Here is a 204,499-nt window from a genome sequence, read left to right on the forward strand (position 1 = left end):
GTGTCACTTGATTTTACTTCTGATTTTATTTTGTAACATCCCTGCTGTAAAATTTGCATTCCAGGAGGAAAAGTTTAAGTTATTATTATGAAATATAAGCTCATTTAAAGGGGCACTCCAGCGATTTTACGCATTAAGATCAGCTTCCTTGTGATGATAGTAAAGTTGTATAAAAAGGTTCTGATAGATAGATAGATATTCCTTTATTTGTCCCGCAATGGGGAAATTCCAACGTTACAGCAGCAAAGTGGATAGGGAAAAAAAGTAGTAGGGAAATAATAAAAACACTATGTACAAGAGAAAAAACAGTAAGAATCCACAACAACAGATAACACAAATAGTAGCAGCAGTTGCACATGGGCAATAGATTGCACAGTGAATATGGTATGGATGCAGGTAATAAAATATCAGAACAATTACAAACTGAATGGTACATTGTCACAGTCTACAAACTGTAGCATTGCTCTCAAACAGGGTGATAAAACAGAGAATATTAACATTACCATTTCCAAAGGCAGAGCATCTGTTTCTATTCAAAAACACTGGCTCGGTCGTAGTTGGACAATGGTGAACTGTGACCTCTGAGCCCACTGGAGATCACACCCAAATAGGAAAGGCATGCTTGCATTTGTCCTTCATTCATCAATAGATGTGAATTGGAAATGTCAAAATATTTGTTGGATGTTAGTGTAATGTGACTGTACCTTAAGCCTGCAGTAACAGATCAGTGGAAACAAGTTGTGCACACAACACTGACATATCTTTTATGTTGATATGGTGAACTTGTAAAGGTAATTTAATTGCACATCCAGCAGTTACAGAGCAATGTTGTCATTCAATTAGAATCGTGGTTCTAGCCACCTGGCGAATCTAAGTCCAAAAACCACTCTCTTTTAGCTCTGTTTTTGGTTTCTTCCAGCTCTCGAGGGAAATATCTGGCTCTTTAGCTTCTGAATTCTCCATTATGCTCACCAGCTAGTGGCTGATTGTGTCTATCTGCTGTTCAGTGCCGTTTTAGAGCTTTTTTTGATGAAAACAGCTGCCTGCTGCGGTGGAAAACAACCCTATGAGAGCAGTGAAAGCGAACCAAAAAGGTAAAGTTGCAGCCCGGACAGATAAACAATGAGCTGAAACACACTAAGCTCCATAAAGCCGAGGGGAGCTGCATATTCAAGTGATAATTCATAGTTCATCAGTACGAGTGACCCCTTTCAGATTGTTTTTATATTGTCATTTGGTACATACAAACATTCAGATTATAGCTGCTTTAAGCCTGCCTTAAATGGAGTTGGCATTTGATGGCAAGATGTGGGCATTGACTGGGCAGAGAATGGTTCTATTAAGGTGCATTATGGGAATTGGAGGATCTGGTGTTTTTTGGAGATTGACACATAGAAGGGACATAATGTCATAATACCTCTGCCTGCATAACTTTAATTTTATGTACTTTAAATAAGATAGGTCTCCTATAAGTCCCTGGACATTATGGAAGTGCATTAATAAATCTAGAGTGCCTCCTTAAATTATTAATTAAAGAGCTAACAGACATAACTGGTGATGTTAGAGGTTTAATAGCCACATTTGGAAGCTCAAGTGCCTCTTTTGTTATTGGTGCACCAATCTGTTGTCCACAGTGATGTAAATTACACGATAATGTTGTGGGGAAATTTGCATGGATTACTTACTTAGCTGATGTTTAGAGGTTGTGGTGCATTATCATCACTGACCGGCGGTCACAGTTCAGCTCTGAGGCTCGCCGCTACATCACTTAAAGGCGGCCATGGAGCACATAAACCTCCCATTATTCTGTCATTTGGATAAACAGTCAACACCCACCAAGCGAGGGGAAACCTTTGCATCCGTGCTTCCTCGCAGCAGAAAATGATTCACCTGTTTATTCAAATGAGAAACCTTACGCAGATAATTAAAGTGTAATATGCACTAACGCTGAATCTCAGCATCCTACACACACACACACACACACACACACACACTGGAGCTCCGCCACAGCCCGCAGCTGCATTGACGGTAAACAGAGCAAGGTAGCGCATGGGCAGCCAGCAGGGAATTATTCCACATCGCATCACATCCCTGAGCATACATGGCGTCCTCACACACCGAGCCATGAATTTAGTGTGCAGGCTGACGGGGTAGCTGCCAATCTTTTTTTTTTTTTTTTTTTTTTACATTTTTGTTGCAGCCATCATTCGTTGCGTCGGTGTGCAGCAGCGGGGAACATTCAGCGCACATTGCTACAGTAGGTACCATCAGTTTCTGGATCAAGACGATGGATGTGGGCTCATCCGGATCTATTCCTGCAAATACGGGGGACGGGCGCGATTTTTTATTCCAAACGCATCCACATCTTCCGTATGTTGCAAGGTGTTTTTGAAAAAAGGGTACGGACCTCTGGAGGAAATGAGAAGAAAGGTCTATTTTGACTCACGCCTGTCGAGATGGTGAGTGAAATGCATGGCTATTTTTTTCCCCCCTGCACCCCACGGCTGAGCAGCGGTACCTGGTTTTGACGGCAAATCCTCGCCAGCTACTTAGAAATGATATCCAAAGAAAACACATCACACATTCACTGACCTGGGCTTTCCCGTTTCCTTTATTTTTACATAACATGTGTACATTTTTAATGCTTTTTTAATTGCACTCTTGGACATGTTTGCATTGCACATATAGCACATTTTTTTCAGCATCATCCTCCACGCTATTATTTATATTCTGCGCGTTTTGGTGCGCAAAGAGGGGGATGTTGTGTTAGGCAACACCTACAATATTTCAGTGAATCTCTAATATTCAACTTCGATGCAGTGTCACGCCAAAAGACAACCATTTTAAACAGTGTCTCGGCTATAGCATCACGTTTTAAAATGACCTTCAGTGCTCGGTGGCTGGAAATTGATTCTCACCTGGGATGGAGTGTCCTTTTACAATCAGTGCTGTGGCCTTGCTGACACAATGCACATAAATCAAAGACAAAGTAGGAAAAAAATTTCATTTTGCAGGACATGAGCGCTTTCCTTTTGCCCTATAGCCTACCTGTTACTAAAAACACCCACATAAGGGACTTGGTTGCATCTCTGTAAAGTGATGCTACCCAAATCTGTGGTTGCGTTTTTTTCTGCCTCTCTCCAGTCATTTCAAACGTAGCTCCGCTGCAGACCACTCAGCCATGCGGTGCTCTTTCTGTGTCCCAAATACATCACAATGCATCTGACAAAACCTCAGTTATGTTATTTAAAATCTGAATGAATGCCTGAGCTGCATGTCTCACTCATTTGTTGATGGAGAGATGGAAAGAACAGGGGGACATATCAACTGTGTGAGCCATATTACCCTCTCATGTTCAATACTCTGACCTCAACACCATCACCATGGAGACACTATAACTACCACATACTACATATTTAATAAGCCTTTCATTATATTTGAAGGTAATTTTGATCTTCACTACTGTACTCTCCAGCCTGTCTGAATCTTTACTGCTTTTTACACATTTGACACCAACATATAAAGGTATACATGGGCTGCATCCTCTGTAAAGCAAAGAGCTTATCGCTGCTTCTGACGGAAAACATGTTTCAGCGGTATAAGAGGATTTGCCTACATGAAAATGTATTGATACCGCAAGCCTTTAAAAGGAGTTGCACTCATCTGTCCCTGCTTCATGTGGTCTTCGTCTGCTGATTTGTATTACCTCAAGTCACAGATGGGAGAGAGGAAGGGTTGCTATCATATATATGGCCAATATCATTCCCCATATGTCATATTGAACAGACAATGTGAGGAAAACCTGTGTTGGAGCTTGTCTTAATTATTTAAATCTGCTACAGTGATGTGTGGAATAAAAAACAGGCACCTCCTAAGGTCTGTTTCTGCACTTGGTATCTCAATCTGCTTGTATGGCCTCTTTATGCAACATGCAGGTGTGCTGAGCCCTAGAGTCAGGGGGGCTTTCTACTCTCCTCAGCCTTAAGATGGCAGCATTCTCTAACAATGCATAGTATATGCCAAAAAACTAATAACAACTGGAAGCTTACATCCATGATTAACTGGCATATTTAAAATAACATTCACGATTAACCAGAAATTTTGCAATCACATTCGTGTTTTCATTTAATTTTCCAGGTAATTTAAAAAAGGAGATAAAGCTGCATGTTGATTGCATATAACCATGATGCTGATAGTGCATGCTTTTTCTGTGGTGATGTTCAGCTTCTTTCCAACCTTCCTAGCCCTAATTGATTCTCTCTGATTCTCTCTTTCTGCTCACGTAAAGGAGGCATCATTAAGAAGACCTGTACGTTCAAGATCAAACACACCTCATTAGATCATTACGGATCATTGTTATTCTGCGTAAGAGCAAAAGAGGCATTTCTTAGCCGTGACCTGCAAACGTTTTTGCCTATGAGCACTGAATCACAAAGAAGATTGATCCCACCGTCGACCCAATGTAGGAACTGCTCCCTCCGATTCCCGCAACCTCTATTCTTGCTTGGATTTCAGCATTCAGTCAAATCCACCAGGTTTGTATTATCATTTTCATGATGAGGCAACACATTTTTCTTTATGAGTATTGATCCAAAGTAGTGGGTGCCTTATACACGACAGGGTGTATACTCATAGATTCTTGCAAGAATGGGAACACTGTGTTCACATGTAGATGCTCACAAGCCAACAGTATTTAATTGAGGCATGAATGATTTGAGTGAATGATCCAATAGACATTATAAACATATGGTGGTAATGTGCAACACCTTTACATGATTAGGTGATTAGTCTGGATGTTGTAGCCTGTTGTCCGAGACTTTATTCTGGCTTTTCTTCTTTGTTGTGCCCTTTTCAGGACAGAGTATGCCATCTGCACCTTTTCACAGAATCCTACGACCCCTTCTGCTCGGAACTTTTATACTGGGATGCTTTGTGACTCTGTTTTTGATGTATTTTAAACCATCCACCAGCTGGTTATCGGGTCCTGTAGAGTCAACAGTATCCACAGACCGGGTCAAGAACCTCTTCTCTACCAAGAGCGATAAAAACGTGACCACCGTGCTGATCTGGCTCTGGCCTTTCGGACAAACCTACGACCTGAGCGTGTGCAGCTCTCTCTTCAACATTGAGGGCTGTTTCATCACAGCGGACAGGAACCTCTTCAACAAGTCAGATGGAGTCGTCATCCATCACCGAGACATCTGCACTGACCTGTCCAACCTGCCGCCGGTCCAGCGACCATCCTTCCAGAAGTGGATATGGATGAACTTGGAGTCGCCGTCGCACTCTTCCCAGCTGCCTGGGATCGAGAACATGTTCAATCTGACTCTCAATTACCGTCAGGATGCTGACATTGAAGTGCCTTATGGGTCCATCGTAGCAGCTGAGGGCGATGAGGACTTTGTCCCACCCAGCAAAAACAAGCTGATCTGCTGGATTGTGAGCAACTGGAACCAGGACCACGTGCGGGTGAAATACTACAATGAGCTGTACAAACACATTGAGGTTCACGCGTATGGACAAGCCTTCGGGGAGTACATCTCTGACCAAGACTACTTCCCCACCATCGCCAGCTGTAAGTTCTACCTGGCTTTTGAGAACTCCATCCACAAGGACTACATTACTGAAAAACTGTACAACCCACTCTCTGTGGGGACAGTGCCAGTGGTTCTTGGTCCGCCCAGGCAGAACTACGAGAACTTTATCCAGGGAGACGCCTTCATCCACGTGGACGACTTCACCTCGCCCAAGGAGCTGGCTGATTACCTGCTGCTCCTGGACAAGAATGAGGAAATGTACCTCAGGTACTTTGAGTGGCGGCGGCACTTTAAAGTAAAGAAGGCCTATTTCTGGGCAGAGCACACATGCCTGGCTTGTGATTACCTGCGTAGGCACAAGGAGTACAAGGCATTCAATAACCTTGACAAGTGGTACTGGGGCGGATAGTGTTCTGAAGGGCTATGCAGTGCTTGTTTTGTCGTCAAAGGCAGTGCTTTAAGATTTTTTGTCCTTCGGTTAACATGAAGGTTCATTACTGTTCTGTCCCAAGCTCCCGAATGATGTTTTTCTATTGGTTCAGTGGCACAGTGAGATCCATCTTGGTTTTTTTATTTGCAAGCCAGTTTTGCTCAGCCTTACTTTGCCTTTTGTGTTATTCATTTATTATTTATTTTTTATGAATTACAAATGCACTTCATTTTTTACTGTTATTTCAACTCATGTTTTGCTTAACATGCCCACATTTGCTGCTATTTTTTATGGGTTTTTTTTTCTATTAGTTAGTATGAATGCGTGATTGTGTGGATGTTCCTGTACAAGGAATAGCATTCATAATGAAAGGTTGTTTTTTTTTTTCTTTAAATATCATCTTTTCATGAAGTGGCACACAGTGGACATCGGAATAGTGTTGGCTGCAGAAGTAGGCTGACACAAAAAGTAAAAATATTTATGTAATATTTATTCAAGTGAGGCATTATATGATAAAAAAAACTATCTCATCTGTGCTAGTGATGCAGTCACCTATGCAGTGTTTACTGAACTCAAATGTGACAGTAGTTCAATTGTGTCATGTACATATTGTGTATTTCTGGAATTATGTAGCTGTCATTTTTTCCATCTGCACTGCAAACCCAACTGTTACCTATCTTAACATATGTACAGTAAGACAGACGGTCATCGTATTATGTGGCTGTAGATGGCATACGGTGATCATTACCCCGGTAGTCTCCGACAGCAGATGTGACTCTGTGCTCTGCGAGAGGGAGGTTACTATTTTAATCATGTTGTGAATTGTTCATTGTCACATGTGAGTGTGACACAGTGCAGTTGGAATCCTGTGTGAGTAATGATAGTACAGTACGGAGCCTTGTACTGCAATATGGAATTCCCACCCCCCTCATTATGAAGCGGTCTGATTTGACCAACAAGTCTGACATTTTTAACTGAATACAGTGACAGGAAAGAGTACACAGAGTCTACTGTACTGTCATTCCACAATGTGACCTAAAATGTTAAAAAATGTGAAGTTGGTGTGAATTGGGATCAGATCAAGTGAGAAAATGCCCACATGTTTGGGACCTGTAAAGAACAATGTGAAAGATATAAAATGTTAGCGATTATTATCTGTCTTTGAATCATCACACTGCAGTGTTGTTCTTTGAGTTAGAGGTTGCATGTGAACAATATTTTTCAGATTTTCTTTTTGTTTACACCTGTTTACAGTTAACCACTCAAGATCACACTAAGACAGCTCAGCATCTGTACATAACACATCACTTTTAAATGTCAAAACAGCTAATCCATGAACAATGCATCTCAACAGCACTCAGCAGCTATTGACATGATGGTTAAGTTTAACAGAAAGTACTGTGCAAAACCATGTCAACATTTTATGCAAGATGAGCCGCCGTCTTCTTGGTCAAAGTACTCAAACATGTTTCAGGTTCAGGTTTCATTTTGATATTTCTTCACTGTCAAAGGGACCATTGATGTAAATTATGATGAATTCAGTTATTTTTCTTATGGAATCTGGTTGCAAATGCCATAGTGAAACCTGTATATAAACCTTGTAGTGAACTGAATCATCATCAGGATCAAACCAGCCCACTAACACAGATCATTCCTGTATGTGCACCAGACTGAGGGAACTCCAATGGTGTTTACATTCATGGAGAAAAGAAACAGTGTGTTGTATATATTTTTAATGTTCAAATCTCTTTATAACATGCAAGTGTCGTCAGGCAGTGAATGTGATTTCGCTGCACCTTTGTAAGTAATGTTGGTGCTTCAAAAGGCTGTGAATCAAGGCGAAAGGAGAGAGACACTTGAAAAGGTTAATGTCAGACAATGGTTTTAGTGTTGTGAGGAGGATGTTTTCATCATGGGAGGCAATTTTACACTGAATATTTTTTTGATTAGGCAGTAATTCTGTTGGCTTGACCTAAATGGAAAAAGTCCGGCCAAAATGCAGCAGAGAAATAGCACTTTTATTCATGTGGAGTTGTGTGACTCACTGTGCTGGTGCCTGTCTTAGATGGAGCTATTGTGAGTCCAGTAACTGTCATCAAAGACTTCGGTTGTCACAGATTAACTATGAAACTGCCACTCATGGTTTCATATTGTACAGTCCAATCTCATGTATGAAAACAAAGGTTTCTTGTCCAATGTGGTTGGTGACTTTAAGGATCAAAAGATATGTTGTTTTTTTAGCGTTGTCTGTCTCTTTCATACTCTCTTCCTTTCTCTCTTTTTGCACAAAAACAACATGAGGAGCCGTGGCTTCTCTGTCCCCTGTCTGAGTCTGTGAGTGTGTCACAGCACCAGAAAGTGAATCAGGATGTCTCTGGATACTGTCTGACCTGGCACTGATTTTGCTGGAGTCCTCAAAAACTCTGCATACGGAGTGGGATGAAATCTTTGTGTGTGGTTGAACGCGAAGATTTCTCCAGAAATGCTCATTTTCTGCCAGTTCACTGAAACTATCAGTGAGTCAATCAGTATGTAAGTTTTTTGCCAAATCACTGTATTTTGCCAAATGTTGTGTTTTACTGTAGATGTCTGATAGTGTCAAAGAAAATAAAGATATGGACAACTGAGCAAACATGAGTGGAGCATAGAGCACTTTTCTTAACTAGCTGATGATGTATTTGATGGTAACTCTTTGAAATAAGCTTGAAACCAAATAACTGATTCTGTTGTTGGAATATTAAAGGAACAGTTTGACATTTTGGGAAATACACTTATTTGCTTTCTTGCCGAGAGTTATATGGCAAGATTGCTACCACTCTCATGTTTGTGCAAAACAATACATATCCAGATTCAGAGGCTGCTTAGCTTAGCTTTGCCAAAAGACTGCAAGTAAGTGGAAACAGCTAGCCTATATCTCGTTCATTAACTGTACAAAAATAAGTGTAGAAATTCACGATTTTACAGGGGGTTAAACAAATGAGAAATAATGTGATAAATAGAGCTTTTAAGGTTCTAGCAGGTGGATTTTGTTAACCTTTGGACAGAGCCAAGCTAGCCGTTTCCCTCCGCTCTTTATGCTAAGTTAAGATAACCATAACCATAAACAAATTTTTGGGATGAAAGCAAGTAAGGACATTTTCATGTTTTTTGTGAGTTCTGCAGCCATCACAGTTTCTCCTGGAAGGCAAGCGGTATTAATTAATTAATTTGGTCATAATCTGCAACTTCACCGCTAGATGCCACTGAATCCTACACACTGGTCCTTTAAATTTCGGTACGTCTATCATTTCACATGGATCTTGTATGAATCTTTTGCATTTTTAGGGTTAGTCTTAAGAAATTTAACATGATGACACCTAATATAGTGCTGTTACATCTATATCCAATGTAATTTCCACAAATGTTGCCCACACTGTTCTCCAGTGCCATGTAATGCAGGCGGAGGTATAAATAGCTATCCAAAAGCCTTGATAAGTGATTGATGAGAGTGAGGAGAGCGTGTTGTGGTGGTTACGCCTCGATCCTCCGGCTGTTGTTGGTTACCCCATATCCTCGCTAGTGCTCTGGTATTTACAGTCGCCTCCGCCACCTCACAGAGATGACACGTCTTTGTCAACTGCTTCAGCTCAATCTTGCAGGTCAACGTGTGTGATAAATATGTGTGTTGCCAGGATCAGTGGTGCAAATAATCCATCGATGTCAATTGGGGATTAATGTGAAAGTTCAGGTGGCGGGGGGAATGTCCCTCTAGTTTTCAGAACTCAAGACTGTCCCACCGCAGGACATTGTCCTCAGCAGTGGATCTCACATTTGCTTTGTTTAAATACAGTACAGAACCTTACTCTATAGATTGCATCGATACACCCACAAAACCTCTAACAAGCACAGCTCTTGTGCTAATTATATATAATTATATTTCTTAATTTGTTATTAACATATTTACTTTATGGGTGATGGCTGGGCTTTTTCGATCCATCCAATAATCTGGAGCATTTACAACACTCCTAAATTTGTTTATTTGTCCTGCAGTATTTGTATGAAGTGTTCCAGCACAATGCACTGAGGATGATGTTATTATTACTGGAGAATAAAGGAAGTCTTCTATTGGAGCTCTGCAGCTGTTTGACTAAAGATTGACACTTTCCCTGTAGCAGGTATGTTAGAATTTCTGTTTTTGTTGTTTTTTGTTTTTAAAGGTTATCTCTGTTTTTCTGACTGAATAATTTAACAAAATTCTAGCTATAAATGTATTATTTAAGGGATATATTGAAATATGTTTTGTGCTCTAATTTGCTGCTGCTGACACCCAAAGGTAATCAGCAGCTTCGTCTATGCAGTCCGAATACCTCAAACTCAAACTGTGGGCTGGGAGGAGGCGAGGGATCGAAGAGGAGATTTTAATGGTTTGTGCATTCCTAGGAGTAGGCAACTTTCTCTCCTCTTTAGCAGCGAATATCATATGTCTGGCTCTGTGACATGTCTTGTCACCCACTCATACCATGACTCATTTTGGTGAGAACGGGGGAGGGGAGGGGAGGGGGCAGAGTCGGTGGAGGCATTACCTGGGTGCTCACATGGCCTCCCTGAAGGGGTGTAAAGTTTTGTGAGATAGTAGACTTAGTAGATTGTATCTCCTCTCCCCCCCTGCAACCCCCTATGTGGCTATCCTGTTCAGTCCAAAACGCTGTGTTGAAAGCTCGCTCTCCCCTTCGCAGGAGAGTGCAAAGGCCTGCTCAAAGGGCCAGGTTTGTGTGAGTCCTCTCATTAAATACTAGACTCGCCCCTCATCTCAGCCTAATGGATCCCACTTATGCTGTCATCACCATGCCAACCAGCTGTCAACTCTGGTGCGGCAAGGCTTTTGTGCTTCAGAGAGATGCAACTGTGTCGTGTTGATCTGTCTCAGTCTACAACAAGTCACCACCTCAAAGGAGCCACCAAAGTAAATGCTTCTCTTCTTCTCTGAGATCATTTGATTAAGAGGTGGAAAAAACTGCCACTGACACCTTATTGTAAAGACTGAATACATTAAGATAAGAGGACACCCGAGTCCAGGTCAAATAAAGGCCTATTTATTGGGGCTAGACAGGCCGCATACGAAATCTGTTGGCAGCTGCTCACTAGTTGACTTGAGAGGATTAAGCAGGCAAAAAGGAATACGCAAGATCAGCAAGCTTTTTGCTCTACAGAGTTGGCACTGTCTGGTGTAGAAGTTAATAATCCATGAGACAAAGACCAGCACCTGTTATCTTATCAGATAAAAATCTGAACGGTTATAATAAAATTACAGACAGGCATGCATGAGTGCAGATTAATGCAGACAATATAAACACAATATACAATAATCTCTGATCCAATATCCAGTGAATAACACTGCCTGTTGACATGCAATTTATTTCAGACTATGTTAATACACTTGAAGAGATGAGAGTTTGCTGGTGAATATAGGTCACCTCCACCCTGGCTTTATGTCGCATGATGACAGACATACTGTGAAGCAGCCACCAATGCAACAAAGATTAGAAGCTTTTGAGAGGCAATGACTATATTTGCCCTACAGTTGGTTCTGGGTTTATTTAGGGTCTCTATGGCTTTCTGATTTGCAGCTGCTGATCTGGACACCAGCAAGGAACAAGGGTACAATACAGTGGTAATTTAATCCAGAGCAGCAGATGACTCTGTGTAATCCGTCAGATGCACCTACTTAGAAAAAAGAAGAACCTGAAGGATGGCACGACTTCAAATCAGTGATAATTCCTACACCTGAATTCTTGACATGATATGGTGACTTTGTGCTGAAAGCCTTACATAACAGGTCAAAAATAACAGTCTTACATTATTCCTCAGGGGGTTGTAGATACCGCCTACATACATTCACATGTTCCAACATCATCTGCTGATCCAACAAAGCATTATGTTTTATGTATTCACAAGTGTGTAATCCTAGATGAATTTCTTAACAAGGAGTGGTACTGAAGAGAAAACAGAGGGGAAGAGGGTTCATCTGGAGAGAGTTGCATTCCTCTCAGCCTCATCCCTGTCACTGACCTCCCTGTGTGTGTATACGAGGGATTAGGGCTGGTGGTCTTCTCAGGCTATTTTTACAAAGATATCCGCCCTCTGATCCTTTTGGAAAACTGATATGAGCACATGTTCCAAGATTCAAATGTAATTAGTCAACTGTCAGTCAAAGATTCTTAAGAACTGGGAAAAGAGGATTTGTACTATCTCAGACATGCATTTTTAACACCTGCAACAGTGCATTCACTTGGTATATGTAACCAGGCCAAACAGACACACAAACAAATCAGATGCATTGAATTCTATGTTGTACTGTAATGGCCTGAGTACAACGCCACAAAAGTCGCTGATCCAATTTGGCTCAATATTGCACCAATGCAATAAATTTACTACCCAAGACAAGGGGTTGTTTTGACCTTGTGTTAGTGATATTTTTTATGTAGCTGTTATTTACCCAGACTAAATACAGTATTGATGCGATAGATCTATACTCTAGCTCTTTTTAAACTTAAATGTTACTGTTTGTGAATGGATGTCACATGATGTGTATCCTTGGCAGTTTTGGGTGTCACATGCATATAATTTTTTTTACTACTTACAATGAATTTGCGAGAGTTTTAAGGTAAAACCTGAGCTTGTCAGAATAACCATATTGCAGTTTGGGTACTCAACCCAAAAATAATATAAAAAAATATGAATATTAACACAGGGTCAAATGTTAGGATGTGTAGGTGCTACATTGACCCAAACTAGGCCAGTTTTTAACCCAGTGATTTGAAGTGTGTATTACCAGTTATCCTTTCCGGAGCAGCAAACTAAGAATTTGTTTTTAATAAGTATAGCTATCAACAACAGTCATTCCTGCTCCTCGTCCTTTATTTTGCTGTTGATGGATTGAACATCCACAGGCCCGCAGCGTCCCCCTTCTGAAGTGCTGCCAAGGCACTCTCAATAGCTACTGAGAGGTCCTGGCATTATAGTTCAGTACCTGGCAACACAAAGCTGCTGGCGCCTACCTCTCATAAGCCATCTGCAACTGCTTGTGTGTGTAGCATGCACTGACAAAGGCCACAAGTGTGTCCAGACACATCACAGCATCCAAATAGCCAACTGCCTCTGCTGTGTACTCATATCCAAACTGATATAAGTGTGTGGGAAAGAAAAAGATTTTGCATCTTTAAGCTCAAATCTCATCTATTGTTCAAACATTTTGGCACTGGCGTTAGTTAGCACAGTAGGCTGTCATTTTCCCCAGCAATGATAAGTCTTCTAGTCCTAACACTGCATTTCTTTTTGCTTTTACGCATTTCTGGAATAAAGCAACAATGATTAAATGAGTTCAAGGGCTTAGCGATCTCTGCACCATCAGCTCCCTTAAAAGGTGCAGAATGATGTAGTGGAGCATGTTCATTCTCCCCAGAGATTACCGCTAATAAGAGGGCCAGTATTTATAGAAGATCCCCCCCAGTGGATACCCCTAATCCTGCCTCACCCCTTTTCATCCCTGCCCCATCCATATCCCTGGACCGCTCGCTCTCTACAACCCCCAGCTCCAGCTTCATCATCGGCCCATATCAACTGAGGTAGAGACTTCTTTAATACAACACTGTTTTTTTGGGGTTTTTTTCAGATTCCTTTGAAAGAAGGGGGAAAAAATTGCCTGGCCTCTTCACTTGCTTGATGAGAGGGGAAGAAATTGCCTGGACTATTACAGGGCATTTCCATCTTCCTGTTCTTCCTTATTGTCCAATTTTCTTCCTCCTGCTCTCTTTGACCTGCAGCTAAGAAAAGCAAACAACAATGTCCAGCAGCGAGCGTTTTGACTGCCATTACTGCAAAGACTCCCTGCTGGGGAAGAAGTACATAATGAAAGAGGACACGCAGTACTGCACTAAGTGCTATGAGAACCTGTTTGCTAACTGCTGTGAGGGCTGCTCTCTACCAATAGGCTGTAACTGCAAGGTAAGGAAGCACCCGTGTTGCCCTGAGAGTTATAGCTTTGATGTCAATAATCTGTGCATAGTCTATTTATTAATATTATTATCGAAAGGTTAGAGACATTTTAATGCAGTTTTCTTTTACTTACTTTTATGTTATTCTGGCATGTTTCTATCCATGCACATTCTAAATAAACACTTAACCATACAGAATATCAACAAGTCCAATAAATAATGTGTTAAATATCAACAGGACTTGTCCTACAAGGATCGCCACTGGCACGAGCAGTGTTTCAAGTGTGCAAAGTGCAGCCGCTCTCTGGTGGAAAAGGCCTTTGCAGCCAAGGATGATTTGTTGCTCTGCACTGAATGCTATGCCAATGATTATTCCTCCAAATGCACCACTTGCAAGAAAACTGTCATGCCAGGTACATGTTCGGATGATGATGATGATGAATATAATAATGAATATGACTGGATGATATCACCTAAAATGTATCATATCCCGATACTATATCACATTTACGTTAATGACAATAAATGTTTGTAAAAATATAAAACCATTGTTGAGATAGAAAGTTTGTTTTTGACATACAATTTCACCACAACAAAATGGTATAACAATTATGGCATCTATTGCTATATGTGCAGAAAAGACACAACTAATCTATTTTAAAAGAAAAACATTTAAAACACACACACACACAGCAATGACATTTCTAATTTTTCCAATATTCTTTCCAAGATTATTAAGATTGCATCATCTTCTCCCAACAGATAAAGCACAACTATTTTGGGCTGCAGTGTTTCTGTCATAGAGGTACCATATGCTGACTAAGCTGCTCTCTTCCCCTGTGCCAGGTTCCCGCAAAATGGAATACAAGGGGAACAGCTGGCATGAGACCTGCTTCCTGTGCCACCGCTGCCAGCAACCAATAGGAACTAAGTCCTTCATCCCAAAAGACACCAGCTACTTCTGTGTGCCCTGCTTTGAGAAGCAGTTTGCCTATCAGTGCTGTGCTTGTAAGAAGGTACGGTTACAGCTGAGTCTTTTACGTGTATTAACTGCTGCAGTACAGTAAATCCACTGACTTTGGTATTTTAATGTTACTGACACTTTAGTTGCATAGTACAAGTATGCTTAGCGATAGGAATGTCACTTTGTGTCTTTATGTCTTCTTTCACTTTTGCCATGTCTGGATTTGTGTTACCTCTAGGCCATCACAACAGGTGGAGTGACATACCAAGAAAAACCCTGGCACCGCGAATGTTTCTTATGCATCAGCTGCAGAAAGCAGCTGTCCGGTCAGCGCTTCACTTCCAGGGAAAACTACCCCTACTGTCTTGAATGCTTCAGCAACCTGTATGCAAAGAAGTGTGTGGGCTGCACCAAGTCCATCACTAGTGAGTCACTGGTGGTGCTCTTGTTTTCATTCATTCTGACACACTCATATAGGCCTTCATTTGCATTTGTGTAGGAACTGTCAGATAAACAAGGTGAAGATTATGCATTAACCTGCACAGTATGTAAATACATAAATCTTTGTTTGATGTGTGCAGGTCTGGCAGGGGCCAAGTACATCTCTTTTGAGGAGCGCCAGTGGCACAGCGAGTGTTTCACCTGCATGCAGTGCTCCGTGTCTCTGGTGGGACGCGGCTTCCTCACCCAGCGCGACAACATCTTGTGCACCGACTGCGGCAGGGAGAAGTGACCTTTCCATGAAAGGGTCACAGTTACAACAAGAGCTCATATTCTGATACAGATATTGTGCATCCATGAATATTTCTTCATAGCATGCCTGGTACACAAACAAACTCTTAATGCCAAAAACGTATTTTTGTGTTATTAATGACCATTAATTCTCTCACATTGCCCACACACAAAAAACTGTGACAAAGATAAAGATATATCTGTAAAGTAAAGTGGAATTGTACCATTGTTTTCTTTATTTCATTTTTTCCCCTCACATACTTTCATTTCTGAAAAGAAAAAAATTATGTTAACATATTAGAGGTGATAGTGACTGGTCAATTAATAGAATTCATTTTATTTTGATAATTGTTTAATTGTTTCAGTCATTTTTCAAGCAAAAATCCAAAATATTTGTTTGTTACAGCTTTTTGTCTTATATGACAGTAAACTGAGTATCTTTGGATTTTTGGTTTTGATTTATCAACTGATAAAGAAAATATTATCAGTTTAATTGACAATTAATTGATTTTGGACTTGCAACATATTTCTCTTTAATACATTTCTGCTATATGCTTAATATACATTGGTTATGATCTCCTAGATAAAAGATGTATTCACACTGAGGAAACAAAACATGCTGCATGGTTTAAGCCTCTCTTTAATGTGAAACGGTAAAGGTTGTTCCAATAAAAACCTTTCTATGTATATCATGCTGAAACTTAATTCATTATCTGTCTGCTGTTGCTCATCCTAATAAGTCATATTCTGCTCCAATGATGCCATCCAGAGGAGAAGTCTGCATATGTCTGTGTGATAAATATAACTTTGATGAAAGGTTTGAAATCCAGATCTTTTTATGACCATGCTGTCCCCTCTTGGTCACCCTTTAGACAATCATTGCTGTAAAACAAACCTCTGGTGCGTTTCTGTTGCCTCTTGACCTCGTCGCACCCAGCACACTCACGTTGTAAACAAACAGAGTGACCATATATGGTTTGATCAGCAGGTCACTTGTTCTCCTACTTATCCATTATCCACTGACCAAAGTCGCCACTTTGGTGCACACACAAGCCAAGAATACAAGAGACCGTAACTGCGGGCACCTCAAAATATCTGTCTTCTTCACCATACCTATTGTTTTGATACTTGTAAAAGTTGGTTTTCTTAGTGAGGGCTGCAGCAGTTGTGTAAGTGTCCTCACATGGCAGGATGAGTGGTGTAAAATGCTGACATAGATTTCCTGTCAGGATATCGTCACATGGGGAGGTGAAACTACTTTACACTTCATAAACTTGTGGAGGAATGGGGAGAACAGCAGAGAGGTAGGGACGTCTTATTTTAAATATTTCACAGAAGATCTGTAGCTTTGATTTAGGCATTTACTCTTATTTCCCACAAGAATCCAACATCCTTAAACTTCTGCAATGGCTTTTAGAGCATTTACACAGACAAAAGTCTATGAAAAGCAAGTAGCCCCAAAAGAAAAGGACAAATCCAGCATCCAGTGCCTTGAGTGCTATGACCGGAATTTGTATATAGGCACCAAAGATGCAACAGTCCAGCATCTCATCATTCCCAGTACCACAAATGGAGACCCGAGTCCTGGCCAAAGTAAAACCAGAGAAGGTAGGGCAAGAAAACTAGGCTCAAGCAACCCAGTATCCCAACTGAGGGCAGTCCCACTTTTCAACCATCTGCTGGTCCTGTGGGACCGGAGCATTATAGCCCTCAACATGTTCTCCTTAGAGCCCGTTCTGGCTCTGAAGAAGATCCAGCATGTGACTTTGTTTGATGTTTGCGACTCATTGCTCGAATCCCAGACAGCCTGCGTTGAGATGGTGACTTCCTCCAGCCGCAGGAGGATTATCCGGATCCACGTGGTGGGAGTGGACCGGTGGGAGGTTGTAAAGGAAGTCACTCTGCTCCAGGACCCTGTGGCCTTGGCGGTAGATGGTGCCAGTCTGTGTATAGCTACCAGCGACAGGTATCTCCTCTGTGATATTCAGACTGGGAGCAGTGAAGACCTTTTTCCTCACAGTCACAGCAGGCAGGGTGTCATTGTTACCTCAGTGGGACAAGGGGAATTCCTTCTGAACGGGCCTGAATCTTTGGGTAAGTGCTGCCAAAATGTTTATGGTACACTTTGTTCTACAGGCTGTCGAGCACAGACATGTGTCATTATATGGTTCCTTTCCAAAGCAGCTATACAGTTAATCATCACATATCACTCCCCCATATAACCATCTAGCCAGAGGCTATTTGTTTTTACAACTTATCATTTCTCCATCCTCCATCCCTAAGGCATGTTTGTGATGAAGACAGGGATATGCCAGCGCCCTCCCCTGCAGTGGCCTCAGGAGGTGCTGGCAGCCGGAGTATGTTTCCCTTACATCCTAACCCTGCAGCCCCAAGTGCTATCTGTCTACAGCATGGTAGATCAGCAGTGCAAACAGACTGTGAGTCTGAGTGGCGCAAAGGGTCTGCTCTCCATATCAGGTAAACCCGACAACACCAATTCATCACCCAATCCAGGCAGACTCCAGACAGACAGATAGCCAAGTCGAATTGTGGTTTTGTTTAGAAAGATGTAGCTTTGTCTGTCTCAGTTTGCACTGATTCAGTCAATCATTCTTGCGCCTACTGTTCCTACACACTGAGTGTTTCTGAAAACCAAAAACAAATCTCTCCTCAGATGGCGTGTTAGTGTTCACAGAGAGAGACATTTTCAGCCTGCGTCTGGTGCCATTCGAAGAGCAGATCCAGGCACTTGTAAGGCATGAGAGGGTCGAGGAGGCCTTATTGCTACTAGATGGAGTTCAAGGCCGTCGTCCACTTCACTCATACAAGGTAAAATGCAATTTATAGACACACAGCAGGACACAAAAGATCCCTGCTTTGAAATCTGGGGTTCTAACAAATACATTCTTCTGCGCAGTGGTTACAAGACAACATTTCTGAGGATAACTAAACATGCATTTATAGTATTTCTCATTTCTACTTTATTTCTGATAAAATTAATCATAAATCATCATAGGGAGAAGAAAACAACAATCTGCCAAACTATTCTGCTCTACAAAGGCAGAATGCAGTAACTAAATATTGGGTTATATATGTATAATTGAGCTGCACCAAGGCAACTTTCCTGTACGTTGAGATTTCATTCTGGATCAAAGTGATGGACTGACTGACAGACTTGAAAATCAGTTCTGATGCGTCAGAATCTTTAGTTTGTTGTACTACACTGATACACAGTAACTAAATCATAACAAATAAGCACAAAATAGCATAAACCAGCCTTTCTTAAAGCCAATTAGCCTAGCTTAGATTCTTTTTGCATGCTTGTAATGCATTCTTATGCATCACAACAAGTCCAGCTGGCGTTGCATCATAGTGTTTGAATTTAATATTTCATCACTGTAGAACAGATTGTTGTGAGCAGTTATTGTAGGTGTGTTCCAGTTGGATAAATGTAAATGCGGACAGCAGATGGTTTCTGAGATTGGAAGTGTAATCTGTGCCATATCTCAAGTAGGTTAGAGGTGAGGGTGTCAGAATTAACACGCTGATGAGTCATAAGTTGTTCCTTATGATGTGTCTGTTTTTTGCTAATTCAATATCTTAAAGTGTAACATATTGCCCTCAAATGTAAGGATAGTCGCACCGTCTTCTGCCTCAATGATTTCAGCTCACATATTGGTGTTTTAAATATGTTCATGCAACGTGTGCCTGGTTTTAAGCATTTTTTTTTTTTTCAGGAGCTGCAGAAGGCCATCACTTGCTTGGCTGGATTTGTTCATTTTTACCAGCAGGGTTTTTCTGAGGCCAGAGATCTATTCATGTGAGAGTAAAACCCCTTTCACGACACTCCAAATTCCAAATACGCTAAATGAATCACAGCAAACTGTTCAGTGATATGTGAATTTTGTGAATAGTGGGTCCTTTTCTGCTGAATTCTACACTTATGTCTAACACAAATCAATACTCATTACCCATTTTAACAGTAAAGGTGAGCTGGACCCCAGAGAAATCATCCGTCTGTACCCTGACATGCAGTTTTCCCTAATCGAGGACTTTCAATCCCAGCTTGATCAAGTGAACAAGGGCAGGGATCTCCAGGTGCTCTGCCAAGAGGACAGAAACTCATTTCATCATTACCTGGGCTTCCTCGGAGATTTTCTCATAGCAGTCAGAGAGATGGAGCAAGGCCTGAAGTGTATTAAGGAGGTGGACTGCGCCCTCCTGAGGCTGTATGTTGAACTGGGAGACACAGAAAATCTGCAGCAGCTTGTGACACTTCCCAATGAATGCAGACTGGAGCACTGTGCTTCTGTTTTGGAGCAACACAACAGGTGGAAATGAATGATCATTTTTTGAAAAATTGTACTCACATTTGCTTAAAGTACAAAAATGGTTAAAATGTTTTATACAATGGCTTAAAAGGCTTAATTTCAATGCTTGCCATTTCTGATTTTCAGTTTTGTCTCTTTTTATTTTCAGATTTTTTGCATTAGGTTCTCTCTATCAAAGCCATGGAAATCAAACTGATGCAATTAAGGTATTATTTCCCAAAACTCCACGTCACACATATACTGAATGTATAAAAGAAGTGTGTTTCAGCCTATTATATTCTTCTAGACTTGGGTGAAAATTGCAGATGGTGTCCACAAAGACCTGTCTTGCTCAGATGTGTATGGACACATTGTGTGGACTCTCAGTCAACTGCAAGACAGAGATGCTGTGTGGAAATTTGCAGACTGGACTCTGCAGAAAAACCAGGAGGTGCCTTTTTTTCATTTTTTCATGCTCTCAACCTAACTGCAGAGGGCAGAGTTGCACAATAGAACTGTGTGTTACAGATATAAACACACAGCAAAATGCCACCCACCATATTAACTAAATTGCTTTGCTTATGCAACAATTATTGGTAATCAAATGGCCAATAACAGCTTTCCTTCATTTGAAAAAGATAGGTGTGCAGATTTTCAGCAGGCGTCCACCAGATGATCAAATTGAGCCACAAGATGTCCTTGCTCTCTTGGAAAAGTACCCACTGGCATTGATTTTGTATCTTGAGTTATTAATCTATGATTTGAACAGTGAGGTGGGTACAGCAGAAGCTGCATAATTTAATAACCAGACTCCTTTATTAAATGCACTGGGACATCATTGGTGTAATCTGCCCCCAGGAGGAGAGACATCACAACCGTCTGGCCCTGGCATATGTTACTCAGACGCTGCAAGAGGAAGAGGAAACAGATTTGAGGAAGACCAGAGGGAAATTGCAGGAGCAGCTATGGGAATCCAGATTTTATGACATCTCCACTGTGTATGGTACGTGAATGCCTTATGAGAAAATAAATTATTACTTAATTATTACCAAATTATAAGTCTTGTTTTATTCCCATCACAGAGAGAATCAAGTCAACATCCCTGCACATAGAGAAAGCCATTCTCCTTAGCAAGACTGGTGAACACTCTCAGGCACTGCAGGTGCTTGTTTACGAGGAGCGAGACCTCCAGGCTGCAGAGGCCTTCTGCTGCAGGGCTGCCCAGGACCAGGACTCACAGTTCAGGCAGACCCTGCTGCTCAATCTGCTCCAAATCTACCTGAGCTCCGAGGATCTCACCAGCGCTGCCGTGGATCTGCTTAACAACAACCCTCGGGTGTTTGCGGCAGAGAAGGTCATCCAGCTCCTGCCTGAGTCCTGGTCTGTTCAACTAGTCTCCCAGTTCTTAGTTGGATCCCTCAGAGAGACCTTGCACCAGAGGCAGATGGCAAGGCTGCAAAAGGCTCTGAGCCAGGCAGAGCTCATGCGGCACAAGGTCATTTGGGTGAGTTTAACGACATATTTCACATTTTTATTTCACTCCAGTGAACATTGTGTGTATTCTTGTTTCCTTTTTTTCCTGAACCCTGTTGCCCTTTCACTCTTTCCCCTGCAGATGCCGGCCTCCAAAACAAAGTTCAGACTGGACAAGGGGCAGAAGTGCAAGGTTTGTCAGAGAGACCTTGCAGAGCCACAGTTTCTCTGTAACCTCCACGGTGAGCTGATGCACACAAGCTGCACTGGCTTTTGAAGACACAGATAGACCAATCTATTGTCTGTATATGTATATGCAAATATGTGCATCTCTGCACTCTTGAGAATTACATTCATTTCTGGCTGGATAAGTATCTACTCCCTAACTGATAATTTTTCTAGATTAGACTCATCTAGGCAAACTCTGTACAAGGATTCAATTCATGGACCCTGAACCAGGCACTTTCCTCAATTAGAAAAAAGAAAATACATTGTGTAAATAACGGGTTTCAAAATGCAGAAGAGCAAGCAGTGCACTTTTTCAGGGCGGCATGTCTGAGCCATTTCCTAGACAGCAATAGCTATAAAGTGAATTGTGGAGAACACTCAGGGGCATATATTCACTGATCAGACAGTGGTGTTTTACATGGAAACCATCTGTGGTCAACCTGATGACCAGAGGGAATTTGACCGTCCTCCATCGTTGTATATATGCATCCCCGCCATCATGGTTTCCACTGACTGTGTATATTTGTCTGCATAGAGCTGGAAATAGAAAGTCAACAACTGAGAGGCTGCACGTGAGAGACTTTTTTATTCAGCTCGTGCATTAATATACATTTATGATCTGAAAAAAATTTCACAATTACAGGTTTAGAAATGAAAAGCAAGCAGGTCGAGGAAGTTCAGAGTTTGGGTCATTTCTGTTAATTTTACGAGCGACCAAAAAGACATGTCTGTGCTGTGTCTGGAACATGAAATCAGAGGCAGTTTTTACCAACATCATCTCTATGTTATTAGGGAACACGACAGACGCGCGCTCCAAATAATAGCACACAAACTCCAGTGTGTACACATGTACAGTATGGAAATCTTGTAAATAAACTTGAACACGTATCATTAAGTTAAATGACACTCCAGATGTATTTGTCTATTTTTGTTGTAATTTAGTCATTAAGGCTAACCATAACTGAGCGTATTTATTTATCCTGATGCATTTTGGGACAGAAGTTAAGGAGACGCCTAAAGGAGCTGGAACAGTAACTTGTGCATTTGGCTGGACTGCTTGTAAGTTTTTGGCCTGGGTTGAGTGACTAATTGCAGTGTAGATAAATAGTGAATTATGAGCATGTTGGAAGGGATTATGTCTTTGTGATGCCCCTGCCAAGATCTGTTCAGTTTTCCCTTCTAATGAGGTTCTTGTGGGAGTTTTTCATTGTTCTCACTGAGGGCCTGAGAGCAGTCCTTGTGTAATGTTTCATAGAGTGGGTGTTATGAAGCCTCTTTAGAGTGTAACTAGGATTAAGGGCTACAAGAATACACTAAGCTTTGACTTGACATTTCTCACTTTGAATGTAAATTTAACCTCTGACTCATAGATAAACTAATTTATATCCCAGAAAACCCAAGAAAACCACATTTCTAGATTTTTTGCTTTTATGTGGTTGCAGGAAAATTGCCATGTCCACTCCTCAATATCGCGTCCTTGTAATTTTGATAATCTATGGATTTAATTGTAAATACTCCTGGATAAACCACTGAAAGGTATCAGTGCAGAGAAAAACACAAAGCTTTGACTTCTTTCGTACTTGTTTTGCGATGTGAAGGAGCCTCTCTCACTTTATGTGGACTAACTGTAAGGGGTTCTGCTCTGTGACTGGCTGAGCTTTGGGCCGTGCCTGATGACCAGTGACCACTGGGTGGACCTGAGGCGAGGATTATGTCCACTCCTTTCCCCTCTCACGGACATCCTCTGGGAGTATTAATGTTGTTTTGAACACCTGTGGTTATGCTGTGCCTCAAAAATGTTTTTCTCATCTTTGATGTTGACCAACAGCCAGTAAGTAACCAAAATATAAAAATATACAGACACAAGTACACCTTCTTCTGCATAAATGAAGACTCCATAGGGCCTGTTATTGGATGAATTTTTATAAAAACCTTTCTTATCTGATAGATTTAGATCCCCCTCTTATTGTACATAAGAAGCTGATTACTGATGAGTACTTCCTGTTCATGTGAATGTAACACTTGCAATCTGGAGTTCAGTGCATGAGTAGGCGGGGGTTCTGGATCACTGCAGGGTGCTGCAGGGTGCCGGCCAGATGGACATTTTACACATGAGGGGAGTGGATTGGATGCAAAAGGGAACAGTTATGGATAAAATGTCTGGATACCCCCAGACATTGGTCTCCCATTATAAATATGGGCTGCCACAGACTCAGTAAGGAAGGAAAACAAGAACATTTTCTTCTTGTGCTTTTCTAAATTTAAGAAGAAATGTTGGCTGTCTGGACTGTAGGATGTAATTGTTTACATGTTAACATAGTTTTGTTTTGTATGGACAAGGAAGAAAGTGATTATTAGACGCATAAGACGTTTTTGCCCATTATGAGGGGTCCTCAACATTTTTATTATCAGTTTGATATTTTATGGTTTTTCCTAATTCTATGAGAATTGCTTATAAATGTTATTTTGAACTAACTATTTCAGAATGCATTACTTCTGTTTGGGCACTCAGAGCCCACAGCTTTTAAGCATAACATAAATACAATTATTTTCCACATGCTCTATATCTGTGATCGGTGCTGACAGTATTTTTAAGCCTCACTAGCCTTCCCAAATCCCAGGTCTGTTTAGATTACTTTTACTGGAGTTTTATAATTGTTTATTTATAAAAGGTCTAAAAGGGAATTAGACCTCTAAGCCTAATTGACGACCTTAAATAACGTCACTGTGAAGAATGACATAATGGACATTTCTTTCCCTGTAAATTACCTTCTAGCAAACAAAAATCTGATATATTTGAAATAAAAAAACTATAAAGAACTATATATAGCAAGTCAAACACTGTGACAAATACATATCCGTACATGAATGTACCATATACCATGTATAAATAAAAAATATTTCTTTACTTGGTGTAATAATTGTGCTTTTTGTCACCTTCCTCAAATGTACATGCTCAATTTGTGGCAAGTTAAAGTGCTACTTCTATACAATTCTACATACAGGGTTTTAATAAAATCAGAAGAAAACTAAAAATATATTTAAAAGAAGAAATGCTTATATAGGATATAGGAGTAGGGTCTGTCAGACCCCCACAGAATGTCAATAATACACAGAATGTCTGGTTTTAACATTAAATACCTTGAAGGCAATTACTTCTTTAATATTATAAAAGTGTAAGAAAATATATATATTCCTCAGTTCGACAGCTACTATAAAAATGACTGTGAGGAAAGTGCTGCCTCAGGATTATGAAAATTGCTGCAGGTACCTCACTAAATAAAGCCTATGGGAAAAATGAATACACAATACTTGTTTCTGCATCATGCATCATATTTATAGTCAAAACCACAAATTACTGTATCATGTCCCTTATGACGCATTTTTCAGTCTCTTAGTGGTTCCCGAGAGACAAGGAGAATCTTAATTTGCAACCCTTTTGGTAGCAATAATGGTAAGGTAGCAGAAAACCTAAACGATTGAACTTTAATTCCCTCTTGCCCGGCAAAACTAATTCTATAGATATAGCAGAACAAGTATGGGAATAAATAGATGAAGAGGATGATCAAAACATATCTTTTTTTAACTCCTAAGGCTCTCATTTTCATGGCTTGCTACCTTGGGGTTTGGCATAGTGCCACTGGGAGAAATGTGTAGGGTGGCCCACTGGAGACACAGAGGGCTGAGACAGTGACCACAGTCACCCACCCTGCCCTGCTCCACGGAGGCATGGGTTATATACATCATACTGTATAGAGAGTCAAACCCAGTGTCTACCGGGATGAAACTGTTCACTGCTGGCCTCTTTCAGTACTCAAAACAGTTTTCTTGACTGTATATTTTGAGGAAGATATGATATATTTTAATTTAGGACATAACTGCCACTTTCACAATAATTATCCTCACTGAAAAATATAATTTCCAGATAATTAGTTTCCCCAAGAAGTCAATTATATTATTGAGGCTGTCTGTTTTTTGGGAGAACTAGGGAGTATTTTATTTTCTTTCCCCATAATTATATTTGAATTTAGCCTTCCCTTGTGGCATTTATTATATAAAAAGAGGTCAAAAAGTTACGATTGCTCTCATGCGCGCCTTGATATCAGAACTTTATGTATATGATTGGTTGTGCATGCATGTCTTGATCTCATACACTTTAAAACATAAACTATTAAACTGTCTTTATTGTTTTCCGCAGTTTACCAAACTGCAAACCAAGACATTTAAAGCTTTGTTTATACATATAGACCTTATTTCTTGCCCCGTGATACCTTGTGTGAATTATGGGTTTGGGATTTTGTGGAAATGAATGATGTGGGAACACAGTAACACCTTTTCAGTTCAACATTTTGTGAAATACAGATAGCTTTCGTTCCTACTGTTAGATGAGAAGGTTGACTCTTGCATCTGTACAGTAAATATGAAGCCACCCCAATCAGCCAGCTAAGCTAAAGACTTTAAACAAGCAGGGAAAACAGATGTATAAAGATAACAAAGTCCACCTTTCCCGCCCCTCTAAAGCTCACTAATTAACATGTTTTGTCTCATTTGTCTAAATTTATCAAATCAAAGTGTCAAAATGTATGTTATATGAATTGTACAGATCATGAGCGGTGTTGGTCTTGAACATGCTGACAAAGCAAATAAGCATATTTCTCTGAATGTCAAACATCTTCTTTTAACATAATATGATTATGCCTCCACCCTCTATGAGCAACTTAAAAAGTGGTTTCAGATAGGGTTAACAAAAAACTGTTAAAGATTAGGTTAAGCCTACCTCTCCACCCAAATAGTTTTATACAGTCTCTTAGGTGTTTCTCAAAACTTGCCAGAAATCTCACAGAACTATCAAATATGGCTTCAGATGTACACAGAAACCTGATTTCAACCATAAATAGATATATTCCTAAATATCTTAAGTGGCATTCCCTTAATGATCTGTACTGTGTACAACTAATGACTACATTTTGGATGGAGAATGAGAGTTCATTTTTGGGGGGAAAAAGTTTCTTTGGCAGCCTCATATGTTTACACTGCTTTTTCTAATGGGTGAATTTCAGGTGGAGAGTTAAGTGCTCGGCCCAAGTGGTCTAGCTGTGGTCGTGCACCTGACTTTTTTCCATCTGGAGGCTTGTGTCTCATTTCCAGGTCTAGCACCTTGATCTCTGGACCATTTGGGTTTCTGGGAACAGAAACACAAAATGCTGAGTACTCTAAAAGTTGGGCGGAAACTGCAATCTGGCAGTGTGATTGCTTTGTTGTTCCACGCCCATTCATACAAATAAACTTCATTATCCATCATTATTTAAACAGTTTTTGATAGTAAAAGATGCCAGAAAACAGATAAGATCGCGATCAAGTATATTTCATACAGCTCAGTGTAAACGTAATGCCAATAAATAAAATTTACAAGCAGATTTCTACTTATGTTTATCTTAATTTAGAGCATCCTCTTGCTGACATGCAAAGAGGGCTATATAGCAAGCTGCAGGTGATGAATATAGCACCAGAAAAATGGCTTCATGATCTGTACCGTGTGAAATTAACATAATTAAAGCTCTGACAACAGGAGGGACGTGTGTTTTGCACTGCAGGGTCCCCCATAGTTTCTGAGCTTTATCTGCGAGACTGTGCCTCATGTGGTGTTTGACATCACTGATTACAGAGCATGTGCCACATTAAGTTACTGTGTACCCTGGGAAAGTTGAGAACGTGGGATCCTGCATAACTAGACATTTAGCGCCAATCCTTCCCACAGATGAACACACCCTTCACCACAACAGATAGGCCAGGGAGTTAAAAGTGTCCCAGCGCCCCCCTGATATCAACCGCTGGAGTCAAAAACGCCCTCCCTCTGCCCTCTACGACTGAACTTACTGTAACCTACACATAAAGGCCCAAGGGGAGCAAGAAATACTAACCCCAAAAGGCCTCAATCTGAAGCGACTTCAGCAGGAATCTCAAGTAATCTGTATTTTAGAGCAAAAAAAAGTCCCACGAACTATCATAAACTTATATATAGCAATAAAGCTCCAATCAGAGCTCAGACAAATTAGAGGTATATCGTTTTTTAGCATAGAATTACAATTCTATTTCTACAGATCGAACATCTCTGGAAGCATCGAACGAAAAGGACATTTCAAGGCTTTCATTAACTCTTTCATGAACCCTAACTACCATGGAGTGCAGAAGAATAGACCGATTCTTAGCTGAAGTGAAGCTGCACGACATCTCTGCACTTTGTGGTTTCATGCACCAACACATACCCATACTTGAGGGTATTTCAAGAGTGCCTGAGCATGATTTGCATCTAAAAAAAATGCAAAGAACAATTCCCAAAGCGTACAAGAAGTTCTGACCAAAAAGTACATAAGAAAAATATTTTGGGGAGTCCTGCATATGTAAAAAGGCTGTACAAAGCCTTTAGTGGCTCCAGAAGGAGCTGCGTAAAGTTTGATAAATTACCTTAAGTGATGTCACTTGAGTCAGCCTTGCTAGTGGCTAAAGAGTACAAGTTTGAAAATGAAAAGAAATCTGGAAGTGTGGAGCTAAAAAGAAGTGCTCTATCCAGACCCCTGTAGCCCGCTCCTCATCTCTGCTCGAGGCTACATTAGCTGCTACTAGCATAACACACCAGAGTCTCTGACCCAACTGTCGGCAGTCAAGTTGCATTTTGTATAATGTGGGCACCGGATTTTGACAAGGATGGAGGATGCATGGAACAAATCATGAAACATCTGGTTCTGCTGCATCGAGTTGTATACTTTAAACCAGTTGATTAGCTTATATAAATTCCACTGTTTGCCAATCTTGTTGGCTTGTGAACCATAACAAAAACCCACTCTACTCTATTTTCTTCTGTCTCCCGTTAATCATCTCATGACCAGCCAGCTTTATTCTCTGATTCTTTGAGTTCTTAGGTTGGGAAACAAGGGACTAAACTACCTACATAAAGTTGTTAAAACTAGCTCCACATTAGCCAGTAACAAAATGCAACTTACACACTCATCACACATCAGTATTAACAATCTAATAATATCATATATAACAATATATCAGTCTCATGCATGCAACACGCTACTTTTCAGACTTTAACCACATTTTGCAAATGTACTTCTACTTTTTAAAGCAAGACTATTACTTATATTGCAGTATTTTGACAGTGATTTACTGTTTTAAAAGATCTTAATACTTCTCCCATCGCTATTTGGTCCTGCCTGCCACTGAGACACGAGCTCTATCTATGATGGATTATTTGCTGAATGATGTGTTCAGTCGGCTTTCAGCACATGCTCAAACCCTGTGGGTCCAGATACAGCAGTAAATCAAAGAGCAGTCATCATTGTGGTGACAGCACTGTGAATCACAGTGTCCTAAATAAAGCTCTCTAACTTTCCATTGTCTAAACACCAAAACCAACTCCAAGCTCTATAACATAACATTGTGTATGCTTAACATGTTGCTTAATGAAGCAACAAAACCATGGCAACAGTCACTATTATATGTATGAGTAAACCAGAATAAGTGTGTTCTTTTAGCCCATAAAAACCAGGGAAAGTTCATTTGCTCTCTGTGTTCCAATCCTGAGGCAAAAAGCTGCTTTAAATATTCTTTCAAATCTTTCTTTTTATGCATAATAAAAACATAAGTGAATGTTATACCAAATACATTATAAAACAGATATAAATATCTTTATCTGTCTATATTCTGTCATCTAAAATTCCCTGTTATAGCAGGATGTCAGGATATGTTGCTTATTCTTGCATAGTGTACAATACTTGAGTATAAATCACCAAACTTGAATATTGTGCTGGGCACACTAATTTTTTTCATTAAAATCATGAATAGAAAATAAATGATTCACATTTAAATGTAAAGCTTCAGATGCATAATACATAAACTGATTAATCATCTGTGATGGTTGTGGTTTGAAAAGTCTGAAAAATACCTTCAAGCTGTCTGGTTTGAAAATGTTCTTGACAAAGTGTGTGTGTGTCTGTGCACCTCTGTGTGACTGCACATACCAGTCTTTTTTCTTATCCCCAGGTGATTACTGACATTTACAGTTTATTGCTGCATTTCATCACAGAGCAGAGAGCTTAAATTGTCTGGAGGAACTCACCTCAGTTCTCCCGCTCTACTGTAGAAGAAGACTGATTTGCACTAACTGAAGCTTATGCTAAGCTCTTACAGTTGGCAGCTGATGTCAAACTGGGACAGACCCACAGACTGGAGAGACTGGGCAGCTTTTTACTCCCAAAAAAAGCTACCCAGCTTATAATGTCAGGTTTTGGCACATTTCCGACCTTTAATTTGGAGAGGGTGTTTCACAGTCACGAAACCTTAGAGAGATAATAGCGGGTGAAAGTATAGCTTACAGTAGCTGCATGTGTACAGGCGTGGAATATAATTAGTTTAATTCCAATGAAGCAAACCACTTGTCTGTGAGGTATAGATGGGATCAAACTCTGCAATCAACAGAGGGGCTTCACACTGTGTGTATAAAGTAAAAGCAAAAGGCTTTGAAATAAGATTGCAAAAACAAAACTAATCTCATTTAGGTTTTAAATCTCCTATTTCAAATCTGTTAGGAAAACAGTAAATGTATGCAATTTACACTGACTTAACAACAGGAGAGGATAACTCTCTGTCATTAAAAATACAACGTCATACCTGACTATAAACGTCTTCCATCCATGTGAAATCCCTCATTAACCATGACCTTAAGTTTGGGTCAACTTACAGTTCTTGTTTAGGGTTAGGGTTGGTTGTTTTTTTTTCCTAAAATATATTTAACATTAATTAAATAAACATAAGTAAAAGAAAATAATCATATCATAAGGAGGATTCCTCACTTTTGTTTTTAGAAGTGCTCCACCTTTGATTGTTTAACCATCCAAACAGAATAATGAAACCAAAGAATTAATACATGGTATTTACTGGGAGGTAGTGATATTTGTTGTAACTCAAATATCAAATGACATGTTTGTAAAAAAAAAAGAAAGTTAGAGTTAGTATAATCAATATATTTAGTCATGCTGGTAGCTGTGCAGTCTTTCTACCACTTTGATCCTGATATGAAACATTAACTACTGTCATATGGTTTAAGTGAAATGTCACAACCATTGGATGAATTGCCATGAAATTTGATATGGACATTCATGTTACTCCCATGACAATTTAACTTAACGTTTCATTTAGTTTTTAATTCATCCAATTATGACTAAATACCGGAGAAACTGGTGACATTCCCATCAGCTTCAGTTGTACTGTGTTAAGTGCTAATTAGCATATGTTAGCATGGCAGGCTAAACTAAGACGTTTGTTTACAGCTTGTTGCAGAGCCCTGAAGTGGCAAAGAAAGGTTAAAAAAATTCCCCACTTAAGCACCCTGAAGCAATGCACACTACTAACCTCCAACCACCATTTATTTTTAATAAAAACAAAAACTTATGCTATTTGAAAGATGCTGAGGTCATATTAAAAAAAATGCAAATACTGGCTTTAAGAAAATAAAGGAATGGGAGCATCTCTATAATGTAAAACAAATCATTTGCGGAAATAGAAACTGTTCACTCCTGCAACCAAAGTGGTTACAGCCTCCTGGAAATGGCCGGTTTGACTCAGTGAATGAGATGCACACAGTAGCGCAGTCTGTTACTGAGGCCTGTTTTCATCTTGGAAAACATGTTTGATCAAACGTTCTGTCCCTTTATTAGACAGCCACTCGAGAAAGCTGCTGCCATTTAAATGCTACTGCAGGAGTTTCCAGACACAGTCTGAGTCCACCTGTCTGTCTGGCGTGAGTTGGGATTCAAGCAGCGGCTACAACCACAGTTTTATTCAACCACGAGCTGTTGCAATCTGACCAGAATGTGACTAGACCAGTGTAAACACTGTAGCAGAAAAAGTGCACCAGTATTAGTACTGTAACTCTGTCTTCCTTTACCACAGGACCTCAGACTTCCACATTTGGAGATTTTGTTTGAAATACAGAACTGTAAATAGCTGAGAAAAACACCAATTGGAAACTCTTCAAAGTCTTACATGTGCAGAATTAAGAGTTCACCTTGTGCCATCCAGACTCGACTGTCCAGCTCAAACTCTGTCCCCAGAGAGAAAGACATACTGTATACTTACTGGCTTTCGATGCCTTAAAAGCAAAGCACATACCCTTGGAAAAATGGTATTTACAGTAGCTGCATTACCCAGGAAAAAAGGGAGATTTGGTACAGGAATTATAGGAGAGATTAACAGAGGCTCTTTGTCGGGAAAGAAGGTCAGAAACCCAAAATAGTCACCAGGCCTGTCTTACAAAGATCTTCCAGCAAACTCTCACTGCAGTCAAACCTATACATGCTGCAATTGAGGGAGAGAGCTCTGGGAAGTGACATTATAATTATTATGTTACGAGGAAGGGAAAGTTTTACATGTGGATCAGTCTGGTTAACAGGTCTACAGCCGTGGTCACTTAAGACAGCTGCAGTGTGCCGCAATTACAGAGCGCAATGACTCGCACTCTTTCTGTGTTTAAGACCACTTGGCTCTGCTTGGGACAGGACAGTAAAACAGGCTCTCAAAAGAGAAACTGTTGGCTCATCAAAAAAACAAACTCTTTGTTCTGCTTTGCAACATTTGCCCTGTAGACCACCTGGAAGAATTTATTTTTTTTGTCATTACATGTTGATCAAAAATGTGAACCTAAATTTTACACACAGGTAGAAACAGGCCATGCTGGTATATTTATAAAGTTGGGAAAAAAAACCATCTAGACCCCCCAAGAAGCTACTGTGATTTACATTCATAAAATAACATTTCCATAGCTTTCATCTATGTAATGCAGCTGACTTGCATACATCATTTAACAAAACACAGCCAGGATTCAGCCCATTAGAAGCCTCAGCTTTAACCTTTCTACAAAAAAAGCCTTTTATTAACAAGTGCATGTAAATGTTAAAAGCTAGAGGATTACGAATGTGCATGTTTCTTTTATATTATCATAAGTTCATTACCTGCTAGGAAAAGAAGAGGTTTAACAGCTCATTTCATATAAGTGCAGGTCTAATAGCTCCTTTAAAGATGAGCTCAACCGTGACTTTTCTTTGTGGAAAAACCTTTAATCACTTGTAATTTCACAGCATGCTGTAGAACTGCAAACACAAAAGTTCATTGATTGTGTTTCTGGTACACTTCTGTGTAGATGTCCACTAAACACAACACAGCCAAAGTTGGCCTGTAAGCTTTTTTGCACTTTGACTTGATTTGTTTTGTCTAAATGTCAGGGACAGTCTGAGATGACCTGTGGTTAGACATGTTTAATGCTCCATGGTTTCCCTTATGGAGGGTGTTCAAAAGCAACACTGAAGGCAAGAAATACCCAGGACCCATGCTGTGTCAGACAGCTTTCATATTTCCACAATCGCAGGCCACGTGAGGCTCTGGACAAACTCACAACACAGTGTTTTTGCATTCAGGATCCACCATTGGCACGTCTCTTCAAAATATCATGCAAAAATGAAGTCTGGTCCCCTAAACCCCTAAAACAAACACACCGAGAAACCAGCTACCAACATGCAAACCATATGGAATGAAACTTCACTTTGTGTGTTCTCATCCAGATTTATTCTGGGATGTCCTTCTGTCTGTGGATTACCAATAACAAACTCCAAAACATCTGCAGCAAGCCACTTGTCTGAATGATTGTGGGAATGTTTTTTCTTAATTTTTTTAGATAGCAATTTAATACTTTGTTTTTTGGCAAAACACATGCAGACAATGTTACATTCTTGGTGGTCACATCTGAATTCAATTGACAAACCAACTGCATATTTGTCATTTTTGTAATAGCATGTGTGATATGTAACATGTGTGACTTGTTATTGGTTTTATTGATGTTTCAAGTACAGTTTGACTTCATGGCTTCCATTTTCCTCAGTTCTTTCTATTTCAAATATAAGAACTAGACCTACAAGCAGGTATTCCAAGAACTTGACACAATTTGAGTGCTTGAAAGCCAACTTACAAAACATATTAACACTGTCAGTAACATTGTACAAGTAGCTACCTTCATAAGCTACTGATAATAGCCAACGTTAGCATTGACAACAGTTTACTTACCAGTAGAAGAAACGTTGCAGGTTCAGCATCAGACTTCATTCCTTTAAGAGCGGTCTCCAGTATTGGAAAGCAACAATAATGTTGCACTTCTGTTTTTGCCGCCAAATGTGGTTTCCTGCCTTCGGGTCAGCGTTACTTGTGACCAGGCAAGCCGCCATTGTTTCCTGCTACAAATGAGTCGAAACTGTGCGGCCAGTAAACACAGCTCAATTAACAGTACGTCACCTCTGCTGGCACCGACACACTGTCATGGCGACAACCATGATGCCAAACTCTTCAAAACGGTACTCCACAAACCAATGGTTGATGTCACAGTAGGTTCACACTTGATGGAATGAATGCAGGTGTCAAACATTCAAGAAGAATTGGCTTCACAAATGTTTTATGAGGGAGGAAATGGACTCAACTTAACACATTTGTTGGACATGGATTAACTGATTGTTTTGGCTACTTGGGGTCAGCAGAAACAAGCTGTGAAAAAGCTTTTAAGTTGGAAACAGTTGCTTATTTACAGACTGTGGCCTATTATTAAGTAATTAGGTATTTAGATGCTCAAGTAAAAGTAGTATTACTACAGAGTGAAAACACCCTGTTACAAGTAAAAGTCCTCAAGCATTCTAAATCTTACTTTAATTTAAAGTATTATCATTAAATGCAAAAAGTACTATTAAAAGTAAAAGTACTTATTATGCAGCGTGGACCCAGTGTATTATTGTAGTTATTTGTTATTTCTGATACATTTAAGTATAAGCAGATTTATTGTCGTACCTGGTTATAAAAAAACTCTTTATGTATTCTTACTATTAATGTGTTGTTAGTAGACACAGTAGACAGTATGACACTGTTTGTGTATATTATATAATGTGGAATGATTCCCATTTAGACTCAGTGAGGGCCACTGTTTCTGGCTCCGGACAGAGTATCAGCCCACACAGCGTCCATCAGCCAGCAAAACAAACCTCAAACCGCACCGGATCGAGACTATGACCGGAGCATTGTTACGGACATACTGTACATTAAACTCCAGCTAACTTCCCGTGGTCGTGTCTCTATATACAAACCGTGAGCAAAGATATGTGAATTGTGTGGGCAATATAACTAACAGTTTGGCTGCTACACTTATTTTGAGACAGACTTGGCTGGAAACAAATATAGTGTACAGAAACAACACTTGTCTTGTCTCTCCGCAAGTCATTATGGTGCAGTGTTAACTATCTGCTCTAGAAAGTGAGGTGACATTGTGTTGTATAAACATTGTTTCTTGGTTGTCACTTTGCATTTTTTGGGCACAGAAAGTGTCATTCCCCCCCACACATTCCAACTGCAGAGTGTGCTTAAGTCAAACGCAATTATGAACTGACAAGTCAAATATAAATCCACCTCTGCTCTGCTGCAGTTGACTCTGTGTTAAGAGAACTGGGCGTTTTCATCCTCCTGTCTTTTGCAAAGACTTCTCCACACTTCTTCTCCACTCTTTTTCTTTTGCATTTGTTGTGAAATGGCTGACGCTGCCTGATACAGACAGTGAAACCGGGAATTTTCGCAGGCTTGATGTTGCGGATTAGTCATTATCCTTAAATACAGGACTCTGCCACCTACACTTAAGCGCTGAAAATCCCATTAAGGTGGTTTTATTTAACTTTGATATCTTTAAATTATCCCACAATAAGAAGAAACTTCTATCAGTCTGTCATCTGTTTGACTGGGAATTTTCCAACTTTGAAGACAAGGCAAGGTGATCCTGAGAATAGTGTAAATGTAATAAATAACATGTAAAGATTGTTTCCTTGAGTACAAAGCAAGAATGAAAACAATATCTTTATATGTTGCCCTGAACTTTTTACCTTTGTAGTAAATTGTGTGCACAAGTGCTGCTTTGCAGCACCCTATAAACGGTCTGGCTAAGTACTTCTAGTTAAATGAGTTTTTGGCTGCTGCAACTTTGAAACTCTGATTTCCTCAACCAGCAGCTGAGTCAGACCTTTCCAGAAATAAACTTGCAGCAAATTGAACCTTGGAAACAATCCAATCTCACAGTCGAGATAAAGCAGAACACGGTTGACTGGCAATAAGCAACTTCTCGCTTTCAGAAGTGTGTGACAGCAGCCACATTCGGCAGACTGGTGATAACATCACAAGCAGCCTGTGAGCATAAATTTCCAAATATTTCCAACTTAATTACATAGAAAATTCCATGTGTTCACACAATAAAACACCATAGCTGTGTTTGGCAGTTTGTAGAACCTCGGGAAAGCTTGCATGACAGCACACTGCTTCACATTCATACTGCTGCATGCATTCACACCTAGGAGTTGTTGAAGGACATCCAGCTGTTGCTTTCTCATCCATCCCCCCCACCTCATTTCCCTGCCATTCTGGGGTTTCAAGCTGGTGACCTCCCAGACATTAGCCCTCATCTCTAAGGCTACCACCACCACCGCTGCCGCCATTTTTCAGTTACTTTTACACTTCCGGCTCCATTTGGGTCCATGTTTGTTTTCAGGACCCTGTAATTTCTCCACCAATCACTCACAAGGGCCCCCGTCAAGTCTGCCATTCATAAAGTTTAAAGTAGCTCTTAGTGGTCCGTGGAGTTTATTGAAACATTAAATTTGTATCCCAGCCGTGATGGTGTATCTTTAGCCGTTGCTTAACTCACGTGCTCAGTCGGGTACCCTTACATCAACCGCCAATTATGTTCTCCTCTTGGGTGTGGGTTGAGCCTCGGTCAGCATGGCGAAGAAACCAGAAACATCAATTCCTGGGCAGTAGAGCGAACAAAACAGACAAAATGCGAAAACCTTTCTTCCAAACACTGTTATCATTGTAGAGTACAAGCACAAACATCAGTAACATTGCCAGTAACACCGTCCAGCAGTACTCTCTGGGGAATTTAGTGAAATCTACGGGCTGTTGTTAGATATGGACGAAGGCCCGAACAACAAGCACGACCTCAAAATGCCAGCTTATGTCCTCTGCAGAGGGGTCAAACAAGGAAAATTTGCTCTGTCACAGCTTCCCATGCTTATTTTTATCTTTCTTTTCAACCTATCTCAGCAGAGGATAGTAAAAGAAATATATAAATAAATATAGTTATTCTCCACTGGCACAGTGGTGGAAGAAGTACTCAGATCTTTTAAAAAACACCACAGTGTAGAAATACTTCATGTACTTCAAGTTCAAAATTGTATTTTAGTAAAAGTGCAAAAGTATCAGCATCAATTATTTATTATTGATTATATTTCAAATTATTAATCTGAATCTGCAAAATAACTAGTAACTAAAGCTGTCAGAAAATACAATACATGAGTAAATGTACCTAATTACTTTCTGACAGGACCTATCATAAAAAAAAAAACAACACATAAAATTAAATGAACTCATTGTGATCCTGAAAGAAGAGACTGTGCAGCTTTCATGGGCTCTCAGTGAGTTTGGGTGTGTCACGTTCATAATTAGCCATTTTATATTTCTATCAGTAAAAGCGTTTTATGTCATATATCAAGTGTATTAAGTGACACGAAACTGAAAGCATGTGCGTATTTTACAGTGAGGGTCTCTCGACAATATAAGTGCAAAGCGACGTCACCGCCTTCTGTTTGGAGGCTGTTAACCTAATTCCTAATGGTTATTACAATAAAGCCTGCCGACCACATCTAGCTGCTGCGGTACCGTAATGAGCTGAGCAGAGAGAGATCTGCCGTGCACTTTCACAGCCTTCAATCCTGCCCCTATAAGCACAAGGACACGGAGTCCTTTGCAAATGGCGTGTTTAGAAAACAAAAAATATGCTGTGAGGTTATAAACAACATCCAAATTACACTGTTAATTCAAGTCTTCCTCAAGCCAAAGTATACTCTGGTTCCAAAGCACAGCATGAATGTGTCTGCCTCTTCACAGGCTCACATGCAGATGCAGGTTGTTGTTACTTTTTTATGCATAAAGAGATGAATCATTGTTCTCAGAACATCGGACTAAAAACAGCGAACCTCTTTTGCAGTGGTTTAGCTGCAGAATGTTTAAAAAACATAAATAAACTGAATTCATCTGATCCTATAAACATATAAAATCCTAACTCCACCCTCTCTTGCTCTGTCATTTCTTCTAAATTTGACTAAATCTGGCATTGCTGGGCCTTCCCTTGGGGCACGAGCATAAAGAGATTTTAAAATAATACACTATGAGTATAAAATATCAAAACTGATGGCACAGTGAACACATGGTGTGCCAGTCACCAGTAATTCAATCAAAATAGGAAACTCCAACTGCTGGATATTGGCAGGATGAACATGATTTTGCTGAACTGATAAAGCGAGACCAAACATGTGCAATCAAAATTAAAAACATGATTTGCATTTATGATACTGGCACGAAAGTGTGTCTCATTTGCATGTAATGTGACATTTCACTATCATCACACAGCCACAGGTAGTCAGTCTGCACCTTCAGCCATCACTTCTGCTTTGGTCATGAACAGAATTACAAACATTTGGAAATGAAGATCACAAATTACGTTATGTTTTATTTGACAAGAAGAGCAAACTTAAACAATGCTTGTCAAACGTGATTAAGTGCTATAAGCCAGGTAAGGTAGCACTTTGGAAAATTGCAGATAATTTGGTCTACTTTACAGAAAAAAGGGGTTCAAACAAGCTCCATCTTGTAGAATCTTTAATTATACCCCCGGTGAAAGACGCCTGTCACACTCACGTGTTGTATAGATGCCTCTTATAGAAAGTTGGTGAAGCCCTCAATTGGGCAACTCGTCATCATCTTTTCTGCAAATATAAACATGTTGTCAGCAGTATGTATATACATTATAAGAACACAGGAAGTACCAAAAAAGGTCCCATGTTCAGGAAGATGCTGGGATGGGACATAGAGTACCCTACACATCGTTTATGGGCACTTGTGTGTTTGAGAACATGTGATTATTTGGGTGTATGCATTTCCTATGTGGCCAGGCTGAAATTGAGAAATTACAGTTGGAGGATCTCAAAGTAAGCAAGGCAAGGTGGAGGGTGAGGGTGAGGGAGGATAATACAGGGGGGTAGAGCTGATTGAAGAAATACAACATCATGACAGAAAGTTGCTGTAATTGTAGAAATAGGCCTGAAACCTCTGATGATGTATATGCACTGAGGGGACCAAAAATAACAACTGACCACAGGGGCATGGCCCCTCTCCACAGCAGCAGTGGCAGTGACTCTTGTCATGGAGATGTGCTGTAAAATAGTAAAAACTGCCCTCTGGTGTGCAAACATCAGTACTGCATATGGGGGCTGTTGCACACTGGGTTGCATTCACAAGGCTGAACAGAAACAAGCCCAAATGTCTTTTCCAGTGCCCCCTTATATAGTTTTATTAGCTGTTTTGAGGGTAAAACACTTACAAAAATACGCAACTTAAGAAAAAGTGTTTATCCTGAAATAGAGACTGAAATCAAGGCCACGTTGTCCCCAATAAGCCAAAATGATGCTGACCAAATAATAACCAGGAAATGTGCAAAAATAATCTATAAAATGATGGCCTTACATTGGGAATCAACATAATTGTTTGCTTTCAATCTAAAGCAACTAAAAATCTGCGGTACCTTTCATCTATGGTACTGTAGACAACCTTTCCCCACCATTTCCCTTGTTTACCTTATCATGGCAGGGGTGGAGGTGTCCAGACAGTCAGGAAAGGTAAAGGCGAGTCTCCGCCAGCCAGCTGGACAAGATGTAAATTTGCAGATGAGTCTAGTACTGTACATCCTCAATGCAAGCTTTGTGAAGCTACACAGGTGCCACTACAGATCTGGTGTTGTTTTTTTTTATAGATGTGTTTTGACTATTTTCAGATGTTGTCATATTTAAACAGGGTTTTTCATAAACATTCATAAATATAAACATACCCTGAACATAAAAAAAAAATTTAAAGTTGCTGAAAAACTGTTAATATAAGTGTAAAAGGCTGAAAATGTAAAGGTGTTACTGGATTAAGTTTACTCCTCCCGCAGAACTTGTTTGTGTTCTTTGCTTGTGTATTCATTTATTTATTTTTTTTACTTTGAACATGATTATTTTCTAGTTCAGAAGAAGACTGAAATAAGTGATAATCATGTGTCTGGATACTCAAGACATGGAGGCACCCTGATGTGACATGCCCGCTTTGGGCAGATCTGTCTGCTAATTACAGCCTAGCTCTAGGGAGGGAGGTACTTGCATGGTGGGGGCTTTTTTTTTTAATGATGCGAGGGGTAGATATGGTATAAATACCCACATCTTTGTACTGGAAGGCAGCATATCCTCAGTTGTGCTCCTAACCTAAGGATATACAGCAGCACCGGGAGATTACTGGTGTTGAAGAGACTGACTTTCCCCTCTTTTGATGCCGGTACGTGTGTTTTATTTTCCCCTCTAAACAGCTCTATCTCTGGAGGAGTTTAGTCAACATTTAGGTTTAACTAGGCCTTGAGAAGGGATTTTGGCTGGCTTGGAGCTTCCTTAGTGTTATTCGAGAGACCTGGAGGATCCAGGATGCTCTGGCTGAATAAAACTCAGTAAAGATATACAGCTTGTACACTTAGCAGAGAAAGTTAAAGTTAAGTTAAGCTCTGTAAAGAAAGAAAGTTTGTCGACACTTTGTACCTTGAGAGTGGTTGTGCTGACTGTCTCCTTGTCTTCTCTTGCAGGTTGGACCTTGTAAGATGGACTTACGAGTAGCAACCATCCTCCTCCTCATGGTGGCCTTGGCTGCAGCCCATGGGAAAGGGTATGTGGTGAAGAAGTTGGTGAAGGCCGCCCCTCAATATCAGCCCTACTCTGTGAAGAGCCACGGTAAGAAAAAAAAGCCTTCTGCTCTCTATACAATCTTTTTCACAGTAGAAAATGCAAGCATCATCCTGTTTTAGTCTATTTTGTCCTCACAAAAGTTTGTCTCTAAAGTCAGATTTTCCTCTGTAAATACAATCTTTACATGAGCAACATTTCATCACAGTCCTGCCTTACCTTTGAGTCTGCAGCTAGCAAATTAGCATCTTTGTTGTGGCAAATAGGAGCAGCATAAGCTGCCAGACAGATGCTGGCCACAGCCAGCTGCACTTTACTTTGAAAACTGAACTCCACCTTGCGCTGGAGCTGCTTTGTGCTCTGATTGGCTGCAGCAGAGTGCATGCTTCTCCAATCACATCCAGTACATTTAGATCTAGGATTTGAATAAGAATGCTCATTTTTCTTTCTTTTTTTCTTTGCTTTACAGTTTTATTTTTCTGGGTAGTGTTTTGGGGGCTTTCAGTGTATTTGATTTGACATATATGTTTCTCATTTTAGCTGCAAAAGTTGTTCATTTGGTTTCAGACACTCACGCTAGTCCCTCTACAAAACAAAAATAGATCAATATTTCCAGTATATTCAGTCCCACAAAAATGTATTTTACTACTCTTTAAAAATTTTAATTATGGTGTGGTCTAGAGTGTTGGCTAAAATGCAATACAAAATATGAAATGTTGCTTTTGTGTGAATCAACTTACTATTTTTATTTGAGAAAGTAGCTGTTAGTGAATTATTTTTAGTTTGACACTGACAATTACAGTCCAGTCACCCAGCAGTGTGGTTTGTTTGGGTGTGCCTGTGTGACACAGAAGTAGAAACATCTGTTTGGCTTTATCCAAACTCAGCTGCAGTCAGCCAAGAAGTGAGCCTTTTACACTCAAACATATGTGACCACATTAAGGCAGCAAATAAAACAAGACTCCTTCTCATTTAGACCTACTGTTTCACAAACAAAGTCACAAGATAACTTTCTGTACAGCAAATAAAACAAGATTCCTTCTCATTTAGACCTACTGTTTCACAAAGTCACAAGATAACTTTCTGTACAGCAAATAAAAATAGCAATTAAATATATTATTTAAAATAAATGATAAAATATTTGTATTTTCTACATTTTAATTCAATTAATGCCTAAATAATAAAATGTATATATATATTACAAATATATTTTAAAAACAAATTAGTTTAATTTTTATTTTGAAAGATTTGCAGGTTTAAGATTTGATTTTATAAAAAGGATTTCATAAAATTGTGCCAGCATGATGTAGTCAAACTCAAAATTACTCTACAATGGTTCCTGGGAGTAAAACTTGCCCCACCTCCAGGAATCAAATATCATAATGCATCCATCATTTTTTAACTCTTTTAACATAAAAGATCAATGCATGACAGCAACATTCATTTAGGCCATTTTTCTTGTAAGTTACAATTCACTCAGATTTGATTGTTGAATAACCATGTTAGAAGTCAACAAGGTAGTCCAGCACTCAGACCTGAGAGCTGGCCAGTTCCTCCATGTTCTTGTACTTTGTGTAACTTTAATAGGATATAATTAGAGGTACAAGAGATACTAGACCCTGTATTCTCAGATATCATTGTTTGAATGTAATGCTCAGGTTTACATTTCCATTACAATGTACACTTAATATATTTGGCTCAAACTCTATAATAGAATAGAAAATAGTTATTTTAATTTTAGTCCTATACCATACCTATACATTACAAGATAAACTTTCATCGTTTCAACGCATAACACACAGTTGATGAGTGCTTCCTTGTTGCCTGTTTCCATTATCACCTGTTTTTTAGGGTTTTGTTGTTGTTTATTTGTTTGTTTTTGGTGGTACTAATGATGGTCCTTGTTTTACTCTTCACAGTGGTGTCAGTGGCAGGTGAGCCTGGTCCTCCAGGTGAGCCCGGCCCTGAGGGACCTGCTGGCCCTCCTGGCCCCCCAGGTGAGAGTGCCGAAGGTCTGCCTGGACCCGAAGGACCTTCTGGACCTCCTGGACCTCCTGGTCGCTCCATTGCTGGCAAACCTGGATCCCCAGGTGGACCTGGCAAACCTGGTAGAGATGGAGCTCCTGGTGAGAAGGGAGATACTGGATCCCCTGGCCTTCAGGGACCAAGGGGATCCCCTGGATCTTCTGGAAGCCCTGGACCCGCTGGCCTTTCTGCTACTGGCAAGCCTGGACCTTCAGGTCTTCCTGGAGCAATGGGACCTAGAGGAGAGCCTGGTCTGAAAGGACATCCAGGTATTCCTGGACTGCCAGGTGCTAGGGGTGAGAGAGGGGTGGGAGCTCAGGGACCTCAGGGTGAGACAGGAGCTGAAGGACCCATGGGCCCACCTGGAGAACCAGGTGCAGCTGGAGTTGGAAAGCCAGGAAAATCAGGTGCACCTGGTGAGCCAGGAAAGTCAGGTAGCCCAGGTAGGGATGGTGCCACAGGTCCCATGGGACCAATGGGACCTAAGGGACACACTGGTGCCCCAGGTGTAGGTATTCCAGGTAAATCAGGTGAGAATGGTGCCCCAGGTCTGCCTGGCCCAGTTGGCCCTAAGGGCCACCAGGGAGCTGCTGGAGCCCCTGGTGCCCCTGGAGTTCCTGGATATGGAAAGCCAGGTGCAAATGGAGAGAAGGGAGAGAGGGGAGTTACAGGTGCCACAGGTGCCACAGGTCCAAAGGGTGACCAAGGTCACACAGGTTATACTGGTGCTACTGGTGCTACTGGCCCCATTGGTCCTGTTGGACCTCAGGGTGCAAGAGGTTTCCCAGGTGAAGCTGGTGCTGTTGGCCCTAAAGGTGACACAGGTGAAACTGGAGCTCAGGGACCTAAGGGAAATAAGGGAGATCAGGGACCACAGGGATTCGCAGGCAAACAGGGATATCCAGGTGCAGCTGGTCCTCCTGGACCCAGGGGAGCCACTGGACCCACAGGTGACAAAGGCAATGTAGGTGCCCCAGGTATCCCAGGTTCCCCAGGTATTCCAGGCCCTGCTGGACCCAAAGGTCATACCGGCCGTGCAGGTGAGCCAGGTGCTGCTGGTTCTGATGGCGCCCCTGGCTCCAGAGGACCCGCTGGGCCTCAAGGTCCCTCTGGTACACCTGGCCTTAAGGGACACCCAGGTCTCCCTGGTGCTCCCGGCCCTGCTGGCTTGGCTGCTAAGGGTATCTCTGGACCTCAGGGTCCTCCTGGTCAGCCTGGTGAGCCTGGTTCTGATGGAGAAGCTGGCCCAGCTGGCCCTCCTGGTCCCCCTGGTCCTCCTGGCGAGGTTGTGTTTGAGAAGGGCATGGGAATGAGTGAGGTTATGGTCAAGTCCCCCATGTCTGCTTTCACTGCATCTCTGGCCACCCCCTACCCTGCTGCTGGCAGCCCCATTAAGTTTGACCAGATCGTGTACAATGCTGAGAATCACTATGACCCTGAGTCTGGCATTTTTACATGCCAGATTCCTGGAGTTTACTATTTTGCCTACAGCATCCATGTTAATGGTGCTCATGCCCTGGTGGCTCTGTACAAGAATGGCCAGCCTGTTATGTTCACTTATGATGAGTACAACAAGGGCTTCCTGGACCAGATGTCCGGTAGCGCTGTCCTCTTGCTCGATGAGCAGGACACTGTCTACGTCCAGATCCCCGATGATGAGGCCAATGGTGTCTTTGCCGCTGAGAATGTCCACTGCTCTTTCTCTGGGTTCCTCATTGCTTCAACGTGATACGTTGATTCAACAGTTCCCAAAAGCCAACCAACTTAATTTGCAATCTATTTCTCAAACTAAAGTAAACTCCCTGTGCATTTTTTCCTCAATCATACAGACAGGCAGTTCACCCTTCTTTGAGGAATAGTAGCATCTCGACTTGAAAACTACAAGAAATAGGTGCTTAGAAGAAGGAAAACTAATTTATGAAAACAGGTGATCAGGGATGGGGGAAGCAATCCACAAAGTTACCAGTGAGCTTTTGTAATGGAGACAGCATGTGAAATTGAGGTGTTATAACTGTGTTGTGTCCTGACTTTTTCTTTTCCACTCTGTTTCTTTTATACTGACTTTAACTGGTGATTCTTAATTTAGTGTTTGTCTGTTTTTTGTTTGTTTTTGTACCTGCTTGTTTTTGTTTGGGTGACCAATAATCTTATTAAAGTACACAAATACCTTCTGTGCAACATGTTGTAACTGTTATCCTTGTATGTGACTTGAATATTGTGAAATGGTAATGGTCAAATTGACCATTATAATGAGTCACCAGAATACTGTCATTCAAACACTACCAGCAACATTGTTATATCCCTGAACATGCATTATGTCATGTAAAGCATAATGACCAAAATAAAAGATGTCTAAACAAATGTTTTGCCTCAGAAGCAATTTTTGGTTTTTCTGGTGGGGATTTGGTCTAGGTCAAGAACAAATTAGCAGGGATGGTTGCTTTCCAGTAGAGCCTAGAAATTAGTCCAGTTTAAGTATGGTTTGTGTGCTTACTTTTCAATCTGGCAGTCAATTATGTTTGCAATATGGTACAAACTAAGATTAAAAGCTTTCTACTAGTCTTTTTGCACAACACTAGTTTAAAAATCCACTAAAAAAAAAAAAAAACTAAAGAAATTACATGTTTTTCTTACAAGTTCTGCAAAATATCAGTATTCTAAACTATAAGTAAATATGATAGCGGAAAAGCAATAAATGACACAGTTGTAATAATATTAAATATATGTATTCATAGAAGTTATAATTGATGGAAATACTGTATATCTATAAACACAGCTTCCTTATATATGTCATATAAACTTTTTTTAAAGTTTGCACACTGCTTATAAATGCTAGAAATAGGGGGAAGAGTTACAAAATATTCCATTACAGATCACACAATTATAATTTAAAAGTGTTTAAAACTACTATAAACTAAATATCTTTAGAGTATTAAATGTAAAAGTGCTCATAATGCAGAATACCTCCTTATTATTACTAATCTAATGTTGTATACTGTACTGTACAATATAAAAAAGGTTTGGACTCTTGAATCCAGACTTAAAAAGTAGTGTCAGGTGCATGTAACCAAGCTAAACAGTCTCATATCATTGACAAAAGTTGGAATAAAGAATCATATTTTATAATTTGATCTATTTTGCTTGTATGTAGAATCTTAATCTTTAAAGTCATCAGTTACTTGACTAGTCAAATAAATGTAGTTGATGTAAACGTACATTTCCCTCTGAAATGTCAAGGAGTGGAAGTAGTAGTTCACACCACTGGTCCTTGTACAGAAGCTGAAATGGATGAGGATCATAAAGTTTGAATTACTCCCCAGATGATGGCCACTGGTTGCCTGCTTGGCAGCCAAAGTTTACAAAAGCTACTCTACCGTGCCCGTCTGAATATAGGTGTTCTGAAAATAGTTAGAATGTGGGATGAGGCACAGGGATGGTCCTTTGGCAGGGAAGCAGCTGTTTGATCTTCCCTGGGAGAGAGAGCAAGACAGTGGTTAGGTAAGGGGCCCAAGGGACAGAAGAGAGAGGAAGCTGGTTGAAGGAAACCGCTGGGGATTGCCATCTGAGGGGACTGCCATTCGGAGACGGTCTGCGGTTGGTGCATGAGGTGGGAGCGACAGGAAGACAGACGTAGCGTTGCCTCTGGTCGACTCCACAAGCCACACTCCAAATTTATCTGTTGCACTGAGAGAACATTTTTCACTTTGATATATTTTGGGTTTTTAGCAGGCTCACTTGTCTGTATTTATTTGTATGCATCTATACTCTTATGTATCCATTTTCCTAGAAAGAAGCTACAGAACCTGAAGACACTTTGATGAGGATGGAGAGTGGTGTGTATCATGGTGGGACACTTCTTCGTTAGGAGCTGCACGCGAGGCACACCAAGGGCCAAAATGGGCTGCAAATCACTCAACCACCTGACCAACATGGGCATGCAGACCAGTAAGCAGAAATAGAAATATTATGTGTAAAACACACCCTTCTTGCGGTGGCCAAAAGGCTGCAGCACACAGGATTAAACTGGGTGCAGAGGAAATAGATGGTCTGAAATGAGCATGGGTACAGCTGTGGGTGGCTAAAAACACCCTGGAGGACTTTGTAGCAAACTCTTTTGCTCTTAAAAAGATTCTGGTGTTTTTCTGGGGTTTGGGGAAGAAATCCTGACATGTCGATGGTGAGCATCAGTTAGGGCTGTGCTGCAGTTGTTTGCTGTAGATACTAAAACTCTACACGCCGTAAAAAATGTTTGTTTCAAACACTGTCATTTAGGGCTCAAAACCAGCAGCTCTGTGATTGAATCAAACACAACTTAGCCCAAATTTCATCACATAATTATGTTGCGGCTGTTCCCCGAGTCAGTCAGTCATTTCCTAAAAATACTGCAGGGCAGCGGGCATGTCTCACTTTGCGTAAATGTCAAAATGAGATGGGTTTAGAGAAAGATGCACGTGATAATCATATTTTAGGATGCTCTGACTGGCACCGCAAAAGACTTAGTTCATACTATTCTGTCATTACATTTGAAGCAATCATTGAATTTGACTGTTTATTGTGAAAATGTATTTGAAAAACAGTTGCATCTCATTTACAGAGGGTGTGCAGTATTGTACGAAGAAAATCCACTATGGTCTAACTGTTTATTTTCTTCAAATGTGACTTTATACCATCTAAATTATAAACATTTATATAATATATTCCAAATCAATTCCAATTCAGATTTATTTTAAATCATGCTTCTTTTACATGGACTGATGGAAACTTCACCTCAGGTTTTTTCTACAATGCACCACACGAGGGTGCTCTAAAGCAATGAATTAGTGTGTATTTATTCATCCAGTGACTGATCTCAATCAAAAAAACAGTATGGAAATATCACCCCTACCCAGTTAAGATGCATTTTGTTTTGCTATGAATTTATTCTTCAGTGCTCACAGAAAATATACGGAACGCCAATAAAGCGTTTAATCACCTATTCCATATTGAATAAAGTTGTAGCCTCATTATGTAGAAGACATGTGCACTTTATAGTGTAGATTAAGTGGTGTTGTAGTCATCAGATCTTGATGCAAAACTTGCTTAAAACATCTCCCAATTTTATTCAATCTTACAAATGGTGAAAAACAAGAAAACTTCATTTACAATGGGTAATCTGTTAAAAACTTCAGTCATTTAGGTACATCTCAGTCATAAAACCAGTAATATCAAAGTCTATACAACGTGCATTACTACAGAGTTTTGAAATGGTGGAATCTAAATGGAAAGTGATGAGCACCTATTGTTTTGACAGTTAACTAAATCTAGTTCATTCAGGAATGGTTGTGTCCACAGGAGCGTTGAGTTCTAAGAGTTGTAAACAACTGTGCACTGCAAAGACAACATTTAAGACTTGGTTTAGGACTTTCCCTTTAAATATCACAATGTGTCAAATCTTGCAGACACAGCTTTAGCTGCTACATCCAATTGCCCAGCACCAAATACTTTGATAAAATATGTCAAATTCAGCAACGTGTCAACACAGTCATGGTTTCATGTAGAAAAACATTCACACTCACATTCGCACTTTCACACTCACCCACGTCACAATTGCAAGCACCAATGAGCAGTGAGGAAGCAGCACACTCTCCAGTACACCTCCTGTCCATCACTGCCAAGGACGTTGCAGTCATTATGGATGAGATGGTTGCAGAATAGTAAACAAACACCAACAAAAAAATGAACAAAAAAAATCCCTGGTTTTAGACAAGTCCTTGCATTCCTTCACACGGGCTCCATCGCCTCCTTCATTTCGGTGTCTCATTTAGCAGGATTACTCAGCGGCGGGCGTGGCCTCTGGACTGGCTGCCGTCTCTGGTTCAGTAGGTGAAGCTTCAGCTGGTTTTTCCTCTCCCCCCTCTGGTGCTGCCACTGCTGCTGCTGCTGGTTCTTCTGCCTTCACCTCCTCCTCAGCCTTTGGCTCCTCAGCTGCAGCCTCCTTGGCTCCTTCCTCACCAGCCTCAGCTGGTTTGGCCTCCTCAGCAGGTGCTTCCTCTGATGCCTTCTCTCCTTCAGCTGGTTCTGCCGCTGCTGCCGCTCCCTCCTCTGCTGCCTCTTCAGACTCCTTCTTGGTCTTCTTGAAAGAGAAGCCGCTGAGCTTGAAGGAGGGTTTCTTGAAGGAGAAACGCTTCTTCTTTTGCTTGCCGTCCTCGCTGGTGGATGGAGTGCCTTCCTCTGGCTTGGCAGAAGCCTCTCCGTTTGTGGCGGCAGGCTCCTTGTCGCCGTTGGCTTCAGCACCCTCTACTTTCTCACCTTCTTCCTTCGGTGCCTCCTCAGTAGGAGTGCTGCCGTTGGCCTGAACATCAGCTTTGTTGGCCTCCTCCGCAGTTGGAGAGGCATCCCCGTTGGTCTTGGCATGGCCGTTCTCCTGGAAGGAAACAAAATTGAAAATGTCATTCTTGAACATGCACATAACTGAGCTATTTGAAAAAAAAGGTGTTTAAACTGGATTGCAATGCATCTGAGGCCAATACCAGCCTACAGATGAACATGTGTATGCAAGATATACCCCCCCCCTGCAAAATCTGCCACGCTGTGATATTTAATCAAATTCAACCACTAGTAGCAACCAATAGGAAAATAGAACAAAAACTGCAGCAACATCTGTTACTAGGAGAGTGACGACAGATCTGTGGCTTTCAGCAGTAGGCTACTCGGTTAGACCGCAGTACCGCCGGGATCCGCCAGGTGGCGTTCAGTCCAGAGCCGGTGGATACCACAGTGGAATCTGGGCATTTTTTTTTCCTCCTCTTTTAATGACCCGTTTAGTCAATCAATGTGCTTTCTTTTAATTTTTATATTCTCCTCTCGACCCACTCTCTGTGCTTTATAAAATTGATTGATTTTGTGGCCTGTGCGCGCACATAAAGCGTGGCTCCTTTCTTGAATCTGGCAACAAAGGCGTGGTAGCGTTTTTAAAATGGCCATGCCACCAGTGAGAGCGGCCCCAAACCCCCGCTGCACACATCTCAACCAAATGAATAAAAAAAAAAAAAAAACAAACACCACACTGTTTAGGAAGCTGCAGCCCCAGAGTAACTGAGTAATGCTTATAATAAATAAAAAATGTCACAACAAAAAGAATTGTGTGATATATTAAACATTCATCAGATTAGTTATGCAGCCTGATTTCCTTCATATTCAAAAGGATGAGTTAAAAATATAAATGTCTAAATGTAAACCCTTTCAAAAAAAAATAAAGAAAAAGCCTCAATTTGAGAAACAATGTGCTGCAAAATGCATGAAACTGTAACAATGCACTCGCCGGTGAAAATGGATACATGTGGCCACTTTCCCTGAATGCCGGTGAGCGTGGGGATGCGCTACAGGGAACATGGAGCACGCCATTGACGCAACACATTGCTAAAATGAGACAAAATGCCGCTCCAGCAATTAAGACTTGAATCATTAAAATGCATTTTACCTGTCCGTTTGTCTTCGCTGCAACAGCTGCACCTTCTGCGGGCTTTTCCACCGCAGCTTCCTCCTTTCCAGCGGTTTTGGAGATTTGTGCTCCCATGCTTTTTGGCGCAACAAAGGAACCCAACCGATCAAATGAATGAACAAAGACCGCAAGCTTCCTCCCAAAAAATTCAAGTCGAGCGCCGACACCTCCTTCTGCAAACGAAGCCGAGGAACAAGCCCGAAACCGAAATGACCGCAAAGGGACGTGTGAGGACTTGCGAAAATGTGGCAAAAGACGCAAAAGAAACGCGAATTCTTTCAATTTTTCTCGAGCGGAGTTTGTAAATGGAGAAATTGGCCCAGCCGCAAATGAGATGCGGAGTACAACGCCCAAGTCCACTGATGAATGGGCACTGGGGCTATGACGACAAAGCCACCCCGTCTCCGCCAATCACAAGTCCGAAATCCAACGAGTGGGGGGGTCATGGAGTAGGGGGGACATGGACAATGGGAGAGACACAACAACATGGCCAACAACTTGTTTTTATATCCACTTTAGAGTGCAAAAACTTGATTTTATATCTGACTAAAATAACGATTGAGATTATGGCTTTACAAGGTCCAGCAGATTTAGATGATTTCATGAAGGAAAATATCCCAGAAATCTTTGATAATCCCATACATAAGTAAACAATGTGTTTACCAAAGCATAAAAATGACCAACATCTGTTTTTATATGTTATTGTTTTGGTATTTTTCACTATTAATTATAGCTACTGTTAAATATTCAAATCAAATAGTCTTTTATTTCTAAAATGTGCCATCTACAAGAGCAATACAATTGTATCATTTATTACTATGATTTACAGTAACATACAGTCAATATAATAGCCTACATCATTATATGTATATGCTCTAATTCAATATTTAATAATATAGCCTAGACATTGCATATTTTTGTAAACTGTAAAACGTAGCTCGTATTTTTACCCTTCCCTGAGTTAAATGTATTCATTGATATACAAAGCTGCAGCAAATGGGGTCAAAGACGTTTTTTATCACAACCTTTAAACGTATATGCAAGTGCCAAAACAACAGCATGTTTTGGACAGCTGAGCTGTGAAAGCACTGCTCAGCTGGCCTCATATTATATCATCATGCACCCTCCTGACATATGCTTCACACAGTAAACAGACGTCCCCTGTAACTATAAGCCCCTGTGCCCACAACTTCCCTCATCCCTCTTCTTGCATAATAGCGTCTTGTCTGCATGTTGCAGCTGGAGCATCCCAGTGACCCAGATATAATGAGAGTTTATGGCCCTCTGCTCCGGCAGCCTGCAGTGCTCCGACTCCACCACCAGCCACATGTCTCCTCTCTCTGCCATCACTGCATGACCCACATCTCCATGGTTACCAGTCCAAAATGGCTCCGAGGGAAGAGGCTGCATGTCAAGCACTTTTAGCGATCATGACTCCTGGTTATGGACAAGTAGGGTGAGAGTGAGTTCAAAAACTAAGCAGCGCAGACAACAGTTTGAGGATTAGGGTGACTTCTTTCACCCACCCTCCCTTCATCAGGCTAACTAGGCCACGCTCATTGTTGTGATATTCTGATTACATGCAAAGCTGCAATAATTATGGTGAGCTGCCATGAATATGTAAACCAGGGGACAAAGCCAGCAGGGCATCAAGTGTTTTTAACAACATCATGCAACCCAGACATTCAGACAGACTTCACCTGTCAGGAAGACGCCGTATCACGCCGTATCACGCTGTATCACGTCAGTATCCTCGGGGGGTGTGTGTGTTTGTGTTTGTGTGTGTGTGACTTGCACACTAATGCCTTAACTTATAACAATACATGAATCAACACAAAATCTTAAACATGTCAAAGGTTTTCATTAAACTTCTCACTGTAAACTGGACTTTAATAGTCACATTTTAAAAAAGCAAAAAGGAACAGAAAAGGGGTTTTGTTTATTTGTTTGTTTCTTTATGACTCTTTTTTCAATTGACCACAACGTTTTTGAGCCAATATCAAACATTTAATATGTCAATTTATGGTAAATGAACATTTATACCAAACAGTAAACATGTGTACAGTAAAAGTACATTCTTAACTATGAGCAAATGCTGATCTAGAGTGGCTAGTCCTGTCTGTATAATGTTGTGCTCCCAATATATAATTAATGTGGTTTTTAAAGATAATTCACAGTCAGATTTTTACTAAAAGAACTGACTTTCATTCTGTCTGGATTTTGATGAATTTAGTCATATAAAAGTGATCTGGCCGGTCCACTCTAGTCTGTCTAATGATTCATTGCCATTATATAAATTTTAACATGGTTATAGACATCTAAGTGTGCTATATGCTAGAAAAAGCTCTCAAATGGTAACAACGCTGAAGATTAAGGTAAATTCAGTACACCTTTATATGTTACCCAAAAAAAAGACACCAAGATCATTTGTCAAGTAAAAATTAAAACCATTTACATTTTCCAGCTTGTTCGATGTGAGGGTTTGCAGGATTTTTCTGTTGTGTATCACTATAAATTGAATATCTTTGGGTTTTGGACTGTTAGTGGGACATCTGAAGACATTACCTTGTACTCTGGGAAGCTGTGACAGACATTTTTCACTATTTTCTGACAGTTTATAGACAAAACAATCAACTGATTTGTTACACCAAAACACCAAATGAGTGGGCCTGATACACAATAGGTGACTTTTTTTGTTCTAAAAGGTCCAGTGTGTAGGATTTAGTGGCATCTAGTGGTGAAGTTGCAGATTGCAGATTGCAACTAATAGAACACAGCTCACATCTGTATTTGACGACCTGGGAATGAAATGGGGCTGTGAAGTGTGTAGGAGAAACTACGGTGGCTGTGAAAATGCAAAACGTCCTATCTACAGCCAGAATTTGGTTTGTCCATTCTGGTCTTCTGTAGAAACATGGCGGTTCAACATAGTGGACTCCATGGAAGGCAACCCGTGGCATCTGTAGATAAAAAGGGCTCATTCTAAGGTAAATAAAACACAATGATTCTTATATAGATTATTGAAAACATAGCTATAAATATTATACTTTATTTCTGCCAATAGATCCCCCTAAATGTTACAAACTGAACTTTAAAGTAACTTATTCAGTCACACAAATAAACCTTGAGAGCATGTTTGGCATTCAAACAGCTGGAAATTTGAAGGAATCTTAAGTGAATGGAGGTCAGAGGTCAACATTGTGATGCATAATTACATTCCTGAGCAGGATTGAATTACTGTAACTCCTTATAAGTAGCAAAAAGTAAAATATTCTAATCCGGGTGAGGGTTGTTTGTCCTTATTGTTGCAATACATGTTGCATTTTATATTCAAAATATACTCAGTGGCTGAATGTTGCTGATGTTTTCATGCAGAAGGACAGACTGTTTCCAGTTTTTATCACCTGAATATGTGATTAATTTAATTTTCTGCCTACTAATCTCTCGGGTGGGACTGCTGTTATTCATGGGCCATGGAGGACCAATTATGTATGCAGTTTTAATTCCAACGAAAAAATATATTTAAGTCGGGGCAATGCTAATCCACTTATACCACTGTGGGGAATTGTTGACAACAACAGACTAAAATAAATTTTGACTCAAAGATTTATGAATTTCTTTTGGCTCTAATTTAAAATTTAAACCTCTTTAATGTGTCTTTCTCTATATGAGGAGCTGTGTCTAAACTAAAAGTGAGCATGTGTAAAGAGAGCTCTAAACACTTAAACAAAAACAGACAATTTGCCAACCTTGCCCTGTTTTTCAGTCACTCCACAAACAAGGAGGTGTCCCACTATAAATTGTAATCTGTTATTGGAGGGAAGCGGTGTCAATCACTGCTCCGGGTCGGTGTGGAGCCGCATCAGCCGTACGCAATCACAGCTGCGTCAAGACGCACACAAACAAACCGGAAAATAAAACAGCGCCTGCAAGTCAAAATAAAAGCACGAAAGTTAGAAATCACGGACTCGGCGTCCTTAACATAATCTTACTGATACAGAATTAGTGGACTTACTTTTTAATACACTCAAAACACTAGATTGGTTTCTCTGCGTTCTTGTTTTTACCTTAAAATGACATTTTGTATTTTACTGAAAAAAGCAGCTTTATTTTGACAGGATTAACCAGAAGCTGCGTGCGTTGTTGTTGTGAACTTGACGGCTGGTCGCCATCGTCATCATCTGTACGCACGGCGGCGACAGGAGCTCCTGAATTGGCAGGGACGGGTTATCCCACCGCTATTCTCTCTCAATGCGAAGAAAAAGCACTAACAGAGAGTAGAAAAAAACATCGGCGATTCCCCCCCAACGAAAGTCCCCCTGGAAACTCCGATGGATTAATCTTGATTTTTCTGCGGTAAGCACGTTTATGGGGTTTTTTTTTCCCTTCCCTGTGTTGAATTTCAATTGGTGCACCCGCCTTGTCCCCTATTTTGCGCTGTGGACTGCGAGATGAATTCATCTCGGGAGAGAGAGAGCGAGAGAGAGAGAGAGAGAGAAAGAGAGAGCATAGGAGATAAATAACACACTGTGGGGTCGTTGTCTTCTCTCCAGTCATTCTGCAGATGTAGGCTAATGTATTTGACGGATCACTCTGCCCTCAGAAGAGGGGATCAAAACAGAGCGAGTGGTAGTGGTCTAATTGTGGATGATGTTATGCAGCGCTGTGATTGTGGAGAGGGGGCTGCAGGGATGGATGCGCTGCAGAGCAGAGCTGACCACTGAGGCCATGCACACAGATGATGAACGCCACAATGGCCTGCAGACAGCCTCCTATTGATTCACCCCAAAATAATTGTCATATGCTTCAAGCTAATTGCATTGCCACACTGTTAAATATCTAATTAAAGCTGTCCTAATCGGGTTATCTGATGTGTCTGGAGGTGCAGCCATCCATCTTGTAGGCAAACACCGGGGGGAGGATATATTAAGTGTGTGTATCTGGGAGCTAAAACCTCAGTTTTATACATGTGCAATAAGTTAAGGGAGTAGTTGTGTGTTGGTTTGTGAATATGCACTCAGCAGTCTGTGAGGATTCAGCCTGTCATTGGTCCATGAATGACTTCACAATTGGCGTGCGTGATCAGATGTGAATGAAAGGAGTAGCATATTATTATGGTTCATGGACCATGTATATTTCCCCCTCAGGCCTCTCTCTGTCCATACAGTGGAGCCTATACTGGCAGTAAGCTGCTACTTGTGACTTTAGCTTCAAAAGAAATATGTCATCACAGAGGGGAAGTCCTAATAAGGAGTTCATTGATTACTTTGGTTAAAGCAATATATCTGCTTTTACAAGTTAGTTGTTTGCCTTTTTGTGTCAGTCAATAAATATCAATCATACAGGCTGCCACTTCTGCTTATTTTCATTGAGAGCTGCAACAATTAGTTGAGTTGATCGACAGAAAACAAACAACTGAAAATGCAACTCATCTGTTAATCGTTAAAAGTTATTTTTTTAAGGCAAAATTTCCAAATTTGATGTTTTCAGCTTCTCACATGTGATGATTTGCTGCTTTTCCTTTTCTTAACATTATCGTAAACTGAACAGAAACAAGGTTTTATACTGTTGATCGGACAGAACGACACAGTTTCCTTGAGCTCAAGGAAAGTGAGAAAATAGTCAGCAGATGAATCGAATATGAAAATAATGGTTAGTTACAGCATTGTTTTCTTTATGGATTAATCTGACAGTTATTTACTCAATCAATTGAATAATCATTTGTGTCATGAAATGTCAATAAATATCCATCCTAGTGTCCCAGAGTTCTTGTTGATGTATTCAGATGTCTAGATATTCACTTCATACATCATACAAAACAGATAAAAGCAGCAAATCCTCATGTTTTGTCAATCTACCTATCAATTAACCATCTAATCGCTGCAGCTCTACAGCACTCATAGGGGCTCGTGCCTCTGTTTTGCACTTTCTATCAACCCTGAAGTGTTATTCAGTTCTACCAGAAACCTTCCATCGCTGTAGACCCACCACATCATTATTTCCAGTGGATTCTTACATTGAACATTGCCCTCCACTGGCACAAGATCTGGAAAGAAAATGTTTAAACCCCCCCCCCCAGTGCAGACTGGACTGGACAGACAGGCAGAGGCAGCGAGAATCTGCTCCTGTTTGTGGAAAAAGGTTAATGTTTTTCTAATTTGCCCTTTTCTCCCATTTGGAAAATATTCATCTACTAGGCACAGATCTCACTGACTGGATGGATGTTTACAATGGGCTCAGTGATTTAACAACATGACTGAGCATACTCAACTGTGAACATTGTGACACCAAAACACAGTTGGGCTTAAACCCACACATAGCCTACATACTGTATGGAGCTCAGCTGTGTGTTTTATAACTAGTTCATTCAGTACGTGAAGAATGCTTTGAAAGCCTTAACAGGGCATTTCATTGTGCTGATAATCTTGAGTGAAATGTGGTCATTGTCTTGTTGTTGATACACTGAATGAACTCAGTTGTCCGACACAAGCAAATATTGTAACTATTCAGAGAATGGCAGCCATAAGGAGGAGATTGTCAGAGTTGTACCAAATCAAGTAAACACAGCCACGAGTTTCATACACATTCAAATGTCACACAACTGAAAATGATCCTCTTTAAGGTCATTTCTTTGGTGATAAATAGATATAGATAGATATATGCTTTATTGTCCCCATGAGGTAATTTGATTTGGTTCAACAAAGCTAGACCCTTCAGTATACGTGGGCACACAACAACAGCAGGGAGAGGACATTAAAGAGTACGCAAAAGTGCAATACCAGAAACAAATACAAGAATACACACTTATGGTTGCTTCCGTAACCTCTTCTTATTTTAGACTCCTATTTAGAGCTTTGATTAACAGGCACCAAGGAGTTCTTAAAGCGATTCAATGTACACTGCTGAGCTCTGTATGATGAATGAACAGTGTTTCATTTCGGAGTTGAATAAGGTCAATACGAGTGCGACTTCAGTAGGAGGTGTGTGGGAGGTTTGACCTTGTTTTGTGCCATGTCAATGATCTGGGTGTAAAGGCAACCCACATTTAAATTAAACAGAGCTGCCTTGTTCCAAAATGAATCGCAAAATGATTGTACTCTGGAGAAATTTGAAAGTTCATTGGTTTCAATAATGAAAGCATTCTTAGATGTAATGACCAGTTGAACACAGTTTGTAAGTCAAATTTCAAATACACTTCTTGGGCTTAATTTTATGATCACTGAAATCGGAAAGAAATAACATCAGGTCAGCTTGTTACTGACTAAATAGCGTGTTCCCACTGGAGCTGAAACCATTCGCCCATTGTTTTAAACTATTTTGATAATCACTTAATCTTTCAGTCATTTTTCAAGCATAATTCCCTGGTTTCAACCTCTTATATGTCAGAATTTGCTGGATTAATTCATTAATCCTGAGAACAGGGCTGCAACTAACAATTTTTTTCCATTATCATTTAATCTGCTGATTGCATTTTTGGTAAATAGATTGATGTTTAATCTATGAAATGTCAGAAAGAACAGTCCAAGGTGATCAGCAGTTCAAAACCCAAACATATTTAATTAAAAATGATATAAAAAAGAGATAAGCAACAAATCCTCACATTTGAGAAGCTGTTTTTTTGATAAATAATACAGCTCTTGATAAATATTTTAACGATTGTCAGAATTGAATTAAATGTCTGTTGATGGACTAATCAATTAAGTAAATATTTCAGCTCCAGAGTGTTCTTGATTATTTCAGTCCACATGTATAATTTTTCCAGACTGTACATATGTCTGTTTCTCAAGCCTGCCTGTCTCCTGTTTAATCCATCAGTTACGCTGTGTGACCCTGACATGTCTGTCCTTTTTAATTTAGTATATTGATCTGGCAGCTTTACTATAAATGGCCGAGTATCTCATTATGGCTCCCAGCTCTCTGTGTTACAGTAGATGATTAGCACTTGTGCCTGTACAGCATCAAAATAAAGACCATCATTTCAAGAAATTAATTTCCAGTTGAGCCCAGCAGCTGTGGCTGATGTAGTAGCACTAACCCCGTCCTGTTACTCTGTTCAGATAATACTGCCGTCTTCATTTCTCTTCACTTGCTGATGTGAGGGAATCTTGCAGCGGCGTTGACAAATACTACCCAACAGATTTGGCCAGACATCAAAGTCAGATTTCAGACTGCATCTTGAGCCAATCAAGATGAGGAGAATTAATATGATACTGCTGCCTGTCTGTGTTTTCGTGTGTGAAAGTCAAGTCCCCCCCCCCCTGTTTCCCTGCCTCTGCCTTTTGCTATTAACTGTTACAACACACCACATAGCAACAAGCCTGTCCCCATCGGACCCTCCTTATCACGCCAGTGTGGTCCTCTTAGGGGCAAGCTGTTCATTTGGGTCTGAGAATAGCGTGATGAGTCTTCTTGCAGGCTGAGGTGGTCATGCGATACCCAGGCAGTGCCACGGAAAGGAACAAGCCCCGCGGCTGCATGCCATCATCTGCTTTTTTGGGGGGGGCGGAGGGGGTAGTTGTGCTGATGGTTGGGCACGGAGCAGTCTAGTATGTGGCTGTGTGTCTCACCTAAAATCATTATGTTGCAGGGCTTTGTCTTGACATTTTGATGTGATCCACAGTGTCGATTCATGCGTGTAATTGAATAACAGAGATTAGTTGTCCCTTGGATCTGAAAGCCGGTGATGAACGCTTGTGAAACTCTGCATGTTATTGTGAAAATGTGATAAATCTGCCTGTTGCTGGCGCTAAACTTGATAGATCCAGATTACTGTTTCTTAGGTCCAAAGATGGCCGAATTTTTTATAGCAACTTTAGTCACAACACAACATGATTCATATGCAAATGTTTACTAGGCGAACACTGTGCCCAAAAAACAATACCACAAAGGGAACATATGTATATAAACAATACAAGATGGCCTAGTTTCTGTGCAGCAGAATGGTTACAGATATGTTAAAGCTATGGTAGTCCCTGGCCTTTTTACTTCAAGAGCAGGAAGATTTTCATAATCCCCAAAGGCAGCACGACGACGTGAGATCTCCCCTCATTTACTCTGATCCCTCCAGGAGGGGATGCAGTGCTATTTCAATCACTGCAGTTAAAGAGAAAATGCACCAGAAAACAGACCTTACCTTTGTTATCCCAGTCAGTTCAGTTAATATGTTCTTGCTTGTGCAGTTCTCCACGAGAAGTTGTCAAAGATTTTAATACGTTACTACCCTTGTTTTCAACAAGCAGGAGGCTGGTCTGGACTGGATTTATGTGATCTATATTATTTTCTTTTAACTTGTATATATAGGTGCTGTTTTCTGACAAATGCTACCAGTTGAAAGTTAAATCAATCTGCTGTGTATATAGGGTTGCACTGATTTATTCTTGTTCTTGTTTTTAGTAACTGTTTAGTCTACAAATTGTCTATCAGATAAAATCTCAGAAAATTGATTGTGTAAATGTCTATCACAGTATCCCATAGCTCATAGTAATGTCTTTTAAAATGTTTGTTTTGGCCTCCCAAAAAGGGAAAAAACAGAATTATATTAACTTGAGCCAAAATATCCTTCATAATTTATCACTTATGGAAATATCGTCTTGCATATTTTCCTTGGCTAATCGATAAAGCTGCAGAAAGTCTCACATCGACATCATAACAGTAAAGTTCCTCATTTCTACTTTTTGGAGAGAGGCATTTCCCTTTAAATGGAAATTGTAGGTATGTTTTAAGGTGGATTTGTACTTACCTGCTATACTGTAGAGAGGGGCGCTGTAGACACCAGAAGATAGAAGATGTAGATATAAATGGTCAAGGAAAATTATTTGTTATTTTACGGATTACCATAGAATCAGCAGTCCTGCTCCTCCTTTTATTTCAGTCTGTGGTCTCAGCTTTGGTTTAGGCTTATACTGTAATGCTACCACTGGGCTTGTTTCTTTCTGGGTATTTAATGGGCTTTTATTGGCAGTAATGAATCACAATGATCTCCTTCTCTCTGCAGTGGCTCTGTTCTTCTGTTAGTTAAGCAGTGTGGGGCAAATATAGGGCTGGAGGAACTGAAAATGCCGTGCACAGGAGGGGAATTTTGCATTTGGTTGTCATGTATTCTATACTTCCCTTTACCTGAGGGGTGCAGGTAACACAGTAGAGATATGTACCTGTGTGCATCAAAAAGGTGGTTATTTCTTATTAATGCAGCCTGTTGATGGGGAAGAATAAATACACAAATGTGCAACAGCATAGGTATAAAAAACTAATGTTGCTGTTGTTTTGATGAGTGGTATTTGAACTATGATAGTGACAGTGATAATCATTTTTTTTTTTCTCTTGTACTACTAAAGAGTCTTGTTTAAGTGTAATTTTCAACTCAAGCATCAAGTCCACAGTTGAATCCATAATATAAAAAAACACTTAATTCTGGTGTCAAATTACAAATGTGATAGTATTAATACCAGCCAGAGCACTCCTCTTTTTATTTTCCATTTGTCCTAAATATTAGGCAGGTGCTTTAAAAACATGTTAAATATTAGGTTAAGATTTCAGTTTTCAGCCCCTTTACTCTGTTGCAGTACTCTCTGTGTGCAGCAAGTGACACATCTGTTTGCACTTTTTTCAGATGTAGGCATTTGGGTTGCTTGCTAGTAAATGTAAAACAGGCCTGAAGGAATTTGGTCATATACTCTGTAGCTTTCCCGGTAACCATTAAGCTTCAGTGTCCTTCATGACATGCCTCTACAAACTAGTTTCCTAGTACCAAAAAAACAGAAGTTTTTTTTTAAATCAATTATTTTGCCCAACTGATTGTTCAAACCAAAAAACTAGAAGAATTTAAAATTTGACAAGCTGGAACTGGTGAATTTTTGCTTAAAAGATGAATTGATTTTAAAAATAAATATTTAAATGTAATGAGCTGAAACTGTTGCTGCCAAAATTCTCTATGTGCTGCTGCTGGTTATTTTTATATCATACATTGCTTATTTTCACTTATCCTGGCCTCATGTTTTGTCTATATCATTTACAAAAACATTTTTCATTAGTTACAACTGTGCTGTTAGTCTGGATCTGAATCTGAAAAGTTTCCCTCTTCCTCCGTCTGCTGCAGCACTGGCGTTTGCCCCGTAGCACCACCTCTCTCCATCCACAGCGACTGTAAACAAGTGTGTTTCCAATTAGCTGTCTCCGGAGTCAGCTGGCCGCTAAAGCTGATGAAAGACAACGGTGCTGTCAGCGGTCTCTCCCTAGCCCTGTTGTACCAGCTCCATGAGCTTCCAGGGCTTAAAGGGGGGCACGGTGAACCGAAATGTGCATTAGTTTAACTAGGTCTTAAAGACGGTAAGGCTCTTTTTAATTGGCAAAACAGATCGCCTCACTCATTACAGAAACTGGTTTAGCTTTGCCTTAGTGAGGCCAAATGCTCCATCCGTCCCCCTCATGAGACTCAGTGCAGAGCCAGTGGTTTGCTGTTAAGGGTCTCCGTGCATTTTAACTCACTGCTGTGAATCTAAAGATGGGTGTTGGGCTCCTTGTAAAGAAAACAAAAATAACGTGCATGCCAACTTGTAAATGCAATGGCTGGGTGTAAATTCTTCTCACAAGTGTGGTCTTGCAATAAGATGTAAAAGTAAACCATGATAAGTGGTGCTGTTAAATCCTTTCATGCCAAGTTAAAGTGAATCTTCTCAGAATAAAGTATCTAACATCAGCGTGTACACATATTTACATCAGTGATGACATTAGCCATATGCTACCGCTCTGTCACATTATGTTCCTCTGTATAATTAGTAAGAGTTTCAAGTATCGTGTTTAATTTTGGCCTAATTGAAAGATTTTTCACAAGGCTCTGTGTAACTCTCAGAGGAAGCTCTGAAATAATGGAATATTGAATCATAATTTCCCCAATGGAGACAGCTTTTGAGCTATTATTTTACCTACATACTAATTCCATCTCTGTCTCTTCCTCTCTCCACCCACAGAAAGTAGAGAATGGGCTGTGTCCAATGTAAGGATAAAGAAGCAGCAAAACTCACTGATGACCGGGAGACCAGCCTCTCACACAACTCGGGGTACCGCTATGGGTCCGACCCCACACCGCAGCACTACCCCAGCTTCGGGGTCACCACCATCCCCAACTACAACAACTTCCACACTGGTGCCTCACAGGGGGTGACCGTGTTCGGCGGAGTCCACACGTCCTCGCAGTCTGGGACGCTTCGGTCTCGGGGTGGCACAGGTGAGGTTGAAGAAGCTCTTTTGAATTTAGTCTGAGAGTGCATGTAAGATGGTTCCAGTGGAAGGCAGCTGTTTCAAAAAACCAATAGGATTCAGTTAGTCCAGGTTTTTAAAGGCTGTAGTTGTTTTAAAAGAGACATTTTGTGATACTTTTTCATGCTAAACACTTAAAATACTTATTTAGTGCTATTGGCACAATGAAAAATCTTAACATTTTTAGACCAACATATAACACACTCTTCACTTAACTTAATACAAATACAATATTTGGGTGGTTTTGTAGCTCTTTAAAGAAATAGTTTGACATTTTGGGAAATACAAATTTTTTGGTCATCTGTCCCTCGCTCTCTGTCAGAACAGATACTCAAGGATTCAAGTTTTTTTTTACTGTCAATTACAATGCAGGGTTGTATAATGAAATGTACCAGATGTTTGCTACTCTTTTAATCAATCCTGCTGTCTATGCCGTGTTTTACTTGCGCTATACGCGTGACAGACAGCAGCTGGTTAGCTTAGCTTAGCATAAAGACTGGAAGCATCTAGCCTGGTTCTGTCTGGAGGTGACAAACTCTGCCTACCAGCACATTTTATCTCATTTGCTTCATCCATACAAAACCCCGAACTTTAAATTGCGGTTTTACAGGGCTCTATGTGCCGTATTATGTCTTGGAGCAATAACTTCCAGAACGTTACTCTGCCTGGCCAAGAAAATCTGGCTACTGGCTGTAGCTTCATGCATTTTGCAAGTTTCATGGCCACAGTAGTTTCTCCTTCACGCTTGGAAGTCTGAGCTGTTTTCAAATGGTTGCAATCTGCAAGTTCACTGCTAGATGCCACTGAATGCTGCACACTGGTCCTTTAAGACAGGGTGACATTGTGAGGGGAAAATTCTGAATTATGTCACTAAATGGGGTCAAATTACAAACAGGGCAATTAATGGAGAAATAAAATGTCAGTCTAAGTTGTAAAGCTGTACTTCTCTAAGGACCACTCACTGTCTGGCCCTCATCCAATATTCAATAAAAAAGAAGCTAATGTCAGCTGAATATGTTGACTGATCAGTATACAGTATTTGCCAAGTAACTTGTTATCACTTCAGACATATGAGATACTGTCAAACTTGGAATTTCAGATGTCAAATTCCTCCCGTATTCCAAGTAAATATGTGATTCATTCACATTTCTGCAGAAGATGTATGTCCACTGGCTGAAAGTTAATGGAAAACAGAGTGACCTAAATTATCGCTGGTACTCCGTGAGGCACATCTGACGACCATAAAGATCAGACATTGTGCTGAATAGTCCAAAAAGTGTTTCTGTGGCAGAGAAATGGGTTTTACAGTCTCTCACTTAAGATTTTAAAGATACATATGATGTGTGATGCATAAATGAACAGCATCTTCTTTCTTTGATGCCAACTACTTAGGGCTTCTTTTTTTACGCAGCTCAGATAAACACTCTGTGGAGTCAGCACCACCAGCTTGTATGAATAAGAAATTACTCCAGGAGGGCAGCACTAAGCAACATTCATATCTGAGACTTTGAAGAGAAGACTTGAGTAAAAAATAATAATAATTCAACACTCAAACAAGATGAAAACCTCATTTGACCCCCTTGTGAATACATCAACAGTGAGCAGTTCTGGTGATTGTAAGGTGTGTTTCGGAGGTCACTGCATTGTCAGAGAAATGTGCAGGGCTTTATCGCTGCATTGTAGCTCTGACTCTCCAGGGATGATTCAGATCGAATCAGAAAATGAAATCATTTTACAGTTTCAGGCTTATTAAGAGACACAGGGACTCCGGGGCCGTTCCAAATCACATCAGATAAATTTGATTGGCCTCACCATTCGTAGAGGATGCCCTGTCTGATAAGGCTTCAAGTCAGATTTGTTTTTTTGTATTTTTGTAATAATAGATTTTTTTGGATTGTTGTTTTGCCCCCTTGGGGACAGTGCAACAAGCTGTACATACACATGTACATGTTATTAGCTTATAAACCTGGTGAACGTCTTCGCAAACAGCTGCCAGTTTACACATCCGGCAAATTCAAGCAAACTGACTAATGGCCCAATAATCACTCTCCTTTCAACTCCGATTTGGTCTCCACCAACTCCCGAGGGAAATATCAGACTCTGCAGTTGTTGTTCAACAGGTAGAATATAGTGGATTTATCAGAGCAACTGTCAGTTGCAGCTAAAAACAACACTTGCAGGACTGTTTAGATTAAAGCAAAACATTAAAGTTGCAGGCTGGAAAACCAAAACAATGAGCTGAAAGACACTAAATATCTGAGCTGAGGGGAATTAGAGTTGGGTAATAACTCCTTTAATATTACATGTAGTAGTCATTTGATTCATTAATATAAAAAATATAGATAAGTGCAGCTTGAAAATGAAATAAATACATTTTGACCACATGAGGAAATTTGTTTCTTACATGCGGATCTCTGTCAGTGAGATTTTTGTAAAAATAAACATTAGATGATGTCTGGTTGAGTGAATCTGTGAACTAGTTTGACAAATAACTTTTTTATAATAAGACATCTCGCAGCAGAAGAAGAGGGCAGCGATTCTTATTGCCATTACATAACAAGCAGCCCATGTGTTTCACAGATGAACAAACCAAACAATAAAACCACAATGAAAATCCCAACATAATTCTCCATCCATACAATTCACTTCTATTAACTCTAACCACCTCATGCCTTGTTTTGTTTTTCTGCAGGGGTGACACTGTTTGTGGCTCTTTATGACTATGAGGCCCGGACTGAGGATGACCTCAGCTTCAGGAAGGGGGAGAGGTTCCAGATCCTCAACAGCACGTAAGTGTGAAAACATCTGCATGACAGCATTAAGGGTGGCGGTCGTGTTTTCCCTTTCTGTTTTTCGTCTGTTGAGAATGTCTTAATGCTACATTTGGAAATGGCAATGTTTCACGGGCGCAGACAGAAGGAACTGGTCTCTCTGTTACAGATCTGATCTGGCTTATAAAGGTTATGTTATGTGTAAAGTCTGACATATTTGTCATGTTTTAATGCTAACTTTCGGATAGTTTGCATCATAGCCTTCATAGCTTCTCATCTAAATTACAAACACGAACACACGCCTTGTCCTGCACCTTAGCTTGTTGAACAAGCCACCAAACAAACATTCACTGGGGAAAAATGCACTGCAAAGTCAGTTTGCAGGCTAGATGGCTAAATAGCTGCTCAGCTGAAGCACATTAAACAGCATGTAAGCATTCCTGCAAATATCACTTTGGTCCTGTTGGATGCTGGTATGGTCCTTACTCTTCAATACCACTGCTTACAACAGTCTTTCCATGACATGTACAGCTCAAGTTTTGTTTCTCTTATGTCACTATGGCAGCCTGCCAGCTGCTGTCAATCAAACACATATACTGACACTCCCCGCCAGCCGGCTGAGATGAAAAGGAGCATTTCTGATATTTCCCCAAATCCTTCCCTTTTCTTGCTTTTAATAAGTAAAGACTATAAACATTACATTTAAAAAACACAGTGCCATTTTTGTTGACTACAAAACAGAATAAATGTGATTTCTGTTGGATTGTGAAGAGATGATTCACTGTAGGAGCACACACACTAGAAAACACCTGCTTTTAATGTTTGTTTTGATGTGCTCTCTACTCAGCTCTCAGAGACAAGACAGCCAATAAACCTTGATCATCCTCAAATTTGTGCACGTCTGCCTAATGTGTAAATGTTTATCTTTTTCTCTGTTTAATCCAATCTGCCTCCATCCTCCATCTCTCTCTGTTCTTCTCTCCTCAGTGAGGGAGACTGGTGGGAGGCTCGTTCTCTCACTACAGGTGGAACTGGTTACATTCCCAGCAATTATGTTGCTCCAGTGGACTCCATCCAAGCTGAGGAGTGAGTGAAACTTTTTTTATACAAGCTCATATTCACACAAAGTCTCTGAGGCACCACAGCTTCATCAGCAGAGAGCGTATCATAAATATTTGAGAGCTCAGCTCACTGCCTTTTGTTAAACGTGGCATAGTGGCACGTACAGTAAAGATAAAAGACAGAATATTTGAAACAAATGTTTGAACCAGATATTACACTTCATGTTTTCATTCACTCTGTTTTTTTCCTTGCAGCTGGTATTTTGGTAAATTAGGCCGAAAGGACGCAGAGAGGCAACTGCTGTCCAACGGCAACGCCAGAGGCACTTTCCTCATCCGTGAGAGTGAAACAACCAAAGGTACTTTGATCTTTGGATGCTTTTAGAGTTAGGAAGTGAAGAAATAAATATTTAGAAACACTTAAATGTGCACTGTGACATTCAAAGCAATTTACTTATAGGCAAACTTAAACTAAAATCAGACCAACATTGCAACTTAAAATTCAAAATTCAGTTTAATATCATATTATTAACTATGTACTTGCTCCATATTCATTGCCCTAAATCCTTTGCACAATGTGCTTTATATACACTCATTAATTCATCATGCACTCCACGTGTTCTGTAATATCTTGGTCAAGACCAAGTTTTTGCTTTGATCTACTTGAATCCGTCAGTTTCGTTCTTTATCGTTGTGTTGTCGATGTTCCAGGGGCCTACTCTCTGTCCATCCAGGACTGGGATGACATCAAGGGAGACCATGTCAAACACTATAAGATTCGCAAGCTGGACAGTGGAGGCTACTACATTACCACCAGGGCTCAGTTTGAGACACTCCAGCAGCTGGTACAGCACTACTCTGGTGAGACTCTGCTTCAGTTATGAGAGGATGTAAAAGCAGGGCCTCACATAATAGATCTGCTTTCTGTCTCTTAAAATTACAATAGTATGTGGTTTTATACTACTTCAATATCATTTAAAATTCAAACTGTATGCTCGATCCATCGATCCAGCTAGGGCTGCAGGGCTGTGCTGCCGACTGATCGTGCCATGCCACAAAGGCATGCCTCGTCTGACTGACCTGTCCGTCAAAACCAAAGACGTGTGGGAGATCCCGCGGGAGTCGCTGCAGCTCATCAAACGTCTCGGCAACGGCCAGTTTGGCGAGGTCTGGATGGGTGCGTATCTTTTTGACGTTGTCTTTTGGCACAAATGAATAGTTAGACAGCTGTGAACACTGTTGTGAAACATGCTGTATGTGTTGGATCATTGAAAACTAACACCCAGCTAATGTTACCCACAGGGAGGAGTGTTTGCTGTCAGTGATTTTATTTAGGAATTTAGATGCAGGATACATCTCTGCATGATCTCAGTGTCCGTTTTGGACATCCCCTGATTTCTGATTGGATTCAGGATCTGAAAGGGTATATATGGTATTTGTTATGTCTAATTAGGTTTCTCTGACATGGCTTATCTAAACTCAGTTCAGACACATGCTGTTTTAGTTCAGTTGAGTTCAATAAAACTTAATTTGTCCCACATTGGGTTGGGAAATGCTCCATGTGTGCCGTATTTGCTGAGATCTGAACATGTTGTTGGTACCACAGACATGTATTAAATCAAATCCTATAATAGATTCTTTTTTTCTTTTCTTTTTTTCAGTTTTCAACTACAAGCATTTTGGACTGACTGTAAAATGTTGTTAGGATAGTTTAAAAAAAGTTTCAACTTCTTTTTATCAGGCACGTGGAACGGGACCACCAAGGTGGCGGTAAAGACTCTGAAGCCCGGCACCATGTCGCCCGAGTCCTTCCTGGAGGAGGCTCAGATCATGAAAAAGCTACGACATGACAAGCTGGTGCAGCTCTACGCTGTGGTGTCCGAAGAACCCATCTATATTGTCACAGAGTACATGAGCAAAGGTAGATGCTATTTTAAGCTGAAACGTAAAAAAAGACACTATGAATATTGCATACATGCATTTGTGCACACACCTACGCCGTGTGTACATAATTTATACACCTGCATGGACAGTACAGTATGTGTCCTACTTCACAGCATGACGCTTCATCACGTCCACATTCATGTACTGTAACAAGTTTATTACAGTGATACAAACACACTTGGGGTGGAACGGGAAGGATTTTGTTAAAAAAAACACAGAGCTCTTCAGTTACCACAGCAATAACTAACAAATAAAAATCTGAGCCAAGTGTAACATGTGGCAGGAATCCCAGAATTGATGTCACATTAGCTGCAACATTTTGCTTTGGTTGCTTTGATCCAAATCTGAGTTAAGATTTGGCAGCTGAAGATAACATGAGACAACAGATGCTAACTCATTTTTCATCTCTTTTTTTTTTTTTTTTTTTAGGGAGTTTGCTTGAATTCCTTAAAGATGGAGAAGGACGAGGCCTCAAACTGCCAAATCTAGTGGACATGGCAGCTCAGGTACGCTGCTGAAAACAATCCAAAATCTTGATGCTGTTGATTTGTTAGCAGAGCACTCAAAGAGCTTTAGTCACTTTAATCATCTCCAGCTGTTTTCATTTCCATCTTGATGCTATGCCAGTGTTTATAGTTTCATTTGGAAAAAGGGCAGTATTTGAAAAGTTTGAAGTTAGGTGAGTGCACATGTAAACTGCATGCAGCACATTGTTAGTTACATAAATATAAATGTTTTTTTCATTGAAGAGATACTCCTCTCTTTTGCAGCCCCACCTCATGGCTCATAAAATGGCTGTAAATCTTCGTACAAATCTTGCTTAGCACAGATTTAATCACCTTGAAACTGTTATGGGATTGACTGGAAAAAATAACTCAATTTCCCCAGGTGGCAGGAGGCATGGCATATATTGAGAGGATGAACTACATCCACAGAGACCTGCGCTCAGCCAACATCCTAGTCGGAGAAAGTCTGGTTTGTAAGATCGCTGACTTTGGTCTGGCCAGGCTCATCGAGGACAATGAATACACAGCAAGACAAGGTATGCCTACAGGGTTGGGTTAAACAAGCTTTTCATAAATGCATCACTGATTTTTTGTGTAAAATGTTCTTAGCAACTATTTGCTAGATTCAAGCTAGTGATTTACTAAATGGGGCTGCATGCACCATTGAAACTTTAAGGAATGAAAGACTAAATGTGTCAATCGAATTACTGGGAAACATCGTTTTTGAATAAATGTTATAATCTGTTTAGAAATCAGCTAATCTGGCATGATTTTAAAGTTGGTGCCAAAATGTAAACAAATATAGGCTAAAAAAACAGGGCTCAAGTTATAGTGGAAATAGTTAACAGTAGGACTTAATGAATGCATGGCAACATCACTTGCTGTTTACATCACTCACACTTTTGGACACCCTGATCGGTAGAAAATGTGATGAAGCTAGTGCTAACATAACCCACATAACTGACATACATATTACATAAGACCTGTTTTACTCATATTTTAGCAGGCCAACAGCTAACGTTAGTTTAGCCGGATGGTTAAAGCTGCAGTAGATAACATTTGTAGAAAACTTTCACTATGCAAAAACAATGATTGATTGGTTGTTTTAATTCAAGCAAATGATTCTTGCAAATTTCATTAGGGGCACTAGGAGGAGCCAGAGGAACCTCATTTCTTCACACATTATCTGCCTGCATGTATTACTGGACATAATGAAAGTTTCAGCAAATATGACAGTTGTGAAGTTATTTTTATGAATGTACTGCAGCTTTAATGTAGCTTCTGATTTAATGTTAAATATTTAGTAACAACCAATCTCTACTTAATAACTAGTTGTGTAAAGTTTTCAGTGATTTGGTTATGTGTGAATTTCCACCTAGACTAGTTATAACATAACAACCTACAAACATCTGCATCAACTGTCTTTAAACACTTTAAAGAGAGCACTTTTAATTCAGTGCTCCCAGTCTGGAAATATATGTTTTTTTACAGGACTTGTTGGAATATAGATTAACTTATGATTTGAGTATGTATCTGTTGTCTGACTTTAATTTTTGTGTAGTATTCTCTTAGTCCCCAACCACAGCATCTTCTAAAAAACCTCATTGTCAGAGGAAAAAGTTGTTCCATTTAGCGAATTCCAAGACACATTGTACACACACACACACACACACACACACACACACACACACACACACACACACACACACACACGCCCAAACACTACTTTTCAGAATAAGTACAGTAACTGAGCAGGAATTTATCTTAGTGACACCAGTGGAAAACCGAAGCACATGTGGTTACAGCATGGCACAAAGACAACAGTATATCCATTTAAGGGCACAGTGAGGGTTTAAGCACAGTGAGGGTTTAAGCACAGCTCACGTTATACACAAATTCTGTCACTGTGTATCTAGTTGGAGGGATGAAGGGTATGTAGCCATAGCCTGAGAAAAAAAAAACATTGTTCTTGCCTGACTGTGTTGGCAGCCTTGAACTACACCAGGAGGACTTCCAGACTTAGAGTTAGTCACTCTGTCAACATGTTCAGTCACTCATTTGTTAGCGATTTAAACGTTTACTTGTTCAACTTGCCAAGTGCACACTGAGACGGAGAGAGATAATGGAATTGTTCAGTTTTTTTTCCCCCTGGTGGGATGTTATCATGTCCTCATGTCTCTGCACTAATGAAAAATGAAAAAAAAAAAAAACACACAGAAGAGACTGGCCTACTTACTCCTGCTTGAATTGCAACATTGAAATCACGAAAATGTTGCGGCAGTTTGAGAAAGTTTTGAAAATTAAAAATAGCACGTCTGAATCCTTTTTTTTTTTTTTTTTTTTCCCAGGTGCAAAGTTTCCAATAAAGTGGACTGCTCCTGAGGCCGCACTCTACGGGAAATTCACCATCAAGTCAGACGTGTGGTCGTTTGGCATCCTGCTGACAGAGCTGGTGACCAAGGGCAGAGTCCCCTATCCAGGTAAGTGTGTTCAGCTCTGTGGATGTAATCACCTCTGTTCCAGGTCATTGCTTGTATTTGATTAATGCAGAGTGTGTGAGAGCATTGGAGTCTGCTGAGACACTAGCCATGGTTCTGTATGCTAAAAAAAGAGCAGCATGTTGCATAATGTACATTAGATTGTGCATAATGCAGAGCAATGTTCCCAGACTACTGTGTGAACATGTGAAATGCATTCCTGTTCATTTGCATACACATTTTGACAGCATATTTTAGGCATTTAAATGAGTGAGCCATCCAAGTGTCCAGAGTGAGTTACAGAATAACAGAAAAGAAGAAAATGCTTAAGTTCTTGAACTAAATAAATGATTATAAATAAAATAGCAGGGGTGGAAAATAACAATTACCGGTAGTACCCTTATTGCTGTATTCGAGTAGTTTTACTTGCACTTATACTTGCACTGTTAAAAATCAGTGATTCAACTTTGCTTTAAAGGCCTTGCACACCCACGCAGCTGTTTCAATTACTCTGGCTGAATAAACCTCTAGTTAAGTGGAAGTTTGGTGAAGCTATGATGGCAAAATCCATGATTTTATCAAACTCTATGTACTACAAAATCACAATAACAGTGTAATTTGTTCCGCTTTAACAGTCACTGATCAGTCAAGCACACGCAATCCTGAGAGGAGCTCAGGCAACACAAATGAAAACACCTACCGTATAGCTGTGTAGGGGCTATAAGTAGAAGGGAAGTAATCCTTATACTCAACTAGGGCTGCAACCAACAACTATTTTCCTAATCGATTAATGTGCAGGTTATTTTTTCGTTTTGTCAATAAAATATCAGAAAATAGTGGGAAAATACCTCTTAAAATCAGATGTCTGAAGAAAGGCCAACATTTTGTCGTAATTGTAATATTAAGGATAGAAAATATCAGCATACATGTCAGCCATTAAACAAGTAATTCCAACTTGTGTTTGTTTTATGTTTCAGTAAAACATTTCAGACAGTATTTTGTGGTCAGATTTTTTTTAAACCCTCAAATATTGATCTTATCATTTAGTTGAGCTGTACTTCTAATTTGAGTCCAATCTGTCACTAAGCATGAAAGTTCAGTCTTTTTTTTTTTAGCTTACATTATTTGGGTTACATTCTGCATTCTGCTTCTTTTGTTTTCTTTGCTGCTAAATAATATTAAATGTCATAACATTGTTTCTGTGAATGTAGAAACCTTATATAGTTATAGAAACAAAACTGAATGAGCTCATGAAGGAGGCAGTCAAAATGAGACAGTGATGTGGGCTTACTATTGGGTTTTCAGCCACAGTTGCCTTCACTTCTCTGCGTTCCTCCCTCCAGGCATGAACAACCGTGAGGTGTTGGAGCAGGTGGAGCGAGGCTACCGGATGCCGTGCCCGCAGGACTGCCCCACGTCCCTGCACGAGCTCATGGTGCAGTGCTGGAAGAAAGACCCGGAGGAGAGGCCCACCTTTGAGTATCTGCAGGCCTTTTTGGAGGACTACTTCACTGCCACTGAGCCTCAGTACCAGCCGGGGGATAATCTCTGAGCACGCTGCCTTTCATCTCATGTCATTTCACTGGCATTCCACTAGAGGGAGCCAGACTCCACCTGTTCTCTCTCTCTTTCTCATCCTGTGGCTGTGACGATCTTAAAAGCTCATCGACTGACTTCTTGACTTCCAAGCTTCATACAAACAGGGACGGTGCAGCTCTGACAGGATACTGACTATCAAATCAATTCAAAGGATGGTTTGGAGGAGGGAGGGGGGCGCTGAGATGACTGAAGAGTTAAAAAAATGACTGCCAGGGATGAACGAGATGAGTTGTGTTGTGTAACTTGTACGTAGTGTAAATATAAATTGCTTGTTTACTTATCTCTGTTCTGTTTCATTTTATATTACTTTTGATATTTTGGAAATGTGTGGATTTTTTTTTTAATCCAAGGTCTAAGTAATTTCAGATTTACGGCTCGTAGAGAAACGTGTGAGGCTCACAGTTGGTAACAAATCGTGACATAATAATTGTAGGAATGGTAATAGTTAGACATCGTGGAGTATCTCGGAAGGTTTTTCTGGAAGTCCACTGACCTTTTTTACGAGGTTAATATAACAATACTGTTCTCCTCTTCTCAAGGAACTTAGATGTACTATAACACCTGTTCTTGCCTTTTCATGTTTAGTAATATTCTTATAATGTAAGGGAATGCCTTCATGCTTTCTACACACTAACTTAGTGCATCATGGACTCTTCCACCCAAACTTGTATGCCATCTGCACTAATATTAAGTGCATTCATCGCATTTCAGCTTCAGCCAATGATTTTTAGATCGGCTTAAAGTAACTTTTAGTTCCTGCTTCTTGTAGTTGAAAAGGAGGCTGACTTCCTCTCCAACTGCAACCATTGTTTGGCTGACTGCTTATTATACTGGCAATATTTTAAAATGTATGTTGCATTATTGTATGGCAGCAGGCTGTGTAAGAAATTCTGCATCGTCTTTTCGCTTCAGCAGCCAAACAAACAAACAAACTGCCACTCACATGATGGGAAATGAAGGATGCATACCTGTCTTTGTCCCTCCATAATGTGTTTCCGGGGAGATAACATGTTGTTTACGAGACCAAACATGTTTATTTCTTTGTATTATTTTGCTTAACATTTCAGCCAGTCTTATGTGACGTTAAGATTACATAATTATGTGATATTTCCAGGGAAAGCTGTAGCTCTGGATGACATTTTATCATCATGAGTATCCAACTTCTCTCTGTGGGGGAGAAGGTGCATTCCAGGACTAGACACCATTTCTATGTGTATTTAAGTTTCTTTCACGGGTGGAAAAGTGAGCAAAAAGTAGTTTTTGAATCACTTTGTTTTACCCTAATTCTGTAGATATACAGAAAATGTTTTTGGTCTCTGCATTATTTATTGTCTCTGTCTGTTACTTGTACACAACTGGTTTTGAAATAAACAATCTTGCCATCATCGTCCTGTGGACTTCCATACAATTGACACTGAACACACACATCAGTAACTTCTGGTGTGAGATCTTACCTGATTGTTAAATTCCTTCCTCCAGAAAACACACCAGGCTTCTTTTTTTCTAACACCAGGGGAAAACTGACATCGGAAATCAATCACTTAAAAGTGAATGGACTCTTAACCTTGGTGTTTGCGACAGTGACTCATTGTGGTTTTCCCTCAGGCTGAATTCAACACCAACATGACTGAACTCAGGATATATGCAAATCACATAGTTGGTCCCCGCGGCGCCGTATAGGAAGAAAAAGTTAGGACAATTCCAAGGGTCCATGACTGACAGTGGCCCCAAAAAATAGGTAAAAACTAATATAATACAATTAATGATCTCTTTGTTTTTACTTGTTTTTGGCAGTAAAAGTTAAATATCCCCACTGACCAAAAAGTAAACATCCATATTGACCGACCACCCCCATGTATCTGCATGAAATGGTTTGGTCCTGCACTTTTCAGTGACGGTGTTAATTGCAGTCAGTAGATGTGCCAGAACTACAGTGATCACAATGTTAACTAGTAAATCAAAATCTGGTTTTCAAAAAAGGAAAGAGAGAAAAGAGAGAGAGGAAAGACAAAGGAAAGGATGTCAAACTGTAACCCAGTTTTTCACCAAGAAAGGTGGTAGCCTATAGTCTGTGAGTGGTATTAACCTGTTGGCTTAATGTCCATAGTGAAATAAGATATCTAGCTACAGACTAGTGTCAGCCTACATTTAATCACCATTTAATCAGTTCAGGGAAACGTTTAGCAAGATATTCATATTAAATCATTGTCCCTGCCCCTTTTAGCAGACTTAACAACAGATGAGTCAGCAGCACCCCAGTCTCCCCATAACTGTACCCCTCCTTGTCCCAGTGAAGAAGGTGAGCAACATTGTGTTCAATGACAGTTAGCATCATTGCAGGGAGTCTGTGGGGATTTCTGTCTCTCTTGCTCTTTTTACCATTACAAAAAAGAAAATGAAATATTTATTAATGACAGAAATTCAAACACATTAATAACAATTATTTTCTCACATAATGATCATTATGAAATGAAATAAAAAAAACAACCTACTGTCTGTACTGGATGCTGGACAGTTGGAAACAGTGAGTAGTTTACCTGAGCCTGCATGTAAGATACAGACAATATTAAAATAATCCAGTTTGATACGTTCATTTAGATTGAATTATGGAATGACATATTGGCAATAATAATATAATGACAATAATAATTTATAATTATAATTAATAATTAATTTCATTAAGAGAATTTTCCATTTTGAATAAAAATACATTGAGACTGTAAAAGATGGCCTTTAGCACATTTTTTATGGTTGCTCTTAATCTTGCATCAAATAGTGAACTGCATACTGTATGCAGACTTGCATGCATGTACAAATCACCAGCAGTAAATATTGTGCCAGTGCTAGTATTGAGCTACAAGAAGCAAGACAGTTGCAAGCCTTTAATTAGAGTTATGTAAAGCTTTTGATGGGACAGTCAGGTCCTAGAGATGTGGTGACAACAGCTGCGCAGAGGGGGCCCAATTTGATTTTCTTTGTCATGGGGCCCAAAATTCCTGGCGATGCTCCTGGTTGGTCTGCCCGGAAACTGGAGAGCAGTTAACTGCAAACAGGTGAAGCAATGATTATTTAATAACTGTTTAACTGTTTAACCCAACAACTGTTTCATTGTGGTTTGAGCTTTTGTAATTGTTGCAGATTTCTGTTCTGGAATTTTGTTTCAATACAGCTCTCTTAACCATATGAGAGCTTTATTGAATTATAGCTCCCATCTCATTGTTACTCCAATGATTGAATAATAGTCCTTCATTAATCATTTAAACAAAACTCTTTTTGATCAGTAAATTCCTTAGACTAAGACTCTAACCTTCCTGGCTGATCTGGCTGAGCAACATAAACATAGATTCTTGGCTCTGATTGGACGCAGCTGAAGGAGCTAAGAATTTGCATATAGCAGGCTGTAACACACACAAGCCTCTGCCCCCACAGGAGTTTAAAGAATCCAGCAGAGAACAGGTAAGTCATTGTTACTCTTTCTTTTTATGCTGAGTCCTCTTAGCCTGGTATGTATGTTTTTATATCTATCTATCTATCTATCTATCTATCTATCTATCTATCTATCTATCTATCTATCTATCTATCTATCTATCTATCTACAAAAAACATTTTTTCAATAATATTTTAAATTAGAGAATAATCCATTTAGATTGTGCATGAAAATGTCTTTCTGACCACTTGAAAAAGAAGGTAGGTAACATTTTTTTCTGCTTTGTCTGTTACTTGCAGGACTACAGGCTTACACTGGAGCAATCTGAGATGAATAGATGGATTAAGATGGATAAATCTAAAGTACCAGAACTCAAAGTATTTTCCAACACAAATAAATCAGAAAATTTTCATCGACTTCTGAGCCCTGAAGTCACGGAAAACCAAATATTTCATGCTAATCCACAGCGTGCTACATTCATACCAAGCTGTTGCATGGGTGCAGATTATTTCTGCCAAAAAAGCTCATGTAGAGTTGGCCAAGTGAATCAAGAGTTTAGTCAGCCTGCTCCTGCTGCGCAGCGTACAGACCTGATGCAGCACAGAGAGCCAGAAGGTAGAGGATCGACTCCTGCCAGGATGACTCTCCATCATCGACCACCTGATGCCTGTTGCCCTCGTCCTGCAGAAACCAGGGAGGGTGACAAGAGAGGAGAGTTCTGTTTATGTGACTATGGACCAAACCAGTGTGGAACAACAGGGCCTGCAAACAGAAGTGTAACTAGGTTAGGAATACAACCAAAGAATTGAGTAAAATTTGTATTTGCTTTAATGTTTATATGGGGTAAAATCTATTTTCTTATATTCAGGGGGGAGGATGAATACAATTCTCAGCTTCAGAGTGATGAGGAGGATCTTGAGCTTCCTTTGCCACTAAGATCTGATGATGAGTTGCAGCACTACAATCCCTTTGTACCTCCTTACCAGTACATGCACCACAATGGTAAGGGAAGTATATTTAATTAAAAAAGATGATGCCATTAGCAAATGAAGAATTATTCTTCAATTCATTAGTGAAGTATAAGCAACACAACAGTGTCAAAAAAGTAAGTATTCAATTAGTGAATTCAAAATCCTACACATATTCTTGTATTATCTGCAAAATGTACTTACAGTATTAAAAGTAAATGTAGTCCTATCAGAATTGCATTAATGTATATTTTGGATTATTATTATTACTGATTTAAAAGAACTTAATATTTTGTATTTTGATGTATAACAATGGATCAGATATTTTGTCTGTAAAATCTGAATACCTTTAGATGAGTTAAACATATAATATTTCTCTCTATACTAATGGCGTAATAGAAAATGGGAATAATTCAAGTACATAAAACTGTACAATAAAAACTGTATTTTTATTATTATGTAAATTTTATTTGGCTGATCAGTAGAGTCCATATGTGCTGGCAACCTCCTCCCCTCTATCTGGTGGCTTTTCTGCACTTTCTGCCTTGGTACTCTGAACAGATTTGCTGTCACACAGAAATGTTTAAACTATATCCACAGACCCTCATCATACAATGGATGTAAGGTATTATCACTCTGCAGGAGAAGGCCATTACAACTTCAATCCAGTTAACAGATACCCACCTCAGCCAAGTTACCACTCGGCTCCCTACCAGCACAAAGAACCCTGGGATGACCCTCAAAACTGGTAAAAAAAAACCAAAACTAACAACAAACAGTAACCTGAAGCAGTAGTCACTCACTGTTAATGTTTATGAAAAATGCAGTGAGCCAGGGGCTACAACAGTCTGTACTTTGCATATTACACATACCCATCACATGTCAGCACTGTTAAGCAGACAATCCTTTGTTTGTTTTCTCTCTGCTTCAGGCTGCAACGTTATGATAACTTTATGAATGACGTCATGGCTCAGGGAAGTGTCTCAGTAAACGTGCCTCAGTTCTCAGTCCCCCCTGTGCAGGGCGTGGCACAGGTCAGCGTGATGAGCCCGAACTCATCCGGAGCAGAGGCGTCCGTCTCACATCCACATGAGAAAAGAAGAACAATCAGTCTGCCCGATGTGTGCCGTGAGTCACTTTATCCTCTCATTTTAAAAGGAAGGTACATATGTTTTTATAGTGTGGTTTATTTTGGCAGCTCAATTAATGTTTGGGAAAAATAATTGCTGTGAGAACAAGAGGTAATTGTGTAAGGCAATTAGGATTAATTATAGGCCATCAGCCTTTAATTTTGCAGTGTTGATTCAATTTTAGGGTTATTTGTGAGGCTGTTATGTGGTGTTGTATTGGACTGCAGAAATTGTAATGTGTTTCTTGTACAGTAAATTGGTACATGGACAAAATATTGGAAAACCTTTATTTAAATTAAATACACTCCATACTACCACAAAGGACACATATCAGTAAAGTCTCAATTAAAACATCAGGACAGGTCAATACAGGTGTTTCTATTTTTCTCTTTCAGTGTAATTTACTTATGTAAAATGGAACCAGCTACAAAAGGAAAACATCTGAGATTAATTTTAATGTTATGATCTCTTCTCTTCTCAGGAAACGTTTTTATAACTTATTCTTTGGACGTTTCTTCAGAGATAGTCCCTTTTGTAGACTTCCTCACAAAGCAAGGTTTTCGAGCAGCCGTAAGCTACATCCTCCTCACTCAAAAGAGAGATATTTTTAAAAAAAAAACATCACATTTGACTTACTTACATCCCTGAATTTAATTTCACAGGTTGACATATATGACAACACCATCAGGCGCATGGATATCAACAAGTGGAAGGACAGTTACCTGAAAGATGTAATTTTGCTATTGTTATATTATCAAATTATATTATTGACTTAGAAAAAAAATCAGAATAAATTTAATAGTAGTTTAATGAATATTCCATATTGAATGCTTTGTATCACACTTTTGTATTGCAGTTGTCTTTCCAGGCAGTAAAGGTGTCTAAAACATATTTTTTCTAACAGCCTTTAACCCTGATCATCATCGCCGTCAGTCCAAAGTATAAAGCTGACATTGAAGGATCTGTTGTGGATAGCCATGGTCTACACACTAAATATATTCACTCCATGGTGAGAATGTATCTGCTCTTTTAGTTTAAATTAGACATAATTCTGAGTGGACTAACAGGTACTTACATTTTAAATCAAACTTTTCCAGATTCAGAATGAATTCATTGAGCAAGGCAGCTTGAATTTCAGATTCATACCAGTTCTCTTCCTCAGTGCATCCCAGGTCAGAAAGAATTTTTGTTTAATAATTAAAAGCATTTTTTTACTCTGAGGTTTTGCAGTTACTCATATTTTTTGTACTCTTTTCTCATTTCCCAACCTTTCTCTTCTGCAAAAAAAAAACCATGTATATGCAGAAACACGTCCCAAGTTGGCTTCAGAACACACGTGTCTATCGCTGGCCACAGGACACTGAGGATTTATTACTGCGGCTGCTCAGGGAGGAGAGATACGTTCCTCCTCCTGTACCTATGGAGCTCACCCTCATTATCAGGCCTGTGGCCCCCAGCTCTGCAACTACACTGTGAAGACACACCTGTATTCATGCTTGTGCATGTTTTTAATGATTTGTGCAGCTTGTGTATTTTAAAATCTCAGAATGTATCCAGTCTAAGTCATAAGTCAGCTCATTATCTAAGATGTTTCATTCTGTGAAAGAACAGTTGTTTGTTTGTCAGATATTTCAATAAAGTCATATTCAAGCTATGCAGTGTCCGTCTCTTGGTCAGTCCACCACTTCGACATCGAGACTGAAATATCGACTACTGGATGAATGAAATTTTGTAAAACCATTCCCCAGAGAATGAATTCTAATGACTTTGATGACCTTTTCATCAGGTTGACATTTGTGGTTTTAACATGAAATATGGTAGCCTACAGTCATTCATGTCTCCCTCAGGATGAATTGAAATCACTTTGTGATCCCTTAACCTTTTAACTAGTGCCATAATCCAAAAAGTAGGTTCTACTTTGATTTAAACTGACATTCTCATTACTTTCCCATGTACTAACATGCTAAAGTAAGATGGTGAACATGTTAAGCATCATATCTGTTCAGCAAGTGAACATTGTCATTGTGAGCATGTTAGAATGCCGTTGTTAGCATTTAGCTCAAAGCACCAGCCTCACAGAACAGCTAGCGTGTCTATAGACTCTTTTTTTAATGCTTTCTAGGGAAAATATGACTATGAATATAGCTGTCACAAATAGGCCCTACACATGCTGGATATTTTTTTTTTTTTTGTTCCTTGGTGAAGTTGTTTATTATTTTGGAAACATGTTTATTTTGAAGCTGCAACCTAAAACCAAATGTGAGAACGTAAAAAGAAAGTGATGAGTAATAAACAAAATAAACCACAGCACCAGCGAGGTTGCTTGAGCTGATGGATAGTGAACCTTTTTAAGGACTGTTTCCATCTGTGTTGTTGTCCATTCCTCATCTTGGGCACCTGATTTGTTCCAGTTTAGTGGGCAGATTACCCCACCAGTAGGGGTGCCCAGCTCAGCCAACTGATCTTGCAGACATCCCTTCGACCGCCAAAAAAGGCCTGCCAGAGCAGCTGGTGTGCAGAGCTCCAGCTAAGAATAACCCAGACCTTCTGGGGGATAAAGTTACCTTGAAGCCACCCTGTGCTGTGCTCTGACCTATACCCATGTGAGGCACCAATAACACTGGGTGGGATATTCTGTCAGTTTCCCCTCACCCTACCCAGCCCTGTGCTTAGCTTGGCTCTTTGCTTCCCCTGCGTCGCTTTGCTCTGCCCAACCATCCCTAGACCCCCCTCTGCAATGCTGCCACACCGGCAGCTCCAAATTCCCCAACCCCGGTAAAACTTACAGTTTATCTTCAATTTTCTATTTTTCTTAATTTTTCTTTTAATCTTGGAGAAGTTCAACCTGTGGATTACATGGTTCAGGAAACAAGACTGTGATCACCAAGTGGAAATGGAATAATTGAATAACTGGGACATTTTTTTTACTGAGAAGTGGATGCTGATTGGATTCATACTGAAGCTGTGATTTTCCATTCACTTCTGCATGAGGAGGCTTTGCCCCCAATTTAAAGGATAATACCTGAAATTGTCTCCATATCACCATGGCTGAAGGTAGGACTGTTACACCTGCATCAGCACTGAAATTAACAACTCTGCTGCTTGTTACAATATAAAAAAGCCTAAGTAATATATGTAAGAAATAAATGGCAATGTTTTGATAGGGTGTGTCCTCCTAGGAAAATGTGTTGAAAGTTGGTTGCTATAAATACAGGATATCATGTAGCCAGAGTATTAGTATTGCTCTCCTGTGACAGACATGGCTGCTGCTGGGGCTGACCTCTGGTTTTCCAACAACACTCTATCTTTGACATATAGGAATAAGCTTATGTGACCTGGTCAAATTAGTGGTATATGACAAGCAAATCGTTTGTTTCATGAACCTTAAGGCCTTAAACGAGTTAAGCAATAACAGGCAGTTTTCCTGTATATTCAGTATAAATTTGTGTTGAAATACTGACACCACTTGTCTATCCGGAATAATTCCGCTGACTGAAGGGACCGTTTTAAATTTTCATAACCCAGCATTTGTATATGAGGAAGTGAATCATGAGTCAGGCATGCTCAAAGCTCATTCACAGTTAGAAGGTGTCGCTAACACCTTGACACCCGTTTCAAGTACATCAGAGTTGCTACACATACACTCCACTGTTAGTGGATGATGGCGATGATATGGTATTAAATGTCACAAGAATTTTCCACTGTACTAAACCAGTGGGAATCATGTGCATATATGTCTGGATTACCGATCTGATGAAATGAGAATGACAGATGATTCCTGCAATTTCTGATCTTTAATCGGACAAGATGTTACCAACTGAAATCTCAGATAAATGTATTTTGATCAGGACACAACACTCTTAAAGGTTTTATATATATATACGAAATTTACTACTGCTAAATGTTACACCAGAACATAACATCACAGACCAAAACATTTGGGCGCTACGGTCTACCAGACTCCATTGACAAAACAATTTTACAGACCATCATAACATCAGGACTTCATTCAGACTGGACAGAAACTCCGTCTTTGTTAGTCTTTATTAATCACCAACTGGTTTGGTTGAAATAACTCCTTAATTCACAGATGTAGATGAGAAAAAAGACCATTTCAGTCACTCTCCTTAGTTGCACACTGAAGAACTTACATGCATTAACATACATGCACAGCCAGACTGGAGAAGTAAACAAGGCACAGACAAACTGGGATAGCAACACAGGCGGAGGGAGGTTGACGTGATCATATGTTCACTCCACCATATCTTTCCATTGCAAATCTTTTTTTGCTGCTATATATAAATGATATATATATATATATATATATATACATATATGTATACGTATATACACACATGTACGCTAAGTGGAAAGAGGGAGGCCGATGACTAGTGAGCATCAAGGCCACTACCCAGGATGAAACATCAAAAATCCAAGAGTACATCAGAAAAATGGCCACAAATTATGAACTGCTAAGTGAATGTCTCAGGCAACAGAAACCCGATAAGAGTGCGGAGGAGCAGACAACCTGGAGGGACAAGCCCCTACATGGCATGTACCACCGCCAAATTGAAGAAGTGGCTGATATCGAGAAGACCTACCAATGGCTGGAAAAGGCTGGACTCAGAGACAGCACAGAGGCACTGATCATGGCAGCACAAGAACAAGCCCTAGGTACAAGAGCCATAGAGGCCAAGATCTACAAGAGTAGATCTGACCCAAGGTGCAGACTATGCAAAGATGACCCTGAGACAGTCCATCACATAGTAGCAGGGTGTAAGATGCTAGCTGGTTCAGCGTACATGGAGAGACACAACCAAGTGGCTGGAATAGTGTACAGGAACATCTGTACCCAGTATGGAATAGAAGTACCCAAATCCCAATGGGCCGCACCACAGAAGGTGGCTGAGAACAACAGGGCCAAGGTGCTATGGGACTTCAGATTCCAGACTGACAAACAGGTCCTGGCCAACCAACCGGACATAGTGGTGGTAGACAAGGAGCAGAAGAAAGCGGTGGTGAAAGATGTGGCCATACCAGCAGACGCCAACATCAGAAAGAAAGAACACGAAAAGGTTGAAAATTACCAAGGGTTGAAAGAACAGCTGGAGCAGATGTGAAAGGTCAAGGCGAGCGTGATCCCCGTGGTAGTAGGAGCACTTGGGGCAGTGACTCCCAAACTGGGGGAGTGGCTCCAACAGATCCCAGGAACAACATCAGAAACCTCAGTCCAGAAGAGCGCAGTCCTAGGAACAGCTAAGATACTGTGCAGAACCCTCAAACTCCCAGGCCTCTGGTAGAGGACCCGAGCTTGAGGATGACACACAGATACCACCCCAAGAGGGTGAAAGGGAAGTTTTAAATATATAAAACCTTTAATCAGTTCTCTAAATCTAATTCACATAATCCCTCTGCACCAGGAAGTGAGTTTACATATTGATGCAACACACAGACAGAGGTTATCATCTCATAAATGTCAGACACACCGTCTCCACCGTATAAAGTTTAAATCCTTTGATCACAAAGGAAATATTCGTCACCTGTCATGTTTAAGCTGCAGTGTGTATGATGATGATGAGACTGAAACTAATAATAGAACTGTACATTTTTGAGTTTTTTTCAAGATGGTTATAAATCATTGGTTATCAATTACTAAACCACATCCTCAATGAAATGCCCTGAAAACATATTTTCTCCATAGACTTTTTACTGTGAGCAATGTGGTCTGATGTGAACACACAATTTTCTGTTGTTGGAATAGTTTTGTTTTTTGTTTTTTCACACGAGAGATTTTTCTTTTTGTCCTTGTTTTTCACTGATTTATTTCACTATTATGATTATTAAAGAATTGTGACCAAGATATGTACTGAATATGACATTTTACTGTTAAAAAATAAATATGTCTCTGGCAGACAAATATTTAAATTTGACGCATATCTATGATTCACGGTGCCCCGGTTTGATTCCAGCTCGTGGCCCTTTGCTGCATATTGTTCTCTCTCCCTCTCTTAAGCTGTTGATATCCAATAAATGATAAAAAGTTAATAGTTAAAATAATTGGTATTTATGTGCCATATATTGTCCCTGCTGATTTATAGGTTTAGCTTTAGTATTTACGTATGTGCTTTGAATGTGAAGCTACGGTGTTATATATAGTAATTTCACATTAATAAGTAAAAGGACAAACCAAACATCTTCAGTGAAGCAGAAAGTTAAACCAAGCAGCAAAGGTTTGATCAGAACAGGAAAGTTTTGTTGAGTTCTTCGAGTGACTTTAGTATCTTTTTGCTTTTCCACATAAAGGAGCCTCCTCCGCAGCCACTAGGTCCAGTGGAGCAGCACCACAGACGGGGTCTCTCGGGTCCAAAGGTCTAGGGCTCCTCGGGAAGCTGAAAATGTCTGCGGAGCTGCTGATTGCCCTGGCTGCTCTCCTGTCCTGGGTGGTGGTGGGAGTGGTGATGTTTGATTTTGTGGAGTACAAAGCAGTCCCTGGTAGGTCACAAATACCTAAAAATGTATCTTTTTAGAACTTCAATCATCAGACATGCATAATTACCAGTATGTCTGTTATTATCCTCAGACATTGAGCAAATCATCACGGACCCTGTTCAAGCTGTAAATGACGCTGTTGATGAAGTATCCAGTCTGCTCAATAAATTTCAAGGTACATAAGAGATACAATCTCGTGCAAGCCACATGTTTTTAGTCATGTTGAAGCAAGTATTGTAATATTTGACTCTTATTTCTGGGCCCCTAGAATGTGCACCTGATTTAAGTGACCCCACGTCTGCTGTTACTTACGCTGCTGAGGAAATATCGGAAGCAAAAGATGGATTTGTTCGCTATTTTTCAGATGAGGAAGGTATGAAAACACACTCATACTCAACCAGGACAAAGGTTTAAACATACATGTGATATAACTGTGACTAACAATCTCTCTCCAAAACCCCAGGGAACTTCTACCTCAGCTATGTTGACCCTGTGGTCATCGGTAGACAAGCTTTCCACTCAACTAATGATTTCATGAGTGGCGTTGTGGGCTCCTTCAGGGATACGCTGTGTGCTATTATGGATACTGTTTTGGACACTATATTGGATATAAATACAGGTATGTATTCCTTATTTTAATACCAATTTCTGACTAAGGAAATTAATTTAATTTAAAGAAGACTAATTGTTTGATTAATTCAAGTAAAACTGTGCTGCTTATAACAATTCTCACCTAGTTTGATTATTAATAAATTAATTCTTCCCTTACATATGTCTTTGGTTTTCTCAGGAAAAACTGACCTTAGCTATATTGACCCTGTGGTCATAGGCAGAGGTGTCTTCAGTGTTATTAATGAGCTTATGTGTGGAGTATTGGGCTACATCTGGGATGTGCTCTGTGCCATCCTGGACACTATTCTGGATGTAGTGAAAGGTATTTACTCTACTCATATAACAACTCTTTAATGTGTAACCTCTTAACAGCTTAAAAGGACTATTGAACACAGCATACAGTATTGATTTTACATATTTGTCCTTTATACTTGTTTGTTTTTCTCAGGAACCACAGATATTAGCTTCATGGACCCTGTGGTAATTGGCAGAGATGCCTTCAGTGTTACTGATGACACTGTGAGTGGAGTAGTGGGATACATCCAGGACGTGCTCTGTGCCATCTTGGACAAAATACTGGACATAACGAAAGGTACCTGCTTATTTTTTTAACCTTTGTATTATTTGTGGTGCAATATTGACATATAATGTGGATCCTTATTTGTTGCCTAAATTCACCACTAAATCAACATTATTGCTCAATAACTGTTGCTGTTTTTGTAGTGAAAATTATTCATTAGTATTTAACTCTGATTTCAACTGTCTGTATAACAAAAATGATTGATTTCTGTTTTGTTGGATGAAGTAACTCACTGGAGCTTTGGCCTGAATGTATGTTGTTCTTCTCAGGAAACACTGATGTTAGCTTCATTGACCCTGTGGATGTTGGCAGAAATGTCTTCAGTGTTACTAATGACTTTGTGAGTGGAATAGCAGCATACATCCAGGGTATGCTCTGTGCAATCATGGATGTAATACTGGACACAGCACAAGGTATGGTATCTGTCATGGCTTTTAACCTTCACCTGTGTGTGCCTAAACTAAACTGAAGCCTGCAAACTGCAGTTTTCATTTCGACTTTTCTGTTGATTAGGCATCCAGGATGCTGTGGGATTCAGCCCAATGTCAGCTCTGAAGGGAACAGCAGAAATCATCACAGAACAGATAAACATGCTCGTGAGCTACGTCTCCGCAATGCTGGTCAGCGAACAAGGTCTGCTTTTACATATGATGACAGATAATTTACATATCAGCTACATCACTGTTGCTGGTGTCACTGTGTTTATATTTGAGATTAATAAGTGATTACCTATACTTGTCTCTGAACTAAGAGATGTTAATGCAAGAAACACTAAACAATCTGAAGTTGTGTTTTGTACAGTAGCTTTACCTCACTTTCTGGTGTGCTGATGTTTCAGGGATCATGCCTGAAGTTTCCCTTGACCCCATGAAAGTTGTGGAAGATGCCGTGTTGGAGTTCACAGACAAGAAAGATTTGTTCTTGGCTTACATGTCAAGCATGGTTGTTGGTGAACAAGGTATGCTTGCTTCAGTACTATTGATTGGGAAACATAAAAATCCATAAAATATACTGATAACGGGGATTATTTTACCATATTTTCTTCTCTTGCTTTAGGTGAACCTGTGGCCACACCGGTTGTAAATGTAGTAACTGAAAAAGGTTCCACTTTTTATTACAGTTTTAATACACGTAAAAAGCATCTTACTAGCCTATGGCTGCAAATTACAACGTGTCTTTTTGTTCTTTTTGTTTAGATGAAACTGTAGGTCCTCCGTCTGATATACATTTAGTACAAAGGAAAGGTAAGTAATGACAATATTTTAATATTTTTTCATGCTGTAACATATATTCTTAAAGAATAGTAATATACAATAATAATTGTCTTTCATTATCTTCTATGAAATGTAGGTGAATTTCTGCCACCTTTTGAAAAAGGTAAGAAAATACCACCATATATTGCAATACGCTATAACGTTTATTTTGGACAGGTGCGATGTGTGTTGCCAGCAAATAGTGGCCTTACATGCATGTTTGCATTGATTTTTGTTTTTCTGACCACTTTGTATGAACTGGTATCAAGTCTGCCTCATGTCATGTTCAGTGTAATACAGCAAGCCTGAAGTACGATGAAACTGTCAGTTTTGTTTGAATAAACTCCATTTTGCACTCATTACGGACTACGGCATGAACAAATATGCATCATAACCACTGTATACTTTTACTGTAATAAATGTCTATATGATGTGGTGACTGCATTTCTTCCTCTGTTTGTCATACTGACCGTTTGTTGGATGTAACATGTTATTAAACTCTGCATTCAAGTTGGTTTTGTTCCAGTCAGCATAAATTCTTACAATATATTGAGCATGAAAAATCATCTTTAATATGTGTCCTTCAGAGTTGCATTCCTCTGTTGACTTCTCCTGCATTGTCCAAACATCTTCTGTACAACTGACTGACTGACCAGCTGCCACTTGTATTTCAACAATTTAAACATCTATGATATCTGGATTGTTCATACTGGATGATGTGTGTTTTTGTGTGGAATATTTAATTTTTATCTTTGCATGGAATCACACACCACATGTTTCAATGGTTAGCCTTCAGAATAGTATTTATTGCAATATTATTTATTAATGGCTGTACCAATTTTGGATAGTAATATTTGGGGAATTGATGATGAGATGAAAACAATGCAATTAAAGGATAAGTCTGGGGATAGTCTATATTTTTCTTCTCAACAAATCACATGAAAAGACTAAAACTAACAATTCATTGATTGATAGGCTTTTTGAGGTGTTTGAACTGATTGTCTTAGACAGTTAGCATTTTTCTGTATTTTGAGCTCCTCATCATCTGGGACATCAGCAATTATTGGCTACTTGACAGATGATTGAGTTGTGTGTTTCTGCAGTTAATGCCCTGAGATGATGATTTTGATGATTTTTAATTCATTTTCACTCATCAGGAATTCATTTCCTCTGTGACAGTAAGATTAGTCCACCGGCTGTCACAAATTGCCACAGAATGAACTGGGCTTCCTAAATACTTTTATGGCGGACTAACTCTAATTAGTCACACTATAAACAAACATACAACATACAACATACAACAACATTACGGCTATAATCAACCCATAATGTGAGACAATGCAGTATTTACTTTTCTTTTAAGTAAAGTTTGCTAAGAAGTACCCAGCTGTTTCAGGAGGTTACTGAAAATTAAACTATATTCTAGTTTTGTGTGTAGCAGGAAGGAACTTTAAATGTTAATTTCTTTCTTGTTTGTATTATAATAAATAAATGTATCTGTGGCACATTTTTAAAGATTTACTTAAGTAGAAATAATGGGCTTGGGGATACGTCGTAAAGTATTGAGAGACGAACTGCTGCATTGTTGGTTTTGGTCATTTCCTTTGATTTGTTGACAGTAAGATTAATTTTAATGATAAAGCAAAATGGGGAAATGAATGCATTCAGCATGTGGTGTGTGCTATATATTGTTATAAATGGTCATTGTCATTGTTCCCATTTCACCCCATCACTCTGTACCTTAAAACAAGATTGGAGCTGCATTTCTGTGTAAAAAGCCAAAGCTGTGAAGGTCAGATAAGACAGGTCACATGAGTTGATGATACAGTTACAGAAATTATGAACGCTGCCAAAGACGAAGCTGCTCCTGCTGCAGAGTTAAGTGAGGCCCCAGACTCAAAGGAGGAGGAAGTTCCCACTGAAGCTGCCAGTAAAGCAGATGAGGCAGAGGAAGATGATGGTATTAACACAATTTTTATTTAATAGTCACATTCATTAGTCAGATTGAAGATACAGTAAGAGGCACTAAACTTTTTACTATCACATCACTAGTGAAACATGTTGACCTTGTTGAAGAAACAGAGCATGAACCATCAATGGAGGATGAGGGAACCCTCGACGATGACAGCAAGGAGGAACACAAAAAGGAAGAGGCAGAAGACGTTACTGAAGAAGAGGAGAAGGAGGGAGAGGAGAAAGAAGATGAGGAAGGTGATGGTACAGAAGACGAGGAGGAATTAAAAACAGACGATGATGAAGAACAAGAAGAGGGAGATATTAAAATACAGGAGGTTGAGGTAGAAGAAGAGGAGGAAAAGGAGGAAAAGGAGACCAAAGCTGAAGAAGTTTTTGTAGAGGAGGAAGAGGAGGAGGAGGAGGAGGAAACAAAATCAAGAGAGGAGGTGGTAGAAGATGAGGTGGAGGAGGAGGAAGAGGGGGAGGAGGAGGAGACCAAAACAGAAGATTTGGTAGATGAGAAGGAGGAGGAGAAGACAAAAACTGGGGAAATTTTTGTAGAGGAGGAAGACGAGGAGGAGGAGGAGAAGGAGGAGGAGGAGGAGGAAACAAAATCAGGAGAGGAGGTGGTAGAAGATGAGGAGGAGGAGGAGGAGGAGGAGGAGACCAAAACAACAGATTTGGTAAATGAGAAGGAGGAGGAGGAGACAAAAACTGGAGAAGTTTTTGTAGAAGAGGAGAAGGAGGAGGAGGAGGAGGAGGAGGAGGAGGAAACAAAATCAGGAGAGGAGGTGGTAGAAGATGAGGAGGAGGAGGGAGAAGGAGGAGGAGGAGGAGGAGAAGGAGGAGGAGGAGGAGGAGACCAAAACAACAGATTTGGTAGATGAGAAGGAGGAGGAGGAGACAAAAACTGGAGAAGTTTTTGTAGAAGAAGAGGAGGAGGAGGAGGAGGAGGAGGAGACTAAAACTAAAGAAGATGTAGTAGAAGATGAGGAGGAGAAGGGGGAGACAAAAACTGAGGAGGAGGAGGAGGAGGCTGATGAAGAGGAGACCAAACACAAAGATCTTCATGTTGATGAAGAAAACATTGAAATAACTGACACTGATGTCAAAGATGATTTTGTAAAAGCTGACCAGGATGATCAAGCTTTAGACCTGGCTGATGATAAAGCTTTAGAGGAGAAGGAGGAGGAGGAGGAGGAGGAGGAGGAGAAGGAGGAGGAAGAGGAAAAAAAGGACGAAGTGAAGATTGAGGTGGTGATTGATGAAGATGAAGAAAAGGAGCCATTTGTCCAACAACTTGATCTAAAAATCCCGTCAGCTGAGAAATTTGATAATGCCAGTGTAGCACCTGAATCTAAGGAGGAGGAGGAGGAGGAGGAGGAAGAGGAAGAAGAAGAAACTGCTGTTCACGACCAAGATGAATACTCCGACATCATTGACGATCTTGATGAAAACAACAACAACAGCGAAAGTGGGAAAATCGAACTTAAGCGAAAGAGGAAGGTTCATGTTCCCTTTGAGAGGCTCAGAAGAGTCGGATCCAGAGTTGAGCACAAGCGTGAGAAAGGTACAATACTCTTACCATTATCATCATCATATTTTTCTGTATTTTTTCATTATCAGGTAATGAAAATGTTTCTGAATGGTGAGTTAATATTGATAAATGCAATATGGAATGACTGTGAATGTGTGAAAATGTATTATCTATCGTCTTTCTCCTAGCATGTTTTCAAAGGACAGTGAATTAAGGCCTAACATACAGAACATGAGTATGAGTATCAGTGATGTATCATGGTTCATGTTTTCATTTCATTACTTTTTGTTCACATTGTTTGTTTGTTCATTTGTTTTGTGTTAACCATCAAACAAAGCATCAAGGTTTCATTACAGATTTTAATATTTTAGGAAGTACTCTTATTTGGTGTTCTGCCCGGAATAAGAGGAGAAGGCTGATTAATCTCTATGTGTCCAGTAAAGACTATCATCACAAATGATGAGGCTTAGATTCAGTGTGACTTATACTTGCAGAAGATGGTGATCTCCCATGTCCATCGTGAATTAATGTCCTTAAACATGCTTGGAAATAAATAAAAAAAGACATTCCTTATATTTCACAACTTTCCTGGGATTCATCACGTCTACGAGTTTTCTTCAGTATCAAAAGTAATCCAGTGATAGTTGTCTGTGCACCCATAAGCACATTGGTAATAGCTCATTTGGCCAACTTGTAATAGCACAATTTTATCAAAGACACACCAGTGAAAATACTGGGGCTCAAGGTGTAGCCCACAGCTAACTCACTGACTCCAAGGCTCTTTACGTCCACCAACGAATCATGCGAATTAAGTTAAAACTTGCAGCATGATTATCCACCTAATGTAACACAAGGATTAAAACAGAATCCATAAATGTTTTGAGTTGCACCATCAATATTTTTTGACAGTATGTTTTGACCATCAACATGGTTCTTATATCCCTGGAACACTATCACTTTCCTTTATTAATTCATATGCAGCTACATATGTCCTGTCCTTAAAACCAAACATTGATCTTCTCATCTGACTACATGAAGATGGGCATGTTTCCTAAAACGTTGAAAAGCAAATAAAAATGGACAGAACAAGGTTCAGTTTTATTTAGGTTAGAAACTTATCCTGATTTAAGTGTGAATAGCTTTGTGGAAAGAGGATCTTGGAACTAATATAGTATAGCAGCGCCTGTTAATTCCAGGTCCTTCTACTGTGCTACTTTTTGATGACTCAGAAGACAAATCTAATTACTAAGGTGCTAATTGTGTAGTCGACATAAGTGTTCCTGCTTTACAGCGAACAGTCATTGCTTTGGGTGGCAGTGAGCCAAGGGCAGCTAGATGGAGCTAACAGGCTGAGAAAAGCAATTTTAAATGAGGACATGAAACAACATTCTGAACTACTGATCCTCCCTCTACAGTTAATTATGTATAGGCCTAATTGAAAATTGATCACTTAATAACTAGATATTATTACTTTCTGTACATCTTTTCAGCCTACTTCTTAAACTTAGGTATGATTGTTTTAACAATGCAACATAATGGCTTTTGGTGCATTTTTGATCATAGTGTTTTTAGCGCTGTAGTGCTTATAGTGCTTATGCAAGCATAATTATTTATCATGATGACTATATTACAGGTCTGGTCAATGGTTACAATTGCACTGTTATGTACTGTATATTTTTATATATTCTTGTCTGATATGCTTTAGTTCTCAAAGAGGCAAAGGAAAGACACGCAATAAAAGAAGTTAAAGATGCCATTATTAAAGGTAATATTCTTGAAACTATGCACCTTTTCCACTTGCAAAATCTACTTATATGTCCTAATGTTCTCATTAAATGCATTGGTTTGGTATAATTTAGTGACAAGAAAAATGTACATATGCACATGGGCATGTGATAGTTTTTCCTATGAAGGTATATTGTTGTTTACAGACCTCAAAGCTGCAGAAACTGAAAAGGAGGAGAAAAAAGCAAAGGAAACCAAATATCAGGAAGCCATAGAGATAAAACTAAAAGAAGAAAAGCCAAAAGAGGAGGCCAAACCCCTTGAGAAGAAACCAGAGAAGCCCAAAGGTAATTACACTTCACGATGTACATGTATAAAAATAAAAACACAGATTTTGTAGAGTTTGTGTACAGAATAGGAAATATGTCTACTACATAATATTGATATATTATTTATTTGTTTAACTGTAATTTATAAGCCTATTAGCATATACACATCTAGTGTTCAACATGATAAACAGTATAACACTAGGACATATATCTCTAAATAAATTGTATTTTATTATTAATAACCTTGTCACTATATAAAGGGTACTTCACTTTTAAGTGAAGTTGACTTGAACTGACTTGTATGACTGCTTTTAGAAGAGCCTAAAAAGAAGGAAGAACCAAAGCCTACTGAAGACAAAAAAGAAGCAAAGAAACTGCACAAAGAGGAGGCAGGAGTAAAGAAGGAGAAGGAGCAAATAGCTAAACCTAAAGAAAAAGGATTAGAAAAGGAACCACCCAAAAAAGAGAAAGAAGTCAAGAAACTATCCAAAAAAGAGAAAGATGTCAAGAAACCTCCCAAAGAAGAAGAAGAAGAAGTAAAGAAACCACCCAAAGAAGAGAAAGAAGTCAAGAAACCATCAAAAGAAGAGAAAGAAGTCAAGAAACTATCCAAAAAAGAGAAAGATGTCAAAAAACCTCCCAAAGAAGAAGAAGAAGTAAAGAAACCACCCAAAGAAGAGAGAGAAGTCAAGAAACCATCAAAAGAAGAGAAAGAAGTGAGGAAACCATCCAAAGAAGAGGCAGAAGTAAAGAAACCATCCAAAGAAGAAAAAGAAGTCAAGAAACCATCCAAAAAAGAGGTAGAAGTCAAAAAACCATCCAAAGAAGAGAAAGGAGTGAGGAAACCACCCAAAGAAGAGAAAGAAGTCACAAAACCTCTCAAGGAAGAGAAAGAAGTCGAGAAACCATCCAAACAAGAGGATAAAGTCAAGAAACCATCCAAAGAAGAGGCAGACGTAAAGAAACCATCCAAAGAAGAGACAGAAGTCAAGAAACCATCAAAAGAAGAGAAAGAAGTCAAGAAACCATCCAAAGAAGAGGCAGGAGTCAAGAAACTTCCCAAAGTAGAGGCAGAAGTAAAGAAACCATCTAAAGAAGAGAAAGAAGTCAAGAAACTTCCCAAAGAAGAGAAAGAAGTCAAGAAACCATCCAAAGAAGAGGCAGAAGTCAAGAAACCATCCAAAGAAGAGGCAGAAGTCAAGAAATCATCAAAGGAAAAGGCAGAAGTCAAGAAACCATCTAAAGAAGACAAAGAAGTCAAGAAACTTCCCAAAGAAGAGGCAGAAGCCAAGAAACCTCTCAAAGAAGAGAAAGAAGTCAAGAAACCTCTCAAAGAAGAGGCAGTAGTCAAGAAACCATCTAAAGAAGAGAAAGAAATCAAGAAACCTCTCAAAGAAGAGGCAGAAGCCAAGAAACCTCTCAAAGAAGAGAAAGAAGTCAAGAAACCTCTCAAAGAAGAGGCAGTAGTCAAGAAACCATCTAAAGAAGAGAAAGAAGTCAAGAAACTTCCCAAAGAAGAGACAGAAATCAAGAAACCATCCAAAGAAGAGGCAGTAGTCAAGAAACCTCTCAAAGAAGAGGCAGAAGTCAAGAAACCATCCAAAGAAGAGGCAGAAGCCAAGAAACCTCTCAAAGAAGAGAAAGAAGTCAAGAAACCTCTCAAAGAAGAGGCAGTAGTCAAGAAACCATCTAAAGAAGAGAAAGAAGTCAAGAAACTTCCCAAAGAAGAGACAGAAATCAAGAAACCATCCAAAGAAGAGGCAGTAGTCAAGAAACCTCTCAAAGAAGAGGCAGAAGTCAAGAAACCATCCAAAGAAGAGGCAGAAGCCAAGAAACCTCTCAAAGAAGAGAAAGAAGTCAAGAAACCTCTCAAAGAAGAGGCAGTAGTCAAGAAACCATCTAAAGAAGAGAAAGAAGTCAAAAAACTTCCCAAAGAAGAGAAAGAAATCAAGAAACCATCCAAAGAAGAGGCGGTAGTCAAGAAACCTCTCAAAGAAGTAGCAGAAGTCAAGAAACCATCTAAAGAAGAGAAAGAAGTCAAGAAACCTCCCAAAGAAGAGGCAGTAGTCAAGAAACCTCTCAAAGAAGTGGCAGAAGTCAAGAAACCATCTAAAGAAGAGAAAGAAGTCAAGAAACCTCCCAAAGAAGAGAAAGAAGTCAAGAATCTTCCCAAAGAAGAGGCAGAAGTCAAGAAACCATCAAAGGAAAAGGCAGAAGTCAAGAAACTTCCCAAAGAAGAGGCAGAAGTAAAGAAACCTCCCAAAGAAGAGGCAGAAGTAAAGAAACCTCCCAAAGAAGAGAAAGAAATCAAGAAACTTCCCAAAGAAGAGGAAGGAGTCAAGAAACCATCAAAGGAAAAGACAGAAGTCAAGAAACCTCCCAAAGAAGAGGCAGGAGTCAAGAAACCATCTAAAGAAGAGAAAGAAGTCAAGAAACCATCCAAAAAAGAGGCAGAAGCCAAGAAACCTCTCCAAAAAGAGAAAGAAATCAAGAAACCATCTAAAGAAGAGAAAGATGTCAAAAAACCGTCCAAAGAAGAGGCAGTAGTCAAGAAACCATCAAAGGAAACGGCAGAAGTCAAGAAACCTCTCAAACAAGAGGCAGGAGTCAAGAAACCATCTAAAGCAGAAAAAGAAGTCAAGAAACCATCTAAAGAAGAGAAAGAAGTCAAGAAACTTCTCAAAGAAGTGGCAGAAGTAAAGGAACCTCTCAAAGAAGAGCAAAAAGTCAAGAAACCATCCAAAGAAGAGGCAGAAGCCAAGAAACCATCTAAAGAAGAAAAAGAAGTCAAGACACTTCCCAAAGAAGAGGCAGAAGTAAAGGAACCTCTCAAAGAAGAGCAAAAAGCCAAGAAACCATCTAAAGAAGAGAAAGAAGTCAAGACACTTCCCAAAGAAGAGGCAGAAGTCAAGAAACCTCCCAAAGAAGAGAAAGAAGTCAAGAAACCATCCAAAGAAGAGACAGGAATCAAGAAACAATCAAAGGGAAAGGCAGAAGTCAATAAATCATCCAAAGAAGAGAAAGAAGTAAAAAAACCATCCAAAGAAGAAGCAGAAGTTACAAAACCATCCAAAGAAGAGGGAGAAGTCAAGAAACCTCTCAAAGAAGAGGCAGAAGTAAAGAAACCATCCAAAGAAGAGAAAGAAGTCAAGAAACCTCTCAAAGAAGAGAAAGAATTTAAGAAACCATCCAAAGAAGAAAAAGAAGTCAAGAAACCTCCCAAAGAAGAGAAAGAAGTCAAGAAACCATCCAAAGAAGAGGCAGGAGTCAGGAAACCATCAAAAGAAGAGGCAAAAGTCAAGAAACCATCAAAGGAAAAGGAAGAATTCAAGAAACCATCCAAAGAAGAGGCAGAAGTCAAGAAACCATCCAAAGAAGAGGGAGAAGTCAAGAAACCACCCAAAGAAGAGGTAGAAGTCAAGAAACCATCAAAGGAAAAGGCAGAAGTCAAGAAACCATCAAAAGAAGAGACAGAAGTAAAGAAACCAGCCATAGAAGAGACAGAAGTAAAGAAACCATCCAAAAAAGGAGAGGTGGAGAAACCATCCAAAGAAAAGAAAGAAGTAAAGAAACCATCAAAAGAAGAGGCAGAAGAAAAGAAATCTCCCAAAGAAGAGATAGAAGCCAAGAAACCTCTGACACAAGACAAAGAAGACAAGAAACCTCTCAAAGAAGAGGCAGAAGTAAAGAAGCCATCTAAAGAAGAGGAAGAAGTCAAGAAACCATTAAAAGAAGAGAAAGAAGTCAAGAAACCACCCAAAGAAGAGAAAGAAGCCAAGAAACTATCCAAAGAGGCAGAAGTAAAGAAACCTTCCAAAGAACAGAAAGAAGTCAAGAAACCATCAAAAGAAGAGAAAGATGTCACCAAACCTCCATCAGAAGAGAAGGCCAAGAAGCCTCTCAAAGAAGATGCAGAAATAAAGAAACCACCCAAAGAGGAGAAAGAAGTCAAGAAACTCCCCAAAGAAGAGAAAGAAGTCACAAAACCTCCCAAAGAAGAGAAGGAAGTAAAGAAACCATCCAAAGAAGAGAAAGAAGTCACAAAACCTCCCAAAGAAGAGAAGGAAGTAAAGAAACCATCCAAAGAAGAGAAAGAAGTCACAAAACCTCCCAAAGAAGAGAAAGAAGTCAAGAAACCATCCAAAGAAGAGAAAGAAGTGGAGAAACTTCCCAAAGAAGAGAAGAAATCTCTAAAAGAGGATAAAGAAGAGAAGAAACGTCCTAAAGTGGAGAAAGAAGTTAAGGCACCTCCCAAAGAAAAGGTAAAAGTCAAGGAACCACCTAAAGAAGAGAAAGAGGTCAAGAAAACATCCAAAGAAGACTTAGACTTGAAACCATCTATGGAGGAGCAAACAATTATGAAACCAAGTAAACAAAAAGAGGTTAGGAAGCCCTCTAAAGAGAAGAAAGAGATGAAGCCTTCCAAGGAAGAGACAGAAGTAAAGGTGCCTTCAGTGGAGGACAAAGAAGTGGAGAAGCCTTCTAAAGTAAAGAAAGAAGTCAAGAAGACAGTGGATCCTTCAAAGAAAGAAATGGAAGACAAGAAGCCTTTGAAGGATGAGACAGAAGAAAAGAAGTCATCTGAAGAAGAAATACAAATGAAGCCCTATGTTGAGAAAAAGGAAGTTACAAAGACTATAAAGCAGAAAAAAGACCTGAAGAAGACTTCTATGGAGGAAAAACCACCCCAAAAAGAGAAAGAATTAGCAAAAGAAGAAAAAGAACCAAGGAAGCCCTCTAAAGAAAAGCAAGACCAAGAGAAACCTTCCATAGAAAAGGAAGAAATCAAGAAGACTCCCAAAGAACCTGCCAAGAAGAAAGACACAAAGACAGGTACACATCAATCCATTCTTGTTGTTTTTTAGCAATTACACAATATAAGGATCCATTGACAATTTCCATCAATCCATTATCAATACTAAGAGTCTACAGCCTTGCTAGCATCTCTGCAAGGTTTTACTAAACAGTGGTGCTTTGAGTGTAATGCTTATAGTTTAGTGTGTTAGCTTGCTAACAAGAACAAAACACCAAGTGCAGCTGAGGCTGTTAGGAATTAAATTAGTTTTACAGGGATTTGGCCATAAATCAGTGTTTTGAACCTGATGATGGGGTCTAAATGAAAAGTATGTGGATCAAAGTTATTACAATTCATAATTAGATCATCATAATCACATGAAGTGATTGCATGGCAGTCAAAGTTGTCAAAATATCTGAATAACAACACAAAACATGGCCCTGGTGTTTGGGCCAGAGGAAAAGTCAGAGGATCAATTAAGTCAGTAAGATTTATCAACTGGGAACCAATAAATATCTGCACAAACGTTTCTGTAAATCCATTCAATATTTGTAGAGATCTTTCAGTCAGGACCAACCTGCAGACTGACTTGCCATCCATAATAGATATATCACAAGCACTGATATCTGATTGAGTCTAAATAAGGTTACATTGACTGACATGTTTCCTTTGTTCTGTGAAGTGTATTTCTTTCTTCTCTATAATGTATGTGAAACTGTTCAATCAGCTTTGCCTTTTTATTTCAGATGCTAAACCCAAAATGACTGTAAGGAGGATTAAAGTAGTCAAGAAGGATGTTGTGTCTGTCCTGAAGAAGGAGCAGCTTAATGTTACAAAATCAGGTGATGTAAAAGTTTAAACAACTTAAAACAACCCACGTTGACATAGATCAGATATTGAAGGTATTGCAGAGATCATTAATATATCAGTTTCAGATACATGTCAAGATACCAGTCACAAGCAATACTGTGTAGTATAAAATGAAATGAAATTACACAGCATCACACATAGCATAACGTCTCTGCTGTTCATTTCAGATGATGAACCCAAGAGGGCAGTTAAGGTGCCGAAAGCTGCAAAAAAGCAAATAGTTCCTGTCCTGAAGAAGGAACAGCTTAATGTTACAAAAACAGGTAACTATAAGGCTGAACCCTAATGCCTGCAATGAAAGACGATGAGCGATGAGCTAATGAATTATATTTTTGACTTTTCCCCAATAATAGAGGTTCCTGAAGTTCCTAAGGTGAAAGCCAAACCTGAATCTGCAAAGAAAGGTATGCGCATTCTTTTATTCTTTTGTGTCAATGGTCAGTTGATCTGTAAAAAGTAAATTGAATTTGATGTTTTTAACTATTGGTATGCTTCATAACCTAATATCTCTTTAATCAGGTCATTCAAGAATTAAACGTGACCATATTCTTGTCAGATTATGCGTATGCAGACACTGATTTTTTATGTGCAACAACATAACAAATTCTATTCAAAGAAAGTGTCACATAACACTGATCTTCACATATATAACTAAAACTGAATTACTTTTTGATGTCATAATTTTCCACCAGTGGCAGCTCCCAAGGAGCCAAAGAAGGAACCAAAGCAAAAAATAAAACCTAAACCTGTAAAATCAGGTAATACAAAGACTCACAGATGCTGCAGTTTAACCCATTTTGAGACGGCCTCACTTGGAGAGGAATGTCATTGCTGAAAAACTGGAAATCCTTTCATCAACGTATATATACCAAAATAGGACAATACAGTTTAACAGAACCACCAAGTACTGATCTTACAGTTGAATAAACACCTCTTTAAAACAGTTTTTAAAAAAACTGAGCATTATAAAGCTTCATGAAAGTAGGATTTATTGAAGACTGCATTAGTTTTGCTATGTGTACCCAATAAATTGGAAACTGAGAATAAACAGAAATAATGCTCAACACCTTCCAAAAAACTACTGAAACTACTGTGAGTTTTGTCTTTTCATGCACGACACTAACTTTGTGCCCTGTCTTGTGACACAGAAGTTCCAAAGGAAAAGGCCAAAGCAGCTCCTGCTAAGAAAGGTAACACACACATTAGTTACAACTTCTTGATAATGTTTTATCACCAAAGAGAAGAAAGAAAAAAAATTGCCAAAGGAATTAAAACTACCCTGCTGTAAGAAATATTGTGCTTTTGATACACAGAAGCTGTTGCTCCAAAAGAAAAAGTTAAACCAGTTATCTCGAAAAAAGGTAATGTAGGTTATAATGTGCATTCAAATATCTAACTGCATCTTGAACTGGGATTAGATATTTTATGCGTATTCTATTTCCACATTTCTGCTGACAGAACAAGAAGGCCCTCCTAGAAATGCCTCTCTGGTAAAAGAGAGAGTGAAAATAGTGCCTATGAAAAAAGGTAATTTTCTCTGGTTTGTTTTATTGGATTCAGAATTATTTGTTAGTTGAGTCATTGAGTCAAGCATGCACTTGTTTCGTTTGGTTGTTTTTTTAGATGTCAAGGTGCCAAAAGAGAAAGTCAAAACAGTCTCTGCAAAGACAGGTACAGCATATTTTATTTCAAACATCAACATATTCACATAAATAGTGTTCTTCAGCACCTTCAAACGAGTACTCCCATCAAGGAAACTGTTCACCAGAATGTGATTTTGGTCTTTTCATACACCAATCGCAGGCATACTATCAGCAATGTTGCACTGTACCAAAATGATCAGATTACCAGTTTACAGTGTAAATGTTTTTGATATGAACTTTAAAAGTGACTTTGTGCCTTGTTTTGTGACACAGACGTTCCAAAGGAAAAGGCCAAAGCAGCTCCTGCTAAGAAAGGTAACACACATTTGTTAGTCACAACTTCTTGATAATGTTTTCATCACCAAAGAGCAAAATAATGAATTGTTATAATGGAAATAAATCTATCTTGCTGTAAGAAATATTGTGCTTTTGACACACAGAAGCTGTTGCTCTTAAAGAAAAGGTCAAACCAGTCATTTTGAAAAAGGAAGGTAAGTGTCACATCTCTGGATGAGTGGCAGACCATAACCCAAAACCATGACACAGAAACAGGCGATGTAGCAATGAAGTGCAGTCAGACTACAACAAGTGTTCATGACATCATGGTTTTGGTTTTGCATACTTAACGTCATGCTATATATTTTCCTCAGCAGCTGTGGTTTCTAAACAGAAGCCCAAACCTGTTCTAACCAAGAGAGGTAAGACGTATCTTTGTATTTAGCTTTATTGTTTCAATGTTGTCATCTTATTTTCTGAAATAACAAACCTAAAATCTCTTTACATAGAACCTGCTCCACTCAAGACAAAACCAGCCCCAGTAGTCAAAGGTAAGAGGACACTAATCAGCAGTTATGTATAAATAAAGAAGTAATTGGTTTTTCTACTCATTAATTATTTTCTTACAGAGGCAGAAATACCACCTAAAAATGTCTCGCTGACAAAGGAGAAGGTGAAGGTTGTGCCCCTGAAGAAAGGTACATCTGTTTGTTAACACAGAGCTAACTTTAATATTTTCTGTATGTATAGTATGCCTTTATTATTCAGAGAGCAAATTGCTCTCAACATCCATTTTGAAGTTTTGAATTCCTCAATTGATTTTTTATTCATCTATCTTTTTACTCATACAAATCCTTTTTCTTTTTCATAGTGCCTGCAACTCCAAAAGAGAAAGTCAAACCAGCACCAACAAAAAAAGGTAGCTACACATCAAGTCATACCTAAAATAAATGAAAGGGAAACTACTTTTTGCTTTTTATTTTCTACTATTCCAATATTATTTACTTATTGAATTATGTACTCATTATCTTTAATTTTGACAGTCTGATTCTTTAATAGTTTTTAGTCTGAATGCTGGAATTAAGCAGTGGAGTGTGTAAATAAACTGCATCAGTTATAAATGAGCTATAATAACAGGTACAACAACTGAAATTTTTGTTGTTATTATTTGCTTTAGAAGCTGAGGTTCTCAAGAAGAAGAAGGTCGAGCCAGTGACTCCCACTAAAGGTTGGGTTTCTTTGGTGTTTTTCATTTATTCCACAATGTTTTTGTCTCTCTTTTATTTTTAATCACATTGCAGTTTTGCAACAGATGTGTCAGTGGTTTCTCACTTTACTGTATACATTAGAATTAATAGGGCCATGTATTTTTCTAGCACCTGTTATCAAAGCAAAACCCAGAACTGCTGAAAAGAAGAAAGGTATGCTGCAGAAGTGTGTCTCTGTAGTGCTTTAGTAGCTATTAACATGTGGCTGCTGATGATAATGACTCAAATCAGTAATGTCATCACTGATATAATTTCAAAGACATGTTGAGGAAATATCTTTGTTTAAAATTGACATGAACATTTACATGATGCACCATAGGCTGACATATTTATTTTAGATCTTGTACTTAAGAATACATTTTTTAACCCACTGGATAATATCAAAATATATTTCTCATTGAAGAATCTTTTGGAGATGCATGTTTTTCACACAGCAGAGATGACATGCTTTATTAAAGCTAAAGCTGCATTGCGTTCTGTAGGTGTGAAAGGTTTTTCAAACACTGTTATTGTGACATTTTCTCTTTTTTCTTTTGACATAGAAATTGTTGTGAAAGAAAAGGCAAAGGCAAAAACCTCACAGAAAGGTGCTGATCAGCTGTACTTTCTGTCTCTAATATTCCATAGAACACACTGCTGGCACACATCCTGCTTTTCAGATTAAAAAGCTGAAACATCCAAGCAAGATGCGCAGACAAGTTTCTCATGCTTAATCTCAATCACATCTTCAAGATATGCGACATAATTTCAGTTAATAGTTCAGTTACGTCTTAAAACTGTCACTTTCCAAAAAGCTAGAATCTCACCACTTAATTGTTCTTCTTTCCCTTTAGAGCCTGAGGCCAAGCCAGTTCTTGTCAAAACAGGTAAAGCAGTATAATCCATCATTATTTGTCAAAAATGAACTACCCTGAACACTGAAACCATTCTCTTCCTCTATTATACTCATCAGCTAAGGTTACAAAGGAGAAGCTTAAACCAGCTCATGAAAAGAAAGGTAAACATTTCATTAAAACAACCACAATGTCATAGATAAAACGTAGTAATTTATATTTCCTTTTAAATTGTGAAACATTGTTTTTCATTTTAATTAGCTCCTTCTAAAACAGAGGCTGAAACAAAGAAGGAAAAGGTCAAACCATTCCTAAAAAAGAAAGGTAGCCTGACACTGCCACCTGTCTGCAGATGATTTTCTGGGGTTGTGCTTACAAAAAATATGGTTTTCACTTACACTCAGTTGCCAGTATATTAGGTACACCTAGCTAAAACTACAGTAATACAGTCTAATACAACAATCCTGCAACAGATTCTACCTTTGTGTTGTGGAATTGTTTTGAGTTATACTGCATTAGTTTTAGCTAGGTGAATAAAATGGCAACTTAGTGTATATTATAGTATTGTAAATACCATACTGGATAACAACAAAGCTATTTTCTGAGTTTCAATAAATTCTTACATTCTTATTTACTCAGAGCCCAAAGTAGCAGAGGACAAAGTTAAACCACCTGTTACAAAAGGTACAAAAACAACATTTACATATCACATTGTCATGTTTGGTGACAAATACATAAACCTTTTGATTTTTAATGCAAAAGAATCCACTCTGTGTGTCAACGGGGCATTTTCCTTTAATGTGCTGTAATTATATGGCACAAATAAGCATTCATTAATTGCATTTTCTCCCTGATGACCCAGCATTATTGAGGAAAAAGACCAAACCAGTCCATGTGAAGAAAGGTACATTAGTGGTGCCTCAACTGAGGCAGTAATCCATAGAACCAATTGATCACATTGATCTCGTCACAAAATGTAGGTCACTGTATTCTGAAAAAGCTCTGATTCGATTGCTCACGAGGGAAACAAGCACTTTGCCTATGAGATCAACAATAAATAACTGTGGAGTTATGCACAGTAAATGGAGAGTGATTTCTCTGCAGCAGCTCCATTGGCAAACAGCTATTTCTATACACTTATTCTTAAGGATGCTGTATGCTTGTCCAAACAGGTGTAGTTGGTAGATTTGCAAAGCACTGCATACAAATAATTTGTTAGGCTTTCATTACTCACCCCTCGCCTTTTAAAATGTGGACAATAAAGAGCTGTGATTCTAAAGTAAGGGCTATCCAACCACCCAAACATTTACAATGTGTTGAAAACGTTGAAATGTGTGGAACAGAGTCCACCTAACACAACCTCTGTTTAGGCAAACTGAAAGCTATACAGTAGACATTACATGTAGAGCATATAAGGTCTACCACTTAAGGTAATTTTTTTCAGAAAAGTCCATTCCAGCCACTGATGGAAAAGTCAATGGTGTTTCTCTGCTCAACTGAGATGAACTTTCTAACACTAATTACAGCTTTCTAGTCGTAGATTCCTCCTGCTGTGCAAGCTGCTTTTAGCTTTTTAGAAAGTAATTTTGTTGTGGTAATGCTGTGGCTAACGTTGCAATTAGCTGCATTATTGGTAAATTAGGTAATTTTGGTGTCCGCTGTCAGGGTTAAACATACAGATTGCACACCTCTGACATAAATTTTTTTTTTTTTTGCAGAACTGGAGACTCCTAAAGAAAAGGACAAACTTGCAACAGTGAAGAAAGGTACAGTGTTTGCAACAATGACTACTCTTATTTTACATATCACAATTATTTAGATCAGTTTTTATGCAACAAGAATATTAGTAAAACTTGTTGTGTTAGTCAATTTGGTGATGCATTTGAGGCTTTCTTACTAAGGTTTTATAGTCTTTTACATGCTGTAACTTTATCACCAGAAATACTTACACAAATGAAAGAAAACTGTATGTTTTATCAATTGCTTTTTTTTCCTGATGACGCAGCCATATTTAGGGAAAAGACCAAACCAGTCCGTGCGAAGAAAGGTACACTTTTGTGCTTTAGTAGAGGCAGCACTTCATGTAATCAGCAGTGGCAATCGGAGTACATCCTGTAATCTGATTACAACATGAAGGCCACTGCAGTCTGTAAATGTAGTTAGTGGGTTATTCAGAGGAGCTGAAGGCTGAGAATATTTTCCTGCTGAATAAATGCTTCATAAAACACATCTAAATTGAAGATTTATAGACATGCTTTTATTTAGCAAGGAAATATTCTGTTATAAAGATTTATAGACAATAAGTCACAAAATACTACAATATTGTTCTACTGTTTATTTTTTGTCTATAAATCTTGGGCTTGTAGACAATATGTTTATATATAGTTTAGCAATATTTTCAAGTATCTTACTGAACATGCATGCTATTAATTTTAATAACCCTAAGAAGTGTCATGGTGGTGATGTTTTCGGTTTTTGCTTCACTACAGGACCAGGCATGTCCGTTCATAGCAACATATAGATCATTTTGAAGAGAGTAAATCAGCCACAGCCAACATCAGTGTCATCCTGAAACTCGTAAAATATACAAGTGCTACACTGTTCACTTTTACCGGGGGGTAAAATAATAATTATTTTTCTGGCAATAACACAATATTGTAATTGTAAAAGGTCAAACCCACAGCAGCAAAGAAAGGTACTGCACACAATCACCTTTGAGTAGAGTTAAATTAAGGAAAATACTTAAATAATAAAACTGCGATCTTGATTGTAAATTGACAGTGTTACCAGACGAACAGTTTACACACCTAAACCTACTACTGTAGACTGTAGACCAGAATCATTCATGGACAAAAACAACCTTTATTTATTTTCTTTTCAGACAAACCAGTTGAGAAGAAGGCACCCAAAGAAGAGAAAGCTAAAGGTATGCTGTATAATCAACATTGAACATTGAAATAATCAAATCAGCAATATGAATATGATAACATATTATTAATCATAAATGATCAATCATTTGTTGCTTTTTACAGAGGACAGAGTTCTGAAAGAGATACAGGAGCCTGCAAAGAAAGGTATAATTGTTTGTAAAGCAACTAAACTCTGTTTGAAATAAACTGTTAGAGCTTTACATTATTTCTACACAAATATTCCTCTTTTTGTTGTAGAAAAATCTGTTGAGAAGAAAGTTGCCAAGGAGGAGAAAGTGAAAGGTACTATAGAGTGGAGCAGTAATTTAAGGTAATAAATCACTGTATTGTTTTACGCTGACATCATGTACTCTCTCCGATAGCAGAGCCTTCTGTATCAGACAGCTTTCTTATGGAAGGTAAGTGCAAATTCCCTTCTCATGAGCGGAATATCTCACAAGTATGCAAATTTCACGCTCAGTCTTCTCTCTGGATGCCAGAGTGAGGCGGGGAACACATTGTACTGAACTGTGACTCCCTCCACAGATGAGCTGCCCTACTTCCAGTGTTTCTTTGTGGACGAGGACGAGGCCCAGTTTCCGTTCTATGCCTTCTCACCACTGCAGATCTGAAGCTTCAGTCTGAATCCAGTCTGAGGTTTACAATTCAGACAATTTACTGATAATGACACGGTCACGTCATGCCCCGTGCTGCTGAAACGCAGCCCACTGTTCACTGTTGGACTTAGGGAGAACAGGAACAGAGGATGATGGGTGATTTCACGTGATGGACCGATTTAATTTTTATTTCCAGATTTGGTTGAGCTCTCGTATCAAATACATGCAGACAGTGTCATTCCTTTCCATATTTTTTTTTTGTGTGTGTGTATGTTTAATTATTTTGAAGGTGGATATCATGGGAATATTTAAATGGAACAATATAGTATATTACCTTTGTGGATCATTCATTTTGATCTTAACAGTAACACATGCAAATACATATAACGTTGCATTTTTTAAAGAAGGAACTTAGAGTAGAATATGTTCAACTATGCTGTAAACAGGGTACAAAAATGGCCACAATTGCTGATTCAAGGCGGACGGTTCAATTCCTCTTAAGTCTGCGTTTACTTGAAGTGGTTTGTACAGTAATGGTACTGTAATTTTAGCTTTATCGTATTGAAGATGACAATGTTTTTAATGCACAACTTATCCTGCTTTTAAAGCCCTTGAATCAACAATTGGGCATTTACAACATTTGTGCATTATTCCATGGTCCATGATTTTATTACGTCATTTTAAGGAAACCTCACACGTATCCCTTTATTTCTTCCCTAATGGGTACAAAGAAGGAATCAAACCATTAACAAAAAGAAAGGATTGGGGTTTTTTTTGTCTGTTTCCGTCTACTTCTTAAGTGTAAAAAGGAATGACCGTGCACTGTATATGAGAGCTCCCGAACATACTGATGAAACACTACCTTTAAAGTCTTATTAAACTGTACCATGTAGACACGTGCACCAGCCCCTCATTTTGACATTGGTGCTAAAAACAGGCATTGCGGTGCTTGTACTGTCAGAACAAGGTTTGAGTTCATATTTACTTTTTCTACCATCAAGTATCAGATTTGTTCTACAATTGGAAACGTGTTTTCCAGCTACTCACTCGTTTTAATTTGTTGCCACTTGTTTTAGTCAATGAGAGGGTGGGTGTAAGTATTTTCTTGCACTGTTATCAAAGACCATTTAGAACATTAAAAGCACAGTAGGGCACATGTGATACATTTTTTTTTTGTCAGTCAAAAGGGATGAGTGCTGTGGCTAACGGCAATTCCTTGATAGACCAAAAACACCCTGCCACTACCTTTGGTCAGTGTGCACAAACAGGATATATTTTAGCAACCTTTTGAAAAGGTTTTTAAAAAACCAGAAAGGGTCAGAAAATATTTAACAGTCTTTGTAAGTATCATTTATCTTATGTTTGTAACATATATAACATGATATTAATGCATATCTTATTTTATAACATCTCATTAACTGTACTAATATGAAAGATACCAGCATTCATATTACAGCTACAGTACATTACGATATACCGTGCATGTTATGTACAGTATGGGTTACATGATTTCAGATTGATTTTGAATACTGTAATTGGTCAAAAGTTAAATCCAAGACATGTCAAATCTCTGAAGAATGAAGAGAGCTGCAAGAATCAGCTCCTGTGCAGGTTTATTTGACAACCTGAATGTTGTTAACGTGGTGATGTTGAAATGAAACATTTACATCTGAGATTGTATCAGCACATCATGTGATTACACTATAGGTTGTGTGCATGTTCGGGCAGATGATCTCAGATGTAAACTGGTACATTGTTTCATTGTTTCAGCTTGTACCAGCTGTTGTTTACATATGGCTTTACATTTTGCTCCATATGCTTCATAGAAGACAGTTATTACAGCTTGTGACACTAATCCCAAATGTACTCAAAAATAAATCCACTTAATCTTTTTTATTGCAGTAACACAAACACACTCTTTATTAGTGCATAGAGGGTACATACGACCCTCTCCAGTAACTGTGCTGGAACAGCTGGAGTTTTATGGTAATGCTCCACTATCACTGATGAAGTTGTTGGTGTTATGTTACCAAAGTGACAGTGTCTTTGGATATTTCTGAGTTTAGGGGATTTAAGTAAAGGAGACAGTGTCGCTGTTTTAAAAGACATTTTGATTCATGATGAGAAAACATAAATATTTATTTCAACTTGAATTGTATTTAAAGACACTTTAACCAGGTAAACGTGCAATATATACATTTTTGAATATCTCAGTGATCAAAGCACTGTATGTGTGTCTGATAGTCGCTTGAGTGCATGATGTGTGTGTGTGTGTGTGTGTGTTTTGTTTTATGCTCTCTGTTTTTGTGATATCTTTTCCCAACTTTGAGAATGGCAACACTAAATACTTGAACTTGACACCAATAATGGACATTTGTCTCTCAGTTGTGTTGCTAACATGATATAACCATTCATATTGAGAATAATCTCATTGTAAATAATAAAATAAATGGAAGAATAGACAGTTTTATCCCTGAATCATTACTACTGAAACTGCCTTTTAACTGCAGTTAAAATTGCATTATGTATAATTTGTCAATTACATCTTCCTTATGCTTGTGAATAGTAGCAATTTGACATTAAAATATAGCAATGCAAGTGTCTCTTTTGTAAGTCTTTCACTAAAAGTGCACAACCACAACATTTCTAACACAAAGAGTAGTCCAGATTGTTCCCCAGGTGATGACAATGTGGTCAGGAACAAAACCAACAATATGAATGTGATCGTTTTTTGTCCTCATGCCATGAAAAGTGTGAAATTTTACTCCCTAGTTTAGATTACATAAAGTCATTAATTCATATATTTATTATTTATGCTTACATTTTCTGTTTCCACAATTCATTTTGGCATGTGGAAGTGGGTTTCTCAGTCCAGATATTTTGATTATATCTTTATATTTGGCATCTATGATGAAGGTTATCTTATTATGCGTTAAGTATAATAACATCAAAATGTGTTGTTCTCTACAGCTTATATTGACACAATTGTTAAACAAAAACCAGGACTGGAGAAAGGTATTCCATCTGCTTTTCTCCTTTTATCATTTTTTAAATTGTATTAGCACATGATCAGACACCCAACAAATGTTTTTTTTACTATGTAATGATATCACAACATTTTATATTTTATTTATTCATTTAATCTATTCAACTGTTTTGTTTATTCTGTTGTCTAAAAGGTTGTTTCAAAGCCATCTCTACACAACAACATAAAACGTGATACATTTTAAAAAAAAACCCACATGTAATACGTGTCTTATCATACCTTTCATGTCATCATGACATGACCACAGTTTACTCAGTGGTAGCAGGAGCCCTGGGGTAGATGGTCAGGTCTTGACACTGTATCTAGCTAATAAGGCCAGAGAGAGGTTACTACAGGCCAGCTTACACCACTGACACAGATTCCACACAAAGAGGAAACTCCTGCTGCTCTCCTGGGAAGAGTGCTGAGGACAGAAGAAGCTACACTGAACTATTATCTATCACTGTTTCTGTAACATGGAATGTGATAAGCTCCCTTTTCAGCTGCTGTGAATATTGTGACATTAACTTGCCCGAACTTGTCTTTTAACTGTTTTCACCCCAAATACTTATGCTAATGATTTGGCCTGGTTTTGTGAGAGTAGAGGTAATTATTGGCATTCTATAACTGGAGAATTGAGATAGATTTTAATTGAAATTAATTCAGTGGGCAACGGCTAAATGAGTTCCACTCCAGTTACCACAGTTTCTTTGTGTTGCATGGCATTCAGAGGTGGCCAAAAACTTGGCAGCCTGTGTCTTAAGATGAGAAGAATGGCCACTTGTTGTTGCAGTGTTCAGTAGGCTCGACACATCTCACAGCGCAGAACAGGGAGGCTTTAACTTGTGCTTTAAAATGTGGGAAAGATGGAAACTAAATTTTAAAATGAACACAAGCTTTAAACAGTGTCCTCCTGTTTGTACCGGTTGGAGCTCACAAGACTTTATTTTTAGACTTGGAACTACTAACCTTGGGATATTGGATTGATACAAACTGTCCACATCCTGCACACTGTCCTTCCTTATCGTTGTCTGCCTGTCATCTGTCATGTCAGCCGCAGCATTCAGTCATGGTTGGTCCACACACCATCGAATGATGCCTCTACGTAATGACACCACAACTAAAACCGGATTATCCCAAGGCCAGTGACATCACTACCCCCACCCACTCCATCCCCCTCCAGCTCCTAGTCGTCTCTGACCATCTGGGGTTTACTAGAGGACGTTCATTCCCATGAGTTCAATGGTCACACTGGCTGCTGCTGCTGCACGGCCGGCTCTGGCCTGCACTGTCACCCTTGCAGCTGTCACCTGGAACTGACCCATCACAGGGAGAGCACTGTTCCCACAACATAGGTTGATGTATTAGAAAAGAGAAGTAGGGCCGCATTCAAAGTTGCGGGAAAAAATAAATAAGAGAAAGAGAGCAATGTTGAGATGGCAGTGGTACTGATGGAGCTCTCACGACTTCTAAATACCAACTGAAAAGTCAGAGACGCTAAGAAAGTTTAGTAAAGCACTTTATTTTTCCCTTTTTCACGTGATACACCGAATGATAAGCCCTTCACAGTCTGAATTTCTTACAAAAGATTTTACAAAATATTTATCTCATGTTACAGCAACAAATCAAGTGCAAATCACTGCATACTGTAAAAACATCATTTTTTTTTGTTTTAAAAATAAAAAAAAAGGTTAACACCTTTTTGCAGTGCAGGGATTATTTGCTCATTCAAGTGGATGGTAGAGTTAGGCTTTCTCATATGTGCGGACTGCTTGGACTCCCTCAAAAGTCAAAGTCTGTGAGGCAGAGAAAGGAAAAGCAAAACAGTCTGTAAGCCTATATTACAATGCAGCTAATGCAGTGTTTAGAAATCATGCACACTGGGTGTAAAGCAGGTTTTCTTCCATCCATTTGGGTCATCTGATATCAGTTATTGCACCACTGCAATAGCAAGGTGGGGCAAGCACTTTATGAAGCAAATAGCTCCATAAACTGATAAATGTAACCACAAAAACAGGCACAAAAGACTTCACTTTACTGTATGGCTTCATATCTAACTCCATAAATATACTGTTTGTGTGTGTGTGTGTGTGTTATTTAATCTTACCATCACCATCTTTCCATCCTTGATTTCTCTGACAAATTTGGTCTCCTTGCCGTCCCACTTCTGCACTTGAACGAATTTGTCTCCCTCCATGGAGAAGGTAGACTAGAAAAAACACAGAATAATTTAAACCATCTCAGATCAAACTACAGCTAGAGTGTAACTGTCACTGTGAAGGTTATACACTGACTTCTACTCAGCTTACCTTGACATGCCGGTCATCAGGCGTGGTCTCGTCAAACTCCTCTCCCAGTTTGGAGGAGATCTCAGTGTTCCTAAAGGTGCTCAGGGTTTTCACCACCACTTTGTCCCCATCCTGGCTGATCGCCACTGTTGGTTTGGTGACATTGCCCACTTGTCTTGTGGCAAAACCAACACCTGTGCAAACAACAGTGCCTTTAGTGATGCATTAAGCTAAATACAAATTAAGACTTATTTTACTTCTTTTCTGTAAATGTAAATATTTGAAAAAAAAATAAGCAACTACTATCCCAGAGATGCAATTGTAGAATAAGCCTACAGTACACAACATTTCTCTCACAGCAAACAATCATCTCTCATTTAAAGGAGAAAATGTATCTTACCAAGTGCCTTCATGTAGTCATCAAAGTTCTGGCTGTCGACCAGTTTCCATGTAGCGCAGAAAGCATCAACCATTTTTTCAGATGTTATTGGTCCAGTTCAGTAAGGAGCTGTCAGACAGCCTCTGTTCTCCCTGCAGTAAATCTCACAGTGCCTGCCCGCTAAATTAATACTGTCACACAGGGCGGGGACTCGAGCTGCAGCCTGAAAGCTGATTGGATGTTACAGACTCTTCGTCGGCTGTGATTGGTCAGTGGAAAAAATGTTCTGTTTAATGTGTGTATGAAATTAATTATGAATGTCAACCATAGTGAGTGGCACATAATTGCTGCTCTCCCTGATGAACATGGAAATACAACTATAGTAATTATTTATTACCAAAAAAATTAATACACAGTGAAGTCACAGCCATGCTAGTGGCTTTGTGAGTCTGGACTAAATGCTAATTAAAACGTTGATCAGATGATGGTGCTAGCAAGAAAAAAAAAAATCACCAAAGTTATCAAGATTCACTACATAGATTTCTAGACTAAGACTAAATGGTTGTGATTTAATTGGATCTTCAGTCCTATTGGATGTGTTTTTTGTAGGATCTGACATACATTTAAAAAGTCTTTTAAGACTTTCTTTCATCTTATAAGAACTACCAATCGGACTCTTTTTCATTATGAAGAATCTAACTCGACCATGATGCATTCTGGAAAAATCCTAAAAAAGGTCTGGGACACCACTGCACCACATTTAGCTTATGTGCTTGATTTGGCCTGAAAATGTATTCATCACTATCATACAATCATTTCTGTTTAAAAGATACAAGACAGGTTTGGTAGAATGATTATTACGATTTCCTGTTCTGACACATTTAGTTCATCCTGAGGGGTCCAAAATTGCATCCAATGGTTGTTGAGACATTTCACCCAAAACCATAAATGTCAACCTCATGGTGGCGCTAGAGGTAATGTCAGGGGATCACCAGTCATTATGATTCATGATATGGGAACCATAAATGTCTGTACCAGCAATCAACTCTATATTTGTTGAGCGATGGACCAACCAACCAACGTTGTCATTCATAGGGCCAGCCACTAACATGGCTAAGAAGCACATAATCTGTATCAAAGCCTAGTTAACATGGCAGAAACTACAACTGTATACCTTTATTGTTGATAAATTCTTTCATCAGATACAATCTGACACAGATACAAACAGACGTCCACTGTCATAACACAGTAGACGAGTCCTTATTGATAACACCAAAGATGTAATCATCACTAGTAGATTATACAGTATGATACAAAATTTAATTTCACTATTGCTGAGTATATTGTCAAACAGTTTTGCTGCATCTGCTTTAAAAAAAAGAAATAAAATAATAAATTTAAACTTGGCACTAATCAAGGCCAGATTATTACATGAAACAAAACCTGTAAGCAGCGTAGAAAAACTTTGATAACAAAATCAAAATCACCCCCAAAAACATATCACAGTTCATAAAGTAAAAACATTAAGTCAGTTTTGTTTGTTTTTTTCCCCCCAAATAAATTATCTACAAGAATATTTTTTACTTCCCTGAAGTTCACATATAGTGCATGCAAATGAAACACTAAATGTTCCACAATGAAAACTCAGGGAACTTTAACATAATCAAGGGGAAAAAAGTGGCAGTAAGGATTTGAATGTGTCGTTTTACATTATATTTGTGGAGCAGCAAATTCACCTGGCGTGACAGATGGTTGCATAACACAATGATGGTTTTGAGGTGAAAGTGAAGACAGTTTAACATCAGCTGTAAAAAGGATCATGTCCAATAAAAGACAGTTAAGTTATTTAACCATTTAAAGAATACAGCTAGAAGCAAGGTCTGTGCCAATTGACTCTAATAGAGCAGGGGTTGCAGAAAATAAAAGTATAAATTACAGCAAGATTTTGAGCGGGGAAACAGAGGGCAGCAGAGGTAGATTGAGAGAGGTAGAGAGTGAGGTAGGGAGGACAGAGCAGCACTGAGGCTTCTCCACATTAAGGCCTATCTCTCCTCTCTCTTATCAACCTAAAACAAGCCTTTAATCCAGATAAACATTTTCGTTCTTGGCGCACAGTGACGGGTTCATCATAAAAGTTTCCATATGAGCAACAGCAAGACCTAATGATGGTTGATTTCCTACAACTGTGGCTTGTTTTACTGGACAACTTACTAAACATGAAAGCCACAGGCTGGTGGTTACCAGTATTTGTTTTTTAACCCAATTGCTACAGTTAATACAAATCAGTATATAAGATAAAAACTCCAGTTAGCACAAGCCTTAGTTTATAACTGCCAGCCTGTAATAACAAAACAAAACAAAAAACAATGAAAGTAGAAACTGTTTTCTCAGGGCTTATACTTTCAATATATGGTTACAAATTATCTACTGATCCATGCAGCAAAAAATCTGTTTTCCTGAACGTCACACCGTCTTTAAATTTCCCTCACAAAATAAAAAAACGTCAATTTAATTAAAGAAAGGGGATTTGTGGTGGTTGTAATTTAGAGAGCTTGTAGAGAGAGGAAGCAAGGTAACAAAACCAGTAATATTGCATAGATATAATGCAAATTATAGTCAGTTGTTACTAAACAGCAAATCAAAATGCCAAAATGAAATCCCTTCTCTTCCTGTCAATAAATCAGACACATGGGCAGCAGGAATTCATTTTGGGAGAAATACTAAATACTAATAACTAATAATAAAAAAAAATGGCACAAGACCGACGTCAAGATGATTGTCCTGCAATGTGGCATTTGTGTTTGTGCATGTGGTTTTATAAGTACTTCTGATTTGTCCATGCACCCAGGGGCAGGGAGCAGGGTACTATCTGAATACCCCAACATTGATTGACAGCGCCACCTCTGGTTTCCTGGATTTAGTCAGTCCAGTCTTCTTTTGTGGTCCAACACCATCAGAATTTGCAGCCTGCCCTCTGAAAAAGAGGCAGGGGTAAAACATTTTCAAAAGAATCTTTAATAAAAAGTCACATGATCAGACCTAAGTGACCTAATTTGGTGTTATTCCAGCTACACTACTAATCAGTGTAGTCTAGATTAATAAATGTGCTAAAAGATTTGAATTCTTACCCTTTCCTGCGTTGCTCTGCCTGCTCTCTGAGCCTCTGCTGGCCCTGCTCATCCTCCACGGTGACAAAGTCCCTGTTGTTGTCAATCAAAAGATTCTGGGAGAAATATTAAGAGCAGAATTAGTGTTTCTAAAACAAAAAAAACAAAAACGGATTTATTTTTAAACAAACTGAGTCATACCAGCACCTTGATGCCGACTGTGTCGCCATCTTTGAGGTGAAATGGTGCTCCCAGTAGTGATTCTGCCTTTTTCTTCTTTTTCTTTTTGGAAACCTGCTGGCTCTGACAGTATGTACGTATGACATTTTATTCACTGATAATGTGACAATGAATTAGCAACACATAGAAGAATATTAAGACTTCGGGTTGATATCTTTGTTTATAAAATAAAAATTGCCCCCAAACTTCTAAAACGTTTGAAAAGACTCCCCTAATCTTACCCAGTTTGAGATTTCTTCCCAGGTGTGTTTGTCTGGTTGGTGTTTGGCCAACAGCAGCGAGTCCGGGGAGAGGCTGTAGTGTGCAGCCAGACAAGTGCGCAGAGAGCGAGGAGAAGAGTCACGGGATGCATCCCAAACCAGCTCCTCTGGAGGGTAGTAACACCTCTCCCCTGGTACTGCCATTTTAATATTCAGCAACACCTCCTTAGGACTTAGAACAGAAGGACACAAACATTTTAACTGAGAAATAAAATAAGGTAAAAGTCCATACTGGTCTCACACCATGAAGGGAAGCTACATAGCATTATTTATCAAACCTTACCCAAGATCTTCCTCTTTTAGTAGTTGTTGCACACAAAGGTCTGTACCACTGGTCAGCTTCATTTTCCTGATCAGAAGGAAACCAAAGAGAACATCTGGATCATGTACGTAAGTATTGCTAAGCAAAGCTTCTGCATTTGTAAATAATAAATAGAATCAGGTGGCTAACAATTACATATGTTGTTGGAATAAAGCCTGTGGAAGTGTTCATACCTGAGTGTGAGTTGTTGTCCTCTGAGGATTCGTGCCAGCCTTCGTTCCTCAAGCTGCCACAAGCGCATGAACGCAGTGGTTGGCACACACACATCCTGAAGGGCAGGCAGTGTCAGCACCTGATACAGAAGTGGACGATAAAGTAGAGCAAGAAGAGCATCTTTAAACATTTGGTTAGGAAAAATAATCAAAAACACATTTATACTATGATTTTAAGAAAGAGAAAAGAGAAGCATTTTCCTTCACATGCGTTTAGTTGGAGTTGCCTTCCACAAATTAAAAAGCCTCATTGTTCAACCTATTCAAATGAAACTATGAATATAAATGAGAGCATTTCCTAGATTGCCATGCCTAATTCTATATAAAAATAAAAATAAAAAAACACTGTTAATGAAGATCTCTCTCAACCTTAGTCTCACAGACCCAGAGCCCAGCTGGATTTGAGCAGCTGTTGAATAAAGTCTAATGAAAAAGGGCAGTTCTGTCGAGTCCCAAGTAATAAGGACTGAAAACAACTAGAGGTTTAATTTAGGTTTAGATCTTTGAGGATTACACAACTAGCATGAATGACGCCAGCTGCTCCAACTAAACTCAATATACATATAACCTCCATAAGCTACCTGAGTCTTGAGATCCTCCAGGGTGGCCTCGTCCGATATCTCCACCTGCCCTACACTTCTCAGCTCTGCCATGTTGCTGGCACACAGAGGGGGTGGGTGACTCTCTGTTTCACCTGCAGTCACTGCCTCCAGCATTTGCTCCTCAGTATGGCCGTTGTCAGTGTGATTAAAGTCAGTTTCCATGGAGTTGTTACTGGGATGCAGATACAGCCACACAGATATCTTGAGAAAACCCTGACAGAAAAAAGAGACAGCAAAGGCTAAAGAGAGAGGTTACGTTATAGTATATACTGAATCTCCAGCTAAAATCCAAACATTTAAAGTACCTTTGGAGGAAGTTGTCCTTCTGTGACGACTAATGAGTCTCCGTTGCTTATCTTCAGCTCTGACAGAGAAGCATCCTGAGAATAAAAGGTTGTTGTTAATATGATGAAAAAACAAGGGAGGAATTCATAAATAATTCTGAATATACCAGTATGACACTTAATATTTCCAGGCCAACATACTACAACATAGCAATATACAAATATATTAAAGTATATGTCAGGTCAAATTATTTCAAGCACTACTTAAGTTTTGGTGTCATGTGGTTTTGGCTATATGCACGTTTTCATTCACAGTTTAGTACCTTGTTAGCTTTCAGACAATATTCTCTCTATGAATTTAGCTTGGTGCTAAATATAATTATAAAAGTAAGCAGGGTAAAAAGACTAAAGTAAAAAAAATAAATACACTGTTTGATTTAGGTATGACATACTGTTCACACTATAGTCGGCCACGCACCTCATCCATAAGTGGCTCTCCAACCTCCTCACACCAATCGAGCCTCCTCAAGTGCCAACAGGTGCCTGCAAACACACATTTAAATGACATTAACAACCAGATATAGCATCAAAAAGTACTTACAAAGAGTCTTACAAAAGCAAAGATAATCTTGATGAACAGCAACCAAACCAAAAGTTATAAACAGTAAGAAAAGACAATAGAAAAAAAAGGTTGTTTTACCATCAAGTCCAACAGCATCCAGCATTGACTTTAGACACTGCAAATAAGAAAAAAATAATTTCAAAGTAACATTTAACATAAGTTACAATAAATTATGAATGTTTCACAAAATAAGTACATGAACATGTCTTCACCTCTTTGACAGTACAAGTATTCTCCACAATTATGTCCATCTCCATGCCAGCAGAGGGCGCTATGCCCACAGAGAAGTGCAAGAAAAGCTGCAACGCAAAGAAAAAAAAATCTCACATCAACTGAGCGTTTAAAACGCTCGTAACTCCTCATCTCAATTTGTTTGGATAGGAAAGGTTTATTGGTACTTAAAGGTTCTGTAACATTCACCTGTGCAGCTGCAAGTACAAAGAGTTTATTGAAGATTTCAAATAAAAAGACACACCTGTGATGCCTTGGGGGCACTTCCCGGACAGAGAGTCAGTGTGGTCATGAGTCGCACGCCTGCATCCCGAACACTCAACTCCTCACACACTGTCAGGTTGGACAACACAAGTGCACTTAGTAAACACACTCTGAAACTTCAAAGATAGATGATGAGAAGAAACATTACAAGAAGGGGGAGCACCTTTTAAACATTTTATGAGGGGGCAGTGTAAAGGAATCATATATCTTAATATTTTTGTTAAAATGAGGGGGATTTCCAGCACTAAGTTATCTGCACCATTAAAATCACCCCCAGGTAACAAATGAAACAGTACCTGGAGGAAGGAGTTTCCCTGTGCAGTCCACCTGTCTCAGACAGTACTGTGCACCTGGTCAGAGAGAATAAAAACAGCTGATTTAAGAATGTATACTTACTTATATAAGAATCCAAACACAAATACACATTTTGTGATGGCCTGAAGCAGTAGCCAAGATTGAGAAAATATATTATATCATAAGTAGACAATACTCCAAACCTAAAGCAGTGTGGTCTTTTTTTGTTTGAAGGGTCTAAGTTTAACGGCTTATGATTTTACATTTTGCAAGAGCCTTTTATGATATCTTTGATGTCTGTTTACTTTGGCAAGCTCTTATTTTGTACTAATTCAATGATATTCACTGGTGACTTGTCAAACATATTTTATACACATAAAACAGATCATTTGATGTATTTGAGACTGTTTTGCTGCATTATGAAAGACTGAAGTGCAGTCTGAAGTATATGCAGACTGCATCTGCATATACTCTGTGATAACTGACTGCCCAACAATGAATGGGGGGGGGGGCTGACCAGGAGATCCCTTGCAGACACAGTTGTGTTTAAGACTAAGCAGCTTGCCTGGGGGTTGCTCCTGTAGCTGCAGCTCCTCTATGGCCTTCAGCTTCACCTCACCCAGTAGCTGTAAGAGAGACACATTAAACGTGATTTTTAGAATGTGATGAGAGATAAAGATAAAGACGAGACGAACCAGACAGAGCAAACACAGCAGCACTAAAAATTGCTGACCATATTTCCTGTGGCAGGAACCTTGATCTTCCTCCTCTCCTCTTCTTTCTCCCCTTCTCCTCCTCCTCCTCCTCCTTGTGGTTGCAACTCCACCTGGAGCCAGCGGCAGTCAGACGGTGTAGTCACAGTGACGACGTCTCCGTTTAGAGTGAACATGCTGAACAAAGTTAAAAAGACAAAAGTAAAACACACACCTGAAGAAAACAACGTGTACACACATTGCAGAGGGTTTTACCTGCTGTCGAACGACTGTGGCTCCAGCACCAACAGCGCGTCTCCGTCTTTCAGAGACAGCTCCTTTAGCGTCCGCTGCATGTCATCGGGGGGGAACAATCTCCATCCACTTGCCCCTCCTCCCTCCCCTGCCCCATGCTCTCCCCTCTTTCCTCCTTTATGCTCCTGACACAGCAGACTCTCCTTAGGCTCCCCCAATGCCACTTTCACCTCCCCAAGAGTCACAGCACCTGCAAAACCTCTCGCCTCCCTTTTAAGACCTGGCCCCCCATTTTCAAAACCTCCTCTTCCCTCCTTACACTCAACCGCATCTTCCACCTCAGGAAGCTCATCTTCCCCCAAAAAGGGACGCACTACAGTCAGCAGCACCGGCTCCCACTCAGCTCCAGTTAGGATAGTCGCACCACACACCTTAAGAGATAAAAAAATAAGTACACGAGTCGGTCCTTTGGGATCTTGTCCAGTGAGCAAGTTGGAGATAGACATTGGGCCTCATGCAAGAACCACTTGTATGAACAGAATTCATTCTAAGTTGGAACGTACTGTAAGTGAAGTGATGCAATTTCTATTGCATTCACCCATTTTCTTCCACTTATGATTTTCCAATGAAATGTTCAAATGGTTCAGACCTGTACAAATCAAGTACAGAGCGAGGTCCACCTATCTCTACATTGAAAAAAAACACTTTGATTTAAGAATCCCTAATCTGAATGAATTTAAATATGCTACTAAAATAAACTTCTGTTTATTAGATTATTATCATCAAGCATTATTTCCAATTTACTGACAGTAAAGTTTGAACATTTTTTTCCTTTAGATTTTATTAGCATACTTTGGCAGAGCTACTTATACAGTAGATTAGTTTAAAAAAACTCTCCCACTCTGACTGCTAATTCTGGGTCTTTATGCTGTCCAAGGGAACATCTTCCATTGTAACACCTAACATTAACATCATCTACAGTATAATAGTCACGTGTCCATCTCTCTTACTGTCATGTCCCCGTGACGGCCTTCCATCTAAGTCATCAACTGATCTTTTCTAATTGATTCAGGTCCCCTAGTCCAAGGATGGCTCTGCAGTGTGAAGTTCTTTTTGCTCTTGAGTGTCGTTTTTATGTATCAAACGTCCTCCACCAAAGCTGCTTACAGGTTTGTGTGTGAGATTTTGGTGAACACTTGTACAAGGAAGCCTCTCGCAAAAAAGTGAAAGACATTTAGGATAAGATAAATGTTGTATGAGGCCTACTGTGTGGGACTATGCCCTTCCTCACCTCTCTTCCGTTCCACACAAACAGGTCAGAGTTTGTATGAATGCCTGCACTGTACAGGGAGACACTGTCATCTGCAAAGAGTACCACAACCAGAATGTAGTTACAACATTTGTAAAACTTCTATCCTCTTGAGGTACTTTGCATTCATGGGACTCACCTGTAACAGTATTGTAGAGGTGAAGACCTGCAGGAAGACTCTTGGCCACGGTCAAAGCCATATCCCCTTCCCAGAGTTCCTGCATCTATATAAACAAATGCACATAAAACATTCTTTTTTCCAGCATTTTAGAACACAAGAGGTAGTGTTTATGGAAATGAAGTTACCTGATAAATAGCTAATCGTAGATCTCCCACGGTCTTTCTGCGGTCGAAACTCAGAGTGGTGCTTCCGTTCTGCTCTCTGCTGATTGGTTGCAGGGCTCCATTTTCTAGCCTGTAACTGGGTGCCAGGTGGAGACGCAGCTCCACAGTGTTATTAGTGGCTTCAAACTCCTCACTGTAACAACAATTACAACAATGTTGACTGATATTAATAATTTATGTAACAGACCATTTTTTTATACAAGTTTCTTCTTTTTTCTGGGTATTGATGTGTGGGTCCTCAATGACTAAGGAATTTTATATATCACTGAAATGTCACACTAAGTCTACTAAACCTAAAAGTGTCATAATACTATTGAAATATGTGAATGAGTCTTTGATTCTGTACCGCATTTGCTGCATTTTGATGTTCTCCTCCTGAGCCATTTGGATTAGGTGAAGAGGAACTTTATATTGGGGATTGTTCAGAGCTGCAAATATAGAAACACAATGCACATTTTAATAGATACATATTAGTCTTCTAATTACTAGCCTTTCTGTGTGCTTGATGACAAAACTAAAATTAAACCAGTGATTAACTGATTCATTGTTTCTTTCTTTCTTTCTTTCTTTCTTTCTTTCTTTCTTTCTTTCTTTCTTTGCTCCAACACACACATGCAAAAACATGGAGTTCATTACCTTCACTGGGCCTGTGCAGCTGTGTTTTTCTGTAGAACAGCATGTATGCACTCTCTTTGCCCTGGAACTGCTTCTCTATGTCAGACTCCCTGATGGAGGTCACTGTGGAGTCGTTAAGGTCAAACCAGTGGCTACCCTGCTGACATACAGGAAGAAATACTGTGAGAAACAGGCATCAAAGCAATCACAAGATGTCAGCCAGGAAAACAGATGGGTTTTTTTGTCACTTTAGACCTTGAATTCCTGCTAAAATGTGACTCTAATACCTCTTGTTCAGGCTTTGACTGTTGTTCATCAGCTCCAGGGTCTGAAGGTGTTGAAGGATCAGAGTTAGTAGTCTGCTCTGCTGGGCTGGGTGACTCAGTCACAGGGCTTGGCGGGTTTGCCTTCAGTGCCACTCGAGTACCATTCGACACCAACATGAAAACATCATTGTGGGACTGCAGGAACTACACCAGAGGAGAAAAAGTAAAGACATGATATTTATTGATATAGGAAATAAACTGGTATTTGTCCCAAAGGACACCAGACTTAAATAAAAAACAAAAACAAAGAAACCAAAAATACCTTTCCTATGGGACCATAGTGTTTCCTGAACTTTTTGCTCCAGGATGACCCAATCTTATCCATGAGTTTTTGGCCCAGCTGGTCTAACAGGACACTCGTTGATGGCTCCTAGTGGACAGGACATAAATACGACCTAATTAGTTGGGCAAAACAAAATAATTGGACAAATATATTCAGACTTAGGGGAAGCACTTAGATTTTCTGTATATACCTGGGCAATAATGGCAGTGAGGACAGACAAAGGGTCATCTTCTTGAAGTTTTGGCTCACACACTTCCTTTTTGACCTCTTCCTTGACTTTCTTCTGAGTCTTGGGTTTGCAATCCTCCTCCTGACATTGAAACAAAACAGGTGATGCCTTTCCTAATGTACACATCCAAAAGCTTGCAGTTTTTAATAAACTTTTATACATTACCAACAGAAATGCTAGTCAGAAAAGTTAGCAATATTCTTTATTATTTAGTAATTTTGGGAAATTAGCAATTAGTCATTAGTCACTACAAGCATCATATATTCTAAAAATGAAGCCCAACTAATGACTGCTTATTTTAAATCAAATATCCTATCCTCTTCTCTTTTTCTCACCGGTGGCTCCCAATGGCCCAGCTGGTCAATGTCCCTGATATAAACATGGTAATGGCCACCATAGCAGCCGCCCTTGTGGATAATCACAGAGAACAGCTCGTAGGAGTAATCGGAGTCCTCTCCATCAGTCTGTAAAGAGTACAACACATAATCATTAACTTTTCAAGACATCTTAGTGTAAGTGTGTGCCTGGAAAAGAAGAGAAAGGAACAAAAAAAAACAACAATCGAGAAAAGGCATGTTAAATATGCAGAATCTTAAAGCAAGTGAGGTGAGGGTGTTAGGTACCTGTTCACAAAATGGCTGTAGGTTGATGGTGAAGGGGAAACTGTACCGTCCTGTCTCCTTGTATCTCTCACATTTGGCAAAGTCAAAGCTGAATCTCAGCAGAGACATGGTCATGAATGGAGGGAGCTTCCTCAGCTTGGCAGACTGAATAATAATAATAAGAAGAAGAAGAAGAAGAAGAAGGTGAGAAATAGAAAAAAAAAAAGTTGTTGGAAGTTCTTTGCGTATCTAGTTTTAAGCCTCTTTTCACATCAATTGTTTAACGTAAGGCTTGTTCAAAAAGGTAAAACGAGAGGAGAACGTATTTTAAGGTTTAATTTATTATAATCTTTGCTATTGTGTTGGCACATTCTGAAAAGCTGCCACTGACCTTGGCAGCGGTGACCAGCCTGTCACACTGTGCACAGCGGTACAGGTTATTGCCCTCAAACAACTCTTCCTCCACAAACATGTTCCACAAAGCGTCCTCCAGGCTAGACACTCCACAAACACACACAGTCAGGTCCAGGAAATCCTCCTAAAGAAGGCACACAAAAAAACAGAGCTGGATTAATCAGTAATTTTACATTTAGTAGTGAGATTAAGTGCATATGGATAACTCCTTTAGTGTCAGTCCCACTACATCTTATTGAGCCAAAGACATATAAAGTATGTCCAATAGTATTTAATGGAGCGAAGTCAGAGAGGCAGAGAAGCCTTGCACACATGGACACACCTGTCTCTGGCTGACGTTGCCACACTCCTTGCAGACAATGCTGTTGACAATGGTCCCATGGTACAGCCGGTGGATAAATGTACTACCAGTGGTTCCCACAAGAGAGTGCTCCAATGCACTGAAGAGAATCCTGTTCAGCTCCTGCACATCATGCTGATTTGTTCCCTGAGAGAGATAGAAACAGAGAAAGGATCAAATTAAGGAAAGAAAGATGATGTGTCCTAGTTCAATACTATGTGCTGATAGTATACAGTGCATACTGTATTACACTTTTCATAAGATATTGTTTTTGTAGTTATTATAGAAGAAATCGATGTACTTTTCGATTTTATACAAACAGGAAATTAGACGAGATTTGCTCTGATTAACGTCAATCAAACTCCACAAATGTAATAGTTACATGTTTGTTTTCTGTTGAGCAGTGCACTGTGGGACAACAGTGTCCATTGCCACATCACATCATGTACATTCTTGACCAGGAAAAGGTAGTTATGCGTGTCCCGAGGCAAATTCTGTGAATGTTTCTGTCTGTTCTCCCCTCATTATGTATTAATTCAGCAGGACTGCAGCTGGGATGCCTCCAGACAAAGTGGAATTCCAGTTAGGAATCTAGTTTTTGTGAATTTTGGCATGCATTTCCTGATGTGACTGGAAAGTAAATCAATGACTGAAATGTGAAGTGTAACCTGAGCCTCTCTTTCTCCTCTCTCGCTGACAAAAGATAATGGACACAGACCTCGCTGCTGTTCCAGCCAAAACTGTCAGTGAGGTTGGCGGTGGAGGCACACTGCTGGTCCACCAGTAGCAGACTGGAAAACAGTCTCTGCAGCTCCAGTGGGATCACTCTGACCTGAGGAGAAGAAAGAAGGAAAAATAAGTACACAACACAAAGACACACAGACACTATACATCTATGCTTACACCTACAGTACAGGCACTTACTTTGGCTCCTGGTTTGTCTTTGTCTTCCAGGCATCCCAATTCTTCTGGCCCCAAATTGAACAACTCCTCTGTAAAAGACACAAAACCAAGAAATTAATTAAAAAGAATATAATGTATAGAAAACTACCCTCTTGTTTCTTTACAGCACTGGTGGACCTCAGTCTCATCCCACCAATCTAACCTGGCCTTACCTCTGAACTCTGGGGTGAAGAGCAGAGTCTGGAGCAGAGAGTTGAGGTAGCAGGTCCCCCCCTGATTCTTGATGCCGCACAGATTGCTTCTTCCTCGGGGTGGAGGTGGCTCCTCTCCCCCCTTCGCAACTCTCCCCCTGGAGGAAGTCGAAGCGAAGCCTTCCTCCTCCTCTTCCTCGAAAAGATTCCCAAACATGCTGAGTGCGTTATTTGCTCACTTTTCTCTCGGTTATGCTGGGGGACTCGTAGTAAATCGTGTGTGTGTTATCACTCCCGATGTGCCCTCTTGCTATCTCATCTTGGTCTTGCCGAGTTCTCTGTTGACAATGGCTGGGCTGACTCTGAAATAAGAAGACTTCACGGGGCTAAACATAGCGACTATTACCGGATGTAATATGCGTTTGACTCGCAGTTACGTTGTTGTTAGCCAGCCTAGCACGCTAACAAAGGCAAATCAGTCGTAGTCCCGACACTGTTGAGCAGATTGACAGCTCAGCGAAAAGGAACAAAAAAAAAAAAAAGCTGTCTGTCGGTAACGTTAACGGTTAGTCTCTCTACGACTGGAAAGATGGCGTCTTCCTTACCGACGCTCTAACGGGTGATTTACTCGTTACACAGTGTAACTATAGCTGCTGTCACTGTCTCTTTCTTCCTCTCTCCGTCGTAAAACAGATAACAAACGAAACGTAAATAGAAATCCCGTCGGTGAACAGTAGGCAGCCATGTTTCTTCCTGGTGGAAACGTGAGTGGTGCATTGTGGTACTTGTAGTTTCACACTTAGTCAAGGGGCACGTTCAAATCACTGTAACTGGAGATATCTGCATCATTTGGACAATGCATATAAAATTGTTTATTGTAATTTCAGTAATTTAATTCAATTTATGATACAGCAATAAAACAAACGTGTTTTATTAATACATTTATGTGTACTGCAAGGCTAGCTATAAAAACTACATTTCCGACAAGTCTAGTCTAGAAGTCATGGGGCTTGTAGTCCTCCGCAGCAAACATGTTTTACAGTTGTTAGAGAGGTTGACAGCAATGTGCCCAGGGCCATGTGCGCTGGTTTGCATAGAAAGGTAAGACCTCGCCAGGTATTTTGCCACTAAATTACTTGGAATAAAAAAAAAACTTGTGTACTGTATGTCGAGCCTGCTGCAGGGTATGTTTACCACCTTTCCTTCCTCCAAATGAACATAAGGTTAGCCAATGCACAAACAACTCTTGTTTTACGTATAAACATATTAAGTTTGGTTTATTGTCATTTAAATAAGTTAGTCACTTTTTATATATATATAATTCATGCAGTCAGAGGCAAAAAACTAATGATCAGTCCAAATTATGAGTGAACACACATTCCAGTTAATAAACAAAATGTTAAACATAATTAATATTAAATGTTTTTACAGACAGAAACAAAATATTACAGAGTTGTATTCATTTCTGTCAGATAATGCACACAAATATATAGATATAGTCTCATAAAAAGTATGTGCATGTGATATTTGTGTTAAAATGAGGTACATCAGTTGTTAACCTAGTTGATGTTGTAACTGTGTGCAGGCCAGGTCATTATACCAAATTCACCCAGCTAAAACTGTTCTCATTTTATTCATTCATTTAACTGTTAAATGTCCAGTGTGTAAGAATTAGGATGATCTATTAGCAGAGATGGAATATAATATATAGATATTTATAATAGTTGTGTTTCCGTAACCTTAAAAAGAGAAGTTTTGTATCTGCAGTGGGTTTGTGGCCACCGTAGTTTCTCCTACATGCTTGGAAGGCTGAGCTGTATTCACATGGTTGCAATCTGCAACTTTACTGCTAGATACCACTGGATTCTACACACTGGTCCTTTAAATAAGATTTTCAGTAAGTTTGATCTCTCTACATGATGGTCTAAACACAGTTTCAAAACCTTAGGATAACCTAGAACATAACTGTTGTGGGGGAATGTTACATCCTCTTAAAGTTAACTGTCAAATTTAAAGATATCTACTCTAAAAAATATCAAAATCATTCTTCAAAACCCACCATGTGCAATTTCTGTGTAATTGTAGAATGTAAAATCCTCCTCAGGTTAAAAACAAAAAACTGATTTCTAGAAGCTAGACTAATGTAATAACCGTAAAGGTTGCTACAGCCCTGACTGTATGTAAATTGTGAACAGACACAGTATTATAAAGGCACAATTACTTAAACACATACTCACACGTTTCAAATATTATTGCAAACATTTTCTCACACAGGGACACACAGACACTTACAAAGACAGCATGTACATTCAAATAAATACAGTACACAAAAAAAAACACATGCACACTCTCCTTTTTTTGCCTAGTAGGTTTTCAGTTTGAACACTTTGGAGAGAGGTGCTTTGGCACTGGAGTAGATCAGATATGATTCTCCTTTAGAGCTGAAAAACTCCCAGTCACTGCACCCAATCGTTGGGAGCCAATGAACAGGAACAAAGCCTTCATATCCCTGCCACCTAAAAACAAACAGAGAGGAATCAAATCAAAGGATGTATTTGCATCTGCAAAGGCTCGAGACCTAAAATTAGCTGTCAGCCAGTTCCTAGTTCCTAATGAATCCTCACATGTCAAAAGTGCTGGTATGCTTTCACTAGTCAGGAGGGAAAATAAATCTACATTACAACAGCGTAGTTGTAGAGAGGATTTCAGCACTACGTTAGAGAGCCATCAGAGTGGATGAATTATTTCACACTGGGAGGGATGTTGTTGACAAGTTGCGTTACCTGTAGAGAATGCTGTTGAGAGAGTAGGATTCTCCGTTAAATGAGTTAGCAACAACCAGAAAATATTCCTCCCCGAGGCTGAAGAACTCCCAGTCCACTGCACTGGAGAGACAGAGAAGGAATGTGGTGATGACGAGAGGTTGAAAGGCAGCAAACCGGTTATTACACAGGAAGTGTCGTCATAGTCTGTCTGTCTGTGTTTGTGTGTGTGTGTGTGTGTGTGTGTGTGCACCTGGCATACTATAGTGTTTGCACAGCCGTACCTATAGGTGACAATGTCCTGGAAGCGGACAAACAGCTGTCCATTCATGTCCAGTTCGTAGATAGTTGAGTTGATGGTATATCGGCTTGGTCCGTTGCCATGGAGTCTGTGTCCATTGGCAACAACTAAGAAGACTCTACTACCAATCTGAAACATTTCCCAGTCTGTGGCGCAGAACGTCTAGATTGACAGGGAGAGAGAAACCATCTTTAAGGTGTGATAGTGTACATTGTGTTTAACTTGCTCATAGTGATACAAAGTGACGAAGTATATTTACTCAAGAAGAAAAAAAAAACATATGATAAGCTCAGAAAATACAGTGCATTATCTCAACATGGGACCCATGAGCTTGGACACCTTACATGTCTAGTTGCTGCCCTTTGTCCTGGTTCAGATTTCCTGGAGTTGTTTGCACTTTCACCAAAGATATATTTAACCTCCAAACTTCTCACATGGTTTAATTTTTTTTTTTAATGTTTGAGGCACAAACATATCAAAGTCAAAATGAACAATTTCCAAAGGGTTATGGAGGCCATGATAAAACTAGTGTAGCAGGACTTATTAATCATCTTATGACCCCTAAGATTGACCCTTTAGATGGAGCTTGAATCAGTGGCCAAATTACCAAACTGTATTTAAAGTTGCTAATAGTAGCTCCATATCAACCAGCTTCAACAGTAAAATACTACTTACACATTGTTGCACCAGTATTAACAACCTGCTAATGTCATAATGTATCAATCAAAGGGGCCATTTTTCTGTGGAACGAGTACTTTTACTTCTGATACTACCTCTGTTTATTTTTAACTTCAGTGGGATTGTAGAACCATAATGCAGTATTATGTATAAGTATTAAGTCAAAGATTTGAGTTCTTCTTCAACTATTGCTTGCTTGAACATAAACATCGAAAAGCTCAAAGAGAAACAAGCTAAGAGACTAAGACACATTAAAGAAATGGCAAAATTATGTATATTAACTCTATTAATTTCTGGATGATTTTACATGATTATTTTCCACCTGCCCCTGAGGTGTTCTTAAGAGTCCTCACATCCATCTGTGGAGTTCCCCTAAATCATCTCCTTATGGTTTCTCATGTGACTATCAATGTGTCAACACGCTCTCCTCAAATGTGGCAAATTCAAATATGTGATTCACTATCAGTTACATGTCAAAGCAGTGCTATCACTCAAGCAAATCACGGCAAACCACATGCTCTATTTATGGCCCTGTCTTAAATGTTCCTTGCTTCCCATCTCTCTTTCATTACCCTTTTATCTCTCCTCGTTTGTATTCCCTTCCTTCTGTGTGCACAGACAAGATGGTTTTTCATACTCATCTCACAGATACGGATCTCATCAGAGGAAATCAAAACCCAGCTGCTAAGAAGATGAATGGCATGGAAATCATGCACCAAAATGCTACATTAAAGTGCTATTAAGCCTCATTTCCACACACACACCTTCAAAATGTGTTTTGATTTTTGTTTTTAATTAAGAAAGTGAGGGTTAGGCAATTTTTCAAGTCTATTTACACATTTCTTTTGCTGTTCAACACATACCTTAATTGTCTGGAACACCTGGAAGCTTCCATTGACCCAAACGTAGATGACTGAGTCTACAGAAGTGGTCACTCCATCAAAGGCATTTGCGACCACTAGGAAATGGTACGGTCCAACTGTGAAGAACTCCCAGTCGTAGGCCCCTGAGGTCAGCAGCATTTGGTGAACCTCAAAAGACTTTGCTGGCTTGTTCCATTTGTATATCACACTGTTTATGGTGTGATTATTATTACCTGGAAGACAAGCCAGAAAGAGAGAGAATGCAACCGAGTAGTTTTATATTTTGAGCCTGTCATGCCAGGAATTCAGGAAGTTAACAGGTGGCCATTTGATGGAGATATATTTTTACCTTGTCTATGATTGGCAACAGCGAGATAGGTTTGTCGGTCAATGGTAAAGGCCTCCCAGTCCCGTGCACAGTGGGTCTGCAGAGTCTGGAACTGCACAAACCGATTTCTTTTTTTGCTCCACTTGTAAATCACAGAGAAGTCCACCTCTGGTTCTTTGTTAAAACGCTTGTCTGGCCCTCTCCCAGTGTTAGACACCACCAGAAATATCTAGATCGAAATAACAAAACATAGAGAATATCAGCTCTCAAAACTATATTGACCAGGTTGAATATATGCATGTGCGCGATTCATAACCCATCTCTTATTTTTTGTCACACCTTCTGTCCCATGCTGAAGTGTCTCCAAGCCAGAGCTTCATATGTGCTGATATTCTGGTAGAGCTGGAAACCTGTTTGACTCCACAGATACACTGCAGAGCCAGAAGCTGCTGACCGATGAGCCATAGCAGCCATCAGACCAATGCCAGGTAACTGGAACACCTTAAGATTGGATGAAAAAGACTACAGGATTAGCCAAATAATATTTCAGGAATTCTACCTACTTAGGCTTTTAAAATAATGTTTCGCAGCCACCGTAGTGTCTCCTTACACACCTACACACTGGACCTTTAAGATTTACACCGAACACCAAATTCCTACCCTACCTATGTTATGCAACTTAAAACTAATAACATCAGACTGTTTTTGCTTCAAGTGAAAATTAGTCATCCTCATTTATTGTTTCGTGGTTTCCGAGGGAGGAAGACAGATGGATAAAAAATAGATACAAAATAGGGTGTAGGCTCTACTGAATGTTTTCCTTGGCAACTACCATCTTTTCCCCAAATGATGTACAGATTTTAAGGCATTTTGTTATCTCAATTGGCTTCATCAATAGTGCACATAGCTGCCTTAAATGGGGGGAAAAAATCTACCCCAGACCCACATGTTTTGGGCTGAGTCTGGCTCCGCCCCTGTTCATAAACCTAAGCCCTTGTTATGGGATTCAAGCTAGAGGTCTAATAAGGTAAAACTACTTGTAAAAGACTACTAGAGTGAAAAAATTGAGAAAAGTCTGGATAATAAACATATTTTTGCATAGCTAAATTTAGATTTTTCTTATTTTGTATTATCTTCTGACCCCTTGTTGGAAACCCAACCTTCAAACTCCCCTAAAGAAAAATATTTCTTCCTTTGGTATCCTTTACTATAAGTATGAGGATCCAATAGTTAGAGATGCCACAAATATATGTAAACATTCATTTACCTCTACATCATGTGTCTCTGAGCTGGTGGTGAGGACCTGTTGTTCCACTACATAGTCCAGTCGTTTATGATCTGAGTAAATGGAGAAGTGAGAATTTAGTTACAATCTTTGGACCTAAAATGAGTTAAACTTATAAGTCGATGGCTGATGGATTCTCACCCTCAAGCACAGCGATCCACGCTGTGCCATCGCAGAGGTAGAGGCCTTTCTTAAGCGGATTGAACCACAGCTGGCCTTGTAGTCGCTCTGAGCACGACAGCTCCAACCCCACTGCCACTCTCTCCTCTGTTTCTGATAGTTTGTGATCAAAGCACAAAAACAAGCAGCCAATCAAGGAGAGAAGGAAGCGAAGGAACACACATAGGAAATATCTCATATACCAAATGTCATAAATTACCATAAGAGGTCATGTGGCCGTCACCCTCCCTTCCCGGGACAGGCAGGTCTGAGAGAAGTGGTGGTACGGACAGAACTGCCAGCTGGGGGTTGGAAGAGGGGCAGATGTAATGGGTGGCATCCGAACCTGGCACCAAAACCAGCTGTCGCAGGAGACCCTGTACGTGGGGCAGCAGATAAGACGGAAAGGATTTGACTGTTTTAGAGAAAGCAGTGGTTTAGCAGTTTATTTCTTATTAAAGTTAGGGATGAAGAAATATAAGCCTTACTGAATACAGGCCTTTCCATCTCCCCCGACTGCCGATGTGGAATCTCGATCCCTGAAAGTTGAGGTCTGAAGGAAAAGGCCTGGAGGGAACACTGTTTGCCATAAAAATACATAATTATAAAATTATTTCTAATAGCTGCATAAGTTGTTTTTCTTCTATAAATGAACTAAAAGTCTCTGTAATTAAAGTAGTCACTGTTTCTGCTTCTGTTTTTAAGACTGAGACAGGAATTGTGTTATATAGGCACTGTACGGCGGCTGATATTCCTCCCTTCTGTGCGCCAGAGGGAGTTTCCACTAAAAACCATCTATCACATACTGTCAGGCCACTATGATATGGCTGCAGGGTGTGAGCAGATTTGGAGCAGTGCCATTGTATTGTGGTGACGGATCTACTATCCCTCAAGGGAATTCACAGAGAACAGGAAGAGAACATGGTGGGAGACAGACAGTGTATCCACCCAGTGAACAGAAGAAAAACAAAAAGAGCTTACATTTCCAGTGGTGGGCTACAGTCCACTGTGAGCCTGACATGATGGCTATCAATGGCCAAAACCAGAGTGTGCCACTGGTTATCAGCCAGTCGGGCGCCACGAAACCCCCAGTGCTCCACGACCCCTCCGTGACCTCTAAAAAGGAAGTGCAGACGTTTTCTCGAGAGCCTCAGTCCCAGGATGATCCGTCCACGTTCTTCATTACTCTTCACCCGCCTCTCCTTCTTCCTCTCTCCATGTTGCTCCCCCTCTTTATTCATTTCCAAAATGTTCCCTTTATCGTTCACAGCTTCCTTCTCCCCCAGGCCCCTTTTCTCTCCTTTATTTGAATCCATCAAGGAAAATATGTATTCATTTCTCTGCAAGGCAAATGAGGAAAAACACTCAGACACTGTGTTTGGCAGGTGGTGGAACTAAGTACAGTTACAGGAACTTAGCTACGTTCTTAGGTACTGCAAAGAAACAAAATAATCCATGGATTAATCAATAATGAAAATAATTATTAGCTGCAATCCTACTTGTGTTTTACTTGCATATTTACATTTTATGTTAACTAATTCTTCTGAACTACATTTAAGAGGAAAATGTTGTAATTTTTACTTCACTACATTTGAACTAAATTGTTACTTTTCAGATTAATTGTTTAAAAACCTTGAATGAACTTATAAACTACAGTGCATTATCTTACAGTACATAAAACTACCCAAAAATATACACTACCTCCACCTCTGCTGCATGATGACATGTTTTACTTTAGAGACTTTAGGTACATTTAGTTGATATTATTTCTGTACTTTTACTTGAAGTACCATTTTCTTAAGGTGGTATTGGTACTTTCACTTAAAAAAAGAAGCTGAATACTTCTTCCAACGCTGACATTCACCAGGTTTTTCCGGGATACTCACCTTGGCTGCACTGCGAGTGACTTTCAGTGTCACAACAATGGAGAATTCTTTGGGGAAGAGATCACAGTTCACCAGCAGCTGCGAGGAGGGAAAGCTCATGGAGGTATGAGGGCTCGACAAATGTACACCCCTCACCCCTCCAGCCTCCTTCATGTGGACCCCTGGTACAAGTTTGGAGGTGTCCCTCTCGAGGACAAAGGACAGAAGATCCAAAGGGAGCAAATCTGCAGACAATAAGCAAATAAAGAGACCAGGTAGCTTGTTTTACTGTTTAAGTCTTTGTATGCAGAAATTTCTATACTATAAACCAGTTGTTTAAGAGGTCGCAAAATAAATCTGAGGGCCCCTGAGATGATTGATGGAATAGCACATTATCTGCTACCCAAATTATTTCGACTTTTTACAGGTTTCTAAAGATTATTCAAAATAAACAACTGTAAAAGGGAACAAAATAATGTACTGCAGTACAATTTTGAGGTACTTTATTTGAATATTTATACTTTATAGTTTTAAATAGGAAATGTTGCACTTTACACATTAAAACATAAGAAAAGAAGATAAAATATGATGCTTTGTTATAAATAAAGCTACCCAACAGAATATACAAGTAGAGATTAAATGATTAGTCGACTGACAGAAACTAAATTGAATGCAAAACATTTCATGGTTCCAGCGTGCGACAATTTGCAGCTTTTCGTTGTAATTTTTATAATAATTTTAATTCATTTTTTAAACAAACAATAAATCAATTAATTGAGAAAATAGCCAGCAGATTAATCATTAGTTGCAGTCCATATGAAATAGTAGAAAAAGAGCTCCACCTCAACCAACAACAAGAGTAAATAAGTAATGCAACAGTATTAATAATCCTATTATTGAATATATAATAATAATAACAGTTGCAGTGGGAAATTCTTCTGTATTAAGTACTTTTACTTTTAATACTTAAGTACATTTTCTTGAATAAAATTAATATTTTCAATATAGACCTTTACTTTAAATAGAATACTTGAGTTAATGATCTGAACACTTATTCCACCACTGCTATCAGGTTAATTTATGAAACCACGGGGTCACAAATAGCCACATCTTTGATTTAAGGGACAGTGTGTTAAAAAGGTTGGGAACAACTGCTATAAACTCATAAATCAATTAATGTCAAAGCATCCTTGAGTCCCTGACCCCTATGGTGTGTGAGAAATAGCCCTGGGTGGTGGTGAAACGATAGGAGGTTTTAGGAGGGGTTGTTATTAGGAAAGAAGCCCTATGCAAAGTGAGAATAATGAAAGAGAATTGCTCCAAAATTGATGAGACATCATATAAATATGCACCCTGTTCATCCTAATATTTTGATGTGTATAGAATTGTTGTGGAATCCTAACCACATCCAATGTCTGTACTCGTTTGTGCATACTGCACACAGCAACACTCCCACTGTACTGTAAGCAGACGCAGACAGTTGGAATTATCCAAAAGAATTTTAGCTGGAGGGGTTTCCCAGGTTTTTAGATGAAACCGTAAACCATTCACTGAATAATCATTAACTGAACATCACAAGTGTTAAAGTGAGCCAAGCTGATAGACAGTGAAGCTAAGGTTGGGAGAGATAAAACAGAATAAAATGGTACAGTACCTGTACAGTGTCTCCATGTGTCTGTGGTGGTATCAATGACCCTTAACCCCAGCAGAAGGAACTGCACAAATATCAGCGATGACATTACAAAAAGTACGTTTGGTTCAGTTGCCAGTGGGCATGAATGTCTCCATATTGTAGGTATTTCTCTATGTGCTGCTCCCTTTGTCTCTATCTTAAGTGACAATACACACCAGACGGCTGTGCATTCCCCATATTGACACAAGTGAGCATTTTCAGATCCTCCAAAGAAAGACGTCTAGTCAACAAACTGCTAAAAAATCATCAAAGCTATGCTGGCTACCTATGATTCTCATGTAAATAAATAGTAGAAGTAAAAGGTCCCAGAGCATCTGTGCTTAGAGAGGGATCCATTCAGCTGTGTGGAGAATCCTGCACCTGCAGCTCCTTTTAAACACCACAGCCATGCAAATCACTAACCAGCCTGTCACTCATCCTCCCTCAACCGCCTCTGATGACACAGACCTGCCAGAGGGGCGAGCACTCTGTGTGTGTGTGTGTGTGTGTGTGTGTGTGTGTGTGTGTGTGTGTGTGTGTGTGTGTGTGTAGGCTCACAGTATACACACACACAGACTGACAGCAGACAGAATATTTTATTGTATTGATATAGATTTCTGTTAAATTCCTCCAGACATTCACAACATGAAAAAGGGGTCTTTGCAGACAAAATGTCTCTTTTTAATTAAAAAGCAACATAAAAAACAACAACACCGCATAGGTGACCCTTGTCCCACTAATGAATAGATTGATATGAGCTGAGGTATTATCATATTAGCTGTTATCCCATAGTTTATTACCTGAGAAACTGAGGTATGTGCATGAACCCAGCTGTGATATTAAAGTCTCAAACCAGGATTATTACTTGTTGAAAGTCTAATGAAGTCTCAGGTCGGGGAAATTAGGAAAACACTGCAATGTAAAGTACTAAGAGGGCCTGGGTCAAAGCATACTTTAACTGGATTTATTTTAACCTGATTGAATTGGGTAAATCACAGGAATTTTACTTTTCAAATACTTTCCTAGCAGTCTCAAGAGGCATTTTGATTATCCATAGTCACCCAACAAAGTAATACCACTTTAAATAACTTCATAGAATCAGTTTACAAAGTCTGTTTGACCCTGGTTTGTTGGTTACTAGGCAAATTTCCGACGTCTGTACCTCGGCTTGTGTCAGATCTCTCTGAATCCTCTCATCCACCGACCAGCACATTTACAAGGCAAATGCACTTTGTCTCTCTTCTTCTCGCCCACGTTAAGATCATAGACTACACAAAGATCAGGATATAAGATATGAACTCTGCATTGCCCCTCTTTTCCTCTATCCATTCATTAATCTTTCTTCCTTCCAGGCTTGGCATGGAGTGGGTGTTGCACTCTCCTGTGTGGTTTCAGAGTGATCCGTTTGGATGCTGAAAAGTTGATGTAGATTGTTCTCTCATGCGCATGCTTTTCCTTATTCCTGGTTTGACTCATCATCACCTGCTGCTATTACTCTTATCACTGTTCCACTTGCGCTAAATGTAACCATTCAGTCAGTGTATCAGATGCAATCTAAGGCTCTAAATCAGGCACCAGGTGACACCCTGGAAGTGAGTACACTATTTATCAGACTTTGTTTAGTATATCAACATGTCTTTTTTTTTTTTTTAAACCTGCTTCCCTGAATTTAGTTATCATTTGTTTATGTAAGTGAGGTCTTAAGTACATTTCTGTTTCAGGACAATTTAATTCTAATTTTTGGTGTTTTTATCCAGTGTCAAGCTTCAATTGTATGCATGTTTCATATATTATGTTGCTGCATGTCCCTGTATCATGTTGTATTGAATATTTGTGTTTTGGGTGGGTTTTTTTTCAGTTTGCTTTTTGGTAAATATGTGGACAAAGTTGTTTTACGACAGAAGAAAAAGAAAAAAACAGACATTTGAGATTATCATAGTTCACTGGCACCACCTAGCTGTCTACTTCCCTGAAGCCACGTGTGGTGCTACTTGTGCACATATTTTCAGCAGCCAGTGGGAACTGAAACCCTGTCTTATATAATAAACCTCACGTAACTATATATAATTCAATGACAGTTATGTTCTGACAAGTAACAAACTGCAGTGCACCAGGCAGCAGTGAGATTCAATTAAAGACAGGCTTGTAATCTCTACCTCATCAATTTGTAATGGCCTCTTAGTAATAGGACCATGTATTGTGTTGTAACTAAAATACATCAAGAGAGGCACTGTAATTTAGTTTAAGATATCATTTATGCTGCATTAGTTGGTGCTGTGTATTTGTCCTATTCTACCACATCCTGAAAAACAGTAAAACAAATTAAATAAAAATCATCCAGGGATAATTGTAAAACATTAAAATAAGCATTTCAGTACTTCGTCTATTTTTGAATACACCTGTACAAAGTAATGACGCATGGGACAGCAAATCTGAGTACCAAACTATATTTATTGTATACAGTAGTAAAAGACCACAAATAATGTACAGTAGAGAAACAAATAACATGACAAGACCTGTGCCCCGTTCTTCGTACATTAGCTTGGCTCGTACACCAGCCCGCTCGAAAACATTGTCCAGCTAACTCAGTTCTTCAAATGCAAGTGGAAGGCTGTCTTAATAACTGTGCTCTTATTTTGTCAGACCAGAAAGCTGAACTGAAGATCGCTGTGTGATTGGCATGTACACTCTTGAAGAGTAAGTCAGCATGTTTCTGTACACAATTTTGTCAAATGCTTGTTAATGACTGCGGGAAGGATGAGAATTGAGTAGTCCTCAGATAAAATTTAATATTCTATTCATTGGGGTGTGAGTGGACAGTAGTGATTATTTCACACAGCAAGTGGCAGTACAGTGAAGCTTTTTAAAACATTTGTCAAATATTCTTTAGAAATGAAAAAGGTATTGACATTGACTGTGTTTATTACATTGAATGATACAAAAATACAGCTGAACAACATGACGTAGACCACAATTTATTTACTATTTAAAAAGGACATCGCCTCTTCTAATGTGGCTGAATAGAGCTACATTTAAGGCTATGGGAACATATCTTAAACATTAAGGGAGACTAAAAAAGGCCAATTACAACTGCAGCCCATATTGCATCATTTTAAATACCTCGTAATGCAAGAATTGAATCTGTATTGCAAATGTCTAAATAGCAGTGGGTCATACTGCGACTGATCATATTTTGTTGTAATTAATCTCTATGACTACTCAAAACCTGTTCAGTTATGACAATACTGACCGAAACTTGAAAGGGTTGCCGGGATCCAACTTGCTCTGAATAAGCTTGTACGTTTGCAGGTTTTGAGCACAAGGACAACTTGCTTTGATACATTTTAATCCTGACTGAACTGATAAATACAAGCTTGCATCAGGCAGCAAACATTCCAAAAAATAATAATAATCAAGCCAACTCAGCTATCTGCGTACGAAGAACGGGGCCCTGTGGGTACGGAACACTTATCTCCCAAACTCCATTGGTTGGCCTCCCTGCCCTCCCGGTATGCAACAAACTGCATGCATCCTTCTCCGAAAACTGTAAATAATTCGAGACACTCATCACCACTTGGGGTATATCTTCACTGTTTGCAATAATGCGGTCAGGTTTTTAAACAAATGGCCTGCAACTTCTGTCTTTTATACACAAGGAAACAGTTCGACAGTTGACAAAGCAGTGAAAAGTGTCTTCAAAATGTGTTAGCAAAAAAGATACTGACTTTTGTTGGATATCCTTGCTCAAACTGGAAGCTGCTCCTCTTCAAAACACATCTAGAATTAGTTGTCCCGTCAGCCTACATTCGCAAGCACAATACAGAGATGAGACAGCTGACCCCAAAACAGCGCAGAGGAACAACCTTCCAGTTATTCCCACCCATAACCCAAGCTCTACTTTCACCCCCCCCACCAATGTAAAACTTACAAGCACAGCCACTTGTAAGAATACCATAGGGACTGGCTACTGGCCCGCTTCATTGGAAAATAGGGAAAGAAAACCAAGTTATGTATTCCATGACAAGAGACTATCCTAGCCAGACCCAAACCAATTCTAACAAAGGGTGCACCTCAGTGGTGTAAATTAAATGTCCCTCCCCTGAACAGCCATTTTTCCAGATAAGTGGATAATAGTCTGTACCGGATACTCACAAAGAACCTTTCTCAATTAGTAGAAGTCATAGAGGAAGCAAATAACATTAATGATATACAAACTCCCTTAAAATGTGACAGTTTTGACCTTGCAGTTTGCTTTTAGAGTAGACAGAAGTTCGGTCTTTGGAGTATTGGTCCAAGTCCCACAACATTTATCTAACATCAACTCTGAAACTTCTGTACAGAAAAATCAACAAGCCCCCTGGGTGTTAATTCTTAAAAGAAAAAAAATCAAAAATACAAAAAAAAACATTCCAGAACACTTTAGCAAAAGCACCTAAAATGCAGAGAATTAAAATACCTTGATGACAGAGGAGCAGGAGTCACTGTTCAGAAAAAAAATAATAAAAAAATACACACACACAAGAAAGTGAAGTGAAATGGAAGGTGGGGGTGTATTAAGTTCAGATCGTGCTTCCACTTCAAAACATTTTCATGCCCACTGACTGTGACCCCTGGACAAAATCTTGCAGAGCCTCGCATTCAACCATGATGGATGAAAACCGTGACAAACTACTGGATACTAAGCTTTCACTGGAGAGTGAATGAGAAGCACTGACAAACCAGGAACAGCCTTGACGCACTGTTGGTCCAATCACAGCCTGTGGTGCCGGAGAGAAATGTTGTCCTGATTGGCCAGCAGAGACTGTTGACGCGCACGAAAAGTTCAGTCCTGGCTGAGACAGTATATAAACAGCTGAGTAGCCTCCCCACACACACCTGACCAGAAATCATGATAGACATCTTTAAACTTAAGAAATAATAATAATAATAATAATAATAATAAGCTGAGAGGGGTGATGGGGAGGGGGGGGGACAGTGAAGGTGGCTGAGGGCGTGGTCTGAGGGTGGCCGTCAATGAGGTGGGGAGGGCTTAGCAGTGCCCGCCTGTCTGCTGCTGGAATACATCTATGGTGTCTTCATCTTCCATCTCCAGCTGAGAGGAGCAGAGCGAAAGAGGTTTCAGTTAGCGGATATAAACAATAAATGAACAGGTAAAATAATTTAAAAGACTGTACAGAGACACTGAATGCCTGAATTGTGCAGTCAGTGTTTAATACAATTGAATACTGTGGACGGATCCTTTCAGTAAGGTTTAAAGACAATATGATGTTCAAAAAGAGCATCTTACCTGTGCAGGTGTATCCGTCTCATTGATAGGCTGGCCATCAAACCTGAACCTGATCTGCCTTATTGCAAGGCCCTGCAGAAGCAACACATGAAGATGAATCCATGTGTAAAAGGACTTTCAGTACAGGAATGGTGGGAGAAAGGAGAAGTGCGCAACTCAGGGAGGAGGGTGGCTGAATGAGGTATTCCAGCTAATCCAAAATAATTGTATGTTGCTGGAGAGGAGGAAATCTAAAAAACAGTCATTTGGGCTTTGAGCTCACCTGTCGTTCACAGTATGCCTTCATTAGTTTGCTGAGGGGTGTGTGTCTTTTGATTTTGAACTGGACCACCGACCCATCTTGCCCTGCAACCTTGAGGTTGATGTGATCGTTCTCAGTCTTTACTCCCTCCTGCAGAAACAAACATCAAAACATAAACATCAAATAAACCAGCAGGTTACAAAAAAAGAGTAGAGAACCCACCAACATCACACTGGAGAGCTTACACAAGATGCACTACAGATAAATAAAAAAAAAATAGTACTGCTAACACAAACGTATGGCAGATAGGTAAGTTACCAGAGTGTTAGCTACATAGCATGCACCTCTAAAAGAAATGTAACCAAGTGTGGTGAAGGAATAAGATTACACCATGTTGTACACACATTTAACTCAATATAAACCTGCATTAGTCAGACTAATTCAGGCAGGTTACAGCGTGTTGCAAGCCGGGCAGTCCCACATGCTAACGTTAGCATGATTAGCTCCGGGGCTAGTTAGCCAGCCCTTTAAGACCGTTGGTGAGTTTAGCTGCCGGCTAACGATGCTAACAGTTTTGTTTTGTTACAACGTTGCTGTCCTCCCTCCTCCTCCTCCTCCTCCCTCCCTAAAAACAAAACACATTAAAAAGTAGCGACAACAGCACGGAAACATTGGTTTTAATACAGAGTGCGTCACCTCCATTAGCGCTCTTTAGTCGCTGCTGCAGTTGCGGCATTTTGCGGTGTTGCGGATATAACGTGGTCCCGTTTCGACAAAGAAAAAAAAAAAAAAAAATCCGCAAATGACAATCATGGTGTAATTGGTATTTCTGCCCACCGTGTTCGAGCCCCTCGTTCAGGAGGGTGATAATCTCTCCGGTGTAGACACAGTGTGTCGTTCAAGCGCGTATAAATGTAATTACGGATGTGTGGGCACTCATTCATTTGCGAAACAAACACTGCGCCGATTCACAGAAACGTGCAAACCAGGCCATTTTTGATTGCACATCTTAGAAATGGTTTGGCAGGAGCTCGACTGAGCCATCGCCACAGAACCCACAGCTCTTTAACCCTTTGTGTCTTACCTTTGGCTTTTCCTCTGACATCCTGGCTGTATTTTTTGTGTGCGGGGTTTCAGAATAATCGGTTAATTGGGCTTTATTTGCCTTTCTGCCGCCTTCTGTCCTCTCTTCTCCTCCGCTGACGGGTGCGCGCTTTGGACCGCTGTTACAAATAAACGATTGGCTCCGGCAGGACCACGTGACTGCTAAACCGCGGGGGCGCGGACACGGGAGCGCGCACCTATTCAGAATACTCGATCACGCGAAGTTGTATGAAGGTAATAGTATTAAAACCTTTGAATACTCGTACAAATTATACAACTATATATATATATTTGTACTAATTATAATAATATAATAATACATTTTCAAACGTAAGATTATTACTTATTACTCCCTAACAAAAGTAATTAATTACGCTAAGTTATATTACTTTCCCCCAAAAAATGGTAATTATGTCCCTTTCTCTCCAAAATTCAGTCTTGATGATTAAAATCCAGTTTTATTTGTTAAAATGAAAGTAATGTGAATATTTCCAGCTGTTAAATAATAAGCGTTTTCATCTTCCAAACTAAATTTCTCCAGGAATACAAAAATGAATCCAAGCATGTGATTGAATTGTTGGATTTCAGATCAGTAAGGGGTGCCAATAAAAGTAATACTGTAACGAATAATTTTTTGCAGCGGTATTATTACTGAAATGTATTAGTAATTAGTTACACTACTGCTCACTGGGGAAATTAATGTTATTACAAGTAATGAGTTACTGACCAACACTGTCGGTTAGTCAGTAAGCAAATATAGTTGCTTGTACAACATATTTTTTAAAAGTGCAATCTAAAATTTACTTTCAAAAATATAACAAAAAATACAAGGCAAAGGTTTTAATAAAAGCAAAATACAGGCGAAACAAACAATAAAAGTCACTAAAGGAATTAACAACCAGTCTATTATTTTAATAGAGGTATGTGTCTTTACAGGATATATAGGCAAATGTTGAATTAGGCAGACTTCAATCGACTTCAGGATCAACACATTCAGCTGAACTTAATGATTACTTTAGAAATTCAGAGTGCAAGGCTGAAAAGTATTTGTGACATTATCCAAACCTAATAACCAACAGTAATTCAACAAAAATGGCCTCCAACAAGTACATTTCAGAAAAGGAAGGAGTCAATTTGAAGTAGAAAAATAGGTAATAATCTCTATATCTCTAAATCAGCAGCAACTAAGGGGAACAAAACTGATTAAATCTGAAGATGTGATCAGATTTTCTTAAATAAAAAAGGAATTAAGTAGTCAGTAACCAAACTAGATTATTTCCATTCTTCACAATTAAACTTAAGACTGATGCCGTAGGAGCCACAGGATAGACTACTATAGTCTTGAAGAACACTGCTGCTACATATATTCTAGCCTTTAGTTACAGCCTCTATAATCATCACATTGAAAACAACATTCCTTTTCATTGGCTGGATGAAGCCAGAGACTGCCTATACAAAACTACTGTCACCTTTCTGAATTTATCATAATTATAGTTTACATTAATCCTCAGATCAAGTCACAGCCAACAGGACAGGTTGTTGATGTGTGTTAGGTCAGAGTTCAGGGAAAAGCAGAAGGGTTGTGGTGTAAATCTCAGGTCACCGATCCTCTCATGCAAATTTGGAGTATGGATTTGGCCCCTTTAGACCTGGAGAAACATGAATAAACAGGAAAGTCAATCCGTCCTTAGTCAGTAGCTTAGCATATTCTAGCCAGCTGCTGGCAGTAGCTTCGTATTTACTGTAAAGAGAGTAGTATCACTTTTCTCATCTAACTCTCAGTAAGAAATCGAATAAGTAGACTTCCCTAAATGTCAAACTATTTATTAATCTCTGTCAGGGGCAAAACCAGAAAAAGATAGCTTAATCTAATTTTGCAGTTTTAGCAGTTCTTCCATCAAAAGTACAGAAGTGCATTTAGTTAAGTTTATTTTTTTTAGGGGGGGAGGGGAGATAACATGACCCAAATAAAATAAATAAATAAACAAGTTAGACATAAGACAGACATACAGACAATAACATAAAACATACAATGATGTATGGAGCAGATATTAGACTATATCAAGTAGGGTATGGGTTTCATTAGTCAGGGTGTGTGTAACTAAGTTTGTGACGATAAAATATGCACTTTCTGCTTGTGTGTAAGTGCTGTCCACGGCATAATTGTGTGAACTTTAATCTAGGGTGTATTTTCATAGGCAGGGTTATGGACCTTACATCCATCCCTTGAGTTGAAAATCTTGCCTTGTAGTTAACTCTAATGACATTGTAGTGGTCACAGAGATCCAGGTGCTGTGTGCACACAGGTGTATGTGTAAGCCTACGTGTGTCGGGGGGAAATTGCAGCAGAAATTTCTAAACCCTAAATTTCAGCGCACCCTCACTGAAAAGTTGAGCAATCCCATTCCACCAACAAAAGGAAATCTCTGGCACTGCCGATGTGTTTGTGTCACAAAGATAGAGAAAAAGACATAGCATTAATGTTGGATAATATTATGTTACAATATCATTATAAAAATAATGAAATTATTTGTTTATTTCAAATGGGCAGAAACATATCTGCACAACGTAGTACTGTACAGGCACGTGTGTGAAAAAGAGAGAGAGAAATTATGGAAAAAGTGTGTCAGCAAGTGAGAGAGCTCACCATATTTACTCCTGATTTCCTCATGTCTCTGCTTCATCTCTGCCTTCCTGTAAAGGACAAAACATTCTCTTCTGAGTCACACAATGACTGATCATATTTTACACTCCCAAAAGTCACATGACCACAAAACCAGTTTGGGTTGGCACCAGTCTGACGTGTGCATTTTTCCTTCGTGTTGTGCTATGAAGAGAACTGATATGGATCATGACCAACAATGCCTGTAGATTGTAAACAATGAGTTTACAATCTAACTATTAAGGAGGACATCTCTTTATAGTTATTCAGCAATTGTATTAACATGTCTTTACTGTATGTTTCTATATGAATACATCTACGTTTGAAGGGGCTATGAATATTAATAGAAGAATAATCAGGGCTACAGCATCTCAGCCGTCGTTGTCGTTTCAGCTTTTGCATACATGGAAATAATTTTTTTCCTCTTCCTTTGACCCATCCTATAAACTCAGGGTTCAATGTCTGGCTCAAGGATACATCCAATATAGTTCCGTTAAAGTTTGGGTTCGGTCGGGTAAAAAAAAATTGCGGTCACCAGCCTAATTGGGTGACATTCACCCAAAAAAACATGAAGATGAAGAGAGAATTCATGGAGTACAGTAAGAGGTGGCGTCTGAACAACGCAGGAGCCCAGAGATCCTGGCTAAAATATGAAGCTCAAAAACATTCTGCAGTTTTATGGCAGGTAAAACATATTTTTGCCTGGTAAATTTTCTCAGTTTACCTTCCATAGGCAGATAAAAAAAGTCCAATTTGGACCCTGCATGGACAGGGAGACCTGAGGGATCAAACCACCAAGCCTCCAGTTAGTGGAAGACCTGCTTTACCTATTGATGGCTGCCCCTTATATGGGACCAAATCAATTTGTAGTGGTATAAAAGAATGTAAACATCCATCAGGAAATACACATCAGGGCAAAGAAAGCATGTATGAGGAAGTGTGAGTTTTCTGTCCATTACACAGAAAGCTCTGTGGGAAGAAACTGTTCGTGTGCAGTGTAGCCCTGGTATTGATAAAACTGTAAATCTCCCATAATGGAAGAGCTTGGAAAAGGCAGTGGCGGTTGAGAGAGCAGTCAGATTGTGTGCATTGTTGGCCAGTTTGAGTTTGGCCTGATAATCAGACTGAATTGCCATTTTGTTTCACTTCATTATTCCATATATGAATTGCAGGGAAAAGAATTGAGACATGGGCAGTGATCCAGAGGTCTGCAACCGGGTTCAGATTAAGACTCAAGTCCACCTTGGATACTTCCTCTTGAAGCATATTTTTGCAGAGGAGAGCTACTGGTTGACTATGAATATGGCCTAGTTGTATCATATACACTCACACACTAAATGAACATTATTTCTCACCTTTCTTCCTGCTTGGTTTTCATCTTATTGCTCTGTCTCTGCATCTTGGCCTCAAACCTTTTGGATCTGACACACAAACACAAGACCAAAGGTTAGGTTGTGGTTACATAGGTCATGGAAGAGTAAACAGTGTGTGCTTGTGACGCCTTAAGGTGACCACACCAACACTGACAGGAATGTACAGTACGTATGTGTACAGTATATTATCTTGATTAGACTGAAATCTCCCCACATAGTACAGTACACACTGATCATGATCATCACCTTGTAATGAATGTAGCTCCAGACTACAAGGACAAATATGAAGTCTAATGACAGAGTGACAAAGGTAGAGATCCTACAGTAAGTTCTTACCAAACCCATACTTAAACCATCTGTGACAATAAGCGTGTCCCAGAACCCAACAGTTTCTAACCTAATACACAACAATAGGTATTTTTAGACTAACTCTCTGTAACAAAACAAGACAACTTCCCAATCCACCAAGGGCATCCTGCTGCATACACATGCAATGTTCTGTACAGGCATGCACATCTCAGAGTTATTTATAGAAACATAAGTAAAATGGGTGGAGTGCAAGAGACGGGACTGAGGTTTAACGTGCAAAACCCAGGAAGCAGATTAACCACAAAAAACCGAAATACATGTAAGTAGTTAAAACATTCACTGTAGACACATTTCTACCTCTCATGAAATGTGTGATTTTGGAATAATAACAGTTTTTGTTATTGTTATAGTAAGTGAATATATTATAATTTTGTTCATGTCTAATGAAAAGAAGATAGAACATGTAACTGATAGGTTACAGTAAATAGTCCTTTAACTAAAGCTAAAGAGTAATGTCTGAGCCTTTTCCAATACTTAAACTTCATTATACAACAGTAGCAAATGGCTTCCTATGTGGAAAATTCTCCTTTTCCAATTGTTTATATTACCGTTTCTGTATCTGAGAAGATACCGTGTTGAGCAACAGTGACAATGTTTCGTTGGCTGTTATTGAGTCACAGAGGTCAACTGCACACTTACCCAAAGTTCTCACACTTGCAGCAGCAGAACAGGCAGACCAGGAAGGCAATGATGATAATGCCACCAACCACTGCCAAGGTGATTATCAAAATCTGGAAGTTCACTACAGACGGAGAAACACAATGACAAAGTTATGTACAAATCCACCGTAACAGATCTACCTTCACATTAGAAAAGATATATATTTGCTCTATGATGTTAGTCCAATGTTTATTGTCAGTGGTGAAATATAAAAGTGGGACGTTCCAAGAAATAGACACCTTTTCAATTTTTAAATTAAGTTGAACTTGAATAATCACTTTTTGCATTGCTTTGGATAAAAGATTTTTCCTAAATGTTTTGGTTGTTGTTAAACATGGTAACAGTGTTGACCTTGCGTGCTTGCCCCCCTTGGACACATCTTATAAAACATAAAAAAATAGTACATTAGAAATGTGATGACTGTCATTGAGCTGTCAGATATGAGTTATGAAGCTTATAACTGTAGCTTCCTGTCACATGTGCAGTGTACCATTATTCTGCAGGGGTTTTTTGTTGAGGGTAACGGTTGACAGGAACTAAGGGGACACCGATTTTTTTTTAAATTCAATAATATAAAAAAAAAAGTATAGTATAACAAAAACACAGTTAAGACATAAGGTTACATTTAAAACAAGATTCCATTCGGAATTTTTTTCCTACATTCACCAAATGAAAAGTTACTAAAAAGATCAAAGACAGCGACAGGTCAAATACCTCACCCTCTTCGGATAAAAGTGATGTAATTGATTTAAATAGTATTTATTTGTATCAGTATCAGTATTAATATATTTTAAAATTACACATTTCATTGTTTTTATGGTGTTTAACCAAGTAAAAGGAAATATTAAAAGTGAAACCAACATCAAAAGTACTTTATTGATCATTTTATTTAAATTTAATTTCAGGAAAGCTTTTGTTTACATTTAATTCATATGTATGTGAGTTTATGTAGATAGGAGTGTGTTTGTATTTTAAGCTTATGTGAGTGTGTGTGTGTTTTGGTGAACATATTATATCTCTTATAATAATAGTTTTTTCATGTTTGTGTGTGTGTGTGTGTGTGTGTGTGTGTGTGTGTGTGTGTGTGTGTGTGTGTGTGTGTGTGTGTGTGTGCGCGCTCTTACTCCAGCAGAGCCCCCAGCGTGCATCATTCAGTGGGCAGAGTGAATGCGGTGGAAGGATGGTCCTCACTGGATAGGTTACACACGACTTCGTTTTGATACACCACAAGCACTGTGAAAAACACCCAAAACACATTATGACCTCTTTATTATCTGAACAAACATTGAATCCTGAGGTATTCAGGGCAGATATAGGATACACTGTTGAATAGACACAAAAGCAGAAAATGGAGGGGGAGGGGGGAATCAAAGACAGATCAGTTACTCCTCAAACCAGTCTAACAGGTGTGCAGGTGGAGGAGGAGTCACTGGCAATGGTTCCTTCACCTGTAGGACACTTTTTTACATAAGGCCCAAACACACACACCAGTAAACCAAGATTGAAATCAACCCAGCAGAAACAAATAGTTTTCTCTCAGGACTTACCGTCACATTTTTCAGACATTCATCACAGGTTGTCCCATTCTTCGATTCACAAGCTACGGGGAAAAAAAGTCAGTGTGATTAATTTTTCAGCCAAAATAGTTCACATGGGAGTAAACTCAGTGAACAGGATGTTTGGAGGTACAAACAATGTTGCCTCACAAAGTACAACTGACTCTAATATTGGTGAGATTAGCTGAAAACACTATGAGAAGCAGATTAAAAGGAGGCCCGTAGGTTTGTGCTCCCGGTGGTTTTTGTAACCACCACTAATCCTCCTAGGACATTTTTCCATGGAGACACGGCACAGTAAACCCACAGGCCAGTCATATTATTGTCAGCAGACTACACAGGACAACACCCGGGCTGGTGGACGTGTAGCCATGAATACCCAGGAATTGAGGTGTAAACAAACAAAAGGTCTCATTCTTGTTTGGTGGGCTTGTTTGTGGCTACTGTACTGCTGCTGGTCGCTTCACCCTGAAACAGTTCAGTAGGGGGATGTGAGACCTGAAAAGAGACTTGTTGTTCCTGCAGAGAGGTTTCAATACCCAAAGATGTTAAACTAAAAGAGGCACAATCATATTAATATAATCACTGATAATCTTGCATTGTGTGTAGTTCAAAGTAGCCTTTACCTAAGATTTTCTTATTATTTTGTTTCTTATTATTTTAGGATAAATAAACTTAAAAACAGATAAAGAAATAATAGTGTAATTCCAAGACCAAACACAGCTCAAATAAAGTGTTTAGGTTGCTTTATGTCCTGTTCTCTTCCAGTAAATCTTTTTAATGTTAACACACACAAGAGGAAACACAACACTGTCCTTAACCTAGAAAATTAAGTATGTCAGGGTCAACAATAGTCTCAATAAACCAAGTCAGGATTTTCTGTCGTTTACATTTTACCTAGGACCTAATGGAAAAACTAATGGCGCAGCTGAAAGCGACTAAATGAAAGGGAAAGACTCTTTTTAGCAGCCATTAATATTCCTCAGTCACCACACCGTCGCTCACTTCTCCTACCTTGGCCAGGTGCGGAAGACTGGGCGAAAACTGTCGCCAAACCGAGGACGAGCAGGAGAGCAGGGAGAAAAATCCGTGAATCCATCATCCAACCACTCAGAAGATTGTTCCAGCTGTTTAATTCTCAAAACTTTTCCCGTCTCTAACCTGGGAGCGCGAAAAGAGGAAATGTTTTGGCTGTTCTGGTCGACTGCCGAAACTCGATAAGTGCCGAGAAGGAACCAAACGCTGGATCCTGACGCACACTCATTACGCACTGAAGACAAAGGAGAGGAAGGCGTGTGTTTGCGTCTGTGTGAGTTTTTTTCTTCTTGTAGAAAGTGGTTCAAGAAGAACTCAGATTCCTTATTTAACAACATCATAATAATACTCCAAGTAAATTCAATTCATTCAAAATGTTACTTCAGTTTGGGGTTTTTTCTCTAATCTTTGCTCTTTTATTTGTGACATTTTGCATAATTGGAGCCCGAAACAGTAATTGAAATTAAATAATCTGAGAAGTTTAGAGGGGAATTTACTCTTTAGTGGAACTACTAACAACTGGACATCTCAGCTGTGACAAGGGGCCTCAACCAGACACTTTTATCTTGTGATAATCCATGTGTATTTTTATAAGCTCATTATATTTTTATATAAAATATTAAAGGAGAACTTCAAGATTTGGGGATTCTAGCAGTTAAACAACAACATCAGTCTTCTCTCTACCAGAAAGGGAATGGACCTACGTATTTCCAAAAATCTCAAACTATTCCTTTAATCTAAAGTAACTAAAGTAGCTGTCAAATAAACATAGTACCACAAAAGTGCACTTAAGTAGCTACAATACTAAAAAATAAGTAGACACCAGTGTTTGTAGGCCTCAAAATAAATTCACAGACAACATAAATAATGGACAATAATTCCAATAATTTATTAAAGCATAATTTTGTAAAGCCAGTTACAAATAAAAAAGAACAACACACATATCTCTCTCTTTCTCTTTTTTTAACAAGCACAATATGTTTCACTATGTAATGATGATAATAAGCATAACATAAGATAAGAATGGGCCCCACTCTGGCCGCCTGCGGCTGATAACAGGACCCTTTGTGATGAAGTTGCCCTTGGAAACAGATTTGCGATCAGATACTGCAAAATCTAACTTTAATTTGTTGTTCTATTCAGCAAACACACTGATTGCATTTCAGCAACTATGGGGCAACTTCCTCCAACTCAGTGTAATATCAGTGACAGACAGAACCAAAGACATAGAATAACTAGAACAGACAGCTCCAGGTTCCTCGTTACTTATGGCTTATGGGTTACTCTCTCTGGTTCTCCTCTCATTTTAGCCAAAACTAAAATAACCCAAAGTTCAGACTGGAACCTGTGAGTGAGTTCTGTTTATTCTAACTTTATAGGCAGGATCCCAGTGGGCTGTGTGTATGCAGCCAGGGCCTTAGCCACCATTAAAGACACCGAGGTCATGTCCTTGGTATATTTTTTTTAGGAATTTTGGGCATTTTAGCAAAGGTGGTAAAGTGAAACACATATTTGGTGAATACTTTTAGCTTATTTCCAGTATTTGTTAGAATAAATATACATTTAAATTCTTGCAGGCTAAATAAATAAATTGCCATTTCCTCACCAAAATGTGGTTCCTGATAGTGTAGGGGGGAGGTTAAGATCATTTAGACCATGTTGGAAAATAAAATGTTATAACTGAACAGAAATAAGAAGAATAAAATACAATTTATAATATAATTTTTGGTGTCATTGACTCATTTGGACTCATGACCTCAGTATTTCTAAAATCCTGGCTTTGGCCCTGTATGTGGCACTCCAGATAGACAACCTTAAGAAGTTCAACCTCACTTAAATATCTGGCCTGAATAGCAGCAATGGGGCATAATATAGAAATTATTATTGACATAGGAACTAGTTTAGAAACTTTTGCTTAACCAAATGAAAGTAATTGGCCCATGTTTTCAGATTAGACAGTATTTTTCCGGGTTATCTAAGTATTCCCGCTGGATATTGGATGTGGGGAAACACTTTGCTTAGAAACTGTTTTTGTCCTCTAGAGGTGTTATACTGCCTCCTTCCTGGAGTGCCACATAGTCGGGTGATGTTGACATAATGTGATTTCACTTTCAGTCCATAAACACACGCACACACACACACACACACAAAGCAGTGTTGATGACTGTCAGCATTCCCAGTGCACAATTAAACCATCTCTGAGCCCATATCCTCACAGTGTCTTATCTTCTCCTCTTGCACCGAGAGTGAAAAATTCCATTATATTTTTAATACACTATCCTCCCAAACACGCCTTGCAATACATACAGTTCAATAAGAAATAAATAACCCACAACCCTCCCTTCAAATCCCATGCTTTTCCCTTTAACTCACGATCACAACACCATTCTTTGCAAAGGTTAGTCGTTTAAATACATCTTATTTCAAAGGAATACACTCAGTAAAATCACTTCTCTTTTCTCATTTCTTATTTCCCTTTTCTTTTCCAACTTTTTGGATTACACCATAAATACACGCACGCACACACACACACACACACACACACACACACACACACACACACACACACACACACACTACATACATACATACATACATACAGCAGCTTTCCAGACACAGCACTTCAGGGTGGTTAAGATAGCTGGGGGCATACAGTAATAATAGTAGTATCAGTAATAAAAGTCACATGTTCATAAACAGATTTGGAAACACAGACAAACTGGAGCTCTTATGCATTATTGTATAAGTCACTGATCTTAGTAAATAAAAAAGTGAGAATAGCATGAGCAGACAAGGATATACAGTATTGTATGGCTCCAATTGATGCTGCAGAGTGAGTCCCACAGATAACAACAATGATAAATTCACCAGAACACTGTGAAAACATGACCACCGTCCACCAGCTTCATTATGGTCTGTGTTTTTACGATTAACTCTTATTTCTCTGTGAGTCACATTAATGGCACATCCAGTGAACGATGTACAGTATTGGCATCATATTCAGACATACAGTGGTCATTATTAACACCATTCACTTGCATGTATTTTACACGAGAGGTGTCACATTGCATTTAGTATGGCATCTATATACTGTACAGTGCAGTGTCCACCGAAAATTCAATTATAACTCTTATAATGTGTGATATACAGTACAAAACAATACATGTTGGTTCAGTTTATGTGTATGTGAATATACAATAGATATACGCAGTGTGTGTTATATGTAGACATAGATAGGGAAATGTTTTGTCTCATACTATTCGGGTTGATACTTTTTTCCTTGTAGAGCCAATTGAGGCCATGCACAGACTCTTCATGTCAAGCTAAACGTGACCACAGAGCCTCCACTCTTTCTTCTCAAGAATATCTATTTGATATTGTTCAGAAATATTTTAAGCCACTTCCATTGGCTGTGTTTTCTTCTTGTGGCCACACGGTGGCACTGACGAGTGAGCAAGTGAACACTATGTCGAGCAGGGAAATCTTTTTCCCCTTTGGTAGCCCCGAAGAAGAATCATTGAGTCCTTTTTCTCAGTCACAGACAGATGTAATAACAGCTGATGTTACAGATAAACGACAGCGAAAAAACAACAGAGAGAAAGCAAGCAAGAACAAGAATTCAGCATTATAACTTAATACCAAACAAAGATGCAACAGGAGTGAGGACACGAGAAGAGAAAGAGAGAGACTCTGAAACTGGAGGAGAGAGAAAGAAACAGATTTAACTGAGAAAGTGTGGCTTTTCTTCTGTCTGGCAGTGCACTGAGGGGGGGCAGGGAGAGGGAGCCACCTGGGACAGGCTGGGGCTGGGCGGCTGAGTTGTGCTTGTTATTACTGAGTTTTGTCCGGAAAGGAAAGCGGAGAGAAGTTTGGAGTGTGCTTGAACATCTACATGCAGGACTGCAACTGCTGGAGGGTTATGTATTTGAAAGGACAATCCCAAAATACAGGTTTGTTTTTCTTTGTCATGCTCATTTCTAAATAGATCCCCTTTATCCCAAGTGAAACCCAGGCCAGCAGAGTGTGCGTTTGGCCTCTGTATCCACTTCTTGCTTTTCCCCGTTCCATCATAGACGCTCATCCACCACCCTTTGATTCTTGAGGATTAGTTGTTTGGTGCGACTGCCTCCATCAAAACCGACCATCCAATGCAGGGGGCGTGGGGGGGCTGAGACATTTGTTGCCACTGGATGAACTGAGGGCTCTGACTAGTTGGTGGCGATCACCTGGCCCAGGAACTGGTGATGCTGGTCACTGACATGATGCTGCAGCGTTTCTTCACCATCATGTTAATGTAGGCCCTCATGATCTTGGTGATCTCCCCAACCTAGAGAGAGAAAAAGAAAGTGGTGGTGGGGTAAATATGTGTACTTGTTTGGCTGTGTGTGTAATTAAGTGTTAATCTGTTAGAGAGGAATACAGCAATTTAGTACTGGATTTCCATAAAATTACGGGACTCAAAATATACAAATTTAAAAAGAAGACTAGAAAGAAAAGAGGTGGTTTCTATGATGTGTTATCTAACGATGGAAATCCAATGTGTTTATAGCTGTTCTGAATGGCCACAGTTACAGACACAGCCTCCCTCAATCCGAGATGGGAAGGTGGTGTGGCAGGGGGAAGCTATTCGACCACCCAACAAGAACTTCTGAAGAAGTATACTAGCAACCTTAGTCCCCAGTACAATTCATGCTCCGAAAACCCTGGATCCTGCACTTCCTATGGCCCATCTTTTAACACTGTTGACAATATTTTACAAAGCTCTCATCAGAGCCACAGAAGAAGCTATATTGGACTATATATGTAAAACTGAGTACTACTTACATAAAAAACATACATTCATAAAACTACATGCATATGTGTTGGGAAGAAAGCAGGTCAATACAAAGTCCACCCCAGTTCAGACAAAACAGGAATAACAAGATTATGGTGGGCATTTTTTAATTACAAAAACGAGTCGTTGATAAAAATAAGGAAAATAATCCTTGCAGCCCCAAAGGGAATGAAAAATAAATCATGAGCTCTCACCAGTGGTGTCTCAAAGAACATCTCCCTCTCATCCACGATGATCTTGTAGGTGCAGGGCTGTGAAGCCCCAAAGAAGGTGATGTGTTCGTACTGGAAGGTCTCCAGGGGCTTAGGTTCACCTCGTTTATACACTGACACGTTGTCAGCGCTCACACTCAGCCACAGATCATGAGGGAAACCACCCTCTTTACACTACAGAGACAGAGAAAACAACAGAGAAGAAGTGAGCAGGGAAAAGAAGAGGTTACTTGCACAAGTCTCTGAAATCCATCATTTTCTCACCTCGACATCAAACAGAGTGGATCCGTATCCAGGCCACTCCTTGACAATGCTCATGTATTTAAGCATGGCCTGATGCTGAGGCATGCCCTGTAGCCGGGTCCACTTCTCCAGAACGCTGGTCCGTGTAGCAGACGTTTCCTCCTTCACCCACATCTCCAGCATCTGCTCTTCCTCCACCTGCAACAACACAGGTCAGCCAATCAATGAGGAATACTCATCAAACTATCAATCAGTAGGTCAGACATTTAGTAAACCAGACGGATTTCACTGATCTTATGGTAATAAATATTTGCTGGTGGACTGAAAATTATGGATTTATATTCACAAAGTAAGTATTTATTAAATTAATTGAAACAGTTAAATGAAATATGATTTATTCATGTAACTTATTTCATTTAGGAAATAGTACATATGGACCACCTTTAATTTAATTAAACAAAACAAAAAATACTAGTTACATTATAGCATCAATATTTTAGCTTTCTCTAATTTAAAAGTTACTAAAAACAAAAACATTTTAAAGCAAGTTCTTTGTTTTACATGTTGACATCTTTTTTAAAGGGCATATCTGCGTGTTTGCTAATTTTAGCTCAACAAGAAATTATTTATTCTATATATTTTTGAATGCATGCTTTATAGTTAAAATGTTTGATATAAGTTACAAGCAGTCATTGGTCTCCATTCATTTCCATGCTGAATGAAAATAAATCAGTAGATTTATGAAACTGCTGTTGTGTAATCTTTGTTTAAGTTAGTATTTTTTTACACCAATATTACATTTTGACTTTAATTATGTAGTTATGGTTGTATTTGCAGTAAATGGGCTTAAACTTTACTTCCATCACTCACCTTCTGCTTCTTCAGCGAACCAGTCTTGAAGCTTCTCCTCAAGGTGCCATCCAGGAAGCTCGGCGTCTTTCGCTTCTCTGCCGGGACCGGGATACCTCCCGGTCCTCCCACCGTGCCCTTCCCATCTCCTGGTCCTCCCCCTCCTGCTCCTCCGGCTCCACCTGCCGCCCCTACGCCCGGTTTGGTGGAGTGAAGGATGCGATTGCGGAGACGTCCAATTGGATAAACGGTTCCCAAGCTCCACCCGGCACGACCCGCCCCGTCACCGTGGAGATACTGGAGACGTAAAGCGGCCAGGTGCTGCAAAGTCTCCTCTGAGGCCGGGAAGTGACCACTTATCAGAGACTCGTGGGCCTGAGAGAGACGGAGAGAAGAAGAGAGTGACAATGTAATCACATTTCTTTTCTCATAAAATAAAACATCATAGTTTGTTACTAAACATGACATCACACCAATCACATGTAGTATTCTGAACTAGTTACTAAAGTATTAGACATTTTATTTGTGCTATATAATATATTAATTCAACATGATATTCCCAGATGCATTTAAAAGGTGTCTGAGCCAATTTATTGACCACAGAAAAGGCTCTTACATGAATTGGTAAGAGCTGCTATGAGTGGGAAAAGACAGGCAAGTGCTATGTCATTTAAAACACAAGTACATTTAAGTATGTAGGCAGTGTAGAGTGGGTGCTGTTGGGTAATTACTTTGAACAAAGAAAATTAGTAATCTCATTTAAATTTCAACGTGATTGAACTTATTAACCATCCCACAACTATCATGGAGTGTTTATGGCTGTGTGGAGTAAGATTTAAAGCATTAGTTCTTACTTCTCACACCCACACTGTGCTGTAAAGCTCACCTGCTCAAACATGAAAGCAAACTCTACTCCTTCTTTTGGCATGCTCTCCACATCCAAGAAGCAGTAGAGCTTGAAGTAGAGTTTCCATTCACCTTCCTCCTCCTCTTCTTCGCTTCCTGCCAGTCTGGATAAATAAATAAAGCAAACCCAGGATGAGTTATCACACACAGAATAACTCTTATTATACTAATTATTATCAAATAATTAGTCAGATGGATTTAAACCAATATTTATACCTTCAAACAACTGACATATTTCTGCAAATATAATTATAACAGATAATCCTACAAGGAGACATTTATATACTACTCATAGGAGCAGAGATACCTTTCAAACTTGGCCAGAACATCTGCCACAATCACCCTGCTCTCCAGAGCTCGGTCTGTGAAGGCGTTGTGTTCGAACAGAGAAAACAGGTTCTTGCTCTCCTCCATGGCCAAACCTCTGATCAACTTCTCCACAACCTGAAGCAGCAACATAAAAGCATGGACCAGTTAGTAACAGCACACGCTGTCTGACTGAGAGGAGGGTGTGTCAAATGTGTTTTTTTGATGTGCACCTCTCCGGCTGTGGTGTGCGAATTGATGGAGATCTTGCAGGAGCCTCCCCCATGGCAGTAGACGGTGGTGCTCATCTCCTGCCTCACCAGCAGGGCGGCGATCTCCTCCTGAGAGGGAACGAACTCACGAGTCTTGGTCTTCTTTAGGGATTCCCCAATGAAACTGGCGTAGCGCTCGATATCTGTGCCGGGAAAGCGCTCACGTACCCTGAATCAGATCACATTACACCTTTATTACCCATTTATTCCATGAGTGACGCATAATCTGTAATGCAGACACACACACACACACACACCTCTTGAGGTGGAAGCGGAGGTATCTGAGGATGGCTCGACTGGGTAGGAAGGTGCAGCTCATGCAGGTGAGCAGATGCCAGTGTGCTCGATTAGCTGGGCTGTTAGGCTGAGGCACATGATTGGTCTGCTTGATCACCTGAGAGTATACCTGAAAAACAGAAATATAGAGGCAATTTGGGAAATCTGAAGTTTAATCAGCCAAATACAGGTGTCAAATACTGCATACGCAATGTGTTCTTATATGTTATGTTATGTTAAGATTTGAGAAGAAAGTGAAGAAGACTTTTCAAATAAAGTACCTCATCCCTGAGAGGGCGCAGGTCCTGGCAGGTCTGCAGGATGCCCTGGATGATGGGCACCGTGTCTGCCAGGGTCTCCATCTCCTGCAGTGAGTTGAAGACTCGCACAGCCTCATCCTGCAGACTGGCATAGCCCTGCTGCCTTTGTACTGCACACAGACAAAGATAAAAAGAAAAGAAAAAGGTGAACAAAGACAGAGAAGAGAAAGCAATATTATTGATGCAGCTTCTTAATGATACTAGTGATGGCAGCAGTGATGGCATGACATCGAAAAGATGTATACGTCAAAGACTATGAATCTGTGTATTAGTGTGACATGACAAGGCAGACACAGCTGACTTTATGAGCTTATACAGGTCTGGTTTTGACCTGCAGAGGACAGTGACTTTTTAATGCACACAGTTTGTGAAAGAAGAAGAAGAAAGTGGATCCTCCCAATACCTATACTTATGATATTTACAAGTTGTCAAGTGTCTACTTGTTTGTTGTATTTCTAGTAATTGCCAAAGTTCAAAGTTAAGACCTCAAGCCTGTTGTAGTTTATCATTACATTAAAGAGACACAACATTATTTTGAAAGGTTTGTGTCTGACACAATTTCAAAGGATGGAACATGTTTCTCAAAATCTTTGATAAAATGATATTTGACAGGGTCAGATATGCAATATTATTTTTAGCAGTCACATTAAGAAGAACATATTGTTAATATTACATAATTATGTCTGTGGAGGTTTTGTCATAAATCTGTTGTGTTTGGAGATGAATAATAACACTTAAACTGCTTCATGTCTGCTGATTATTGTCGTGCCTAAAGCTGTGTATTGGCATATTTGAGACATTTCCTTAACCTCACAGTGCATGCAGTGCTCAAGGCAAGTGTTGGTACTGGGACATTTCCAATTGATTTTAGGCTGTAGGTTGCAGATTTTAAGTTTTTACTCACGGCTGGTGACCTCTCCATAAGGGAGCGGCAATAGAGGGGAGTGCAGAGGATGCTGAGTGTATCTGAGGATGGGGTTCCTCCTGTACATTTGCTCCACGATGTCTGGGTTTACACTGTTCTCCTGAGGGGATATGAAGAGATCAAATTCAATTTAGGAGTCAGTTTATGTTAATTAATATGAAGATTTAATTGTGGATGTCTCTGTGTGTGTTTTTACCTTGATGTCTCTGATGAGCTGCAGAGTTGGAGTTTCTATGGGTGTCTTGCTGTCTATGACTCCCTGTATGGCAGCTGTCCACCTCATGGCCTCGTTCAGCATCTTGGTATAGAGGCGGTAGGAATGCTTCCTCCCGTACACGGTGATGTTCCAGTAACCTGCGAAAACATTTATTAAAAAATCTATTGCCTAAAAATGAAACACAAAATATTACCTCTAAGGAACGGTATAATCATTTTCATTTAGTTTAATGAAATCCATTTTTTTCATGCATATAATTGTAAAACTAGAATCTTCTCTTTACATCTAGTCTCAAACCTCCTATGTCTAATCCCTAATTAAATTTGCCCTTTCTGCCTTTCCCCTTCATTTCTCTTTCCTTACCTGTCTCCCTGTGCACTCGTTCATCCGGCTGAATGATGGAGCAGAGGGAGTTGAGGACCAGAGTTCCCATCTTGGAGGAATTTCGCTCCGAGCTCTTGTAGTAATCCAGGGAGTTGTGGGTCAAAACAAACCAGCGCTTCTTCAACTTCAGGGAGGTGCTCTTAGCATTCGTCTTCATCTCCTTTTGGAGCCAGCCTGAAAGATGACAAGGCAGGATAAGAGAAAAGACAAGGAGGAATGTAATGTTTTTGTGTGGTAAGAAAAAGTATGTGATTCATTGGACAATTATTTATGCATCCACAAGGCTACAATTTCTTATTTTCAGATATAAAGAGGATGATAAATCTTTACCAAAATCTCTCACAACATAAGATTTTAAATACTTGATAACATATATTGTTCAGAAAATTAAAGTGCTTTTAACAAAAGTCTGTAACAAACATTTTATTACACATATATTACCACATTTTGCCCATTTTTTGCTTATATTTTCAATGATAAATATACGAAGTAAACATCCAAACAAAATCACCATCTATAATTGGCTCTATGTTGCGTCTGGTAATATTCAAACTATTCCTAAAAGTAAGCTCTTGTGATTGTGCATCTAAGAAACATTGATCTCACCTCTAACAAGGAACTCCTGCCCGTCTATCCTGGCGTCTCCTTTGGGTTTCTGTAGCAGACTGATCCAGTGATGCATCTCCTCCGGTGTGTCACTGTTACAGTGGATCACACGGTTGGCCGTAATGATGACAAAGGAGTTGGGCCTGCAAAGGTCAAGAGATAGACTTTTAAATTAAAAAAATCCACCTTCAGATAATTAAGAGTTGTATAAATAAGATGCATGTTGAGTTTTCTAGTTTTCTAGGTAAAAGAAACAGAGCGACAACAGGTCTGTTGTTCAAATGCAGTTTTTAAAAAGGGATTTGGTCTATTGGTCTTTATGATCTTTCATGGCCACTACACACTGGATAGATTGCATTTTCTACAATGAATTGGAGGAGCTTTTTTCTCTTTCATTTGGAGAAAACGGACACCAAAACCAAAAGCTATAAAATTCAATAAATTGGAAAAACACAACTAAACAACAAAATGTTCCTTGACATGTAAAGTGAATGAGTGCCTACCGATCAGGGTTGTCTGAAGCACAAACAGAGTCGATCAGCCCCACGTCAAGAGTTCCCTGAAGGACAAAAAAGAGGAGGAGGAGAGAAGAACAATTAATGGTGCACTATTGCCTACGGAAGAATGATAACTTGTTAAGATCAACTTGTGTTTAGAGACTGACCACAGCGTTCTTTGGGTTGGCCTGTTCGTGTGACATCTCCAGCAGCTGCTCAGGAGTGCACACGCGTACCTTACTGAGCACATTAAACCATCCACTGCACAGAAAGACAGTAAGAAGTTAGAATATATAAATCAACTCAGATACAAATAGTAACTTGTTGCTGTTTTCTGTCCACCACACCTTGCATCCTCTGGTGACTCAGCAAACACTTGATAGGTCCTCTCATCCGTCACAATGTTCAGAGCGTTCTCCTTTTCATGATTATCCACAATCTCCCTGTAAAAACACAATCACACATGTCTGAGGGACGCAGCTGTTGTCTAGAAAACAGAGAAACAGTGAGGACGGGGAGTTATGTGTGTGTTTTGGTAGTGGAGCTTCCTAGAAATCATACTTGGCAGCTCGGATGTCAATGGTTCCCTTCAGCTTCTCCTCACTGTCGTTGTCGTAGTACATCAGCTTGCTGTCCCTCAGTACGAACCAGCGCATCTTCCAGTTCCTGAGGTAGAATAGGACACAATGAAAACGAAGGCCAAGACAATCCACTCTAGACATTATAAAGGTTTACGTGACTCTATAAATGACAAATATTGTATTGTATAGTATACAATGGTGGCAGTGACTATACACAAAACCTACATTACTGTTATTTGACTGTACTTTTGATTGTATAGTAACATTAAATCCTTTTATTTCCTCTTATCTAATTAGCCTCAGTTCATAAAGATCCCACATTCAAAAACACAACTTCCAGGACCTCTATGGAAGTAAGTGATGTTAGCTTTTAATGCTTTTATCCTTGTTTCTGCTTTTTCTTTTGTTTTATTGTGAGTATTTGGAACAGTGTGTTATGTGTAAGTTTTTTATGATTACTTTATGAACTAGATTAACTAGGATTTGAGAAGTAAAATCTCAGTAAATTCATCCGCAGTACACCAGCTTGTGTAGGACAATGAAGTCTTCAAACACTGCAGAGGGTTCAAAGCATTAAGTTAGACATGTGTTACATATGAACACCTCAACAGGACACAGGGGCTTATTCATCCAAGACAGATGGTCAATCACATGCAAGACTGTCTTTCTTACAATTAAGCCAACATGCAACCATCAGCCGAACTGTTTATTTCATGCATCATGTCATTACATAAAGCTAGCAGAGCTTTTATTTGGATGAATGTGCATTTTGAATTGATTTTGTAGGTTACTAGGATCTTATCTACCCAATGACAACTACATAATCATTCAGTTCATTCATTTCTTGTTCCTACTTTATGAATATTTCCGAGCAGAAAGTCCAGAGTTCAATTTAATTAGCATGCAGCTACGCTCAGTAACAACTACAACAACCTCCGTGAGAGAGTAGAGAGGCCTCCTCCCTTCTTGTAGAGCCAGCCAGACTTGAGAGACTCTTGTTTGGACCGGAACCACATGAAGGTTTCATCCTTCAACACACACCAGCGCCTCCTCCACGGGATCATCAGACCAGCTGAAGGAGCAGAGAATTAAATAAATACTGTTTTGAAAATACAATTGAGACAGCCATCTTTAGAAAAATACATAATATACTGTATACACACCCTTCATGTAGAGGTAGCCGTGGAAATATGGCGGTCCATTTCCATTAAGCAATGTCACTCTCCCATTAGTCACTTCTTCATCAGTGTCCATCATGCCGTCATGTTCATCGTCACTGTCTGCATACTGCAACATCATACAATAACATGAATTATTATTTCTATATAATAATAATTGACCAGAAAACTGTGATATTACCATATCTGATTTTTTAAGAATGCTAAAATATCAAAATTGCAAATGTTCACTGTTTAGCTGCTCATACATATCTGCGTGCACGCGTGTGAGGATGCGTGTGAGTGTGTGTCCTCACAGAGTCAGAGCTGCCTCTGTAGGACTCGATGCTGGCGTTGGTGCAGGTTGACTTTCTCGGATGCTCATCATCCGCCACAGCGGCACTCCCGCGGTTGCTCCCCGATACAGAGCTGTCATCTCCGGCATTGACAGACCCCTCCTCCTCCTCCTGGTCGTAATCCGACTCGGTATCGGCCGGCATGCTATAGATCGGCTCCTCCCCGTCCACCAGGCTCTCCACCATGCTCACCTTCCTTTCCGGTTCCGCCTTTGCTCCTTCTTTCTGCTCCCCTTCTCCTGGGGGTGGTGGAGGAGGAGGTGGGGGGGCAGTGGAGCCATCTCCAGGTGGAGGTAGAGGAGGAGGATGAGGAATTCCAGGAACACCATCTGTGGCTAGAGGAGGTGGTGCAGGAGGCACTGTCCCCTCTGCAAATGCAGGCGGGGGAGGAGGGAGGTGAGCAAATATCTCCTGATCCAAAGGAGCATCTGTCTCAGCAGGAGGAGGGAAGTCAGGGAGAGGGATGCACTCCTCCTCCGCATGAAACCCTTCGTCTACCTCCTCTTCTTTAGACGCACCCCTGGTGGCACTCACAGGTTTCGGAGCTTTCACCTCTGGAGCAGGCTTGGCTGCTTCTGCTCCCAGTGACGGATCCACGCCTCCGAAGTTGAGGAGGTCGATGAGCTCTGTGGCCTTGCGGGACGCCTCTTTCTTCATACGCTTGAGCTCGGCATCCCGTCGCAGCTGCAGCTCCTGTTTGGAGGACTCACACAGCTGGGACACCTCGTCCTCTCTCTTCTTCTGCAAGCGCTCAATCTCACGCTCCAACTGCAGGATCTCTTCCATCTGCCGGGCCTCATCCTGAAGGGGAAGAGAGGAGAAAAGGGACATGTCAAGCATCAAATAAACTAAATCTAATTTGCTTTATTCTGTAAATCAAAGGGAGGACAATGCTTTTATTTAACTGTAATAAGAAACGCACAGAAGAAGAAGCCGTTTCCTCTGACGATTTAGGTTTTTTCTCTGCTCCTTCATTCACTTCCTCCTGCTCCCCTTCGGCCGTCGGCTTCTTCTCATCTTCCTCTTTCTTCTTTTGTTCTTCCTCCTTTTTCTTCTTCTCTTCTCTGAGTTTTCGAACTCGAGCACGGGCGACCTGACCTCGCCTGTGTCTCTGCAGCACCAGCGTAGCCTTACGTTGCTTCACGAACCGCCTGCGTTGGATGTGCTTTCTGAAGTGTTTCTGGAGGGTGATGACACTGGCTCGTATGCGCTGGAAGTGCTTCCTGTGGACAAAACAGAAGAACAACATAAAACACAGTCAACAAGAACTAGCACAGATACCTTAGCTGTTGCAAAGGTACAACGTTGTACATGAATGCCTAAAATTTTAGGTTCTGCTCCTTACTTGGCAGAGAAAGTGAGTAGGTGGGCTCGAATTATCATGGCAGCTTGGCGTCGGACTTCATCCCTGTCCTTCTCTAAACGCTGCTCCAGAGCCTCTTTCAAAAACACCTGCAGAACAAATGTGAAGGCTTACCAGAAAGATGTATAATGTAATGTATAGAAAATCTATTAGACTACACAAGGGATAATGTTAATCTGTCATGATAGCTTTCTAGAGTCTGAAAGGGGTGTGGCCAAAAACTACAAAATCTTACCTTGGTCTTGCCCAGCTGCCACTCTTTCTTGGTCTTGTCATATTTCATTAGAAAGTCTGTACTTCTCTTCTTATCATCTGCTGCTGCTGCTGCTGGCCCTTTCTCTTTCAGAATGATCTTATACCTGACAGGCAGAAAAGAAAGAAGTCAAAGCCTGAGGGACAACAAAAAAGAGATCTCAGCAATAACATCTCAAAGGGGTAAAAATGTGAGATTTGTTACCGAGAGAAGAAATCTTTGAAGGTTCTGCGGACAGGGAACCCGGCCCGACGAATCTTCACAGTCTCCAACATCCCAGAATACCTCAGCTGGTTCAGGACGACCTCTGGGTCAAACACACTTGGATTCTACAAGTAAAATAACAAAGATTATTGAACTGATACTTCATTAGGCGATGGTCAGTCAGGCTCTGAGACAGTACTAATGTGAATTTGAGAACTGATAGAGGTGTGACAGAGAAACAGGCTGACCTTTTGCATGTTGGGCTTAATACAGCGAATAAAGAAAGGGTTGGATACACTCAGAGTGGCCATGAGAGCATGGAGGGAGTCCTGAAGAGACGGAGAAAGACAATATTGTTTTTGGAAAAAAATGAACATGAATGTTGAAATTAAGTTACATGTAAGAAAGGAAAACAAAACAGTTAGAATTGTTCATATTCATCTCTGAAGTTATAAATTGTTTAAGATATTCCCTGTTTCCAGTTTCTTAAATGTGAGGCTTTTCTGTTTGGCTTGTTTTATATCACTATAAAATTAATATCTTTGGGTTTGTGTCAGACAAAACAGGTCATCTGACTAAGTGCTTCCATTTATCCATAACTATTCTCTCAGCTCTCTGTGGCCCTGATTTTTACACACTTTGTTATAAATTGCTTGTTATGTCACCACTATGTTATATGTATCTAACAACCTTAAACTGCCTGCATCACTCACCCTGAACTGGGAGCTCACGGTAGGTTTGCGTCTGGCTGTGCCCATCTTCTCCTCATTGTTCCTGCTGCCAACTTTCTCAAACAAGTCATAGATGAAGTCCAGTCTGAGAGGCAACAGACATATAATGGATTACACACCAGCATATTATATGCTCTTTCAGTGGAAATACTGATTCTCATTTCTAAACTTAAGAAAGAAAAATGATGATGATGTTTTTTGTTGATGAAAAATACAGTTTCAGGAACTTAACTGTTTCCCTATACTCTTTGTATAATTCACATATTGTCATTTCTCGATGAGATTTTAGATGTGGTTGACAGGTTTCTGCAGGATTAAATGGTTCCCAGACCTGTTTGGTTAAAAGCCCAAAAACAAATTTCTAAATGGTTTTCACCCAACAACGACAGTTTGATAGTAATCTTTAAAAATTGGTAGAATGAATTTCCTTCAAAAGTTCATATCAGCTTAAAAGAACGGCTAAACTTAAGTTGGATTTACCTTTCAAAAAACATCTACTTTGAATGACTGAAATTAGCCTATTAATACAATCTCATGACTTATTACAGTGCTACTGGTTTAGTGTATCTGAATGTCCTGCCTGCTGTCCTTGAGCATGTTTAGGATGTCGTCTCTGAAGGTATCTCTGTTCTTCTCCAGGATCCCCCTAACATCATACAGGACCTGATCAAGACAGACAGGTTCATCATAAATCTCCCAGATTTCACACAATAACATACAGTATGACAACAAGAAGTGGCTCAGTTGTACATCACTCACCTCCCCGGCATAATGTTTGATGCCAAACTGATGGTCAGCAAGTCTTGGCTTTACATAGTAAGGGTTTGTCTGTGGGGAAACAGGAAAATAGCATAAAAAATAAAATATAATGTGACATTTTAACACCAGCACAGCACATTTTCTGAATAATGCATGCAGTTTGTTTTTGTAAATAACTCACAGAGTGTCTGCTGTGCAACTTTTCCAGCAGTGTGAAGTCAGTTCCTTTGGGGAACCGACTCTCTTCATTCACTAGTGCCAACAAGCCCAGTTTCTGAAAGAGAGGGGAAAAAACATCATGTTATTGCATCAGATTTATGAAATCAGCACCACTTTCTAAGACATCAGTCCAACAATATTAGATCAGTTTTCCAGAGAGCATCCGAGGCAGGCGTCCAACACAGCTCTTAACTGACTGAGAAGTAGCTTTTATTTTAACTCAATTCAACCTGAGTCTGATTGCAAAAAAAAGTCTGTTAACATTTCAACATCCTGGCCAGATGCACAGAAGATATTAGGATTGAAAGAAACATTTGTTATGACAAATTAATTTCCTACTACCTTCTCTATAAGGTCAAGACACTCGGCATTGTCCATCCAGTCTATGGCGTCCCACTGGACACCTTCCCTGTTGAGAGTAAACCCAAACAATTACACATGGCAAACTCATGTACAGTATTATTTATTCATATCACTGACCTACAGTACTACATATTGAACAAAACACTAGTTACAATAAGATCACAAGATCAAAAGGGTCATAATGTTCTGCAGCCCCATAGGCAACAAACTGTGTGTTCTGACACCTTTCTATCAGAACCAGCATTAACTTTTTCAGCAGTTTGAGCTGAAGTAGCTCGTCTGTTGGATCGGACCACACGGGCCAGCCTTCGCTCCCCACATGTATCAGTGAGCCTTGGCCACACGTGGCCCTGTCACCGTTTCACCGCTTTTCCTTTCTTGGACCACTTTTGATAAGTACTGACCACTGCAGACCGGGAACACCCCACAAGAGCTGCAGTTTTGGAGATGCTTTGACCCAGTCGTCTAGCCATCACAATTTGGCCCCTTGTCAAAGTCACTCAAATCGTCACGCAGCCCATTTTTACTGCTTCTAACACATCAACTTTGAGGACAAAATTTCATCACTTGCTGCCTAATATATCCCACCCACTGACAGGTGCCATGATAACGAGATAACCACTTGACTGCACCTGTCAGTGCTCATAATGTTATGGCTGACTGGTGTATATGCAGAAGCGCACCTGTTGTACTCGAGCTGCTCCAGGGAAAAGATATGCTTGTTGAAGTACTCCTGAAGTTTCTCGTTGGCATAGTTGATATTAAACTGCTCGAAACGATTTACCTGGAAGCAAAGACACAAATCTTATATACAGACCGTGTGTGTGTGTGTGTGTGTGTGTGTGTGTGTGTGTGTGTGTGTGTGTGTGTGTGTGTGTGTGTGAATGAGTGGTACTTAGAAAACAGAAGAACACAAGTTCTGACCTCAAAGTTCTCAAAGCCAAAGATGTCAAGGATGCCGATGGATTTAAAATTTTCCTTCCCTTTGATCTTCTGATTGATCTTGAGGATGATCCAGGAGAAACACTGGGAATATAACGCCATGGCAACAGAGTCCCGGGAATCCACGGCCTGTAACGATGAGAAGGAAACCCGAGGGGGTGTGAGTGTGTCGGAGATCGTTAAAGACGGGGAGAATGAATGTGTAAGTGTGTTTGCTGACCTGCTCTATAGTGAGTGGGGAGCAGATTTCCTCTCCTCTGAGGATTATGGAGCGCTGAGTCAGGACTTCAGACAGTTGGAAGGCATCCAGGCCCAACAGTTCACTGGCATTAGTGACCACTGAAAGATGGACAAAGATGTGTTACACTTCCACAATGCATCTATCTAGGTTTCACTTTTCCTATCTCACTTTACATGTGATCGGTTCACCTTGCTTGGTGGTGATCTGGGCTCCTCCTGCAGTCATGAACTCAATGTTTCCCAGCTGTAAGACTCCTGACAGCAGCTTAAACATGTCTCTGATCTCCTCCTCTGTGAACTCTAACACCTTCAGTGCCTCCTACACAGAGAAAAGCACAGGAAAAGAGATTACCAGCAGGCAAGGTGCTTATAACACTTTCTTTGCAAGCAAAGGTTCAGTCATCAATATATATTTCAGTGACGGAGAAGATAAAAGGAACATAGTATGGTCGCTGACTCTGCATCACTGTGCTTACAGAGGTTTGATAAATGGTGTTTTGAATTTGAAGTGCAAACATTTCTCTGAGGCGGAGCTGCTCTCCAGGCAGATCGTGTTTTAAGGTCAAGATGCAATGCAAGGATTCCCTGTATTCCAAAGACTAACTCCAAAGAAGACACAAGGAGTGCAAACCATTAAACCTATAGGGACATCATTTATATCAATTATGCAATGCTACGCTGTGGTTTTAGAAGTTGTCTAGCCTGGCTGTGTAAACCTAGAAAGTCAGTTTACATTAGTACCTAACAAACAACCAACATGTTTAAAGCAATATGGATACATTTTAGTTTGATGGTTTCTGCTGCCAAACTCCAATGTATTATGACAAAGTAAACTAAATATATGACAAAGACTGGACATGGACAAAAGACCAGCAGAGTAAATGCAGTCACACCGACCATAACACTGTTGAACAGTTCTTTGTCATTCAGGCTCTTGTCTTTCAGACATCCTGATTGGCTGAGGTAGTGGAAAGCTTCAGGCGAGTCCTCCAGGAAGTAGAGGCCTGAAAGAGGAAATATACATATAAAGTGAGTGTGATATTGGGAGAGATGCACATTGAGATGAAAAATACAAAGACACTTTTAAAAACATTATTGATATTACAAAGTTTTTATGCTTTTTCTCACTTTTATTCTCCTTGTTAGTTCCCGCCAGCAGAGCGTAGAAGATGTGGTAGTTTCGTTCTCCAGGATTTTGTCGCACCACTCGGTTCTACAGCAAAATCAATGCAGCAAAGTCACTAATAACATTTAATCGTTATTCACAATTCAAAACTGACAAATCACTCTATGAATTTGAACTTGATACGACCAGGCTGCGCATGTGGAGTTGTTTACCTTTTCCAGTAAATCTGAACGGTAGAGAGTCAAGGAAACAAACCTGAGTACTTCACAAATATCCTTTAGCGCAGATTTTAATTCAATAAAAGCACATACAATAATATCATAATAAAAGCACATACAAATTCCGAAAAAGTTGATACAAATATACTTGACTGGTATATAAATATAAGGATACAGTCAATGACGCAGCCTCCCTGGATGTTGCCGCCCTCAGAGAAATGAAGTTGGATGAATTTCCCAAAGCGACTGGAGTTGTTGTTGTAAACAGTTTTAGCATTACCAAACGCTTCCATGATCGGACTGCAGAGAGAGTGAAAACCTGAAGTTGCAAAGTGCATTTTCTTTTGTCTGCATTTATCTGTGCATGTAGTAAATAATACAGTACATCCACCACGTGCTGCAGAGGCCATTCATCATATTTTTCTCCAAAACCTTTACATATCTATGGAGGGAGCATGCCCTGCTTCATATTACACACATCCATAAGTGCCCAATACAAACACTGATATCTCTCACAGAAGCTGGCCTTGCCAGTTGTTTTATTCAGTTTGTAAACTGAATATCTTTGGGTTTTGGACCTTGAATTCGTAAAAACAAGCTCCTTGGAAACTGTGATAGGCATTTTTTTGTAACCAAAAATGTTTTTTTTTTTTACATTATATTTTGTTATATTCTATTGTAAAACTTAAAACTTTGTCCATGATGTTTTCTGTTATAAAACTTGACCAGGATTTCTTTCGAATGACTTCAGACCACTTGTCCCAGTAGACTTACGACAGCTGTGGCAGCAATAGTAAAGGAACAGGAGTGTGTTTCTTCTTCATGGTACCTGCTCTGTACGATGGCCTGCTCCACTCGTGTACTTTTCTCTGATGGAGGAGTCCCGGCTGATTTCTGGCTCATCATGGACAAGAACTGAAGCAACAATTTAGTGCTCTCCGTCTTTCCTGCCCCTGATTCACCACTGGAGTACACACACACACACACACACACACACACACACACACACACACACACACACACACACACACACAACCCAATTCAATTAAATACACTGTGACCTTCTACGACATTCCCATATCTCAAAGCGGTCTGGTCGTTTAATTGATTTTGAGTTTTGATAGCTTCAGAGATATTGCATTAGCTCCCAGTCTATCTCAATCAGGATACCAAGTGAAACAAAGCCTGAGCGTAATAGAAAGCACGATGAGATGTCTGACCCTACAACCAGATCGAGCCAGTTCGCCAAGCAGACCAGGACGCGGTTAATCAACCTCATCCAAAATGCAACCTCTGTTTCATCCTCTAGTACTTCTTCATCCGATTCCACATCTGGTTATTTGGGATCGACTCTTTGAACTTAATCTTTGCTCCGCCTCTACTCCCCAAACACCCACTGAAATCAATACGTCTGAAACATGCTGGTGCTGGTCTCCTTCCTTCAGCCTTCACCTTGATTTTTATGGACTTTCATTTTCTACCTGTCTCTGCATAGGCTTTCAAAAAGACCATTAATATATTCAAGTGCTCTAATATTAATGATGTAAGGGAGATAAAGAGTATTTGCACTATTGATTAAATTAATCAGACATGTCATGAACATTACTGAAGATATATTAGTCTCCTAAAGAAGCTTCCTGAGCCTCCATCTGGTCTCACAATCTGGGAAATATTCCTCTTGACCAACACTTAAGTCCATGACGATCTGTAATAACATTATATTAATCTGCATGGTAGTTGGTTGTGAGCATGTAAACAAGAGGTGGATCAGAAATCCACTTAGATCAGCCATAAATATTTAGATTGGTGTAAATTGTATTTCCCTATTTTTGAGAGAAGCAGTAATTCAGACATATCCCAGAGCTGAGCGAAAATATAGGCTAAGCTCACTCTTAAAATGTTGAGAAATACAGTTATTTGCTTCCTTGCACCGAGTTAGATGGACAACTAGTCTCATGTCTGTAAAGCAAATAGGAAACTAAAGCTAGCAGTCGGTTGGCTTAGCTTAAAATAAAAACTGGACAGCAACAGGCTCTGTGCAAAGGTGACAAAAACCACCTACCAGCACTTCCAAAGCTCACAAATTAACACATCATATCTTATTAGTTAAAAAAGTGCAGTGAATAAAAACAACATTTTGTGTTTTTGTATGGACTAAACAAACAAATAAATGGGCCAAGCTAGCTGTTTCTCCTTGTTTCGAGTCTTTATGATAATCTAGTTAACTGTCTCCTGGCAGTTGCTTCATATTTACAGATGTTGGAGTGGATAAGACAGACATTCTGCATTCACAGACATCAAAAATGCATGCAAGTGTGTATCTGGAAGTAGGGCAGTGGGAATTGTTGGGTTTTCTAAAAACAGAACTGCCCTCTCGCCTAAAGCATGTCGGGATTGGTTGCCTGTAATAGAGGGCTTAAAAGTTGGATGGGTCGCTTGGGAGATTGGGAGACTGATACATGGAGAAGGCGTAAATTACAGTTAAACCTCTATATTTAATCATCAAAACAACCTCCTCCATGGTTGAAACTCACCTGATGAGGACACATTGGCTGTCGTGGCGTTTCCAGATGCAGCGGTAGCATTCATTGGCCACGGCAAAGATGTGCGGAGGGAGCTCCCCTAGATGGTGCTTGGAGTACAGATCCACCCTCTCTGTGTCATACAGACCTGGGATCTGCTTGTAGGGGTTGACGGCTGCCAGGATGCTGCCGATATTAGTCTAAAAAGAGTCAAGAAGTGACATTTCAGGTTGTGTCTCTATCATTTTTTTTACTTTTCTTTTGCTGTCAGCTTTTTCCACATGCAGAAGCACCGACACACACATAACAAGCTCTCAGGAACGCATACAGAACACAAATATGTGAAATTTCAAAGCATCTTTGTGTTGATATTAATCTGGATTGACGGATAAAGGAACATAGCAGGGTGGAGATCTGAGAGTGGGAGTGAAGAGTGACAAATCGCCAGATATTTATTAGAAAGCTGAGGTCAAATCAGTGTGAAGATGGAGGAGGGAGGCTAGATTTATATTTTCAAGTGTTTGTGCTGAGACAGTCACCTTGATTTCTATCCTTTTGCACTAGAAACTTCAGGTCAGCATGGATTCCATCGTGTCAAATTACCCCGTCTGTGCAGTTTGTGAACTACACACATAAAACTGTGCTGAAGGACACATAAAAGCATGAACACACAGTGACACAGAAAGCTGACCTACACAGGGTAAATTCTTATGATCAGCTTAAGGGAAATCCGTGTATGGACAATATTTCATCATCTAGATTAGGTCACACCGAGGGAGGCCGTTATTGGTCTGTTGTCTGGTAATCTTTCAGGTTTTCCGGCTTTCCAAACGTCTGACTTTTAACTTACCATAAATGTGATCAAAATGCACTCGTTTTTGTCCTTGATTTTAATTAATTGATCTCAATATCCATTCTATAAGCACAAACAGAGATTATCGTCCTTTTCAGTTTTATGGACCTCAGCTTATGCATCTATTCATTACAGACGTACACATAAACAAATTAGTGCAGCAATTCATTACTCTTGTGATTATTGAGTGAATTATGGGATCTGAAAAAGACTGCAGAGATAGATAGATAGATAGATAGATAGATAGATAGATAGATAGATAGATAGATAGATAGATAGATAGATAGATAGATAGATAGATAGATAGATAGATAGATAGATAGATAGATAGATAGATAGATAGATAGATAGATAGATGCCTGTAGACAAAACACGAATCATACATGTCTATAACTGTCCTTTTAGTGTGTTGCCTTTCAGTTTCCACACTACGCTGCCAATGTGTGCATTGAAAGTCTAAATTGTTTGTCATCAACAGTACAGCTTTGTGTACAGGTTTGAATGCACCCAAGATGCATTAAGATCCGATCGCTCAGACCACATTTGGTGGTGGTTAGCAGTGTTTATGCATTATGTCCTGAGCCACACTGAAGGACTGTATACTCATCTGAAATCATGTAAGTACACACAAAACGGACAATGTCGGATTTCCATTTCACTATAATGCAAATTAGAGTAAACTTAATGGTTAATTCATTGTTTGGGCTCTCTTACCTGCCAAGATAAGCAGCAGATGTTGTGAACACATTTTTCCAACTGATATGTTTTTCTTTAGTGGATCATTTGGAATTCCTCAGTACGGTAGCACAACTTCACTGTGTGTGTAGCATGAACTCACATCGTGGTAGCAATTGTTATTTAAAACAATGCCAGTTTGATAAACCAGATATAGATATACCACTTACTCCTCTATTGTATTTCTGACAAACTAGCTGTCTGAGGAATGTTTTCTGTAGTATTAAATGTACTTGCTGTTACCATGGTAACAATGGGTGTCACAAAATAATCCAGGATTTAAAACTTGAAGATTACAACTTTAAAGAAGTGGAGATTAATTTGTTATTTTAACCATTGACTTGATTTACAATAATGTTCTCACACTATAAGACTCTCGCCTCTGTCTCCACCTTTTCCACTTAGAGCAGATGGACCCGTTAAGATGATTTGTGTTTGCCACTAAAAGCCTAATGCATGCAAAGATTACTGGAAAAGGCAAAAGGGAGCACATCAAGACACATAATGTACACACAAATCCTTGGCCACACACTCTCACACATACTTAAAAACCCACGGACACATGTGTCTATCTGAATGCACTTACATAGATGTTATCCTTCTGGTAGCGCTGGTACAGGTTGTGCATGATGGCGGCCTCATGCAGCTCAGCCAGTGCCGACATGTCCTCCACCCCATCGATGCTGGACTGGTGCATCGCGTAGACCCGCTCCCTGGTAACCTCGGCCTGCTGCAAGTACAAGACCTGAAAGACAACAAGACACACACACCGTCACCTATCATCCCTTTATAATTTTTGTTGATTTTAAAGAGTTTTATTGTAAACTAAATGTTGTTTTTTTCTGCGTGCCCACTTTTACCTCAGCTTTTAACATCTATTTCCAGTCAGTGATTTCCAACATTTCCGACCGTGGCTGTAAATAACCCTGAGAAAACACCTGAATTTGATGCAGTCATAAACAAAGGAAGTAGCCGTTAACTGGATCTGACAGCGATGTAACCCAAAGCAGGTGCTCCTGATGGCAGGTAACCAACGTCCACAAGAGAATAAATTCCCTACCAAAATCAAGACAAATAAAGTTATAATTTCAAGACATGTGCATATTGACTGTGTAGCAGTCTTTCTAAGACAGCAAAACAGTAAATATGTTCGTTTGATCTGTCTTTCTTCTTGACCTTGGGAGAATATAGCTGACAAAAAGTGTCATTGGATATTCAGAATTAAAAGTTGCAACTGTTACTTCAAAGTTTAGCTTTCCTTGGTTTTTCAATGGCTTTTTCAATAGTTTGACATTTTGGAAAATCAGTTTATTCGTTTTCTTATAGAGAGTTAGATGAGAAAATGGAAAACTGTCCATTAAATATTAAGCTGCAGTTAGCAGCCGGTTAGCTTTTCATCAGCCAGATTAGTTCTTGTCAGGCAGAAAACCTCCCTTAAACCGTTACTTGACATTACTTTTTTGTAAAAATGATACATGACAAATTAGATATAATGTGTTAAATGGTACACACAGGGTGTGTTGTATTACATTAAGATAGACCTCCCTGCATCGTGCATTATGCTGGTGTTACTTGGCATTGTGTGTGCTCTAGTGCAAATGGAAAGAAAAGAAAATACATAACAATACTTCAGGCAAGTTTATGTCTAACCTCATTATTCTGAGGTAGATAATACTTGAGTTTTAGTTGTCAAGCTGGTGCTGATGCCTACTGGATAATAAAAGTATGTTGTCCACAAAAAGAAGGAAGCCAATGTTCTCACGCGCCGATTTAAAAGAAAAAGATGCCTACATATTTCTTCTTTTGTCTTTTCATTTTTAGCATTAACGGGCTAATTGTGATGCAACATGACGAAATTTCACATCATGGGAATACAGAGTTTCGTGGCTCTTCTTTTAACCCGACCCCTATCTCATCTATGTCATCCATTGCCATGGAAACTGGAGAACAGGGGGACAAGATGGGTAGGGAACCCGGTTGGTGGGGTTGGGGGGATGAAGAAGAAGAAACAGGACAGAAGTAGAGAGGAAGAGCAAGTGTAACAGATCTGATCTGGCAGGACCTGACAGGCGAAAGCAGCTCGGTGTGTATTCATGTCAGGCACATGCGCACGCTGCTACAACGATCCCTGTCTTTCTTTCTTTCTTGCATGTAACCCACACACACACCGGACAGGAGATAATTCTGATTCTATTTCAGCATAAAGGTCGTTCATTCATTCCAGCAAAATCAACTTGACTAAGAATAGAAACCACGGCCTTTACAATGCTGGGTTGTTAATATGTCAGCTTAGTCTCACAGCCAACCTCCGCCCTGTGTGTGTGCGTGTGGTGCTAACAGATGTGTTGGACGTCTGTTGAGAGTGGCAGAGGGGTGTGCTGTAGGCGTTCAGACATCCTGTTCTTAAATAAATCTATTTCACTCCAGTAACACTGTTTTCCAATGCACAGAACTGTTGCGTGCAGACAAACAACGAACAAACTCACAGCAGTATCATCGTTTGCCAACATGTCTGCGAGTAAAATGTTGTATGTGGTAGTTTGTGCATTCCTCCTCTTCTCTCTCATGTTTTGTAGGAGCATAGACGTCTAGTGGATACTCTGTTGGTAACTGGTGACGAGGGTCTAACCCATCTAGTCACAAACCTTTCCCCACTCACTCAGCAGTGATTAAATGACCCTATTACCCCTTGTCCTCCATTAGCATAACTCTTGTCGGGTTCACTGGCTGACAGCTCACCATCTTCACTATGACCCCGTCCACTTGACTCTCTGTCTTCACCTTTTTATAACCGGGGCACTCAATCAAAACACTGACATGTTGTTATCCAAGCACAATTACACGTATACAAGAGTGTTACAGCCAGGGTCAACATCAGCGGCCATTTTGCATAAACTGCAGTGGAGTAAATTATAATAAAAAGACTGTAGGATGCATGTTCTTCTTGATTTCAAGTTTAATTTAACTTAACTTTAATTTAGTCCTTCGCAAAAAATTTTTTTGCAGATTGTCTATTTATCAAAAAGAAAAAATATTAGTTGATATATTGTCATTAGATTCTTTTCGTTTTTTAACTATCAACCTTGTTATCAGCCTAAAATCCACTATCAGTTCAGTATTATGAGCCTTCACTTTCTTGTTGTTCACAGGACTGCATATCATGTGGAAGACATCACTCGTAATGACCAAACCACAGTTGTGCAGTTCCCTTCATTTTCAGCTCATTTGTGTTGGTTTTACAGCTCTGGTTTGCCCTCAATACTTCCATAAACTCCGTCTTCAGTTCCGGCAGGCAGCTGTTTTCAGTGAAACAGTTGTAAAAAACCCACTTTACACTACCTGCTCAGCACCAAACTGCAGTTAGCAACTAGCAGCTAGTCAACATAAGGGAGCATTTAGCAGCTAAAGAGCCAGATATCTGAGTTGGTCGAGACAATACAGAGCTAAAAGAGAGTGAGTATTGGACTTCAGTTTGTCAGGGGAGTAAACAAACATGACTCCAAATGAATAATAATGTTGCTCCATATCTGCTGGATCTATATATACAACTGTTTGATAATGAAAATATACCTATGAATATTATATTCCATTTTTGCCTCCTCCCAAAAGTTACACACTGAACCTTTAATGCAGGTTTAATTTACATCTGTACATTTGTGTTTATGCGTGTTTGGTTATGTACTTTTCAATGTGTGTGCAGTGCACGAGAGACACGCTTGTCCGGATGAAGAGATTCATTAATATGCCTGTTAGTCATGGCTTGAACAGCTGTACACATGCAAAGACGCTGTCATATTGACTGTTTTACAACTAGACTGGGGTGTATTCCTGTATCTGTGAGAACAGAGAGGAGAGGAAAGTCCCTCAAATTATATCCAAGTCCATTAGTTTTATATCAGGCTTTTCTCTATCCTCTTTTTCTTTACATTCTCATCCTATTAAATCTCTCTCCCCACTCTCTCGCTCTCTGCATGCCTTCATGTCTCAAACATCACTTCTTTTTCTCTCTCATTTCGCTTTCCCTTTGTATGTCACTGCTCTTTTATCCCTTCCCCCTCTTTGTCACTAGCCTCTCTTTCCTCTCTCTGTTCTCTCGATGTCTTCCTCCCTCACATCATCCCACTCTTCATTAATTTACCCCTATCTCTTCTACCTGCCCCGCACTGCATTTCCCACATTTCAACTTTTATTGCTGGTTCCTATAACTTAGAAGGGTCCCTTCAGCTTTTTTTTTTTCTGAAAGTCTTTCTGATCTATCTCTTTCTGCGTACATGGACCCTTTTGTGCAAACACAAACTCACTTAATGCCTGAATGGCTCAATCTGAGACCCCTGCCTGTAATTGAAGGCTATTACTGGGAGCCATTGCAATCAAACACACACACACACACACACACACACACACACACACACACATCACATCGGCATAAATGGTGAAGGAGGCCCAGGTCTTGATTGTCAAAATTCACCTCCACTAAATCATTTCAAACTAAAAAGTATACATGAGGAATTTATTTTGGTTGCTTCTAATTACTTTACTCTAGCTGTTAATATGCTAATCCTAATTTTATTGTTCATTTATGTAAAAAATCCAAACCTATATATGAATGTTACTATTAATATTTAAATGTAAGAAATATAGCTTTAAGTAGGTTTTTTATTTCCTTATATTGCTGTAAACTGATTTAGTGTTTTCATAAACTTCCAAAAAAGGATGCTCAAACTTACTGAGCAGGGGCCAAGTTTTCCTGACTCGAATAAAAAACACTGAATCCTACATTTCCATTCCTGGTACATGCACACCTCCTTCTAAAACTAGATTTATAGTTATAGCATCATAAGGATTATTGTCTCAGGCTTTAGAAATCTCCATCCACAGTCCCATAAGATATTCAACAAGTAGTACACCTCAGGACTGAAATAAAATCTGTGGTTCTTAAAAGAAATCTCCAATGGTGGTCTCTCTGAAAAACACACACTGGACGTTAAACTATAAGATTAAAGCAACTAAGTGCCTGCGCTACAGATCAGGGTTTTACAATTGCCTACAATGCCAAAGCTGCTTTCAAATATAAAGGCCTTAAACAGCAGATAAAGCAGAGATGTTTAGGGAAAACCACCAGGGGACAACCCAGCAATGAAGTGAAAAAGTATGTCAGTGACTGAAATAGAAAAGGTTTTTGCAAATATCTCCATCTTCTTCCATTGCCCTCTGGTGGGTTTTTTAACACACAAATATATACTGTAAGTGAAGCACACACACTGACTACCCAGAGAGTCTAAAATGGGATACCTCATGTTCAATAATTCATCATTAGAGAGAGGAACAGAAGAAAAACATGGAATTAGTGAGAGAAAAACATAGAGAAAGACTGACATAGACTAAAAGGGAAAGAGAGAGACAGACAGAGTGAGAGTAATGTAGAAGTAGAGCATGGTTAACCAACTCTGATTTGTTTTAGGTTAAACAGTGTGGGAGGGGAAGCTTCTTAAAGGATATAGCTGGTGTTTTTCTATATTTTTCTTATTGCCAAAAATTCAATGAAAAGTCCAAAACCAGCAAAGTGCTCCACAGTCTCTCAATACATTTTGACTTTGTTACCCTGTCTGGACCATTCAACACGAATACCATTCCTTACTGACTGCAGATGTCAACCTTTAAAACGGCTTACAAATAAATGTTTTAATCAAACCTAAGTAGTTTTCTAAAATGGCTGGGTATTGTAGTTTTAAGGAAACAGTAAATCCTGCATTTGTTGTGGATTGTGGATTAATACACATCTGGTACACAAGCGTGTTATTTACAGCAGGAAGACAGTGTACATGGGATTGACTCAAAATAAAATACGATGTTCATCATGAGGTCAGTCTACTACTTAAATTAAAATTTGTAAAGACTTTCATGAACCCCAGAGGATGACTCTTTGGTGACTGTTAAACCTCTGACTTCCTCAAGTGCCAGTGAAATGTCTCGACTCAACTATTTAATGGATTGACATTTGATACAGACATTCATGGACCCCTCAGGATGAATTGTTTTACCTTTTGTGATCCCTAAAATTTTCAGTTTGTCCAGTTTTTGACTACGTACATATTAGTTAACTAATCAGCAAATGTTAGCATGTTAACACTTTAAACTCAGATAATAAACATGGCAAACATTACACCTAACATCAGCATGTTAGCATCTTGATATTAGCATTTAGCTCTATGAACTATTGCACCTAAATACATTCTCACAGAGCAGATTGGTTGTATTGGACAACAATGGAGGCAAAGAGGAATAAGCTATATGACAATTGTTGGTAGGATTTCATGGGATTTGTTGACAATATTTACTCCCTCTACTGCACACCACTTCTTCTCCTTCATCATTTTCTGTTTCTTCTCTCTTCCAGGAGGCGTTCATAACCTGCTTTGCTCACACTTTCACACACATACATACAGTGTATGGAGCGGCCGTCCTGTAAAGCCCTCTGATGTCTGAAGCTGCTTTGCATGATTCAGGAGGAGAGCCAGAGGAGACAAGCCTCTTCATCTGACTTCACATATTAGCAGCAGCCAGAGTGAGGAGAGGGGGCGAGAGAGATGAAGATGGAGCATGGAGAGAGAAAGAAAGAAAGAGAGAGAGAGAGAGAGAGAGAGAGAGAGAGAGAGAGAGAGAGAGAGAGAGAGAGAGAGCGCTATGGGCACAGTGACCTATATATTCTGCAGAGCTCTATTCAGTGTGAGTTACAGTATCACACAGCACTGTACGCACCTGCAGCTCTCCTCGCTGACCTTGGATCAGATCTGGCAGACCTCCATTGGTCAGATTAGGATTGGGGAACGCTGAGGGGGTATTTTGTATGATCTGACCCTACAGATCAGATTATATTAGAGGCAAAATGAGCAACCAGCAGTGATGTGCAAGTCATTTTACCTTAGTGTTATACTGAGCTCTTTTAGACTTGCTACATGAGCCAAGTTATTGATCTTGTGAAGGTGTTTACTGCAATGAGGGTCGAACGAAGCAAATTGGCCTGGTGTCAAGTGTGAGTTGATGAGGGAACACTAAAATGCTAACAGAGGAAGGGGAACATACATTGCTTTCACTAAATTCCCTCAATGTTGCATCTGTGCAGTGTGAAATTATCCCAAATCTGTGTTGTACACCTCTGAAAGTGGATCTTATTCCTACCACTTGCATTGTTCTTTCTTTTACCACCAAAGAAAATAAGGTTAACAACAAGCTTTAACTCTATTTCTGCCTTCTCTGTCCCACAGTACCCATTTAGCACTGAGGTGTATAACACCTTCCATCTGTCGTCATCCTTTAGGATTTGACAGCCCACACTCATCCCACCCCAAGGGGGATCTCTGCCTCATTTTCCACACATAAGGGACACTGCAGGGAGACAGGGATGGTGAGAGTCCGACAGATAGAGAGAGCGTTTGCATATCTCTGTATTGTGCACCATTTTGACAGGGTTAAGTTAATCTCATTATGTGATACAAACGAGTGAGTAACTTCGGGGTCCTCAGAGGGTTAGAAATATGAAACTGAAAAGGAATGTGGGTCAGGAGATCACACAGCAACATCAGTTTGTTTCTGTGCGAAATTAGACAAAACAAGAAATGTTTGCACATGTTTGTGTGTGTGTGTGTGTGTGTGTGTGTGTGTGTGTGTGTGTGTGTGTGTGTGTGTCCACGAGTCTGTAGTTATTTTGTGTGTGTACGTGAAGTAAGGCATCCCTGCAGCATGTTCTGTGCTTGCGTGAGCTCTCGCTGTGGCTTTCACGCTAGCTACTGAAATCCAGGTCATATAACACACATTGTCCACAACTCATCACTAACGTAACCTGTGTGTGTGTGTGTGTGTGTGTGTGTGTGTGTGTGTGTGTGTGTGTGTGTGTGTGTGTGTTTTACTCTTGTGTAGCCTTCTGTCTACGTTTATATATTTTCCCATGTGTAATGTGTGGGTGTAAAGGTGTCCAATGTAAATATACATTGGGACATCACAATTACTCTATATGTAAGGAGGAGCCTGATGCTAAATCCGCGCCAGTATCCATGGCAACGAGACCAGGAAGATCTCCGTCAGGCACAAAATTGCCTAAAGATGTCTGGTTATATATGCAAGGATGGAAATTAGGGCTGCGCAATATGTTAAAACATCATATCAAGATTTTTTTTACAGATACTGAGATTAATGACTAGTTTGGGAATGCTAATTTTTCATCACAAATTTAATTTTTAATGAAAAAACTATTAAAATGTATGACAATCATGGGGTCTGTACCAAAGAAACATGTTTTCTTAAATCTGGAGAACGGGATTTGTAGATCTCTGCAGAATTACAGTACTTCATCATGATCAAACATTTTACATTAATCAAATAAAATGCAGCCCTGGTGGAAATATAAAGCTTCATCTAGGGTTGTAACTAATGTTTGAATGTGTGAATGTTTGACATGTTTGTTTTAAAAAGCTAATTTGTTGGCAATGTATCATCTATAGGACATTTTATGAGCCAGTAGGATCTCTGTTTTATCCTATGGTCTACTTCTAGATTTTATGTTATTATTAGTATATTAATTCATTATATGAAATGAATACCATCTATTTGTTCTATATTTATCTATAAATTTCTTTGCTGACCCAGTTTTACCACAGGTTCATTAAAGTTTCATCTAATGGTGTTCTCTATGCAGTAGACTTAAAAGGGAAAGGTAAAACCTTAGATCATGGATGATGTATTTGTGCATCATCAGAGGTTTCACCAATCCAGTGAGATTGGTTTTAGCTCTTGTTTTATCTTCCAACCCTCATTTATGGTCATTAATTTCAGGTAGTGAATAATGATGAACAATGATGTGAATACAAACAGATAAAATGAGTTTCCTGCATAGGATGTTCGGGCAGGAACATGATGAGAAATTGAAAGGAGTAGAAATGCAGACCCAGAGGAAGAATTCCCGAATCCTCTTTTACATTGACAGGAGAAAGTTGAGGTGGTTCAGCCATCTGTTAAGAACACTTCCTGGAGGCCTCCTTTTAGAGGTATGGGCATATTCAACTAGGTGAAGACCTCAAAACAGACCCAGAGGAAGAATTACCTAACCCTTCTTGTATTGCCTGACCAATAAATCAGCCAATTTTTTGCAGTAAAGATGATTTTAAGTTAGAAACAGTGCTTTTTGATTGTGAGACTTGACAGGCTTTCTATCCCATTAAAAAAGCAACAGACATCTAACCTTTCTGAAATGACAACGGCAGAGGCTGACATTGTGCACTTTGCAATGTAGGAAAGGCGCTGACATCTTTTTATACTAAACAGGGGTTAACACATGGGTGGTTGTGTAGCATGCAATGAATGAGACTACTGTAGATGGTAGCTGTCTACTCTAGCATAAAATCACTGTTGTAACATTCAAAAAATTTAAAGATCTGTCAGCATGTAGCCTATGACCAATGACACTCCAAAGATCAACAGTAAACTTAAAGTAATGGTTTTGTACCTAGGCTACATGATGTGGCACAAGTGAGCAGCAAGCTAGAACAATGCCTGTTTCATAGTAAGAGTAAAAATGATTATGAATGATGTAAAGGCTTGCACATATACCCGTGGTAGTTGTGAGTTGTGCTGATTTGACATGAAGGCTTGTAGTTTTGCAGCCACAGCATTTGTAACCCAGAATTGGTAATGTGGTGAACTGGGTCAGGATCTGTAGATTACAGAACCAGAGTGACATCGCAGCATGGAGGAGAATATGAAAATGGAAAGTAGAGTGTTAAATCTTGCATGCTTCCTGTTCTCTTAACCACCATGGCACGATTGTTGGCATTTGTTCTTTTTTGTTATCAACTAAAATGCTTCAGGAGTTTCACCAGGCTCTGTAGACACTTGAATCAAAAATGCATTCATGACCAAGATCAGGAGAACCAGAGATAGAACAACAGGGAGTGATGTGGAGCCTGGAACTGTTTGCATGGGTCAGATCCTGTTGTAACAGGGTGAAGCCCCTCATCCTACTGCTTCTCTATCAAATATTCACCACCTCCTGCAAAGCTAACATTTAAACACCAACAGCTAGCAGAGAGAGGGAGGGCAGAGAGAGGCAGGGAGAGCTGGATGGGGGTTGGGCAGTTTAAGGACATTCATAATCCAGAGCAAAGAGAATGCCTGCTCCTATAACCAATCCTCTATTTTGGGAAGTGCCTGTCTGTCCCTGCTGTGTCCTCGAACAAGAACAGCGGAGCAGCTACATCAAAAGACGATGCTTTTAGAGCAGCATTTGGCCATTTTATATCTCTAAGGCCCTGAATCATGAATTCATTGTACATGTGAGACAGAGAAAGTAGATGTGGATGTTCTTTGGGGGTATAAAGGGAGGATTGAGACTCTTGAATTCAGGCTAAAGAACCAAGTCTATTATTAGCTCCATGTAACTGCTGCCAACTGGAGCGCATGTGTGTGTTTGTGTGTGTGCCAAACACATCAGCCATCAGAAAAACAGTAAATCCAAAGAGCAACGTGTGCATGTCCTTGCTCTGATACAGATTAGATCAGCACACGCACACTCATAATGAGATTTAAACAGTCAATTCCATTATTTTGGCAGGGGGTGTGGTGTTAAAGGCTTGGGGCAGGGGCCACCGCCTGGCTTTGCCATTTAGAACAACCACAGGCAACGCTGTCCTGACATCTAACATCCTGAAACAAGCATGTACATTTGTGCTCCCATAATGTTCTCCATCTATTCTAGCTCTCCTCTGGAGGCTGAATGTGTGTCAGAGATGAATTTTGCATATGTATGAGGAAGAAGAGGAGGAGGAAGGAACTGGGACGGCAAAGTGGAGCATCATGACCAGGAGTTGCTATTGATCCACACAGGAGAGGATGAACCTGCACAGCTGCTTCACCTTCACTCTGACCTTTAATCTGAAAGCTAATGCTTGATGAGTCCTGAGGACACATTGCAAGCAACAACTGCTTCTTTCGCTCAGCATCTAAACATTGACACTGTTTGCTGCTGTCTCCTGTGCACTAATTAAATGTGTTTTCAGTCTGTACAGTGTTTTCTCCCATTTATACAGTGTGCTAAATAAACATTCACAACTTCACATAAATATTAGATATTTTTTCCAGATCATCACACTGTACCACTGAGTTGCCGTCGTGGCCTGAACCATAAACAGCAACGTCCACAGTTTGAATTTAGCTGGGGACCTTTTAGGCTGCCCCCTGAAGGTTAGATTATTCAAATCATCCATCAAAAAGACTCAAGCCAACTCCAAATAGGACCACAAGCACAGCAGGCTGTAAAAGTCAGAGTATCAGAATTACCAAACTACAAAACTAACAAGATGGAAACAGAGAGAGCAGCACAACTTTGGTGCTCTCAGCTCCAGTGCCAAATATTAGCAAAGTCTAAGTTTGAACCAGTCACTGGTACAACCTTCTCAACTGTTCAGTGTGGCTGACAGAAGACACAACCTTTTAAATACTGTATTAACATACTGTTAATATGTATAAAACAGCCCCAACACATTTTTAGAAACTGTGTAATTGAAGCAAAAACCAGGTTTGTCCTTATCTAGACACGTATTATGTCTGCTTCCCTGTATGCTCCTTCAAATCTTAGCAGTAGGACAAATATTCAGCAATAACTACTAAAAATGAGCCTGTTGTCCTTCAGTGAACGTGAAGAGAAGCCACTACACCAATCTGTGTGTCTTTATCAATAAATAAACCTGATTAATCAATCAACCCAATAAACAAATTATACTTTGATAACATCCACATACAAACCAATCCATCATGTCATATTACCAGGTCTCTTGGGTCTGAACGCAAATGAGGCAATACAGGCAAACATGATCAGAAGAGACAAAGATTAGCAGTGTGTGTGTGTGTGTGTGTGTGTGTGTGTGTGTTTACGTTTCTTACCTCTCCATAGTCGGTTGTAATGATAAGGGTTCCATCTCCACAGGAGTTGACTGTGCCAGGAACCAGCTGCTCCTTCTCTTTGACCCAAACACGGGCCCCCTGGATCACAGACACAAACAGAGACTGAAGTTAAGCAGTGCAACCAGTACGAGGGGGAAAAAAGAGTATTGGTTACATAAAGTGATAAACAACTGGTGACTAGAGTGGAGGTCTTCTAGAGTCTGTGATGCTCTTATTTAGAAAGGTATATATGTTTGGCTTACACAGGAAGTAATTTTGAGCTAATAGTCAGTTGTTTACAGCGGAGCTCTGTGATAAAAGACTGTGAGAAGTTAGCTCTACAAGTGTATTACAGTGAATCACTAATGCACAACAGCCAACAGTATCTTTGGACAAACGGGCAAGCACACACAACTTGACCATGATGATTTCTGTAACTTTCAGAAACCGATAATCCAACATTCACGCCCACTTCACACCGTGATTGGCCAAATCGTCCTCTCAATTTCCTCTCTCTAGCTCTCTTTTTTCATTCTTGACACAACTATTTTGCCACTTTTCATGTGAATGACCAAATGGAACCAATGCCTTTAAGGAGAGAAATCCTCCTATTACAACAATATCACATCTCCCCCCCACCCTATCATGACTTCTGGCCTTGTCTTCCATTGTGGCCATTTAACACTTTTGATTTCCAGCGTGGTTGTACAACACGTCTTATGAACTAGTTCTTTTCTAGCACAACCCGACAGTCCTTTAGGTTCATTTCTACAACATGTAACACCGTCTGTATGCACGATGAGTGTGCATGGGTGCACACAGATGTCACAGATGTGTTTAATGAGAGACGAAGACTTTAACATCTGGACTGGCAACAATGCTTGACATCTGTGTGCGTGTTTGTGCCTGTATGTGTGTGTGTGTGTGTGTGTGTGTGTGTGTGTGTGTGTGTGTGTGTGTGTGTGTGTGTGTGTGTGTGTGTGTGTGTGTGTGTGTGTGTGTGCGCGCGCGTGTGGTTGACTCAGGGTCAGAGGAAGTGTGCTCTTTCCACATAGACAAAGCCCTCTTTCACACAGTAACTGACCTCTGACCCCCAACCCTTAAAAAGGGGCACAGCATAACAGTGGATGGAGAGAGGAGAGGACAGAAAAGGAAAGAAGAGAAGAGGAAGAAGAGGAGGCAGTCAACAGGGCTACTGAATTACTGTAAAAACAGGAAATGGACGACATGCCCTCCCCTAAACTTGTAGAATTTAGTGTATTGCACCAATAGTGAATTACAATAGCATGAGGTCAGGATGTCAACGATGTCACAATGAACAAAATCATCCAATAATTCACAGCTGTAATCGATCAAGTTAAAGATAAAGAGTAATCTTGAATAGATTTCAGCTTCTAAATTATAGGATTTGGTGATTTTCTGTGTTCTATATCAAGGCGAATATTTTGGGGTGTTGGTCTGACAAAACTAGACATTTGAAGACATCACCTTGAGGAAGGGTATGATTTCACATGATATAATTTTTCATGATTTTCTAACATTGTCCAAACAATTAATGAATAAAACGATAACGAAAACAACTGCAGCCTTAAAACGTAATCACTATCTGTTACATTCTGGCGATGTTTATAGTAAAGTCTCAGCTTGTGATTCTTGATTTTTTAAATCTGAGCAGTGGTGTACTGGTGATGCATTGAAAGAGATCTTGTTGTATAAAGAAAGTTTGCAGACATAATTATTTAAGCCCTGAAAAGACTCTGTGGGACACCAGATGTGTGCAACAGAAGAGGGGTGGAAATGAATTGTTTTAGCAACAGATGGTCCCAAACCCCCAAGCACTCCCTGACAACTTTTATTTCTTTCATTTTCCTTTTTTTTTTTGTGTCTTTCTTGCGCTCTGTATCATTCTGACACACACACACACATACACTGATGATAATAGAAAACCAGTCGTGCCCCAGGCTGTGCAGTTAACCAGGCAGAAATCATTCACACACACATACAGTAGACTACATATACACACTGTTGGGTAGCTCAAGGTGAGGCTTAGGGGAAGAATGTCTGAATGCTTTTGGATACAGTATTTAACACTGCTGGCTTCTGCTAAATATAAAATGTAGTCCAGCATTTGCATCAGTGGCAATGGCAGAAATTAAGATAAACACTCAAAATGCACATCATAGTGTTGTTCTATCCTAATGAGGACATTTAATTGACTGCATTCAAACCTTTTATTTTGAGTTCCACATGACTTAACATGCCTGAATGTTGATTCCATAGGATGAATCTTACTGACTTTTCCATAAGCACTACCATGTCAACTGTCAACTACAAGATGGCTTGCCATGAAATGTGATACATAAATGTATATCTCACTCTGGATGAACTGTAGTAACTTTGGTGATTGCTGACTTTTCGTCATCATTAGATCAATATCAAATGTTGTCCAATACTTTGGTTTATGACCAAATACCAAAACTAATGGCATTCCCATCCGTCTTATCTGAACTTTGTGTTTCGTGCTAATTCCCAATGTTGGCGTGTTAACACTCTACACTAAGATGATAAACTTAACATGCAAACATACAGCCTCCTGGAGCCTGTACACTCTGTAACACATAAACAAATTAGTGCATATCTGTATTGTGATGGTGTTTGTGTTTTCAATATTTTATAGACAAACTGGCCTCATTGAGGATATTAAAGTCACTGCATGTTACATCGAATGCTAATTCACTCTAATCTTTGCGTGAACAAGCCTCATGCATCTAGAATCACTCTGACAACTGAAAAATTCAAGAGCCTCCGCTGCGCTCTCTGTTGTTCTCTCCACAGCAACTCTCTATATATAGCCCCTTCATCGCTCCTCTAGATCCCCTCTCCCTCTCTCTGCAGTCAGTCAGCCTGTCTCGTCCCTAAATCCAGCTCAGATTCAAGCACACAGAGCCATTGTAACAATGGTGGTGCCGGGACTTGATCTGGTGACCATCCTGGCCTGAGGCTCTATGCTCATAGTTCAACAGCATTTCACTACATCCTGTTTTAACTGATAAAATGACCTCTGACCCCACTTAAAACTCTAATACTGGACCTTGAGCACCAGTCTTGAAGCACATAAATACATTATTTTTCTTTCTCCTTTTGCTCTCCATAAACCAGATTATAATGCATATTTTAGCTGTCTGCCTCACTCTCTATCTGTCTCTTCTTTAAGTAAATTGGTCTCCAGTCCCAGATCGATGTACTTTGCCTGAGCCATGTGCTATCTCTGGGGGAAATGCAGCAAAGGGGAGACAGAGGGTTATAAATGACCTGCCAGCATTACAACCTACACCCACCAACACCCTTGTATTCCTGCTCCTACTCCTCCACCTCCTCTTCATGTCCTCCCATCCCCCTGTCTATTACTGGCCCAGACGTACAGGAATGGCCATGCATGACAACAAACTCTGGTGCTTTCTGTGCGCTGAAGGCCACATGTATGAAAAAACAGGTTTTTGCACAGATGCTTCCACACATCTCTAACGTTTCTCACAATTCTGCTCTGTGAAATTCAAACCGAACCGCAGTCAAACTCTGGCCTCCAGCTTCGTCCATCACCTTTTCGTCATGCTCCATTAAACCTCAACCAACCTCAATCGTCACTTTACCCTCAAATATGACCCCTAACCTCATATCTCCGACCAGGCTTTCGAACCAAAGAGTTGAAAGAGTACCAAGGCATGCTGCCCGAGGAATGCAATTTGATTCATCTCTTTCTGTTAAAGTTAAATAATATAAAAATAAATGGTAGTGTCCTTTCAACAATGTCAAGTATAAGCTATATTTTAGATGATTGATAGTTGTTTTCATTAATCTATTCTGTACCTGTACCTGAACACACCACTTGTTCAGCCTGGCAGCTACCCTGAAACCATCAAATAGTTTACTTATTTTTTGTCTTCTTCTTCTTTTGTTTGATTTTCTGGCAACACAATGTCTGTTGGCTCTCAAATAATATTCCTGATAGTCCCAACAAAGACCCTGTTCGTAGTACCTCAAAGAAGCATGACTTTTACAAAGCAATAAAGACAAGGACATATTCAGTGTGAAGGAAGCAATTCCAATCCCAGTAATTTGACTTTCAGAATATATTTACCGAACGCCTGAAAGGTAGCTTTAGTCTTTAGCTTTGGGTGGGTTAAAACATGCAAAACCTCTAATATAGTCCTATATATACAGTATAATCCATAGGATCAAATCATGTGGTTCAATAATATATTTCTCTTTCCTCCATGTATCAAGGCCTCTACGCAGGGGGGAGGTTGGCAGGGTTGATTATACAAGGAAGAAAAATGGGAGAACTATTAAGAAAATCCTGACCATCTAATAATCTTTCATTACCGAGCACACAAAAGAGAGCATCCCCTGAGCATTTGGCCCAGATTCCTGAACAGCTGTATGTATGTGTGTGTGCGTGTGTCTGATAAATGCCTTGTTTCTGCTCAGGCGATCACATGGACTGCCATGCCATTCTGACGCCCAGGAGACCCTCTCTGAAGAGTGACCTCAGATGAGAGACGTTAATGCCCCGACAAACAACGACCACTGACCCAAACATAGGACGAATGTATGCTGGCATACTTTTTACTTCAAACTGCACATTCGGCAGTCACTCAAATTAGTATCTTGTTACATAAAAACACACAAAAACACACAGTAAATGCACAACGCAGTCACTCTGAGTCAGGACGTGATTAACACTATCTCAGAAATTAACATAACAAAACACATTTGTTCGCATAATAGGTTCATGGGCACAGTGTGTGCAGGTAGACAGGCAAGCAATCATTTCATTCAGGCCAAGTGAGATGATTGGCTCGCTCACTACAAAGACATAAATGAATGACAGCCACAGAAAAAGGGAAAAGGGAGTGACTCACAGGAACAGAAGCATATCTGACAACCATGTACTGACAGGAGGACAGAGGAGAGGAGACGGACATGACAGAGAAACAGGGGTAAAGAGGGACAATGGTGATGATAGTAGAGAATACACAATAAGTAGAAAACGGGAGCAAAGGTTAAAAGTAGAGGAGGCTAAGGGAAGACACAGAATGACAGACAGATGAATAAGTGATGAGAGAAACAGCTGACCAGTCAGCAGCTAATGGAAGAATACTAAAGACGAGCATGGAGGTGGGAGGACACAGTGGGATCTCTGGAGACTAAATGTCAGGGGTGCATTTAGAAGTGACTTTGAATGTGTGTGTGTGTGTGTTTGTCTGTCTCTCTGTCTAGCTGCCTCAGCAAACTCATTAACTACAGTTACTTCTCCCACAGTGATAAAACAGCACCTGATACACAACCAAGACTCACAAAACACAACGAGCCATCAATAATTCAACATGACAATATCTTCAGTCCAGCCCCGCGGCCTTTCTGACATTATCTCCTTTCCTCGATGTGTTTTGGTACTTTGTGACACCTAAACCTTACCTTGTTTTTTAACATTTTAAAACAAAATAGCCATCAATCCCTTCAGGCTCCACCAAGCTGGTTTGTAAGAACCTCAATTCTCCACCTGCAATATCTCGGATGTGGGTGTGGTTAAGTGCTTATGTGAGTTAACTGAGCGAGGAGGGGAGGGTCCTCTGGCCAATATGGTTCTTGTCAGTCGTGGGTGGAGAGCTAGCTTCTGTAATTGGTGTTATTTAAGTGGTGCCTTTAAGTGGTGTTTCACAAGATAGGTCCAACTGAGCACATGAGTACATCTTTCGCTGTCAATTACCTAGAGAGTGTTCTCGAAACATAGAGCACATTACATTTTGTTTCTTTACATGAGCACATGATCCTACAAAGCAGTTTACTAGGGTGCTAAATGCTACATTCTCACAATATTAATCTTATCCTCATTCACTCTCATGTTCTCTGGGACTTCATAGATGTACAAAATTCACATTTCCATCTTTTTGGAATGTCCTCATTGTGGGACAAATAAAGGAATATCTAGTCTAATAAAGGAATATCAAATTTTTCACTACAGTAAAATTGTTGTTGTCATAACTTCACCATTTGTGTGTGTGTTAAAGGGACTCGCCACTTTTGCCGGGTTGTTTTCTCACATTGCTGTGATAAAGCTCTCTGATCCCACTCCTCTAGTGCAGCCAAGCTTGTGTCAGGGACCTAAACTGTGTCAGTAATATTCCATTAAAGGTGATAATACAATCAGGACAGCGGGGCTTTCAGCAGATTAAGGCGGCTGGAAGGAGAACAACAACATGTGTCTATATGCGTGTGTGTGTGTGGGTGTGTGGGTGTGTGCGTGGGTGTCACCTGTCCTATCTGAGTCACATCTGTCAGTGAAAGAGATTACAGTTGAAATTCAACACTGTAGGTATAAAGAAACATCTGGTGACAAAAAGAAACATGCACAAAGTCATGAATGAAATGTTTCAATTCATTATATTTCCCTTTCTGTTAGAAGTAAGTAACCACATTAAGAAGAGATCATCATATCCTCAAGCATATAATTAGATTTTAATCAAAGGTCTTACAGTTTGGCTAACTATGATTTTGAGGAATATTTTATTTTGAAATTGTCATCTCTTGTCTCTTTGTTATTGCTCTATTTAGGAACAGCACACGTTCCACTTAACCAAGAAAAATCTACTCTTATATGCTTATATAGTATTAGATATTCTTGCATACCATCAATCTATATTCTAGGATTTTGTGATTAAAATCTGTGACAAGTCTACAGAAGACCTCTACTTCTCCTAGTGGCTTTTTTTCCCTGAAACATCTCACTGTAAGACTGTCAGACTTCATTATAGCGTCATTTGAAACTTCAGCACACCATACATTGCCCCGTTATTTACGGAAAAGGTCAAAAAGTTTTCCTTTTAGCAGCAGGTTGCATCATCAAATGTATTTTTGCCACAGAATACAACAGGTAATAGGTAAAAATGTAACGTAGGTATGTATGTATGTTTCCATATAATGCTATGAGACCAAAATACAACACTGCTGAGGCCACAAATGGACCTAATTAACTAACCATTGTTCAGTAGGAAATATCATATTATATTATTATATTATAAGAAAACACTGTCCAAACAAGAACAGACATCCAGTGCTAAATGGAAATGGTAAGTGAATATCTTTGGGCTTTAAAAACATCAACATGGACTCTTTTCTGACATTTTACAGAGAAATTGCTTAAACAATAAAATAATCAGCGGTTTAAGTGAAAATTGAAATAATTATCCCTAACTGTTACATAATTTAACAGAATTAAATGTTTTTATTTTTACCACGTTTAAACATACTCTAAAATGGCTCCGTTGCAAAGCCATCGAAACAGCCAAAATGTTCTCTTCTTTCTATCCTTGTGAGAACATTCAACCAATGTTATACACCCACCCACACACACACACACACACACAGATGCCATAAGGTCAAAGCTCTCTCATACAGAACTACTGTAGATACAGAAGTGCCACAAGTTTTAAGTGTATCAGTGCATCGTGTTCCCTGTTTGGCTGCTTTACTGTTATTCTGGAATATCTGCGGCTTTAGACAGATAACCTTTTAACCTGTCCTGAATTCCAAAACAAACACATGAATGATTTATCCAAAGTACACCAGATCAGAGTATACTGCTAAATTACAAACAGGGATAAAGGCAGCAGAGAGAAGCAGCTGTTAATGTTATTTTGTGTGTGTGTTTTGTGTGTATGTGTGTGCGAGTGTGTGTTTGTACAGTGCAAATCCTCTTTGAGAGGCAGTTTTGAGCAGGCTGCTAATTATCACATTCTCTCTCATCTTGGATTAAACTACAGTCACACACCCCCACCCCCACCGACACCCTGGCAACAAGACTCCACAGCAACAGTGTGGAAACAGGGCACCATGGAAACAGCCTCTCTCCTCTAAGCATTGGTGCATGCTGGGAGATGGTGTTCAGGTGGAGCGGATTGTGGGATATGGTGTGCTGTATTATTCACTAACTATTTTATTTTTTTATTTGTATGTATGAATTTATTAGGGATTGTTTTTACAAAGGGGAAATGTGTGATTTGTTTGTGCTTTATACATAAAATATACGTTTCACTGTATTAAGGTGGATGTTTTTAGAGGTAGTTTGTAAAAGTGAAGCAATATGGAAAACACCATTAATATTCAAGCATGGGGATGCAGATTTATGATATTATGAATCTCTTACCAATCCAGGTTTAATCATATTACAATTTTCAATAAATAACTTGTCTGAAACCCTGGAAATTAATAAGAGAATCAGAGCTGAAACAATCAATCTATTGAACAAGAAAATTAATTATCAATTTATCATTTAAGCACCTATTCTAACAAAAATGTATTGGTTCTAGATTTTACATTTTCATGATGGTCCACTTTTGTGTTTTATATTGTTGTAAACTGAATATGTTTGGGTTTTGGACTGTTGGTTGGACAAAACAAGACATTTCGCAATCAACAATCAAAATAATTATTAGTTGAATTCATATATATAAAACCATTAGTTTAACCAATCAAACAACCCACAGTCTAATGCAAAAGTCTGGTCAAAATACTACTTTAAATGCAATGTACTAAAGAAGAAATACTCATCATTAGATTTATTGTTATCAAACAAATTTTTAGATATATATTCTGTCCTATTGACCAGTTACTTCACAGCCCTTTAAGAGAAGAGTAGGATTCTTGGAGATGCTGTTTTATTCAAACACTGTAAAATAGCCTTAATGCAGTTTGACTGAAGCGGAGCTGTAGTCTCACACCTACACATGCAGAACAAGCAGGAAAGTGAGGCAGGAAATAATAGGAGGAGAGGGGAAGGAGAGGAAAGGCAGAGCTGGAAAAATGCCAGAAGGAGGAGAGAGAGACTGGCAGAGCAGCACCGAAAGTGGTTGGTTGACTGAGATGGAGAAGCACCAAGTGAGTGGCCGCAGGGAGCAAAGAGAGCATCAGAGGGAAGGGAAAAGAGAAGAGAGAGAGGGAGAGAGAAGCAAAGCTGATGCAGCTCCTGAGCAGAACAAATGCGTTTGGAGCTGCTGAATATAGGTCACACATCTCCAGTGACTGTTCCCTTTCCTCCACTGAACCAGCTTTCTGCAGTATGCACTTCATTCAAAATCCTGCATGATTTGGACCACAATCTATGGACACTAAATTTAGCTTTTGAGGTCGAAATGCATTGCACAAAAGACTGAATGCAGCAATTAGGAGACACCTGCCATAGATCAAGTTCAAGCATGGAAGCTGCTTAGAGATTACTTAGTTTGTTTCCATGAATGTTTCACAGTTATGTGAAATATGCAAGCCACCATATAGAACGCATTAATATTTTACTGCAGCGCAAGTTCTTTGCATGAAAAATCAACCTTGGTGTGAGAAAGCTTTCATTGCCCTATAACTATTCTCAGCAGTGGCCACTCAACATATTGCAGAGTAATAAATAATTATTTACAGCCTGTTCAGTTATACAGACTGAGGTAAACAACAGAGCAAAGAAGAGAAAGACAGAAAAGAGGAGAGGACTGTTGACCGGTCAAAGACAGGACAGAAAGTGAGGCTATAAACAGACATATGATACAGCGACAGTGACAGCAGGTTTTGAGATAATGTGTCAGAAGCTGGTCTTTTCACATTCACACGTGTCTGTCTCCCGGTTATCGGTTCATGCTGGCTGTGCACCTGTAATCCAGTCCAGATCTATCACACAGACACCAACACAAACACAAAATGTCACCCCTGAGACCAAATGTCATCCATCTTACTCAGACCCATACAGAAATTCAGGTGCTGAGGGCGTCTTGATGCACAGCTGCTATACGAGACACACAGTAAGGCTACACTGCCTGTTTTTTTGGCACTATTATACGTGTACGTCTTGGTGAGTCAAACACCAAAAGTTGCACCTCCGCGAACAATTAAGTTCTATGCCTTCTGTTCTGTTGAGAAAAATATCTCACCTCAAGGTCCATGAAATAGTAGCTGCTCTGGAGCTTTTGATCATTACACTTGATCTTCATCAGCAGATTGACCATTTGCCCAGTTGTCATTTAATTAGATGTTTAAATTGAGTTTTGTTGACGTAAGTGTTTGAGTGAAGATTTATGCATCACTAAATTAAAACCAGTTGCACCACGCACACTAGTTTTTATGTAGACATTAGTTAAATATTCCAGTACTTTCGTTAAGCCAACTGACCCGATTGACAAAGCTAACGTTAGCACGGTCGACATACCTGAAATGATCTTTCTGCCAATTATATTTTAAAAATATGAGCAATGACATCAGCTAGGTTAGCATAATTAAATATGTCTTGTGCTAAACTGCATGAAACATCATCCATCATATATTATATTTACAAAGAATCTATCATCAAATTTAATATATCATTTGCCACCCCAAAAAACTTTTTGGAAATGATGCTAGCTTGAGATAAGTGACTGCACACTTCCTGTTTACATAACTGACTTACACATTGATAGAGTCTTTAATTAAGACATTAAAGGTGCAAGTTTTAGGGTGTAGGATTTTTTTCACAGATTATCTTACTACTGTCGGGATATAGTGAAAGTAAAGAAAGTAAATATGACAAAAAGTGAAGTTACCTACAGCAGCTTTAAATAGTTACCTTTGATCAGCAACAAGAGATCCCCCAAACTCAGTATTGCAATGTGCTTACTTACAATGTAGTACAGGAAGACTTACTTATTCTGGATTGTTCAGGAAATCTATGCCAAGATCACATTTTAACACAACTTTTCCAAAATATTTTAATGTCCTTTATGTTTCTCATAGGACAATAATAGCCTCTAACTTCTCAAATGTATGTTGTTTTTCAGCCATCCTAACCAGAAGGAGATAGATTTTTGCTTGTATTTAGAGCACACGATGTCACTACAACTACCATATTCCACTACTAACCAATCCAGTTTGAATATGAGGGGATTATACAGCAGTCTACTGCCACCTGACATTTCATGCTTGGCTGGTCGGCCAGCTATCATGTTTTCTGCCTGGGTTGAGAGACAGCCAGAGAGAGAGGTCAGCTGTTCACTCTTTCTGGTTTAAGGGATAAATATACTGTAAGTGGAGGAACGCATGGCTATAAGATTGAGTGATGGAGCGATGAAGATAGCAGAGGAATGAAACTAAGTGGATGTTGGACAGACACCTCCCGAGAGCACTGATTATTCAGCAGGCCCCATTGCATGAAGTCATGTTTCTGGGTATCAGATATGCAGCTTATGCAGGACTGCAGGCCTGAACATCATAACTCAATAAGTCACTCCATTTTCAGGTCTCATATAGGCTTTCAGAGTTTGTACTGTGTGCGGCTGCAGGCTGGGTGATGTGGTGGTCTGTTAATCAATTCTATGATCAATATACTACAGACAGACTGATGGGAAAGGGTTGTTACACTTAGCTGTTGCTGTAGGATCATCCAAACAGTTGCATGCAGTCATTTACCCTTTTTATTGTTCATTCCATATATTATTGCCAGGATTCAATGGATCACACTTCCGTGTTCCCTTGGACACCAGTGCTCACCACGGCCCTGGTACCCACACATATACCCACACAAACCACTCACACACACTAATAAATGGCATGACATCATTGCCAATGTGAGAGGCATTTAAACCCATATCAGATTAACTTAAGAGGGGGGAGGATAAGTAGCTTGGAGAGGACGGATATTGGCATCAAAGTCCGCTACAAGACGGCATTTCATGAGAGCATGTGTGTGGACCAAAACACAAATGAAATTAAGGGAGGGGAAAGAGGTAAGAGGCTTGCATCTTCTGAGGGGGGGTGTGACAGTCCACAAGGAAGACCCTAAATGGATGGAAGAATGGAAACATATGAGAGGTAGACTGAAGGGAAAGCTCGGACACCACTGTGGATCTGAGTGGAAAAAACATCAGGCTTGGTTTAACAAGCAAGAGAATGGTTTGTGAAATAAATCCCAGGATGCTGGAGGTGAAAGCATGTGATGAGTTCTTACCCAGCAGGCAGTGGGAGTATGAGCAGTAGGTTGAATTAATAACCACTGATTTACCTAATATTCAATTAGATGCCAGTTGTTAACCATTTGTCTCCCTCCTGTCTTACCTACTGCATCCACACACACACACACACACACACACACACACACACACACCCCTCATCCTTCTCCTCTTCCTCTCTTCCACTTGCCAGATAGCCATCCTCCTCCTCCTCCTTCTCCTCCTATACCTCCTTCACCCCCTCCTCAGGTACCCGCAGCCGACCCATACCCACCCATGGATCTCTTCTCCATCACATTTACAGCGCACTAAAAAAACCATAAAACAGCAGCATGGTGTGGGAGGGCAGTTGCTGTAGGCCAATACGGTCTACCCTCCGTTAACAGATTGGCTTTAATCCGAGAGCCAGCCTTATGGAGGATGCAAAAGCCCGTGTCAGCTCTCGTTTGGCCAATTTATCTGCGGCTCTGCTGTGAATTAATTCGCAAAGCCGGCAGCCAGGCCCTGATGCTCTGCAGTGATAATAAAATAAACGGGGTGTTTATTTTAAATCGATAGGCTATAGACATGCAGTTAAGGCACAGGCCTATTCCTGGCGGGGTTCGTTGGGAACGGTGAAGAATGGTTCCAGTCGATAGAAGCAAAAGCAACACCTGCCGTAACCAAACCCGACGCGAATCACAAGACAAATCCGTAAAAGCATCTTGCAGCACACCGGTCGTGCATCGGTGCAAATGCAGGCTCTGTCACACCGGGAACGCTTAATCTGTCATTAATGTTTAGCTCGATACAGAGTGACACACATTCTCCATGGCTTACCTCTGTGAAAAACGCCTCCATCCTCCCTACTCCTCCCAGACGACGCGCGCCCGGCCCCGCAGAGCGCAGACACCGGCTCCGGTCTCGGGTGCGCAAATCTCGCCAACGGAAGGATGAGCGTGTTTGTCAAGATCGGGGAAAGGTAGCGGTGCCTCCGTGCTGGTGTTTCCCATTCACCGAGCGCTTATCTTCATCCCCGAAATGGCTCAATTGCTCTCTCTCTCTCTCTCTCTCTCTCTCTCTCTCTCTCTCTCTCTCACACACACACACACACACACATACAGACACACACACCTCAGCAGCGTCCGGGCTTTATGCGCAAAAAAAGCCACATGAGAAAAATCCAAGGAGGCTGATGGAACATTAACAATGTCCACGCAAGGGATCCGTCGGAGGAGCGCTAATTGAAGAGCCCAGGTGTAACAGGCCTGCCTCGTTATAGTGTTACAGTGTATGTGTGTATGTGTGTATATGTGTGTTTGGATGTGTGCGTGTATGTGTGTGAGGCTGTGAGTCCGGGGGCAGAATGAGCTTGACGCTGCCCACCGTACACACCGACGGGGCGGTGCAGACACAGCCTCCTCCAATACGAAACACACACACACACATTCAGCTCTCACACACACACACACACACACACACACACACACACACACACACACACACACACACACACAGGGCAGATGTAGGGTGCTGTAGGTTTGAAGTTTTGTTGCTGTGGTCAACACTGGACCAACATCTGGATTTTCTCCTCTCCAATCAGAAAAAGGGAGCCAGTTTTTGTGTTGTCTAGGCCACCATAGGGGGGGAAGAAGTTGCTTTTGCTGGTGACTACCAGAACAGATGAAAGAGCCTCCGTCCCACTTGGCCCAATTACAGGTGTTGATCCCAAAATGAACCAGATTGTCCAACAGCAGCACCAGCATGTTGGATTTCAAAAAGGGAGGCACTTCAGCCAGTCCTCTGGCCTCATATGTCTGATCCAAAATCAAAAGCTCAGTGCCAATGTAATGTAACTTAAAAAGTTGTAACTAATGCATTTATAATAATAAGTTATTGGTTTATTTGTGAGTTTAACAAATTATTAACATTTACAGCTGCAGACTTGCATTACCATAAGACTCCTTATATAACCTTACATAACTATAACTTATATTTATGCCCATAGACTTGAGCTTAATTACCCTTTATTAAAACTTCAGATTTGATTATTTATTACCCTTAATGCCTCAAATTTGTATTGCTTGTAACTGATCTATAAAACATTTGTGAACCATTCATTGACAATTAAGTCATTTGTTGCAACATATAAACCTTTTATAAAGTGTGACTTTCCCTATGTGCCTACTTTTGTATTTATATTAAACAGTAGAAACTATTGTTGACGGAAGAAATAATGAATTTTGACAAGTTGGCTTGAGCAACACTAAGGAAGAAATCCCCCTATTACTGGATGAAATTATGTCTAAATTAGCCATGAGGCAAGAGCTGTCAGCAGTATTCACTGTAATGTGCATCAAAAATCACACAAAGAGAGAAAGAGTGAGGGGGGTGAGTTAATATTTCTGTATGATCTTTCCTTAAAAAAAAGCAACCCCTTGTTGCATACGAGGAGGAGGCTTGGTTACAGGGTTAATCAGAGCCCCTGTAGGGTGAAAAATGATATCTCACAACACACACACACACACACACACACACACACACACATGCACACCAGACCAGAACAGCGGGGGAAAAACACCCCAAAATCACGGAGGATAACACGCAATGTCCCCAAAGACACCAGTTTGTATGAATGAGGTAGACAGCTGGTTTACGCAATGTGGACCATGCATGGTTTTATTCTCTCTTTCAGAAGACCAAGCTGCGGGGGCCAGGTGCAGCCATCAGGAGCCCAGCAGGGTGAGGCCTCTCTGGGGTAAAGTATTGTAAAGCTCAGCCTGCTGCCTCTGGAGCCCTGGAGGTATAGAGGGGGCCTCCTGTATGCATGGAAGTATTATTAAGCTGTGCCCTCCATCTTCATCAGGAAGACAGATCAAAAGCTATAGCCCCAACAACCGGCCCCCCCTTTTTGTTAGAAGTGTGTATATGCGTGTGTACCCCCACACACACACACACACACACACACACACACACACACACACACACACAAACACGTAGGAAATGAGACCTGATCTTTATCATCTCTAATATGAAGTGGCCTGAAGGGAAAATATAACCTGTGTGGTGAACTTGAGACTCCAGCAGCACAGACCATGCACACTTTATCACACACACACTCTGAACAGTAAAAAAAAGATTGTCTGAACTTATACAGCGGGACTGTAAATATTAACCAGCACAATGCTCCATAAACAGATGATAATAATGATAATTCCACCATTTTGTATGATAAGGTGCTGCCTGCTGCTGATTACTGTAAGTTAATCATTATGAAGATGATACCAATGATGGTGATGATCATTTTTTATTATTGCTTAATGACCATAAACCAATTATTCCAGGTTTGTAGGATGGCTACAAGTCACTATAAATATTATACTATAAAATAATCCAATTCAGTTACATAAACTAAAAACAGCTGCATAATGTTATATTATAGTGATGCATCCAGGTACCAGAAGCTGTTTGTTGACAATGACTAACAGAGGTTACTGTCAGGTTGATTAGGTGGCCTGCAGCAGTGCTTACAAAATCATAATGGACTCTCAAATTATCTCTATTGTTGTCTCAGAAGAGTTTCTTTTAAAATTTAATGAAGTGCTGCTCTGAAGGACACTGACATTATTTGCCAATTTGTAAGAAAAGTGGAGACTCATATTTTGCTTGTACTTGAACATTTTGAATAGACACAGTGTATTTACTGTATAACCCATTTATGATATACAACACACATCATTGCAAATGCACCAAAATCTGGACGTATGTGTAAGTTAACAGTGTCTGAAAATGAAATTAAAGTAGAAAAAGATTCCCTCTCCACTCAAAAATATGTTTCTCTTCCTGTTCCTATCAGTTGAATGTTTGAACAGCAGAATGATGTATGTGCAGAGTTTGACACTAGAAAGATGTTTTCACATTCATCTGCTGAAAGTGGAACGTTTTTCTGTCCCTATCACAAATACGTTATGTCAGTCAACCCTGGTCCCATTTGCAACTTATACAAGTGTGATGTAGAAACCTGGAGCCTCCAGTGCACAGTGACACTGAGAATGGACTTTACAGTGAAGTAGGAGACATCTTGTGTCCACAGGAAAACTTTAGAAATTAGAAATATTTGCACATTCATTCAGGTTCTTAATGATGAAGGAGTAGACACTGTTTTAAGGATTTTAATATGAAAATTTTGTTGGAAAAAACATAGACACACATTATTGTCCAAGCATACTATTAGTATATACATATATCTTAATACAAGCTTGATTTTTAAGTTCACTATTCGCATAGTGTTAAGTAAAGCAGATTTGTTGATTTATCAATAAGTTGATAAGCAGAAAATGGTTTAATCAATTATGTAATTTGAAAGATTTTCTGCTTTTTATATCATAGTAAATGTAATACAGGATATTTGGGTTGTTTTAACAGTTTGGACAAAAAAATACATCTGAAAACTCTCCCTTGAGGTCTAAGAAACTGTAATAGATATTTTTACTATTTTTTTTATGTTTTGTATACTGAAGGATAAATCGGTTAATTAAAAAACAACAACCAATAGATTAATTGATAATGCAGCCCTAATGTCAAGTAACACCATCAATAAGACATGCTTTATTGAGTTTACAAAATAAACTGTTGGCTAAAATGTCACTTCATATTGTCTGCACTAAATCCCTCCTCACTGGTAGTCCAGGGCGAATAAAACAAAGGCTCTGAACATATTTTTGATATGCATTAAAGTCAATAGACCAAATGCAACAGACACAAATTTGCACAGAAAAATCCCCAGGGTGGAAGAGCAGAGTGGGGGTTCGGCTGTCCGTGATTAGATGGCTAAAAGCCAATCGACCCAACAGACAACTCATCTAACATGCACGTGTGTACAGGAACACACACACACACACACACACACATTGAAATACACAGACATTAGAAAGTCTGGGCTATTAAATTCTCATTACCATGACAACGCCAGGACTGAGTGACCCTAAGCAGTGGATTGTGGGATAGATTTTGTTCCCTGCGAGTCTGGAGCAGAACTCTGCTTACTCATCTGACCACAGCTCTCAGTCTTTCTCTTTCTCCTTGATGTCTCCTTCTCCTCTTACTGTTACACATTGAATATGTGTGTATATGTGTGTGTGTGTGTGTGTGTGTGTGTGTGTGTCTAAATCAGAGAGAAGTGTGTGTTGTGCACAGATCATCAATAGGTCCTCTGGTTCTCTAAGTGGAAAAAGCAGACTGATAACTGAAGAGCTCACAACTAGGCCCACTCATCCATGCTGCTGAGTCTTCATCTGTATGTACACATTTATGGAAACACACATAACCCCAAGCATATCATTTAACACATGTATCTAGTAACTGGTGTGTGTGTGTGTGTGTGTGTGTGGGTGTGTGTATGTGTGTGTCATATGTTGCATGTGCTAGTAGGCATCACTCTCAATGTCACAGCCAATCAGTTTTACGACCGGAGCATCCATAAATCTCTCTTCATTTATTAACCTCTTTCTCTTTCAGTCGCCCCTCTTTGTGACCTCTCATTGCAGACACATCTGTTTATGGAGGGGACATGCTGAGTCAAAGAGATGCAGAGAAACTCAGTGTACAATGCCCCGATTGATTATCAACCTTACTTTGTACTGGTTAACTGGTAAAATGGGACAATCCAAAACAAGGCCTGGAGGCTAAATTTGGTCCTCAACAAGCTCTCTTTTGGCCTTTTAAATGGCCCCAGTGATACAGAGGTGCATTGTTTGGTCTAATCTAAAGCAGTTGATGGAGTGAATTTTATAATACATCAACAAAGTCACTCTTCTGGCTGTACAGGACACAGATGTTATTACAATAACTGCAGCAGCTTTATTAAGACCTTGTTTTCATCAATCTAAATTATGGTTTATGTGGTTTGCAATGCCACATAAACGCACACACACTCTCTCTCGGAAATGCAATATTGAGCAGATGAGGTTACTTAGTCTCTCTAATTTAATTTACTTTGAATTACTCAATATTAAACTTCTGCCAGCGGAGGGCAAACACTCCTGTCCACACCAGTAACACTCCACATCAGTCACTCAGATACTCATCAACACATCAAGACACACAAAATTAAAACTAAATATGGAACTCCTTTTGAGATATAATCCCAGATGAAATGATCAAAAAATCAATTCCCTTTGCTTTCTCATCACCTTTATGAGAGGTTCTTCATAGTCCAACCACTGATATACTATCGTATCGATTGAATACCTGAATTGGAAATTAGAAAACTGGAGTTATGTTATAGTTGATGGAGCAATAACATCCGTAGAATCAGTAACAAAAATTCTTTGTGAGAGTTCAATGAGAAGATTGATACTACCTACAATCAAAGTGGTATCAATCTTCTCATCTAACTCAGCAAGAATTTGTTTAAAGGCAACCACTCTATGTATTGTCCGGTGTTTCTATTATTTCATCCACTCCCTGTACCTCCAGGCGGTTTCTATCTGCCTTCACATGCCACAGTCTTTCCATATATCTTTACTTCTGTATTGATTATTAACTACACTGCTGATGCTGACCATTAATCTTTCTGTCTAGCGAGCTAGTCTGAAGGACATTTGCATGTCTGGATGAACATGAATTCATTTACAATATGTATGGAGAAAGTAAAGGACAAAGAGACAACTGCTGCACAAAGACGTAATCGGATTTGCTTATGTTTCGGTTAAAATGTTAAATAATATCAATAGATAATAAACAAAGATTTAGGTTTATTTTTTACTATTACAGGTAAAGATGGCTCTACATTTTACAAAGGTGGAAAAAGGGCTAAGTTTAAAAAATGAATACAAAGATGCTGAGCCACTGTGGTGCTTCTGAGAGACAATCCATGCAGTCTAGTGTCAGAGTTCACTCCCTGGGGACAAGTATACTGAAGGATTTATGCACTCATGCCTGATGCACACCTCCACACACACACAAACAGACACAATGTCAATGAGCAACATATATGATGTCACCCGATCTGTATGACTCATTCGACACACACAGTTTGTTTGCTCTGGATTCAAAATGAAATCACATTTCTTAGAATAAAGGAGGACAAAAGAAGGTCATTTTGGAAGAAACTTACTGACAAGGCTTTTTAAATGTGGAATAAAATGTCTATGTTCGACTTGTAATTACTATCAGCAGACCGTGGAGGGTATTATTGCTCTTATCCGGAGGCAGCTGTGGACTATTTTAAAGAAGTTATTAGGCCAACAGTGCCACATCAGCGAATTATGAATGAAAGTTTGACCTCCTCTCCTCCACAGGTTTAATCTATTAATATATATCCTTTGAATTTTTATTTTATTTTATTTTAGTTTTGGTGTGATTTTTACTATTTTCTGTCTTTCTTGGTGTCGTATACCAGATAAACCACACAGTGCTTGAGATCAACTGCTCATCCTGTTCATGCCAAAATGTTAGCAGAGATCACGCACTCACCCACATACACACACAAAAAACAATCACACAAACACATCAGTCATACATCTCATGTCATTTTCTGACCACAGATGTTTAAAACACTTATCAGGGGAAATAAGGGACCACAAAGGTTGGACAATTTTACAGGCTGGTAGACATCATTACTATACATAATATGAAATACATCAAACTAAATAGCATTGCCAAAAAAACATAGCTTAAAGTTTTTCTGATTAAAATCAGTAAATATCTTATCTTTTTCGTACTTTAAATCTGACTAAGCATTCATCAACCTTTCAAAATGCTACATGTTTGATACTCAACAGCGCTGCACACACATTTCAGTTTGTACTCAGAATGTATTAAGTTTTAATACCCAGAATTCCTTTCTTGGCAATTTAGAGAAGGCTTTTAAACACTTTCAATGCTGGGATATATAATTTACATAAAATATAACAGCTGACAGAACAAATAACATTGGAAGAATTTTTAATAATAAAAAAACTGGGGTGGGACAGCATATTTGAGACAAAAACTGAATCATGTTTTACAATATTTAAAAGCAGTAATCTATTGTATATTTGCCAAGCTGTAAAGAAAGTGGGGTGATTGGAAAACGGCCCCAGGGGTACCAGCAGGGAGAGGAAGATAAGCAATGATTTACATTTTAAAGCATGGGTTAAGGAGTCTAATGGTGCACCCATATGTGCGTATGTGTGTGTGTGTGTGTGTGTGTAGATTTCATACCTGCTGTGTTTGGTATACATGGGTGCATGAACAGGAAGGAGCTTGATCTAATTAAGTTGCTCTAGAGAGATGACTTCATCCTGATTCCCTTTTCCCTGCCCCCTTCCCAGCACCCCCAACGACCGGCCACACCCTGCCCCCCCACCCCTGATATCCCAGCACCACCCATGGTTTGCATGGCAGCATGAC

At 39.7% G+C, this 204,499-nt stretch overlaps 15 protein-coding genes across 48 annotated transcripts; 8 read left to right on the plus strand and 7 right to left on the minus strand.

Annotated features, from left to right (window-relative positions):
• The first annotated feature begins 1,814 nt into the window (after positions 1–1,814).
• fut9a (fucosyltransferase 9a) lies at positions 1,815–8,604 on the plus strand. The gene is made up of 3 exons (XM_051387446.1): positions 1,815–2,459; positions 4,289–4,535; positions 4,856–8,604. Exon 3 carries the CDS (start codon positions 4,864–4,866, stop codon positions 5,944–5,946), a length of 1,083 nt encoding a protein of 360 aa, XP_051243406.1. The 5' UTR covers positions 1,815–2,459; positions 4,289–4,535; positions 4,856–4,863; the 3' UTR covers positions 5,947–8,604.
• A 4,860-nt stretch (positions 8,605–13,464) lies between these two features.
• Positions 13,465–16,323, plus strand: fhl5 (four and a half LIM domains 5). The gene is made up of 6 exons (XM_051387510.1): positions 13,465–13,571; positions 13,770–13,950; positions 14,179–14,353; positions 14,787–14,956; positions 15,143–15,329; positions 15,486–16,323. The coding sequence occupies exons 2-6, from the start codon at positions 13,789–13,791 to the stop codon at positions 15,635–15,637; spliced, it is 846 nt and encodes a 281-aa protein (XP_051243470.1). The 5' UTR covers positions 13,465–13,571; positions 13,770–13,788; the 3' UTR covers positions 15,638–16,323.
• Positions 16,324–16,687: 364 nt separating this feature from the next.
• si:ch211-266g18.9 (transforming growth factor-beta receptor-associated protein 1) lies at positions 16,688–24,555 on the plus strand. Its single transcript, XM_051387251.1, has 11 exons — positions 16,688–17,730; positions 17,920–18,114; positions 18,311–18,465; positions 19,374–19,456; positions 19,620–19,967; positions 20,116–20,173; positions 20,254–20,397; positions 20,585–20,719; positions 20,805–20,949; positions 21,029–21,450; positions 21,562–24,555. Exons 1-11 carry the CDS (start codon positions 17,043–17,045, stop codon positions 21,694–21,696), a joined length of 2,508 nt encoding a protein of 835 aa, XP_051243211.1. The 5' UTR covers positions 16,688–17,042; the 3' UTR covers positions 21,697–24,555.
• Positions 24,556–40,009: 15,454 nt separating this feature from the next.
• On the plus strand, positions 40,010–44,923 carry col10a1a (collagen, type X, alpha 1a). The gene is made up of 3 exons (XM_051394264.1): positions 40,010–40,142; positions 40,441–40,585; positions 42,457–44,923. The coding sequence occupies exons 1-3, from the start codon at positions 40,137–40,139 to the stop codon at positions 44,289–44,291; spliced, it is 1,986 nt and encodes a 661-aa protein (XP_051250224.1). The 5' UTR covers positions 40,010–40,136; the 3' UTR covers positions 44,292–44,923.
• A 2,714-nt stretch (positions 44,924–47,637) lies between these two features.
• marcksb (myristoylated alanine-rich protein kinase C substrate b) lies at positions 47,638–50,403 on the minus strand. The gene is made up of 2 exons (XM_051395801.1): positions 50,022–50,403; positions 47,638–48,965 (listed from the first exon to the last, which is right to left on the minus strand). Exons 1-2 carry the CDS (start codon positions 50,115–50,117, stop codon positions 48,372–48,374), a joined length of 690 nt encoding a protein of 229 aa, XP_051251761.1. The 5' UTR covers positions 50,118–50,403; the 3' UTR covers positions 47,638–48,371.
• A 3,807-nt stretch (positions 50,404–54,210) lies between these two features.
• Positions 54,211–74,040, plus strand: fyna (FYN proto-oncogene, Src family tyrosine kinase a). Its single transcript, XM_051395405.1, has 12 exons — positions 54,211–54,398; positions 62,009–62,265; positions 64,990–65,086; positions 66,056–66,154; positions 66,385–66,488; positions 66,841–66,990; positions 67,142–67,306; positions 67,871–68,050; positions 68,503–68,579; positions 68,962–69,115; positions 70,928–71,059; positions 72,400–74,040. The coding sequence occupies exons 2-12, from the start codon at positions 62,019–62,021 to the stop codon at positions 72,606–72,608; spliced, it is 1,614 nt and encodes a 537-aa protein (XP_051251365.1). The 5' UTR covers positions 54,211–54,398; positions 62,009–62,018; the 3' UTR covers positions 72,609–74,040.
• Positions 74,041–76,090: 2,050 nt separating this feature from the next.
• LOC127361467 (E3 ubiquitin ligase TRAF3IP2) lies at positions 76,091–79,834 on the plus strand. 3 transcript variants are annotated; one of them, XM_051396122.1, is made up of 10 exons: positions 76,091–76,111; positions 76,382–76,866; positions 76,951–77,084; positions 77,651–77,798; positions 77,982–78,178; positions 78,662–78,750; positions 78,843–78,911; positions 79,085–79,189; positions 79,278–79,352; positions 79,486–79,834. In XM_051396122.1, the coding sequence occupies exons 2-10, from the start codon at positions 76,412–76,414 to the stop codon at positions 79,654–79,656; spliced, it is 1,443 nt and encodes a 480-aa protein (XP_051252082.1). In that variant the 5' UTR covers positions 76,091–76,111; positions 76,382–76,411; the 3' UTR covers positions 79,657–79,834. The 3 variants fall into 3 exon arrangements, with proteins under 3 accessions (XP_051252082.1, XP_051252079.1, XP_051252081.1); XM_051396119.1 differs by lacking the exon at positions 76,091–76,111 and adding an exon at positions 76,128–76,158; XM_051396121.1 differs by lacking the exon at positions 76,091–76,111 and adding an exon at positions 76,128–76,158 and having other exon boundaries at positions 77,693–77,798.
• A 965-nt stretch (positions 79,835–80,799) lies between these two features.
• LOC127361526 (uncharacterized) lies at positions 80,800–89,738 on the plus strand (the record flags this gene model as incomplete). Its single annotated transcript, XM_051396219.1, has 15 exons — positions 80,800–81,234; positions 84,484–84,672; positions 84,761–84,844; positions 84,938–85,042; positions 85,133–85,288; positions 85,460–85,603; positions 85,730–85,873; positions 86,131–86,274; positions 86,375–86,494; positions 86,700–86,819; positions 86,918–86,962; positions 87,058–87,105; positions 87,212–87,238; positions 88,943–89,074; positions 89,167–89,738. Coding segments are annotated over exons 1-15 (2,040 nt in total), but the record flags the coding sequence as incomplete, so codon positions are not given.
• Positions 89,739–89,850: 112 nt separating this feature from the next.
• Positions 89,851–108,470, plus strand: si:ch211-266g18.10 (titin homolog). Of its 28 annotated transcripts, none has more exons than XM_051386701.1 (32): positions 89,851–90,640; positions 92,313–92,372; positions 92,539–92,679; positions 92,977–97,494; positions 98,203–98,298; positions 98,494–98,589; positions 98,680–98,730; positions 99,019–99,084; positions 99,475–99,516; positions 99,640–99,687; positions 99,785–99,853; positions 99,950–99,997; positions 100,243–100,284; positions 100,410–100,460; positions 100,620–100,667; positions 100,755–100,796; positions 100,875–100,943; positions 101,117–101,164; positions 101,423–101,473; positions 101,622–101,666; positions 102,056–102,100; positions 102,347–102,379; positions 102,466–102,510; positions 102,608–102,670; positions 102,986–103,030; positions 104,065–104,112; positions 104,352–104,393; positions 105,228–105,272; positions 105,379–105,420; positions 105,514–105,558; positions 105,639–105,674; positions 105,802–108,470. In XM_051386701.1, exons 1-32 carry the CDS (start codon positions 89,872–89,874, stop codon positions 105,885–105,887), a joined length of 6,975 nt encoding a protein of 2,324 aa, XP_051242661.1. In that variant the 5' UTR covers positions 89,851–89,871; the 3' UTR covers positions 105,888–108,470. The 28 variants fall into 28 exon arrangements, with proteins under 28 accessions (XP_051242661.1, XP_051242688.1, XP_051242668.1 ...); XM_051386728.1 differs by having other exon boundaries at positions 105,642–105,674; XM_051386708.1 differs by having other exon boundaries at positions 100,623–100,667.
• Positions 108,471–110,399: 1,929 nt separating this feature from the next.
• Positions 110,400–111,753, minus strand: fabp7a (fatty acid binding protein 7, brain, a). The gene is made up of 4 exons (XM_051386973.1): positions 111,586–111,753; positions 111,207–111,379; positions 111,005–111,106; positions 110,400–110,693 (listed from the first exon to the last, which is right to left on the minus strand). The coding sequence occupies exons 1-4, from the start codon at positions 111,656–111,658 to the stop codon at positions 110,643–110,645; spliced, it is 399 nt and encodes a 132-aa protein (XP_051242933.1). The 5' UTR covers positions 111,659–111,753; the 3' UTR covers positions 110,400–110,642.
• A 972-nt stretch (positions 111,754–112,725) lies between these two features.
• usp40 (ubiquitin specific peptidase 40) lies at positions 112,726–125,276 on the minus strand. Of its 4 annotated transcripts, none has more exons than XM_051386944.1 (31): positions 124,528–125,276; positions 124,337–124,404; positions 124,131–124,244; positions 123,395–123,559; positions 123,050–123,196; positions 122,680–122,823; positions 122,392–122,520; positions 122,018–122,137; positions 121,807–121,914; positions 121,506–121,688; positions 121,240–121,375; positions 120,950–121,031; positions 120,565–120,736; positions 120,398–120,482; positions 120,241–120,311; positions 118,971–119,380; positions 118,736–118,892; positions 118,568–118,628; positions 118,005–118,058; positions 117,689–117,777; positions 117,426–117,512; positions 117,292–117,328; positions 117,070–117,134; positions 116,613–116,687; positions 116,287–116,520; positions 115,667–115,785; positions 115,455–115,520; positions 115,133–115,343; positions 114,879–114,974; positions 114,693–114,787; positions 112,726–114,538 (listed from the first exon to the last, which is right to left on the minus strand). In XM_051386944.1, the coding sequence occupies exons 1-31, from the start codon at positions 124,721–124,723 to the stop codon at positions 114,430–114,432; spliced, it is 3,885 nt and encodes a 1,294-aa protein (XP_051242904.1). In that variant the 5' UTR covers positions 124,724–125,276; the 3' UTR covers positions 112,726–114,429. The 4 variants fall into 4 exon arrangements, with proteins under 4 accessions (XP_051242904.1, XP_051242887.1, XP_051242882.1 ...); XM_051386927.1 differs by having other exon boundaries at positions 114,873–114,974; XM_051386922.1 differs by having other exon boundaries at positions 114,873–114,974; positions 121,240–121,378.
• Positions 125,277–125,766: 490 nt separating this feature from the next.
• Positions 125,767–134,778, minus strand: LOC127355771 (thrombospondin-type laminin G domain and EAR repeat-containing protein). The gene is made up of 13 exons (XM_051386959.1): positions 134,402–134,778; positions 132,769–132,992; positions 131,864–132,222; positions 131,371–131,461; positions 131,103–131,259; positions 130,865–130,996; positions 130,706–130,776; positions 129,778–129,939; positions 129,460–129,667; positions 129,111–129,343; positions 127,553–127,731; positions 127,290–127,391; positions 125,767–127,022 (listed from the first exon to the last, which is right to left on the minus strand). The coding sequence occupies exons 1-13, from the start codon at positions 134,484–134,486 to the stop codon at positions 126,869–126,871; spliced, it is 2,157 nt and encodes a 718-aa protein (XP_051242919.1). The 5' UTR covers positions 134,487–134,778; the 3' UTR covers positions 125,767–126,868.
• Positions 134,779–136,850: 2,072 nt separating this feature from the next.
• sumo3a (small ubiquitin like modifier 3a) lies at positions 136,851–141,192 on the minus strand. 2 transcript variants are annotated; one of them, XM_051392766.1, is made up of 4 exons: positions 141,032–141,192; positions 139,969–140,097; positions 139,707–139,778; positions 136,851–139,511 (listed from the first exon to the last, which is right to left on the minus strand). In XM_051392766.1, the coding sequence occupies exons 1-4, from the start codon at positions 141,050–141,052 to the stop codon at positions 139,449–139,451; spliced, it is 285 nt and encodes a 94-aa protein (XP_051248726.1). In that variant the 5' UTR covers positions 141,053–141,192; the 3' UTR covers positions 136,851–139,448. The 2 variants fall into 2 exon arrangements, with proteins under 2 accessions (XP_051248726.1, XP_051248738.1); XM_051392778.1 differs by lacking the exon at positions 141,032–141,192 and adding an exon at positions 140,644–140,667.
• Positions 141,193–141,876: 684 nt separating this feature from the next.
• Positions 141,877–148,942, minus strand: pttg1ipa (PTTG1 interacting protein a). The gene is made up of 7 exons (XM_051388861.1): positions 148,686–148,942; positions 147,663–147,715; positions 147,240–147,348; positions 146,095–146,197; positions 145,069–145,134; positions 143,699–143,745; positions 141,877–142,700 (listed from the first exon to the last, which is right to left on the minus strand). The coding sequence occupies exons 1-7, from the start codon at positions 148,771–148,773 to the stop codon at positions 142,663–142,665; spliced, it is 504 nt and encodes a 167-aa protein (XP_051244821.1). The 5' UTR covers positions 148,774–148,942; the 3' UTR covers positions 141,877–142,662.
• A 629-nt stretch (positions 148,943–149,571) lies between these two features.
• myo10l1 (myosin X, like 1) lies at positions 149,572–197,480 on the minus strand. The gene is given in 43 exon segments (XM_051388653.1): positions 149,572–153,033; positions 153,735–153,926; positions 154,017–154,193; positions 154,866–155,219; positions 155,731–155,854; positions 156,058–156,194; positions 156,290–156,497; positions 156,586–156,734; positions 156,886–157,034; positions 157,829–157,949; positions 158,046–158,203; positions 158,430–158,624; positions 159,057–159,199; positions 159,560–159,615; positions 159,721–159,814; positions 159,901–159,996; positions 160,115–160,219; positions 161,068–161,206; positions 161,298–161,421; positions 161,609–162,482; positions 162,484–162,870; positions 162,993–163,099; positions 163,246–163,369; positions 163,468–163,592; positions 163,716–163,796; positions 164,181–164,283; positions 164,779–164,861; positions 164,958–165,026; positions 165,139–165,231; positions 165,519–165,585; positions 166,223–166,323; positions 166,464–166,610; positions 166,702–166,820; positions 166,911–167,040; positions 167,619–167,725; positions 167,850–167,934; positions 168,060–168,073; positions 168,241–168,365; positions 168,895–169,029; positions 170,600–170,787; positions 172,762–172,920; positions 184,107–184,205; positions 196,946–197,480. Coding segments are annotated over 43 exon segments (6,369 nt in total). The 5' UTR covers positions 196,967–197,480; the 3' UTR covers positions 149,572–152,928.
• Between the last annotated feature and the right edge of the window lie 7,019 nt (positions 197,481–204,499).

Source organism: Dicentrarchus labrax, unplaced genomic scaffold, assembly GCF_905237075.1.
Source record: "Dicentrarchus labrax unplaced genomic scaffold, dlabrax2021, whole genome shotgun sequence".
In the NCBI taxonomy this organism is placed as follows: domain Eukaryota; kingdom Metazoa; phylum Chordata; class Actinopteri; family Moronidae; genus Dicentrarchus; species Dicentrarchus labrax.

Excerpts from the sequence above, each read along its gene's own strand:
- fut9a (XM_051387446.1), top strand. The coding sequence starts at position 4,864 with ATGCCATCTGCACCTTTTCACAGAATCCTACGACCCCTTCTGCTCGGA.
- fhl5 (XM_051387510.1), top strand. The coding sequence starts at position 13,789 with ATGTCCAGCAGCGAGCGTTTTGACTGCCATTACTGCAAAGACTCCCTG. Across the intron at positions 13,951-14,178 it reads CAATAGGCTGTAACTGCAAG|GACTTGTCCTACAAGGATCG; the intron begins GTAAGGAAGCAC and ends AAATATCAACAG. Across the intron at positions 14,957-15,142 it reads AGTGCTGTGCTTGTAAGAAG|GCCATCACAACAGGTGGAGT; the intron begins GTACGGTTACAG and ends TGTTACCTCTAG.
- si:ch211-266g18.9 (XM_051387251.1), top strand. The coding sequence starts at position 17,043 with ATGGCTTTTAGAGCATTTACACAGACAAAAGTCTATGAAAAGCAAGTA. Across the intron at positions 18,466-19,373 it reads GTCCACTTCACTCATACAAG|GAGCTGCAGAAGGCCATCAC; the intron begins GTAAAATGCAAT and ends TTTTTTTTTCAG. Across the intron at positions 20,720-20,804 it reads TCTATGATTTGAACAGTGAG|GAGGAGAGACATCACAACCG; the intron begins GTGGGTACAGCA and ends ATCTGCCCCCAG.
- col10a1a (XM_051394264.1), top strand. Across the intron at positions 40,586-42,456 it reads CTACTCTGTGAAGAGCCACG|TGGTGTCAGTGGCAGGTGAG; the intron begins GTAAGAAAAAAA and ends TACTCTTCACAG.
- marcksb (XM_051395801.1), bottom strand. The coding sequence starts at position 50,117 with ATGGGAGCACAAATCTCCAAAACCGCTGGAAAGGAGGAAGCTGCGGTG. Across the intron at positions 48,966-50,021 it reads CAGCGAAGACAAACGGACAG|GAGAACGGCCATGCCAAGAC; the intron begins GTAAAATGCATT and ends GTTTCCTTCCAG.
- fyna (XM_051395405.1), top strand. The coding sequence starts at position 62,019 with ATGGGCTGTGTCCAATGTAAGGATAAAGAAGCAGCAAAACTCACTGAT. Across the intron at positions 66,155-66,384 it reads GACTCCATCCAAGCTGAGGA|CTGGTATTTTGGTAAATTAG; the intron begins GTGAGTGAAACT and ends TTTTCCTTGCAG. Across the intron at positions 66,489-66,840 it reads TGAGAGTGAAACAACCAAAG|GGGCCTACTCTCTGTCCATC; the intron begins GTACTTTGATCT and ends TCGATGTTCCAG.
- LOC127361467 (XM_051396119.1), top strand. The coding sequence starts at position 76,138 with ATGCTGAGTCCTCTTAGCCTG. Across the intron at positions 78,751-78,842 it reads AGCAAGGTTTTCGAGCAGCC|GTTGACATATATGACAACAC; the intron begins GTAAGCTACATC and ends TTAATTTCACAG. Across the intron at positions 78,912-79,084 it reads AGGACAGTTACCTGAAAGAT|CCTTTAACCCTGATCATCAT; the intron begins GTAATTTTGCTA and ends TTTTTCTAACAG.
- si:ch211-266g18.10 (XM_051386701.1), top strand. The coding sequence starts at position 89,872 with ATGAGGAGGAGGAGGGAGAAGGAGGAGGAGGAGGAGGAGAAGGAGGAG. Across the intron at positions 98,590-98,679 it reads GCTTAATGTTACAAAAACAG|AGGTTCCTGAAGTTCCTAAG; the intron begins GTAACTATAAGG and ends CCCCAATAATAG. Across the intron at positions 101,474-101,621 it reads GCCAGTGACTCCCACTAAAG|CACCTGTTATCAAAGCAAAA; the intron begins GTTGGGTTTCTT and ends GTATTTTTCTAG.
- fabp7a (XM_051386973.1), bottom strand. The coding sequence starts at position 111,658 with ATGGTTGATGCTTTCTGCGCTACATGGAAACTGGTCGACAGCCAGAAC. Across the intron at positions 111,380-111,585 it reads TGACTACATGAAGGCACTTG|GTGTTGGTTTTGCCACAAGA; the intron begins GTAAGATACATT and ends TTGTTTGCACAG. Across the intron at positions 110,694-111,004 it reads AGGATGGAAAGATGGTGATG|ACTTTGACTTTTGAGGGAGT; the intron begins GTAAGATTAAAT and ends TCTGCCTCACAG.
- usp40 (XM_051386922.1), bottom strand. The coding sequence starts at position 124,723 with ATGTTTGGGAATCTTTTCGAGGAAGAGGAGGAGGAAGGCTTCGCTTCG. Across the intron at positions 123,197-123,394 it reads GCAACGTCAGCCAGAGACAG|GAGGATTTCCTGGACCTGAC; the intron begins GTGTGTCCATGT and ends TGCCTTCTTTAG. Across the intron at positions 115,786-116,286 it reads TGGAGGATCTCAAGACTCAG|GTGCTGACACTGCCTGCCCT; the intron begins GTAGCTTATGGA and ends CTTCTGTATCAG.
- LOC127355771 (XM_051386959.1), bottom strand. The coding sequence starts at position 134,486 with ATGTCATCGCTGATATTTGTGCAGTTCCTTCTGCTGGGGTTAAGGGTC. Across the intron at positions 131,462-131,863 it reads TGTAGCCCACCACTGGAAAT|TGTTCCCTCCAGGCCTTTTC; the intron begins GTAAGCTCTTTT and ends TATGGCAAACAG. Across the intron at positions 127,023-127,289 it reads CTCAACAGCATTCTCTACAG|GTGGCAGGGATATGAAGGCT; the intron begins GTAACGCAACTT and ends GTTTGTTTTTAG.
- sumo3a (XM_051392766.1), bottom strand. The coding sequence starts at position 141,052 with ATGTCAGAGGAAAAGCCAAAG. Across the intron at positions 139,779-139,968 it reads AGGCATACTGTGAACGACAG|GGCCTTGCAATAAGGCAGAT; the intron begins GTGAGCTCAAAG and ends TTGCTTCTGCAG. Across the intron at positions 139,512-139,706 it reads AGACGGATACACCTGCACAG|CTGGAGATGGAAGATGAAGA; the intron begins GTAAGATGCTCT and ends TGCTCCTCTCAG.
- pttg1ipa (XM_051388861.1), bottom strand. The coding sequence starts at position 148,773 with ATGATGGATTCACGGATTTTTCTCCCTGCTCTCCTGCTCGTCCTCGGT. Across the intron at positions 147,716-148,685 it reads GTCTTCCGCACCTGGCCAAG|CTTGTGAATCGAAGAATGGG; the intron begins GTAGGAGAAGTG and ends TTTTCCCCGTAG. Across the intron at positions 142,701-143,698 it reads GGAAATCAGGAGTAAATATG|GTCTAAAGGGGCCAAATCCA; the intron begins GTGAGCTCTCTC and ends ATGTTTCTCCAG.